At 50.0% G+C, this 276779-nt stretch overlaps 18 protein-coding genes and 3 long non-coding RNA genes across 49 annotated transcripts in view; 9 read left to right on the forward strand and 12 right to left on the reverse strand.

Annotated features, from left to right (window-relative positions):
- Nucleotides 1–5457: 5457 nt before the first annotated feature.
- On the forward strand, nt 5458–15855 carry CD34 (CD34 molecule). Of its 3 annotated transcripts, none has more exons than XM_042884122.1 (8): nt 5458–5796; nt 8919–9053; nt 9595–9917; nt 10328–10405; nt 12230–12377; nt 12616–12656; nt 13282–13446; nt 14570–15855. In XM_042884122.1, exons 1-8 carry the CDS (start codon nt 5718–5720, stop codon nt 14711–14713), a joined length of 1113 nt encoding a protein of 370 aa, XP_042740056.1. In that variant the 5' UTR covers nt 5458–5717; the 3' UTR covers nt 14714–15855. The 3 variants fall into 3 exon arrangements, with proteins under 3 accessions (XP_042740056.1, XP_042740057.1, XP_042740055.1); XM_042884123.1 differs by having other exon boundaries at nt 5460–5796; nt 9592–9917; nt 13282–13516; nt 14570–14658; XM_042884121.1 differs by having other exon boundaries at nt 5461–5796; nt 9592–9917.
- Nucleotides 15856–30220: 14365 nt separating this feature from the next.
- Nucleotides 30221–55428, reverse strand: LOC122187003 (membrane cofactor protein-like). 8 transcript variants are annotated; one of them, XR_006181227.1, is made up of 14 exons: nt 55249–55428; nt 54320–54511; nt 53653–53749; nt 52942–53027; nt 52364–52570; nt 51490–51672; nt 50361–50549; nt 49542–49733; nt 49204–49230; nt 48688–48754; nt 35469–35635; nt 34422–34597; nt 33180–33689; nt 30221–30949 (listed from the first exon to the last, which is right to left on the reverse strand). XR_006181227.1 is itself a non-coding variant. In XM_042884114.1 (12 exons), exons 1-11 carry the CDS (start codon nt 55406–55408, stop codon nt 46847–46849), a joined length of 1485 nt encoding a protein of 494 aa, XP_042740048.1. In that variant the 5' UTR covers nt 55409–55427; the 3' UTR covers nt 35613–35635; nt 46827–46846. The 8 variants fall into 8 exon arrangements, 4 of the variants coding, with proteins under 4 accessions (XP_042740048.1, XP_042740050.1, XP_042740051.1 ...); XR_006181224.1 differs by having other exon boundaries at nt 32324–33689; XR_006181225.1 differs by having other exon boundaries at nt 32320–33689.
- Nucleotides 32179–40215, forward strand: LOC122187008. Its single transcript, XR_006181230.1, has 2 exons — nt 32179–32590; nt 39685–40215. It is a non-coding gene; the product is annotated as an uncharacterized LOC122187008 (long non-coding RNA).
- Nucleotides 55429–55860: 432 nt separating the features above from the next.
- LOC122186968 lies at nt 55861–108902 on the reverse strand. Its single transcript, XM_042884042.1, is given in 84 exon segments — nt 55861–55986; nt 56284–56368; nt 56622–56697; nt 56851–56880; nt 57323–57502; nt 58768–58950; nt 59253–59599; nt 59869–60139; nt 60343–60522; nt 61123–61302; nt 62042–62127; nt 62395–62494; nt 62748–62939; nt 63032–63214; nt 63534–63713; nt 64199–64393; nt 64577–64668; nt 64859–64958; nt 65138–65329; nt 65719–65898; nt 66042–66224; nt 66427–66609; nt 67347–67529; nt 67659–67853; nt 68403–68488; nt 68666–68765; nt 68933–69124; nt 69211–69393; nt 69815–70009; nt 70438–70523; nt 70827–70960; nt 71280–71365; nt 71676–71897; nt 72149–72331; nt 72448–72627; nt 72706–72888; nt 73733–73918; nt 74031–74210; nt 74289–74471; nt 75121–75252; nt 76242–76385; nt 78930–78953; nt 79371–79604; nt 80110–80195; nt 80538–80631; nt 80792–80977; nt 81108–81290; nt 81851–82042; nt 82345–82427; nt 83286–83382; nt 83962–84147; nt 84223–84569; nt 85585–85642; nt 86441–86527; nt 87230–87421; nt 87986–88177; nt 88260–88457; nt 91880–92008; nt 92435–92572; nt 94463–94654; nt 95064–95252; nt 97210–97396; nt 97635–97831; nt 97981–98160; nt 98271–98459; nt 98578–98760; nt 99152–99331; nt 99487–99666; nt 100517–100621; nt 101448–101598; nt 101770–101939; nt 102021–102200; nt 102324–102512; nt 102744–102926; nt 103136–103333; nt 103726–103914; nt 104442–104624; nt 105070–105282; nt 105580–105665; nt 106344–106443; nt 106830–107018; nt 107452–107596; nt 108122–108291; nt 108835–108902. Coding segments are annotated over 82 exon segments (13173 nt in total). The 5' UTR covers nt 107549–107596; nt 108122–108291; nt 108835–108902.
- LOC122187007 lies at nt 78058–79295 on the reverse strand. Its single transcript, XR_006181229.1, has 2 exons — nt 78930–79295; nt 78058–78684 (listed from the first exon to the last, which is right to left on the reverse strand). It is a non-coding gene; the product is annotated as an uncharacterized LOC122187007 (long non-coding RNA).
- Nucleotides 84815–89357, reverse strand: LOC122187006 (complement decay-accelerating factor-like). 5 transcript variants are annotated; one of them, XR_006181228.1, is made up of 11 exons: nt 89187–89341; nt 88260–88696; nt 87986–88177; nt 87230–87421; nt 86966–87080; nt 86793–86878; nt 86441–86527; nt 86290–86316; nt 85585–85642; nt 85152–85296; nt 84815–85020 (listed from the first exon to the last, which is right to left on the reverse strand). XR_006181228.1 is itself a non-coding variant. In XM_042884127.1 (11 exons), exons 2-11 carry the CDS (start codon nt 88429–88431, stop codon nt 85236–85238), a joined length of 897 nt encoding a protein of 298 aa, XP_042740061.1. In that variant the 5' UTR covers nt 88432–88696; nt 89187–89357; the 3' UTR covers nt 84815–85235. The 5 variants fall into 5 exon arrangements, 4 of the variants coding, with proteins under 4 accessions (XP_042740061.1, XP_042740058.1, XP_042740059.1 ...); XM_042884127.1 differs by having other exon boundaries at nt 84815–85296; nt 87986–87998; nt 88092–88177; nt 89187–89357; XM_042884124.1 differs by having other exon boundaries at nt 84815–85296; nt 89187–89340.
- Nucleotides 88967–94321, forward strand: LOC122187009. The gene is made up of 3 exons (XR_006181231.1): nt 88967–89149; nt 91035–91234; nt 93011–94321. It is a non-coding gene; the product is annotated as an uncharacterized LOC122187009 (long non-coding RNA).
- On the reverse strand, nt 90695–96399 carry LOC122187004 (complement decay-accelerating factor-like). Of its 2 annotated transcripts, XM_042884118.1 has the most exons (10): nt 95450–96399; nt 95064–95252; nt 94463–94654; nt 93968–94067; nt 92965–93047; nt 92378–92572; nt 92135–92194; nt 91880–92008; nt 91256–91438; nt 90695–91153 (listed from the first exon to the last, which is right to left on the reverse strand). In XM_042884118.1, the coding sequence occupies exons 1-10, from the start codon at nt 95655–95657 to the stop codon at nt 91062–91064; spliced, it is 1431 nt and encodes a 476-aa protein (XP_042740052.1). In that variant the 5' UTR covers nt 95658–96399; the 3' UTR covers nt 90695–91061. The 2 variants fall into 2 exon arrangements, with proteins under 2 accessions (XP_042740052.1, XP_042740053.1); XM_042884119.1 differs by lacking the exon at nt 90695–91153 and having other exon boundaries at nt 91321–91473.
- A 733-nt stretch (nt 108903–109635) lies between the features above and the next one.
- Nucleotides 109636–123882, reverse strand: PFKFB2 (6-phosphofructo-2-kinase/fructose-2,6-biphosphatase 2). Its single transcript, XM_042884098.1, is given in 17 exon segments — nt 109636–112487; nt 115089–115111; nt 116162–116332; nt 117555–117628; nt 118037–118099; nt 118814–118943; nt 119524–119628; nt 120024–120170; nt 120265–120472; nt 120779–120903; nt 121484–121540; nt 121657–121731; nt 121889–121955; nt 122508–122604; nt 122690–122815; nt 123295–123624; nt 123627–123882. Coding segments are annotated over 17 exon segments (2070 nt in total). The 3' UTR covers nt 109636–112471.
- A 181-nt stretch (nt 123883–124063) lies between these two features.
- Nucleotides 124064–124863, forward strand: YOD1 (YOD1 deubiquitinase). The gene is made up of 2 exons (XM_042884043.1): nt 124064–124067; nt 124163–124863. The coding sequence occupies exons 1-2, from the start codon at nt 124064–124066 to the stop codon at nt 124861–124863; spliced, it is 705 nt and encodes a 234-aa protein (XP_042739977.1).
- A 6505-nt stretch (nt 124864–131368) lies between these two features.
- Nucleotides 131369–138014, forward strand: CUNH1orf116 (chromosome unknown C1orf116 homolog). The gene is made up of 4 exons (XM_042884409.1): nt 131369–131612; nt 134022–134148; nt 135077–135254; nt 135594–138014. The coding sequence occupies exons 2-4, from the start codon at nt 134056–134058 to the stop codon at nt 136832–136834; spliced, it is 1512 nt and encodes a 503-aa protein (XP_042740343.1). The 5' UTR covers nt 131369–131612; nt 134022–134055; the 3' UTR covers nt 136835–138014.
- A 6116-nt stretch (nt 138015–144130) lies between these two features.
- LOC122187054 (polymeric immunoglobulin receptor-like) lies at nt 144131–150599 on the forward strand. 3 transcript variants are annotated; one of them, XM_042884251.1, is made up of 7 exons: nt 144131–144479; nt 144672–145013; nt 146454–146733; nt 147939–148051; nt 148415–148601; nt 148986–149031; nt 149573–150599. In XM_042884251.1, exons 1-7 carry the CDS (start codon nt 144197–144199, stop codon nt 149609–149611), a joined length of 1290 nt encoding a protein of 429 aa, XP_042740185.1. In that variant the 5' UTR covers nt 144131–144196; the 3' UTR covers nt 149612–150599. The 3 variants fall into 3 exon arrangements, with proteins under 3 accessions (XP_042740185.1, XP_042740186.1, XP_042740188.1); XM_042884252.1 differs by having other exon boundaries at nt 148463–148601; XM_042884254.1 differs by lacking the exons at nt 146454–146733; nt 147939–148051; nt 148415–148601; nt 148986–149031; nt 149573–150599 and adding an exon at nt 145150–145592.
- Nucleotides 150600–151286: 687 nt separating this feature from the next.
- On the forward strand, nt 151287–161845 carry PIGR (polymeric immunoglobulin receptor). The gene is made up of 11 exons (XM_042884250.1): nt 151287–151529; nt 156463–156555; nt 156765–157097; nt 157416–157745; nt 158064–158387; nt 158849–159163; nt 159597–159726; nt 160247–160365; nt 160485–160610; nt 160720–160778; nt 161295–161845. Exons 2-11 carry the CDS (start codon nt 156477–156479, stop codon nt 161421–161423), a joined length of 1944 nt encoding a protein of 647 aa, XP_042740184.1. The 5' UTR covers nt 151287–151529; nt 156463–156476; the 3' UTR covers nt 161424–161845.
- Nucleotides 161846–163831: 1986 nt separating this feature from the next.
- On the reverse strand, nt 163832–165821 carry LOC122187055 (interleukin-20-like). The gene is made up of 5 exons (XM_042884255.1): nt 165663–165821; nt 165503–165568; nt 164654–164806; nt 164071–164145; nt 163832–163969 (listed from the first exon to the last, which is right to left on the reverse strand). Exons 1-5 carry the CDS (start codon nt 165819–165821, stop codon nt 163892–163894), a joined length of 531 nt encoding a protein of 176 aa, XP_042740189.1. The 3' UTR covers nt 163832–163891.
- Nucleotides 165822–177223: 11402 nt separating this feature from the next.
- On the forward strand, nt 177224–179816 carry IL10 (interleukin 10). The gene is made up of 5 exons (XM_042884372.1): nt 177224–177416; nt 178308–178370; nt 178601–178753; nt 179105–179170; nt 179380–179816. Exons 1-5 carry the CDS (start codon nt 177264–177266, stop codon nt 179470–179472), a joined length of 528 nt encoding a protein of 175 aa, XP_042740306.1. The 5' UTR covers nt 177224–177263; the 3' UTR covers nt 179473–179816.
- A 7895-nt stretch (nt 179817–187711) lies between these two features.
- On the reverse strand, nt 187712–207047 carry MAPKAPK2 (MAPK activated protein kinase 2). The gene is made up of 10 exons (XM_042884300.1): nt 206784–207047; nt 193362–193501; nt 191785–191849; nt 191284–191363; nt 191075–191201; nt 190578–190653; nt 190358–190482; nt 190138–190223; nt 189967–190047; nt 187712–189111 (listed from the first exon to the last, which is right to left on the reverse strand). Exons 1-10 carry the CDS (start codon nt 207045–207047, stop codon nt 188968–188970), a joined length of 1188 nt encoding a protein of 395 aa, XP_042740234.1. The 3' UTR covers nt 187712–188967.
- A 7299-nt stretch (nt 207048–214346) lies between these two features.
- Nucleotides 214347–225101, reverse strand: DYRK3 (dual specificity tyrosine phosphorylation regulated kinase 3). 3 transcript variants are annotated; one of them, XM_042884323.1, is made up of 3 exons: nt 225006–225101; nt 224099–224210; nt 214347–220607 (listed from the first exon to the last, which is right to left on the reverse strand). In XM_042884323.1, the coding sequence occupies exons 1-3, from the start codon at nt 225068–225070 to the stop codon at nt 219036–219038; spliced, it is 1749 nt and encodes a 582-aa protein (XP_042740257.1). In that variant the 5' UTR covers nt 225071–225101; the 3' UTR covers nt 214347–219035. The 3 variants fall into 3 exon arrangements, with proteins under 3 accessions (XP_042740257.1, XP_042740258.1, XP_042740259.1); XM_042884324.1 differs by having other exon boundaries at nt 224099–224214; XM_042884325.1 differs by lacking the exons at nt 224099–224210; nt 225006–225101 and adding an exon at nt 221792–221968.
- A 575-nt stretch (nt 225102–225676) lies between these two features.
- EIF2D (eukaryotic translation initiation factor 2D) lies at nt 225677–235411 on the forward strand. Its single transcript, XM_042884094.1, has 15 exons — nt 225677–225882; nt 226076–226266; nt 226876–226959; nt 229035–229125; nt 229778–229885; nt 230224–230513; nt 230700–230817; nt 231219–231264; nt 231934–232037; nt 232881–233039; nt 233160–233249; nt 233355–233450; nt 233948–234068; nt 234195–234369; nt 234472–235411. The coding sequence occupies exons 1-15, from the start codon at nt 225827–225829 to the stop codon at nt 234540–234542; spliced, it is 1800 nt and encodes a 599-aa protein (XP_042740028.1). The 5' UTR covers nt 225677–225826; the 3' UTR covers nt 234543–235411.
- RASSF5 (Ras association domain family member 5) lies at nt 232895–253044 on the reverse strand. 5 transcript variants are annotated; one of them, XR_006181222.1, is made up of 7 exons: nt 252695–253044; nt 247188–247300; nt 240100–240210; nt 239110–239407; nt 238607–238722; nt 237300–237957; nt 232895–235055 (listed from the first exon to the last, which is right to left on the reverse strand). XR_006181222.1 is itself a non-coding variant. In XM_042884095.1 (6 exons), the coding sequence occupies exons 1-6, from the start codon at nt 252963–252965 to the stop codon at nt 237805–237807; spliced, it is 1062 nt and encodes a 353-aa protein (XP_042740029.1). In that variant the 5' UTR covers nt 252966–253044; the 3' UTR covers nt 235266–237804. The 5 variants fall into 5 exon arrangements, 3 of the variants coding, with proteins under 3 accessions (XP_042740029.1, XP_042740030.1, XP_042740031.1); XR_006181223.1 differs by lacking the exon at nt 232895–235055 and adding an exon at nt 235263–235332; XM_042884095.1 differs by lacking the exon at nt 232895–235055 and having other exon boundaries at nt 235266–237957.
- Nucleotides 253045–255575: 2531 nt separating this feature from the next.
- IKBKE (inhibitor of nuclear factor kappa B kinase subunit epsilon) lies at nt 255576–265716 on the reverse strand. Its single transcript, XM_042884423.1, has 21 exons — nt 265529–265716; nt 265310–265399; nt 264548–264688; nt 264275–264404; nt 263740–263921; nt 263263–263423; nt 262749–262859; nt 262492–262671; nt 262162–262364; nt 261717–261781; nt 261548–261639; nt 260993–261094; nt 260110–260185; nt 259890–260002; nt 259560–259636; nt 259315–259354; nt 259031–259132; nt 257486–257582; nt 256953–257065; nt 256671–256742; nt 255576–256166 (listed from the first exon to the last, which is right to left on the reverse strand). The coding sequence occupies exons 2-21, from the start codon at nt 265394–265396 to the stop codon at nt 256133–256135; spliced, it is 2178 nt and encodes a 725-aa protein (XP_042740357.1). The 5' UTR covers nt 265397–265399; nt 265529–265716; the 3' UTR covers nt 255576–256132.
- Nucleotides 265717–268119: 2403 nt separating this feature from the next.
- Nucleotides 268120–276779, reverse strand: part of SRGAP2 (SLIT-ROBO Rho GTPase activating protein 2) — an 84439-nt gene continuing 75779 nt past the window's right edge. For 6 of the 7 annotated variants that reach the window (XM_042884051.1, XM_042884052.1, XM_042884050.1 and 3 more), the window contains 2 exons: nt 276103–276430; nt 268120–273479 (listed from right to left, as the gene is read on the reverse strand). In XM_042884051.1, coding sequence (XP_042739985.1) covers nt 273096–273479; nt 276103–276430 — 712 coding nt within the window. In that variant the 3' untranslated portion in view covers nt 268120–273095. Of the gene's footprint in view, nt 273480–276102; nt 276431–276751 lie in introns of those variants that run through there. The other variant, XM_042884057.1, reaches the window with a different exon arrangement.

A 276779-nucleotide genomic window follows, 5' to 3' on the forward strand; every position in this document is an offset into this window, starting at 1 on the left:
AGACCACAGGTTTGAGATTGTACCCACGGCTTGGGTGTTCCTCCTGTGCCTCTTCTTTAATTGGACCTTTTCAATAACGCTCTGTGAGATGCTCTGTGTGGAACAGCATGCATGATTTTGAACTCTGATATTTTGGGGGTGACGGGGGGGGGGGGGTTAGATTTTCATGCAGCTGCTTTGTAACACCCTTCTCCTCCTCCCCAGGCTCATGGATGCCCCTCACTCCCCTTCCCCGGAGGTTTCACTGGAGAGCACTGATCGCATATGCACTTTGATTTTCAGTGCTACTGGAAGCTTTTTGTTCTATTATTCACTGTAGGTCTGTGTTGTCTGTGCTTATTATGTGCCATCAGAAGGTACCTGGGAGTCTGCAGCCTTCCCAGCCACTCCTATTGTACAAACACATCAATAAGTAAGTGGTGTATGAATTTAGCTGTGTGCTCGTGGCTGTGAGCAGAGCCCTGTCATTTTTTCAGGTCACCTCGCACTGAAGTTGAGGCAGTTTTGCTGCTGCAGCCTTCTCTTCAGGAGACAACCACAGAAGTGGCTCTTAGATTTCTGTTTCATTTTATTTATCCCTCCAAGACAGCGGAGACGACTTTAAAAATCAAAACAAAAGGATAACTTGAATGAGGGCTGCAACCACTTCCAGTGCGGTGGGTCAGCAGCAGCAGGACGGGTAATGAGCGGGGATGCTCCTGTCTGTGTGTTTGAACAAACCTTCCTTTGAAAAACAGAGAGGCTCGTACCTCTGGGACCTCATTGCCAGGTAGAAAACAGCAGCACTTTATTATCAGCAATTGCCGGGGTGGAGATGAGAGCCCTTTCCAGTGCTTTTCCCCCAGTGCTCCTAAAGATGCCTTTCATCACCGCTGCTGATGAGTTCTATGTCTCATCCGATGCTTCGCTGCCACCTGGCACTAACTGATATTTACTCAGAGTAAAAGTCAACCCTTTATTTCATAATCACCGTTTGGGTTTCTTCACCCAGAAATACCATCACTTCTCCACACTGGAGAAATCCCCCCCAGACACAGCAGGGATGCAGATTGGCATGGCTTTTCCCTATAAGGCCACTGCCCTGCGCTTTGGGATGAGCTTCAGCCCCACCTCTGTCCCTCTGTCCATCCGCACCGCTGGAGCTCCTCATGATGGATGGAAAAGCCTGGCCATGGATCCAGCACACGCAGTTATATGCCATCCATAAACGTGAGGAATAAATTGCAATCAGCAAGCTGTAGATCTGGGTGGAGAAGCTAATCTTTGCACTAAATTACCAGACTTACGCTTTAATGATTTTTACCGGCGTTTCGTGGCGCCGCTGTTTATTACAGCGGAGCAGCTCGGATGGTACAGCAATGAAAAGCAGTCCGTGAGACCAGCCGGGTTAATGAGACCATGGTGCATCCCCAAGGGAGTGATGGATGGTGATGGGGATATGACTGGTTCATCGCTGTCCTGCCCTGCTCGCTTTCATGCATCGCTGTATCTCCTTGCTGCTCGTTGCGTATCCAAATGATGGTACCTCTTCCTGCAGTGCACAAACGAGACCTTGAGGACATCAAATTACAGGCAGCAGCCACACAGAGGCCCTTGCTCTTGCAACGAGGGAAGCTGCAGCTTTTTGTTGGCTCCTGCCTTTGCAGATTCTCCCTTTTTCTCTCTGACTCGTGGAAAATACGCATCGAGGGAACAGTTCCATGGGAAACGCTTAAATGGTGTGATTTACATTGTAGCCTGCCCCTTAAAACTAGATTAAGGGCTCCGTGATACCCTGCAAAGTGCTGAGCAGACAGAAGGCAGTAAATGAGCACAGCCTTGATTAGATCCGAACCAACAGTCTTGAAGTAAAAGTTTAAGGCATAAGACTGTTAAGCAATATATTCACCATATGGTTTGTTCAAACGCAGCCGTGTGCACGCTTCCCATCCGCTTGTTATTTGAAGGTATTGATTTTAGTGGAGTAATCATACAAAGTGATTTGTTTTAATACATCACTTTCCTTAGCGGTGTGCCGTGCTTCTCACCACTGCAGATTTCATTGAATGTTTCCCAAAGCTTTTTTTATTTAAGAAAACAGAGCAAATACATGATCTTCATATTGAAAAATGGATATGGTGGGTTTGTTTCGGTTGTTTCTCTCTGAGGAATGGCTCTGCTGAGGGTAAATGAATAAGCAATAGCTGCGTAAAGGAGCAATAAATAACGAGGAACTCATTAAGTGCACTCACAGGCAGGAGTTTGCCTGAATTTATATATATACAGTGGCATTGCACACTGCTGGGTGCTCTGCTCTGCTCCCCCATCGTCTTGAGACCGCTCATATTTGCTCAGTGCTGAACGTGCTTCCAAACTTTGGCATGGGAACGGATAGGTGAGCACAAGGTTTTGTTCCTTTGATGGGGTTCTGTGCAGAAACAGTCCTCTAATGCTGCACGTCCTCTGGGTCAGTAGCGTTGGTGTCTTGGGAGCATGGCAGGGAACTGAATTATTTCTTCTGTTCAAAATAGCAGCTTTTAGGAGCTGGGGAAATGACTACACCAAAACTATTGTGTGCCATCTGCCTGCTGAAATACTTATAGGAAACATGTTTCCTGGCGTATAACTTCCTAGCCATATGTCTATTGCATCATTCACAATTAAATTAAATCACCCTTAAATACTTGGCCAAATTCCCAGCCGATGCGAACAAGCCTTCATCACCGTGCTTGTCTGAAATGTGGGCACTTGACCCCTCGAGTGTTTGGGTCAGATTGTCTCAGCCATTGTTAACCTCGGGCAGCTGATGGCGACGGCGTCGAGATGATTTTTAACTGTAAAATCCAGTTATGATGCTGAGAGGAGGAAATAATTTCGCGGCGTTCATTTGCATCGATTCGCTTTGGGCAGAGGATTCAATGGAGAGCCACGTCCATGAGAAGAAGTGTTGCCTTCTGCTCAGAATCATAGAATCATAGAATCACCAAGGTTGGAAAAGACCTAAAAGATCATCCAGTCCAACCGTTCACTGATTACCAATAGCTCCCACTAAATCACGTCCCTCAACACAACATCCAGCCTTTAAATTTAATAAGCTTTAATCCAGTCTCAGTGAACAAACAGAGGGAAATCAGCAGAGAACGTGGCTACAGCTGGGTGTTCTGCATGTTCACTGTGTGCTCGGAGGTCCGTGTGTCCCCATCTATGGGCAGCCAAAGAGATGGGACAGTTCTTTGGGGAGGGACAAGGGTGCCAGGACCTGCCCTGTTCCTGCTCCAGCTGTGGCAGCTGCTGGTGATGCTCATTGGGTGCTCAGTGGATGCCACCGCCGCCATCTGACATCACTCCTATGGGCAAAGCAATGGGTGAAAGCACCTCGAGGTCTTTCATCTGAACCACCATAGGTCCATGCTTTCAATTGGAGAGATCTTCAGAGGTTTTTTCATCTTTTTTTGTATTATTATTCCTCATTTTGAGGATGTGTTCAATTTGCCCATTGTGGCACCACGCTTTAGTGAGTCACCATCCTGCCACGAGCTGCACGGCATGTTCTGATGCACTTGGTGCAAGCAGTGGCAGTGGGAATTAATGCAAACCCACACCCTTGTCACAGGGAGTTTCATTTAAATGCAGCCCAGCCTCCCCTGGAAGCTGAAGGCGTTGGGTCTTATCCTGGTGTCTGGCAGGCCTGGCCACTGCCTATTCTTAGCCCAGCCCTCTATTTTTAGTTTGTTTGTGAAAGGTGAGACATGACTGGCAGCCAGACCCGGATGATGCTGCTGGTCCCTTCCATGCAGCAGCCGGGGCAGAGGGAGAATGGCAGGAAATGGGGCCAGCGGATGGGAGAGGACAGGAAGGGACATTGGGGACTGGGGCTGTGGGACTGAGATCTGTGGGGCTGGGGTCTGTAGGGCTGCAAGGTGGGATAGGAGGGATTGGAGGCATCTGCACCGTGGCCAATGCCGTTGCGGAAGTGCATTAATTTCTGTTCAGCTGTTCCACTCTGCAGAATGGAAAGTTGTTGGTTCGTTTTGTTCTGTCCCTGTGCTTCAACTTCATATCAGTGCTCAGACAAACCATTGCACAGGAGTATTCCCGAGCCCCAGCCCTACTGAGGCTGTTCCCAACACTTTGCTGTGCGGTGGCCCTTTGGTTCTCACCAGTGCTCTTTGGTCTTCCCAGGAGCTGAAACTTGACAATTTCAGTTTTCGTTTCCAATTGTGCTCTGCAAACCAAATCCTCACTTCAGTAAGACAGAAATGAAAACATTTTCCTATTATTTAAATTGGACCCTTGCCTCTATCTACTTATTTCATCTTTCAAATGTATTTTATAAGCTGATATGCATGCAGACCTGTGTTTGCACTGAGTCTTGCATTTACAAAGCATATATGTGTTATGAGGAGGGGGAAAAGAGCAAATGCTGGGTGCAGAGCTGCACTATATCCAAGCTTAGGTTTTACAGACCACAGTTTACCAGGATATTTCATTCTCAATGAAACATAATTCTATCATCCAATACAAAGAAAAAGTCTAAAAGCACGATAGAAATCTTTATATAGAGGCTGGAGCACATTTTTTTAGCTACAGATGTTTCCTTCCAAGAGACTTTTTCCTGCCCTAAGCCAAAAACAAAAGCTGCTGGAATTCTGTCACACCACCAAACGCGTACCGTGGAAATGCTGTCTGGGGATCTCTTTGTACATAATACAACTGATTCTTTTTTTTCCTTCCCTTTGATCCGTTGGCAGACTGGAGCCATGTGGCCATAGAGGTGCAGTGGGACATCCACAAAAGTCAGTCTATCCACTGAACGCTTTATTGCCCGTGGTTTTCATGGCCACCTCATTTTTGTTTCCTGGTGACAATGACTTTTCCAGTGATGGCATCATTCAGTCAGACCAGGAGAGGAAGAATTCTGACTTCACTGGGGTTTGGGTTCTCAAATGGCCATCGCTATGCCACTGCCACATGGTCACCTTCAGCCTGGGACTAAGAGTGGGGTCGGTGTTTCTACATTGCTATCCATGTTTCTGTAGGGTGCCATTAATGGAAATCAGCTCCACAGAGGTACTTCTTCATCTCAAGTCCATTTTCTGCTCCAGGCTTTAAGCAGAAGGCTTTGCCTGTGAATTCTGCTCTCTCGTAGACCTCCCCTAAATCTCATTCAGCTCTCAGTTTGACCAGAGTCAATTTAGTGAAGATAATGGAATTACCTCTCTTCAGGTCAGTGATGATTTCACATCCTTGAATTCCATGCTAAATTTGCTGAGAGAATCTCAGCTTCAGGAGGCATTTTTCAGCATTCTCATTTCCTGGGGGTTCCCCATACCCACTGGGGGTGGGTTTGGGTGGATTTGGAGCAGCTCTGCTGGGCTGGAGCCCCTTTGTGCTCTCAGGAAAGGGTTAAAACAGTGAGGGCTGTGGACTCCTTTGCTGGGGGAGATTTGTTCCGTCTGTTTGTTTGTTTGGAAGTGCTGGCAGGAAAGCAGGGAGGAGAAAATTACCTAAGTGATAGCGAGGTTGCCATGAACTCTATAAAACCGTGGGATCGAATCAGGCAAACTCCACCTCGCCGTCTTGAACCAATGCACAACTCCTGACTTGAAACCCACCCCAGCACCGAGTGAGCTCAGGGACTTGAACTCCAACCAAGCACATGAGCTCAGCAGTGCTGCAGAGCTGAACCCACGAGCGGTCCCAGCAGCACCCAGAGTTACGGGGAGCCCCGAGTCGGAATGCTGTGCAGGGGAAGCGTGCACATGATGAAGTGGAGGCAGCTTTTCTGGATCGCGTTCTGCCTTGTGAAGTTGTCTGGTGAGTCTGCGGGCTGCAGAAGAGATCGGGGATGCAGCTGCTGGGGAATGGAACGGCGTGGGAATAATGCATGGGGCAACTGCTTTGTGTCTTTGGAAAGGGTGAAGCGTGGGGAATGCGTTTTGTTGGGCATGTAGTGGGAGCGGAGCAGATTGCAATTTCACATGAAGAGCACCTGACTGATGTTCTGCAGAGCAGCGCTGCACTGTGCGCCCTGCCCAACACACGAGGTGCTGCAAACAGAATGCTGCAGGGCTGGGAAGGACAGCAGTCGAGATGGGAGAGCTCCCTAACGGTACTGCAGATAACACAGGGGGTGCAGATGCAGCTCAGGACACCCCTCGCTCTGCAGCGGTGTAAATCTGTTCTGTGGCAGGGACTGAACGTTTTGTGAAAATCGGATGAGTCTTAAGTATTAAACTCTCCCATTCCAACTCTTCAAAGTAGTCATCGTCTAAAATATGCATATACATATTAAGAAAGGGTTATTCTATATGGAAATATTATCATTTTTGTCCCAAGCCCAACAACCACAAAGTAATAAAAAAGTGCAGCAGCGCTCCGTGCGGGCGCAGAGTGCTGGGACAGCAGCCAGGGACCCGCGGGTGTCATCAGATGCAATTCTCCCAGCTCCTGCCAAAGTGAGGGACTGCCTCTGTTGAAGGAATTTGCTGTGTTTTGCTCTTCTGTTCCACGGCGCTCCTTTCCCTTTGCTGCTGGGGTGGATTTCTCACCCCGGGAGCTGCGCTGCCCTGCCTGCTGTGTTCATGGCACAGAACGGAGCCTCGCAGGTGGGGTGAGCTCTGGGCTTCTGGCCATGCTCAGCTCCACACCTGTGTGGGACAGAGGAGCTGTGTTTTGGATGCTCCCAATGCAAGCGCTGCTGGCCCATGTCATGTTCAGTCTTTTCTGCCAAGCTCGATTTTGTTTCTTGAATGTCGTGTTGTTGGGAAGCATTCTTTCTTTATTAATTGTTTTCCTGCAAGATCCAGAAAAGCTCTACAAATCAGTGATGCAAAGGAGGTTTCCAATGTCCACGTGCAGCCTCTGGTGCCCTGAGCCCGATGGAGCGCTCCCGCAGCCCCACACCCATATCCTGTGCAAGGAGGGATGGGGGAGGGCAGGGATTTTATCAGATATTTCCAGAGGGAAGAGGGCTCCACCCGCCCCAGTTCCTGCCACATGGCCGGGAGCAGCACGGCTGGGAATGTGTGAGTAATGCAGGACGGAGCTCCTCATTGCAATCCCAGAGCTGTGGGTCCCAAGGCGCACGGGAGGTGTAATTAAAGTCCAGGGAATCCCTCTGGGCTGCACCTTCTGCCTTGCAGGGCTGCAGGACAGGACAGAAAACGACTGTGAGCGCAAAGCAAGGCGTTTTTTTTTTTCAAGGCGTTTCCTGAGCTTTTGGCATTGTGGAGTTCTGCTTTCTGTTGGACCCGGTTTAGCAAAGCTGCCAAAAACGTGTGTGCAATAAATGGCCGCTTCAGGGTGGACCCTCCAGCTCACGTTTGGATGCTTATTTGTCTCGTGAGTTGCAGTGCTGCAGTAAACCTCACCGTGATTTCCGTAGAAGCAGCTGCATGTGCCACAATGGAGGGAGGAAGAGAGCAGCGCTGTGTGATGCATCTTCTTGCAAACTGCACCCAGCAGTAACCCAGGCTTCAATCTGTGACATTCGGCGATGAAAAGGCTTTGATCAGAAATACCTCAGGTGCCATGCAGATGTCTGGAACAGTTCACAGGTGCTGGGGTGGCTGTGGTGCTTTGGGAGGTCACCTCAGTTCCAGTGATGTAAAGTTTCCGGCTGATTGCCATGCAAACACAGAGCTGTACGCAAAGCCTGGCTTTAACTTTGCACTACTTCAGTTCTGGGCACAGGGCTCACGCCTCCTGGTTTTGATTTGTTAAAATTCTTTAGAAAAACTCAGGGATGGGATTGGCTGCAACTGCCAGGGAGGGGAAAGACCTTCCCTGAGAGCAGAGCCTGACTCCAGCCCTGACCACCTGCACCCACCCCATCAGAGCCCCCAGCAGCTGCAGCGTTGCTCCCGAGCAGCCCCACAGGGACTTCTGAGCAGCAGCACGGCCTTCAACCAACAACCCAGGTCCTCTTGGCCTCCTCCAGCTGAGCACTGATAGCTTGAGTTAGGAGAAGTTCTGCCAGGACGATGCTGAAGTGCACAGTGCTGAAACGCACAGCGCTGAAATGCACAGCACCCAAATGCACAGCATCCTAATGCACAGCACCCAAATGCACAGCACCCCAACAAATGGCACCCCAAGGCACAGCACCCCAAGGCACAGCACCCCAAGGCTTGCTAAGGGCGCAGTGCACACCCAGCCCCACTGCTGGCATTGCTCAGCCCATGTCAGCACTGCTCCCTGTGGAAGCGCTGCTGGGAAGGGTGAGGTAACGCTCCTTGGAGCTGTGCTGGGCAGGAACACAAACGAAACAACGTATTTTATATTAGTTTGTCTTTAGTGTCTGGATAAGAGTCTTCAACAGCAACAGCCCTGCAGGAGACACTGAAGCAGCTTGCAAAAGTGGAAACGGGAATGTAAAAGGTTAAGAGATGGGAAGAAATGTGTTTTCACTGACTCATGAAGTTCACAGCAGAAAGGAAAGCTGGAAGTGTCATCTCTGGAACACACCAGGAAGCAATATATAAACTTTAAGTTAGAGCAACAAGCGACTCCCCAAACATTCTGCTTTACCTCCAAAGATGTTTTTGCTCATGAGTCAGAGCCTGAGCCGCAGCCAATGGGAATGTTTCTATTTACTTTGACACGCTGCCTGCGGCTGCAGATCCAACTTTTGTTTCCCGAGGCACACAGAGATCTCTTCCAAGGCCTCAGTCTTCTTTCCAAGGATTATCGATTCAAGCTGCTCCACAATCCAGCTTTGTGCAGCGCTCCGATGGAGCTCAGGGTGTGCAGGATGAGGGCAGAACTGGGCCCATCCTCGGTGCTCGTAGAGCTTTGGTGCTCGCAGAGCCTTTGATGCTCTCCCAGCTGTTTGCTCTCTGGACCCATGTGAGCTCAAGGCTCAACCTCCCTGTGCAGCTATGGGACAGGGCTGGATGGGGGCCTGGCTGCAGCCCCTAATGCTTCTTCTCCCCCAGGTTCCGCTGCTGACAGCCCCACAGACAGCTTAACTGCTGTGTCCTTGGCCGTGGCAACAGCACAGAGCAGCACTGGCAGTATGGCACCCACCGGCGTCATGGGCAGCACTGCACCGACACAGGACAGCAATCCTGGTAATCACTGTGTTGTTCATCAGATTCACTCAGTGCGTGGGTACGATGTGTCCTTAGAAACCCAGCGGTCAGAGAATGGGCTCAGAAAAAAGAACCCACTGGGAAAACCCATTGCTTTATCCCTGTGCAGCCATCAGAGCCAAGCAGCACGGCTCGGGCTGCCTGCAGGCCTGGTGGCTCAGCCCCATTCCCTCCATCGAACAGATAAGATGGGATGGGACGATGGCCTCCTTAATTTTTTACCCCAGCTCTCTGATGGCTCCAGGTCAAGGGAGGGGGGGGGGGTCGGCCATGGCACCCTGGCAGTGTTGCAATGTGTGCCCAGGAACTGAGCCCACTGTGCACAGATTATGGAGCTCATGTAACAATTAGGCAACCTAAGCAAGCCTAATGCATTTCTTACACGGCCAACGCCGCGTTCTGATGCTGCTGGCTATGACAAATCAATATTGTACTTCAGTCAGCACAATGCCACGCACTGATTGCAGAGGACTTAAGCTTTTCTGTGCATCTTTCTCACTGCATTTCTTCCAAACAGCAGCCACTACTCAACCCACATCAGGCAGCCCCAGCTCCCCAGGACTCAGCAGTGAGCACAGCCCTCAGTCCAGCACCCATCCCAGCGCCCATCCCAGCACCCAGAGCAGCACTCAGACCAACCAGACCCCCACACCGCTGCTGGACAACCATCCAGAGGACACAAGCAGTGAGGCACCCACCACGCTGAGCCCAACACCGCACCCCAGAACAACAGCAGCTGCACACCCATCTGCATCAACACTGCTCAGCTCCACAGCCACCCCCAGACTGACGGCGGTCTCAGAGGCCACAACACAGCTGCACACATCTGGTGGTGTCAGCAAGGTGAGAGGAGGGGGGTAGGGCTGCACATGGTCTGCATTGGTGATCCCACGCAATGGGGAGAGTGGGTGGCTTTGCATCAGGGCTGTGAGCAATTACAGAGGGTGTCTCGCTCCCAGCCCTGTCTGGGTCTGCACTGTGGCCTTCATGGGTAGGGAGGGATGAACAAAGCTGGTGATGCAGTGCATGCACCTTGGCCAGGATGAGTGAGCAAAGCACAGGTGCTGCAGAGCCCTGCAAATTGGGGGGCAACCCAGGAACCTTCAGCACTGTTCTGTGAGCTGCTGAGCAGAGGAGACAACACAGGCATTCTGGAGGGGTCTTCTGCTTTCAAAATCATCCAGCTCTGCATTTTGGACAGCACACACTACTCCAGTGGTTTGCTAATCCCAACACTGCTTTCTGACTTCCAGCCCATCACGTGCCACAACATCAAAGAAGTGAGAGACGGCGGAGCCCTCTGCCTGCGGCTCAACGAGTCCCACACCTGTGTGAGTGCTGCCCTACCTTTACAATGGGGAGGCACATGGGAGGTGGGGGGGGGTCACCAGGGGTGGGTTTTGCATCACTTGCTGTCTGGAGGAGATGGGATCGCTGTACCGGGGGTCGGTTTGGGGTGGAGAGCTTTGCACTTTCATCCCTGAGGGAAAGCATTACAGCTGTGCCAAATAAAAGGGGAGGACGGCTGCTGCAGCCCCTGGAGGATCCCAAAGGGATCCCAATGGAATCCAGCTTTCTGGTTACATAAATCCTCCTTTTTCCTCATGAAGCTCTGGGGTCTGTTTGGCTTCTGAAGTCTCTCCCACCACATTTAACAGGAAACTGCCTTTATTGTTCTCCTTCCTCTCCTCTGTTGGGAACACAGTCGCCTTTTCTTGTCTTGCCAGCAGCCCAGGGAAGGAGCCCGGGGGCAGAGCTGTGTCCCTGTCCGTGCTAACTCCCAGGGGAATCTCAGGCACTCTGTAACAGCCTTCGGCTTTTTGCACCAAAACCATTCATAGGAGCAAGGAAGGGGCAGCTGTGGTGCTGCTGTGAGTGGGAGCAGATGTGCTCTCCATGCAGGAGCTGCGGGAGAGCCCAACAGGAGCAGGACCTTATGGGACAGAGGCTTGGCAGCACCCTGGGTACAAATGACAACGATGAATCTTATTTTGCTGGTCAGCCATGCTGCGACCACTTTGGGTGGGTGAATTCCTGCTTGGCTTCCCTTTGTAAATTGCCTGTTACATGGCTTTTAGGGTTGCCAGTGTTTGTGGTGGTGGTGGTTTGCCAGGGTTGGTTATGAAAGCTCCCGAGTTCAGCTGCCATCTAGTGGCACCGGGCCTCCTGGCATTTGCACGGGTTGCACGAGCATGGATGGTATAGCATGCAGGATATCCTATAGGGCCGTAGCAAAGTGCATGCCCTGCTCCAAACTGCAGCTGGGAACTGATAGGAGCTGCCGAGAAGGGGCAGATCACAGGGAATGGCTTTGTGTCCTTCCTGCTGACTTTTCCCAAAGCAAATGAGCAATGAGCTGGCACCCAGCTCTGCTAATTGCAAAGGGAAACTCTGATACGTGGATGAGTTCTTTCCACAGCGTAGAAAGGAAAGTACACACTTGGGCCTCTTGTTCCATCTTGGCCTTCCTTGTCCCCACGCCAAGCTCTATTGAGACAGCTGAAACTGATTTGTTTGTTATTCTGTCGTGGATGGATCTCTGCATTTTTGTTTGCTCAGTGTGCCTGTTGGTGTGGGACTCCAGGGGAGGGCAGGCGGCGTGGAGCTGCGTGTGGGACAGAGGGGCTGTGATTGTGGCCCAGTGGGATGGGATAGGATAGGATGGAGTGGGATGGGATGGGATGGGATGGGATGGGGATGGGATAGGGTCAGTGGTTCTGCTGGCGGACAGCATCTGGAAATAGCTGCAGGGAGAAGGACAGTCCTGTCCTATACAGGGACCTGCCCATGGGAGGGAAAGGCTGCAGTTCTCCTCTTCCTCTTCCACCCAAGCGAAGGCTCAGCTCTAAGAAGTGCGAAATGCGTGTTTTGTTGCCTGGCCTTTGATCAGCAACCTAGAGAAAACACTGAAGACATTTCCTAAACAGGAAGGCAAAATGCTTCTTTGTTATTTCCCCTCCCTCCCAGCTCCTGCCCGGGATCCTGAAACAATGGGGCTCTTCAGGCTGCTCACTCTGTCCAGAGATTGGAGGGACTTGCCATGCCATTCAGAACCTAAATTTAGCTTTGTTTAAATGTCACTTGCAAGAGTTGCTATGAATATCTTAATTTCATTTATCCTTGGTTTCATGGCTCTTTGTTTGAAAACCTTGCAGAAACATTTTTTGGATACGAAAGGCTCGGATTTATGGAGCGCAATCTGTGAAGAGGATGCTCACCGTGTGCCCCCACCCTGCCAGATCAAACTCGCCACGTCTGAGGTGGACCAGGAGTGCCTGCTGCTCGTCCTCGATGGGAACACAGGTCAGGAGCTGAGCCCCAGCCATCACCACGCCTCAGGCCCCAGAGAGGGGCTGGGGAGGTGTCTGTAGGGCACCGGTTCTCACTTGCAGCCTGGGAGGAGCTCTTTCTTGTGGGGTTTTGTTTCAGCCATGGTGTTGCACCTGGAGGGGTGAAGGGGTTTGTGGCTCCTGGGCTCCTCATGCTGATGTTAACTGCAGTGTGATGCTCATTGTAATGCAGTTCTGTTTAACAATTGCAGATCCTGCTATGGATGTGCTCCGGGAGTCTCATTGGGAAAAGGTAAATGCCCAGAGAGGTCGGGGGCTGGGAGTGGGGTTTAGGCAGCTCAGTGTCAGGATGGTCTCAATGCCTGGAGTCCATTGCTGTGCCAGGCAGCAGTGAGCCCAAAATCAGTGCAACGGTGCCCCAGGATCCTCGATGCAAGCACTGAAGGTAGAATTGCTTGGAGCAGTCACTGTAAAATTGGGTAGTGTCCTCTTTAAAAAGGGCTAGATCCCAGTGATAACTCTTAGGATGTAATTGGAACTCTGCGTCTTCAAAGCATTGCGTGATGTTAATTAATTCCTGCTCTCAGCACTGCAGTGAGGCTGCTGCCGGCTCGTAAAGCTGAGCTCCAGGTATCCAAATAAAGGCAGCCAGCAGAGCTGCAGCAGCTCACAGATACTCCATCCACGCAGATGCATGCTCTAAATCTCAGGTTTGGGGTAGCAAACCTCACCATGCAGCAGCAGATACTGTGCTGTGAGCAAAGCACAGAGCTCAGGCAGCACAGCCCAGCCCTGTTTGTGTGCATCTCCCAAGGAGGTGAAGAGCAGCTTTGTTTGGAAGCCGCAGAGCAGACGCACACGTTTCCTGTTTGCGAGGCTCTTGGCTCTGTTTGGCAGTGTTCTTTTTGTTTTCTCAGTTCGGAATCAAATCCCTCGAACGGGGCAGCGTGCGGAGCCATCAGGACTTTTCTCGGAAGACACTGACGGCTTTGGTCACCTCCGGGCTCCTGCTGGCAGCTCTGGGCATGGCTGGGTACTTCCTGATGCGGCGGCGGAGCTGGAGCCCCGCGGGACAGAGGCTGGTCAGTGCCTACAGGTGGCAAAGCGCCCGGTAGCCAGGAGCCGGCGCCCCGCCGCCCATTTACTGATGCTGTAAGAAAGGCTCTTCCTCCCCTCGCTTAATAAAACGTATCAAGAAAGAAAGAAGAAATGCTCCTATGTCCATGTTACACCCTGAGCGCTCAGAACTCCTTTGCCATGAGTTTCAGGGCCTGGCTTTTCTCCTGTCATTGTTCACGGGTGGTGCTGCAGCCGTTGGAGTGCTTCGCTGTCAGAAAGGTCGCACTCCAGATGTGCAAGAGGCAGCTGGAGCCCAGCACTGCTGGGTGCAGCCCTGGATGGTGGCAATGGGGCCAGCACATGGTGGGAGCTGCTGGTGTAGATGCTGAACAGCATCACAGCACTTTTCCATGAGTAGCATAGACCTCATTGCCACAGATACGGGGTGAGGAATGAACAGAGATCAGAGGATGCACACAGGATGCACAGTGCTGGTGCCCATCCTCTGCTCTCCTCTGCTGCTGGCTTCAATCTCTGCCCACAGCCCAGGGTCACCAGGTCCTGCTGAACACCAAAGGATCCATTGCATCCCTATGGGGCCTGCTGCATCCCTATGGGGCCTGCTGCATCCCTATGGGGCCTGCTGCATCCCTATGGAAACTGATGCATTATGGGCATGTGCAGTGAGTGTGCCTGAGTAGGAGATGATGGCAGCTCCTTGCAGCAGTGTCAGTAAAGAGCCACAGAGCACAGCTCTGTATGTGCAGGTCCAAATGCATCTCCATGCTGAAGTGCAGAGCTGAGCTGCTGGAGTGTTGCTGCAAGGGACTGGGGAAGAGAAGTAGGAAACTCCCATAGCTTTCATTCCATGGTGGTTCTTCTTGGCCACCAGAGGAAAGCAGAGCCCCTCAGAGCTGGGGCAGCTCTGCCAACCCAAGGTGGGTTATCCACCAGCACCCACCCTACAACTCCTCTTTTCAGGTCCCAGAGGACAAGCACAGCTCTGGCTGCCAACAGGGCTCCATGTCCACATGGCTCTATGTTAGCAGGTGCCGGTCCTGTGCCCACAGGATGCCACCCACCTTCTGCTTGGTGGCAGAGCCGCCTTCCCCTCCCTAACACCACCTCTCCTCTTGCTGCCTGCAGGATGAAGACCACTACGACCTGGAGACTGGCAGCCAGGGCAGCCCTGCACCGCAGGAGAAGCCGAGTGCCAACGGGGCACAGGAGAACGGTGCATCCCGGAACGGCCGCGGCACCGCGCAGAGCCTGGCCGACACCTCCATGTGACACCACGAGTGCACGAGTGCCTCACATTGAACTTTTTCATCTTTTTTTTTTTTTTTATATTCTTTTTTCTCGTTTCTGTGAAGAACTTCACCGTCTCCCCGAAGCACGTTGCGCTCCAGCGCTGCTTGGGGCCGTTTCTCTGCTCTCCCTCCTTCTTCCAATGACTGCACAGGGAACTTCTTTACTGCCATCCTCTGCTTTTGTTGTTAAAAGCACACGGTGAGAAATGCAGCTGAGCAGAGGAGGCTGAAGCCACGATCCGAGTTGCAGCGTTGATCTGAGCACCAGCAGCCCCAGGATTTGGTGGTACCGTGATTTAAATAGTTAGATTGGGATTCCAGTGACACGAACCTTTCAGGTTTCAGGGATTTATGTTTTTTTATCTCGTCTTTAAGCACAGGACGTCTTCCTCCTTTAAAAGCATGGGGTGTTTAATCCCCTCCTCACCCTTTGTGCCATCTTTGACATTCCTTCGTCTCTTAGAATGTACTGAAGCTCTGTGCAACACTCCCAACGTGGCATTGAAGGCTGAAATACAAACAGACCTTGAGCTCTGCTGACCCCACCGGGGTGCAAGTAGATGTTTTAGAGTGTTTTGGGTCTCGCCCATCTCCCAGCTTGGAGATGGCATTAACACCGCTGTAGTGATCCATCATCACGTGGTCCCATCACCTCACCCTACAAAATGGAGCTTTGGCCTCCATAGGACTTTGGGAACAGAAGATGCCAAAGGGCTCCTGGTCAGACATCTGCTGGACTCTGTGATGGACGTTTCCATTCAGACAAAAACAAAGCATTTTTACTTTACAGTAACAAAAAGCCAATGCTGAAATGCCAATAACAGGAGCAAACCGAGCGCCGTTCCCCTGTGAACTGCTTCTCCCAGCCCTCATTTTAATCATCTCAGTGAAAAAAAAAAAAAAAAAAAAAAAAAAAAAAAAAAAAAAAGAGAAAAAAGAAGCATTAGAAATGAGTGTCCTCAGAGCCGCCGCGTGTTCATCCCGCTGGGACGTGGGGCTCAGGACCACACCTCAGTGAGCCCTTGTTTTGCAGCACAACGTGATGACTCAAAGCTGTCCGACACGTCTGCTGGACGAGTGACGTGCATCAAGTTATTAAACGGCGTTTGTTTGATTTTCTGATGTTTACCATGTGCTGCTAATTCCTGGAGAAATAAACGAGGCTGCAGGCTGATGGCTGGGGGCTGTGCTGACAGCAGGGTGTGTGTGAGTGCAGGAGGAAGAAGGCTTCCTCTGTGCACCCAAATAATGGTGTTGGAGCTTCACTCACCGCCTCTGCCGTGCACACGGTGGGGCTGAGCAATGGGGCAGAGCTGCAGGGCATGGACATGGGTGGGTGCCCACAGGTATCCATACCCATATCTCCACATCCATGGGCATGGATAATATGGGGTCTCTGGGTAGAGGAGATCTCACTCCTCCCTGCACGCTGCTGGAATAGTCCTGTAAAAGCAGTGGTTATTTTGGCTGCTGTGTTTTTCAGTGCATACATTGCTCAGAGATTTGGGCTCCACAGCATCTGAATTGTGCTGCCCTGGGTGTGGGCTTAGCTGTCTCCATCTCTCCCAGACCCAGGGGAGCACTGAGCTGCAGTGCCAGTAGGTCGGGGAGGCTGAGCTGGAGTCCCCCAACAGAAAGCATGGACTCAGGTGGGGTTCACTTAGATCCCAGCTCACTGCAGCTCCTTCCACATACCGACATTGAATGATTGTAGCTGCTGTGCTGTGAGGTCCTTCCTGGTGTGTGTTCTGTTTCCTTTTGGCAGGCCCTTATCTAATCAGCACTATCTGCTGCATCAGAAAAGAGAGATCTAATCAAAGCTCAGGTGCATTTTTCACAGCTCTGGGTACCTCCTACAGCCAAACTGAGACAACAACAAAGCCAGCCATCAGCTGCTGGGGCAGAACAAAAGGCTTCACAGGAACATCCTGGTGGGCACGGAGCCGAGCGGGGCTGTAGGACCAGCGCTGTGGAAGGGGCTGTGGGCGGCCCTGCCGAGGCAAAAGTGCTGCTGTTGTTCCTTCCTTATCAGATCCCTCACATCCCTTCCTCGTGGACCTTGCTGGGACTGTGGCTTTTTCTTCTGCTCACCCAGTGCTGGCACAGCCATTGAGTGTCACATCCGTGCACCAGAACGGAGCCCTGGTGCCATGCAGGCAGCCCCGGACCTTTCCTCAGGCTGAAAGCAGAGACTTTGTTCAGCAATGAGAGATACTTTTATGTCTGAGCTGCCACAGTGTTACTGTGAGCTTCAGGTTTGCTCGGTGCATTGCTGAAGCCAACCAAATTCATCAGAGCAAGCAAGTTTTAATTAAGTCTTATTAACTACTTCTCTCGGCGGATCTTCCGTGGTGCACATAGCAAAACCAGCACGACCTTGCCAGGTGAGCCCTGCACAGCAGAACAGCCCATCCCACATCGGGAGAAAGCAGCTCCCTGTTCTCCTTTCTGCTTCCTCATCCTTCTTCCATTGATGCAGAGCCCCCCAGCAGTAGGACCTGCCCTGCATGAGCAGCCCTGTCCCACCTGCAGCCCCAGCTCCTCTCCTGCTGCTCCTTGTGCTCCCCCAGGGCACCCAGCCTGTGTGGGTGCTAAAATTCCAGCTCAGTCCCTAACTCTGCCCCACTGCACTGTAACAGCCACCAAAAGCAAAGCCACATCCTGCTGAAACACAGGGGGCACCAAGATGCGCTGCAGGGCTGTTTGGAGGACACAGAAGTACCACTTCTATGTTGGATGTCACAGGTGTGTGTAGCAGAGATGTTAAGTCATGGCCTGAAGCAGTGATTGAGCACCTGGTGGGGAAGCAGGGCTGAGCCAGGGAAGCTCAGGTGCAGGCAATGTACCTGAGTGACTGGAAGAGGTGGAGCCAGGATTCACCCCTTCCCACACCTCATTTAAGGGTGGAGAGGAGCTGAGGGCATCTCTTGCTGGAGATTCCTGCACTCTGAAGCCTTCCAAATGTAAGCAGCTCTTTTTCTTTATTTCTGCATCTGTGGCTGCTGTATTTAGGCCTGTTCTCATTTGCTGCAGCCGTACCCTTTGTCACCCTGCTGTTATCATGGTGCTTTCTCTCCCATTATAGCATTACAGCATGTGAGTACCAGCACAGGCTGCAGCCTTGTGGGCCAGCGTTGCTGTGCTCTGAGGTTCCTGCACAGCTTAAAAACTGCAACAGCCGAAGCCTGGGATATATACACACATATGTATAGCAATGCTGCTATCTGCTGGCTGTGCTCTGCTAGAACAGTGGGGCTGGCACCTGGTTGCCTGTGAGCACTGCTGCCCGTCAGTTCCTGCTCTTGCATAAGGCAAACCACATCCCTGGGGTGTTTATTTTTAGCTTGTGTATTTTCTTTTTTATTCTTGTGATTTAAATAATGCATTACCTACCCTGAGTTCTTTATTTCCTATTTCTGCTTCTTTTACTCATGATTTTTTTTTCCCCCCTTAATCTTCATGTTTGCATCTTCCTTCTTTCCTTATCTATTGCCTGCCCCAGAGGCTCTCTGCTGCTTTGGCAACGTGCTAACATGTTTGGGAACGATAAGACATCTAATTAATAGTTTAATTAGCAGTACAAGGTCCTAATAGCTTATTAAAGGAAAATCATTCAGAAGATTCTTTTCCTTTTCTCGCGTTGGTTCCATACCCTTTATGAGCACGTGATAAAACGCTTTTGAATGGTGCTTGGAATGTAGCAGGGGAAGCGGATGTGTGATTTCACGGGGGATTTTACACCACTAATACCATTATATATTATTTTTTTTTCTTGTTTAAAAACAATTTAACAGCTTAGCAGAACTGTGAGGGAACAACACTGCTGTGGCGTGGCCGGTGGTCCTGGAGGAGGAGCGATGCACCGCAGCCCTCCTGGCTGCATGTGAACGCATCCTGCATTTCTCAGAACCGAATGGGTTTGTTGGGTGGGAGCCTTGGCTGACCACATCCAGGCTGCACTCAGAGCCCCCCAGCTCCTTTCCCAGCCCCCAGGCTGCAGCAGGAGCCACAGAGTCGCTCTGCTCGGATTCCAGAGGCTGCGGTGTTTTTCCTCTGACCCATACAAAGATTTCTTTCTAAATTTATCTCGGTGCTCATCGCAGTCCCACTTAGCAGCAGATTACGAGGCCGGGCCAATTCAAATGAGGGCAGGGGAGCCTGGATCGTGGCCTAGCCCTGACATAGGGCAGGATGGCAGCACGCGGGGCTGGGCTCAGTGCTGCACACCCGCACTGTGGCTGCATCCAGAGGCTCTGCTCTGCTCTCCCCTCCTGGCCCTCCGTCCCACGGGGCAGTTCCAGCACGCTGCTCCTCCTGCACAGATTGCAGCACGAAGCTGGGTGTGCTGCACGTGAGTGTGTTGCACCCCAAGCAGCCAAACATCCCTCGGTTCCCCCCCGTGTCACAGCTGCACGTGGCAGCACTGCACCCCTGCCCACCTTGGCTGCTGTCTGTAGGCTGCTCTGTGCAGAGCCCACCACGCTGAGGATGCAGGGGATGCAGCCTGGATTGAACCATCCCAGCAGAATGCACGGGTGCTGCTAATGCTGTCTGCACTCTTTGCATTCAGCAGTGCAGCCCTGCACGGGGGGTACGTTCCGTTTGGAATGAGAGGGATATTATGCAGTTACAAGGACGGCATAACGGAGAGAATGCTCCACTGGTGCCATTTCCTTATGTGCTGTCAGCGAATCACTTCATCTGCGCTGTGCCGAGTTTCCCATCCATTAAATGGGGGGTGATGTCCCCTCTGCTTCCTAAGGGGGAGCGGGAGCAGCACCTCCGATGGCTGCGGGCACAGGAAGGTGCCACGGCGACACAAAGAGCCGTAAAGAGCGAGTAAGGATTGCAGCCCTGTAGCACCGACCTTCGGAACCGGATCCCTGCTCCTCATCTCCCGATGTTTTTATTGGGTTCTGTTTGTTTATGTTTTTAATTGCAGAAGATCCCCAAATAGGTTCATCTCTACCGCTCAGGATTTAAAAAGATCTCCCAGGTCCGGATGTCCTGTGGGAAAGGAGAGGAAAAGGCTGAGCGGGACGCACCGATGGATCCGGAGCTCTTCCTTCGCCCGTCCGCCGCCCCCTTCCCGACCCCCCCATGGGCTGTGGGGGGGAATGGGGGGGGCCACGGCCTCCTGGGGCGTGTAGGCAGAGCGGGGTGACCTTGCGGTGCGGTACGGGGGGGGGAAACGGCCGCCGCTTCCGCCGCTCGGGAGCGCCGGGAAGGGAAGCGCCGGGTATCGCGGGGATCTGAGCGCTCCGGGGACGGGATGGGAGCCTCCCCTGCGCATCCCATGGACCACCCCGGCCTTTAATACCCCACCCCCGGTGCAGGTGGGGGGCACGGACAGAGCCCAAGCAGGCTGTTGCAGCTGCCGGAGGCACCTGGAGCTGGGAACTAAGAGATAATAACAATATTAATAAGTATTATTGTTATGGAAGTAGTGATATTTGGGGGATATTTGTCCGAGTGGAGCATAATAATAACGGAGCATAACAAGAACAAACTGGTCGTAATGATAATGTAATGAATAATTCCTAATATATTTTACTAATATGTGAATGCTTATTATGATCATCACTACTTCCCTGTGGATGAGTGGCCTCGCTGCCCCGCGGGGTGCACGCACACAAGGCTGCCCGGATGAGAAGCAGTTCCTTTACAGCTTTGTGTTTTCTCAGCCTTCCTTCCCAAGGACGGTTGTTCCATAAAGCCTTACAGCTCCCGCGCGATGCATTGCTGTGTTCTTTATTGTTTTCCTCGCCCTCAGAACATCCGACGCCGTTTGTGTTTGTAGAGCCTTTTAATAGCGAGGTGGCAGAGACAAACCTGGCTCGGTAAACTTGCCTTCCCCCCTAGGGCAGCTGTAGCCCAGAGAAACAGAGCGAGAGCCGCAGCTCAGCCTGGGAGCAGCGCTGTTTACAATCCATCATTGTTAGTTAATTGCTGTTTGGTTAAATATTTACTTTGGATTAAGTTCTTTTGTGCTCTTTTCTTACAAAATAAGAAGTAGGGGTGTATCTGCTGGGCTTCTTAGATGGCTTTTTTCAAGATAACTCAGCAGCAGAGAAGCTTCACGAAGTTCTTCTCCATATTTTGTGCGTGCATTTGCCCTGTACTGCTGTGCTATCACCTGCAACGAGCCAAACCGAAGCAGTTGGGATACCAGGCCCATTCCTGCCTGCCCTGTTTTCCGAAGCTATGCCAAGTTACAAGGCACATCCCAAAGGCTTGCAATGTTTTATGGGGTGACTGCAGCCCTCGTGTCAGGGCAGCTGAATCCCACGAGCATCCTCCTGGCTGCAGCTCTGTTCCCCACCTGCTCTGAGCCCTCAGGAGCAGCTGTTGGCTCTACGAGAGCCTTTTTTGGTGCAAGGCTGCAAACTCCCGTGTTCTGCAGCAGTGACCCAACCCTTATATAAACAAGGGTTTAATTTTGGAACTTTAATATTTAAGAGGCTTAAGTTTCCTTTTGCTCAGACTTGTTTTCGTGCACTGCTCCTTTGCAAAGCGTTTCTTACCTACGTTACGGGTTGCTACATCATCCTGCTGAGTATTCATGGTCCATCTGAGCAAGGGTTTTACTCAGGGTCACTCCCTGCCTTAGCATCCCTCTGCCAGGACGGGGCAGGGTTTGCAAAACTGCATCAGGCTGTCCCTGGGGGTTCTCAGCCCGACTGCTTCCCTCTGGAAACCAGCAGAGAAGTCATGCAGAGGGGAGAGCTGATGCTGAGCAGCGAAAGCTGATGTGTGGTTGCACACACTGGGGCACTTGGGAGAAAAAACAGCCTGTGATGGGACCTCAACCAGAAGCAACTTGCATAAACCTGTGTGCCCCAACAAGGAGCAAGGCTGGAGCAGGGCTGATCCTCTGCCTTCAGGAGGTAGGTGGTTCATCTTTGCTTCTTTCTGTGGTCAGCAATCATCCCACATGCATCCAATTTAGTGATGGTGACGTAGAAATCTCCCCGCTGGGACAGAAGCATCGTCCATCACTTGCTGCCAAAGACAAAGACTGTTCCACAGCTGCTGTCCTGCTGACAACCCTCCAGCCCTCACTGCTGTGTTCTGGCACCAGCCAAGAAGCTGGAGGATCTGGCAACAAATTAGAAGCTCTTTGAAGGAAAGAGTTACCATAGCAATGGGAAACCAGGTGTTTTCATGTGCTGTGAGGAGGTAGTAGGTCCTCCTCAAACTCATGTGCTTGTGATAACACAACCTTTGTCACTCTTTCTTTGCAATGCTCTGCAGCTGTAAGGCAGCAGCACATTGGTTTTAGTGACCTCCATCACAGCCATCCCCTCCAGTCATCGAATCACCAAATGCCCAGTGCTGAAGCTCACAGCTATGCTCACCCCAGGCAGCTCCCTTCAAACAGCCCCATGTTTTCCACCTTGTGATCTCCATGAAATGCTTTTACAGGAGGAAGCTTCCATTCTTTGTTCTGTAGGAATTGCATTAGTGTTCTGGAAAAAAGAATGAAAAGCAAGAATTACGCTGTGTTTCTTTTGCAGTCCTATACTTTCTTACCTGCATCCTCATGATGCGGGGGCCTTTCTGTGGCATGCTAGTCATAAAGTAATTATGGAAGGAATAACGTAGACCTTGAACCCAGTGCACCAAAGGGTAACACCTGGGGCTGGCTGCAGCACAGAGCTGCTCTGTGCTGTGTGTATCTGGCACCCTGCAGCTCCGCAGTGCCCTGTGACCACAGCCAGTCACGCTGCCTGCTCGGCACAGTTTGTCACGTAAACAGGGAGATGCAAATAAAGAAAACGGCCTGATTCCACACCCTGAGCACTCAGGAGGCTCCCAGCATCCGGGCCTATGTTTCTGTATGTTTATGTTGCAGTGCTCCCCCGCGTGCAGCGCTCGGTGCAGGCAGCGGATCGTCCTCCCGTGGCGGCTGCGGGCTGCAGGCAGCTCCCATCTTGGACGACCTCATTTTAACCTCCCTGTTTCGAGGCAGCAGTGGCATTATATAACCCAGATTTCGGCGGGTCTGCAAGCGAGGCTGTGCAGAAACAAATGTGCTCTCACACGGGTCAGGCTGCAGTGGGCTCCTTCCGCTGGTGCCCTCGCCCACGTCTCACCCGGAGCGGCCAAGGAAAGCTCCCACTCCAAGGCTGCAGGGCTGCAGCTGTGGAGCTCTGGGCTCACAATGCTGAAAGCATTCATGGCAGCTCTGGGGAGGGCAGTGCTAAGGATAGAAAGGCTCTCAGCAGCTGAAAGTGAACCAGCGGGAGCCTGGCGCTCCTGCAGGTGGACCTATGGAGGGAGTGTGTGTCAGAGGGAAGACTGGGACTCAAGGCTCAGCCATTCCTGGCTCATGGCTGTGTGCCTCCAATAGCCTTATTTGTCACTGTCACGGGCAATCTGTTTCCCCGTGTCCCCCTGGTGCACCTCCCTCTTTTTGCCCAAGGCTTATTGATGGTAGAAACAGGGCACAGCAAATGCCAGAAGACACTTTTCTGTAGAAGCTCCCATTTTTTGCAACTCCTTAATTTCCATGGACCCTCTACCTTGCCATAGATTCACCTGTAGGGGCTGTAGGAAAACAATCATCAAAACAATCAAACAAACATCAAAACAAAGCAAGGAGGTTAATGCAGATGCTGCCCCCAGAGGCATGCAGAATTTCATCCTGTCCTGGCACTGGGAGGCAGAATTACCAATGCATGCTGACATCCCATTCAGCATTCCTCACGTCAGCAGTTTCCCTGTGCTTTGCTGGCCTTGGCCACCAGTCCTTCAGAGTTAATGGCCTGGCATTGAGCACCCACTGCATCCCCTGGGCAGTGCTGCTGGTGTGTAGGTAATTCTCAATTGCTCATTTACACCAGCTTTTACTTTTCTATGCAGTTCTTTGTCTCAGAGATGAAACTAACTGTTCTATTACTGCCGTGCAACAAGAAATGAGCATGGAAACCATGTTAATACGTTTACAAAAGAATATAGGTGTATTTTACACCATGCATCCTTTGGTGCTGTTTGGCTCTACTGGAAAGCCTTGCAAAACCTGTCTTATGGTTTAGGTTGCAGGAAATCTGAAGACTTATTCCTCTTTTGAGGAATAGCAGTTGTTACTATTGAGCAGATCCACAGCACTTCCAGAGCAGAAGCAACCATTAAATGCCTCCATTTCAGTGCAGAAATTCGTGCTGTCCCCTCAGCGCAGCACCAGCCATCTCTCAGCTGCACAAGAAGGGCAGGACAGGCAACTTTTGTTCTGCTGAGCACAGTTTCACCAAACGGCATTGCATGGAAAATATGGGCAACAGGGTTGTTGTGTAATGTGCTCAGTGGGAGGCTGCTTCCAGGTGTTACTTAATTCATTAAGGGCTCCATGGCAAAACCAGACGAGCCGTATTAGCTGCGAGTTCTGGAGCTGTTGCTGGGCCTGGTGAGTGTGTTTGTGTCCCATCTACTCTGACACACCTTGCTCTCGTTGCCAAGTAACTAATCGTACTGCTGAGAGCCAGCATTGTGCATGAACTGCACTGGCATTCGTCCTCTTCCTCTTCCCTCTCCCCACCTCCCACTGCCTGCACTGGGATTGCAGTAGGAATGGCAAAGCCACAGAGATGTCCTCCTGCTCTGTGCAGGCTCAGATGATGCCAGACACGGTGGGGTTGGAGGAGCAGCTGTGACAAATTGGCCTGGTGTGCACCTCTGCTGGATAATTCGGGTTACCATGGTTACGTGTGGAAAACAGGGCTGTGGGTTAACCTGAGCCAGTGTGGCATGGAGAGCAGCATCTTGTGCTGTGGGGACTTATCTCATGGTAAGAGGTCTCATCTCACGTCACGCTTGGGATGGAGGAGGCCACCGTCCACCCCCCCAGGTGCACAAGTTCACCCCCCCTGCTCCTCCAGACACGTTCATGCTCTGAGTCCAGAATTGTAGGTTGTGGCTCTCTGCTTATCACTGCGTGGATCTGCACAGAATGCCCATGTGTTCAGCACCAGGCTCTGTAAGCGAGAGCTGGCATCCACGTTTGCTGGAAATGCCCAAAAGCCCATCCCACGGAGCAGAGCTGGTCAGTGCCAGAACCAATCTTTTTTATCAGCCGTATCTTCAGAGAGGAATGTTTGCTATTTCTGTTGGAAAACAGAATGCTCTCCTACTCCCCCAAAGTCACTGCTGAAGACCTGCCTGGCCCACAGGCATCTTCTAGTCCTCAACAATACAGGAGAGCTGCTATGTGTCACCCTACCAGATAGGAAAACAACAGCAGCAACACTGAGTCCACAATTTGCTTTCAGCAATATTTCTACGGCCACCCATATCAAATTGTGCTCTGGAGGCAAAGCAGATGATTTCAGCTCAAAGGCTGCTGTCCCACCTTCCCCAAGTGACAGAGCTGACACAAGGCACAGGATCCACTGGACCATCCCAAACACGACCATCTTCATGACTCGGTAGAAACCTTCCAGACTGGGAAAAACCTGTCAAACAAAGGGGCAAGTGAAGCCTGGAGTGAGTTAAAGTTCCTCTGCCAAGCAGTGCTTCTACTGACAGAAGGTTTTGGAAACTCCATTAAATCACTTTGGGACTCTGCTATTTATCTTTCACAGCAACCTGCTCAGAGAACGCAGCAGTGGATGGCAGCACAAAGGCCTCAGAAGGAGAGGTTCTGCCAGGCTGTTTTTGGCATATTACAGTGCACCGAGTCAGTGCTGCCTTCCAAAGAGAGAACTGCACTCTCACAGGTATAAATGAGGAGGCAGAGGCCTGCTAGAAATCTCACTCTAGGCTTTTTGATGTGTTAAATGCCTCCTTCTCCTGGGCTGGCTCTAAGAAACACAAAAGGACAATAAGGGGAAAAGAATTTATAAGTGGTGGTTTGGGCAAATAAATTGGGTGAACTCTATTAGTCCCTTAATAACGTGGCTGATCTTTGGTTTGCTGTTCAAAACACTCCTTCAAGGAAGCCTTAAAAATTCACACCTTTGTCACTGCCTTGTTTTTGGGGAGGAATAGCAGTAGCTCAGAAGCTTAAACCCAGACCTTGGCCACTGCAGAGCACTCATCCTCAGCCATGCCTTCCCCTTTAAAGGAGTAAAACGATCTGGTTGTGCACGGGCTGAGAAGGGGTTGGTTTGTTTTGTTGGTTTTTTTTTTTAATAAGAAAAATAGTTGGCAGCAACATGAGCAAAGCTGAAAGTATTTTCATCTGTTTTGTTTTGTAATGTTTAATGTTTTGTTTTCTACTTTGCGGATTATCCAAAGGAATCGCTGAAAACAAAGGTCTCCCATTCTGGAAAGGGAAATCAATCCACAGTTGGGTTAAGACGACTAATCAGAATTGGTCAAATAAGGAAACCAAAACCAGATTGAAAAATGAAAATATCTGTGTTTTCATAGGAATAAAAAAAATACAGAAAAGTTCAACTTCTAATCAAGAGTTGTTTGCAAAATAGTTCCCGGCTGGGGAAAGTAACCAGGGCTCTTCCATAAAAATATTTTGGAACTTAATTTTTATTTTCTTAATGGTAGCTTGGATTTTAGAACTTACTTGTGGTCTTCCAATGATTCTGGTTGTGTAAGTGCAAAGTACGTGTTGTAATTTGGAGGCTGTGGTGCTCTCCTGCTGTATGAATGGCTGCAGAAGAGAGCAGATCGAAAGAACACCGTTTAGAAGCAAATTAAAAAAGAATAAATTGGTAGTTTGAGGAGAAAAGAGACGGGAAAGGAGTGTCTTCTCGCCTCCTCTTTCTAACAAGTATTTTAAGGAGATAATATCTTATAATTACTTAGTTTTAGAAGCAATGAGAAGCCTTAACTGAGAGGCCAGAGCAGCTCAGCACTGGACAAGCAAAGACAGTTTATCTCCGGCCAGAATAATTCACAATCCCATTTTCAAGGACAACAGGAAGGTACGAAACTCAGACAAGACTTGCATGCACTGAAGCCAGCAGGAATGCAACTCGGGTTAGTGACAGTGCAGGGTTATTCCTGCAGAGCACGGGCAGGAAGGGGGAGGTCTCACCTCGGTGAGGTCTGCTGGTCAGCTCGGCTCTCAGATGCCTTCCAGGGCTGGGGGCTGAGCGCAGCGACCCTCCGTCCATTCACGACCTCGGTGTCCCCATGTGAAACAGGAAACCTTGGAAAAGTAGAAGTGTGGCTGTAATTAGGATTAATCTATTTTTAGCAAGCTGTCTGCTGCCCTGTCCCTGCTCCAGCTGAGATGTTTAATTCTATCTAGCTTGACCCTTTCTGTGGCTGTACTCAGGATTGATACAGAAATTCTCTTTCAAAGCTCCACTTTGGGTATGTTTGCTTTTGTTTTGGTCGGGCAGGGTGTTTTTACAAATCAGCCTTCTGTTTTATCTTTATTATTTTTTCCTGTACAATAGCTGAAGAAATCCGCTAAGCACTGAAACGACACACAGATTGCTATACAAAAACAGTTGTACAACTTTTACTCTCATTATTATTCCTTTTACTACGTAGTTTGGAAACGTAGTCATGGAGCAGGAATGTATCGTACTCTGCACTGCACAAACAGCATAAAAGGAAATTTTCCCCTTAGCAGCTGTATGGAGTGAAAACATGTCGTGGTATTGCAACAATTTGTCCTAAACAGCACCGTGGCAAGATGTTAAGATGCACATGAGAACCAGCTCTACCCAGGTCCTCAGCAAAATGCTGTTCTCCGCCCCAAAATCCAGCAATTTGCACAGGGAAATGCTCTATTTCATATGTAAAGGGGGAGGGGGTAATTTCCTCTGCCCCCTACCTGTCCCCTCACCGTGTATTTCGGTGACTCATGAAGCTTCAAAGTGCTGAGTGCGGAGAACGGCTATTTCTGTGCTTCCACTGCAATCCCTGCTACCTCCAACTGTGCTGTCAGTGCACCTCAGCCATGCAGAGCACCCCCGCGGGCTCTATTCTTAGCAGCTAATAGCTGAAATAATTACTTTTGTCTCAGCACTGTTGGCTCCTTGGATTTGGAAGTGAGCAAAACCCACAGCTCGGGAGGGTCGGGACTGCTGCAAGGCAGTGAGCTGAGCTGGGGATGGGGGATGCTGATGCCCCAAACCTGACTTCATCACAGGGCATCCACTGTGCTTGGAAGCAGCCTCTCTGTTCCCGTGGCGCCATCCCTTTGAAAAGGATCTCAGCTCTTCCAGCTGGGATTTTCTTAGGCTTCAAAGGACAAACGCCGGACTGCGGCTTTTCAAAGGGACGGCCAGGTTTGTCACCTGCAGGTTTCCATTTTGGTGCCATCCTTATTGCACAGAAAATGCAAAGCTTCGATGCAAATCCCACTGCCCAACACCGTTACACCCTTGGCAGTTGCTGGGATCTAACCCACACCTCTAGCCTTTGATCTCAATGGCAGCTATTCCATCTCCTTCCCTTGAAACCCCCAAACCCTGAAAGGACGATGAGAACCCACCCAACAGCTGAACAGTGCCTGCAATACAGCGAGAACAGAATGAACTTTATAAAAAGCCAATTCTTTGCCCTGCACACCTGGGTAGGTGCAAAAAACAAGCTCAGAAGTGCTCCAGAAGGGGTTTGTACTGCTATTTATACGCCTACCTGCTCTGTGGTTGGGTTGGGACCGCAGTGTGCACACGCTGGGCTGGCAAAGATGAGTGTCACAGAGATGGTGGTTGAGTTCATCACAGCCAGGAATCACTGCAAACACACCAGAAGCCATTCCTCTCATATTCACTAATGAAAATCATCTGGATAGCAATAAACCTTTCAAGAAAAGCAGAACAAAACAAAACAACGTGCTAAACCTAAATGTTTGACTCGGTAACTTTCCTATTACTGTTGCAGCAGAAGGAAATTCAGCACACTGTACTGTGTAGAACATTCCCCCATGGACCCAGCTGGGGGTCCCGACATCCAGACTGTCTCTCTGATAGGACAGCACTGTGGGACCACAACCCATCTGTCATTGCCTACGTCCACGTGAAAACAGAAGCAAAACTTTAAAGTTTTATTTCTGCTTTGCTTTGAAAAACGAAAGAAAGTACCTCCTCTAAATGATTTCCTATCAATTTCCTTTAAAAGCCACACTGTTCCGGCAGCTTCTGTTTCAGATGGCTGTTAAGTCTCTCTAATTGACTTCAGAAAGGACTACAATTAAGCAAGAGGCACAGCTGGAGTAAAATTTAGGATTTAGGAACTCCCAAATTTCCATCTCAGCTTTGACCCTGAATCCACATGCAATCTGAGCTTCATTTGATTCAGTCTTCCCATACCCAAAACTGCATTAATTTCAAATACAATGCAGGATGCCACGTCAGCACACCTGAGAAACATCACGAAACATCACCGCTTGGTGTTCAGGACATTTGGTTGGCAAACTGAAGACCTTTGTGCTAAGCACTGTTACTCAGTGTGACATTAACTTGCCCACATTCTGACTGCCTGCTCCCAGGGTGACGCGTTGAGACGTCATTCACGTGGACGCTGAGGTCGGGCAATTACACACATTTACAGCTGCACAGACTTGCTGAGCCTTGGGCAGGAATTTGTTTGGCATTGCTGAGGCCTTTGGCTTATTTGATCTCAGCCTTTTAGTTAAACAGGAACATGCCCTGATTTTAACAATCGCAGCTTCCTGCAGTTGGGAGGAAGGTGTGGCTGATGGCATTTAAAGTGGAACTGGAGCCAAGCCTTCACCAGAGGGAAGTTGAAGCGCTGCGCAGCACCGCTGGGGCTCTGCTCATCATTAAAAAGACCAAGGACCTTTCTCCAGGGACAGCCAAAGTTATTTTATCACCCACAACACCACAAGGCATTGGATGACATTTGCAAGTGTTAGATTTTCATAACTTCACCCTCCGTATGTTATTGCTATTAAGGCCATTGTAGCGTGACAGCAGAAAATAACACAGAAGATGCCAAAGAACTGAGGATGCAGCTCTACGTTCCGTTGGCGTACAAACAACAGCAAGCCTGCACTTCTGCTCGCTGATGAATTGCTTTCCAGTCCTTTCCCAATCACCTGTCCCACTTTAGAATGGACACAGCCACTGTAACACACACAGCCAGACCCCTCTGGCTGCCTCCCACCTCTGCCACAGGCTCTTTCCAGCTGCCAAGCTCCCTTTTTAGTGCTGGACATTGCTTGCTCACAGTCTTTACAAAACCAAAATTCTGATGATTAAAAAAAGAATAATAATAAGGTGGTACCATGTACGTCCATAGGCTCCACTTAAAACAGGAGCCCTGATTTCTACCATGGAATGATAGGGTTTGTTTTCAGCTTACTTCAGCTCACAGGCAACGCCATATCCCAACCAAGCTTTCCACCACTGTGCGTTTTTAGCTGCGTACCTGAGTGCTTCGCAGGGCACAGCGGCTTTGATCCTTCATGGGAGCTGAAGTGCCTCCACAGAGTAAATACTTTATGATCAGGTAAAGAGAGAAATGTCTCACGGCTGGTCATTTTCAAACGAAAGCAACCCATTAAATAAACACTGCCTTTCCCTTGAAAGCAACTAAAAGCATGTAATTTGAAATAAACCAAAGCTCCATTTTATTTTCTTAATATACCAGCGTTGCTGGGAGCCAAGCATGCCCATCAGCTGTCCCAACTTCTCAGGCTCTGTCCATCCCACTGCCATGCTCAGTGCCTGGGGGCTGCAGGGTGGTCTGAACAGGGCTGGCACCCGTGGGCACTGCAGATCAGATGGGCTGCAGGCAGACACAGCAATGGGGAGCACAGAAATCCTCTCTGCCTCTGTGCTGGTTGAGCTTCTGAGATAACTCAGGAGTAACGGAAACTGACTGCGCAACCTTGCACAAAGTGCTGGCCTACTTCAGAGCATCACTGCTGAGTGACTCATTTAAGTAGCCAAAGCACTCTTACAATTAACTGAAACAGTTAACGCTTGCAGCTTTGGCCACAGAGCAGATCTGTAAGGCTTGAAATCCCATGCGTTTGGTCGTGTAAGAAACCCCATCTTGCAGCATTTCGTTGATCAAGCTCTTGGTCACAGGGAGGTCTGCATCAGATACAACAAGCCTTGTGCTCCCTGTACTGCTGACAATTCAGTTCACAAGGGCCAGCTCCTCACCCCACGCTGCCCTCCCACATCCCCAGCTCCTATCTTTTTTCCATGGTAGAACTGTATCTGAGAAACCAAGAGCTCACAATTCTTCTCATTTATGTCTGTGTGTAACAGGTGTCATTTTCAGTGTAGTACAGACAAATCCCAAAATAGCTCAGGCTCTTCAGATGCTGTAAAGAGAAAAAAAAAAATAGTGGTTACTTCAGCCCTGGTTGTAGTGAAAAGCCCAAAGCTCACAGCCAGCTCCAGAGCTCAGCACTAAAATGGCAGATGCCTCTGCGTAGTGATCTCTCCTGATTCCGAGGTTTTCAAACGGGCTGCTGGCTCTGCTGTACATGCAGTCTGACGCATGAACTCCCTCATGCAGGGCTGGCTTTCCATTAGCTCCGCTTTGATTCCCAGATGCTCCATCTACCACTGATCCTCCTCCACATTTTCCGGTTTCGAGGCTCCGAGACAGGAGCAGCGCTTCCTCTGCCTGGTGCTGAAGTTGACTGCACTGGAACTAACACAAGGCTGAGGGCTATGGGAGAGGAGAGCCACTCAGCAGCAGCACTTTGCTTGCCTGGCTGTGCCTGCTGTGCTGCAATATGCAGCTGCTGACGAACCTTTTTGACAGAGATGATTGGATTCTGGAGACTCCCAGAATGCAGCTATTAGTTCCCCTGCCTACACTGAGCATTCTGAATCTGTGTGTGCAGCAACACTTATTAATACTGTTCAGATTAAGTAGTTCCTAGCACTTTCAGTACCTTATCCTACACACTGCTTCTGCTCAGTGGCTGAACCACAGTCAGATCAATGTCTTGCAACAAGCATAACATGATCACGTGGATCCAGCAGCATTTCTGTGCTTTTATGTCCAGAAGTCCCGCATCCATTCCTATGAGTGATTCCTTTTAAGTTGCTTTGTGCTACAAGGTAATGTTGACTGAGTATTCACAGGATGTAGGCCCAGATCCCTTTACTTCAGGGCAGCAAGCAGTGGTTCCTGACACCGAAACAGTTAATCGAGAAGCACTAACTCTCTACTGGAACGTGTGTGTGTGTGTGTTTTTGTTTCTTAGAGCCAAGAAGATTTGCTTTGGTTTTTTTAAAGCAGAAACCACCACAAAGTTGGCTGTGGTTTCAGCTGCGCTCATTTGAGATTTCTGTTGCTGACTACCAATCCTAAAAGAGTTAACCCAGCAAGCATGACTCAGAAGCAGAGAGGGAGATGCGAGGCTGCGAGATTCGGAAGGCAGCACAGAAGCACAGGTGAGGAACATAATAATCACCAAAAAAAGGTGCAGCGTCCAGGAGCGAGGCTCCCTCGGTGTGCCTGGCCCTGGCACTGCTGGCACGGGCTCCCTGGAAGGCTGCAGTTCCGCTGTTATAACACAGGGAGCAGGCTGGAGAATTTAGAGCTGCGTCACAGAGCTCAGCGAGAGAGCGAGAGAGCAAGCTCCGTCGATAGGTCTACCAGCAACAGCCCTGCTGCAGCAAGAGGGGAGAGAAGCAGCCAGAGAGGGAGAGAGGGCTCAAGAAAGAGAAGTAATACCAACACCAGGGACGGAGCTCCTGTCACCAGACGGTGTCATTTAGAGAACGTATCTGGGCTCGGTTGGCGTAGGAGGCTTCGCCCATTGACGATGCTGGAGACCCGGCGCACTTAATCCCGCGGGGAGGGAGAGTGGGCAGACGCCGAAAGGGTTAACGGAAAGGAAATTTCTGGAACCTTCTATTCTGCGGCGCTACACAGCAAGCGGAGGGCTGAACGCTGCGCAGCTGGTGCACGGGCAGAGCTCCTCGGTCCGGTTCGTCTTTCCCACGTACGTACCCTTTGATCAGGATGGGGCTGGAGCTGCATCTACGTTTTGTAATGCTTTGCAGGGCGTCCCCTTCCCCCATCGTCCCTAAGTTCAGCTCCCCAAGTGCCTTCATTATTATTTCGGCTGGGTATGATTGCTCTGCTCTGCGTCAGAGCTGTTTTCTCAATGGAACGTCGGCACAGGTTGTACGAATGCCACTCTTGCCAGCATTGCTGTAATGCAGAGGAGGGCAGCAGTCGTGGGAGAGAGATGACAACTTTGCAGACTGCTGTTTTCGTGTTTTGCTCAGGCTTTTTATTCCCTGCCGTCCCCCCGAGGGCTGGCGTGGAGGCAGGGCTGGGTGCAGGGGTTAACAGCCACCCCGTGAGCTGGGATCAGGGCTTTGTCACTGCGTAGTTCAGAAAGTGGCAAACGGTGACGCAGTGATCATTGCAGGGCACATCGGCCAGTTTTTAAAAGCATTGGGGACAGGTACACGGTGCCTTCCAGACGCTTCCACACCAGCTGAAAGGGGTTAAGGATGAGTCGAGACGGGAAGCTAGCATTTAGGGATTAAATGTCATCATTTTGGCGTTGGAAAGTTGTTTACCTTGCTCTCTCCGTGTCTCCATGTTGGCAGCCTTCCAGCTCACATGTGATAGTCTTCCCTGTACTGCTGCATCATTAACTAAGTGGCTCAGCCGGCTCCCGATTGGCCGGGGAGGGCTCTCGGCCCAAACACGCCGTCTGATTGGCGGAGGAGGCGATGGCAGGTGAAAAGCCTTCTCGGATTGGCCGAGAGCCTGGTGTCAAATCCGAATGTTGGCTGCGCTCGTCTCAAAGTGCCGGGGGCTCCCGGCCCGGTCCGGCCCTGCGGTGCGGTCTGTCTGCTGCCCCGGGTTCGGTCCCCGGGTTCGGTCCCCGCCTCCTGCCTGCCCCGCGCCGGCGCCGGGAAGGTTTCGCTTTGCTGTGCCGTTGTCACGATGACGTGTCAGAGCTGCCAAGCTCCACCACGGAAAGAGCTTGGCTTCGGGGCTTTTATTTCTTCCTTTCCTTCCTTCTTTTCCTCTTCCTTAGGCAGTGGTTAAGCACGAGCTGCACTGCGAGCTGCTCGGGGCACCTGGAAACGATGCAGAAGGAAGGGCAGAGTTAGGACGTGGGCAGGAAGGAGGACAGGACAGGGAGGGAAGGACGGACAGAGTGTGGGCAGGCAGCTGTGCCAGAGTGGCCAAGGAGATGCCGAGAGGAGAATGCTTCATTCCCTGCACCAGTTACTGTGCTGTTTTGTCACCTCTCTTCTCAAGTGCCCATCAGTGAAGATGTGCGGGGAAGTTCTGAGGACACAGCTGGCTCTGAACTCAATCCTTCTGGCTGTGGAAGTCACCCGATTAAGCACAGAGCAGTAACTTTGCTTTCTTGTACAGCAGGGCACGTTATCCCATAGCCCTTCATCACACCAAGGCTTAACCAAGTTTAAGGATGTGGTAGCATAAGCATTTAATCTATATTCGTCACTCACTGACATACCAAGCGTCAGGACCGGTTGTTTAGCAACAACCTCTGGGTTTAGATCCAGCTTGAGCACTGCACTGCTACGGTCACAGCAGCGCCTCTCCTCTGGTTGTCAGGCTGAAGGCAGGGGCTGTGCTGGCACACTGCATCTGCCCAGGTTGGGGCTGCCGGCTGATACAGGCCGTGAGCGCTGCGGTTTTATGCCCGACCATTTCTTTGCGCAGTAACCCAGAGGGGAGGACGCCATTTCCAACAGCAGTGTGGTGGCAAGAGCAGGGAGGGAAGAAGCAAACAGACAGTAGGTGCCACTCCCCAGTTTGTTCCTGTTCCCCATCTCTACCTTCCTTGCCTCCTCTCCTTTCCTGCCGGATTCCAGGGGGGGTTCAGCTCGTGCTGCAGTCATCACAGCCCCTCCTGACTCACTGAGCCCATCGCTGTCTGGAGCATCCTTGCCTCCTGCAGCGCCAGTTCCGCAGAGCAGGGGAGCAACTGGAATAGCAGCAGCAATGGTGGTCCCTACAGCAAGATGGACAGGCATAAATACACACATCTGTGGGAACAGTGCAAGGCAGCCGCGGAGGAAATTCTGTCCAGCCAGCAGCTATACTAAGAACTGATTCTTTTTTACGTGGGAGAACAGTGGGTTAAGCCTATCTGAAGGGAGAACCCTCCATGTTTTTCCCTCATCACAGCAGGGGGATGGAGGACCCCATTACTTTGCAAAGGTAGTGTATCTTAATGGCATTTCTCAGTGCTTGGGAAGAAGGTGCAACTTGCCGCCACTATAGTAAGGGTATGCATGCTCTTGAGTAGCTGTGTTCAGTGTAAGGATGCATTTATTTTTGCTCCTATCTTTTTGATAGTTTGCAACTAAGTGCAGGCAGGAAAAGTAGACAGAGAGAGAGGAGTTAGTTCAATGTTAAACTTAGTCTGTAAATAGCATTAGTCAGGAATTGAGGTTACTAGCAGCAGGTGGAATCTGTGAGGCTTGCAAGAAACAAGGCTAAGAAGGGGACAGGGCATATTTCTGTAGGACAGTGGTATTTTGTGCATGTGAATGCTATATGTTAGCTGTACATGGCTAGCTGCTCCACAATGGTTTCCTGTGCATTGCCTCAGAAGGTCTTGCTAAAGCTGTCTATCTTTTCTCCCTCTGACACTTGGGTAAACTGACGTGTTTCTCAATATTTTGGTTTCCCTTCTTTTTAAAGCAGGGTTTATTGCACTCTCAGCCTTAGTGCGGCATTGTGACGCAGCGTTCAGCAGTGCATTGGGTCTGCTGGCAAAATACGTGCCATTTTCTTTTGAGTTCAGACCGTTCAAAGCCTGCAAAATTTGGGACAGTTAAGAATCGCAAAGGCTCATGACATAAACGTAAAAGCATTACCAGCTCATTCTTCTGTGATCCTGAAAGAAGGCTGTCTGAACGATGAGACAGCCATGATATCTTTCTGCACTTGTTTTGCCGATGGTCATGTTACATCTGTGACGCAGTCCGATTTTGCTGTTGGTTGCTGTCTCTGCTCGGTGGGGTTGAGCTGATGAGGGCACAAGCTAGAATCATGTTAGAAGCATTAATTTAACATCGATGCTTAAGTTCGCAACCATACCTGACATGGCAGGGATACTGGCACCCACTGATTTTACCACCCACAAACGGTGAAGGAATTCAGATGAACACAACAGCACCCCTAGCCATTTTGTTGCTCACAGAGTAGGCTCTGAGCCTGCAGTGCTGCTGCTGCTGTTAATTTCCATGTCATACAAATACAGCGTCGGGCTCTGTGTCAGGAGCTTTACTGATGCTGTGAGAAGCTTACAGTCTATGAGGAAATGTTTTTCTTATTTGGGAAAACTCATTAGAACGTCCAGATGCCAAGTATTCCTTCCTCACTTCTCTTACAAATCACTTCCAGACCTATCCAGAAAATTCACTGTCGCCTTGTATTTTTTTTTTTTTTTTTTATAAGGACATTTTCTTACAGTTTAATATGGGCGTAGCGGGGGGGTTAGGTTGAGATTAAAGCTGCATTAGTTAAGCATGTCTAGTACTGGTGCCAACGGAGGGAGCTGCATGCAAGAGAGGCCCGAGTCACCCATATTCTCTGTATACCTACCTATTTGAGAGCTAGGGCTGGGACCATGCTCTTGTTATGGTGCAAGAAGGGAACACCCTGCCCTGTACTGACCCACCCAGTTTGGTGCAAAGTAGGCAGAAGAAATGGCCAACATGGGAATCTCACAAAATGGTTTCAACTGCACTCTGAGATGCAAGTGCCGTTTATACTGGCACAGCTCCGAGAGGTACAATAGCTGCCCGCTGCAAGGTCATTCCTGACTCATTGTCAGGTCCTGGAACTCCCAGTCCACATTTCTTGCAACAGTTGCAGTGCTTGAGCTCCGAACCTGGTGGCGAGGCGTGAAAGTGAAGGTGAAGCTACTGCAGTAGGGGGACAGTTGAGTTTAGAAGCGTAGGTGCAAAATACGCCAGATCTCAGCAGAGTATTAAAACCCTGATCTGCAATTTGCTTCTCGAGTAAGCTACAAAAACTTGCTCAAAAACTTTGTTCTGGCTCTCTCTCCCCTTCTTTCCTTCGGACTGCTGGGAGACAGGAGTGATGTATTTTGAAGGACTAGGCATCAACTTACACTCTGTTCCAAAGGGGAAAAAAAAAAGAGCGCATATATTTGCATTTCTGTTCCTGTAGTCATTAGGAGGCAGACTCCACAGCGGTGTCTGTCACACTGCTGCTACCTCTCGTGCTTTCAGTTTCAAGCACCTCAGCTCTAAGGCTGCTTCACCCCCTGCCAGATTTCCACCTTTTTCTGAGGCATTTCTACCTGTCTATGTCAATGGTATTTTCAGTGGGCTACTCAGGGCAACATCAATAGGCATACTTTATACCCTGCTCTAGTCTTCTCGGCTCCATAGGCAGCACTGAGTACTTAATGCCTCAAGGATCTTCAGCAAAATAACTTATTTTGTCCCCATGTTCACAGTAACAGTTTGGTTGGCTTCTTTTAAACTGCTGAGGAATGTGGGGGTCCAGCAGAGCCAGCCCAGGCCAAGCTCCACCATAAGTAGATCCTTCCTGCTTGCAGTTCCATGAGCCCACCTCCAGCAATCCTGTCCTGGGCCACTTCTTGCTCTGACCGTGCTTCCAGCCTGCCTTAGCCTGCAGCATTACTCTCCAGTTTCCAAAGGAAAAGAACCTGGCTGCTAATCCTGATGCCAGTGACGACTCTTCGCCTACAGGGAGGCATATGCGATAGCTTGTCTGCTAAAAACTGAGCCAACACAGTGTGATTCAGACCTTAAGCTTTCCAAGGAAGAGAGCTATTTCTGAGTTAAGCACATCTCTTCAGCTCCCCACACAAACAATCTTTATCCAGTGCAAATGGTGCACACGACGTGTCCACCAGCATGCTGTTCTGCATTCGGTTCTGCAGCTCTGATGCAGAGCAGCAGTGGCTCTCAAACATAGGGATGTTTCTGTGATAGAAAGGATGATGAGAATGTTGGGAACAGGCAAAAAGCAAACTGCCTGAGGGAGTTGGGTTAGAGATTTTCTCCAGCTTTTTTGCCAGGTCCTTCTATTGTGAGTGGTGTTAGAATGTGGCAGAGTACATATGTGGCTTAAGGGCAGGCTGCACTTGAGTTAAAAAATGGCAGCAGCTGTTCCCTTATGTTCACCACTTCTACAAGACATCATTTTGTCTCTTCAACGACAAAGAAAAATTGGGCTTCCCTTCTTGACATTACCTGAAGTATTTGGATCTGTAGTGCTAGAGAAACACCGTGTTCCTGAATAGACTACACGAATCACAATAATCTCCCTGTGACTTCTTTCGAGACGTGCGATAACACTGTATATTCTGAGGTGATGCTTAGGTACAGGAGTTAGGAACAGAAAATTACTTTCCTGGTTTCAGCTGCTTTAGTGGAGGCTTTTTTTGATGTGGTTAGCTGTGTGATGTGCTGTTCAAACAAGCTGTGCATAGCTACATTTGATGAGTTTGAACTGTTATTCCTTCCTACTGCTTCTCCATGACCGAGGTCATGCAACTGCAAGGCTTTTCTGCCTTGTGTGAATTTGCCTCACCGTTCTTTGAATCATCTGAAATCCTCAATAGGATTCAGCAGCTCAGTGCTTCCTGTGCCCTCCAAGCAGGCTGTGGCTTTGCAAAGGAACTCTCACAAAAGTAAAGGGGGAAGAGAACTGTATGACTGCACACAGGTCAAAACAATTTCAGATTAGCAGATGGGAAGCAGAAGATCAGAAATTGTAATGCTAATGGCTTGCACCCCTACAGTCATCACCATGCTAATGTTCCCTTCAGTTCAGAATAGCTTTAGGACAAGTAAATCAGGAGAATAGCAAATAAGTGCTAAGTGCAACACAAAGTTTTGGGATTAAAAGCAGACAAAAAACCAAGCAGGTCTTGCAAATAAATCACAGTTATATTAGTAGTATTGCACTGTGAAGAACCATCTCCTACACCTAAGGGGTTTCTTAGACATTTTTAAGCCTCTTTTATTAGATCCAAACAGAAAAAAATACAACCATTACATGAGGGTTGCTACAGCCCATCACATCAGCTGATGCATCCGAGCTGATTCTAGTGTTATTTAGCCCTCAAGACAAGGTTAGCTGCATCCAAACCACCAATACAACACCTATGCTGACTGCCAGGCCAGGGCTCAGCCCTGTTCAGGAAAACTTTGGTAGGCACCAAAACCACGGTAGGACAAAGTCCAGAACTCACTCAAAGCACCAACAGAGAACCACACACAAATGTGCTCGAGTGAAACCACCCTGCAAAGAGGAAAGGCAAAGATGCAGCTCTGACCTGAACACAAACCCAATTCCAACCATCAGCAATGCTGCATATCACAGGGCATGCTCTGAATAATCTGGAAAAAGATTGTTTGCTGTTGCACTGTATGTAAAAACTGATCAGTGACCCAAGCAGACCTGGATTTCCCATTGCTCCCATAGGCTGTGAGGGACTAGAAATCCCACAGACTGTAGTACTGTACACCACAGCATGCCATGGTGCAATGTTCAAGCTCCCTCTTTTCTTTTTGCTGGTGCAGCACAGGCAGCATGAGTTTGTAGACTCAGAGCACCTGTTTTTCACTTTATTATTTCCAGCACAATTCTTAAGCTGCAAGAGTGGAACTAAAGGAACAAACCGTTCATTCAGGAATGTGACCTGAAGTTTTTTCTTCTGGTCCTAATGAAGGATAAAGTCTCCATTATGCTCTGAGCTCACGAGGGAGGTGCATGTTTGTGCTGCCCCGAATAGCAGCAGCATCTCTAGGGCTGTCTTCTAGTCACAAGCATCAAACCCACAAAGCAGTGCAGCACCTACCTGCCTGCACCCAGCCTTGGTCAGTGCTGCAGCTGCAGAAGGCACTGCACACTAATGATTAGCCTAGACTGCAAGTTAGGGCACATTTGTCCATACCTGACCCACGCAACTCCGCCGAGTAACAAAGCTGCACAACAAACAGATGCAGTTACACGCTCCCCTGAGCTGAGGAAGCTTATTTTTTTTTTGAAAGCTTAGAAGTTCACTCATTTCAATTTCCCTTACAGGTCACCACTTGCACTGTCACACCCCTCTGTCCTGCACCTGGCCTGGTCTGACTCATCTCTTGACTGAGGGTTGCCTCTCTGCCTCAGCTCTGCATGCAGAACAGGGATATTTCCTGCAGGGGAGACCAGAAATGGATGATCCAAGAATTTAATTCTGGCATTTCAAAATGGAGAGAAAAAAAAAAAAAAATGCTCACTGCAGAATGCCCAGAAACTGCCCTTATATATATAGGCAGTTGTGAGAAATCAGGTCTGCAGCACTGACTTGCCACGTTCCTGCAGACTACATTAAAGGTCCTCAGCTAGGGAGGAGGTTCCCTTTCATGGGGCAGACAGGGATTTCTTGCCTTTTTTTGCCTTGTCTAGAGGATATAAAGCAGCATGGAGTCCTGAAAGGCTTAGAGAGGTTCCTCTGAAGGAAGCTATAGCACACCGCTGCTGCTGCTAAAATACATCAGAAAAGGAAAAAAGAATAATAACACCGTACTTTCTTTGCTATTACTTACAAAAACTCTGGAATACTTTGACAAAGCCAACTCTAACTGATCATATTTGCTTGTCTCTGCACGTGTCCCCATACACACACATCCAACACACCCAGCAAATGCTTGAGACAAACACTGGTTTTGCATACATGCATGCTATGCATATCACATGGTCCTGAGCTGCTCTCTTTTTCTCCTTCCTCCTGCACGCTGCCTGCCCCAGCACGCTACTGGGTTTGGAAAGAAAAGAACACAATGTCACAGATGGATCCTTCCTGTAAGGTGTATCTGCAGCTTGGCAGCAAGGGCTGACACCTCCCAGCTGCATGCAGGGAAAGGGAGCTTGGTGAGGCCCAGGGAGATCTGCAGGAGGGACAGCATCACCTTAATCACGCCCAAAAGGAAATTTGTTTTTAATCAAACTATAAATAATGAGTGAGCCACTGGTCTTTAACTGCTGCATGCTATTTCTGGAAGTTTTGGCTGCTATGGGAGGTGCAGAGGGGAAGGGGTCAGAGGCACTCGCCATCTTCCTCTGCCTCACATCTCCAGCGATGCTCTCACTTACAGCAGCGCAAACATAAGTGACATTTCCAGCAACTTTTAAAAACCTTACTATACCTTTCTTCCTCCTGTTAAGGCATTAAATGGCACAAATGGCACAAGGTGTTCAATATTGAAAAAAAACAAAACCAAAACCAGCCACAAAGGGACCCTCACTTTGAGCCCGTGTCCACAGGATGCTGCAGTGGTCCTTGCAGCGCCACAGCCAACCTCTGGCAGCAGTACCTTGCAGCCCAGCTTCTCAGTAGTAAACCTTTATGCTGATAATATAGGATGCCTCATAAATAACTGTGCCAGCAAGATGGACACTGGGGAGGGAACCTGCTTTCCACTTTTCACTCACCCTGCTGCCCCAGTTAATGGATTTAGAAACTACAGTAAATATCCAGACTGTAATCTAGTACAGCTCCTTCCCCTTCCTCCACCCCCCCTTTCTTGGAAGGACATGCTTCTTTCCTTGAGCTTTCCTCCGCTATCTGTGGGTGTGCATTAGAAAATGTAGATACTGAAGCAGATTCTTGGTGTGGTTACAAAACTGATGCTAAGAGTTGCCAAAACCCGGGGGTATCAGTAAGTAAAACTCACAACTCTGCTTCTGCTGACCTCGATCCCACCTTAAACCAGCTTCTGTGTCAGCACAGGTTAGAGACAGCGGCCGGGGTCTGACAGTTGGCAAATTGCACGTGTGTAGTGGTTGGCAGGCCTGCAGCCAGCCATCTCTTCCCACACGTTTGCTGCAGGGTAACCACCACGGCTGCAGCACAGCACTGTTCGCACCCCTTCCATTCCCAATAGCCGTCAGCCGCTCATTTTCACGCTCTCCCACCTTCCCAGCAACTTTTGTTGAACCATTTACAGTTATATTTTCAAACGCTCCCTTTTTAGGTTTCATTCTGGCCCACAACTCAAAGTCATTTCCACGTAATTCGTTCTCATTAGAAGTTCCTTTTTGCTGACAGGATTTCAGTCTTCTCACGAAGCCCTGCCCTCTCTGCTCTATAAGAGCACCCTATTTACAAACCACGTGAGAGCTGACCCATCGTGACAGTCACATTTCCCTCCCCTGTCACCAAGGGCACCCAACTGCTGTGTGTCCACCTGTCCTGTGTTGGCGCCGAGATCAGTCAGTGATGGAAAGCCACAATGCTGCCCCAGGGCAGGGGATACAGACTGACTGTCTGAATGGGATGGTAGATTGCTTCTGGATGGCACAAACTTCTTTTTCCCCCCCCCCCTCACCTCCAAAATCAGCACCACTGAAAACAGATGTTTTTCACCACCTGCTGCTAAGAGCTTTACTACTCTACCTGGCGAGCAAAGGAAACAACAGTCCCTGCTGAGCATTGGGCTTCTACAGCACATGTCTCATTTCTCCTACAGGAGCCTCAGCTGTCCATGAGATGCTCAAAATCACATCAATAAAGTAACTAACCCGACAGTCACCGTCTCGCTTTCTAATAACATCAAATAAATTAATTTTTCTCCAGGTACGGTGGAGATGAAGGACTTTCCCCTCTCAGCCTGCAGCCACATGCAAGATCTGTCTTCCTCTGGAAGCTGGTTTCACATGGTGGCTTAGATTTTCCCACTTTGTATCTAGCACCATTTGAAATCAGTGTTCTAGGAGCAAGAATTACAGCGTGGGAGAAGATCAAGCAGCTGCTAACTTCACTGACAGCCTATCCTCTTTAAACCAGCACTTTCCCCCATCATTTCTTTTTCTGCCAGCCATCCGTTCTGTAATGCCATCTGATTTCTAGACACTATACAGTCACTGTATGCACCCACTGGAAGTTAGGGGCACAACAGGAAAATCTTCCTTCCAATGTATTGCTACTTAATAAACAATGGCTGCCGAGTTCGAGTTGTTCAGAGTAAAATCATCCAAAAGTTGCATGGAAACCAGCAATGTGCTTCTTACACCCTGACAGGCAAAGAGTACATTTCTCCTCCTACCCAGTCACTAAGAAGCTAGCATTTAATTTACTAACTTGGAGCAAATGTACCTTATCTGTGTGCTCTGGGATCTTCTCATTGTAGCATTACCATCCTGTAGCTTCCAAGGACTTGTTCTGCAAACACAGAAGCTCCCCCTGACAGTTTGATCTCAACAGTCAACAAACCCACACGTGCCTTCAATAATAGTGATGAAATCACTCTGATGCACACAGAATCCACTCCTTTTCCTAAAGTTACTTTCTTTGGAGCTTATTGCTGCTCCCTTCCAGTAATGTTTTGCTAGACATTTATATTTCTGCATCCAAACCACAAAAATGAAGCCAAACTAAACTACTTTTGCCTGATCTCGCTGCTGTCAAACACGTTTACATACACAGAAAGGGCGATTGCTGAGGATGAAGCACTCAATAGAGCACTGAATAGTCTTCTTTAAAGAATGCATAGCTGTCATCTGCAAGAGGATCTTCTCTGAGCCAGAAAAATGTCTCTTACACAGGCTGACCGATTTCTCTTGGTGTTCAGAGTCTCAGTTTCTGTCTAGCACCATTTGAAATCGGTTATGATGTAGGGGGAAAAGCAACAATAATGGAAAACTTCATTCCCCCCAGCCCCAGAGTCCTTATAAATAAACACCAGCAGAAGCACGGCCTTGTTTCACAAACATCCTGCGTGCTCTCCTGTTCTCTGAGCCGAAGTTACACCTCTGACCGACCATCCTGCAGCACAGGAGGACACTCAGCACCATGGGACGCTTAAGGGGAAAGCGGAGCATCTGCTCTGACACCCAGCTGAGGTCCCTCACCTCGAGCAAGTCAGGACTCACGCACAGCAGCACAGCCAGCCTCCCTCCTGCCCGCTGTATCCCATTTGTTTGCCTTAAAACTGTTATTTACTCACAGCTTCTTCTTTCAAATAAAATTGTGTGCTACTTGGGATCAGGCTCTGTCTCAGGTAGACAGATGACGTGGTTCCCTGCCGGACAACATCCAATCTCTTTGAGTCTCATTTCAGTCCCAGCTCCCTTTGCACATCACACACCCTACGCTCAGCAGTCAGCACTAATGCTGATTTTGGTAATGTGGACAACTACCAACCACTGACACACCAGCAGATGGCAACAACACGATGCTTTCATCACAGCCAGCCTCTCTGCTAGCACCACGTTCAAGTGCTCCAGTCTATAGCAGATAATAACAATCATGAATTACAAAATAAAGCACACTAGCTACTTTTCTAGCCCTTCCTCTGACAGGTTGCACCTTGAGGCAGCTGACTACACATTTCTGTGCAGAAACAAGAGTATGTTTGGAGCACAAACCTCACACCTGACTTTTCATGTACCCAACTCACGTTCTCCTCTAGGAAAACAGAACACAGCCGTCCACCACACAACAAATGAAAGACAAACACTTACTGCCAAATAATATCTTTATTTGTAATAATACAAGCCACCACTCATCTTTACATTCATAAAAATATAAAAATAAAGCCAGATTTATACAGTCATTTCACTCAAGCTTTCGGTCTATTTCAGTATATCGCGAGATATTGGAAATGCCACACACAAGCCAGCTAATGAGCAACACTCAATTCTCAGTATATTATATTTTCACAGTATTTACAAGCAATTGGCAAACTAAGCATCAGCTATTGGAGAGGCTGTGAACAGCAAGCACTTCTGCACAGCCAGAACCCCTTCTTCAGGACTGGAGACTGTTAGGAGCGCTCAAAAACAACCGCTGGGAGCATCCCAACGAAACCCCAACTAATTCTGTGCTGTTGAAACAACCCGTTCCCAATAGCAGTGCCAATCCAGCCCAGTCAATGCCTCGGCCACCTGATGCCAGGTGACTTGCTCCTTCTGGGAAAACGGGTGCATAGAAGCTGCCTGCATGTTGGCAGCAAACCCACAAAGCCAAGACCCGTCCTCGCTCAGCTCAGCTAAACTCATATGAAAACATTTCATTCTGAAAAGCAACATAACTGTCTCTGAAATGGACATCAAGATTCAAAGTAAAAATCATAATAACATCAGACATCCCAAGGACGGGCACACAGATTCTCAGCAGGTTTTGGTTGATTTCCTTCTGTCAACAGGCCAATAAATACAAACGCAGGAGATACCCCTGCTAGGGAAACCTTCACTTCCCCAGTGCAACAAGACCACTACAGCTCCTTTGGGATTATACCAAAGGTCTTTTTTTCCCTCCTGAAGGCATTATAAAAGCTAAAACTCTGATTCAAAGGCACATTTTAATTCATCAGATATACAGAATCAACTTTGGCAAACAAGAAAGCAGCAGATACAAGATCTAAATTGCAACTATTTCAAACAGACGCAGCCTCACATTGCACCAATCTCTTTAAGAAGAACAAAGACTTAAAACATTTCAGAACATTAGAGATAACATTTACACCACCTCAACTGCAAAAGCAATTGAGAAATTGAGTGCTAACATTGGACCATCTTCTGTAAGTGCTCCGGCCGACAGACAGCGATGTGTGCTGCAGGAAGAGCCTCTAAGTCCATGTTAGATACACAGAGGAGACAGTGAATGACCCAGAGCAAAACAGCAGACAATTCTGATCTTTTTTTTATCCTCCTAGTCCCTATTACAGTTAACCAATAGCATAAAGCACAGGGTGAGGTATGTTAGGTTTCCGTAGGCGAATAAGCGCGCTCATTTTCGTTTCTGATAGGCACATCCAACTGCAAATTCCCTCCCACCCTCAGAAAGAGTCATTCATGCTTTACAGCTCGTGTATTTGGCAGTATGTGGAGTGCTGTCACTCTTCCTACAAACAGAAAAATAAGTCAAATCAGGGATTTCACATTTAAATAGCTCTTACATTTATTCTGGAAGCACATCCTCAGATGTAGCGTTGAATCACCAGGTGAAATCATGGAACTAACTCACTTGTCTGCTTCCTCCTAAGCAACCAATACACTTAGTGAGATTTTGGCTCCAGTTTCAGGCTCTGGAGTGCAAAGAACGACCCAAGGATTAGGAAAGGATTTGATCCAAGTGGACCACTTCAAGTGATGAAGAAACCATGCCAGAATATTATCAGCAGCTGAGCACAGACAGAGCAGTTACAGGATTCCTACCTCACTTGGAGGCTACACTGTGAGCAACCCATGTGTTTTATATGCACTCTGATGGTTAGTATGTATTTTATAGCCAGAAGCCAAGCATTAGTGAAAATTTGATTCTGTAGCTCACTGTGGAAAGCGTGCAGTACTTAAACACAAGAGGGTAATAAATTTAGGATCACAGCCATGACCACTGAAACCCACATCCATTTTCAAACTCTTGAATAGCACAGCTTTTCCTTCACAGCAACCTAACAAGCAAACCAAAGCCAACAAACATCTGCACCATTACTTGAGGTCCCCGAGGAGTTTTAGATGCGCTATAAAGCCTTGGGAGCTTTATCAGAATGTCATCTCCCTTATTTCCAATCCTCCCTTTTGCTCACGACAGGGAGAATTCCCAACTCCTCTCCCCACAAGTAAGGCCAACCAACCCAGAAAACTGATGCCAGAAAACTAATTCTCAATTAGGAGCACCTTATTTCAGAGACAAAGATGCTATTCATTAACACACACTTACGGAATCAACTTAATTCCATATATGCCTTCTCAAGCTTATCAAAAATACTCAGAAGTCACTCATTATTTAATAACTAAATAAAATACAGGACTGTCCCTTCGAAAAGGATTCAAGTCAGAATAAGAAACCTAACGTTTCAGTCATTACCTTTACAGAATTTGTGCCATGGGGAAAAGCAACACAGATACAAGTTTGCAAAAAACATTTCTTGTGCAAATTCAAACCACTAAGAACAGTAACAACAAAATACTGACGAGGAAGAGTCAAGTCGATCTCTTCTGTCTTACATCTGCCCTGCAGCAACACGGCTCAAAGAGCCAGATTTTGGAAAGAGCTCATTGCAGAAAAGACACGTAATTTGGTTTCCTCTGAAGGGAGGAAACGAATGAATGCTTCTTACTGCTTTTTCTATAGGAAACTGAGGTTCACTGGATTCCATACTTCTAAAATTCAGGGTAAACCATAAAGAAAAGACACTTAAGCTTAATGCAAATGCCCAAATGAAGTGGGAAGGGTATACCTTTTCAAGATTCAATTAATTCATTTGTGCAGTTCTTCCATCTCAGCTGGTGTATTTGTTTTTAAAATACATGTTTTCTTGCAACTCTCATCAACTGTATACGAGCTGAACAGCAAAAGGGGAAAAAGGTCTAATTGAATATCCTATGAAACCGACAGACTGAACACAGAAGCAGCAAAGGGCAAGACACAGCTTTTGCTGTACGCTGAAGACAAACACAGCCAAGGTACAATATGAGATACTGGAAGCAGAGTGGTTCAGAAAGGCTCAGCTGTTTCAGGAATCCAGAAAACGAGTGAGCTCTGGGCCCTAGCAGAAGGAGATTAGATTGGGCTTTCAGACAAGAACGGGATTTAACAGTCAGGCGCTCACAGCAATGAAGCTGAAGGAAAGCACAGGGCGCAGTGAGATGGCATGGGATTTTCAGGAATACAGCATTATTTTGTTCTGCTTTTTGATGCATTTCCATTAGATCCCTTCTTCTTTTTCTACACTGAGCAGTTTCCTCACAGATGAAGGCAGGAAGTGCTGCCATAGTAGTACTAGACTGCATCAGGGTTATCCAGGTCGCAAATCATCCCAGCGCTGGACGAAAAGCAATTAATCAAAAGCACTGCATTACTTTGCAGCACAGCCCCAGCCACTAGGTCACTGAAAAGATGCCATGGTCCCCATGGGGAAGATAATTCCACTAAAACATCACTGGGTGTGAGCTAGCTTCAGGCTCGTCCCAAGTAGCACCACATGTACTTCACTACAAATCTGAACTACAGGAGTATTTCCTCTGGTTATTCTTACTGAAAGCATCCCTTTGTCTCATAAACCCCACATTTATTCAGTTTTTTTATTAAATCTACTGAAATTTAAGTGAGCTTTGGTGAGGTGTATATCATAACACTGTTCCACCTGACCTGCCCTAAGCTTTCAGTATTTTGTCTGTTACAAAGTGCTTCTCCAAGAAAGCAGTATTTTCTTCTGAGAAGGTTAAAAACAACAAGACATCACTACAAGAAGCAATGCACAAAGCATTTAATCCTCCTGCCAATTCCCTACCAAAAAAGCATATATAACCAGTTACTCTGAAAAGTTCAAAATGCAACACATGCTTCATAAAGAAACAAAATCCACTATTTGTGCACCCAATCTTACACAGTCTGTAATGTAAAGATAACAAACACTGCTACTGCAAACGACAGAACTGAAGTCTACCTATACATCATACGTTCTAGTAGCAATGCCTGCTATTTGTTCAAAGACCACACGACCATTTAGGTCAATATAATTACAAGGAGAAGGCTCAATTAAGTCCACAGTGTTTTATCCAAGCTGTTTCTAGACCAAAACACAGCATAGTCTCGTTTCCCTTCACTACTATTGCTACATTTCATGCAGAAGCAAGGAAGCTCACTTGCAAGGCTTCCAGATGACCTAAACCACTCCGGCTTTTAAAGCCTAAGGAGACTTTCCTTAGCGATACCAGGTGCTTATTCAAGCAAAAAAAACCCACAACAACTGAAATAAAGCAGGTGAAGCCAAAATAAACCTGTAGTACCACTGGTTTAAGATACAAAATGGCAGGTTTTGGAGCAGATGTGAACACTGCTAAGTGTACTTTTCTTAAAAACAAGCCTAAGGACAGTGCTTCTCCATCCTTTAAAATGGCAGGAATGATAGTTAGCATCTTATTTAAGTAACAGATAAGGAAACAGTCAAATATGCTGTTAGGTACTTCAGCTGCTAAGCTCACATACAGACATCACACAATTGAAAAAAGAAAAGGCAGATAAAGCTTAAGCAACTACATGTGTTAGCACTGCTTTTGCTGTCACACAGAAATTGCCAGTAAAAAAGGCTTACTTACCCTTCCTGTGAAATGAATTTCTTAAAGATCCAGAAGGCTGCCAGGAACACCACAACTGCCACGATCACTTGAGGAAGAATTAAAAAGAAGCCTTAGAGTGATAGTAAACAGCTCATAAGAAACATTCCCTCAAAAATTAACGCTGTCTACACCCAGAATCCTACACAGCATCCTCCTCTTCCAATGCTCAAAGATTCACATGGTTTAATTCCCAATTACATATTTGATACTCAAGACTCTTCAGCAGAGTTCAGCTCAAGAACAGACATCACCATGATGGCAAAACACCACCAGCTCAGGACTATCACCGCAGCTCACAACACTCATTGCTTTTTTGGAATGAACTTATAAAGAAGTGGTGGTAGAAAGCTTGATTTGAGGAGCAGACAAGCATTTTCAAAGCAAGCAGAACTGCAGACACAGCTCCTATTAGTCCCAGGTAATGACCACAATATCAACTGCACATAAAAAACAAACACCACGTCGTACATCATTCAGGAATGATATGATACTTACCACAGATGATGGCAATGATATAAGCACCTAAAAACAGAGTAGATGAGCATTATGAGGACTGCATGCTTCTTAACCAAAAGCACCATATAAGTACTCATGAGGGTGTCTCAAATGAATCAAACACTTGTCAAGATGACCCTTGCAGCAGGTCAGCTTTGCACAGCAATTTTAAGTATGCCAATTATTAAAAGCATGTTTACCCAAATCTATCTTCCTTACACCAAAATAAAGATAGAAGTTTGCAATAAGGGACTTCTGAATATAAAAGCACATCCCCAAGTAGTAAATATTCTATGTGTATTTTTATTCTATTGGAAATGCTTGCAGTTTATACTTACTTAACTTGCAGATTGGCACTTCTGGACTCCATCTGCCTTCTCCAATATACTCAATACGAGCTGCACCATGCAATGTGTAGCCTGCATAACATTCAATTGTAACTGAATCCCCTATGGAATATACAGATTTTTTCCCTTCAATTATTCTACCATGGCTGATGACTGGAGAGGAATCAGAAGGTTCAGGACCACCTAAAAAGGAAATATTTTGGAAGTGAGGAAAAAAAAAAAAAAAAAAGAAGTCTGAGAACAGAGCTGATACGTGGCACAGATTAAAGAAGTTGCCATCAAGAAGTCCCTACATTCGTGTAAATATCAGAAGCTCAGTTCATCATTAAGACATTACATGCAAAGGCTTCCTGCTGCCCAGAGGCAGCAAAAATGTATGCTGATGGACGTGCTTCAGATGCATGAGCAGAAACACACACCTCAGCTTCACTGGGATACAGAGCTGCATCAGAGTAATGATGAAATCTTTCTGTTCATATTACCAGTGATCACATCATGCAAAGGAGAAAAAAAAAAAATGAAGCCTGTCACCTACAAAGGCAGAATGTTCAGAAAGACCTGTTGTGGGAGTGCTTTCAACACAGCTCTCGAGTTGTGTTCATTTCCACACATAAAACTAAGACTAAAGGAGGACTCCAGCATGGCACAAAACTGCAGTTCCTCAAATCCCAACCCATGGCACTCACAGCCTATTAACGTAACCTGTGACCAGCTGGGCACGCTGACAGGCCTCTGACCTTCAGGGCTCAAGCACTACATCAGACATTTCCAACTTGTCACTTGATTTTCCTAATTATGAATTCTACTCACAGGCACAGTTTGGTTCAGAACTCCACGTGTTTTGTCCTTGGCACGTTACTGTGACCTCTGTACCACCATCAGGAAAAGCACAGTGAGGAATGCACCTTATCTGAACAGACTCTCCTCTTAAGTACACAGATTTTGGTGGAACTACTTCTCCATGGGAGATCTTTGGGGCACCACACGAATCTTCACTAACTAAAACATAAATTTAAAAGCAAATGCAGCAATAAGAAGTTTTAAATGTTTTATAATTCATTAGCTCTCTAAGCACACACTGCTTTTGTATAATACAACGCTATTAGTATACCTGAATTGTTAGAGCTTCTCCTCTACCTTTACCATAATTTTAAGTATAAATGTTTTCTATGGAAGATTTAAAAGCAGCATCACTCCAGGAGTGTAGCATGATGATACAGCACCTGAGATGTCTGTACTCTTTGGTTTATTGTTTTTCATACGAATCATTCTCGGGTGCCTTATAGACTCATCCATTATGAAGCACTCAAGCACATCCTTTGCAGAAGTAGCTCTCATTCTTGAGAATATCATTAGAACATACATACATGAAATTCTGACTGTATTCTTCAGTCACATTCCCTGCACCTCCAGCACAGTGGGAGGAGGAAGACTGCAGAAAATGCTCTTCAATGGCCCCTGGGAATTAGGCCTAATAACAATTTGCTTGGTCAAAAACCTACAAAGCATTCTGATGCCTGGAAAGCTAGAGTTGAAGAGCTAGGCATGAGCACAGATTCAGACACATCATGATTCTGAGTACACAAGAAGGACCCTACTGATCTCTTCATTATGCACAACCCTTGTACATTCTATCAAGACTCCAAAATGCACATCTATCATCCTCATTTCTTCATGATATCACTTGAACAAAGGATGCCATTACAACCACATCTACACCCGTGCCCCAGCTTCTATGTCTAAAATTCAACTCATTCTCATTCAAACACTGCTAGGAGTGAGGTCACACGAACACCTGGAACAGCTGTCATGATGAGGCTCAATATCAACTTCCTTAGCTTCTGACTTTCAACTACAGTGTGATTGCTTTAAATTATAGCTAAGATTTAACAACACTCTCAACATACAAGAAAAGTTGGATTCCTATATAAAAACTTACCTTTTTTACAAGTTGGTATTGATGGATACCAGGTGCTGTTTTCTTGACAAGTAATTACATCGTTCCCAAACAAGACATAGTCTGGATCACATTCAAACATAACTGTGCTCCCATAGGTATAGTGAGATGCAAACCCAGATAATTTTCTTCCATTTTCTACATCTGGGTTTTCACAGATGACCACTGAAATACATAAGAGGAAAAGCAGCTTTGAAACATTTGTTAACAGTATCTTCACAGCAGTCGCAGCACTTTTAATACTTGTAACAAAGTTTCTTAATTCCTCGAACTGTTTGGACTGGGTTGCCCAAGAAGCCTGCTCTCTCCAATGCCCAGATTGTCTATGATTTAAGCCATTGACTTGCAACAGTATACAGTCAACTAAAAGCGCGTCCCACTTCCAACCCACCTAATTCTTCCTACACAGCAGCAGAATTTCAGACAACTCAATTATTTCGGTTAGCATTCAAGTGACAAGAAGAAAGCATCCAGTTTTTCTCCCTACAAACACAAAACACCACCACATGCTTGCTAAACTTTATGCTTATTTCTGCACTAGCATGGTGGTTGTTCACGCATGCTTTTATTAGGTACTCCAGCTCAGTTCCTTCACTTTGTCCTTGCCACTTCTACCAACTGTGTGCTCCTATTTTAAGTATTAATTTAAGTTCTAAGCCAGCCTGTATATCATACTCCAATATCCACAATGCAGCTGATCTGAGGTGCGCTGCAATTTTATCAGTTTACACCAGCAGAAGACAAAGTTCCTCCTCCCCTGTAGGGAAATCCATCCCCTCAGCTCCCCAGTTCCAAAAGAGGCAGATATTGAAATCTGAGTCCTATAAGAGTTATTTATACTTGAGAAACAAACAACCTTTACATTGTGGAGGTGGTCCACTCCAAACACCATTTGAGTTCTCATCAACTGTGCAGAAAATAGAAGGTGAACCAACCAGCGAGAAGGGATCTTCTCCTTTCTGGACATCATTACAGCTATAGGTTACTGCTGTTTGATAAACATAGTTGTCTGCTTCAGTGTAGTGCCCGTTGGCTATACTTGGAGGAGGAGCACAAGGAACCTCTAGAATGAAATCATAAAAGTTAGCTAAGAGAATTTTGCTCCCAGAAGTAAAAAGCTTTGATTTTCAAGTCACTGCACTTAAAAATCCAACACAGAGCTGTAACTTGTCTTAGCTCTACCTGAGAAAGACCTGTGGTCATTTGTAGCAAGAATAGGTAGACTTTAATAGCTATTAACTTACTACAGCAGTAACTGACACTTTTCAGTGCCGATTCCTCAGGCACATCCCCAGTAGCTCAAGAAAAAAATTTAAGTGTTGCCCCATTTTACCATCATTTCTTTCACCAGTGAATGTGCAGCACACAGCTATATGATAAAATAAACTACCACTGTCTGAGTACAAAGCATAAATACAGCAGTACTTTACTTACTGTCACAGACAGGAAGACCTCCATTCCAGTCAACGCCTTTATCTTTAATTACACAGGAAATTTGACTATTTCCATATAACCTGTACCTAGACAGATGAAAACATTCAAAGAGGTGAAACCTAATAACATTCATTTCTCCAGGAAGCAGCTAGAAATGTAGTTTACACAGTTCTGTTCTGTGACTACGTAGACACAACACACCATGCTTCTCTCATGGTGAGAATGTTATCTTCAGAGCTATTTTGTTAATAGACTCAACTCTGAGAATGAGAGAAGCAAATGAGACATCACTAAAGAAAAAGACAGAACCTCTCCCTTTACAGACATGCACCTAATACCATCAAGTCACCAATGTTAAAGAAAACCTGAAGAGAAAGAAAAAAAAAAATCCTGTGAGGGGTTTTAATGCTTTTGAGTTGATGTGCTACACACAAACAGGCTGCTACACAATGTAATAATGAAGTGCAATGAATATACACTTAATTCCTGTGCCACAGGGACAGTAAACAAAGAAATTGTTAGAGGTAACACAGGCAAAATTTTGCTAAACACTTTATTATATACACCTAATTTGATGCGAGTAAAACCAGGGAATCAAACCAAATTTTGCTGTGATTTGTCCTGCTATAACTCAAGAACCTCAGTTCGGGTTTGGTTCAAATCAGGTCTAAATAGGAAAAAAAAAAACCCCACCAAAAAACCAACACTTACCCTTTTTCACAAGAAAAAGTAGCTGCTGAACCAAATGTAAGATCTGTCACATTAACAAAGCCATGTTCTAATTCTCCAGGATGAATACATCTTTTTGCTGGGGAAAGGGAAGAAAAAAAAAAAAAACAAAAAAAACAAGCCTATATCTTTGTAGCTACATACAAAGACACACTGCCCTTAACGTCACTAGAACTTTTCAAGCTTCATTTTAAATTATGCAGAAAATTAATCTCACTCAAAACCAACTGAAATTGTTAAACAACAAAGGAAAAACAAATTAAAATAAAAAAAAAAAAAAGCAAGAGGTCTGTAATGCTATGATGAGATGGTAAGAGCAGAGTGGCAAAACCTCTGGCTACAGCAAATGAGAACGAGTCCAAATCAGCAGCCATGAATACAGAAATGAAGAAGAGCTGCTTACCTTTGGAAAGCCTCAGGCAGGCAGGGATCTCCAGCATGGCATCTCCAGGGATGCCCTCACCCCCACTACCAACCCCTAAATGAGGTTTGGGAGGAGTTGGATCCTGACTCCACCTCTTCCAGTCACTCAGGTGCACTGCATGCACCTGAGCTCCCCTGGGCTGGCCCTGCCTTCCCACCAGGTGCTCAATCACTGCTTCAGGCCATAACTTAACATTTCCACTACAAGGCCACACACACACATTACCTGTACAGAACGTCTCTATTTGTGACCACATCAAGTTTTTGCCACACGTTCGATCAACAGGCATCCCAGGGATCCTCATATAGCCAGGGCGACAGGTGTAACTCACACTGGTTCCAACAGGAAAGCTGCTCATTGTGCTGAAGTCCTCCATGAGCTCTGCATACTGAACGTTGTCTGGAAGTGTGCAGGATTCTGCGGGAGCGTGGGGAAGGAAGGAAACAATATTTATCAGCACGAGGAGATACAAGCGGAGGCAAAGCAAGGGCAGTGCAGTCGGTTTGAAGGATGTTAATGCAAACAAATCATAGGAGAGACCTTAAAGCCCATGGGGTGCCCAACCAGACCGCACTGCCCAGAGCCCCATGCAGTCTGGGCACCTGCACAAAGTAATGAAGTTCTTGAAAGCCAGCACTGTTTTTACAGTCCTTAAGGTTTTGGGTTTCCAGTTCCCACCCTGATCACACCCAGCACCCACTCCACACTGGTGCAGGTTCACTGCTGCTCTGCTCGGTTGCTCTTTAGCGTTCTACCTCAAAAACACACCACTTTCTAGTTCCTATTTTTTTCTGTTTTTGATTAAGTTTATGACACAATCCGCGCAGAGTACCGTTCCTCTTCACCTTACAGCAGCAAAAGCAAACAACGAACACAAAGGAGCTCCTCCCCTCGCGCAAAACAACACCACACACACCAAAAAAAAAAAAAAAAAAAGCCCCCAAACCCGTAATATAACAGCCAACTTCCGTCCTCCCAGCGCCACAACGACTCAACCCCGCGCTGTGGCCGTTCCCTTTGTCTCCTCGATCCCCACAGGCCGCCCGCTCTCCTCCCGCCGCCGCTGCAGCTCCCCGCCCGCTCCCCGCCTCCACCGGGCACGCGAAGCCCCCTCACCTTCCCCCACCCTACAGATCACCGCTCTCGTCGCTCACCCTGCGCCCGAGCCGCGCAGAGCCCCGCCAACAACACCGCGATCCCGAGCGCGCCCGCCGCCATGCCCGCGGCTCCGCGTCCCTCTCTCGGGCGACGGCGCGCCGAGCGCTGCGCATGTGCGCTGCGCATCCCTCCGCTCTGTGAAACGGAGGCCGCCATTTTGTGCCCGGCCCCCTCGTTAGGGCGGAGCGGCCACCGGGCTGAGGGCAGCGCGTGAGAACGGCGGCTCCGAGCTCGTGGAGCGGGCTTTTTGTTAGGCAGGGCCCGCCCAGCCTCTTTCCGGCTGACGGAACGGCTTCAAAGCCCGGTCTGTGGTGCAGCCCAGGCGAACAAAGGCTGATTGAAAAAAAAAGCAAATAAAATATCAGACGGCTGCGTGGGGACTTTTGTGCTTTCCTCAGAAAGACGGGCTGCTCGCGTTGCGCTGTTAAAGTAATAACGCGGATCTATCGAAGTGGGCGCAAAAAGAGACACAGAGCTGCCGTCCTGCCTTCAGGCTTTATTACAGCAGCGCTGCGGTTCTCCCTCAGCTCAGGGTTTGCAGACAGGAGCAGGTGCAGTGCGGGACGTCCTCTGATGGGCTTCTGTACAGCAGGAGCTTCATTCGGCCTTTACAGTGCTTTAATGAATGGAGCAGGAGGAGCATGAAGGTTGATTTGGGTCGAAGTGCTTTCTTGGTTCAGTCCTAACGTGGGGGAACGCCTCGAATGCCAGTTATGGGCAGCACCGGGCTCAGCCTGGGGAGAAAGCAATTAACAGTGTTAAAATTAGCTTTCCTCAAGCTTTCATACCAGTGTTTATCATATCATTGCTTAGGAAGGGAGGAGGGCCTGCTCTCTTGGGTAATGCTTTTTTGTTTTTCAAAGAGGAAATGATTGCAAAGCTGCCTTTGCCGGAGAACGAAAGATAAGTTGACAGCTGAGGTTGTACGGTCTTGTACCAGAAGTTTGGGTGGAAAGAGTTTTCAGCTGGAAGGATTACAGTGGGACAACTCACATTCCTAGCTGTAGCAGATATTTCGTGTTAATGCATACCTGCCATGCAAGACGTGAACATTTCTGTTCTGCCATCTAATCCAGAGAGGTTTTGTGGTTGTAGTTTTCATACGTGCGGTAGAAGCTGCATGAAAAAGCACAGTGAACTGTGTCAGTCCATAATGAACGCTCAGATTTCCCCTTAGGAAGAATCTTGGAAGTGAAGCAAAACACAACCACACAATTGACTCCAAGTTGATGCACTCAGTACAGATGGCAACTTAAAGCTCAAAATACCAAACTGAAAGACCTAGCCTCCTCATTCTGGGGTTTTGACTGTATAGAAGTCATAACTGGGCAAAGAAAAATGTGAATGGATACCCAACAGGATGTCTCACCCTTCCTTCTGCTTAGAGATAATTTTCCAGCCGATGGTCACACCCAGGAGAAGCAGAACGACTGCAGCTGCAATTCCTGAGAGGAAAGAGAGCGTATTATTTGCACTGTGTGTTTTAAAACCCATCGGCACGAGATAATAAGCATATCTTCGAGGAAGAAGAGGAAAATAGTGCCACTGAGGCTATGAAGCCAAAGATCTGGCCACAGAAATTCTTCTGAGCTGCTTACCTAGCCCTACTGAACCAGACCTGGGTGAAGCTGAAAGAAGAGATAAGCAATAATCAGTAAACAGTTCTAAAATAAAATACGGTGTTCCTCAACGGTTTTTAGTCACTTCATTCATAAAGCTTTTACTGCTTAGGCTGACAGTGCAGAATTTTAAAAAGATGTACCATTATTTATATGTATATATATTTAATAGAAAGTCACTTACATGTTTGAAAGGGAAATTAACAGCAATGATAGCGTTACCAGGAAAACAGAAGCCCTGAACTGCAGAAAGACTGTGGAAAATAGTGTCTGAACTAACCTGATAAAAATAGCTATTTTTGTTTGTTATTTTCTACTGCCATGGTAAAATCAGCTTTAAACAGACCTAAGAGGCCTTGGGAGCACATCGTACAGACAGTTTGCAGACAAGAATGAAACTCTGCACTTGCATTTTTCTCTTTGTTCTTTGCTTGATTTATATTTCACTTACTGAGTTTACAGGCTGGCACAGGAGGGTCCCAGCTGAAGTCCTCCTGGCACTGAATCTGACTGAGGCCTTCCAACGTGTACCCATCATCACATTCAAGAGTGATGTTAGTCCCAATTCTGTATGTTTTTCCAGACGCAGTTTTCTTAACACCTTGAACTTCTGGGAATACACAACTGATCTCTGAAATTAGAAGTAACAAAGAAGGAACGTTAAGTGTGAGGGAATGTAAGATATGGAAAGTAGAAGCGTGGGTTATTTAAGGCATTGTTCTTGAGTTCTTTTTGAATAATTCCCAAATGTGATTCGTTTCTCTGTGGCTACAAAAGGAGCTTTGTGTCTTCTGCCACCATGTAGGGGTTTATACGAGTTAGCTTCTTCCCACTGGTTACCACCATGAGAACAGTTGTAGCCTGGAAGGAGCACTGCCAGAGAAAGAGATTTTCCGTTGCTGGGCTAGCAAGACATTTGAGAAGAGTGGTGTATCAGGTCTGTTTGATCACCTTTTACTATTCTAGGATTCTAGAGGAGAAAATTGTCAGTGGAGACCAGAGTAAGTAACACCAGCATGTAAAGTCTGGCCATTATATTATGGCTTATTTATTTTTACAACCACACATAATAGTTTCTAAGGACAACACAAGAACATGAGAATGTTGGATAACAGGGAGAATTCTTTTGTGACTCTGTTTCTTTTAAATAGCTGCTGGCTTATTTATGTAAGTATTTGGTGTGTTATTTCCTCGTATTGTTATCCAGGTGCATTTCTATTGAGTCACCGATGTTGTACAGTTCCACCAAGGAAATGCCCTGTGAATTCATTCTGCTGAACACCCAGTTTTCCATGCGGGAACACCCACACTAGAAATCCTGCTGCATTCGTGAAAGGGCCATGAGTCACATTTGCCTGATGACTGAAATTGACCGTGTGCTACGCAGAAGTGCCAAGTCACAGAAGTAGAGACACTTCCCATGAAAGGAGTAGTAAGACTCACATGTAAACTACAGGTAATCCATCAGAGAAAAGTCATCAGATGTAATCACTTCCTGCTTCCTGCTAGTGATAACAGGGAATGGAAAGGGAAAGAGAGAATGTTTCTACTCCTCAAGGAGAAAAAGCTTTTAAGGGAGAAATGTTAATATGCAGCTAATTCATACCAACAAAGGCAGAGATGCAGAACATGTGGGAATTAAAACTGCCTTCCCGAATTTCCTCCACCGTACTCATATCCTTCTACCTGGTATCATAAAGTAGATCCCATCTTACTTCTTTATCAGGATTTTATACTCTTCCAGTTATATACAAATAAAGGCCAATTAGTAATTGACACCACTAGCTGTGATGTGGAAGTGGTTCCCAAGCCAAATAAATGGGTGGAATTCAATGTTAGCAGCAGCAGAATGTTTTGCTGCTTAGATTTTGGCCCACATATCTCACACACACACACCTTTGCATTGAGGAGGAGGATGGCTCCAGGTTCCTGACGCTGTGCAGGAGATGAAAGCATCCCCACTGAGTGAATAGCCAGAATCACAGCTGTAGGACACAGATGTTCCATAGAAAAAAGTGTCTGAAGTGTTGCCTTGGAGCTTCCCATTGGTGATAGCTGGAGGGTGGAGACACTTCACAACTGGAAGTCAGGGAGAGACAGATGACAGTGTTGAAGTAAGAATCCTCACAGACAGCCAGAGAACAGCTAAGGCCCTGTACTCTTGCAGCCTTGCTCTTTCCCTTTCCATTTCTTCATCTAGTTTCAACAGTTGATTCTGTAGCTCTGTAACTCCACCAGGTTTTGTGAACATGGATAAGCTTTATCTTGTTCTCATCACCCATTTCGTAGTAAAGGACTCAGATGTAGTCCTTATATAAATCTTGCCCTCAGGCACATTATGTATTAAACTTTCTTCTTAGCTCTCTGCAACAAAGACACACCTTGGCAGACAGGAAAAGGATGGCTCCAGGCTCCGGACTCTGTACAGTAAATGGATGCCATCCCAACGAGGGAGAAGCCAGTCTCACAGCTGTAGTTCACAGATGTTCCAGGTTGGAAAACTGCTTTTCCCAGGCCACTGTGACCCCCGTGGAGAATATCTGGGGGCTTGGAACAGTGCAGCACTAAGGAGAGAGAAGTACAGATTAGAAAGCACTCTTGGAGGCAAGAGGAGAACCTCCAAGCATCTGCGCATGGCTGTGTGCCCACCTCCACACCACTGACACTAATGCACAGAGCCCACTGCCCAACCTCATGCACCCACATTACCCTACAGCATCTGACTTGATGTCACACCAATTTCTTCTGACACAAAGGAGCGCTGCCCAGCATCATCTTCCCTGATGCATTGGATAAGAAGAGTGATTAGCTGGTGTATATAATGAGAACTGCACATTTGTAAGACCGTTTTACAGCAGTATCCATACAGGTCCCTTACATCTGACAAAACCAGGCTGAGCTTAGTTTTAAGTTCATTTTGAGAAAGTGAGGCATCAGTTATACTGCAGTGATAAGACTGGGAAAAATTAAGGTAGATGGATCTTTAGGTTTAAAAACTAGGATTCCTCTTGCCCCCTAAACATCCTGCCATGTGCTACAAATAGTGCAAGGTCAGAAGGGACAGGTGTAAGGATGGGTGAGATGCACTCACCTCGGTCACAGGCAGGGAGTGGAGGAAACCATGTGCCCCCAGATTGGCACTGGGACTTGTGGAGGACTTCTGAGATATTATCAGAGTTGCATTCAATTGTGATGATGTCTCCAGGCATGTAGAGAGATTCTGATCCAATAGCTTGTCCATGCCCAACTCCTGGGCTCACGCAGCCAGCTGTGGAATTGAGGGCAGAAAGAACTATTTACCCTGAAAACTTGTGCAGGACAGATAAGGACATTTGGCCACAGAGAATGCATTTTTTCCTTAGGTGGATTTTGCTCAAGAAACAGCTTGTTTCACCAACTCTTTAGCTACGTATCAGCACGTGCTAAACACGTTCAGAAAGATGAGAATCAGTGACAAGAGTGTGAACATACCCTCACACCGAGGTAGGGGACGGCTCCAGACCCCATGCGGTGTGCAGCGGATGGACTTATTGCCAATGAGAAAGAAGCCAGGTTTGCAGTGGTAATGCACGATTGCACCTACACCAAAAGCATCTGAGAGTCTACTGTGTTCCCCATTGATGATGCTTGGGGGAGATGGACACTTTACCACTGAAAGAGGAGAGGAGAGAGGTAAGAAGGTGAAGCTAAATTATGGAAAAACAATTGTGTAAGAAAGGAGTAAAATGGATAACTACTCCTCTTCCCCTCAAGAAAAAGGGCCGGGTGGGAGGAGCAGTTAAGGATTGATAAGTCTTGCCTCCCATGTAACACCTACCTAGACTCGTTGCAGCAGCAGGATGATAATTGCATCTAGATGCAGCATTAAGAGTTGAAAATACACATTTGGTTGCATACACGCAATGCACAAATTTACCTTCCTTTCCTATCATCCTTCCTTTATATTTCCAGCAAATAAGTCCCTCTTCTCTGATAGTCAGCATCCTGCCATACAGCTACCGAGTTTCTGTCTATCAGAAATTGAAGCACTTGTGGACTACAGACTGCAACAAGCAGGGAAGAAAAGCACAAATCCCACTTACTGCACTGCCCTCAACCTGGCTTAGCGCCTGTGTGAGGAAAGAATCATAGGTGAAAGGAACACCTTCTGCTTTCTCCTTACAGCAGTCAGAGCAGGCAGGAAAGGGAAAGCCAGATGTGGCTTCAGAGAGCAGGCAGCAGCAACCAGGAGTATCTTGCAGTGTTACTCACCCTGCTCACAGACGGGCACGGGAGGATCCCATGTTTTGTCAGCTTTGCACTGGGCTGTGGGATGCCCTTTCAGCACGAACCCTTCGTGGCACTGAAAGCTGACAGTATCCTTGTATCTGTAGCGCTGTTTGGGAATGGATACTCTCCCATTCTGGATCTGTGGCACTGGACAAACCACCTCTGGAAAAGAAATTCATCATCTTAAAGAGGCAGCAAGCATGTGCTGTAGTTGATGCCCAGATAAAGCCCATCCTGGCCACTGCTCCAGGGCAGACTCTCAGCAGAGCTGTGCAGGCAGAACTCAGCGACTCACAGAAGAATAATTTCAAGAATGAAGGGCTTTTTAGTGTCTTCATGTACCACGGGATTATCACAGTTTTTAATATGTAAACATAATTTTGTGCCTATAAACAAAATAATGCACATACATTCCAAGTAAACATGTCAAGTGTTGTAGAAATCAAGTTTTGTTAGGCATTCTCACAACTGTTTTACTGCACCGAGCTCATGGTTTCCAAGGCAGTTCCATCTGAAGGAATAACCACATCTTAATTGCCATGACCAACCCTTGCAAGAGAGTCTTGTGGCTTGGATAACAGTGCAGTGGAAGATCTCAGCCCAGCTCTGCTCATGCGAGAGACATTTCTTCCTTTGTCTATTGTGGTTGTGAAACAAAAGGAACAAATCCTGGCAGGCATCTGACAACTCCTCCTTCCACATAATTCTGAAAGATCAAAAGCTGGCAACTGGAAAATTTGTAGAAGAAACCAAACAAGCATGCAAAACAAAACAACCTCAGAGGAATACTCTTTGAAAGTCTTATTCACCAACGCTCTATTTATTTTAAGGAAATGCCACTTTTTGATTTTCAGGACTTAATATGGCAATTCTAGACCAGATTTAGTTGCGACCTACTTACTCTGACAAGTGGGAGGATCACCACTCCATGCAATATCTGCTCCAGAAAGCTCACAGCGCCGCAGGGACTGACCAACCAGCCGGTACCTGCAGTTACACAGAAGCAATAGCAGCTGATAGCAAGGCGTGCAAGGCGCTTTGCACTACCCCAGAGCTTCAAGAACACTCTCTTGCTTCTGGATAATTCTCTTGGTGGGATATGTGGGGATGAAAAGAACCAGGTTCCTCCTTCCTGGGCCAAAAGTACCAATCCTGGCTTACTGGCATGAGCTGAGCAGTGTGCTGTGCCCCCTCGCTTTACATTGCCCAACACAAGCTCAGTAAATGGATCAGCAGAGGCAGCGTGGGACTCACCCTTCTTCACATGTGTAGTTCACGATGGACCTGAACAGGAGATCTGTCAGAACAACAACTCTGCCATTCTGTGGTGCTTCAGGATAATTGCATTCTTTCCCTGGGAAAGAACAAGGCTAAGTTTAAACTCTTCTCTTGCAGTTTTACAATGTGCTACGAGAAAACATCTGAAGGATCTGTCCACATACAAACACCAGCAAAAATTTTTATAAAAGACCAACAGCTGTCCAAACTATGTGACTAGTGAAGCCATGTAAGAAGCATTTTTTGTACCAAAGAATTCCTTTAGAAACCCATGTGTTTAAATTTAGACGCATTTCCAAAACCGGCACCAAACGGATGGAGCTATTCACTTTTGCAGAACGCTCGCACATCAGACCACGTGTGGTTTTTGAGGCACGTCAGAACTGGCTGCACTGTGGGGTGTCTCATGAATCCCGGGCGGCAGGCGTAGCGCACCGTGCTCCCAACAGGAAAGGCTGTCGTGTTCTGGTGCTCCTTGGCCAGCTCAGCATAGCTGAGTATTGGAGGAACACCGCAGCTACCTGCCGGGAGGAGAACACAGAGAGATTTTGTCCATCAGCATCTCCACAGGTTCCCAAGCAGCCTGGCTCCAGCCGTTGCCCCTCCACTTTACCTTCACACTGAGGAGCGGGCAGGCTCCAGTTTCCAGACTCGGTGCAGTAAATGGATGCCTCCCCCAGCAGGCTGTAGCCAGGATCACAGCTGTAGTTCACAGCCATTCCAGGAAGGAAAACTTCCACATCCTGGCTGTCGTGATTGCCTCCGTCAATATTTGGAGGCGAAGGACACTGTAACACTAATAAGAAAAGGAAAGGGTCTGAAAAAGAGCACAAATGGGATAATGTGCAGGAAGGATGCATGCACAGTGCCACCAAAGTGAGTACAGCATCCAGTGTGTGCTGGAAGCAAGCTGATGTGCAGCCCAGGCTCTGTGCAGTGGCAGTTTGCTGGCTCCAGTAGCAGCTATGCAGGGAATGAAGGGCTCTGGAGATTTTAATCCTGACCCATTTGCTCTTCTATTCCTGACAAAGGCTGCTGCAGCCCTCTGCCCTTGGTTCTTGCTGAAACACCACGGTGTCCTCCCTTTTGTAGAGCTGATGGCATAGACAGCTCACCTTCACAGCGGGGCTGAGGGCTGCTCCAGCTTGCATTGCCAGTGCAGTACAGAGCTGCTGTTCCAGTAAGAGAATAGCCAGGGTCACAGCTGTAATTTACAGACATTCCAGGGATAAACTCCACGTCCATGCCATCATGCTGGCCATGGTCAATCACTGGTGGGAAAGGACACAGCTGCCCTGCAGGGAAGGAAGGTGTTTGGTTTGGTTTTTTTTTTCTGTTTACTGTTCCCAATTACTATTAGAGAACTCAGTCGCTGCAAATTCAACATCTCCTGTAATCCCTTTGTGTCCAATGGCATATCCACAATGACAAAGACACCTTCACACCGAGGGGCAGGGTCACTCCACACTCCAGCAGCAGCACAATTCAGCACTGCTCTAAGGAGCACATAGCCAGGATCACAGGCATGGACAACAGACAAACACTGCCATGCCTTGGCCTCTGTGGCTCCCATTGGCAATGCCTGGGGGCTGAGAGCACTGCACATCTGGGGAAAGAGGGCAAAGCCGTCCATCCGTACAAAAAAAAAAAAAAAAGAAGTATGGAAAAATGAAAGAATCCATGCAGGATTCCAACCCTGCTCGTAACAGAGGGGTTGGAACTAGATGATCTTTGAGGTCCTTTCCAACTCAAGCCATTCTATGACTCCATGAAGCTGTACCTCCACAGTGTGGTGCTGGTCCGCTCCAGGCACCGCGCTCCCCATCCACTGTGGTGCAAAAGATGGTGGCTGTCCCAGCCAGCACGTGGCCAGGCTCACACATGTATGTGACCACAGCTGCATAGGGAAAGGCATCCATCAAATGCCCGCTGTGTGTTCCATGCTGGATGTCGGGAGGTGGGTCACAAACGATACCTGTGTGGGATGCACATGTGGGGTTTTAGTATCATTGCTGCTGCAGTGCTGGGGACTGCAGGATCGTTCACTTCCAGGAAGGGATGAATGTGGGTGAACCCATCCCTGTGGTCATGCTGTCCCAAGTAAAGCACTGCTCTGAATCTCCTTGTGCTGTGCTCAGCTCCCACCATGTGCACTTACTCTGGCAGACAGGAACGACCCCAGTCCACGTCACTCGCATCCCGGAGCCTGAAATCACGCAGTGTCGCTGAGAAGCTCCAACTAGCCTGTACCTGGGGTTAAACAACAGCGCTCCTGTTATGGTGGGACTCTCTTTGGAGGTTGCATCTCCCACAGCCACCAATTACCTCCCTGCTTGCCACCACATACTGCCATTTTAACCATTTTGAAGGTACGGATCTGAGCTCACTTGGCCCTGGGTCTCCTCAGTGGGCGCAGCAGCACAGTTTGACCAGGACTCACCCTTCATCGCAAGTGTAATTCACAGTTGATCCAAAGAGGAGATCTGTTGTAACAATAACTCTGCCATTTTCTGGTTCTCCTGGATGATCACACCTTCTCCCTGGACAGAACAAGAGGTGTTTTTCAGCTTAACTCAGCATGAAAGGAAAAGTGGCATTGGAATTCTAAGGATCTGACCAAATCCCCAGGGTAGAGAACCAAAAAAAAAATCCACCAAGCTATAGGGCTTCCTTTGTCACACTGTGATTTAAATGACAAAGAAGCATCTGTAAAACTTACGTCTGCAAAACTTCTTAGCTTCAGACCACGTCTGATTTTCAAGGCATGTAATAGTGGGTGGTATCTGTGAATGTCTGGCGTATCCTGGCTGGCAGGTGTATTTCACTGTGGTCCCAACTGGAAACTCAGTCCAATTCTTATACTCCTTGTTTAGCTCAGCAAACTGTAACAGTGTTGGTGTCCCACATCCAACTGCAGGAAAAAAAAAGCACGTGAGGAATTAGGCTGGTAGTGAAACGCAGCTGAGAAGCAAGAGCACTGGTAGATTCGACTACAAAACCTGGGGGTGGTAGCATCTCTTCTATCCTGTGTTCTGACATTTATCTACATGAATAACTCTTAGTGTGGAAGGATGCATGCATGAAATTTATGTGGTCTTTAAAAACCCTTAATTTAGCCAGTTTTATACTTGCACACTCCTCCACACATCCTTGGGGACTGGCTGTTGGCCTTAGGGTGCAGGAATCTGCAGGCTCAGATACGAGAGAGCGTTGTGCTGGAATTGAAGTTCATCCCCAAAATTTCCACAGCGTAGCTTGGGGGTGCATGCCATGCCATGCTGTACTGTGCCTACCCCTCACCTGCACAGCGTGGGTACGGGAGGCTCCAGCTCCCTTCCAGGCACTGGACAGAGGGGTCCCCAAGCAGGGAGAAGCCGGGCTGGCAGCTGTAGTTCACAGACATTCCACTGGTGAAGTTGGTCCCGAGCTCGGCATCGTGTATGCCATGGGCAATGGTGGGTGGTGGAGGGCAAGGCAGCGCTAGCAGGGTGTGAGGAGAGAATGAAATTGGAGTGATTTTGCATGATGCAAAAGCAACGGATCCCTGTGTGTCCTTGTCCCCATACAGGGCTGCCCAGTTCCTGTCTTCCCGCAGAGCCAGCAGCAGCTGTGCCCATTCTCACCTGGCTCGCAGCTGGGGATAAAGGGGACCCAGCGGCCATCAGAATGGCACTTGGGCTCCTGGCTGCCCCGCAGCACGTAGCCTGGGTGGCACCGGATGGTGATGATGGTCCCGGGCCGGTAGACAGCTTGCTGCCCTTCAGCCACTTCTCCGTGCTTAATGCTAGGGCTCATGCAGGTGACCACTGGGAGCAAAGAGCAGCAAAGCCTGAGCTGGGGAAGTGGCTGCCAGAGCCAGGCTTCCCCCTGTGTTTTTATGAGGTCAAAATTCAGTGAGCATCCACATGAAAAGGAGTGCACGGACTTGAAATCCTTTAAATCCCTGCCCACCCTCTCCCCCATGCTCCTCTGTGCATGCAGCCCGTGGGCCAGAGCCTTTCCGCTCACCTTCGCACCGCGGGTAAGGGATGCTCCACATTCCAGATGTCAAACAAGTCACTGCTGTTTTCCCCGTGAGGACGTACCCAGGGTCACATCTGTACCTCACAGAGGTTCCGGGGACAAACATTTTCACATCCTCACTGCTGTACTGACCGTGTGTGATATTTGGAGGGGAAGGACACTGCAGCACTACAGGAAGGGGAAAAATCAAACGTGGTGAAGGTCTACATCCCAGGTCTACACCCTGTGTGATGAGGCTGCATTGCTATTTCTTTCTTCCCCGTTAGCTGTTCCCAGGTATCTAAAGGTGCCAAAGTTTGGATATGATTCCGCCCAGCCCACACCCGTCTCCTGCCTCCATTTCTGTCCTGCCACCCAATGGGACCCTTAGGGTCCCTCTACCTCCAATGTGACGTAGTTGCACCTGCTGGGGTGGATTCAGAAGTCACCCACCCGCTTACACTTACTCTTTTCACAGGTGGGAACAGGAGGATCCCATGTGCCCCCAAACTGGCACTGAGACTCATGAGAGCCCTTTAAGGCGTAACCAAAATTGCATTCAAAGACAGCGATGGCCTCAGGCATATAGACGGACTCTGGCCCAGTCACTCTTCCATTCTCAATCTCGGGTCTTCTGCAGCCTATTGCTGGAAGTGAAGATTATAGGGCATATTTGGGACACAAAGCCAAGCCAGGGTGGTAACTGCAATCAAGCCTGGCCATCAACACCATGGGTGTGTCAACAATATTGATTCATATTCTTGCCCCCCAAAATCTGAAATCTCATTATCCCATTGTGCTCGAGAGACTCTCCATATTTTGGCCCCCTTTGGCTGTTCCTCTGTGGGGATTTGGTGAGTAATGATTAAACCCAGAGCCAAGTGGAAAGAAGTGACCCAGGGGCCAAGCAGCCGACACAGACATACCTTCACAGCGTGGCCGGGGCTGGCTCCAGGTTCCTGCAGCAGTGCAGGTGATGGATGCATTCCCAGTGAGCAAATAGCCATCCTTACAGCTGTACTGAACGGCCACACCAGGCAGGAACGTGTCTGAGGGCTGGCTGCTGTGCTTCCCATTGGCGATGCTTGGAGGGGGAGGACACTGCATATCTGCAGAAGGGAGGGAGAGAATATTATTTAATATGTAAAAGAAAATAACTCAACCTTCAGAAACCGAAGGAGGAAGACAATGAACCCCATTAATAAATATCTGCCTCCCACCATCCTTGCAGCACTCACCTCCGCAGCGCGGCGGCAGCCCGCTCCATGCACCACGCTCCCCATCCACCGTGGTGCAGAAGATGGAGGCTGTCCCAGCCAAAACACGGCCTGGCTCACACGTGTAGGTGACCACGGCCGCGTAGGGGAAGGCATCCATCGATCCCCCACTGTGAGTCCCATGTGGGATGTCTGGGGGTGGGTCACAGACAATACCTGGGAATACACAAGTGAGGTTTTAGCACTGTTGCTGCAGTACTGGGGTCTGGGACCCTTCATTTCCAGGAAGGAATGGATGAAGGTGAACTCATCCCAGCAATTCAGCTCTTTGAGCAAAATAACCCAAATTATCCTGAGATGATGTGTGGGAAGGCAAACTTGTACCTTGGGTCAGTCATTTCCTCGCTATCCTGCTAAAGGTGGGGGCACAGTTCTTATTGCCCTCTCCATAACCGCTGTGACTCACACAGAGAGAACCTGACCAAACATTTCTACTCACGAGCAGTGAGGAATTCTTGCTAAAGGAACAGGAAGTTTAAAACATGAACAGCGTTCCCAGTTTGGACCAAGATAAAAGGCCTTTGAAAACAATTTCAGAAATATCCAAAACGAAACAAAGCATAAGAAATAAGAAACATGAAATATTTCACAGATAGAGTGACCCAAGAAATCTTTTGTAATGGCACCTTTGCCTTGAAAGATTCTCCCCTTCCTCTGTACACCCCAAGGAAGCAATCTCCAAGGGCCCCCTCCCATCCCACTTACGATGGCAGGTGGGAGCATCCCCGCTCCATGCAACGCGTGTGCCAGACACCTCGCATGTCCTCTGCGAACGCCCGACCAGCTTGTATCTGCATCACACAGAAGCACCAGTAATGACATGAAGAGACTCCAGACTTCTTCACAAGCCTTATTAATAGCAGCCAAGACTTCTGACTTTATGAGGTTCCTCCACGTAAAGTCATTTTGCCACTTAATTTCTGCGTTACTCTCAAATGACAGCTGAGCTCAGCTGGCCACAAACTCACCCCTCGTCACACGTGTAATTCACTTTGGACCCAAGGAGGAGATCAGTCAGGACCATGGCTCTGCCATTCTGTGGGTCATCAGGGTTTGCACATTGCTTCCCTGCGAGAGGACACAGCTGCTGTTAGCACTGCACATCAGCATTGAGCACCAAATCCCCTGGGGACGCTCAAACAGACAGCGTGCTGCCCCAAAGGAACAAACCCACAAAACCAGAAGGCTTTGCACTCCAGAAGTATGAATTTCCCAATGGCACATGCAGGACGTACTTTTGCAGAACTCCAGTGCCACAGACCAGCTCTGATTCCCAAGGCACGTGATGGTCGGTGACATCCCCACGTGCCAGGCATAGCCGGGCTGGCACATGTACTCCACAGTCCCACCCACAGGAAAGGCAGTCTGGTTCCTGTAGGGCTCCTTCAGCTCAGCAAACACCAACCTGGGGGGTGCCCTGCAGCCAGCTGTCGGGGACACAAGCCAACAACTTATCAAAGGGTCAGGGGACACTGGGGGAGGATGGCACCCGCAGTGCTGGCCGGCCACTTGCCCTGCTCGCAGATGGGCACCGGGGGCTGCCAGGTGTTGTTCTGCTGACACTGCACCACTCTGGGGCCACGGATGACGTAGCCTGGCTCGCACTCGAAGGTGACATTGTCCTTGTGTGTGTAGGTGCTCCGAGGAGCTGGCACTATCCTCCCATTCTGGATCTGTGGGGCAGAGCACCCTGCTTCTGGAAGGGAAGAGATGTCCTCAGAGCTTGCACAGCTGTGCACTGCAAAGCACTTGCATCTGCGATCACTTTCAAGTTGCAAGCCTGAAGGTAATCTTCCTATTGATGGTGCACTGCCTGACAGTGCAGGGGAGACCCCAGCTGGAAGGTGAGGCTGGGAGTGCTGCAGATGGTGTGTGCTTCTACAGCATCCTGCCTGCACCTTCCCCAAGGCAGCAATTCTTGCCCAAAGCAGCAAATCCTGCACCAAAGCAACAAACCCCACTCCGAAGCAACAATTCCCACGCCAAAGCAGCAAACACTGCCTCAGCAGGCACCCAGACAACACATGCAACCATCTGGAGGTCTCCTCGCCTTTCCAAACAGAAAATGGTTGGGCTGCTGCACTCAAGCACTCCCACCTGCTCCCTCTGAGCCCTACCTCCACACAGTGGGGGGGGTCCACTCCACACCCCGTTTTTCCCATCTTGGGTGGTGCAGAAGATGGAAGCATTCCCATGCATTGGGTAACCGGGCTCGCAGCTGTAGGTGACCGAGGTGCCGTAGTGGAACTCATCCAGCAGCCGCCCTGTGTGCTTCCCATGGGGAATGTTGGGGGGGGGCTCACAGGGGATACCTGCAATGGGGCACAGCAAACCTTCTGCATTCAACACAGCACTGAAGTACTCAAAACCCCACAGTCTGGGGGGCGTACACACTTGGTCTACAGGTAAAACGACTGAAATTCCTCTTGTGGAGGAAGCTTCTACGTGCTGTATCCTTTCTACTGTTCAAGAAGTAAAATAACCACCCAACAACCTCAAGTCTTCTGTGCAAAATCTATACCAGCACTGCTGAGAAATCACTGCCCGTGACTCCTCACTTTCAATAATCCATTTCTCTCTGAGATTTTATACTTCTTCCCAGAATATTTCTTTATGACATCAAACCCTTCTGATATTTCCATGCCCGTGGAGCAGGGATAGCTCTGACTGAGAGATTTGGGAGCTGCTGCTGGGACACAAATCCCAGCACCATGCAGACCCCGAGCTGGGATCTACTCACGCTGGCAGGTGGGAATGTCACCGGACCATGCAACGCGTCCCCCATGGATCTCACATCGCCGGCTGGACTTCCCGATCAGCCTGTGCCTGGAGGTAGAAGGGCTCACATTCACTCCAATCACTTTGCTTTGAGTTGTCACCCCCTGCAGTGGGTTCAGCAAGTGGAGCCCTGGCACTGCGGGAGAAATTCCCCTCTGAGCTCAGCACCTGTCTACCTTTTTTCACAGCAAAAGATTGGGAAAACCCCATGTGCTCATATAGGTACAGAGCTCTATGCCTGGGCTTCTTTATGCATTGAGAATGAATGGATGAAAAGGAGGAAAAGAGGGAGGCTTACCTAACACATCTGGCCTTGACCTTTTAAGGAGCAGACCTGAACTCTGCACTTACCCTTCTTCACAGCTGTAGACCACTATTGACCCAAAGAAGAGGTCTGCCAGGGCTGTAATCCGGCCATTCTCGGGTTCCCCGGGGTGATTGCATTGTTTCCCTGGAGGAGAGAGAATCTCCCTGTAGGCTTCTCCCTATGACAGCCCAAGAGATGCAACTGCTATTCCAGTAATCCTCCCACATTTCCAATTACCCCCAAAATGGGTTTCAAGTAACATAAGTTTACATGGCTTTACTAGTCACATAGGATTGGAACACCAGGATCACGTTAAGGTTTTTGCAGCATGGACAGAACCCAGCACCTATTTCTTTCTGGAACAACACCACCAAATCAAGGAGCTATTCACTTTTACAGAACTCGAGTGCTTCTGACCACACTCCGCTCTGCAGGCATGTAATAGTGGGTGACATTCCTGGGTGCTTAGCAAATCCGGGCCGACAAGTGTATCCCACAGTCTTCCCAACAGAGAAATCAATCTCATTTCTGTGCTCCTCATTGAGCTCAGCAAAGGTCAGCCTGGTGGGAAGCCCACAGCCACCTACCAAGAGAAAACAGGCAGAGTTAGGCAGGACAGGAGCACTGGGTGAAAGCAGAGAGAGAACACCGTTACCAGGAAGGATGTTTATTTTGCCTTGAACATTTGGTTATTTGGCCTGATGTAGTCACTACTAAGCAAACACAGAACCACAGAATCATCTTTTTTTTCCCAAAGGATTCCAGATTTCAGGCTCCTGTTCCCAACAGATAACTAAATCTTCTGCTTTCTTACAGGATTTAACGCTTTATTTAACAGCTGGGTTAGGGGCTAACAAGCAACCACCCACCCCAGGCAGCTCCGGAATCATTACCTGAGCTCTCAGCCCTTCTGGGCAGCACGGAGCTGTGGAGTGGATCACAGAGGGGCGCTGGGGGGTCCCAGCTGCCGTTCTTCTGGCACAGGGCTTGGGCACTGCCCCGCAAGCTGTAGCCTTCCTGGCACTGAAACGTCACCATTTGCCCCGGTGCATAGATGAGTCCATGATCATCAACTACCCACCCATCCTGTATATCTGGCTTTAAGCAGACGGTTGCTGGAAGAGAAGGTGTGAAGAAATGATGAGCAAAAGGAGTAAAAATAAGCAAATAAAAACCCCAAACCCACGGGCTGCTAATAGTGCAACAGCAAAAATCTACACGGCGTTGTCTCCGAACATCCCTAGCCCTGCTTTGATAACAGAAGGGTTTGAAATTAATTTCCACCATGCAGCACTTCACGTGGGATTAATTCTAAGGACCTGAGGGCTGTGGGGGGGAGGTCTGCCCACAGTGAGCACGGATGCACCTTCACAGCGTGGGCTGGGCTGGCTCCAGGTCCCTGATGCTCTGCAAACCACATGTGCATTCCCAACCAGGTAGAAGCTGGGATCACAGGTGTACGACACAGACATTCCCGTGGTGAAAAAGCCTTCACCGTGCCGGTTGTGATCTCCATTGCTGATCTTTGGAGGCATGGGGCAAGGGCGAACTGCAAAGAGGAGACAGGGAGATGAGAGAAGAGTGTGCAGAGGGACGGGTGGCTGTGATGGACATGGGGATGTGTAGCAATCCTGCCGGGTCCTCCTGCGCCCTGCACACACTCACCCTGCTCACAGCTGAGCACCGGTGGGTCCCAGTTCCCCCCAGGCTGGCACCGAGCCCAATGGCCGCCCTCTGCAGCATACCCAGCATCGCAGTCAAACCGCAGCGTCTCCCCAGCCTCAAAGGTGTCCTTCAATGCCTGCACCTTCCCGTTGTGCACTGTGGGACTCTGGCAGCCGATGGCTGTGGGAACACAGATATGGTTGTCAGTGCAGGGCCACATCCTGCGGCTACAGAGCCCACAGGGCGGCCTCCACCCACCTTGGCAGCGGGGCAGGGGCCGGCTCCAGCGCCCGACTTCTGAGCAGCTGATGGAGACGTTCCCCAGCAGCTCAAAGCCATCCTTGCAGCTGTAGTACACAACGGTGCCGTGTGGGAACCTGGCAGAGGAGAGGCTGCTGTGCCGCCCATTGGCGATGTTCGGGGGCTGAGGACACGTCACTTCTGCAGGGGAATTGGAAAAGCCGTGAGGGACGTGGGACAAGCGGTGCTGTGGGGATGTGCAGCTCAAAGCAGCTCAGCAGTCAGCATGGAAAAGGTGAAGGTGGGGCAGAGATTTGGTACCCCATGTCCTGCACATCTCTGTGTCCCTCCTGCCCACTGCAGCTGCCCAGGCTTTCCTTTCAGAACAAGGAAATTTGAGCTGATTTAATGAAGCCCAATCAGCCTCATCCTGAATCTGCCTCTGCAGACCCAGTGTGTTATCTCAGTCTGGCCTGGTGGCTCTCAGCATCATGGCCAGGCACTGGGTTCAGTAACACAGGTCTTAGTCCAGAAATGAAGACTGCAAATATAGCATGGCTTAGGCTCACGTTGGCACTATGAATGACCATTTTTAGCTTTGAATTTTCATAGAAATATTCTGAGTTTAAGGCCTACTTTCATTCAGAAACAATGGCACTAAAATGCTTCGTCATATCATTAATTACTTAGAGAATTAGTACAGAAAACTCTGCTCTAACTGGAGGAAGCAGCGTTCCCTGCTGGGCTGTGCCTGGAGCACTCCACATGGCTGAGCCCCAACTGCACTGCCCAGCACTGGGCAGGATGGAGCCGTGCTGCTACAGGCAATGCTAGAGGTACAGAACCTGTAGCTTCAGAAACACTTAGCTCAGGGTTCATGGGTATAAGCTCATCCTCTGCATGTAATAAAACTGAATACTTAACTTCAGGAGAATTGAATCCCTTTCTGAAGGGCTCAGTGCCATGGCCAGGAGCTGTGTCGTGCCATGCTGGCCACAGAGCGAGGTGACAGCGTGCAGACAGGGTGACCTTCACACATGTGTACCTTCACAGTGTGGGCTGGGCTGGCTCCATTTCCCTGATGCTTTGCAAAAGACACGTTCAACGTTCCCAGCCAAGTAGTAGCCGACATTACAAGTGTACGTCACGTACATCCCCATGGTGAACTCTGCTCTGCCATGGCCGTCATGATCTCCATTGCTGATCTTTGGAGGCATGGGGCACGGCTGAACTGCAAAGAGGAGATGGAATGAGAGAGGAACACGACGGGGATGAGTGGCTGTGATGGACATGGGGATGTGTAGCAACCCTGCCGGGTCCTCCTGCGCCCTGCACACACTCACCCCGCTCACAGCTGAGCACCGGTGGGTCCCAGTTCCCCCCAGGCTGGCACCGAGCCCAATGGCCGCCCTCTGCAGCATACCCAGCATCGCAGTCAAACCGCAGCGTCTCCCCAGCCTCAAAGGTGTCCTTCAATGCCTGCACCTTCCCGTTGTGCACTGTGGGACTCTGGCAGCCGATGGCTGTGGGAACACAGATATGGTTGTCAGTGCAGGGCCACATCCTGCAGCTACAGAGCCCACAGGGCGGCCTCCACCCACCTTGGCAGCGGGGCAGGGGCCGGCTCCAGCGCCCGACTTCTGAGCAGCTGATGGAGACGTTCCCCAGCAGCTCGAAGCCATCCTTGCAGCTGTAGTACACAATTGCTCCTGGGAGAAATTTGTTCGTGGATTGGCCGCTGTGCCGCCCATTGGCAATGTTCGGGGCCTGAGGACACATCACCTCTGCAGGGGGAGATGAAATTGCACTGGGAGTCACTATTTTGTACACAGGGTTGATGGTCAGGATGACAGCCTGACTGCTGCTCAGTCTGTGTTTTGTTAAATTAGAACAGCACGAGATCACAATCGCATTGCATCTGGGGGAAATCACTCCTAACAGAGGCACTCCTTCCCCTCTGTCAATAGGGAAACAGCACATCACAGCTCGGGCAGAGCACACTCGTGAGCAGAGAAGCAGCACAAGTGGGAAACTCTGATTACTTCCCATTCCGGGAGGAAGATGGAAACATCCCATGTGTGGCCATAAGCAGAAGTCCAGAAATCCCCCCAGGGAGGCAGATGGTGCAACCCCCCCTGGCTGCAGCCTTTGGTTGCACAGCAGCACAGCACCAGCGTTAGCTTCTCCACATCCCCTGAGAGTCCTGGCTGCTGCCAACTCCATTCCCCATTCCCAGCCCGTCTTTCCAGAGCTGCTTCCCTCCCTCCCGCTTCGGGAAGAGCAGCAGGGACATCCTGGCTTTGCTTTCTCAGCAATATGAGAGGACACGGAGGGAGCTCTGCCCTGCAGCAGCCCCACTCACACACACACAACACTTGCCCTTTTTGCATGCTGGCAAAGGTGGGCTCCAGCTGAAGTCAGCTTGGCAGATACTCGTGAAGGAGCCTTGCAAGGTGTAGCCCGTGTTGCAGGTGAATCTTACTGAGTTCCCGGGCCGGTAGATGTAGCGAAAAGGAGTGCTCCTCCCATTCTCAATGTGTGGCACTGCGCATCGGTGCTGTCTGACTGGAAAGAGAGACAACAGCAACGTTCAGCCACACGGCCCTCAGATCTGCAGTGCTGTGCCAGCGCTGCCCAACCAGCCTGCAAACCCAAATCAGCAGGGCGAGCAGCTCTGATGGCAAAGGCAAGCCAAGCTCCTGTGGGTTTGGGCCGTGCTTTCCAGGCACCTCAGGCTGTCAGATCAACAGCAGAGCTCGGCCTGTTTGCTCTGCCCCATCCCAATTCACTTCTATTTATCACAGCAAGTTTCAACTTGACAAATCCCAAACACGAGCTATTATTGCCACAGGCTTCTTGAGTAATACTTCATTCATGCCCTGCTTTACTTTGGCAGCTCAAACATGCAGGTTGAGCCCCTTGTTCTGAGAAGTTATGAAAGACTCTGTGCCCCATCTCCTGGTGCTGCCCCATGAAACGTTCCTCCTCACTGCTGCAGGAGCTCAGCTCCAAGTTCCCATCCAGAATGAACCTGCAGGGCCCAAGCACTCTCAGCCAAGTGCCAAGGGAAGGTGCTGGTGTACAGCTTTTACTCTGGCACCAGCCAGCCCCAGATCTCTCCTGCCCCACAGAGAACAGGAGAAAGGCTTTGGCCAAGACGACAGATGCTTTTTTATAGAATCACAGAAGCATCCAATCATTAAGGCTGGAAAAGACCTCTGAGATCCCTAAGTCCAACCCATCCCACCTTGCTCTCTGACCACATCCCTCGGAGCCACATCCCCACAGTTCTGGGTGCCTCCTACCACCTCCCTGGGCAACCTGTGCCTCTGCATCACCACTCTTTTGGAGAAGAAATTTCTCCCAACATCCAACCTGACCCTTCCTTGGTGCAACAGAGGTCATCACCTCTGTGATGCTCAGGATCTGGCATGCCCACATCCCCCTGTTCCCAGGGATCTGCCTGCCCTGCACTGGGAAAAGCCAGAGGAGCACAGAGGAGCAGCGAGGAGGCAGAGGAGGGGTGTGGAAGGAAGGTGAAGGTCCTGCCTTACCTTGCTGCCCACTCACAGCAGCCAGGAGCAGAGCGGAGCAGCCCAGGATGCTGAGGGTGAAGGTGAGCACCATGCTCTGGTCCCAGTGCTGACTGCAGATCCCAGGGGAAGCGATGCAGATATGGGGGTCCTGGTTCCCCATGCCTGAGGAAGGATCGCAGCTGTGGGGGTTTCCCAGGGCTGGGGGACAGGAACCTGTGGGCTCCTGCACAGGGTGTGGGCAGCCACAAGCCTGGGCTGTGCAGCCCCAGTGACGTTCTGCTGATGGTATTTTGGTCCCTCCATGCAAGGGAGGATGGCCCTTGGGACCTGCTTTGGGACATGAGGTATCTGTGACAGAGAATGCGTGAGGGGCTTTCAGCCAGATGGAGTCATTGCAGAGCATCATCACTGGTTATGGGAAGTGGCCAGGGTTCTTCCTCAGCAGCCATTGCCAGCTAAGCCTGCCTGGCTACGGGAAGGGAAGGGCAGAGTAGAACACTTCCACCTCCTCCACACACTGGGCTGGGGCAGCTGGATACACTCTGTCCCTGGGGGGCAATGGGGCAATGCTCTGCAGCTGGAGACTGACCATCAGGGCTCCAGGACCCCCCCAGCAGTGCTGCATGGCAGAGAATGTTCTGAGCCCAGAGGAGGCAATGGGCAAACAGCACTCAGGTTATCCTTATCCCTTTTACTGGCAGCTTTCATGACGCACGTGGTCACTTCAAGATGAAGTTCAATCATTTGGGAAATGAACTCTGGACTATGCAACAGAAACAATGATGCTGAGGTTAAAATAAAGCAGAACACAGCAGTAAGGCACTGAGCTTTCCATTTGTGTTCTGATCCTTACAACAATACATTTTTCACATATATACAACCAGATTTTCACACGCATCTCTCTATATACTTGTCTGTATGTGAAATGCGTATTTATGAATGAAAAACAACCTGCAACTTCTGGTTTTGTAAGACTTACTTCTGAAAACAGTGCTTTGCTTTGCCAGAGGGTCAGCTGGGCAGGACAGAGCCCTGCTGTAAGGGGAACACTCTGAGTCTATTTACAAGAAAGTTCAGGTGCTCGTGGAAGTGGCTCTCTGTGCTTTTTCCACTTAACAGATGCGCGTTCCGGTTAACAGGAAGGCACAAATAAAAATGCAGAAACAAATAAGTGCATGATAAGCATTCTGAATGCTTCCATTTTCCAGCTGTAGATCGTGAAGCTGAGAAGGATCGTGAAGAACCCAGAGCTGCAATCTTCAGACACAGCCCTGAGCCTCCATGTTTTGCTTAACAGAGGCACAGGGTCTGAAGGCATCAGCCGCACACGCATTTCAAAGCTGTCAGTATTGCATTCCACATAACTGGGATCCCCATGAAGCCTTCAGCTCCTGCCCTCACCTCCAAGATGTCAGCTTGCTCCTTGCCCTGCTCCCCAGGGATGAGTAAATAATAAAGGCTCTGCTCGGTGTCTCTCTGTGCCAACCTCAGGTGCAATATCAGCTGCAAGTCCTTCTGGATGCAACCTCAGATGCAGCAGGCGCTCTGGGCACCCCAGGCAAGCAGAGCAAGAAGCCCAGCCCTGCTTTCCCCCCCACCAGCACAGCAGCCCTGATGTCTCACAGCTGGGCAGCTTGAGCAGAAAGCGAAAATCAGCAAGTGACTTTGTGCATCTGGGTGGCAGCTCACTGCAGGCTGTGCATGGCCCTGGGGCAGGAAGGAAGGGCAGCTCTGGGTGGTTGGAGAGAAGCACTGATACCAAGCAGGGAGGTGGCAAACACTTTCACACGGTTTCTGAACCTAATTTTAGCACAAACAGGAAGAGTCAGAACAGTTATTTGTCACAAGGTGTTTATATTTACATTCTCTCCAGTAAAATTACCCATCTATAAGGTTTGTTTTGTCCACACTGGCCTTGAAGAAAATGCTACAGTGTGCTTCTATGCAAACATTGTCAGTGCTTTCAGTGTCACAGTATTTGGCTCACATTATTAATTCAAGTATGTACCACTCATACAGGAACAGTCACGCATCAGGACACTTCAGAGAGCTGTGAGCCCTAATGGGAACAAGGCTCAGCATTACCTCAGTGGGGCTGAAAATCAGACCACAGAGGTACCCAAAGTGCCCAATTTCCTCGAGTCCACAGCAGTGCAGTTCAGAAACCTTTGGTATCACTGCCACTTCCCATAGAAATAACCACACTCACATCTGAACTGCTGGCACAGCCACACTGCTGTTGTGTCCAGCACAACGCCAGCTAAAAAGTGCAACTGCTTGTCTGGGGGGCATGAGGGCTCAACATCATCTTCATCCATCACAGTTCTGCCAGTCGCTGTGGCAGGGTTGATTTCTCCAGCAGGCAACGCAGGGCACAACCACATCCCACCATCTGAATGCTGCAGCCGTGCCCTGATTTAGAAGTTCATCACCAGCATTGCCAGGAGGAGGGGCAGGACTCCTGCAAGAGGCAAAAGGAACTTCAGGCTGTGCACTCACCCTTGCCCTCCCAGCCACAGACATGCAGCACCTCCGCCTTCCTCCCCACCTCTTTTTCACAGCAACAAAAACATAAGCATGACAACAGACTGCTATGGAAGACTCTTCGGCCTGTTTCAGGTTTAAGTAAAACACAGAAGGAACCAGTAATGTAAAGATACCCAAGGATGGGAGCACAACGATCTGCATGCAGTACATGTCACTTACCAACAATGATGCTGCTCGCTCCATCTGGAAAGGAAGAAAGCCAACATGTGACTCTGCAAAACCATGCAACACTTCAAGGCACCTGATTATAAAGCACTGAGCAGCTCAAAGCCAAAGGGCGCCCTTCAGGGCATCTGATTATACAGCACTGAGCAGCTCAAAGCCAGCACACGTGGGGAAAGGGAGCCCTGCATCACCCTGCACTGCCCTGCACCATGGGGGTGAATCCATCTGCGTTTTAGCAGATAACACTCCCATCAGCCTGCAAGGCTGTGATGCAGCCCAGTCCCGTGCTGTTAGCATGAGATTCTAAGTGGGGTTGTTCCAGGAAGTGCAGATGGCATATTCTGAGCTGAGCTGCCTCTTTGAAGGTTCAAAGAGAAAGTAAAAATAGGGTGTGTTTCTGTTTTTTTGCTTTTGTTTTTTAAACAGAGAGAAAACAGCAAGACAGCCACAGGAGAAAATCACCTCTGCACTCAGGAGGGGGGGTGCTCCAGACTCCACGATCCTGAGCCTTCGCTAGGCACTGAATGGTGCTGCCTCCAACCAGGATGAAGCCATCATTGCAGGAATAAACCACAACGGAGCCCTGGGGGAAGGCTGTGACCTCTGTGCCATTGTGAACCCCATTGCTGATGCTGGGGGGCTGTTCACAGAGAATATCAGAGCGCCGTCCTGTGGGGAACAGCACCAGGAGAGACTGAGTTCTTCTCCTAGCTGAAAATGTACACAGTGTGCATGGGGAGAAGGAAATACAGCCAGGGCCGTGCATGTAGGAGCAAGTGGGAATGCTCTGAGTGCTCCTGCTAAGTACCAGACCTCAGCTACTGCCCTTAGCCCGGCTCTGGAGTCTCAGCCCATAGCAAGACCTGGGAGTGACAGACAGAAGCATTTCAGCCATTCCCAGCTTCCCATCACACTGTGCATTACCCCACTTTGACATTACAGCAAATTAAGAGGATAGGGCTCTTACATCCCTGGTAACCGCAGGGAAAGAAAGCTCTCCCACCCAAAAATCAGGTGGTAATTTTTCTTTTCATGTAACTTTTACTCTCCCTCCTCAGCTTAATCTCTGAGAGTTCCATGATGCCTCACAGTACCAGTACTGAAATCCCAGCCCCATCCCACCCCCATGCAGCTGTTGTCCCCATGGCTTGGTGCAGCTTTCCCTTTTCCTTACTTTCACAGGATGGGAGATCCACGTCCCATTCAACTCCATTTCCCACTGCCACACATTTGGCAGAAGATGATCCCTTTAATTCATACCTAAAAGAAAGAGGGGAGGTTTAGCACACTCCAGAAAACAACCCAGCAATGGTTCTCCCTTCCTCCCATGGCATGGATGGAAGCGATCAGCCAGGAGCTGCCCCTGCTACGGAATGGGATCTGGGCCACTTGGGTGAGTAAGGGCACCGTGGTGCTGTGCAGGCTGCTGCATGGCTGATGTGAAGAGTTCCCAGCATCAGTGCTCAGCGAGCATTGCCTCTCTCAGCTCAGTTACACTCAACAGGCAGCTGTACTGGGATCTTGCATTGGGAACCAGGGCAGGAGGTGCTGCAGGTGGGTGTCACAACCTACTGGAGTCCCTGATTTTCTGCCCCAACTCACTCAGCATTGCAGGAGAAGGTCACAGTTGCCCCAAACAGGAAACTGTCCTCATTCACAATCCCGTTCTGTATTGTGGGAGCAGCGCATTGCTGACCTAGAGAAAAAGAAATTGATTCATACATTCTTGAAGCCAATTCAGCAAGAAAGCTGTAGGCGTGTCTGCAAACCCAGAGCTGGACACCAACCAGAGTAACCAGCATCTGGAGCAGGTTTAGCTCACTTGTATGGCCAAGCAGAAGAGCAGAGGTACCCACGTGTGCACAGCGCAGAGCCTGCAGACCAGGTGGCATCCAGCAGACAGGTGACTTCCAGGGACTTCCCATTCTTTGTGGTGAAACCTGGCTGACACCGGTATGTCAGCTTCGTTCCAGCCAAGGAGCTGCTGTTTGCAGCCCCTGTTAACTCAGCAGAAGGGATGTTGGGAGGAGGGCCACAGTATCCTGACAATTGGAGACAAAAGCAATGCTAGCTACCAAAGCTAACGTGGTCTGTGCTCAGCTGCACCATCTGCAGCACACAAATGCAAGCTTCAGGGCAACTGCTTCAGGAAGAAAGCCTGTCTGTACTCACGTGGGTCACACGTTGGCAGAGGTGGCTTCCAGGCACCGTCTGCATCACAGGTAACTGTCTGAGCGCCGCTCAAAGCGTGCCCAGGAGCACACTCAAAGCTCACTTGTTCTCCATACGTGTACTCAGTGGCAAAGCTGTTTAAATTCTTCCCATTTTCCACTTCTGGCTTTTCACATCTCACCACTGGAAGTGAAGTTGATAAGAACACTTGTTGCAAGAAGAAAAAGCATCACCAGGGCCACTACGTGAGAAGCTCCTATAGACAGTGGCACATAGGCATGACACAAGTACCCAGTGAGCAGTACACCGTGAAGAAACAGCATCCAAAGCCTCCTTGGGCAACCTGTGCCAGTGCCTCACCACCCTCTGGGTGAAAAACTTCCTCCTAATATCCAACCTAAACCTCCCCTGTCTCAATTTAAGACCATTCCCCCTTGTCCCATCACCATCCACCCTCATAAACAGCCGTTCTCCTTCCTGTTTGTACTCTCCTTTCAAATACTGGAAGGCCACAATGAGGTCTTCATCTGCCTACGCTCACGCAGTTCAGGTTATCACAGCAGCTTCCCGTGTGCTGAGGAACCACTGCACCAAGCCTTGTCTCTGACTATGGGAAACCACAGCACTGTGGAATCCATTTAGACTCAAATCATTCTCCTGTTTGTCAGCTGAGTGGAAAGAATTCATATGGGAGAATGATGAGAAACAAAGCAAAAGAAGAAGGAGAGGAAGAAGAAATTTACCTTTGCATTCCGGGGCTGGACCACTCCATCTCCCATTGAGGTTATCATCTGCTGTACAGTGAATTGTGGCATTTCCAATGAGAGAAAACCCATTTTTGCAGCTGTAGGTTACAGCTACCCCAAAGGTGTAATCTGTGTGCACACCACTGAACTGTCCATTCTCAATGGCAGGAGGTGGCTGACAGGGAATAACTGCACAGGAAAGCAATGGTAGGAAAACACAGAAACATTTCCATCAAATGTGAGGCTGAGGTCTACAAACTTCTACAAACGAACAAATGACTGCCAAGAAAAGCCAAAGGAAAAACGAGGAAGCAGCCCTAAGGCAATCATCTCAACCCAATGTCCTGAATGCTGACACTCCTTCAGATTCCACACATATTTTTTAGTGATAAAGCAGCAGAGATGCAGCTCTAGTCTGAGAGGAGAGGCTGAAGGAGAGGTGTGCAGCAGTAGCTTTGAGGACCTACACAAAGCACGTAAGATGCACTCACCTTCACAGTGTGGAACGTGATCCCAAGTGACACCACTGCCACTCAGAATGCATTGCGCGGTCGGATTCCCAACTAAACGGTACCTGAGAGCAAAAAGATTGAGCCTCTTAAAAATAAGTGTGAAAAAACTCGTGAAATGCAAAGCTGTGCAGTTTCTAATGGCGCTCTCTGCAGAAGCTGAGCCTCGGGAAACAACAGCCATCCAACCCATTAAATACAATTTCAGTACCTAAAGGCTCACTGTGGCCTTCCAGTATTTGAAAGGAGAGTACAAAGAGGAGGAAGAACGGCTGTTAATGAGGGTAGATAGTGATTGGACAAAGGTGAATGGCTTTAAACTGAGACAGGGGAGGTTTAGGTTGGATATTAGGAGGAAGTTTTTCACCCAGAGGGTGGTGAGGCACTGGCACGGGTTGCCCAAGGAGGCTGTGGATGCCCCATCCCTGCAGGCATTCAAGGCCAGGCTGGATGTGGCTCTGGGCAGCCTGGGCTGCTGGTTGGTGACCTGCACACAGCAGGGGGTTGGAACTGATGAGCACTGTGCTCCTTTGCAACCCAGGCTGTTCTATAATTCTGAAGAAAGGCAGCATTGGATGTAATGCTGGCAGCAGGGGGGAACACAGGAGCTTCCCCAGCCCCATGCTGTGCAACGGGGGGTCAGAAATGTCACCAACACTCCCATCACTGCTCCCGTTCCCCACATCCCCAGTGCTCCAAAGCCTAAGGGCCCTTAGCTGAGACACTGAGCTGCAAGAAATTTGCAAAGAGCTCACTCTGACCCCCAGAGCATCACCTGTTCTGACAGCAGGAGCAGGAGGAGCCCGGGCCCCACAGCTGCCTGCTCATAGCACCTCCTGCAGGAACAGGGACTCAGCCCCCAGGCATTAAAAGCATCCCATCCCCTCACTGCTGCCTCCATCCTCGACCCACTGCAGCCTTACCCAGCCCTGCAGGTGAAGTTTATCGTAGCTCCAAACTGGAGGTTGGTGCTGAAGTGAAAGCCACCATTCGGTATTTCTGGCAGTTCACACGACTTTCCTGGCAGGGCAAATGCTCACCATTAGTTGTTTTTTATCGCAGTCAATGGCACACAGCATCACGCTGCTGTTCAGAGTCACTGCAGAGCAGGAGCTCCTTTTCCTGCCTTCCTCCCCAGCACTTTCAGAAACAGAGAATCACTTCAACTTTCGAGGAATGGAAGGTTAAACACAGCCAAGGGCAAAGAGCACAAAAAAAGTTTACCTGATTACTGAGGCTTGAAACTGATATAGAAGTGAAATCACGGTCTGTAGGGGAGGAAAGCAGCGCAGAAGGGGCAGAAGGAAACCCCAGTGTTATGCCAGGACAGCGCATGGGGAATCTTGCTGCCTTTGTCCCTTTGTACCCTACTTCTCTGGAATTCTATTTCAGCGTTTGCACCGCATCAGCAGGTGGTAAAGTGAGTAAGGATAGAGTCCATGCCCGAGAGATTAACATGCCTCAGCACAAAGGGCAGCTCTGCTCGGGCACTCACAGTGCCCAGAACAGGGATTAACAGCGATCCTTTTGGGGCATCCCTCCCAGCTGTGTGAAACCCTGGGGCTTCCGGGGACCCCGCACCCACACGGCGGCACTCACCGATGCAGAAGTCGGCTTCTGACGCCCAGGTGGAGTTGGGCAGGCAGGTGACGCGGTTGGACTTGCTCACGTCTCTCGCGTACCCCGGGCGGCAGCGGTACCTCAGCACCTCCCCAACGGGGTACGAAGCGTTGGTAGGACCGGGGGGCTCCGCAAAAACGAACCTCGGCGGTTCCGGGCAATCACCTGCGGGCGTGGGGAGGCGATCAGCAGCGCTCCTCGCGGTGTTTTCCCCCTCCGCTCCCCTCGGCTCCAACTCACCGCACGCTCCGGGCAGCGCCAGCAGCGCAGCGCCGAGCCACAGCAACGCCGTTCCCACGGCCATCCTTGGATGCTCCGACGGTTGTGCGGCGATGCTGCGAGCAGCCCGGCTCCTTACAGCCTGGCTCCTTACAGCCCGGCTCCGCTCAGCACTGCTCAGCTCCTCACGACCTTTTCCGGAGCGATCGGAGGCTGCACCAGCGCCAGCCGCCGGTCGTGCTGTAACACGGCATCCTTCCGCCTCCGTAGGAAAATGAGGAGCCGGGCCCAGCACACACGCACACACATCCGCACCCACGCGGTCGCCTCCTCCCCACGCCGAGCCCCGCGATGCGCGAAGGTTTCGCCTTCAATTAGCGGCTGAGTCACAGCGAGGGCTGTGCGGCTCGGTGCCTCCATCCCCACCCCCCCTGTGCCCACAGCTACGGGTTTTCCTCCACCACCACCATCTCCATCAACGCCCTTCCCAGCGGCTGCGCCTCCAACAGCGCGACGCAGCGGCAGCCACCCGCCTGGAGACCGATTGCCTCGGCCTGAGGACGCGACTGCGGAAGCACCGGAGCGATGCGAGAGATTTTTCCCATCGCAAATGTGACAGAGCAGCCGGACTGTATGATGGCATTGCTTATTTCGTAGCCCTTTCATTGAAAAATATAACAGTTTTGCTGTAAATACTGTAGTTTTCAAACTTTTATCTGCAAGCTACTAAATGAGTCTTAGCAAAACAGTGATTAAAACACACAGTACAGAGATCTCACAAGGATGTGCAAATGCAGTGTTCTACATGGGATCATTCTCCTGGTGGAAAGAAATGATTACTGAACGTTAAAAGTCTCAGTTTAAGAACTGGGAAAATGTTCTACTGGCACTAAAAATAAAGTAAAATATTATAGAAAGGGAGAGGGAGCTGAAAACGAATAAGTTTGAACCTTCTGCCTCTTGACAGAGAGTTTCTCCATTGCAAAAATCCTGGTGCTTTTAGGGATCACCTGCAGCTGCCCCTTGCACACCCATCAGCTCTGCGCTCTGTGCTGTAGGTTCTGCTCTTCATCCGCAGGATTTGGCTTGTAAGACCTGAAGAGACAGAGAAGAAAGGAAAAAAATCCACAGAATAAACAGCAATGGAATGGGGATCACACGAACGTGCAGCAAATGTAACAGCCACTGCTCAGAGCTTAAAGTGCTCTGGCTCTGGGCAGCCTGGGCTGCTGGTTGGCGGCCCTGCACACAGCAGGGAATTGAAGCAAGATGAGCACTGTGGTCCTTTTCAACCCAGGCCACGCTAGGATTCTGTGAAATACCCCCACTGTCATTAGGAAAAAGCCAAAAGTGACCGAGGAATGAAGAGCAGAGCCCACCTACCCAGTCTTTTTCCTCTCACTGCACTTCTTGATGCTCCAAGCAATGAGCACAGCAGCTCCTTGGGGAGAAAACAAATGATAAACAGTAAATGCAGAGCGTAAGGTAAGTCGAGTGTGTGAAACATCCCTCCTGATGGTGAGAGACAGGCAGCAAAACTCAGTGCTCTGCAGCACTGTCCCCACCTAGAGGCTCCTTCTCAGCCACAGGAGTGCAACTCCCTCTTGTATCTCTGGCAGATGAGGACGAGGATCTCTAGGAGTGATGCCACTCTGAAAGGTACCATCCTCATTTATTTGCTGCTCTTACAGGCACCTCGCTGTTCATTTTGTATTTTAAAGATACTCGCTATTCCTGCACTCAGTTTCTTTTGCAGCAAGAATGCTCTGAGATTCACTACCTCTCATCTCCCACGGTCTGCCAAGGCCTTGAAACCCCAACGTTATCAGTGAAGGAGTCACAGGGTGCATCGTTTATGATCGACTTCTTTCACTGGCCTCATCCGCCCTCAACTGATGGAATATTCTACCCTCAGATGACCCACTGGAACGCGTGAGGCGCTGCTGCATGGCCCAACAACAGAGAAACCCAGGCCCCCACCAAACTCATCACTAGGAGCCATGGAGAAACCAACACAGTGACCCCATATGTTCAATAGCAAATCACAAGCATGTCAGGAAAAGATATCTTCCACATTAAGCTACTTACCAGTGACACAAGGGATGAGGACAAGTGCTGGATAAGAAAACAAAGAAACTGACATTAAAATAATTTTAAAAAAGCCACTGAGGCTCTGCAGTGAGGTGCAAGGATTGCAATCAGAGGCCTGAAGGCACACAGAGCCTTCCTGAGTTCTTACGTAGGATGTAGCGGCTCTCTGATGCCTTCTCTTCCAAATGAGGGGTTGAGTTTGTCACTGCTGTAGTGCCAGTTGCAGAGGGAGAAGCTGAAGGAGGAATGGTCAGAAGTGTTTAATGTACTGGAGATGAATTACCTCCACCTGCTCTTCTGCTACCAACCCACTTGAAACACGTTGCATTTGAAGGGAGACCTATGAGACGTGTTGAGCTGCTCACTGGTGGAGCTGGGCACCACCTCACAAGGCACAGATCCACAACAACTGATAAAATCCACAACATTCAATGCTTTTTTTTTTTTTTTTTAATACAGATATTCCGTGCTTCCAGCCAAGTGCTGCTGGCCTCCCTTACCCTGACACGTTGGAAGCGGAGTCCAGGCAACCCCATGTCCCCAAGTGAAACAATAGATGAAAGATTCCCTTGATGACAGTGTGTACCTGCAGGTGGAAAAGGCACATCTGTGCTCCATGCACTGACAGCCCCAGGGCCCCCCCCCCGGGGCAGCAGGCATCCTCAACACTCACCCTTCATCACAAACCACCTTGGCACTTGCAAGGAAGTGGTAATCTGTTACCTCAACAGCGCCGTGTTCTGGCTTTGTCGGAGGACCACAAGACTGCTCTAAAGAAATGGGAGCATCTTTAGGGCGCCGAGCAACAGAAATAGAGGAGCTGATGTGATTTTCGTGGTGGTGTTTCATGCTAAATGTTTAGAAAAGCAGCCATGTGCCCTGTGCTGAGGCTGCGGCAGGAGAAGGAAGCTGGAGGGAAGGATGCAGAGACACTCACTGTGACACAGCTCAGCAACTTCTGACCACGTTGAATTCTCACGGCAGGTGCTGCTGGGGAGTTCAGCAGTGCTGTTCTCATAGCCTGGGCTGCAGTCGTAGCTCACAGTGATCCCAACAGCATAAAAATTCTTCATCTCATCTTCTTCTGATAGTTTGGCAAAAGCCACGTGGGGAGGGCTCTGGCAGCTGCCTGGCAATGAGGACAGACAAGTGTACAGCTCCAAAGCAAGAAACAACAATATTTTGCATTCAGATGGGTACAAATGGTACAAATACATTCAGATGGGTACATGGCTTGTGCAGCCATGCACAAGCCTTTAGGATGCTGCTACACTGATGGTTTTAAGAAAGCAATGGATAATTTCTATGGCTTTAAAATGTCCACAGAGAGCTGCTTCATTGGAAAAGATTTCAAATGCTTGATTGTGCCTTCTTGGAGCTGCCCACAAACTGGGTGCCCACCTGCACTGCCAGCTCCCCAGATAGAACCTTTGGTGTGAGCCAGCACAGCCAATCAGCCACAGACTTTCCCACATCGTTAACTCCAAATTAAGCCCTGTGCTGTGCCGGTGCTCCCCAGCTATTTTTCTTCCCTCACTGCTGCGCTGCCCTGATGTATCTGTATTTATTAACACAGAGGCACCAGCTCCAAGGCGAGGCACAGAAGGGCAAGAAGAGGCTCCTCAGGTGAGGAAGCCCTTACAGCCGTGATTGCTAGAGCCACGAACCCAGTCCCAAGCAGCAAACTACTCACGGTCACAGAACTCCTGCAGGTTGGACCATAGGGAGTTACTAAGGCATTTTATTGTATCCAACCGCGATGGGATTTTCGATAAATTCTGGAGGCATCTGTACGTTACTTGGGAGCCCACAGGGAAGCTGTCCTTGTGCCGGACGTCCTCGGGGGGTTCTGCCCTGCTGAGCTTGGGCAGCGGCCCACAGTCACCTGTAAGAGAAGAAAAACGCATTCAGGAGGAGCTCCGCACCGAAGCGCGCAGCGCAAAGGAGAGCAGCGCAGAGGAGCTCACCGCACACCGCGGGCAACAGCGACAGCAGGGACAGCAGCAGCGAGCGGGACGGAGCGGAGCCCATCGCGGCCAGCGGGCATTTGGGGAAATCCTCCAGTCCCGGCCCCGCCCGGCCCGCAGCGAAAGAAGCGGAGCCGCCCTCGGAATCGGGGCAGCGGCGTTTTGCCTTCATCCTCCCTCTTGAGGCTGGGCGGCTCTCTTCATCACCCAGCAAAGGGTGAAAACTCCACGGAGAACTCAGTTCTCGTTTAATATTGTTATCGTTATATCTTTTTAAAGCTTTATTTCCTTTTTCAGTGTGTCTTGAGCTCTATCCAAAGCGTTTGCGGTGCGGCCGAGAGCTGTTTTCTTAGGGGAGGGGTCAGGCAGCCTGGATGGTGAACTCATTTTAGATATGTACGTGTGATGGCTGAGTACGTGGGGAGATCGCTGGCCACCTGCGGGGTGAATGAGGGCAGCGGCTGGGTTGCGTAAAACAGGAAGAAAATGCTCTAAACGCTGGGAAATCTCTGGTGTTGCCTTATGGCAGCGATCTCGGGGCAAGAAAACAAAGTGCAGAGCAGCATCCGACCCTGAGCTGAGCTCAGCTGAGCCGGTTGACAGCTGTGTCGCTGCAGCCACTGCGTTATCTCACCCTGCCAGCCCTCCCCGTGCGGCGGGGATCAGACCCAGCAGAAAGCAAAGGCAGAAGGGAGGGCAGCGCTGCAGCTGGAGCGCACCCAGGCGCCGGCAGGAAGAACCCGAGGTTTCCAGCCAAACCAGCTTGCAGAGCCGCGAGTGGGAGCTGCCCGTAGAAATGTGCCTCCATCCCCGGATCTTCACGGCCCTACGGTCAGCAGCTCCCACCCACCCAGCCCGGAGGGGCCTGTAATGCAGAGGGGCTCAGGCAGGTGTGTGTGACCCCCCCCCCCCTCCCCCATTGCTCACCTCTCTGATTCAAAGTGCTTTTTTGGGAGCACTTGCATTCCCCAGCGCTGCTGCACGAATTGCTTTTCTTTCTTGCTTCACTTCTCAGAAAGTAAACTTGCATCAGAATCAAACTCAGAGGTAAATATGGAGGGGTGAGGATAAAGAATTGCTCACCTTGTCCAGATGTCTCCAAAAGCCTCGAACAGAACAGAAAATGCACACAACTGGGCAGCTGAACTCACAAGCTAGCACTCAGAAACAGCCATCATTTATTATGAACTGTATATAAAGACCCAGGCACCCACCTATAAGGCAGCTACAGCACAGAATGGGACAGAGATGGCAGCTAATGATGTAACACTGACATTTCTGCTTTTCTCCGTTGCAGTGTGATGACATGAGAACAATGCTTGTGGCTGTTAGCTTTCCTGTAGTCTCAATGGAAAAATATAAGTGGCAAAAAGTAATAATAATAATTACACTTGATACAACAACAACAAAAAGCTTTTGCCAGTGAAAGTGCTTACAGTGCCAAAGATCAAAAGGCCAGTATTGAATTTCTTGTGCAAAGTGCTGTAGTTTCCTAACAGGAGGGCGATGGAGGAAGGCAGCACTCGGGTTGCACTACAGCCATGACATCCCCAGGCTGCTGCAGCCAAGGCAGCATGCGGGCATCTGAGTCTCCTCTGGGGGCTCCCCGTGTGCCTCTGTGTTTGTATCAACTGCTGTGGCAGCAGTTTGTGTTGCTAACGAGTAAGGAAACGAGTGGGGGGAAATTCTGACTGTAAAAGATTGTGACACCAAGGAGATCTGACCGAAATTCTGCAAACAGCATAAAGAGGGTTGGGGAAACCACAGCCTGCTCTGCTCAGAGGGATTGATGAGTGGATTTGTGAGCTTAGATCTAACTGCTCCAGGCTGGATGTGGCTCCGTGCAGCCAGGTCTGGTGGTTGGTGACCCTGCACATAGCGAGGGGGGTTGAAATTAGATGATCATTGTGATCCTTTTCAACCCAGGCCATTCTATGATTCTATGAACTTCTAACATCTCTGATGGAGAGGCAGCTGTGGCAATCAGCCAACGCTGGCGCCCATCATTTTCATCCTGGGAACATTTGAGCACATCACAATGTAGAAAAACATCCTTCATAGATGTGTGTGAGGCGAGGCTGGCATGACTTCCTTGTGCCAAAGGAAAATAAGTGAGTCTGAAGAAGCACAACCACTGCAGGAGGTGCCTCAGGAGCAGAGCGCAGGGACGGATTTAGGTGGTTTATACTTACAGTGCCATTTCCTTTTAAATAGAAATAGAAAACAGGGTGTTTAGGCCATGATACACCACTGAATTGGGACGGTGTGTGCAGGCACACAGGGAGAGCTCAGTGCCTGCAGTCGGGTTTCCCCGTGGCTGGGATGTGTCAGGGATCTGCTTTGGGTCACGGCCGGGTTGGAGCGGCTGCGTTCACCCAAACTCCTGAAGAAGTGCCAGAAATGACAAAACAATTAAAGAGGAAAACCAACAGGAAGAGGTTTTTAGATCTGTTTTCACTTTGAAGGCAGGTAACAGAGCAGCACAGAGGGTTTTTAGAGGGGAAAAAAATAAAAACAGGACAAAGCTTTTCCCTTTCCATCCCTGCTGTGTTTTCCAGGATGCTTCCAGCCAGTCTTTGTTACTACCAAAGGGCCAACATCCCCCAACTTCATCCCTCGTTGTGATCCAATAGGAACAGCAGGGCTGGGCTGGGCTCACACCCAACAAAGGCTTTGCTCCACATCTCCAGCTGTGCAGTGAGACCCTCCAGGGGTCTCTGGGGTTCCTATGCCATCCCCACTGATCATTTTCTGCTTACATTTCCTGCTTTGCAGCTGTTTCCAAACCGACACTCGCCACTCCTACAGGTAAAAGAGCCTTTTGCAGCGGATGGGAAATCGGTGATAGCAGCACTTCTGCCACGTCCAGGTTCTCCTGGCTGCCCACGACCTTTCTGGGGTGGAACAACACAGCGTCAGCTGGGATGGAGCTCAGAGCTCCAGGCTGTGTGCTGCAGCATCACTTCTAACAAGAGGTAAACAAATTAAACACTCACTTCCACAAAATGCTGCAGCTTTAGACCACCACGTGTTTTCAGAGCAGCCAGCCTTGGGGAAAACAGCAGAGATGCTGCGATACTTGGGAGAACACGGAGATTGCTTGCGGGTTCCAGGAGAGAAGAAGCTTTGGGTTTTGTACAGAGGCATCACAAATTTGAGAGCTGAGGTGGCACAGCTCCCTGCCATGGAAGAGAAACGTGGGAAGGAATGAGGGCTGTGGATACGGAGAGGGAACAAGATTTAGCTACATAGATTAGGTCCCTACATCCACTATTTCCTGTTTTTAATTATATTACTCTGATTTTATTTTTTTTTTTAAGATGCTGAGAGCATCTTCAGATCTAACTGAGATGATTTATCAGCCATACATCCTCACTTAGAGTTGTGGCTTTACACCAAAGCTCATTGGGCTTGGAGAAACCAGTCAGCACACTGGTGTACATTGTTAGATGAAATTGAGGGACGTGGTTTAGTGGGAGCTATTGGTAATAAGTGGATGGTTGGACTGGATGATCTTTTAGGTCTTTTCCAACCTTGGTGATTCTATGATTCTATGATTCTAAGGCATGGATGCCATGAATGAGCTCTGCTGGATGCCCTATGGGCTGCGCTGGGCTCACCTGGCTTCCTGGAGAACGAAGAAGAGGAGGAGAAGGAGTTGGTGTTTTGGAGTGACTTCTTATAGAGGCTCATTTTCATTTCCATTGTGAAAGTCTGCTTGGGTGGTTTGAGGTCACGTCTCTGGGAACCTGAAAAAAAAAAAAAGAAAGCCACAAAACTCACAGAATGGCTTTTATCACAGAGCTGATAAAGGGGAAAATTAAGTCTGGAAACGTGGGGTTTAATTCAGTTGGGTTGGAAGCACTGCAACTCACCCTGGGGAGGAGGACTCCTTTCCATGGGTTTTACTCCAAGTCTGACAGGTGGGCTTTTCTCTGTGGTAAAAACAATACACACTGGTCAAAGCTCTCCCTCTCAGACACTTCATCCCTTACTCTGCAGCTCTGCTGGGTTTCGTCTTCAGATCACAGTATGGCTCATGCCTGTGCTAAGCAATCACAGTTGGTTGCATACTGAGCACCAAACCCATGATAAATCCTTGATGCACAGGAAATCACCTTTACATTGGGGCACTGCTCCACTCCAGACCCCTCTTGCATTCTCTGCTCTCGTACAACGGATGCTCACATTCCCAATGAGTTGGAAGCCAGAGTCACAGCTGTAGGTCACTGTTGAGTTGTAAGCAAACTTTTCTACACCTTCACCATCGTGCCTCCCGTTGCTGATCCGAGGAGGTGAAGAGCAAGTGATTACTGCATGACAGAGAGCCAAGATGAGCGTTACTGAGAGCTTCAGGGATAATGAATGTGAAATGCTTCTCCTAAATCCAGCTAAGATATCTGAAGATATCTGAACAGCTAAAGATGGGCTGCCAGCACTCTCTGTGCTCAGCTTGCTGTGTCCTGGATCTTCAGCCCTAGAAATCTCAGCCCATCCCTTCCACTGCTCACATTGTGAGGAAAATACTGTGATTTTGTGGGAGCAGAGCTGCTGAAATGCAGCATCAGCAGCAGAATGGGCACTTCTGAGCTGCAGCGTTGGTGGCACGTAGCATGAAGGAAAACAACACCAATTATACCACTCTTATAGCAGACCTTATCTTGTGGGACCTACTGAGCTCAGAGGAGGATCAGATCAGCCTTACATTCACAGGTTGGAAGTTCACTCCACTCAACGTCATCTCCTTTAAGCCAACAGCGGATGAAGTTCCTCCCGTGGAGTTGGTACCTGGATGAAAGCACCCAATAGAAGAAACCTGTGTGAGTACCCTGGAACTGTGAGCGTTTTCCTCCCGGCGCTGATGTGATCAGGTGGGAATCTGCCTTTCGTGGACGTGCTGCTGGAAGCTGATCTCCTGTCCTGGCAGCACTCACATCTTGCTGCTCTGAAACGTCATCGTTTGCATACCAGGGATAATAGCTAACGTTGCTTCCATGGATAACATAATCCCTCCACCCTCGTGTGTGTATCCCAACCGTGGGATGTGCTGTCATTTCCCTCCTGGCCTCCCTAAGGGAATATTTGTAGGAAAAAGTCTCTGCTGCACTGGAAGCTGCTGCACAGAGGGGATGGAACAAGCAGGCAACGCCAGCTCTTGCTGGGGAGGAAGGAACAGAAGCTGGATATGAATGAGCTCCACTTTGCAAGCCTGCAGGTCTGTTAGCACTGCATATGTGCCCTGATTGGAAGCAGAGAGAGGGCATGAGTCAGACTGATGGGTGGGAAGCGTTTTGCTCCTGTTTTCTAGCTCAGCTTTAACGTTCAAACATAACCCCTTTTATTCATTGTAGCACAAACACCACAAACACCACAAACACCTGAAATACTGCAGGTAATCCGTTTTGAGGTCTGCCATTACAAAGTGAACCCACAACAGTCCTGCTGGGGTATTCACCCTCCAGCAATTAGGTTTCCTCGGGAAGACACCTAAAGGAAAAGGCTGCCATAAACCCAGGGCCCAGCCCGCTCACTCCATCTATGCCTCATCCCTTCCCAGCCCAAAGCTGGAATTCAAAAGGGAAAAGCACTCATCACCAAAGCACTGCAGCAGGGACAGCTGCAAGAGAGCAGCCCAGCCCAGAGCCACAGCTCCATGCACGAGCACCAGCAGAGCTGTGATCCAACACCAGCGCTGCCTCAGGACTCACCCCTCATCGCAGAGCACGTTCACATGTGTGCCAAACAGAAAATCTGTGGGTTGGAGGATCCTCCCTGCAGGTGGGGCCTCTGGGGGACCACAGGATTTCCCTGCAGGGAGAAGAGCAGAGTGAGCATCCATCGCAGTGCTTTGGCTGTGGGGCACTCGGCTGTAAGAAACCTACAGCTGCCACACCATCCTTCTTAATGCTGTATGGATTTCATTAGGGAAATCTCGTGCTTGGTCTTCAATGCTAGAAATCCTCCCTGCAAGTTGGCGCTTGTCCCATGCATATGTTAATGTCCAGCTGCAAACGTTATGTGAAAATCAAAACCCATGTGTTTGTGCCAACAGAAAATAAAGAACGCTACCAAATAAATGAAATAACTCCTGTATGAGGTCTTAAAGAGGAACATCCAGCTGAGCCTGCATGAAACGTGTGGCCATGGGGACGTGTTTCAGCACAGCATGGGGATGCTCAGCAGTAGGCAGAGGCTGTACTCACTCTGGCATAACTCCGGGACCTCTGACCACGTCAGGCTCTCAAGGCAGGTGCTGGTGGGTTGGCCTTCTGAGATGTTCTCATAACCAGGGCGGCAGACGTAGCTCACAGTGAACCCAACAGGATAGAAATTGATCATCTCATCCACCTCGGACAGGGCAGCAAAGTGCATTGAGGTCGGGGTAGCGCAGCTCACTGGCAACCAAGGAGAGCAGGTCTGAGAGCTGGCAACGGGAGCCGTGCAAAGCAGAGCCTGTGCAGAAAAGCTCATTATGGAGCCTTTGAAGAGCTCTGTGTGCTCATTGCAGGTTACTTCTGCTCTCTTCTGCTCTCTCAAGCTGCAGCTGTGCTAAATGCATCCATAAGCAAAGTGCAGCCCAGGATGCTCTGACTGCATGCACAAAACTGCTGGCACCACGCACCGTGCTGCCAGGAGCTGCTAGATGGGGCTCTGCAGGAACAGCAGCATCACAGCTGCAGCTCCACTCACCCATCATCAACAGCTCCGTGCCCATCTGCAGCAGCAAAGGATGCACCGTGCAGAGCAGCTACTGCAGAAGCCTGAAGCGAGAGGCAGCTCTGTCAGGAAAAGGGGGGTATTTACAGCCACAGGGATCGCGCAGCTCCGACCAGTATGAGCCAGGCAGGCACTGCACCGTGTCCAGCGCCCCGGGGATCCTGATAGCACCGTGCAGACACATGTAGGTCACCCTGGAGCCCACAGGGAAGCTGCTGAGCTGCTCGACGCCGGAGGGCTGGGAGTGGGTCATGGGAGGCGGGGGCCCACAGGCACCTGTGGTACAAGAAGACCTCGTAGGGTGAGAACTCCACCCCCAGGAGGACAGCTCAGGATCCTTCCCTGAACAAAGGCAGCAGGCTGAGCTGCAGCCCTCGGGGATGGTGGTATTGTCATCCCCAGCCTCCCAGCAGAATGGGGGGACCTGGGAAGGTCTCATTGCTGCCCAGCATGCATCCCAGTGCTGTACTTACCATGAGCCGTCGGCATGCCAAGGAGCCACAGCAGAGCCAGGAGCAGTGCAGGATGTATGGATCCCTGCACTGCAGCACGAGCCCAGCAGCTCGAGGTGTCTGGGTGCTTCCCTCCTTCTCCAGACCCCATCGCAGCAGTTCCTGCTGCTCTGCAGAGTGCTGCTGGCTGCCAGCAGCCGCTTTGGAAAGCTGGGAGGGGATGCAGCATCACAGATGCAGCCAAATCGGTGGAACAGTGGAAACCCTCCCATAACTCACACAGAGCTCAGCCCTTCTACAGGGACATTGGGAGCAGTCAGGGACCTGGGCAAAGCCTCTATGTCCCTCCCAGCCCACACAGGAATAGGGGAATCCTCAACCCTTTTATTGACACATTGGCTGAGCACAGATCTACCACAACATGATGCTGCCAGGACAGAAAGCTTTAAGCCCCAGGCCCCTGCTCAGCCATCTGCTGGCAGTAACAGCACAGCTTTTCCACGAGCTGAGTTACTGAAACTAAAATAAAAGAATTATCTTTTTTGTCTGTTAATTTTTTCCTGGCTGCTTGACTCATTGGTAATTAAAGAGGGATGTGAGCAGCTCCATCTGCACTTAAATAAACATGACTTCAGTTTAGGGCACACATACATCAATAGGAACACACAGTGCAGAACACCCTGATCTTATTGGTGCTTTCAGCACTGCTTGGGGAGATATGCTGTCTGTGGCTGCAGCCCAGTGTGGCACCAGGTGGCCACAGCATGAGTTTCCATGTGGCACAAGGACAGCTAACCAGCTCTACTCCCCATTACTGCATCCCTTCATCCATTTGGTGAAGCATGGGATGCAATAGCAAAGCATCTCTTGCATCCCATGAGATGTCACCACTCCCCCTGGGCATCGTACCAGGGATGATGGCAGAAGCACAGCACAGCCCAGGGCCATGTGTTCATTGCATTCCTGCCCAGTTTCCCCCCCTCTGGCTGCCAGGACTCTGCTCTTGGCCACATCTGCCTGCCCTCAACAAGCACTGCTTCATCTGCAGCCAATGTGACAGACCAGAGGACATCTGCAGTCACACATCTGTTCTACTGAGCTCCTGAATAGAGCTCCTGATTCTTCCATTGCAAAGATGCATGAAGGGATTATTGTTTATTGAATAATAAGAGAAATCATTGCTATCTGATTCGCTGTACTTAAGCCTGCACCCTCTATTCTTAGCATTTGCTTGCAGACACAGGGATGTGGAAGATGAGACCATCTCTCAAGTACAGAATCCTGTTACCTCTTAAATCCAGGGATAAGCAAGTGGGCTTTAGAGCCTGGTTTTGTTACTGCCCTGTCACTGCCCGTAACTAGATGAACAGAAACCATAAGATCGTGACACAGGTTAGTAGGAAGTGGTGCAGCTCAATGCTCACTCCATTGCTATGTCTAGAAAGGCAAGGTATGCAAACACTGGTAGCCTGGTGCTGGGCAATCACCTCTGCCAGGAGTTTGCTTTCACAGACTTCAACCCCACTTCTGGCTTAGCACGATTTATACAGGGACTCAGAGAAGCTCAATTAAACCTCTTGCTTTGCTTCCTAAAGCAGAAAGTGGCACACAGCGAATCAAGCATGTCCTATCTGAGGGTTAGAACAAAAAACCCCTCTGTGCTCTAGCATGTAGCATGGCAGAAGTGATCTGGCCCTATAGAAGCACAAACCATACAGTTCCTAGGAGGCTTCTTAAAGGAACTCTGACTATATGGACTGTGCCCACAGGGAAGGCTGTTTAATGCAGGATGTGCTCCAGGACCTCCTTGCTCAGTCCTTGCAATTCCACTTTCAGTTTTTGAATCTCCAGGAAGAGTTTTTGTATTTCCAGCAGAGTTTTCACATCTTCTGTAGGCACGTGGCAGTCAGAGACGACACTCTGAATATAAGCAACCTCTCCGCACACGTCAGCATCACCTTCCTTCTTCTGTCAAGCAAAGCAACGCCAAAAGCAGAGAAAGCCATGTGTGATTGAACTGCTGCAGATGGGGACCCACATTGCAGCTTTGAGGCTGCACCCCTTCCCAGTTTGCTGTGCACTGGCTGAACACAGCTGCATCCCCACCACAGCAATGAAAGAAAGGCTTTTTAAGAGGGTCAGAGTTACTTTTCATAGCAGACATCAGGCAGCATTCATCCAGAAACAGCCACACCACAGTACTTACACACTTGGGCAGTGGTGTCCAGTTGCCATCAGCCAAGCACGTGGCTGTCCAAGAGTCTTTTAACATGGCTTCTCCATCACCTGAGAAGTGATGGTATCCCTCGTGGCACACAAATGTGACCGTTGTGTTTATTGGGTACCACGTCTGATCAGTGCTTGTCAGCTTTCCATTGGCAACTCGTGGTTTGGGACACAGAACTGAAAGCAAACACACAGCAGAAAGCAGCTCAGCAAGGGGAACGTGACTGCGTGGGTAGAAAACCGAGCCTGAAATTGTGGGCGATGAGTCGGTGCAGGTGGTTTTCGATCTGTAGAAATGAGAAATTGATTGTTAAAGTCAGACCCACCTGGCTGGCATTTGGGCAGGGCTGGCTGCCAGCTGCCATCAGCCGTGCAGCGACTCTCAGCATCGCCGTGCAGCACAAAGCCCTCATTGCAGGAGAAGCGCACGGACGTCCCGTAGGGGAACGTGTGCCATGACAGATCCATCCTCCCCTGGGCAACCATGGGCCTGGGGCAGCGAACCACTGGGGAGAGAGCAGAGGGCTGCGTTAGGGGAATGCCTCATCCCTTGGGACACACAGAGGGTCGGGGGATGAGGGGCTCCTCCTGGTGCTCTGGCTTTGCTGTGACTCACCCCTGCACTCTGGGGCAGGGCCGCTCCATGTCAGGTTCACCCCATCTTCAGAGGTGCAGTAGATGGACTCATCCCCAATGAGGGACAGCCCTGAAGCACAGCTGTATTTCACCTCAGTACCGTAGGGAAAAAGTTCTGTTCTCAAGCCGGTGTGCTGCCCGTTGGTGATCAGTGGAGGGGGGGTACAGACTGTGAGAGAAAACAGATGAGATGCCAAAGGTGATAAGATTTTCTCTCTGCTGCTCCCACGTGCTGTAGAGAGACGCAACTCCCAGCTCCCACCAAGGAAGTGTTCATTTGGGCTCACCTTTATCGCAGTACGGCACCGGGGGTTTCCACGTCCCATCCGACCAGCATTGAGTCCTCTGGCTGCCCCACAGCACATAGCCTGGGTTGCATTGAAACTCCACCTGCTGCCCAACGCTGTACTTCTCTTGCTTTGCGCTCGTCTCCCTCCCGTTGATGATGGCTGGGCTTGGGCACTGCACCACTGAGGGACAGAGCCATCAGAAAGCTCCATGGATCGGGCCAGTCTGTTTCTAGTGCTTGTTAGCACTGCAAACCAGTCAGGCATCACTGTAATCACTGTGATTATGCGATACCACTATTTCCTTTTGTAGACAGAACCCCGTGGTTGGCTGTAGATGGCACCAGTAGGACAACACACTGCTGTTGTTGGTGCAGCTAAATAATTAGCGTGAGTTTCTGCTGTTTCTTTTCCTCCATGCCACACTTAGAACTGCAAAATTATTACTGAGAACCCAAACACTGCTAAACAAAGCCCTAGCAGCACAGCGCCACTGAAGGACTGAAAACTATGCTATTTCCACCTCATTAAATCAATGGTTTTGTAGGCAAGGAAAAGAGAAGGGAACACTCACTCTGGCAAAGCGCTGGGATCGCAGACCAGGTGAAATTTTTGAGACAAGTTGTTGTTGGAGATACGCCGGGGATCAACGTGTATCCATGTCTGCAGAAGTAGGTGATGGTGGAACCCACCAGGAACTCGTATGGAGGTCTGCGGTCGGCGTAGTCAACAGCAGGAGGGGAAGGACAACGACCTGGGGAGCAGCACACAGAGCCACCAGCTCTACCCCACAACCAAGGATGGGGCTGAGCTTTGCCTCTGGGGTCCCAGCCCACCTTGATGCACTTTTCAGCAAATAAACCCACGTGAATGCATGGGGAAAAGACCAAGAAGAAAGACAGTGCGTACCTCGGATGCATGCTGGTGTCCGTGGCTGCAATCTGCCACTGCTCAGACACCTCACGCTGCTGCTGCCCACAGGGACGTAGCCAGCTTCACATTCAAGCGTGGCTGTACTCCCAGCACTGAGGTTCTTCTCTGCAGGATTCAGCCACCCATGAGGAATCATTGGGACCGGGCACTGCACCTCTGCAGCAGCAAACAAATAGGAGTTTGCAGGAGGGCTCCTATCGGCAGATCTGATAAATGAGTTGGTTTAGCAAGCACAGCAGTTGGGATGGGGAGATTGGGGGTTAACAGCATGCTTGAGGAGCCATCAGCAGCAGGATTCTACAGGTACAACCCATGGCTGGTTCTGACCCTTCATTGCATTGCTTGCTCTGTGCATCAGAGGAGCACCTGCTGTTGAGGCAGCATCAGCTGCAGCAGAAATAAGGAGTTATTCCTCTTCTGGGGGTCACTACAGAGCAAATCACTGCTTGTCATGCAGTCAGCCCACAGGACGCGTGACAGCCATCACCATCCTGTGATTACACACCACCAACACCACTCAAACTGCAAATTATGTCTCTTTTAATTAAACAATTAAGCTATCACCTGTCCAATTGATTTTCCCCATCTAGCCACCATCCTCATCTCGAGCCTCCAAGCTGCAGGACATGCTCCAGCCAGGGGAATGATTCTTTGCTACTGCATTGATCAGCAGGACCCAGGGCAGTGGCGCAGCAAAACCCTGGACATGCTCAGCAAATCTCTGCACAAGGACCTGGCCCTGGGTAGCACAAGGATGAACTTGCAGCCCCTCATGCAGTGTAAGGTTACTGGAAAGCATTTGGGGTGTCGCTTTGCAAGCATCTACAGGTGCAGTCAAAGAGGAAAAATGTGCCATGAGCAGTAGGCACCGAGCTCCAGAAGAGCATCAGCAAGAGGTTAGCAGCACGTCCAGCAGAGGAATGCATCCCTAGCCTGGTTATCCCATGTTGGATTGAAAAGCAAAGCTGAGCCATAGCAGGAAGGGAAGGAGGTGGCATTCACTCACCCAGGCTCCCCGCTGGCTGCAGCACCAGCAGTGCCAGCAACGGCCCCATCCAGTGCAGGAGCAGCTGCATGGCGAGCAGCAGCCGTGCCACAGGACTGCAAAAGTCTCAGGGGAAGGGGAAGCAGGTGGAGGAAGTGGGGGACAGCAGGCGGGCCGTGCTGACGGCAGCACTGCATTCCTTCTGCACTGTGTGAGGATGGTGGGGAGCTAAGCTGTTACATGGTCAGAGCTGCTCTGCCTTCTTTCTGAAGCAGAAAAAGCCACAGTCAGTGCAGGGAACAGGGCTGCGTGTCCCCTTTGCCTTTCCACCTGAGTATATTGCTCTATACCACAGACAGGGCAGAATTACTGCAAACAAGGCACAGCAGTCATTAGAACTGCAGCTTTATTATAATCTAGTGAAGGAACAGCAGTCTGGTCACACGATATGAGTTAGCAGAGCACTTCCCCTTCGCTGGATGTCGCAGAAATAATTCAGCCACTTCTTTCCTCCCAGTTTTATTTCCATGGGCTGCAATTTGTGCAGTGGACACACGGAGGCCAGATCAGAACTGTCCTACTTGGCAGGAAAAGCTGGCGTTTAGTTTTGCCTGGAGGATTTCTCCATTGCACCAAGCAGCTCTGGAGGCTGTGGCTAATTAGGGCTGTTAATGCTTGTTGGCACGCAGTGATGGGCTGAATGGGGCTGCAGATGCAGAGGGTGAGTGGTGGCTCTCCATACACGTGTGTGACTCGGACAATTCTCTCTCAGTTCCATTCCTTCCAGACCGCACACCTCTCAGGACAACAGACCTAAATGTAAAGCTTTAAAAGGTATAAAGTGATGCACAGACCTAAGGCAGCGAGCTCTACCAGAACGAGCCAAAAGACTCTCATTCCTCCTATGACAGGAATCTGTTCGCTTCACTGACTCCCAGTCACAGCCATGAGCGGCCTCCTCTGGCTCCCAGATCCTTCTCCAGCTTCTGGATCTCCAGGTAGAGTTTCTGTACTTCCAGCAAAGTTCTCAGTTCTGCCAGAGGAATTCCGCACTCAAAAGTTTCCCGGATTTGACGAATCTTCTTGCACGCATGAAGTGTTTTCTTTAAAAGAGCCAACACAAAGACAGAGGGCATGAGCCAGTGCCATGGGGACCCACGTGCTGCACAGACCCACAGCTGTGCCAGCCCCATCGTAACAAAACACGTTCATGAAGGCGGACTGGTGCTGTTCCAAGCTATAAACGGGGCAAAACACGAAGCAGTGGAACTCACACAGTTGGGTGGTGGCATCCAAGAGCCACCAGCAGAGCAGGTGGTTAATGACATCTCTGCCGGATTGCTGCTCTGCTTGCAGGAGAAGTACAGGGTTTCATTAAACTCGTACTCTTCCCTGTCAGAGAAAATCTGTAGGTTCTCCTTGCTCTTTGGTGCACGACACTTGACTAGAAGGCAAATACACAGCATTATAACGTAACAGGAGGAGACGATGCCCTGCCAGCCTCAGTGTGCGGGGCTGGACCCACCTGGCTGGCATTTGGGTAGGGCTGGCTGCCAGCTGCCATCAGCCACGCAGCGGCTCTCAGCATTGCCATGCAGTGTAAAGCCTTTCTTGCAGTAGAAGCTCACGGATGTCCCATAGGAGAATGTGTGCTGTGGTGTAACCATCTCTCCATTCTCAACCACAGGCTTGGGGCAGCGAACCACTGGGGAGAGAGCAGAGGGCTGTAGTACAGGGATGCTCATATCCTGGGACAGAAAGTGAGTGGGGGGAATGAATGAGGGGCTCCTCCTGATGCCCCAGTTTTGGGGTGACTCTATAGACTCACCCCTGCACGCTGGGGCAGGGCCGCTCCAATCCAGGTTCACTCCATCTTCAGAGGTGCAGTAGATGGATTCATCCCCAATGAGGGACAGCCCCGCAGCACAACTGTATTTCATTCTGTAGCCATAGGGGAAGAATGATGATGTTGGGTTGATGTCCAGCCCGTGGGTGATTCGTGGGGGAGGGCCGCAGGCTATGAAATAAAGATTAAGAAGGAAAAAAAAAAAGAAATACACAATTATCATACTGGGGTAAGAACTCAGCATGGACTTAGAGCCCGTGCTCAGCCCCTGCCTGGCATCTGCTGGGGAAGACACCTCCAGCCCCACAGCCAGCGCTCACCTCCCTGCATCTCAGAGGTGATGCTGGAGGAAGGCTGCCCTCCCTGCCCCAGAGCTGATCACAGCTCCTGCCTTGCACATACCTTGCTGGCAGTAGGGTAATTTGGGAAACCAGTTCCCATCAGCCTGGCACGTGATCGACTCTTGGATACTGATCACGTAGCCTTCATCACACTCTATCCTTACTTGAGTCCCAACTGTGTAATCATTTTTGCTTTTATAAACCTCTCTTCCGTGGTCAATGATAGGCTCTGGGCAATGAGGTTCTAGGAGCAAGAGAAAGTATAAAAGGATTTTATGAATTTTTAGGAAGAACCCCATGAAGAAGATTTCCACCGAGAAGGCAGCTACGCAAGGCCACAGGTAGATTTCTACTGATGGTAGCAGACAGCTATCCTGTACAGAGTGACCAAAACCTCTGCCAAAGTCACAAATAAGCAGTCAACAGGTCAAGGTGATGCAGCAGCTCTCCTACCTGGAATGCACTCTGGTGCTGCCCGGTTCCACGTGCCATCATTTGTACACTGAAGCACAACATAATCATCACTGTCCTTGAAAACATAGCCAGGGTCACAGATAATTCGGACTCTGTCTCCCAACACATACGTGTCTTTTTTGTCCCAGGAGCTTATGTGCATTCCCCTCTTGGTAGCTGGATTTGGGCAACTAATTCCTGAGAAACACCAAACAGCAGCAAGTGTGAAATCATGGCATAAGTACCTCAATGACAGCAGCTTCATTTGAGGCAGAAGGAGAATGAATGGCCGTTTCTGGACACTCCTAAAGGCAGTTTTATTTTCTGGGCATACATATGAAGTTATTGCATCCCACCAACAATGCTGATGGGCACCATTGGACTCACAGGGCTTTCCTGGATGTACATTCCCCTCTCCAATGGGCACTGGCAGCACCATGGCATCTTAGTGATGGTACACTATTTTTTTCATGGGTTCAAAGGAGCAGAAAGCACATCTGGTAGATAAGGTAGACTGCACACAGATCATTTAATTGGGAAGAGCTTTGCCCAAACACAAGGATACTTAAGCTGAAGGAACAGGCACTTACTTCCACAGGGTGGTGGAGTTTCAGTCCATGTATAGTCTGGCAGACAACTGATGTTTTGCATCACCACTCCAGGGCTGAACTCATAGCCCGTCTGGCACTCATAAGTGATGACAGTCTCAATGGGAAATAAATTGCCTGCAAGTCTTGCTTTAACAGCATTCTGCACATCAGGAGGGTCATCACAGCTGCCTAGGGGTGAAATCAACACTCTGTGACATTGCCAATGAGAAAGCAGTGGGGCACAGGACACAACATGAAAGGATCTGGGGGAAAACGTGGGCTCGTGTGATTCTTCCTGAGGTTCACTTAAGGCAATTGTCTGAGCTCAGTGCTACTGAGAGTGAATGCAATGGAAGTAAAATGAAATGCAGTACCTGTTATTACAACGTATGGTGATTTACACTGACTTGTGGCAATGACGTGCAATTTCTAACAAAGCAAATACTCTCTGCCCTAATCTACCAACGACCTTTAAAAGTATTGAGTATAGGGAGGTCAGTCCCTCTGAGTTCTAGCAAGAAACTCATCAAGTTTGGGTCTTGGAACAAGACTTTAGCTAAGAGGCCCAAAGTCACAAAGTCCCATGCCTGCATCATCACCAGCAAGCTGTTGGGAAACAAAAGTGCAAGCCACCATGGTGCAAGAGGCAAAAACAACAGAATACAGCCCACCACCCCCACAGCCACGGCCTGGGTTGTGTCCCTGTGGGCACTCACTGCGCTGGCATTGCGGTAGTGGTGGATCCCAGCTGCCATCCTCCTGGCACATGGCTGTGTCACTGCCCAGCAGCACGTAACGGAATTCACAGTCGAAGATGACGGTGTCACCATAGGCGTACTCAGCTCTGTACCTGCTCTGCAGCCTGCCGTGCTCCACCTGGGGCTCCCTGCAGCTCACCACTGCGTGGGGGAAGCAACAGAGCTCAGGCGATGAGTGCTGGGTCAGTGGGGGATGATTAAAAGCATTGGAGCTGTTGGAGCAGTCAGGGTGAGCGGGGCACGGGCAGCCTGATCTGCTGTTGGCAACTGCTAACATAGGGGGGGCTGCAATTGGGGGACCTTTAAAGCTCCCTCCTACCTAATGAATCCACGATTCTTGGAGCACACATTCATCAAACAGGATGAAAATGGGCATGGCAAGGTAGCAGCATTTTTCAAGTCTTTGTCCAACATTACATCTTTTTCTTATTAATTGGTTTTTTTTTTCCCCACTTTATTAAGAATGAGAACAAAGGAAAGACAGCAGGTACCACAGCAAGCTTCTGAATCTTGGCAAGTCTCCTGTTTCTTCCATTCTCAGATGAATACCCCTTCTCAGATCCCCTATGGGCAGATTGCCACTCACCTTTGCACTCCGGGGCTGGCTTGTTCCAGACACCATTCACGTTGTCATTGGTTGTACAGAAAATAGAGGCATCCCCCACCATGGAGAACTGCTTCCTCCCCCTGCTGTCAGTGTGGCAGTGGTAGGTGACAGAAGCTCCGTAAGTGAAGAGCGCGACGTCACCTCCGTTGTGATCTCCATTCGCTATTTTTGGAGGGGGCAAACATGGAATTGCTAAAAAAAAAACGTTGAAAAATTCATGTTAATTAAACGTGTGGTTTGAAGATGAGACACAAATGCCCCAGGTGCCAGAAATTAGAGGCAGGTCTCAGGGCAGCTCTGCCTCGCAACTGGGTGGTTTGGGGGCACATCCCTGTGATGTGCAGCTGCCTTACTGCCAGGGAATGCTTCCATGCATGGAAGGAAAACACCAAGAAAAGTGTTTTTAGAGATTTCCAACATGCAGTGAACGACCAAAAGCCTTCTCTATCTTCATCCATCCCCAGTCCCACTCAGCAGGACTCTACTTACGTTCACAGATGGGAGGATTTCCATCCCAAGTAACATGCCCATTTTTAATCACACACCTAATCTGGGAATTTCCAACCAGTCTGTACCTGTGTGGAACAGAGTGGAGGGAATTATTTGTCAAGTGCAATTCAGGTTTTTTTTTAATTTCATTTAGAACACCACCTTTGGCTTCCTTGGAATTAAAGCTGATCAGGAATTTGCCCAACTTAACCAAACTAGTGGAATGGTTGATAGCAACTGCAGTGAAACTATAACTGTGACAACCTGTTAATTATAGCTAACTATAATTAACTATAACTAACTATAACCATAAGCTCCGACTTCAGAAGTGAAGTGTTTCCTTCAAAAATATATTAAAATATTGGGGATGGTTTAGCAGGGCCCTGAAGAGTGAACTGGAGCTTGGCAAGAACTAGGTGATCTTTAAGGCCCCTTCCAACCTATGGCATTCCACAATCCTGAGAACCATTTCAAAGCATGAAAGGAAGAAAACTCCTTCTTCAAGCTTTCAAAGAAGAAGTTAAAAAGTACTTTGATTACAGTCTACCATTACCTACACCAGCATAAGGTTTCTGATAGAACAGGCTTTAACCTAGAACAAAAGGACTTCAGAAAACCCACCAGGGAATATAAAGGCCTTTTAGCTTGTATCTGATTTGCAGAGTCAGTGCATTGGCTCTGTAGTCACTATTTCACAGGAAATTGGGCTGGACATCCCCTCAGGGTCACAAGGACCTGCAGGACCCCAGGTACTCCCAGCTTACCCAGTGTCACAGCTGTAGTTTGCTGTGGACCCAAAGGTGAACTGCTGTACTTCCACAAGCCTGCCATTGGTTGGCTCTCCAGGGTAACTGCAGGGCTTTGCTGGGGGACAACAGGACCAGAGTTAGTTCTGCAGGTTCATGGAGAATCAGGAACACCCAGCAGGAGAGCAGAAGACCTCTCCAGTACTGAGCAAGCAGATGGACAGCAGCTCTCTGGATTTCCCCTTCCACTCTAACTTGTGACGTGACCCATGTTGCTGTCAAGACTACAGGATTCTCCTACTGAAAGCCTGAAATACTGTTATTGAACTAAGTGCTCACAAGTACCTGAGAGAAAAATGCACTTCTGAGCACAGCCAGAGTCAAAGGTAAAGGGCAAGCAACATCCAGACAGATCCCACTGCCACCACCTCCCCACCACCAGAATGCTGCCCAACAAGCCAATGGATTCGCCCAAAATCAGAAGCCAACCCCAAATGTACTCACGTAAGCAGAAGTTGTTCAATCCTTTCCAGCTGTTCTTTTCACAGATGTAAGTGTTCCGGGCTCTGTAATTCCTCACGTAGCCTGGCCGACATCTGTATTCCACCACTTCAGAGGTGGAAAACGTCCTGTTGTGCAGGTAGTCCTCCTTCAGTTCTGCAAATGAGAACCGTGGCGGAGCACCGCAAGCACCTACCAACAGAAACACCATCAGGAAAACGCTGGGCAAACTGCAAATCTGACAGTGGCTTGCTCTGAAAGTCCAGTCCATAAAACTCATTGAAGAGGGAAGCAAAGGGGAGAAAAGGGCAGACTGCAATGGGGATGAGCATCACTCCATGTATCACTCTTCACTCCTCACACCTCGTCCAGCACTTTCTAAGGATGGTAACACATCCTAGACCAACAGCTTCCTTATCCTCAAGTAGCATACAAGTGAGTGCACCTTTGTTTCCTAGCGTAATTTTACAGCCATTCTGCACAGAAAGCAAAAAGGCAAAGGAAGACAGTTGCGATCAGATTCCCAGGTCTCTTCAAACGCAAAGGCAAAGAGGAAAATAGGATCAAGGCTTTGTGAACCTCAGGAAGCAGTTTCCCCTGCTCAGCTCACTTCATCTTTGCTTACCCTGGGTGCCCACCACCAGGGCAGCAGTGAGGAGCAGCACCAGGATGGCAGCACGGCCCCTTGGTCCCACTGACACCACAGCTGGCACCATCATCATCCTGACCACGTTGCAGATGTCACAGCATTCTTTTTCGAGGCCAAATATCTTCAAAAATAGTGGGGGAGGGGAGAAAAGCGCTGAGTTTACTCTTGGAGTCACCATGGCTGATTGCAGATTCTAAGCTGTTCCTGTAGGCTTTCCTTCACTGGTCTTTTCTTGGCACATTTGAGCTTGAGTTTGCATATTTGGCCGCTCTAAGGATCAGAGCACTGACTTGCAGCTCTCCAGGATCACCCCTTGTGAGCCCAAACCCTCCCAGGGTTACACACACTCCGAGTGCCCACCTTCCTCCTGAAAGCAATACAGCCCACCTTGGTACTTTGCCTAGATGTGACTGATGAGAAATTGCTTACTGAAAGAAAGGAAAGCTAAGCACATCCTAATAAAGGTTACTCCTCCCTTTTTCCACTGCCCTAGCTGAGCTCTTCTTGCTGCTGATTCATTGTTCTGGCTTTCCTTCACTCCCTATTACAGCTCTTGGTTTAATTCAATTTATTTTACTTTTCCCTTAGTTCAATCGAGCTGCAAGAACACCCCAAAATCCCACTCCTGGAGCTCAGCTCACCTTACCTGGGCTCTGCAGGCAGCGATGGGTGCATCCAAAGGCACTGACACAGCCCTGCTGTGCTGAAGGAGGGGTTCTGATCCACCCACACGCTCAGAAATGGCTACACATAGCCACCTGCATGCTCTGCAGGGACCAGACCCGTGCCAGTTTGCCTATCAATGATTAACTCCTCCTAGCAAGAAAGAAGATGTTTACCCAACCTACAAAACAAAACGCTAGAAAACTGAATGCGACCCAAGCAGATGTTGAAATTGTTTGCTTTGTGTGCAAAGCTGCCAGTCGAAACAGTCTGGGGGTGCAGGCATCCAGAGCTGGTCCCTGCACAATGCCCATGTGTGTGCTCAAGATGATGGCATCCCTCAGGGCACTGCCGTTCTTACCTGAAAGCTTTATGGCAATGCCCACAGGGTTTCCTCACTCAGCTCAGCAGCACTCTGGGCTCAGCCCCTCCACTGATGCTGCACACAATTCCTACTGTTTTCCACCAACAGCGTTGGCAGAGGCCACAACCATTTGCTCCTTTTGCACTTTGTGCATTTTCACTTCAGCTTCAATTGCTATCACAAATTCAACCGTGCCCTTTTCGCCCCGGGTTGCATTTCTCATGGCTGGTTCTGCCAGAGCAAAGATTTCTTTTGGCAAAAACAAACAAACAAAAAAAAACCCCACAAAAACCCAACCATCTCGCATCCTCAGTCCCAGAGGGAAACATTACCTTCACAAAGCCTGCCTGAGCCCCAGCCAAAATGCAGAAGAGCAGATTTGGTTCTCTAAACCACAGCAAGCTGGGCCTTGTTCAGTCACTCCCAGCAGGCAGTGACCTCTGCTGACTATTTACAAGAAACCCAGTTAATCCCAAACCCAAACATGGGCTCTCCTGGTTTATTCTCTCCAGCTGACACAGGACAAGCCCACCTGTGTGTGCTGAAGGCATCGGGACACAGCTGCACCCACAGGGCCATGCAGTACCTCTCATCTGTCCCCACCTCACAGCTGGGTAAGCAGAAAGAAAAGGGTATTCCTTCATGTCATCCAGGGTGTCACTGCAAGATAGAAGTGGGACTGCAAGAGAATGAATGCTATTAACGTCATCAGAAATAAAAGTGCATGCACAGCTGCCAGAGGTAGAGCTTCCCTCTAAACCATGTGCAAATCCAGATCTCTGCTCTTGGAGAAGAGCGGAAGGAAGAACTGGAGTTATCCAACATCTCAATCAGCACAGGGATCTCCAAAGTGATTTCACCCATTGCTCTTCTAGATGTTTTTTTCTAGAAAAAGAGATTTGCTCTTAACACAACACCTCAAGAAATCTGAAAATGTGAATTCTGCTTCCTCCAACATCATCATTTTCAACATGGATTACTTAGGGAAGAGGATGGCACCCACCTCTCCTGCTCCCAAGCCCCCTGCCCCAAGCTCACCTTCACCCCCAGTGCTTCCCAAGCACTCCCTGAGCTGAGCATCACCCGCTGTGTGCTGGTTTGGTGACGCAGTTATAGCAAACAGTCACAGAAAGGGAGAGAAAACAAGATTTTATTTTTAAAACCTCTGTATTGTAAATAAATGCTCATGGGATAATTGTGCGTAAGTGCAAAGAGTACACAACACAACAACTCTGCATACATTGCTTTTTTTCTTTAAAACCTAGAAAAAAAGACCATTAGAAAGCAGTAACACAGCAGAACTCCATGAAACACAAAACATCACCCTCCCCACGCACAGCACAAGGATGCAGTTTGCAAGCAGCACACAGTAATGCAGAGCAGCACCCTGAGACCAGCACAGAGCACCTCTGACATCAAAAGCGGATGGAAATAGAAATCAGGGAGATACAGGAGTAAGATCTGGTGCTGGTGAAATGCTCACAAAGCAGGCAAGCCCACCGCTGGACATTCAGCCCATGGTGAGCTATTGGAGTGTTTGAACACAGCCCAACACCACAGCTCCGTATGACCAGCAGTGCAAACCCCCGTTAAGCCTAAATTCAGGTAAATTGTGCAACCCTTATTTATCCTGAGCTGTTTGCATGAGCGGTGCCAGGGCAGTCAGGTGGTTTCAAGGAAGTGCCTGGCACCCAGCACAGGCAGAGGCTCACCTGGGACCTGCAGCACCCACGCTGTCACCTACCATTCACCTGCACTGGGAATTTGCCACTGCTCTGCCTTACAGACACAGGTATTAAGTTAAGATGCAGTAGGAGAAGCTGTGCTTTGGCTTAAAGCGCTGAGGGACGGTCTGGCTGCTGCAGATGGCTCTGTCCCAGCACCAGCATGCAGCTGCTGCAGCATCGCTTGGGGAGCACAGCAACCCACAGCCAGCCACCACTGCAGAGCAGACATTAAGCAGCAATTAAAAACTGATGACTACCGACACTCATCAGCTACATTCATGAATTCTGGCAGGAAAAAAATGGCTGTGCCTCTTTACAGCCATTAGCTCCTTAACGATACACATACACCTAACCCCTCACCACCAGTTATTACAACACATTGTGCGTGAACAGCTCACAGTAGGCATCTGCTGGTGGTTCTGATGCTGCAGCTTTGCAGCCAGCCCACCCCAGCATGTTTGTGCATTGGAGGATCACTGCTGTGCTATGCAGCCTATAGAACTCTTCCTTCAACTTTTTGTTTCTCCTTTCCTTTCTCCTCCCAGCCCTGGCTTATTTCTAACAAGGACAACTGCTCAGTGGGAACAGCCTAAGGAGTAAAACCAATAAAACTCTGGTTTTTTTACCCCCTGAATTTCATCCCTCTGGAGCATAACTGCTTAAGATCAACATAAAACTTCTGCAGACTGTACATCCTACAGCGTTTGGGGCTTCTGCTGTGGCCTCTCATCTCAGCTTGAGAGAATAAAAGCTGTGGGAGTGTTTACAACACAAATCCCCACGTAAGCTCAGCCCACTGAGCACAGGCAGAGTGTGTGGGGCTCAGGTATCTGCGGATGGGCACTGATTTACACACTTCACACACACAGCCTGGGTCCCATGATCACAGATGTTGGAGTCGTTGGACGGAGCAGGTCTGTAACAGCATCCTGCTCAACCCCAAATGCCCATTTCTTCACCTAATCGCAGGGCTGCAAACCTGACAGTTTTGCCCTAATTTCAAGGGGGACATTAGGAGTGAGAGAAAATGGAGTTTGGCAAATAACTCGTAAGAGAAAAGTGAAAACTCGGAGTGTCATCACCCCACCTCTTGGCAGGGCAACCCAATAACAGGCAGCCAGCACTGAAGGAGTGCACCACCTGTGCCCTAAATACTTCAACAGCTTCAGCTCCACAAAAGGCAGCATTACATCAGCAACATTCACAGCTTACTCACATGTGAGTACAGAAATGTGCTGTGGGTCTGAAAATTGGTACAAGAGATGAGTAAAAAACCATCACACAGCACACACACACGTGGCCCCACTGCTGCTCCTCACCTCACCCACAGCCCGGGCCCTTCACTACCTTCTGACAACAAAAACATCTCAAAATGGGTATAGCAATAGGAAATGCTCTGCAGAATTAGCACGACTAAGCTTTGGTCAATGAATCCACGATTCTCTGATGCATCTATGAGTGCAAAACATCCAAGCTGATCGTGAGACGTTTTGGCTAAAGTAAAGGGAACAGGACAGTAAGCATGGAATGCAGGAAGAAAACAGTGCTGTGCAATGCAGAGTGAGGAATTTTTGCTGCAAGAGAAAAGCATCCACAAAGCCCAGGAGAAAAGAGAACAGGGTGAGGCATGCAGTGGACAACCAAAGCAGGGTTTGAGCCCAAAAGCAGCTTGGCTGTTCCCAGATGGCAATGGGCAAATCCATGTCCTTGTCCCCTGCAGTGGGTGATCTTGTAGGACTGAACAATTCTGTAAGTGCCTTTTGCCACAGCACATGCAAAACCCTTCCCAAAGTAAAGCAAGAGGCTCAGGTCTGGGGGGATTCAAAGCAACAGCCATGGAAGCCAAGCGATACCTGGAGTGCTTCTGCTTGTTAAATTGCACTGAGTAACTGCGTTTGAGCTCAGAGATGATAAAGATTGAATAAAACCTGGGAACTGGGTCTGATGAGAACATCTGCCAAAGAAACGTTGCTTCAGCAAGCAGGGAGAGGCCCAGAGGCGGCCCTGAGCAGCGCACACAAAGCATGGGGACAAGCTCACTCACATGTCCTGCTGCTCACACACACAAGCACACACACGTTAAAAGCAGCTGAAAAAATCTTCTCAGGAAGTTTTCTGCAGTGCCATGGCAGACACCGAGTGCTCACAAGGACAGGATGGCTGCAGGAAGGCACTGCTCACTGCGCTCCCAGCTGGCACTGTGTCCCATCAGGCTCCTGCTGTCCATTGCAGCCCTCCACCTCTAGGCCAGCCAGCCTCTGTGGAGAGAAAGGCACAGGTTGGAACACGGCTCAACCCACGGGTGCTAAACCAAAGGACACCACAGAAGATGCTTCACAGCACAGAATCCAACCAGCTCCGTGCAGTGGATCTACCTGGCTGCATCCACCCAAGGATCTGCTAATGAACTTGATCCTGAGCAGATAATTTCTTCCTGCTTTGCCATTCAGCCTCCTGCAGAGCTCTCCCAGCTGCCCCAAGCCTGGGCATGCAACCTTTACTGAGCACCATGCAAGAATGAGGCTGATCGCTACTCAGGGTCACTCTGTTTTATTCCTCTCCGCAGGAAATTACACTTCCAGACAAATGTTAGAAAAGTCACAGTAATAAATTCTCCTATCAGCCACAATGAACACTTCTGGTTCTGATAAAACATCTTCCAGTGTCTCACCAAGGGCCACAGAAGGAACACGCATCAGTACAAGTGAATGTTGCATTCACTAAAACCTGACAGACACGATGCCCTGCAGCAGCTGCTGCTCATTCCACATCCCAGAGCACAGACATTGGTCTCAGAGACCTGAGCTGCAATGCACAGCAGTGCTTTGGACACTGCAAAGGGGTGTGCAATCAATGCACACCATTTGTCTTGTTACCTCCTTACCCAGCCATCACTGTTCTGCACTAAAACAGCAGGCACAGCTCTCAAGCCAATTTGCTGACAATTAGCAGCAGGCATCAACATTTCTGTCCAACATTCAGGAAACTCAGACCCTACATTCTTTCCACTTGTGATAAGAAAAATATAATATCTGAATAGCTTTCCCAGCAGTGACACTTAATAAGTAACCATCAGTTAACTCACAATAGCTGCTCACATGCTGTTTTCTCAAGCAAAGCACCACTATTAAGAGAGGGTTTGCAGAGGAATGAAGGAAGTTGGACCAAACTCCCTTCCTGGATGCCCCTGAGGAATTATTATTATTATTATTATTTTAAACAAAAGGGAAAGCAAACACTTGAAGCATAATGTTAGAAGGGTAGTTTTTCATAGCTGGCATATGCATTCGTTTTCTAAACACAGCCCCTTGCAGTTCAGAGAACAAAGGCAAAGCTGGAGGACTGAAGCTGTGGATGTTATGAAATGATGCACTGCAAGCTCCCCCAGCCCAGTTTCTTTCTGCTTTTCCCCTCTTCTTCACCATTAAGGACCCTGAAAGCTGGGATGTAGGCAACTTTGGGTGAAACACTGCAGTGTTTGCATTGCAGAGGCTGGGCAGCTCCCAAGAAGGCCATGGTTGCATTCAACACCACTCAAGGCTGTGTGTGCTTCTGCAGCTTTGGCAGGGTAGAATTGCTTTACCAGTAAAACCTCTCCGCAGCAAGTTAAAAACAGGAGATGTAAATTTAAAGATCAGTCCTGTGTCTTTTTATCCCAGGAAATGTGTATACATTGAGGCTCTACAGGACGACAGGGAGTCTCATGGAAAAAACAAACAAACAACTGGAAGAGCTTCACTTCAAGGACAAAGTGCAAAATCTGACTTTTGGCCAAGTCAAAAGCTGCTCATGCCAGTAGGAGTAATGAGATCAGGAGGAAACTCATCTCCCCCCACAACAGCAGAAGCTGGAGGTGAGGCACAACCTCCCCAACTGAACCTTCATCTTCCTTCCATCCATCAGGAAATGGAACCAGCAACCATTCCCCTCTCTTTCCACTAAACCAAGCTCTCTGCATTTGAAGCCAAAGCACCAGCAGCAAGAGGATGGGCCCGCAGGTCAAAGGCAGTCCCATGTCCCAGGGTCCAGCATTCTGCAGTGCAGATGCAACACCCAAAGCTTTCCAGAATGCTCCCAAAGATGGGTAAAAGCAGACTGGATCTTGTGGTCGTCCCAAATGCATGGGGATGGGCTGTGCAGGGAAGCACACCAAGAGCTATCCCATAGTCAGGTCCCAAACATGAATTGCAACCAGCTTCTACAGGACAAAAACAACAGTGCACGAGCTGGATGAGGTGAAGCATCTGCTAAGCCAAGCAAGGGGTCACCCCAGGGTCTGCCACAGCTGCTGCAGCAACAGCACAGCAGGGAGAGCCCAAGGTCTCCTGGGTGACACTGGCTGCTGGCTCCGTAGAAAGGGGTATATAGACAAGAAAACACTCCTCCTGAGCAGTGGGTGAAAGCTAGCCCTGCCCTGCTCACCCCAAGGATGCCCCCAGGGGGACATGATAGAGGAGGCAGCAGCAATCCTACTAGCACAGCAAGGCTCACTCACAGAGCTGCTTCCCAAACATCCTCCCCAGTGCAGCTCCTAATCCCTCCTCTCCCTGTTGCTCCATCCATGCAGCTCACCCCAGGCCACAGGAGAACACCACTGGTACCACCTCCTGCACTGCCCTGTGATGGACAGCATCACCTTAAGGGTGACAGCACAGAAGGGTTGTGGATGGAACTTCAGCCCTGCTAGCACTCTGCCACCATCAAGGTCCCCTTAGTGACTAATTACTGCACAGCAAGACCTCCTTCTGCTCAGTGCATTTGTCTTTTCCCAAAGTAGCTTCCATGCAACTTCAGCCAAGAGAAGTCCTACTTACTAAAGCACAACAGAACGCACACAAGCTGCTCTCAGCGGTACTCACAGGCAAGCATTTCCCACTTGAGGCTGCAAAGGAAAAAGAAACAGCATAGGAGAGCTCAAAGTACACTTTAAAGGTAGTTTACAAGCAACAGTAACAGCAGTGAAGGAAATGAGGAAAGAAGGGAAGCAACCCAAGGGGTTCAGGGTAGGGAGATCACTGCAGGCTTGCACCTGAGCTGCAGCAGCTCACTGAGTGGCTCCATCCAGGGCAGAGCTCCAGGACAGCACTCGCCATCCCTGCCCAGGAGCTCAGTGGCTCCTGAGCTTCAAAGTTTTCGATGCTACAGCATCACAACTACAAGCAGCACAACTGCAAACAGCTTGAAAAATATCAAGCTGTGAGATGTCTGAGATTAAAGCTGTTTATTGTTATCTGAAAATGAAGCCCCCTATAGAAGAGCCACAGTTTTACTGAGATGTCTCACACTGCACCGAGGGGAACAAAATGCACAACGACCCCAACCAGGAGCCCCCAACCTCCCCCCTCCACCTCACGTGATGGGACACAGCAAAGAGAACCAATTTTCAACCTGCAAAGAAGCAAGTGGGGCTTCACATACCACCCTGATGGGGATCTATGTGATTTCAAACCAAAAGAAATGCGAGGTGGCAAAAAACCAAGCAGCACCCAAACACCAGGAGCCCAACCTTTGCTCAACAAGCTGCTGGTGGGATCCATAGGAACGTACATAGGCACTGAGCACTGGGATTTCCCCAACGGCTCTACAGCTAGAGCAGCACTTGGCTGCACCAACACATTTGAACAGAGATATTTGTAACTCTTTCCAGTCAAGCTTTTGTTGGAAAGCACGGCCCAGAATGAACCACCCAATGGTTCATTGGGTGGATGGAACAATGGAAGCTTGCCTGCACGGGACAGGGTTCTATAAACCTCTGGCATCACAATTCTAGCTTCATGGAGAGATTTTCATGCATTGCCTTGTTTATTTTAAGAGTGCCCAATGCAGAATGATTCCCAGTGGCGTTTGGGTATTTGGGGGTACTTCTGCCAGGACTACAGCCATGGTTGGGTGACATGGGTGGCACGGGAGGGGAAGCAGAGCAAGGCACCACCTGGACAGTGGCTTGCAGCCGGGGTTGAGCAGCTGCACCTCGAACCTGCAGGTCAGTGGGGCCGCTCCCAACGCTGTGGTGCCGCGGGCGCTGCTCCGTGGCCGTGCTGGCCAGCGGCGTCAGGCTGCTCCTCCTCATCCTGCCTGGGCTCTGGATCATGGGAAGGCAGCTCTGGTTGCAGGTGGAGGACATCACAAGGAAGGGAAAAGGGGAAGGAGATGTTACAACTGCAGTGCATCCCCGAGAGCCTCTGGCCACGAGCGGATCCGCGGTGGTGGATGTCCTACATTTGCTTTGCTTGCAGATTTACTTCCTTCTGGGTTCGGAGTTAGTTTGTGTTGGGTTGTTTTGTTTTTTTGTTTGTTTGTTGCTTACTGATTTTTACAATTGATTCAGGAAAAAATAAAAAATAAATAGAAAAACTTCCCTTATTTGTATTTCTGCTCTCAAAGTAGTTTGTTCCCAAGGAAGCAGAGCAGGAGCATCCTCCAACTCCTCCAAGCAGCACCAATGATTTCAGCACAGGAATCACACGAGCAGCAAAGCAACAAGTCTGAGACAATGGCAGATAACCCTTCTTCCTTGGAGCTCTTTCTAGAACCTCCTCCAATGCCATGGGGTGGCTAAAAGCCTCCATGCACCACTGGAGCTGAAGATGTGCTCAGTTCAGATCAGCTCCCCTGCAACCTAATGCAGTGGTAGGTTTTGTGGTGCTTAACTGGGGAGCCTTACTGAACCAGCTGTTCAGTGGCATTCCCCAATACCTGCAGGCACTCTGCAAAACAAAAGCATGCCTGCACAAGTGAGCACAAAAACAGTGGAAACTTCCACAGAATGCTTGCAAAACATTGGTGAGATCCACAAAGACAAGGGCAAGGGCAGAGAGCCACCAACCAGCACACTACAAACATCCTCACCTCAAAGGAAGGGATGAGCCCCATGCTTCCCTCCCACAGCACAGCAGCAGCCTGTCCTGGGGCTGCTGACCCCACAATGCACCCCAAGGTGCAGCCTTACAGTGCCTATGGCTCTGCAATGGGCTGAGAGCTCAGGAAGGCAGCAGGAACTCCCTAACTACTTTGTGTTAATAGCACTAATTCCAAGCAGACACACCAAACAAGCCTTAACAACGAGACATAGCATTTAAAGGTGTACATCCTAACCCAAGTGGATTCAGTTTGCCTACTTCTGCCCCTGTTCCAAATATCTCCCACTGTCTTGGGAAGCACATACAACTCTACATGCAATGAGTTCTGCTTCTGAAGCAGCCTTGCTGGCACTGAAAGCAACCAGGCACTTATAGCAGGGAGAGTTTCAATTGACTTATGTCCACAGAAGGCAAATGTTGAGCAATCACATGAACCACGAGGCAGAACAAGGCAGCTCAACTTACTGAGTTCAGGGAAGGTTTGTCCCGGTGGGTGTTCACTGCTTCCACGTTCAGGCTGATCGTCTCCACTTTACAACCTTGCTCAAACAGAATGGGGAGTTTATTGGAGGAAGTGCATTTCCTAACCCATGTAGAATAAAATCCTATTATAAGTGCACGCCAAGTGAGCAGAAGGTTGTTACTTGTTTCTAAACTAAAACAAAAAAAATCTCAATGAACAGTTCATCTGCATGGAGAATTCACACTTCAGTTACTTTCTGGCTTTGACCCTCACTGTGAGAGCTCAGAGCCTCATCCCCTGACCTCGAGTGTCTCCAGGGATGGGGACATCCACCCCACTTACTGTGAAATGCTTTGTCCTTGTATCCAATCTACACCTCCACCACACACCATCCCACTGCTCCCACCGCCATCACCAAAAGCACTGACAGCAACAACTGCTGTTCCACACACAGCTGCACCCACCACCCAAAGGAGCCACGTACCGTAGGCGACCGGGGTGAGCTTGAGGATGGCATGCAAGGGGCAGCGCAGGTAGGGCAGCTCATCTGCAGGAGAGGCAGCAGCATCAGCTTTACCTTCAGGAGCAAAGGTTCCACCACAGCCCCCCAGCGGCGCTCAGGGGAAACCCAACCCAAAGCACAGGGAGAACTACAGCAGCTCAGCACTGCTCAGCATCACACTGCCCCAGCAGCATGCCCCAGCTTCCAGGGGCCTGGTGTTTTCTCTTTAAGTGACCTCAAACAGTGCCCTTCCCACAACAGATAGCTCTGTGCTGATCAGTGAGCAGTGCTCTGTGCAAAGTGAGGAGGAGCCAATTCCCATCACAGAGCACCTTGCACGTAGTGTCTCACATGTGTCCTGCAGAGCATCGTTGTGCCATGGAGCACTGCCCTCACTGCTCTACCAGAGCACAGTTTCCTTAAATCAAAAAAAAAAACCCCAAATCCCATAGAGATGCCCCTGGTTGAAGCACTTCTGGAAACGAGGGCTGAGCAGAAAGGCAGCAGGGCAGGCACTGAGCAGACAGCACTCTGCCCTCACGGGGCACATCCTGCAAAGCTCTGCTGAAATGCAATGGTTAAACCATTTCAGAAATGGGTGTTTTGTGTTTTTTTTGGGGTTTTTTTTTTTTCTTTTTTAAAGCAGTTCCTCCATTGTCAAGAAAAATCAAAACAGCAATTACCAGACACCCACCCAAAAACCCCGAAAAAGAGCAAAAATAGAAGCCAGCCCCCACCAGCATGCATTTATTTTTGTACCTGCACTCTTATCCAGAAAGTAAGCCAGGAGGCACCTCATCACTGCCTGGTGGGAGATGACAAGGACGTTGCCCTGCCGCTCCAGCTCCATAATTACGGGCTCCAGACGCTGAACCAAGTCCTGGTAGGACTGCAAAACAAAACAGGAATTTTTGTAAGGGGTTTTTTTTATAAACAGACTTGGAGCAGAAGTAGCAATTAACACAGCTTCACCTTCAGGAAAGTATCGGTTAAAGCATCAAACTGCAGAAGTGATGGAGTAAATAGAGGGGAAAATAAGGAAACAGCTCTGGGTGAAATTGGATGGCAGCAACCCTCAGATTACAGGAAGTTCAGGTTAGTGATAACTCTTAGCAAGTGCAGTTTGAAAAGAAAATAAACCACTAAATTACACATTTAAATATGGCTGTAAAGTAAAACCAGAAGTGACTCCATCCCCACCCACAGCCATTTCTCTCTCCCAGGGTGATTTTCCATAGGGACAACTCAGCTTCAGCCAACTGAGAGCAGCACAATGAACCTGCTTCACACACTGCTGGAACAGCAAGCAGTGCTCCTTTCCTCTAAGAGAGCTGGGTTCACTAGGGCTTTTGATTTCTCATGGAAATACTGGGGACAGAGAGCTGAAACCAAGCAACGCCCCTCCATTTCACTCATCACACGTTGCCCAATGCATACTGCAGCACTCTGCTTCTCTTAAGTGCTCTCACCTCTCCTCCAGGATAGCGATAGAGGTATTTCTCCTGATCCCTCAAGGCAAACTCATCAGGGTATTTGGCTTCGATCTCTGCATATGTCATCTCTTCACACACCCCCTGCAGGAAGCACAACTCCGTGCAGCATCACTTCAGGAGGTGTACAGCAATTCAGTACACAAATACGAGCACAACACCAGCATTTCTTTTGCCCTCAAAAACAGAGTGAGAGTGCCAACCTTCACCCAGCAGCAAGGCGCTGCATACACCCCACGAGGGCGTGGGATGCTCAGTGTCACTCCTCCCAACACCAGCTGGAGTGCAAGGTCTGCTGCTGTGCAAAGCTCTAACCGTTCCAGGTGCTTTCAGCCCTAGTGAGAGACCCCTGATAGGGGTGGAGGGCGTTACGCACAGCCATGGCTGGAAAACTTGAGCGATGGTCAGGAAACACTTCTATGCCCAATTTAATTATTTTCCACCTAGAAAAGCAGAAGGCTTCACCGTGCCCCACTCACAGCATCAATCTCATTGAGGATCTTCCACTGTTCATAGGTGACCCCCAGTGACTCAGCTGTCTGGATGGTGCGCTTCAGCTGGCTGGTCCACACCTTCAGCTCCACAATCTCCTGCTCCTCAATGAACTTCTTCAGCGCCTGTGCAAACTGAGAGAGGGCAGAGGAGCTCAGGAGCTGCACAGGGCAGCTGCCCCCCACACCTCCTTTGCAGTGCAGCCATCTGGGTGCTGCAGACCCTCACCTGCTTGCCACGTGGTGACAGCCCAGAGTCCCCTCCAATCTTGCCAAGGAGGTTGTATTCGCTCTCACCGTGCCGGCAGAGGTAGATGGTGCGTGGCTGCACGTGGATGTTCATTAGGTAATAGACGATTTTGCTCTGGATGTAATCTTGGACTCTGTTCACTAGGAACCGCTGTCCCACATTGATCACTTTAATGAAGGAAAGATCTCTGGAGTCAACATAAAATAAGAACACCCACACGCCGGGTTTGACAACTGACACACGTGCAGGCGTCCCCCAGCTCTCTGCCCTGAGTTAAAGGCATCAGCGCCACTGCGGGGACACAGGACACACCGTGCTTGCACAAGGAGCATCACATTCAAATCCACTGCAACCCAAGGGCATCGCCTTCGCACGAGCAAATCTCAGCTTCGGGAGTGCTTCAGCACAAGCATTGCAAGTCTTTGGGCACAGAACACAAAGCAGCAAAGCAAAGCAGCTCAGGGACAGAGCACAGCCCGGGCTCGCTGCTTACTTGTCGTACTCATCGGGATCAAGGGGTTGGTACGTGACCTTGTAGCACTCGATTCTCTTCAGGAAGTCATCCATCACATTCTCCCTGTTTCTTTCGGGGTAATCGGGGCTGGAGACTTTCACCTCCTGTCGAGCAGAAAGAGGCACGTGGGGAAAGCTGAGCAAACATGGCAGGGAGCAAAAGCAGCACTGAACATCATCATCTTTCCCTTCTGAAACGAGTCAGCATTGCTTAGTGCTGCCCGGTGGAAAAACCTGCTCCTGGCAATGCAACAAAAGGCAATGGGGAGCACACTGCAGTGCTTGGCCCCGGTGCAGACACAGCTGCCTGTCATCCCATGTTCAAGGTCAAACACTGTCCGGCTTCAGCTCACATCCAACTTCAACAACTGCACCTTCAGCTTTTACAACCCATAAATCTTCAATAGTATTTACAAGCTGAGATGTAAGAGCACTATGGGGAAGCCTCCTTCAGCCCCCAGCCCTCCTTGCAGGAGCAGCAAGGTGACACACGGAGCTTCAGCCCCCAGCTGGCACCTGCAGCAGAGGGAATGCCTGCAACCATCAGCAGCCATCTGAGCGGGATCCCGACCACCCCGCACTGTGCACATCATCCCTAATGCCAACAATACAGCAGCAGTGCTGTGAGCAGAGCTGGTGACCTTGCACAGCACGCAGCTCCGTGACACAGAGCCTGGCAACGTACCAGGATGTTGGCAGCAATGACCTCCGGATCGTCGCACACAGATTCCACAAAGAACACCTGTGAAGGAGGCAGTGAAACATGTTTTAGAGAACCAAGAGTTCTGGTTTAAATCACAAGTCAAAAACAACTCCAGCACTGTGATCACAATCACAAATTAAATACAGCAGCGCTACCTTGAAAGCATTTTCCTTAGCAAAATTTAAGATCAGGTCCCGTCTTTCCCGAGTTGTGTTGGTTGCATCGAACACCTATCAGAAAATAAGTGGCAATGAGAAAGTTTATCTGCAGCTTCTTAAACAGCCCCAAAGGATTAGGGGTTACATTTGGGTTCCCGAATGCCCTGGGCAGCTTTGAACAACCCAGATACGAAGCCCCCATGGTGTGTTTGGCTGGGAAGAGCCTTACAGCTATCTGCCCACACTCCTCCAGGAGGTACGCCTTCACGTCCTGTAGGGCCACCAAGGCACATCGTCTGCAGGAGAGAAATGCAGTGTCAGAGCAGGTGCAAGGCATTCAGATTGGAGGTCCTCCAAGTCTCTGAGATTGGGAAAAATTCAGCTGGCTGTTCTCTCCTCAGATGGAAAGAAGCGAGGCTGTGTGCCTCAATTCCTGGGGGCTCTACAGAGCTCAACTCTGTTTAAATCCCCATTTTCCCATGTTCCCATCCCTGCCCTTGGGATGCCCCTGTTGCTGCCTCTACCAGTTGAGGCTCCATGCAGATCCCCAGCCCCACTGCCCTCAAAAAGACATGTCTGAGGGCAAAAATCCACACCTGGGAACAGCACCCGAGGTACCCCCTACACTCCCTGCTCCCCTGGGTGCTCCAAGCCCCTCCTTTCCATCTATTTCTCCTGATGCCAATGACATTCCCACGCATCCAGGGATCCTGCCAATGGATCTGCGCTCCGCACCACCTCCTTCCGTGCCATTCAATGTTATTTTGTGCTACAGAAACACACGGGCTGCCAACCCCAAGCCTAAGCAGACCGCAGGCCATCTGCACGGCCCCATGACGCCAACTCACTTGCGGATCTCCATCGCTTCTTTGTTATCGTGCCTGAAGAAGTCATAGGATTTGTAGGATTTGACAGCTTCCCGGCGATACACCCCTAAATTGAACACTTGGGACACAAAATAACGCCGTGCTGACATGGGTGCCCACAGACACCCTCCCACCTGTGGGCAGGGGGCCGTGGGGGCACACACCTCGGGTGGGCACCCCGATCCAGTTGAGGTAACGTGTCAGCTTCTTGGAGACGTAGGTCTTGCCGCGCGCTGGCAGCCCGATCATCACGATGAGGGTGGGTGAGTTGGTCATGTAGGATGCCCACGCTGCAGGAAAACGTTAGCGTGGAGCCCAGCGGACAGACAGAGCCGGCCGTCCTGCAACTGGCTGCGACTCCTAATGAGTGCTGCAAGCGGTGTTAGCTAATGAAAGTGATTAGCAGCGGTGCACCTGCTGCAGCTAATGGGGCTAACGCGGTTCTCGGCGGGACAAATATTTACCCAGGAGACACGGGCTGCCAAGGGCAGAAGAAAAATGGCTTGAGGATGGAAGAAAACATGGGTTTAAGCAGACGGTCACGGAAAACAGGAGGTCAGGAGGTAGCAGGGCTGCAGCGAGGCTGAGCTGAGGCTGTCAGCAGCACGAAGGGCACCGGCACAGCGGGGCTTTGCCGCGCGCACTCAAACCCACGCGTGCCGTGGGAACCGCGCGTTTTGTTAAGCGAATCCGACAACCGCTTTTTTTTTTTTTTTTTTTCTTTCCTCCGCGAAAAGCGCTCCGTGCGCGGTTCCGCCCCGGTACTCACAGCACTTCTTCTCCCCGCCGCGCTGGGCCCCGGTTCTGCCCCGCGGCGCGCTGCCGCCGTGCCGGTACGCCGCCGCCATGGCTCCGCGCCGCCGCGCTGCATGCAAATGAGATGTAAATCGCTCCCCGGCAAGCGGGCGGGAGAACGGCGCTACGCCACAACCCCAAGCGCGCCCTGCATGCAAATGAGATCGACACCGGCCGCGGCGCGCGCCGCCCGCTCTGGCAACACCGCGATTGGCCGCGGCCCAGCGGCCAATGAAACAGCGCGGAAAAAGATCTCGCGAGAACCAGCGGGCGCTGGGCCGGGGCGGAAACGGAGACGGGCGGGGGGAGGAGGAAGAGGAGGAGGGAGGAAGAGGAAGGAGGGGGCGGCGGCCGCGCGAAGGATGTTGCGGCTGCGCTGCAAGGCCCGGAGCGGCACCCAGCCGCTGCCCGGCCTCACGGCACACTCCCGTCTCCGCGACATGCAGGCCGCCCTGGCCGCCCTCACCGGCGTCCCCGCCCCTGCCCAGCGGCTGCTGCTCGGCTTCCCTCCGCGGAGCCTCGACCTCAGCGACGGCGAGCGGCGGCTGGGCGAGCTGGGCATCCACTCAGGTGAGGCCTGCTGGGCGGCAGCGCCTGCGCTTTATGATCCCGCTGCCCCGCGGGCTGCAATTAGCTTAATTAAACGAGGCTGTGACCCAGCGCGCCGGGCCAGGGGGGGTTGGAGCGGAGCGCCGGTTGAGGCTGCGGGGTCCCCGCCCTGGAGGTGCTCGAGAACCGCAGGGATGGGTCGGTGGTTGGGCGTGAGCTGTCGGTTCCTTTCAGACCTTAGGGATTCGGTTCTGTGCCGATCTGTGCGCTCAGCTCTCCCCTCTGTCTGACAGGAGACACGCTCATCGTGGAGGAGGACACGTCTAAGCCCAGCGCCGGCTCTCCGGTCGTGGCCAAGAGGATGATGGCGGTGAGGGAAGCGGTCCCCGTGCTGGCCAGGAGGGTGGTACCAGCTGATAACTCGTGTCTGTTCACCAGCGTGTACTACGTGGTGGAGGGAGGTGTGTACGACCCCGGCTGTGCCCCGGAGATGCGCAGCCTCATCGCACAGATCGTAGCCAGCGACCCCGAGGCGTATTGTGAAGCAGTGCTGGGGAAAACCAACAGGGAATACTGCGACTGGATCCGGAGGGAGGAAACCTGGGGGGGAGCCATCGAGGTTTCCATTTTATCCAAGTTTTATCAGTGTGAAATCTGTGTGGTGGACACGCAGACAGTCAGAATCGATCGTTTTGGGGAGGATGCCGGGTACACCAAGCGGGTCCTGTTGATCTACGATGGGATTCATTACGATCCGCTCGAGCGTAAAATCCCCGACTCGGACGTTCCTCCCCAGACCATTTTCTCTACTTCTGATGATGTTGTTCTCGCACAAGCCTTGGAGCTAGCAGACGAAGCCAGACGGAAGAGGCAGTTCACTGACGTGAATCGCTTCATGCTGAGGTGCATGGTGTGCCAGAAGGGACTGACGGGACAAGTGGAAGCCAGAGAACACGCCAAGGAGACGGGACACACCAACTTTGGGGAGGTGTGACAACCTGCATGAGGATGGTTACATCTACTACCTCACTCATCCGGAATCAAATTCCGGATTTCCAGATAAGCTGTATGTAATCACAAAATTCCGTTCACAGAGCTTGAAAAGCGTATAAACGATGGCCAGGATGCACAGGTTTGTGGGGTTAGTGACTTTTCCAACTGATCTGAAATAGGTTGTCTTCTCGCATGCTAATTTAGAGTCATTTGGCAGGTGAAATACACTGGCAGCTAAAACCTGATTTCTGAAATAATCTTCTCTTTGTGTGTGTGCTCTGAGTGGCCATACAGAACCAGGCTTGTTCAATACTAGTGTAAAAAGCGAGCCTCTAAATTACTGTATTAATCTATTAGTATTATGTTTTCAGGGTAATTAAATTAAGGGTTTAGGAAATGTGTGTATCAGCACTATTTATACTAAAAAAAATAGACTCTGTGCATGGAAGCAGCCCTGCTGCTGCTCATAGGGTGCACAGCTTTTGGTGGAAAGAGCATCCCTAAAGCTGCCCTCCACTATGTTACTATCAGAAGTAGAATGTATTGTTTGTGTGAAGTCACGGCTTTAGAGGAAGAAGTGGCCTTTAAGCTTTAAGATAGCCTTCTTAAAAGTAACGAGTAGGTGGTTAAGTGTTGAATTAAACTTATTAATCCTCCATAGGTAGTTTTTAGTTGCTTGGAAAATAACTATCAGCCCCTTGGTGTTTACACTGCATCGGAACATAGGCATGTTACTGGGAATACTTGGGTTCTTCTTAATATCTCAACTTCTGGCAGGAGGAAAATACAGTAATTAGGGAAGTATCTTAATTTGCATCTGTCTAATACATTGGAATGGTCTTCATTTGGCTGTAGCTGATCTCACGGCCACAGTGTTACTAAGCTGTAGCAGATTCCAAATACTGTAAATGAGCACTTTAAGGTATAGTTCTCAGTTGTTTTTGCTGGTAAGAAGTCTTACCCTTTTTAGAAGGACGGAGTAGTAAATCCGGAAGGGAGGCCTGAGGTTTCTTCATCTGCATTCTGCCTTAATGTGTTTGATTTGTCAGCGATGACTGTCGAGGAGCAAGACTTTAATTCGGATAATGAAGGATGCAGTTGAACTGTCAGAACAAAACAAGCTGGGTGAAACGCCCTACTTCTCACTCTGCTCAGAATCAGGGAAGGTGGATTTGATTTCATCAATCTTACCTCGCAGCAAAGCTGTGAGCTTAACAGTAAGTGCTTTGAGGACTTTTAAAAGGTGCTGTAGAGGTGCGTAGTACTGAAGGGGATTTATTTTTTCCTTTGTAATGCCTGTAATACACATTTGTTTTAAGGAATTTTACAACGTTCTTAGCCTTCTATCACTCTGTTTCCAATTACCTCTCTTGCTCTTCTACAAATGGAGAGCAGGAACGTGCATCTTCAGTTTGAGGCAGAAACAAACCTGCTTTCCAAATGGAATCAATCTTAGTTTTAAAGGCCTCTGCTCATTGAGGCAAGTAGCTGAACTCCTGCTGAGAAAATCCCGTTTTCTGTAAGCAGCAAATTGAGGTTCTCAGCTGAATTGGACTTTGAAATGCTGAGGGGATCTCGCAGGAAACGGAGCGAAATTGTGTGAGTGCTTTGCTAAATGGAGGCAAGAATAATTAAGGATAAAGAATAGAATTGCCAAAAGCACTATGGACCAGTTTTCATTTTATCTCAGTATTAAAATACGTGTTCACACTGTTGGGAGTTTCCAATAGAAAACCACTTTGCTTCCAGTGTTAAACCACAACTTTGCTTTTCATCCATCATGAGAAAAAAACAAATCATTACCAACAGCCCTCGAGAAGCTTACGAACCTAAAGAGGGAACTTGAAGATGACACTGATACGACTTGAGACAAAATGCTGTCTAGGAATGAGACCAAGAGAATATCAACCCTAAATCATGTTCTCAGCTTTCACACTGAAGAGGTGAGGTGCCTGGGACGAGGAGCTGTTCCTCACCGTTTGCCATCTGTGACATGGACAATACCTACCTCAGAGAGGTGTACTTTGGGTGTCTTTGAAACAAAAGTGCTGTCAAAGAGGAAGATACATATTTATTGTCTGCCACGTTTGCAACGGCGTGGACTTTTGGGAGCAACACTTGGGATTTTTTTAGCTTTGTATCTTGGGTGGATTTCCAAAAGCCTGTCCAAATACTTTTGGGGAATTACTTCTCAGTTGCAGTATTTTTAAACTTAAAATTAGTTGTATTGAACCTGGAGTGTTTAGCTTTGCTTTATCGTGTCTGCATAGCAAATCCACTAACAGAGCAGGAGTTCCATGCGAGGGAGATGCCTCAGAGTCACCGCTTGGGTGTTTTATTGAGTTGCCTAGAAAATAAAATCCCTTTGGTTTACAAAATATCAACGGGACAGCTGTAATTTGTGTTTGTAAACGTTGATGTTATCGTGTGCTGACAAACTGTTTCAAAGAGCAAATAAGTGGGGATGTGGACAGAGCTGGAGGAGCTCCTGAGCTGCGTTAGAATGGGGAGTTGTAAAAGAATGGAACATCAGGATGATTTTTTAACATCTTTTTAGCAGTGTTTATCTGCCCTTAATGATGCAGCTGTGGCAGTACCACAAAAATGGGATCCTGGCAGCAGTGGGGTGAATTTCTGAGCGTCGCTGATACGTTTGCACTGAACTGTTGTTACAGATATTTTAGAATAGATGTGTTGTGGGCTCAGGTGGAGGCAGGCAGCCTGTAAGCTATGGGTGTGTGTCCTTAGCAATGCCACTTATTCCCATCCAGGTTGAAATTAAACACCAATTTCCTCACTGAACGCTTCAGCACAGAGGTCAGCAGTTACTCAGGCCCTGGAAAATGAAATTCTTACTTCAGAGGTGGGCTTGGTAGAAGCTGCATTGTTCATCTTGGCTTCCTTGCCTGTATTAGATGTCAGTTAAGTGAAGAACTTCAGTTTCCCAGTGCCTGCTGGCCACTTCACCAGCACTAAAATCCTTCCTTAAATAAGAAGAGCCTGACACCTGCATCACGTGGCCTTTTACAAACACTGCATTGTAGGAAGAGATGCACATCTCATGGATTTAACAGCACTTTAAAAGTTGGTCTGAATTTATGTGCTCAGCAGATACCGAGCGCGGACTTCGCTATGTCAGCAGCAGAGCAAATGGTGTTAGCAAGTGATTCTCAAGTCTTAATTACCACTGTAATACAGCCTTCCACTTCATGTACCATCAGTGCAGACCATTTGGAATGATATATTTCCTTAAACACGTCACTTGAACTGCAAAAATTGTCGATGCACCAATAAACATGACTGATGCATGCACCCTTGTTTAGTGTAGTCTCTGCCTCAGCTCTTGAATGCCAGGTTTTTGCTCTATTCACTGTTGTTCCACCAGTGCATTTTTTACAGCCTTCACATCTGTAGCACAATCTTTGAGTAATTTACATCTGCTTTCCTCTCTGTCTCATTCACTTTTCCCTTTGGTACTAAGGGATGACCATATCAAGAAGGGCTCTGTCCCACAGCCCTTTGAGGACAAATCTTCACTTTCAACTTTTCCAGCCACATAATATATAAAAATACAAAATCACATCTTCAGCAATAGAATTTTATGCTTTCAAAATAGTAAAATACCTCCCTGATGTACTCTGGCATCAAGAGGAGTGACCAAAGAGGTTTACACTCTTGCATTTAGATGTACAAGTCATTAAACAGACATTCGGACTTCTCTGTTTAAGTAACATCCTGTCCATTTCATGGAAGCAATTGCCTACATGGGCAATATTAGGAGGAAATCAGCCTAAGTCTGTATTTCCCCAGCTATAGCTGTGGCTTGCTGGGATAATGGCATGGCAACTTCAGTTTGCGAAGCAGTTACTTTTCCATGCCTTTAATAAGTGCTTAATTCCTCATATGACTTTGAGAGAAAGGGGAAAAGCAAAATTCTCCTGATAGAGCTGATAGAGCATGAGTTGGTGTGTGATTCCTTGGTTCTGGACAAGTCTGCAGGAAGAAATAGTGGGCAGAAGGAAGGAGCACCTCGCTGTGTGGTGCAGGGTCAGAACTCACACTGCACCTCCTGTTCCCTTGTGGCACCTGCAGAGGAATGTCCTATTCCCACCCCAGTTTTTCAACAGCAACCTGCTCAAATACACAACAGTGCAACAGTTGTGCTCAGACACAGCCAACAGAGCCCTCCAGAAGCTGCACTTACAGCAAAGGAACACAGCAGCCATCGCTCCGACCACGTCTGACCTCCCAGCATTGTTTGCTCTGTCACAGAGGAAGCAGGAGTGAGGGGACAGGCAGCAATGAAGGCAACATCTGATCTCAGCAGAACTCTGCTGACTGCCTTGCACGCTATGCCACGTGCCCATGGGCCAGCCAGCCCTGCACCAAGCTCAGCTCAGCCCTGTCCCAGCAGGGAATATCTTTCATAAGAGGAACACCACATTTTCAGCTTGCTTTAAGGAAAATTGCAGCTCTTGGTCATACAAATTAAATGTCTGCCTGGGTTGTAAATGAAGCTGCGCCTTCAGTCTTACAACCACCATCAGGTTTCACTCTGCGCCGGATGGAGCAGAATGAAGTTCCTTTCAGTTTGCTCAAATCGAGATTTCACTCCTCTGAGTGTGAGCAGCAGATGGGTTTTTGTAACAGAGCAATGCAATAGGAGGGTTAGCAAAATCAGGTTGGCCAGGACTGCAGTGCTCTTGTGGATTATTTTTAATCAGTACCTTGGGGAAAGTGCTGGGAACTGCATTGCAGAGCCAGAGCTGCCTCCTCGTTTGTAGGGTTAATGCTAAGCAAGCCATGGAGATCTCTACCTCTTTTCTCTGAATTGGAGAAAATAAATTGGGATCCTTCTCAGTTCACAGCCATACTGAGACCTCCTTATTTCTCTAAGCCAGAGGATTACCCAATCTCTTCCATAATTAGTTTGTCAGCTCTCATACATACAGCTCGGTGTGAGGGGAGGGTCCAGCAGCCCTGCAGCCAAACCCAGGTCATTATGTCAGCAGTGCCTGATCTGTGTGGATGCAGTTCCTCCATGCCAGACCTGAATCACCCACACTCTGCTGTTTGTGCAGAGGGCGAGGCATGAGGTGCCTGTTAGCATGCCAAAGACCTTTCGCAGCATTCTGGAGAGTTTTCTTTGCATCACTTGACTATTTGCATAGACTTCATACCACGTACGTGAAATCACGCTTTATTTTGAGTAGCAGCTGGTTTTGTTTGTCAGAGGAAGAGTGTAGAAAAGGAACAGGTTCATTCCAGGCATCCGTGCTGTACAGAAGTCAGCTCTCAGCAGCTCAAGACTTCTCTTAATGGAACAGGATGTTTTCTGTGATCTACAGAGAGCCTTTCAGGCAGCAAGCTCTATAGATTGTATGGCGTGGGTTTGGGTCCCAGTGCTGTCAGCACGGTGCTCCCAGCACACGGCCTCTCCATCAGGAGTGCTTGTTCAGTTCTCTGTGTTTCCATGTATGTAACAAAACATATCTGGTTTTGCCATGCTTCCATGTTCTAAGCAGACTCAGAACCAAAGGCAACTAGACAAAAAGCATCACAAACCAGGCTGCTCAAACCACTGCACCACCCAGCGCTGTGCCAGTGAGTGCATCCAGAAGCACTAAGCTCCACAATCCCAGGCTGCTGCACTGCTCCAGTAATGCAACAGCTGCACTGAAAGCACCACGTTCGCATCTCTTACCTTTGCTGTGTGATTACAGGAGGACAGCACTGGCACAGGACTCCCCACACTCTCCAGTTTCCCAATCTGCTGTGATTTGCTCCTCAGCCCACATGGCCCTTTTGTAACAGGGCACAGCTGTGGCTTGCCAGCACTGCTGGGCAGCTCTGTGCTCCCCACTCATCCGCTTTCCCTTCATCCTTCTGCAGCTTGAAATAACCCATGTTTCCACTTCCCTGTTCTGTGTAGCAGGGCACATATTGCAACACATTATTTATAAAAAAAAAATCATGAAAGCATGAGAACCTGAATGATGGCTGGAATCTCCCTGCAGGGTTTCTGCTGAGATATCTGCCGTTTTCCTGGCTCTCCCCTTTCCTTCTACGAAAGAATCCCCGTAAAGTGTACAGTGGGAAAACACGATATCAGGGAAAGCTTTGGTGGTACATGAGCCTCATTCTGTTCCGGCAACAATCTGTATGCTCAGAGCTGTGAAGAAACCAGCTCTTGCCCCAAGCTGAGGCACCCAATGCCCCAAACCACAGAAGAGAAGAAACCTGCTGTGCGGCAACGCAGCACCCAGCGCCAACACCCGGCGGAGGGCTTAATCACTGCCAAAAGGGCGTTTTGGTCAGGGCCTCCAGATGTCAGCAAGCAACTATGCTGCAGAACAGGATGTCGGATTAAGGAGTCTCCAGTGAAACCCGTGCTGAGGCCAGGAAGGGAGGGTGCTGGGTGGTGCCGGGAGCCCGCAGCCGCTCGCTGGGCTCTGCCCCCCCCCCGGGCACCCTGTGCAGAGCTGCACACCCGGCAGAGCAGGGGCTGTGCTGCACCCTGACCCCAGCCCAGCTGCAGGAAGGAGCTCCCTGTGCTCGGGTTGGGATGAGCGTGGTTTGGCTGTGCTGCAGGTGACGGGCGGGCTGCTGCCTGTGCCCTGCACAGCCTTATCAGTGCTGGGAGTTAATGTGTAACCTGCCCGTGTTTGGTTAGCACAGAAAAGCAAAGACGTGCTGGGATAGACGTGACCAGGACGAGGATTTGGGCAGCGGGGGACGTCGGACATCCTGGTAAAAATAGAGCAAAAAATCTTTATTCTTTCCTGCTCTCTGCTCTCTCTGCTTTTCCTGCTGAATGTGGTTGTGGTGAAGAGCTGAGTGCCTCTGCCTGGAGCACGGGGCTGCGGTGCCTTCACGTTGGGGACTTTGCTTTGGAAGGAGAAAGAATGGCAGAGCTGATGCACCAAGTGGCACCAGGATGGGGACTGGGGGGGGGGGGGGGGGGGGGGGGGAAGGGGGTGCTGGAGAGCTGTGGGACACCCGTAAAACTCGTTATTGGAACAGCAAACTCAGCTCTTGAAACTGAAATGTGCGCCCTATTTGTTTAAAGAGGAGGAACTGGAGAACTGCGCCATCGCCTTCGGTCACCCTGGGCTGGGATCTGTCTCACTGCACGGAGAGGCCAGGAGCTGCGTGTGCTCTGTTTCCTCATGCTCTCTGTGTTTAGGATGGGGCACTTGTGGGTGTAGGGCATCAGAGTACAGCTGCAAAAAGCACTGACATTGGTGAACACTGCTGGAGAGCTGCGATAGAGCTCTGGTAGTCGCGCTGGGATTAGAAGAAAGTAGCCTCTTCAAATAAAGCAATTAGCATTAATTGCTACCCAGCAGTTCTTTGATGTCTGAGGGCTCGACAAGCTTTGCAGAGGACAGTTACAGCAGATGTTGCAAAAGCTGCCCCAGCGAGTTTTGTGTTTCAAATAAAAAGTGGCCTCTCGGAAAACCCTTTTAGTGGGAGAACACATGATTGAGAAACAGCTTTTCAAGTATCCTTTTAATTTACTTTAAACACTCATTTAGTTTGTGGCCGACCTGTTGTTTTTTTTGCAAGGAGCGAACTGCAAAATCCTTCTGAACCATAAAACTGACATTTTTCAAGGCTGGTTTCCTCTTTCCTTCTCCTGAATCGGATGAATGTTTCAGAACCGTAATCTCCTCTGAGAACAGCACACAGCAGAATGAGCCCCTTGTTCCTGCGCAGCTCCTGACGCTCCCTGCTGAACTTTGCCTCCTCCCGCTCACACTGTTTGAAGGAGAGGGCTGCTCAGATCATTTCTCCCAACGTGCTGACCACCAGGAATCAGCTTGGAGACCCCCATGTGGCTGCCCCTGCTCGGGTCTGCCTGCTTTGCAGTTGTGGCATTGCGCAGAGGATGCTGCTCCTGCATCAAGTTCAAGCAAGACTTTCGCTTCCCTGTTTTGCTCCCTCGGGTCTGTGCAGTGGGTAGGAAGCAGTGCAGAACATTACAGCAATCCTGTGGGTCCCCATCCAGCAGGCAATAGGTTCTTGCTGCCTGGAAGCAGATTTATGTTTCACGTTGCAAATGGTGTTTGCAGCAAAGTTACACAGCTTGGGAAGGCTGAAAATCCCCAGCCCCAGCCTGTGCTTCCCAAGAGCTAACAGCTCTGGCTATAAGCTTCTCCAAACTCAAAGAACTGGGGGTAGTTCTGCTCCAAAAACTCTGCTTCCTCAGCTGTAATTTGGGCAGTAAATACTGCAAAACCCAACCTGAAGCATTAGGTTACTCCTGAGTGGAAGCATTGGATCTTCCAGGTTGTGGGCGGTGAAATCTGATTTCTGTGGCATATTGCAATTACAAAAGAATTCTTTCAGGGTCTGACTGTCTTAATGAGCAGCCAGATCTGCTCGCTTATCACCAGATCTAATTCCCTGATCCTTCTAACAAGAAAAGCAGCAGTGTGCTCCTGTGGCCAGGTTGCAGCACAAAGAGCTCCTCTGTCTGCCCACAAACAACTGCTCCTGCGTGGGCCTGTGTGTGTTGGGGAGGGCGTTTGTTTGCTGTGCTCTGCAGCCCTGCTCTCATCTCCCAAAGAATGGGCGGTGCAAGCAAAGAAAGCACGTAATTGGTGGTGTCAGTACCTTTTTAATTAATGCTTTATAGATACAAGTAATTATGGCTTCTGTAGGCTGCTTCGTCTTTTCTCCCAGGGGTGAAGCTCTGTTTGCTGTGCATGCTGTGAGTGTAACTGACCTGCATGGGATCCTGGGGTCCCTGCCCCAGAATGGTCTTGCATGTAGAAACCTCAAGAGCTACTCGTTGTTCAGTGGGCACTGGGTGGGTGTGGAGGTGCTACCAGCCATAGGCAGGGCTCTCAGCTTAGGGTGGAACAGCTCTGCCAGTTCTCCTCAATTGCAACCAGTCAGTGTGCATGCCTGCTGCAGACTTGCAGCTCCTTCCTTTGCTCAGGAACCACATCTCCAGGGTGATTAAATCGTCACCCTCCTTATGGGATAGGTTCTCCAGGCCTTACTCCATTTCTAATACATTTGGAAAAAAAAACAAATCGTTTCCAAAGGTGCTTTCAAAAATGCCTTCTCCTTGCTAGGAGCAGCCTAAGAGCACGCACATTTGCACGCAGCAGCCCTGCAGCCTAACACATCTCCTCTCTCCTGCTCCAGCCGTGCTGTCCCAGCCCGCACCACAGCCCGTGACATGCCTGGGAAGGACCTGGGGCTGGGCATGGCTGCCTGCAACTCAGACAGCTGTGACAGCATGGTCAGCACAGCCTCCAACCACTCGCAGCAGGTAAGTCGTCCCATTGCGCTCAGCCCAGACATGGCTCACTCCCTTCAGCATGAGATTTCGGTTGGATTCCTGCTCAAAACTGCTGTGGCAGCACAAGGACCTCACGGATCCTGACCCCAAAACGCTCACGATCTCTCACACCTACACAGCAGCGATCAAGTTCACTGCTTGATTTCTTCAGGGAATAACACCAAACTGCGGGAGCCCTTGGCACAGCCCAGGGGCAGGGCAGGTTGTCCCAGCACCAGTAGGATAACTGGGTCACAGTGGCTCCAACGAGGGTGACTGCACCTGGAGAAGGCATCAAGCTGTACTCCTCCCTGGCTGACAAGAGATGGGTTTAGGAGTTAAGGTGGAGATGAGCTGGGACAATGGGTGTAGATGTGCAATTTTTCATTATCTGTTCCTTAAAACTTGTTTGTCTCCAAACACTGATTCCAAGATTGATGGCTTAATTACATCCTGTCTGACTTGGAGCATAATTGATATGTGCTAGGACAGAGCTCAGTCCTGGGCAGGTTTTCCATTTGATGTACTGCAAACCAGAACCAAACCCTCTAAAATTTATTAGGGATGGACAAACTGGTTGCAGTATTGCATGGTGCAAGGCTTGGGAAGGCGCCTCTTTGCAAAACAACTCCACCTGGAACAATTTCTCCCCCATGGTTGTTGATCTGACACATGCTCCATCCTTTCCTGCACTTCAGCTTTTTAATGATGTGTATTACATGTTGCACTTTGACTTGGCACTTCCACAGTGATCGTATCTCGCGATGCTCGAAATGCAACAAAAATTAAACAGGATCTCGCTGTGTCCCTTTCAAAGCTGCGATGTCAGTGGGAGAACAAGGAGAGACACTGCCACCCCCAGATGAATAAAAGCGCACTGCAGTTCCTATCAGTACTTTTTTTTCCCTTCTTTTCTCAGAGTGATAACAGCTATGACTATTTATCTGTGGAAGAGAAGGAGTGCTTGATGTTCTTAGAAGAAACCATTGGCTCATTGGATGCAGAAGCAGATAGTGGGGTTTCAACTGATGAGACTGACTATGCAGAGGCCTCCCAGCTGCCCAGGGCACGGCTGAAGAGAGACTCTGCTCCCCAGGGTAAGCTGGGAATTGGACTCCAGCCCTGTTTGCAAAGGATTTCCACACTGGAGTGAGTTTCCTTGGCAGGCAGGGAGGGAGCGTTGCCCCAGTTTTATTAATTTGGTAAGCAAAAGCCAGATGGCTTTTATCACTCCATGGGTGAGAGGAGGCTGTGTGTGGTGGGATATGTAGGGCACCAGCTGCGTTCTCCCAAGTGCTGGATATGTGGCAAACAGAACTGCTAGGCAGAGCTTCTCTGCTTGTCATCACCAGACATGAAGAAGCGTTGTGTAAATGGTAAGATATCCTGTGTGCATGTGCAGCACAGTGCATGATTTCTCATCTCTCTCTGCCTAGATTTGGAGAAGAGGGATCCTCCTGAAAGGTCAGCTCAGCAGCATGCAGCCGACCAGAAGGGCACCGAGGGCTCCTCTAGCTTCCCAAGCTCAGCTCCAGCAATGGCACCAAGCCCAGGCTACCACAGCCTTCCTAGGAACATCACTGCAGCAAATGCACAAAGAGCAAACAGAGCTGATGGCAAAACAGATGCGCACACCATGCAGGACCCAGTGCCACTGGGTAAATCTCCACAGGAGATGGGCAAGGAGGGCAGGCTTGGCCAAGGTAACGTGAGAAGAGAGGTGAGATCCCTGATCATCCCACCTCCAGCTCCCTTCCAGGACAACCAGGAGAGCCATACAGAGCAGTCACAAAGCAATGGCTCAGATGCCAGAAAAGACAACGCAGAGGAGAGTTGGACACGGCCCCGTCCAGCCCTGGGAATGGCTGCTGACCCCGATCCCACATCACTGCCACACCAAGAGATGGGCCAGGAGAGCGCAGCGCTTCCTCAGAGCCAAGCGGAGCACCCAGCAGCACAGGAGGTCCCGCAGGGCCCCGAAACCAAGCGTGGGCCTCCCACAGCCCCCAAACCACGAAAACTGCCACCAAACATTATCCTGAGAACCAGCAAAGCCAGCCCAGTGCCGCTCGGTGCGGAGCACGGGCAGAAGGTGAAGGTACCACCGCCATCACCCGCCGGTTCTGCTGGAGACACTGCTGCAGAAAAGCAGAATTCAGGGCAGCACGACCCCAAGGAGAGAGAAAAGGCCCGGCGGGAAGCCCTGGAGAAGCTGGGGCTGCCACAGGACCTGCAGGAGCCCTGCACCCAGCCCAGCCCTGTGCCACCTCCCTGCAATCAGGGCCAGGAGGCACCGAGCACAGCCCCGGCGGGTCGGGCCATGAACTTCAAATCCAACACCCTGGAGCGCTCCGGCGTAGGGCTGGGCAGCTGCATGGCCAAGGAGCCAGGCGTCAAGGGCAGCGGCTCGCTGGGCAAGATGTCCTTCATTGAGCGGCTGGCACCCAGCTTCCTGCGCAGCAGCAGACCACGGCCCGCATCCCTCGGGGCAGGGAAGGACTTTGCTGCACTGAAGGAGCCCACCGAGGTGGAGAAGAGCAGCAAGAAAAGATTGAACCCGCTGCCCAGCTTCCCCCGGCCGACCCGCTCCTGCGTCAGCGTGAAGATTTCCCCCAAGGGTTCAACAGAGGAGCACCGGCGTGAGGCACTGAGGAAGCTTGGCCTGCTGAAGGAGTAGCGTTGGCCGAGAGCGAGGAGCACAGCCTGCAAGCCTGCGTGGTTCTGCTGGATGAGCACCTGCTGCTGGGACAGCTCGGGGGGCAAACACGGGGCCTGCTGCTCGTGGAGTCACTCAGGGCATTGTGCCTAATAAAGTAGTGCCACTTGTATAGGATGTTTTGTACACAGCCAGTGTGTGGCTGGGCCATGATCTACAGAATCATTAATGCATTTAGGGGTTGTCACGAAGGGGAAGCTGCAGGTTTGGCTTGTTTTAAAAGGGGCTGCCTGTGGATGAAGAAAGAGACAAGGTTTGGGTCTCTGTGATATTTGTGATGCTGGTGCCCGAGGGGGATGGCAGGGTTCTGCTCACAGGAGGAAACAGCTGCTATCTCCAAGCAGGGAATTTGTTCTGGAAAGGCAAAGGGCTGTGAAAAATGGACATACCAGATATCTTGCCTTCAGAGCTCTGACCCCTTCACTCAGAGCTCAGTCTCTCCTCTGACGTTTTAGGCTGCACTCCCTCTCCCTGACAATCATTTGCACTCATAAGTCGAGGGCCTGGGGAGCTCAGCGCTGGGTGGGGGCTGGATGCTGCCCATCTGCACACCAGGAGCAGCCCCAGCTAGCCCACGTCCCCATGGAGTCCACACTGCCCCTTTCTGCAGACTAGAAGGAACTTCAGCAGGGCAGAGAGTCTCTTTACTGAGGGCAGTGGGATCAGGTGCTGCTGCAGCTGCTGCCTCCTGTTGCTGAGCCCAAAGCCTGTGGCCCAAGCACAGCTGATGCAGGGAGCTGCAGGGATTGCTGCTTTTCTTGCAGAGACATGCTTGCTTCTGTCCTAAAAATACTCACATATTGTGTGCAGAGACCCAGGAATAGAACAAGGAGATAATTGGTAGAGCTGTGGTGGGTGCTTGGCTTTCTCAGGGTGTGCAGGAGAAGAGCAAGAGCGGTGCTGCAGGGGTGATCGTTGGGCTGGATGATCTCGGTGGTCTTTTCCAACCTCTGATTCTGTGATTCTAAGAACAGAAACAAAGCCCGGGTTCAGCCAGACTCCAACTTTTCTCCTGGGTTCTGGATTGGGTACCTCTCAAAGCAGATCTGGTACTTTTAACTCTGGGCATAATTTGGTTGATTTGTGTCTGAAGCAAAATTACAAATGATAATAATAATAATAAAATAGCGGTGAAAAGTGAGCATAATATTTACAATATAGCGTGAAGAGTTGGTAAACTTGCCCTCAGTGCCTTCATGCAGACTATACAGTGTGCTTACACATCACAGCAGTGTTTGTAAAGACCCAAACACTCAGCGTTGCATTTTGCATAGGCTGCGTATCCACTTTTTAACTATCCACCCCACAACACTCAGACATGTCATTTCCATGTCTGTGTGAACCTGTCGCTGCCAGCCCAATTAAAGGCACTCTTACATCCATCTTCCATTACGAAGATCAAATTCAGGAGAGGTTTTTTGATAAGTTCTGGTCCCAGACCCTCCTGACTGTGTTCCCCATGTGCACAGTGCTCAGTGTGGGGAGCTCACAGCCTGCTGATACACAGCAGACAGAAAGACAAGCTGATCCCATTCGAGTGCATGCATTTTTCTCTGGTTGTGGTTTGTTTTGCTTTACTTCCCAGCGATGCAAACTTACCTGATATCTCACAACCAAACTCAAACAACGTCCTTCATTCTTGCTCTTAAAATCTGTGCTCAGCAACCACCAGTTCAGTCCCAGTGAGCCACTGCATCCCCCTTGGCAGCACAGGCAGGGTGAACACACTCCTGTTTCAGAGAGACCTCAGCTGTTCTTTGGTTTCCAATGCCCTTTAGCTTTGAAGTTCAGTAAGAGACAAGAATAGGTTATTATTTCTCCTCACACAGGGATTCGTGCATAGTGATAACACCTGACTTGTTTCAACAGCACTGCCCTAGCTACTCTTTAATCATTAACTCTGATGGGCACTGCAAAACAAGCACAGGCTGTTGTTCTCATTTATTAGCAAACAGCACCTTCACAACTGTACAGAGGAAAAACAAACTGGGGGCCCAATATGGTGCCCATCCACGGTGCATTAAAGGAAGCATGGCTCAAAGGAGCGAATTCTGTAAATTATCTGAGAGCCAGCTCTTGTTTAGTAACAGAAGAAGCCTTCACTGCCTCCATGCAGTCCCTGCCTCTGCCTGCTGGCACCACCGCTCTGCCATAGCCATGCCCCTTGCTTTGTGAATAACGCTGAGAAAATATCCCTTCTTTCTTCCAGCACTGCTCTGTTTCTCTCCTTTTTCATCTCAAGGAGGTGGGGAGTTCAGGTGTCCCTGCTTGACAAGCTGGGGTCAGCCTGGGACACCTGGGGGCCTCATACCCAGGTGAGCAAAGGGAGCAGCTGGTTGCTATCTCTGTTTGTTACTAACCCTTCAAATCACCTGGGTCAAAAGCAATCAGCCTCCACCCAAAGCATCTTGCCACCCCACTGCTCATCAGAGTGACTCAGGATGTGACCTGGCTCGACCGGCTGCTCTCAGGAGAGCTCATCCAACAGCAATGCTGTTTGAAATTCTTTGAGCCTTTGCTCTCACCCTGCTGCAGCCAGAGCTCACTCCTAATGCAGGAACAGCTGTGGCACTTGGAATGCAATGTGGGGACAGTGGGGACAGGTCCCTGCTATGGGGCTGTTGTTCTGCTGCCGCTTTGCATACCAGAAGTCCTTCTCATCACCTTTTGTAAGGAGTCCATGGGATGCCAGGCTCACCTGGTGGCAGTCACCAGGTTTTGTCACCCATGCAATGTCCCCACCAGCAAGGTGACAGCATACAATGCATCAGCATGAGTATCCTGGTGATGGGGAAGGGAGAGTCCAGCACACACAAGCCATGAGTGCTCGTTCTTCTGGTGCCTGTGCTGAACCAGTCCTATGCTGAACAAGGCAGTGAGCAAACAGAGCAGCCTTAACCCCCCCCCCGCGCGGCTGGGCTCCCCTCATTCGCTTCCTTCCCTCGCGGTGCCCTTCCCTTTCCCACCAGCTGGATGCTGAGCAGTGAGCGCAGCCCCTTCCTTCAGGGAAGCAAATGCAGAAGCAGCGCCGTGCCCCACTCTGTACCTGGAAAAATCAGGAATCTGCATCCCAATAACCAGAAAAGAAAGAAAAAAAAAAAGATAGAAAACTACTCTCCAGAAGTGTTCTTTTCCCAGCTGTGACCTGCAAACTGCACGTCTCCCCACCAGGGCTCAGCAGCAGCGTTCTGCTGCCGTGACAGATCCGCGGCAGCGACACGCGGTGGCGGTGCGCGACACGAGGTGACGATGCTCAAACCCGATCCTCTCCGCCTGCATCCATCCCAGAGCCGCACCGAAGGGCAGGAGCACGGCTCCCATAGCAATGCACGGGACGTCAGCTGTTCCCGCACTGAGGTCACGCAGATAGCGAGGGAGCGGTTAGGAAACAGCCAGGGAAAGGCAAGAGAAAGGAAGATGTGGGGGACTTAACCCAGTGCCACAGTTAAAATGAATTATTAACATTGGCGTGGAAGTAGAGAGGCTGTGTCTTATCAGCAGCAATAAAGCAATTAGGACAGAAACCTTTGAGCACACAGAATGCTTCCCGGACTGAGGCACCAATGGAGCTCAGACCCTTCACTGCACCTCCTGAGCTGAGATCTCTGCTCCCCATGGGCATCAACTCTTAGCCCAGTGACAAGCCGTGGGGTCTTGCGGGGTCACTGCTGCTCCATCATCTGTGTGGGGCATGGAGAGATCCCAGCTGCCATCCAGGTGTCATCCAGACCCATCTGAGCCCCAGCTGTCCCGCAGGGCAAGGACAAGGACAAGGAGTTCTGGTTCTCACCTGCAGCATGGAAGTGTTTCTCACCCTCGGTTTTATGTGCCAAATTTTATTGCAATCCAGTTGTTTTGCTATCAACATGGTAAAAAAAAACCAAATAAATGCCCTTAGGGAGACTGATATCACTGAAGCTGTTGGGAGATGGTTATTGCACAGGGTTGGTACAAAGCAACAAAATGATTGCAGTTTAAGTCATCAAACGATGATAAAGAAAGCAAAACTGCTGGATAGAGATACACCTTCGTCCAGGGAGAATCCAAGTTCTTCAGAAAGCATGATCCAAGGCTTCAAAGCATACCTGTGCCCCAGAAGCTTGAGAGTCCAACCTTTGCACCCTGGCACGTTGGGCAGGGCAGAGCAAAGCTTTCCAGCAAGTCACAGCTATTGGCTTTGCCATGCGCACCAAACCACCTGCTGGTCTCACATGGAGTGTAATGTCCTGCAAAGCCTGTGGGTATGGGGAGGGCAGAACCAACCTGGGGCGTTTCCAGCACTGCTGTGCATTGACTGTGCTTCAATCCATCATCTTTATTTGTAGGAAAAACAGAGCAAAGTCTGCCACAACATCACAACTGTTGCTATGCGCACTTCTGCCTTTCTGGAAGCAGTGCAATCCACCAACCAACGAACTTTAAATGCACAGCAGTTAAAATGCAGCACAATTAAAGTAAGAAAGAAAGTAATCACTACGAAATGACAAGTTACTGAGAGATCAGAATGATATTCTCAAGTAAAATCCACGTGCCTTAGTGACATGCTGCTTTGACTTCATTTCTCAACTTTGGTCTCTTTAGCTGATTGGCAATTTGGTTTAATCAGGCTATGGTGCAATGATCCAATATAATTTCCCTCCATTAACATGATTATAACTACCTGAAAAGCCAGTTTTCTCGCTGGCTTGCTGCAGTGAGAAACTTTAACAACTGTTGAGGCAGAAAACAGACTTTTGTTCTGGAATCCTCAAGAATGTGGTGCCAGAGGATGAGCATCAGGGTGGTTCAGACTGCAGAAGTGGGGAGAAACACACACAACGTTCATTCTTGATGTGAAGTTCTGCCTAAAGGCCCTTCCCAGCAAAGAGCATTTCAATGCTAGTAATTAAAAACCATTCCTTTGTGTTACAACTTTGCATGTTGTCTGAAGCACTGGGGAATTCCTCAGAACTGTGCAGTTTCTGCTCCTGGCTTCTTCATTGGTTTCCTTTCCATCATGAAGTGGCTAAAAAGGAGCACTCTGCAGGTTCCATATTCAGTACATCACTGTCATTTCTCCTATTTCTGTCATTATTCTGGCTGTCTCCAACTTGCTCGGCAATGCACTGCTGAACCTCAATACAGCAAAATCATTATTAACTCTAAACATCGTTACATTAAAAAACAAAGAATTAAACATCAAGAGCTGAGCAGAGACCAGCAGAGCCGCAGACCAGAAGCAGAAGCATCCTAACCTAAGGTGGGTGATCCTCACTTTGCCCTGAAGTTATTATTGAAGAGGGTGCAGTGCTATCACACAGCAGCAGCCTGCACTGCTCTGACGGATTTCACTTTTGCAAAGGATGGATGTCAATATGCAATAGGTCTGCAACGTCAAGTTGTCATCTCTAGTGCAGGACGAGTGGTACAACCCATTTCTGCTTGAATCTGCCTTTGCTTCTAGAGCTAGCATAATTCTTTCTTTCCTCTCCTTAAAGCTATCAAATGGATTGTTGCATTTTTGCAAAGAGCACACAGAGAAATGAGGTAGATGAGGCAAGTTCTCATTACATGGAGAGATGCTAAGCAGTTGTTGTGGAGCAGCAGCTAACTAGCAGTATTCTTGGCGGTGGAGGAAGGGCTGTTTAATCAGACGGATGCAATAAAATTGGGCACGCAGGCATTTTCACTGCAGAAAACTGAAGACAGGAAGAAAAAAAAAGAAATGGGATTTGTAATATTGGCTGTCTTGTCGCTTTCTGCTATTTGTGTTATTTGGTGGTGGGCAGTGCCTAGTAAATGAACGCAGCTCAGCAACCCAGCAACGCTGCAGAACAGTTGCACAGATAGGCCAGACCTGCTGGACGTGCTTTGCTTTAGATTCCATCTGATCCATCAGTCGTTTGCAGCACGGATGCACCCAGAGCTCCAGTCCTCATGGCTGCCAATCATGTGCAGCTCAGCGTGCCATAAATAACCCAGAAAATGCATGTTTGGTGCTGCAAGTAGAATGCATGTGGCTGGTGCTCACTTGGAATTGCTCAAGGTAATTGGACCTGGAAGAAGTGAGATCTCTTTGTTAATTAGCATCTTCGTGGCGGTCCTGGAAGGCACAGCCCAGGCATTTCCCAGCCCAGTGCTGACACTGCTTGTTGCTTCAGGGTAGGAAATGGAGGAGTGAACGAGTGGGGCTGTGAAGCTGTTGTATGGGATCCCAAAATATCGCAGCTGGGTGATTGTGCAAGCGTGGCACCCACCCCTAAGGAGGCACAGAGCTACACCAGCCTGCAGGCACTTCGCATCCAGGCTAATGGCCTAATGCCAGGAAGAACTTAGCAAGTTAATGCCAGCACAGAATGTATCATATAGGAAGAAAGCCTTGTTAGAATGCTGATCTGAGTTGTCAGCAGCAGGGCCAGCTAAATGATGGAGCTTTGGCAAAATTTGTGACTTCTTCATTAATTTTTGGGTGCCAGAGCTGCACCCACTGCCTCATACACTGGGGGAGAATAAAAACAAGGGGAACTGCCCAAAGAGGATGCAGGGCCAGCTGCACCACCACGGCACTTCTGTTTGCACTGAAAAGGGAAGAGCACATTTCTGCTGTCCCAGCCACACTTCCCATCAGCAGAGAGGCAACTGGGGCAGAGAGCTGGCTCTGAGCTGGGTCTGTAAGCCCCACAGCTGGAGGCAGTGCAGCTGGGGAGCTACAGGAGAGATGCACATAATCCCAGTGCGAGGTGTGCAAAGTATGCAAGGTGAGCAAGGCATGCAAGGTGAGCAAAGAATGCAAGTTGTGCAAGGTGAGCAAGGCGTGCAAGGCTCAGGGAGTGAGATGCTGCATGGACCAAACCCACATCCAGGGGTCAGCTACCCCACGTGCTGCTGCCAGGGCTCAGCACCACGGCTGGAAATAAGGCTCACAACAGCACTGCATTGTGGCCATTTCCTTATTCCTGTCTCCAAAATGCTTTGAGGTTAGCTCAGTGAGTTAGCAAGGATGAAACAAATCAATTGGTTTGTGCCAACTTCAGATTTGAATCGTGGTGGGGGTCAAGTAAATCTCAAAGAATTTTAGTAGGGGATTCCATAGGATGAAATTCCGGGAATCAAAAGTCAATTTTTAACATGCACAAGGAAGTAATTCCCCTCCTAAACACTCAAACATCACTTCTAAATATGGAAATGGATAACAGCAGTCTGCCCAAAGGTTTCCTGCAAGAAGTTTAGTTACAGCTAAGTAAAATTAAAAGGTTAGAAAGATAATTGCACCTTACCAGGAGGAGCATACAGCATGCTGGTGGAATTTTGCACTGGAAAAAAAAAAGAAGATAAGCAAGTTTGATGGCCCCAGGTTGGGCTGTGGAGGTCTGGGCAAGACCCAGTGAGGTGCCATGGGTCATGGCTGCATCTGGGCTTGGTAATCATCATTGCCATCCTCAAACTCCCTGTGCATGCCTTTTTGGAGCTGTTCAGCTCTGCAGATCCAAACCACAATCCCCTTTCTGGTTGCTCACAGGGACACCAGCAAAAACTGTACCCAAAATGAGATTTGGAAGTTTGCCGAGTGAACATTCGAGAAGGGCAGAGATGGAAGTTCTCCTCCTCTTTGTGGCTTTGCTGCAAGGTGAGTCACCAGGAAACTCCGCAGGCACAAAATGTTCCTGCTGGAGGTTTACTGCTCGCCATCACTACAGAGCAGGATGGCCAGGGCTGGTGGAGCCTTTGCCTCTGGCACCCTGCTTGGGACGGTAAGGCTCCCCATCCACATGGATATTCACGTCTGTACCTAATGCACTTCTTCCCTCCTTCCCCAAAGAGCCAGCCTCAAGCACCTTGTATGGGCCCAGGTTTTTGTCAGGCGCAGTTGGAGGGTCCATCACCCACCAGTGCTTCTACTCCATCACGCCTGCCAACAAGCATGACAGAAAGTTCTGGTGTAAAAGGAAGAGCGATGGGATTTGCTACACCATCATCTCCACCACCAACTTCATCTCAGAAGATCACGTGGGCCGAGTGGCCCTGGAGGATGTCCCTCAGAATGGCACCTTCATGGTGACAATGACACAGCTGAAGACAAGTGACACAGGGACCTACCGCTGTGGCATTGGCCCCACCAACAGCGACCTCCACGTCAGCCTGAACCTGACTGTGTCAGCAGGTACAGTGATGGGACAGGGAGAGGGTCAGGCCCCCTTTGCCACCCTTTTCTTTAGGCAGTCGTGGGCATAAAACCCACAGATGTGACTAAAGCACCCATGCAAAAGGAGGTGACACCCGCACATCTGTCCCTGCAGATGTGGGCACGCAGAGGCCAATTGAGCTGTTCCTTGGGGAGCTCCATGGCTCTGTCACCATCCCCTGCCCACCTGGGGACAGCCGGGGTGGCACCAGGAGGCTCTGGTGCAGAGTGGGGAAAAGCAGCTGCATCCTCATTGCTGACACCGATGGCTACGTGGGAAAGAGCTACGAGGGACGGATCTATATTACTCCCCAGGAGAGCTCTGGAGCATTCAAAGTGCTGATAAATGATTTAAGGCCAGAAGACATGGGGCTGTACAAGTGTGGGATGGGCAGCCCAGCTGACTGGGGCAGCTGGCAGATGGTAGCCCTGCAGGTGACCACAGGTAGGAGGGGACTCCGGGGGCTGCTGTGTCCCATGGGTTCATTGCAGCCATACCAAACATCATCATGAACTTCTCCTACCTGCAGTCCCTGCCCAGCCCCGGAGGGTGAAGTTTCTGCATGGCAGCGTGGGGGGCTCACTGTCCCTCAGGTGCCACCACGACCCTGCAGGCAGCTACACCAGCAAGTACCTGTGCAGGTGGCAGAAGGCCAGCTGCTCCCTGCTGGTGGACACCGATGGGTTTGTGCAGGAGTCCTACAAAGGGCGCATGTGGATCAGCAGCAGCATGCAGGACAGTGGGACCTACACTGTGATGATGAGCCACCTGCAAGAGGAGGATGCAGGGTGGTACTGGTGTGGGGCCAGGAGCGGGCATAGGGAGCACACGACCCCCATGAAACTGCTCATTGAGAAAGGTAGGCGATGGCTGGCTGGAAACACAATCCTTCTCCTTTTGTTAATCATTCTTCCCCTTATCCCTTCATGGACACCCCCTTCACATGTTTTCTTTTGTTCCGTGCATAAACGTAGTGGCATTATAGAAACATTTGAGCTTTCTGCAGAAATCTGGTTTGTTTGAAAATATCATTGATAATTCACGATGCAAAACGCCAGCACGTGACATCCTGAGTGCAACATGTGCAGCATGGAGATGTAACTCTGAAGGTTACCTTGCAGTTTTAGGAACCTCAGCATGCAAAAACACAGATGCAATTCACTCTTCAGCTATCAGAGACAGAAATAGTGAGGTTGAAGTAGGAACGTTGGCCAAGTATTGACGGATTTTCATTAGTATTCCCAAATTGCTTTCTATAATTGAAATGGTCGTATGATGTTGCATGTTTGTTTTTTTTTTTTCCATCAGCAGACTCAAAATGAGATATGCAAATCTTTGGAAATTCTGGAATGTTCTACAAAAAAAAAAAAAAAAAAAAAAGAAAGAATATTTAAGCATCCAAACCATTTTCTTTGCAGAAATCTTCACTTCACCAAACCCAGCAAGGCACAATTCTGTGAACCCCACTTTGCCGTTCAGGTCATCTTCCAACCATGTAGTGACACAGAGTAGCACCACATGGCCAACAGACACCACAGGACCAACAGACACCATGGGTCCAACAGACACCACTGGGCTGAGACTCACCACAATGTTGGCATACATCATGGGCACCAGAACTGAGGGCACCAGCCCCCATCCACCAGTTCTCCCCCCCAGCACCTTTGTGACCTCCCGCAGTGACACCTACAGCCAGAGGTAAGTTCATGGCCACCTTTCCCATAGCCACAACCTCGGGGCTTTGCTCCAACCTGCCCAGTTTCCCTGGGCTCTACACAGGCGACGCGCATGCTGCAGATTATGAACTCTGATAGAAGAAAGTAATTAGAAAAGCAGTAGGCAAGCATATCTCGTGTCCATCTGTGGTGTGGGTCTTTGAAATTGTCTTGAATTTTTGGTGTAGATCAGATGCCAGAGTCAATAGATGTGTTCCTTTCCTTTGGTTAGAATGGAGACAGGACATTAAGCAACAGCAGGCTTGAGCAATAATGCTGGTGAATCAGTAGCTGCCTCATACTTCACTGCACACCTCATCCCAGTCATTACAGGCAGCCTGTAGTGCACTGCAGTGTTTGGGTGCATTGCATAAGGACCTATCTTTGGACGAGGTTAAACACAAGGCCATGAGCTATTTTGGCCAGTAATTACTCCATGGCACTTCTCTGCAAAATTGCCACTCACCTGGTGATTTTAGCTCCTGTGCTTCCTGCTAAGCAGGACAGCTGCGAACTTTTGGACCCTTCCCCCATCTATGGCACCATCCAGCACCAGGTGATTTGCATAGCTGGCAGAGAAGCATCAGATACTGCAGTATCAGTTGTAACTGAAGAAAAACCACAAAGTCCACAAATCCATCCCGACATCTTGAGAAGCAACCCTGCTCACCTTAGAGCTTGCATAAAAAGCACCATGGCTCCAACCCCACTCTCACCACCTGCAGCCTTCTTCAAGTCAAAAAGAGCACATTGCTAACCTTAATTCACATATATATATGTATAAAGGGTTGGATTCTTCACTGTCTGCATGTCAAACTCTATTAGCACTCATGGCATTCTTCAAGGAGACAGCACATAGATGCCCCGCAACAGCATGAGAGCCTACAAGAGGTCACAGAGAGAGTCTGAACCTTGCTTGGGAGTTTGCGTGATGAAAATAGCTCTTTTTCTTTTTGGAGGGGATAAGTCAACGTGAAACATAAACCCAGCATGGTGGAGCAGAGGTAGCTGTAGAAATTACTTCCTCATAAGCCAAACTCCAGATCAAATGAATTCAACTCTGCTTGACTTTGTTGACTGTTCTCCTTTGAGTCAATCAGGCTATTTGCTATAAAATCCGCAGCCTGCATTCAGCTGCCCAGTAATTGACTCAAAATCCTGTTTAGTTTCGATGGTTCCTCTTTCCAGCTCATCGGGCGAATTCTCTCTGCTCTCCGTTGTGATACCAGCTCTGGTTTTGCTGATTTTCATCATTACCACTGTTCTTGTCCTTACCAAAATAAAGCTTCGTAAGGAGATGGGTAAGTTGGCCATAGAACACCTTTTGGGTTACAGTTGTTTCTTCTGGAAGGGCTTTGCTTGCATTCTTGGGGAGCAGCACATTGAACAAACAGCTTTACAGCTCCCCAGTGCTTGGAAACCTTAGCATAAAGGGCAAGGACACAGCTGTGCTCCGCAGGGACAAACCTGATTCAATGGGTGCACAACAGACCAAGGTGCTGGAGAAACTCTTGCCAACAGCAGGCAATCTCATGCTGTGTTGTCTCTAGGTAAAAGTTTAAGGCCATTACTCAGTGAGAAGAGTGGTGAATACTTGATCCAAATGTATTGTTCACAAGAATGAGGCTGGGATATAAGAGGCTAATCCAGTGTCATGCTCACAGATGTAAGTAGGCGTTGGAAGAACTTTTCCCTCCCCCACATTTGTTCAGGAGAAGAAGGAAGCACCCTGGGACAGACAGAAGCCGTGCTGGTGCGGACTGGGCTGAGTCCCACTGAAGGACAGGGGATGGAGGAACTCAGCAGCCCAGACAACACCATTGGATGCAAGGCAGAGTCAGGCAGACATTGGTGGGTGTTTTCTTGCTGCAAATGCCAGCTGCCTTAGTAGGAGAGTCACAAAACTAATTTTAAGGTGGCCTGTTGCTTAGCATTTAAAACATCTCTGCAAGACAAACATTGAGTTTGCGTTCCCGGAACTGCTGCCTTTATCCCTTACCAAGAGCCATTGAGCCATAATCTTCAAAATAATTTGATTAAATCCTATACAAGGCCTATAAATTTATGTTACTGTTGATTACAATTCTTGCTGACGCATTACGAACGCGTTATCGCTCTTCCTGCTTGCTCGTTCCAACAAAATCTGATTGCTTGCAACCTCTTGCAGTATTATACAGAAGCAATCCTTGATCAGTGTTGCAAGCATATCATTTTTTTTCTGCCCTACATGTGCAGGATGATACGTGCTCTCCTCGGAAGGTTCGGGCAGACCAGGTTGTATGTAAGTGTCCATTGTCGGGTAACATGAAATCGATGGGGCTGTCATGGGGGACTGGTAACCTACTGCTGTAGAAAACACCCATGGAGACATTTCCAAGTATACCCAAGCTGTGGAGATTCGTATTGGTGAAATATACCTCCCCATCACAAAAAATATCCAAATCACTGTTGCAGTGGTTCAAGAAGATTGGTGATGGCGTTTCCTGTTCCTGTCACAATGCACTTGGACCCGAGCTCCCTGATGCTATAAACAGCTGTTAATGTTCCAGAGGCAGACTGTTGCAAAGGGAAATTAGTTGTGACAGCTTTTGCCCTCTGGAACACACCAGTGGGTGGATGCTTACATCTTTCCTCCCAACTGAAACATCCACTGACTTTGATCAGAAGCAGAAAGCAAATCTACAGACATCTCCAAAAGCATTGGGATAACGTAGTGTAGCTATCAAAGAGCTGAGCATAAAACCAAACACTGATAAAATCACTTCTAGAACTGTTGTAAAGGTGCTACCATGTAACAGCTTATTTTTTTTCTTTTTTCACAGGAATCCTTCAGTGAAAAATATTCTTTCCAACATGAATGATGAAGACTTGAGGGAACCCAGGCAGAACCCCTCCTCTCAGAGCACGATGTACATAAGCTCAGAAGCTTCTTTACTGAAAGGCAAAATACAGCTATAACCTCAAAGCATGCAGCACTTCTTCCTTGCTCCCCATTCCACAGCCAAATGCCTTGTTGTGTGGCGTGTAGAGAACAAAATGAAGCAACTAGCCATGCTGTTCCTGTATGCGACCCTGACTGTCTCCTGTAGAGCAGAGCACCCCAATGGGGAGCTGGGTATGGAATGGAAGAATCCTCAGGGCTGCAGGTCTGACTCTTGGAAATCCTCATCCTTAGGGATTTGTTTTGCAAAGCACAAACCATGTCAGACTTCAGTTCAACACCAAAGATTTCAGCCCAGACTGGGTGCCATACTTCAGCCTAGAGGAAAAAAAAAGCAAAGCAAGGGTTATTTGTGTTCTGGAGATGCCAAAGTGCTTTGGCACCTGTGACTTGGCAAGACGACGCTTCCTTGTCTGTTAAAGCAAATATATTTGCGTAATTCCATCTTGTTCAGAGTCAAAGGATCGGTTTTACCAGAAACTGCAAGGGCAAAGACGGAGGTTTGGATAACGAAGCTGTAAGTCTGTCAGGAACTGCCTCTTGTCCAAGGTGCCCAAGTGGCTGCAGGCCCTCACCGGCTGCCTTCATCCAGGGTTCCTCTACCTACTGCGGTGCCACCATTTCCAGCTCCTTCCAAGCACATCTCTGTGCACGTGAGCAGCCAGACAGGAGGTGGGAAGGCAACATGCAGGCATCCAAAAAGGAAAGGCTCTCCTGAGAGCAGTAGGTGTACAAAAAGCAAACACACCTGTGTTTATCGTGGCCAAGCGCAAACCCCAGAGCCGCTGTCCTGCTCCAGCTCCTCAGCTTTTCCTATGAGCGGGTGAGAAAGTCTTCCTGTGGCCCCGAATAAAACAAAATCATTGCCTTAATTAGAATAAAGGAAAGCAAGTTAATGACTCATCCCACACAAACAATTCAGTTGTCTCTGATTTTAGGCTTTCATACAGTTCCATTTCCAACAACCCCACTCTTCAGAATGAACTCCTGCTTGGGACCCTCAATGTTCCACAGCAGGGGACCAGAGCAGCAAGGCTGAACACAACAGCAAAGCACCCACACATATTTCCTCTTAAAGAGCGTGCAGAGCTCTTGCCTTACGCAGACAAGGCCAAGCCTTACTCTCCCCAGGAGGCGGTAGAGACAGAGGGTGGGGATGTGGCAGACTTCCATAGCAAGGCCAACTTGTCCTACCTGGAAAGCCAACATGCCTGGGTCTGCTTTAAGATACTGGTTCCCAAAAGATGGAAAACCAGTGACAAGGATGTTTTTGCCCAGATTTGCCCTATCAAACACTTCTTCTGTTGGTTGAGGATGTCACAACTTGGGAAACCAGGTGAGCCCTGCACATTGGAGTTCTCCATTGGGTGCAGAGCCAAAGAAAGAGGGACAGGGAGAGGACCCCAGCACGCTCCACACAAAGCAGACCCATGAGTTGGCATCAAGCTGAATCCCTTCCCAAAGCCAGCAGAGGTGCCAGGGCAGCACCCTGAGCCAGAGCCCACCCTTGGTTGCATAACAGCAGGGTGCAATCGGGAGGCTGCACCCAGAGCCAAGTGCCAACAGAGCCAGGAGGAACATTGGCTGCCCTGCTCCCACGTGGCTCAGGGCTCACTTGGGCTTGGATGCTGTTCCCTTAAGGCACAACAGGTGGAAATGCAGGGCTAGAAGTATGAGTATTTAAAACTGGCTGGCACTGCCCGAGCCTGGTGTCCTGGAAGGAAACAGGACAGACACACACTCACACAAGGAGGTCCTGGGGTCAACCACGAAGCCAGGAGCGGTGAAGCAAAGAGAAAGCAAGAAGTACAAAAAGGTCTGCAGAAGTAACCTGACGTGTAAGTAATGCTTCTTCGTTGTCTTCTCACGCATTCACCTCAAATTAGCAGCTTTGCACAGCCATGCATGGGCGTGCAGGTCTTGCTGGTGAAGAGATGCTGTCTTACTTTAAAAGAACATCAGAAGTGCAGAATCAAGCTCATAATATTATCTTCCTTCTCCGTGGTAGACTTTTAATTTTCCATTTCTGAAAATAAGTTTAATTATCGTTACGGTATCTGCACTGATAGGAAATAATTGTTAGTAAATACTACTGTGGTCATTACAGCCTTTTGAATGGCAGCACGGAGGCAGTCATAAGGATACGGATTTGGGAATGCGCCACAGCAAAGGCTGGGTTTCTGCACGCTTAAATGCTTACCATGCAAAGTCCTTTTGGACTTTTAATGCCTTTGCATAGAGAAATTATGCTTGCCAATAGCAGCCACACCGTGGCCACAGACAGGTGCACAGGTGCTCTCCACTCATCCAGCTCTCACAGCACAGCACCACTGCAGTGCTTTTGGATTATAAGCTCCAGGAATATTCAGTTTTAAACTAGAAGAGCAGTTTGTAGTCTCGGTTTCACTTTCCAGTCTATGAGACTAGAAATGGAAACAAGAAATAAGTGAACCATTCATATCCCATCTGAAAAGCATCAAGTTAGTATGGGGGGACATCTAACAGCTTAAAGGAGCATCCAATCAGGTCATCATCAGCACCACCTCAGGAGAAACTTCAATCATTACCATGCGGATCATCTGGGCATTCTTTTTCATTTGCCATCCAAAATATAGTGCTCATCTCGAAGTTCTACCTGGAGCAAAAGGGATTCTTAGCTAGGGATGCAATAAGTACTGCAGGAATTCCTGAAGGCTGTTGATTTTGTTGATAATCTCCAGCAGGATCTGCCTAGCTGCCTCTGCTCACTGTATCACAAAATCAGCACGCCCCGTTTAACCTCTGCATATTGTAAAGCAGGCATCAGTTTGGAACACGAAGGATTTATTTTTGGTATGCGTTCGGGTCAGGCTGATCTTTTAACAAGTCCGTTGCTCACTCACCTCCACCAAGTGCAATGAAATGCTCTATCCATGGGGATGGGTGGCTTTTCCCCATTAGCAACACTCACAAAGCAGCCATCAACGCAGTCATTGTGATGGGTCCCATGAGGATGTAGAGAGTTTTGGTGCTGGGCAGCAGGACAGCTGTGTCTGTGCTTTGCTTCCAGGCACCAAGAATCGCCCCCAGCATCCATGTCTGCATTCCTCCTCAATGCAACCCCAACTGTTCTGCTCAGCATCACACCCACAACAGCTTGCATCCACGCAGCTCACCCCCAGTATAAGTGGGTCTGATTTTAAAGGATTTGAGGGAGAAAAAAAATATATACATTACTCCATTCTGGATGTTGTTTCTTAATTATGGGAATAACAGCAACTGCTATGCAAAGCAGAACTGTCGTAGGAACCAGCTCTTTGTGTTCCATTGATCCCAATGCATGTCCTTGACACTGGTCATTGTTAAGAGCAATAGTTAATGGCTAATAGATTACGTGCTATTGATCCCTTGCAAGCTGCACCATCTGAGTACAGTGGTTTCTCAGGTGAGAAACTTGCAGTTGAGTCAGCAGAATTTGGGAACTGAATTCTGCTTTTTTCATACCTACTCAGAGCAGCTCCTTGCGCTTGCATAAATTGTTTCAAGCCCTGATCTCTTTTGTATCAGCATGAATCTGAGGAGATTCCTCTCCAAAGTCCAGGTCGACCCATCTTAGGGGAGGAGGGCTCACGCAGCAGCATGCAGAGCCCACCTGGCAGCTCTGCTGCTTGCTGCTGCACAGTTCTGTGCCGCTCAGCTTTGAAATACGTGATGTGGAGGCAGGGAAGAGGAAGGAGCCAACAGTTCTGGTGTTGCAAGATTAAAGTTGATTCTACTTCAGAAAAACAAGATTTGAGCTTATTAAAAAAAAAAAAAAAAAGGAAGAAATGAGAATAAACCCAGCCCACAGCTGGTGCTGATCCAGAGAACCTCTTCTGCAGAATCAGGGATTGGTGACAGGAGGGGGCACAGCCTCTTGACCACAGGAGAAACTTTCCAACAGTGGCTGCTTCTCTGCTGATCCCACGCTGCAAATGGGCAAGAACTAGGAAGGACATCCCTTGTCCTTTTTCCTCCCTTTAGCCATCAAAATGTTTTAAAGTAAGCACCAGAATTTGGCCTGAAACGTCCAAACTGCCAGCTTAGCTGTTCCCATCTGCAACTTCTTTGCCCTGTGCTGCAGAGCAGCTTCAGAGTCACTTCCCACTGGGAATGACTGAGCTCCCTCTCCTTTTCTCCTGGCCATCTCATAGAATCACCTCCCATACAACCTCAAACTGAGGGTTTTAACACATCAGGTTTTTAAGTCAGCACATGCAAAGCATTGGGCTCAGCAGCCCAAGCAACGAGTGCTGCTCCTGCATGAACCAAGGCAACCAACCCAGCCATGTGCAGGCTCCCATCAGCCTGCATGGTGCAGTCATGGGTGGCAGCCCAGTTCCCAGCACCTATCAGTCAGTAGGGACACCATGGTCTCACACTCAGTCTTTCCTGCTCCAAGGGCACCAGGAACCCAGCGCAGACGCACAGAGCAGTGCAGCAGGAGCGGAGTCCAGCTGCCACTTGAGCCCAGTAGAACAGCTCAGGGCTGAGAGCAGCCATGTCACACAGCCCCATGCAAAGGGTGGAGGCATCCATGAAATCCACGGCAACCCCTCCTGCATGAGGTGACCCAATTTGGCTTCTGCTGGAAGCTACAGGGAGCTCACAAGCCTCGTGCTTCATGCCAGACCTCACAAGGATGCGAGGGCTCTCTCAGAACCAACCATGGGAGTAGTATTAATGCAGATTGCACGCACAGCCACTTACTTGCATTCCCATTCAGCTCAGCAGCACTTTCTCTTAGCTGTGATCTGAGATTTAATCCTGTTCTCTGACTGAAGACAGCAAATCTAGTCCTCCGAAAGCACAAAGGAACCCGAGCTGTGTTATCAGCAGGCTCAGAGTGATTCTCCCCCAGCATCTCAAACTGTGATTGCTTCATGCAGAGCACCCAACTGTGCACATCCACGCACTGGGTAGCATCTCTGGGCACTCAGAGCACCAAAGGAGGTTTCCATGCAGCCTGCTCAGTGGGTCAGCCCAGACTTTATGTAACATGTGGCTGCGCCTCATTTGGGGCATGGGATGGGATCTGCATCCATTCATTCAGTGTAGTGATGCAAGGTGTTAGCATCAGAGCAGGAGCAGAGGCAGTGCAGAGCCACAGATGTGTGCAGTGCTTCATGCAAACTGCTATCCTCAGGTAGGCACAACCACATCCATGTGGCCTCAAAGATGCAAAACCTTTCTGCTCTTACATGTGCAGACTCTGGCACATCTTTCTGGGCACAGCTGTAGCCTCATTTCTAAACAGACCTCCATAACCCCTCACTGCCTGGCAGCCAATTGCTTCGGGAAGGAATTAGACCAACACAAACCGTGCCAAGAAGGGAGAAAAGCTGACCCAAGACCTTCCTTGTCTCGCCCTGCAGTGAGTGTGGGAGGGCAGCAGGGAAGCAGCAGCCACAGGAGCCCTGTGGGTCTGTGTTGTGCCGCACTGTTTGCTTTCCACATGGCATGGTTTGTTTGCCCTGCTGGCTGCCTGTGTGATATGTATGAAGAAGCATTTTTCATGCTCAGTGGGTTAATTATTAGCCACAGACAAGTGGACACTGAGCAATTAAAAGTCCCAATACAAGGAAGAAAGCATAACAGAGCGCCTTTCATCTTCACACGGAAGCAAAGGCATTTTTCTTCTACAGGGAATTACCCCTAATAAAACAAACCCTATCACCTGATGCCCAGAAATCAAATTCCTGTGACTGTTTATAAAAGCTTTGCTTGGCATCCATCATCTTCACTATAGCTTGCAATAATTAATGGGTAGATCAACAGTTTGGAAATGCATCTGCTCACCATGGAGAATCCTACAGCAAACTCACAATGCAAATTAAAAGCTTTGGCTTTCCCTGGGCCATCCCTGATATCAGAACAGGGATAAGCCATAAATATTCATCCTGTGGGCACATTTCAGGGAATGAGCAGCTTGGTTTGGTGCTTCCCAAAGCCTTCATTTTGAGTCTTGCCAGGGCTACACAGCTCTGCTTCTCCACAGGGTTTAAATCTCTGCACCTCACCAACTTTGTCAGCAGCCAAGGGGAGAAAAGGCCCAACTCTATCACATTCCTGAAGCGAACAGGGAAGCAAAGATCAGAAATTAAATACGGGCTTCAGACAGGAACTGCTCTACACAAGCAGGTTTTCCCAAGGACCGGTTTTGGCACCTGGGCTCAGAAGGGAACAAACCCTTCTTTCACTGCATGGACAACAAACCATCACAAGTGCCATTATCTCCTAGCAAGGGTCATGAGAGCAGCCCAGCTCTGGGCACCCTGAATTCCAGCCCTGCTGGGGCTCAGCAGCTTTTGGGCCATCTGTGAACTTCAGTCTTCCAAGGGGCTTTTCTGCTGTAACAAGTGATACCAAATGTCACTTCTGACTCTGGATCAACCCCAATTTGGCCGAAATCACTCTTTGTGCTGTGCACGTTGACACTGCTGCCTGCCCAAGAGACAGCCACAGTCAGCCTGCAAGCCTGGCATTAACTGGCTTATGGTAAAAACAACTCCTGCTGTTTGATGTGGTTGAGGTGTTAGATGCACAAGTAGTCACAATGCCATGTAGCAAAACAGGCAATGACAGATATCAGCTCCCCATTTCCTATTACATTGCTTGACAAGTGATTAAATGCTGTATTTCTCTCTAACAGCCACAATGCTCTTATCATCCAGGCAGAGACATTATCAGGTGACTTAACCATTAATCATTTTTGCAAGTGCTATTATTCACTGATTTCCATGCCTTTTCCAGGGAATGCAAGAAGAATGATTTTGCTGGCATTCATCCTCCTGCTCTCCTTCCTCCCAGCTGAATCTGCAAAAAGCAGATATCCTCCCAAAGCAAGTAAGTGTAACCCACCCGGAACACAGCGGTTTTGCAGGCAGCATTAAACCAGATGATGCACTCCTAAGGGAGACAGAAGGGTTTGGGGTCCCCATTCACACCCAGCACTGCCATGGGACTTTTCAGAGCACGCCAGGACATGCAGCCCTTTGCACAGCCATGGTTGCACGGTGCATGGCATGCACACCCAATGGGTTTTCTTCTTGCAGGCTTACACCCGGTGTTCGGACCGCAGCAGGTGTACGGCCTGATCGATGGCTCCGTTACCATCAAGTGCTTCTACCCTCCCTCAACGGTGAACAGACACGATAGGAAGTACTGGTGCAAGGAATCCTCCAGGAGCTGCCTGACTGTGATATCCACCAGTGGATACACAGCACGGAGCTACCAGAACAGAGTCACCATCACCGACTTCCCGGAGCTGGGCATCATGCTGGTCAACGTCTCACAGCTGGCCCTGACAGACCAAGGCACCTACCAGTGTGGCATTGGGCTCAATGGCAAGGGGCTCTCCAACAAGGTCAGACTGGATGTTTCTGAAGGTAATCGCAGCCTTTTCTTTCACATTTTCTTCCCCTTTCTGATAGAGCTCCGTGGGATGTCTGCCCAAGAAGAGCATCCAAGAGCTCAGGGTGTTCCATGCTTCCAGGGTCTTTTTCCCCACTAATGTTCTTACAGAACAGATTTTCCTCTGACCAAAAATCCGGCATAGAAATCAGATATAAAACTCAATGCAGCAAACCTTGCTGGGAAAGCACTGATTTCTCAGCCACTGAAATACAGGGAGAGGTGCTCCCAGCAGGACTGCCTATCACCCAGCTTCCAATAGGGAACACACTGACTGCTCTCTGATTGCACAGGTCCAGACGTACCCGAGGAAGCTGAGCTCTACTACGTGAAGCTGCAGGGCTCTGTGAACATGCCCTGTGACTTCGGGGCAGATTATGCCAGCACAAGGAAGTTTTTGTGCAAGATGGAGAAGAGCGGCTGCCGCAACATCGTTGACACTTATGGGGAAGTAGATTCGGAATTCCAAGGGAGAGTCCTGCTGAGCAATGATAACACGGAAGGAGCATTCAGCATCATGATAACCCAGGTGGCCTGGGAAGATGCTGGCCTGTACCTGTGTGGGGTTGGCTCCTATGGAGAGTATGGAAAAACAAAGGAGCTGAACGTGCACGTCTATGAGGGTGAGTGAGCTGTTCCCAATGCTTTGTTTCCCTTTGTCTCTGCTTTTCTTTAGAAGCACCACTAACAATCTCACTCAATGAGAACTTTAAGACCACCCTTCATCTAGCAGAGGGGTCAAAACTAAAAAAAGGCCAATGCACAAGGACAACAACCATCAGAGGATCTGGGAAAGGCCTGGCAGATCCATCGGGGTCAATTTTGGCAGTGCCAGAATGGTCCTCTCACATCTGCACCTGAGCACCACCTGGCTGTACTTGAGCTTTGCCACATGGCACAAGGTAAGCAGGTCAGGCCGCTCATCTTATTTTCATCTCCAGGGGTAAACACTCCACAAGAAAAGGACATCATATTTGGAGTAAATGGAAGTTCAGTAACTATCGATTGCCGCTACGACCCGGCCAAGAATTACACGCTGAAGTATTTGTGCAAATGGAGAAAAACAGGCTGTCACTGGATCATAACTAACAATGGCCTCCAGTCGATCTCATTTGAAGGACGAGTGGCCATGTTTGACAACCCAGAGAATGGCACATTCAGCATCATCCTGAACCAGCTGAGCAGCAGCGATGAGGGCTTCTATTGGTGCATGACAGATGATCACGGGGAGAGGAAAACATCCAGGGAGCTGAAGATCATAGAAGGTATGAACCCATATGCAGTTCCCTTTCATACAAAACAAGACAACCTACCAAGCTTCACAGAATCATTAAGGTTGGAAAAAACCTCAAAGGTCATCGTGTCCAACTGCCACAATAGAGCAGATCTCACTTTTTGGGAAGAGATGTGAGTAATGGTTCTGAAATTCTGTCACTAGGCAAAGCTTTGTGACAGTTCCCCCATGCTCCTCTAGTTTTAGAATGGAAATGTAAGGTTTTGGCCATAGGGGGAAGTGTTTGCACAAAGGACTCATCCCAAATATTACAAAAACCAGCTTTCACCTGATTTCGATGTGGGATCCCCACCATTATTTTAGTAATGTAAAGGAACACTTTCTCCCAAGGTCACACCTCCTGGTTCACCACCTCCAGCAGCCCCACACCTATTGGGTACCAATCACTGCTAACCCACTAACTGCAGCTTCACATTCTGTTTGCCCTCACAGGAGTGCCTGGATTAACAGGAAAGGAGGAAGTGCAGGCAGAAGTGGGCTCACGGGTGGACTTGACGTGTTCCTACTCATGCAAATACTACTCCTATGAGAAGTATTGGTGCAAGTGGAGCAGAGATGGCTGCACCCCACTGACTGCTTCTGACCAAAGCCAACCAGGGCTGGATGTCAGCTGTGACACTGCCAACAAAACACTCATCCTGAGCCTCGACTCTGTGGCCGTGGAGGACCAGGGGTGGTATTGGTGTGGGGTGAGACGCCATGGCCACTATGGGGAGACCATGGCAGTGTCCCTGCAGGTGGATGGAGGTGAGCCCCAGGGAACGAAGCTCGGGGGGTGGAGCATCGGCTGGGAAGAGTCCTCTCCTTGTCCACTAGGTTGCAGCACCTCAAAACAGAAATACTCCCAAATGTGGGCTCTCCCAGATCGGCTGTCTTGGTTTCCATTCACAAAATCCTTCCAGTCCCACAGTCACTTCTTCCCTCACCATTTTCAACCCCATCTTCACTAATAGTTGCTCTCACAAGTCATAGCATTGCTTGAAATGATGCAGCCTCCAACATCAGTCACACAAAGGGTTGTGTGTAGCTCCCATTCATCATTACAGATGGGAAAGCGCTGGGAGGGAGAAAGGAAGAGCTGTCCCCAGTTCTCTATGAGCAAGCAAGGGGCTCAGCATCAGCTTTAGGCAATATTTTAGGATGCTCAAATCTCACCACCCTTCTTACCTCCACCATGCAGGCAAAGCTGCCGAGATCAGCCCGGAGCTCCTGGATCTGGAAGCCAGCAATACTGCTGCTCCTGGTGAGGCTGTTCTGCAGGGCAGAGCCAACAACGATGCTGGGGTGCAAAGGGCAGCCACCTCAGAAAGGTCAGTCCTTCCCCAGCCTCTCTCATGTATTAGTTTTGCAAAGTTAACTTCTTGTTGACAGGCTGCTTGCACACTCTGCACATAGTTTAGCAATGAAGAAAATGTTTTTCTCCAAAGAAATAAGCTCAGAGCAACAGAAGGAGCAAAAAGTCACAGCTAAAAGCTTGGAATTACTCTCTAGATAAGTGTAAACACAGTCTCAGAAGGAAACAATTGGAAATTCCAGGTACAGAAAAGTCAATTTTAAGCATTTCTGTCAAGATCAGAGAGCCTTCCTTCACACATCTATTACTCAACTGCTACTGCAGCTTCTTGGGCAGTACCTCCATCCAACACCTTCACTTATCCTCCTGTGATGTGCTCAGATCAGATCATTAGTTAGATTACATCACACTCACTGAGATCTACCATCTTACATAGACATTCAGACGGATGGAAATCTATGTAGCTTGTACAGTCCAGAATGATTCTGTAAGAAAATGCTCTGCACAACTCAGTGCTCCACCTTCCTCTCTTCCAGCTCTGAGCAAAGCTCTGGCTCCACCACTCTTGCTTTAATCCTGGGCCCCATTGGTGCAGTTCTCCTGGTCCTTGCTATAGCTTTTGCCGTCTTTAAATATCGCCAGATCAGGCGATCAGGTGAGTCCCTGCCCTGTGTAAGCCCTCAAGTGTCACTAGTATTAAGATGAAGGCAGCCTGCTTGCAGTGTGTCAGCTGTAGTTGCTCCTAGTACCACTGTGAATGCTTCTCCTGCACAGATCTGGTGTCGGTGGGCAGCTACAGGACCAACATCAGCATGTCAGACTTTGAGAACGCAAGGGAGTACGGAGCAAACGACAACATGTGCATGAAGCAGAGCCAGGAGACCCAGCTGGGAGGGGATGGTACGGCACTGCTCAGAACCCCAAGCTTTGGAGAAAGCAGCAAGGGCTTGTAGAAGCCCAGCAGCTGCTGAGACATCACACTCTAACATCTGCCTTTCTGTCTGTGCAGAATTTGTCACCACCACAGCCAACATTGAAAGCACCGCTGAGACAAAGAAGGCAAAACGGGTAAGAGGAGGTGGGAGAGAGCACACTGACCTGCAGCCCCAATGCAGCCCTGCAGCATCACCAAAACAGCTGCCCCAGCCCCTGGGCCCTATTTGTAGCCAGCTGCCTCCATCATGGCTGAGTCTCCCACCTGCAGCAGATCAGCCACCGGGGGGCTGTAACCCCTTCAAGCCCACATACCCCAAGCCCAGCCCTGCCCTGGGTGAGCCTGTGCTGCCAGTGTGGTACCAACACACAGCACGAGCTCAGAGCAACTCTTTTTAACCCTCAACCACGGGTTAGCTGTAGTTGCGAGTGCCAAGAGTTGAACCAGATCTCTGCTGAGGTCCTCCTCAAAGCCAGGAGCCCCAGATTTCTACCTAAATAGCTTCTGCAACTATTTCCTGCCTCGAGAACCCACAAGCTCATGCAATATTTGTGCACCAAGCCAAAAGACAAGCGATGCTTTTCCACATATACCCCCTCCCCACCACTGACCATCACCCCTCACCATGTCCTCCATCCTCCCTCCTGCAGGGCTCCAAGGAGGATGCTGACCTCGCCTACTCGGCCTCACTCCTCACCCCCAGCAGTGTCACCCAGAGCTCCGTGGGGGACAGCACAGCCCCGGCTGAGGCCCCCCCTCTGTGGGGTGGTTCGGTGTGAGGGCGAGGGATGGGGACATGCACTGGGGGCAGGCTCTGCTATGGGGCTCACTGCTAGAGCTCAGCCTGCTGCGCTGCTTGCTGCTGCCCCCATTTGCTATTGCTTGATTTTCCGTCTTTAAATTCAGCTTGGAGCAGAGATTCAGCCAGAATCATAAAGGCTGAGCCCCAGCATCACCAGCGTAGCCAGGGCCCTCTTCGACGCTCCCAAAGACTACAAGAAATGTATTTTTAAATCTTTTTTTTATAATCTCTTTTTTTTTTTTTTTTTTTTTTTTTTTTTTTTTCCCCTGGAAATCTCTTTAGGGCAATGCCTTTTGCTTTTGATTTCCCTCTGCTCTCCTGGTCATAGGGCAGCAGCTGCAGACCAGGAGTGCCTGGGGTTGTTCATGTCCAATAAAGATACAAGCAGCTTTCAGCAGACCAGACGGGCTCTCAGTCTGTGGCAGAGCAAGGGGAAAGCACAGAATGGTGTTAATTAATATGACAACCCATTTAACTGATTAAGCAATAGGCACCAGCGGTCAGCCTCTCTGGCTGGTTTTGTGCTTGTCCAGGCAGAAGCAATGATGACTGTAATTAAAACAGTGTTGTCTCCTGGTCTTATCCTCGAGAGTGGGTTATTCAACAGAGAAAAGCAATTTATTTGTGCATGGCCACGCTGCTGCCTGTAGGTCAGATCCTGGTGAAGAGGGCCAAACACCCCGCAGATAAAGCCTTGCAGGAGCAGCGAGGATGGAGATGTGACAAAGAAGCAGCAATTTGCCCTGAACACACGAAGTTCTGCACATCCCCAGGCAGCAGCCAGGGCGGTGAGAGGCAGAGAGGATGGAGGGGATGGATAGAAATAGCACTGATCTGCTCAGGTTCCCTGGTTCTGTCCTGTTTATGTGCATCTCTGACAGCAAGTGGTAAAGCATAAGGAATAAGGAGCATTGCTGCATCCTCCCCTCCACGGCACGGGGCGGCAGTGGGAGCAGCAAGGACAGGATGGGTCTGTGCCTGCCCGTGGCTGCTGGAAGTGAATGAACAGCTCTGGTGCAATAGGAAACACATCCCCAGGGGCTGAGCAGCAATACAGCTGCAGGAGAATGCTGTGGTTTGGAAATCTCCAGCGGGAGAAAACCCCTTTCTCTGTCCCTTTGTGAAGCAGTTTCCTCCTCCACCTGCCTCAGGGCAGCCTTTCCTCTGCAGGAGTTGAGTACATGGATAAGGAGAATGGAAGTCACACTGCAAAATGCTGTACATGGGAAAGTAAATGAGGTGAAGGAGGGCCCTGGAAGCACTTCCTTTCTGGCATAAGCAAATATGTGAGCAAGGATGGTGAGCGACCTCTGCGTGTGCAGCCACTTGAGGGTAAAAGAGCCCAAAAGAGGGATGGGAGGCTATCTGTCATGCACAATGGAAGTGATCCCATGGACAAACAGGGCTGGTTTCACATCACTCCAGTTTACATTTTGGAGTTTCCAGCATGGGGGGGTGTGCAGTGCAGGGCGCTCCTCCCCCTGCAGCCCCACTGCTGCAGGATGAAACCTTGCGCTTCACCTCCACCAGCACATCCACTCACATCTAAAAGCAAACAAAATCAGACACCTTCTGCTTCCTGACTGCTCTTACGAATAACCCAACATCACTTGTGGGTGGGTTTTTCTTTCCTAGAAAGAGAAGTTGCCAGGCATTAGAGCCACGGCCATAGGTTAAGTGGTGCATCTGATCGCAGGGGCTGTGCCGGCTCTGAGAGGGCACCACGGCAAGCTCTGAGTTTCACCAACTCGAAATGCAATTCCTCTGAATTCTGATAGAATTCAGTGCAAACTCAGCACAGTTTCAGGCTGGCTTTGTTTACAGTAAGCGCATCAGCCTTCCACAAACCTCCTGCTGACTGTCAGTAAATGCACACCGGAGATTTCTTCTATTCAGCAACCACATATCTTCCATAGAACACTTCATTTCACTGATACTGCAGAAAACATCACCTGGAAAGGAAACACAGATTTCCTTGGCTTGCAGTACCTGCAAGGACCTATTCTGCAAGTGTTTATCACCCATTGCCTCCTTTCAGCCAAAGCTGAGCCCAGAGTGGCAAATGCAGCTCTGTAACATCAGCTCTATGCGAGCAGCTCAGTCAGGCACTCAGTGCTCGTGAACACACAGCCCTCATGCAAAGAGTTGATAATTCAAAACAATACTTTTATTAAGTTATCATAGCTTATTGCCTGCTAAAGAGAACTCTTTAAAATTCTCCCTTTGGAAAGTGTTGTTTGATAGAAGTCGGAGATGTGAACACTGTTGATTCAAGCCAACTCCACATTGCCATCCAAATGCAAGACCCTGTGGATGCGTGTGCCTGTTCCTGTGCCCGACAGCACACTCAGTGCTTGATCAAACAGTCAGCAAGAAATGGCTCTGGGACAGTGCATTCCCGAGGTGTGCAGCCCCCCAGCAGCTCTGTTAGCACACAGTTCCTCTCTATGGGGATTTCTCCATCCAGTCCAGCAGGATGTCCAACTCGCCCAGGGATTTCATTGCTGCAGATGTGACATTCAGCTGAAAGGGATGTAAAGGAGCAGGTTGCAAAGACTGTGATACCACCAAGTGTAATGAGGCTGAATAGCTGCATTAATTACTAGGCTTAATCATCAGCTTACCCCTTCATAGTTCACAAGTATCTGCTTAAATCTCTCAGTGGGTTCCTGTCCACACAAGCACTTGTTTTCATCATGCTAGAAAAACAAAATTGAATTCATTAAGCTGAAGGGTTTCATTTTCACGGAATCAATCACAGAATCAATCATAGAATCAATCACAGAATCACCAAAGTTGCAATAGATCTCCAAGATGATCCAGTTCGACCATCCATCCATCACCAATGCTTCCCCACTAAACCACGTCCCTTAGTACAACACCTGCACGTTTCTTGAATACGAGCATTTTAAGGATGAGAGATTGCTTTTAACACAGACAGAGAACCCATCTGAGGTCCTGAAATCAGGCTCCATTGAGAGCAGTTCACCCAGGCAGACCCAGTGCTGGTTTTGGTCACTGCCATGGCAGTGAATGAGCACATACATCAACTTCTCAATGAAGGCACAAACCCTTCTCACCGTGCTTCTTCCTATTCTTGTTAAGAGCTTTCCTCTAAATAAAGATTTTGTAACTTATGAAACGCTTGGGTTTATTTGCATACCAAATGCCAAAGCTGAAACTAAACTTCAGCAACATGAGACTCACACAGTGCTCGAGTTTCCTTTTGATGCTGAGGAAGGAGTTGGCTATGCTGCTGATCTTTCGGTTGATGTAGGAATTCTCAGTCTGGCAGTGCTTGAAGACTTTGTCCACGTAGAAGTTGAAGACCTTGTGGACCATGCAGCATTTATCTGAAGGCTTAAGGGACAAATTCCTCTTTCCCCATGTGCTTCAAACCCTTGGGCACTGCCCTTCTTCCCACCGCTAGAAGAAAACATCTCTGCCACCCATCACTGGAGCTGACAGTGGTGTATAAACGTTCTCCAGCTCTGCTTGAGGTACGCTGATAACAGATATAGAGTGATTTTCCAGTCCCACCCTCAGCGTGCCTCACTGAGTGACCAAACCCATGAGCTGGCTTTGTAGCTGGGTGTTAGAGGCATGAAGCAGTGGCCCAAGTGCAGTGCCTTGGAGCAGGAGAGCTGCAAAAGCCTTACTTATATTTCTCAGCCCACCACCCTGCAGAGAAAGAAGGGCGAGGAACACCAGCAAGGCCCTTCCCTGCCCTTCCCATCCCTCCAGAGCAGTGCAACCTATGCTGTCCTCCACCACCCATTGCTCCTGTCTCTCTCCTGCCCTGTGTCTCCCAGTTTTTGGACACCCATTCGGGTGCTGTGCACATTTCTGGAGAAGCATCAAGCTCTCTCCATGCAGAAACCACTGCAGGACCCCCAGCTCCTTTCACGCCTTTACATCACCCCTCCTCCCTGCCCTGCCCTTTCTTCCCATGCACTTCACAGGAACTCAGACGCCATTGCATCACCCAGCAGCTCCCAGCCCTGAACACGGTTAGCAGGGAGGAATGAAGCATAGCAGGACATTGATGGCACCCACCTGGACCCTGTGAAGGGAGTGTGGATGGGACAGGATGCTCAGCGTCCTGATGGGGTCCCGGGCTTGCTGTGTGGAAGAGAGAGATGCAATGAGGGACTTGTTGGCACTGCAAGGCTATGGGAACACAAGCTGCTCCCCAGGAGCCCACAGCAGGACTTACAATGTTGGTTTTGATGGCGGTGAAGCCAGCCCTGATTTCACTCATGCTCACTGAAATCCTACAGGGGCCAAAGCGGAGGATCGTGTTCCCAGCTGCCGGCAGCAGGGTGAGGCAGCAGGTCATGGAGCAGAGGCAGAGCAGCACACAGGAGCCCAGCATGCCTGCAGCACCTGTTGAGAATCCTCACAATCTTCCCTCTACATAAAAATCAAAAGCACACACACACAAAAAAGTTCTTAGTAAGATTTCCAACGAATCGTTTCAGCATTCATTGCTCACCTCATAGACGTAAGTGACTAAATGAGACTGCAGGGGGAACATACATCTGACAGGGAGGTTTGTAGGGACATGCCAACAGCTAAACTATTTCTGGAACACACATTTTATACAGTACTGGTGGTACACATGCATGTAAGTATGTTTGAAAGCAACACTGATTGATAGCTCTTATCCATTTCTTCTTTGCCAGTTACAAGAGAGAAAAACTAAGAAGGAAGAGTTCCTAAAAGATTCCAAAAGAAAGAAATAGGGGGGAAAAAAAAACCAACAAAAAACAGCAAAAATTGCAGGTGAATAGACAAATCTCAACAAAAAGTAAGCACGGGTAAATTAAGCTGGAACAGCAGGGCTGAAAGCGTGACCAAAAGCAGCAAACCCCAAAGGCTGTTCCCAAGGGAGAACGCTTTCCCTATGGAGCAGCAGGGATACTTCAAACGTAGGTTGTGTTCACAGTGACGTTCATAAATAAAGCCCTTACAAAACCTCGTTACAGGAGATACAGACACATGATGGAAGGATAAAACCAGCACTTTACCTGCTCTGTTGGCAAGGGTCAATCCGTCCTGCCGACGTCTGTCCCGAAGAGCTCCAAAGGACGCGTTTTTATCCAGACGCTGGGAGGAAACAGCTCATGGATTAACTTTTGGGGTTTTTCTTGCTTTTCCCGGCACCTATTTCCCTTTGCAGTTCACTGAATTAATTAGCCAGCAATAGGGACTGACTCCTTCACCCACAGGTGTTTCCCTACCATCTGGGGGCGGGAGATGCTGGCACAGAACGTTGGGAGGATGGGAGTGAGGGGAAGCACCGCGCTGGGGTGGCAGCTCCAGCCATTTGGGTGTCCCTGGGTGGGAGGCATCTGGCCCTGCAGCAGGGGTTGGGAAGATGCTGAGCCCCCTCCAGCACTGTCCTGGCATGTGGGACTTTTATCCTTTGTTTTAGGGGGACCTGGCTCTCAGGCTTGCTTCTGGGATGTGTGGGTGCTCATATCCTCAAGTACGTCCCCAGTGTTTGGGGAACAGAGATGCTTGGGTACAATAAAACTTGAGGGTCACGAGATGGTTTCCAAGAGCACAGGTAATGGAGGTGATCATTACATACAGCCCAGGCTGGTTGGTAGTTCATTCCTGCTGGACACAGCCATGCTCAGCCCCTAAACTAATGAGCAGCTAAATAAACTCCTCAGGCTGCCTGTACCCAATGGGGATGCACTGGTGGACCTGGGGGCACCTCCATCCTATGGTGCAGAGCAGCAGCCTGGAGACATCACTGTTGCAATGCAGGGATGGGGTGTGAACATCTGTGGGCCATTGGGTTTTGCTGGGTGAGTAATTTATTGATAAAGAAACTCAATCCATCATCACATCAGGGCAGGCAAATAGGCTTTATGCCCAGGCCGATCGCTGTATTGTATACAGCTAAAATGGCCACAAATGCACTCACCATTCTTCCCTGGTCCCTATATAGGAAACCAGCCAAAGGCAGCTCCAACCCACCTCAGGCTGCATGTCATCTTGTCGAAGCTTTGGAGCAAGCCTCAGCAGCACATGCCCTCTTATCTGCACCTTCCTTTCCAAATCCCCAGCTGCTGCTCGTAAAATTGCAACAAAAGTTTTGCTCAGAGCAGAGGAAGAGGCACGCAAGAACCCAAACGTGCCTGCAGCTTCCCAGGCATCCACTGCACACCCAGCCCTGCAGGGAAACGAAGGAAGAGCAGTGAGTTCTTACTTCATTATGTAAATTGCAGATGAAAGAAAGGACTTCTCCTTTTTTCCTTTTGGTAACCAAACTTTTTCCTTTTTGGTAACTGGTGCCCAGGAGGCAGGTGAGCCAAGCACCAGTGAGTGAGAAACTCAATGCAAAATCCACCCTTTGGGGAAGCCAATGGGTGATGGGGTGATGCTCTGCTTTCTCCTCTCAGCACACACAGCAGAAGATCTGGACCACGTGCCAACTGCAGCAGCAGAATCTGCCCAATAAACCAGCAAGCTGTGGCTCATGTTCTCTGGGAAGGAAGAGGAAAAAAGAAATAGGGATTTTTGAAGCGCAGTGTGATGATGCAGCTGAGATCAGATGGTAGAGTGGGAACTGGGTGCCTGGGGCACCTCCAGCATCATTCAGGCTTTGATGTGTGGCTGCACCCTGGGGATGTGGCTCTGTTCTGTCCTTCCAGGCAGCACAGAAAGCAGCTGGACCCAAATAACTTGTCACAGCAGTACATGCTAGGCTGTGCCATCTCCACTGCCGCCATGATCAGGGGTTACAAGGTAAGAGGACGAGCCCTGTGCATCACTAATTTGCCTCCAAATCTGAAATCAAAAGAGGAAAGCAGCCTTTGAGCAGCACTTCGAGCAGCCCCTGCTGACCCAACACCACAGTCATTCAGAGATCCAGAAGCTTTTATTTCACCCTAAAAAGCAACCAAACAAAAAAAAAATAAGAAAAAAAAACCACCACCAAGATTCTCTGACCTGAATAGGAGCTGCTCTGTCAATGACTGACCACATACATGTGTTAAGTCTAGATTTCCAGTAAAGGATTTCAGAGTGATAATGTATGTTTCAATAGCACATCTCAATGTAGTTTCATGCTATAAGAGCTGATAATGCTTTGCAGACCATCCTTGGTTTGTCGTTTGGTTGCATTACTCATTTCACAGCAGTTTTAGGTACTCCATCATATCAGATCTGAAGCTGATAATGATTTATACACAGATCACCAGAATGAGATGACATGAATGACAGAAATGCCAGCACTCATTTTGATAAAAGAAAAATCCAGATGTAATAGCAGAGAGCTGCAACCATATCAGAGCTCAGGGAGCAATTTGTGCCATGCATCAGGAGAGCATTCACAAAAACCAACTCAGCCAGGCAGGGCAAATGTTGGAGAAAAGCACAGGTTAGAGTTTGCCATCTCCATTGGTGATCCTGCAGCTAACCTAGACCCCATCATATGTCAAGGGTCATCATCAAGTTACTGCCTGACCCTCAAATCCAGAGCCCATCTCAAGCCCCATTGGAGCTAACGGGGCTCCAAACCCCAGGGTTGCCTTGAGGACAATCCCCACCTCAGCACCGTGCTTCGTAAGCTGCTGCTCGCGTGGAAACGTTCTGCTGTGCTCTATCCAAGCCCTGAAAATCTGACTGCTCTGCTCTCTCTTAATGAGTGCAATCCATTTTCGACAGAAACCAGGGAGCTGCTATCAGAGCAGCACCGCCCGCTCAGCCACAGCTGCTGACAAAAGTAGAAAATTGTTTTTCTCGGTAAACTCGTCAAATGACTCAGAGTTCTGCGTGGAGTAATTGGCTGATAGGTGTGGTATAGAGTGTGCCCTCTTCTCAGTCACGTTTCTAACCAAAACCACTTTAATAATTCTGAAATTATGCTGCTCTCTGCCTCCCAGGCTCAGCTTCACCTGGAGCACCAGGGACAAGTGATGCCCAAAGGGAGACAGACCCACACTGATGCCCAGATTGCCATCAGCAGGGTGGCAGTGCTGGGGTTACATCAGGGTGAATGTGAAAGGTGCCCAAAAACTTAACTCATCCTCTACCCACAGCTGCTGCCCTGAAGTTTGTCATTGGAATGTCCTGTAGGTGTTCCACCTTGCCAGGCATGGTTCTTTCTTCAAGTTTATCTTCACCTGGAAGGCCAGGACACCGACACACAGCCCAGGGATGTCATTGCTTATCATACATGCAGACAGAGCAGCACGTGCCCCACCACCAACACCTCCACAGGGCTTTGGGGGAGCATCCCCACAGTGTGACACCACCCCACTGCAGAGCATCCTCTGGGGGACACCATCACCCTGCAGCTCTTTCAGCCATGCAGGGTAGCGATAGCACATCCCCACACGTTCTCATGTTCTGGGGGTCCTGCTGTCCTTGCTGGCTGCCCCCCAAATCCTGGCTGCACGTCACAGAAAGTGCCGCTGCCTCAGCCACCGCCTTCACCGTGCCGGTGTGATGTCACACAAATGATTCATTCTTGGCAGTGCTGCCACCAAGCCAGGATTTTACATAGAGAGGTTAAAAATAAATGCAAAAAAGAGAAAGAAAAAAAAAAAAGAAAAAAAAATTAGAGATTTTTAGTTTTTTTTCCTCTAAGATTCATCTTTGCGGAGGGGTTTTGTGCATCGGCACGGCTGTTCTGAAGAAAACCATTAATTTAGTCACCAGAGTAGGAGGGTGGGGGGGGTGGTGAGGGTTAAATACTTGCTAACCCAGCTTTGATAAAGCATGAACTCGTGTTCTGGTTGTCATCAGTTCCATCTTCCTCAAAGGGAAACTCACAAGGCACGTCTCAACATCATAATCCTGGCAGGTGCACCAAGCGTGCATGAGGCAGGGAACTCACTCCTGCCAACTCCAGGAGTCAGATGAGGAACCAAATTACTCTCAGAGAACTCCTGCCCCAATCCCACAGCAGCCTGCAGGGTTTCCTTCAGGCTTTGCAGTCCCTGCCTGAGCGCATGGTGAGCTTGTGATCGTCTCATCAAGATTTCACAGTGAGCTTTGATGGTTGGTTTCTTCCCTTTTCCCCATCGTGTTAAGAAAATCAGCATTGCAGCACAAATTGGGGTTAAAGAGCCTGAGAAAAACTGCCTTGCTGCTGAGCATGAATGAAAGCTCCCACTGATGCACGGTGCAAAGTTCAGCACCCATGCTGAGCTACGCACCCATTCTCAAACAAACACATCCCTGATATCAGAGACTCAAATCAGCCAACGAAATTAAACCCAGCCTTAATCAATGAGGCTTCTCAGTTTCCAACAGGTTTCAGGAGCTTTTTGATGTGGGTGTCTGACATATTAGCGACTGGGCTTGTCTAACAAATGGTGACAGTGATGCAAGGCAAGAGGAGGCAGCAACACAAAGCTGCAATGGCAGCAGGGCTCAGCTCCTCGTGAGGAAATGAAACTGTGCTATGGAGTGTTCCTTGGGGGCAGAGCTGTGCATGAAAAGCAATTGAAGCACACTGACCTCTACTTTCAAAACCCACAAGAGGCCCCCTACCCATTTTCCCTGTCGAATTTGGATGTAATAGGCTTGGTTCTAATTTCAAACCTTTTTCCTCTCTTGCAACCAGAGCTGCAATCAGGATTTGCATTTTTTTTTTACCATCTATTGCAGTGTTTCTTGTGTTCCTGCAGTGTGGAGGGGGTCCCATCGAGTTCACGTTGGAGAAGCAAGGCAGCACCCAGGTCTGTGGGTGCCCTGCAATGGATGGGGGTGGTGAACAAGGGGGATGAAATAAAACACAGCCACAACCGGGGAAAAGCTCTTCATTTTGACAATACAAATGACAGCCCTGGAATGTAGCATCACTTCTCACATGGAGGTCATGTCCTCCACAAGTAAGACCAGGCCATATGGAATCATAGACTCCTTAGAGTTGGAAGGAACCTTTAAAGATCATGGAGTCCAACTCCCCTGCAGGGACATCTGCAGCTAGATCAGGTTGCTGAGAGCCCAGACCAGCCTGGAAATACTGTGATATGCACCGGGTGCAGCCACTGTGGGAACTGGTACCCAGAGGGACTGCTTTTACCAAGTCACCCCCACTCCCTGCAGGCTTTGAGCAAACAAATCTCTGAATGGTGCAGCTTTAGAATTGAGCAGAGACGTCCAGGAGAGGAAGGAGCAGCTGCCAGCTGCAGTCTTTCAGATATCTTCACTCAGCCCCACATTTGAGCACTGTGCCTCATAGAACCACGTTTGCCTGTGAGTGCGAAACGTGCTGACAGCGCAGGCACTAAATGATGCCTAATAAAGGAGAAACTGACAGCTATCAGCTTGATTTTTCAATTATCTGGGGAACAAATGAATCATCCCGATGGTCAGGCAGAACTCCCATCCACTTACCTTTCACCAAAACCGAAACACGTTTCAGTGCATGAGCTGTGCATCACCCGATGCTCACATGCAAGTTTCAGTTTGGGGTTAATATTGCCCTGAGTGCAGCTCAGGGTGTAGATTTCACAGCCTCGAGGCTTTGTGCCCACAGGGAGGAGCACAGAAGGAGGGAGAGAGCGAAGGATTTCCCATCTCACATATTATTTCTTAATGGAAATGTGAAAAGAAAAAGAAAATGTGGCAAATCGACATGGGAAACGTTTCCAGGAAGGATTCCACCACTCAAAGGGCTCACTCACATTGCACTCCCCAGCAGGGCACAGGGATTGTCCCACCCCCAGCGTGTGCCTCTCCATACAAACCCTTGGAAAAGGCGACTCCATCCATTGAGGCACATTTCAGCCTCACACAAAGTCACCAACAAAAGCTCTTCCTCGACTTCACAGTTTTGGAAACATGTGGTCAGACAGAAGGAAAAGAAAACAAATGGCCACGCTTCTCTGTCCCAAGCAGGCAGCAGCCAGTGGGGGAAGTTCACTTCTGATTTGTTTTCTTCTTCTTTCCACCCCCCTCCCCCCCTCCCCTTCTTTTTTTAAGCTTTTATTTCAGCACTGGGGGGGTTTCCACCATTCAGATTCATCTCCAACTTCCCACTTACAGATGCCCAAAGGGACATGGAAAGCAGTGCTGCTGCAGCTCTCCTCTTGCTGATCTTTGCATGTTTGCACTCTAAGCACCCAGCAGGAAGTACTTTACATTTAATGAGAATGCTTGCATTCGTGTGGACATTATATTTTTTCAGAAATCTCTGCCTACATTTGACACAGGGGGTCAAATGCTGATTAGGTTGCACAGAAGCAAAGTGCAGCCTACGGTCACCATGTATCTCCCAGTTTGGGGGAACTAAAAAGTGGCTGCTAAATTCAGGCTGTCAGCTTAAAATAAGAAAATGCAAGAGAATGAAAAACTTGAGCAATTCTATTTTCCTGCATTGTTTTCTGAAGGAGCAGAAGTGCCAGCAGCAAATCTGGGGTGACTTTACTGGGAATCTGCATCGTGAAACTCATTCCTTGGCTTTGCCTTGGAAATATCAGCTGTAATTCAGCCTGACTCGGACACCACATTCTGTCCAATGATACCATGTCACCAAAACCCGTGCCCAGTTCACAGCAATGCTAGATGGGCAGTCCCCCCCACTCCGTCCCACTGCCATTGGGGGCAGGTGACAGTGGCACGGGGGGAATCCCAGGGGCTGTGGGGTGACGGGCACAACGCGTGCCCACAGTACATCACAACCAGCACGTGCTGCTCTGAACATTATGGGCTGGCAGAGAAAACCCAGGATTTCTCAATTGCTTTGCTGCATGCAATGAGCAAAAAAAAACCCCACGGCTTCATGCCCAGCATTTGGGAGCGCAGGGCTGGGAAGGTGGCACCGCCAAGGTGCTGTCAGCTGCAGCTCACCATGACATGCTGGTCTTACACCTGCTGGCAGAGATGATTTCCTTCACAGTGTCTGAGATGAGGAGAAAAACTATATTAGTAATACACTGATCTTTTAGACATTGCTGGGCAGTGCTGCACAGTCAGGGGTGTTTCAGTCTTCCAGCTTCTTGTACTCTCTATTCTCCTGCAGGAAATGAGCTGGAGTGCACAAGGAGACAAGGAGTGAGGGGTGTAGGGAGGGATGATGATCTAATTGGCCAAAGGTATGTGCCGTGTCATATGACATCTTGCTGAAAGCTATAAAACAGAGGAGAGCTGGCTAGGTGGCAGCTGCTGCTCAGGTACTGGTTGGGCATCGATCAGCAGGTGGTGAGCAACTGCATTCTGCATCACTTCCTTAGGTATACATTATTGTCATCATTACTGCTGCTGCTTTCTTCTTTTTCTACCTTAGAAAACAGTTAATTTCTACTTTATCTCTACTTCTTTCTTTCTTTTCTCCAATTCTCTCCCCCATCCCACTGGGTGATGGGCTGTTTGGTGCTGAGCTGCTGCTGGTTAAACAACACAGCACTGAACAGTGCTCAGCACCATTCCTAATGACTCTAGAAACTCCAGTTAGAAATTCTATTTAGACTCTACTTAGAAATTCAGTTCTATGACTTTTGAGAGCTCGCTCCTTCACCTCATTGGAAAAGATATCGCAAGTTCAAAATCTCCATTGCCCAATGTCTTTAGGATAGGATTCCAGTTTTGTTTAGTTCAGATGGAAGTTCAGGACCTACCAAGAAATTCTTATGTAAGACTGTGTCATAGTAGAAGTTGCATTAGAGGTCACAACAAAGTGTCTATTCATGATTAGTAATCGATTCTGGGACTCTTAGAGGTTACATGACGATACAATTAATGACGTGGGTTAAATTGCCATCGAGTAATTTGGGATTTACCTGTTGAGGTTGGGATGAGTCAAGCTGCAAATTCCAACAAGTGCTAGAAAGCTGCTTTCCAGAAGTGAAAAGTCCAATTTTGTACCTTGCCAGCAAAAGATCATGAAGGAAAAGCAATGTGTTTCATGTGTCAGGAACTGTTAGTCATCAGAGAGGGTGCTGCCAAGAGAGCCAATGGGTGTTTCGTAGTGGGTGAATGAAGGGCAGCAAAGCCTCCACTTCCCTGGCGTCACTGACAGCAAATAGAAATGGATGAGAAGTGGGGAATTTGGGGTAAGAAACATGCTGCTAAGCAGCCTGGAGATCTAGGCAATTCCTGCAGCTGTATCTATAATAGTGCATAAAATACACCATGTTCCCTTGTCCAAAGGCAATGATTGAGACCCAGGGGGGAAAAAAAATGGGAGAAGTTGCCCCTATGGAAGCTGCCAGCATCAAAGAGTGCAAAAGGCTTTTGAGTAACATTTCCTTCCTGAAATGATCTTCTTGGCAATCATGAAAGCTGTTTCCTAAAGGTTTAGAAATACACCCACGTCCTCGGACACTCTTTAGGAAAGGTGCTTTATTCATTCATGCAAATGCTTCGTAGTACTGCAGAGTCAATGCGTTTCCACAGCAGTAAGCAGTGGTGAGTCAGAGCGAAACTGCACCGTCAAAATCTCTGCCATGGCGAAGGAAACACAGGTAAACACAGCGAGCATCGTGCGTGCGCAGGGCAGTTTCCTTTGTGGAATGGACGCAACTGGCTTACACGCTGTGCAGCTGAAAAACAAAGCAGGTTCCAAAACAGGGAGGAGGGAACTGCATAAGGGAGCTGCTCAGTATGGTCTGGGTGTCGAACCGAGATGACTTCACGGAGAGCAACGATTGCTGAGAAGAAGGGAAGTTTGGAAACACGAGCTCAGCTCTCGGGCAGGAAGGAAAGTGTGGGACGACCCCGGGCCGGGACCCCTCAGTCAGCACCATGGCCAGAGCCCGAGCCTCGCCATGCCGACGCCGAGCCGCGAGCGCAGCGCTGAGCCGCCCTGCAAGCGTGGCACGGTCTGCAAGCAGGGTTCCCCCAACTGCACCGACCCAGGGGGCTTGAAATCACCGCTTTGGCCCCAGCTGCACATACGCAGAGAACGGGGTGAGATCCAGGTGCTGCCACTTCAGGTTTTGGTTTTTTGGTTTCCCCATGGAACTCAGAGGCCACCGGGTCCTGCTCGCACGGCTCTACCAACCTGAGGCAGCTTGGAGTGAATGCAAAATAAGATCTTGCAGCTTGGGGTGAAAGCACAGAGCTGTGAGACACCACAGTGACACGGGTTATGTTTAACACCACACATTTTGGTCTGAGTCAGCTGCTGCCCTTCTCCTTCCTCATGGCCTCCAAACCTCATTGCTGGTGGTCAAGGGAAGAAACCACGCCGAGGCACGCAAACAGGGGAAGAAAAGCGGGGCACAGTCTCCATGACGCGCTCTGATTCAAATAGAAGTTCTGTGCCCATGCGGTGATTCACTGGGAAAACTCTCCCTCCCAGCCCTTGGGAAAGGTGCAACACCAACAGAAGGAAAACAAACCAGGCAAAACCCCTCGCTGCTGTGTTTGGAGAAGTTACCTCACCTGATTACAAATACATAATTCATCTGCCCTTACTCATGCATGTTCTAACACAAAACTTTCCTCTCTTTCATTTTCTAAATGAAATCTAAATATATGGTATAAGGAATGCTTTGCATTTTTTCCAGCGTTAGTTGTAACACGCTCCTTCACAGAGGTCTGCAAATTCACACTGAAGGAGGCTCAGGGCAGTGAAAGAAATGAGAATCGGAGTGATTTGTCCCAGGCAATAAGCTGGAGGCAGCATAAAGAGAATGCCACTTCCAAATAGCAGAAAAGCCTTCAAAGAAGCCCCCAGAAGGGCCAAGTTAATCTCTGCTTTCTCTTTCTTGGATAACAGCCTTATCACCAAAAGGAAACAAGTATAAAGTTGTGCAGAAAGAGAGCATGAAAGAAAGGAAAACGGAAGAGAGACGTCAGTGGAGTTATCTTCAGCACTGCAATGGTCACTTTTATCAGTGGGGAGGAGAGCACACCCGGTTCATGGAGCTGGGGGCTCAGCTGAGACTGTTGTCCATTTCTTGGAAACAAAATTGCATGCAAGAACAAGAAAGAAAAGGTTTCGTGTCCAGCTTGGACACGTGAGCAGAGCACATCAATGTGCAAAGAGCGGGTCCCATGATACAGTGCAATAAAACTCAGCACGTGCTGCTAGGAAACACTTCAAGAAAGTGATAGTTGCTATCATTACTAGCAGGGAAGCATGCAGAACTGACACCAGGAGCCCAAGTCCCCATTGTGTCTCCATGCGCTGTGCACAGGGCTGACCGTGGTAATGCCTGGGTAAAACATCGGCTGAGAGCTGGAGCATCACACTGACTTTGTTTTAACTCCATTAAAAAGAAAGAGGAAGAAAGATTCACAGTGTTGCATGCTTGCATCACAGGTCTAAAGGAGGTGACAGTGTCTGAGCAGGTTGGGGAAGAGCAATGCTGGAGTGAGGAGCACCTGGACAGGTTCACTGAACGCAGTGCTGCTGGGTGATGCTCAGTGCTGGGGATCAGAGGTGTCAACCTGTAGAGAGACTTAAATATAGAAACACTTTTTCCCCCGAGAGCAGAGCATTCTTCTAAAAATAAAAAGTGGCTGTGAAATGCAGATGTGAGCTCACACAGCACCTTTCCTTCTTCGCTTTGTATCTGTCGCCTCATTTAGATTTACAAGAAGCAAGCAATAGAAAAAAAAAAAAATGCAGAGTCTAAGCACAAAAGATTTGATGGGTAGTGAGGAGGGGAGGGGGGTCAAGAGAACAGGAAACCCAAAGTTGACGGGAAACCCAAGTGACATTTGGGTTTATTGAGTGAGTGACTTATACCCTTAATATCACTCGTCAGGAAGCGGGGAAAGGAAACTGAGATGCTTTGAGAGTATAAATGAGGGGCTCCATCAAGGTGAAGCCTGCAGAGCTGTGCTTTGCCCTCCAGTGGCACCCAACCAAGGGCAGCAGCAGAATAAACACCCCAGGATGCAGACGTGCTGCCAGGCCCTGCTGCTGCTGCTGGCTGCTTGCACCCTGCCTGCCCACTGCTTGGAGCCCAGCTGCCCGCACTCCTCCGAGCTGCTGCCCGTCCGGCTGCGGGAGCTGAGAGTGAAGTTTGAGGAAATCAAGGACTATTTTGTAAGTATGACACCTCCTTCTGTTTCGTGGGGTTATTTTGCAGAGTTGAGTGGTTTGGATGAGGGGACAGCAGGTTGCTCTGGGCAGAAGAGATTTGGCCGTGTGCTGCGCTATGGGCTGCCCTCTGGTTTCGCTGCTTGCTGAGAGATAACACAAAAGGCTTTTCTTCCTGGTTTTAGTTATAATGAACTCGAGAGATTTCATAATGCAAGCCTTATTGTGCAGACTTCCCCCTAAAAGTTGCAGAGCAAATCATGCACTGACTTAGCAGCAAGGGATTAAATTCTTCAGGGCAATGAGCTCCGGCCTCACTGAAGCCAGCACTGTCTGAAAAGGGAAACCTTTTGCTACAGACTTTCTCTGACAGAGCCACAGAAGCCTGAGTGATTGCCTTGTGACAAATCTCAGTGCTTTGCATACAGAGCAGCACTGAGCACCCGCTGGTGCTGCGGGGCTGCAGGGATGGGTGCTCACCCCAGGGTTCCTCCTTCAGCTATTGCCAGCATGCTTTAGCAATACAGGAACATAACTCTCTGGATTAAAAGCCAGATGAGTGGCATGGCTTGTTTAATTATTAAATTAACACGATCAGTGGGATTTAAGACTTCAAGCCTGCTGCAAGTCTTTCAATTAATATCAGGAATGAAAGTTTCTTACCTCTCAGAAAAGCTGTTGAGCACTTTGGTGCCATGGGGTGATGCTCTGCGCAGCATCAGCTCAGCCTGGGCTCAGGAGTTGGAGGAACAGATAGCCCCTGCAAAAGGGGACTCAAGGGATGCCAGCAGTGGGGTTAAAGCATAAATGCAAGCAGGCAGAGCAGTCCTCCAGTGAGGCAAAGAGGAAAACACAGCTGCCTGCATAAAGCACTTCTTCTATTGCATTCTCCTACAGCAATCCAGAGACGATGAACTTAACATCCAACTGCTCAGCTCTGAACTGCTGGATGAATTTAAGGTAAGGATTACTATTTCAGTGCAAGTCCACTGCCCTTCTGCATCCTTCCACCAAAGGAAAATGATCCTAATTCGGGATATTTCCCACTGTCACATGCAGCCCATGGACCCTCCTTCCAGCAAGGTGCCTGCAGCAGGGCTGATGCACACTCATCCCCAGCCTCTGAGCAGTGTTGCTGGGGTTCAGATTGCAAAAGCATTGCCATCAGCTTACTCTCTCCTCCCCTCCAGGGGAACTTTGGCTGCCAGTCAGTGTCAGAGATGCTGCGCTTCTACACAGATGAGGTTCTGCCCCGTGCCATGAAGACCAGCACCAGCCACCAGCAGAGCATGGGCGACCTGGGCAGCATGCTGCTGAACCTGAAGACAACGATGAGGCGCTGTGTGAGTGGGCTCTGTACTGCAGGAATGGTCCCTGGGTCTTCCTGGGAAAGAGAGATGGGGCCAGGAGCCAGGGGGGCAGAGCAATTAGAACAAGCAAAACCCCATTGGGGTGGCATTTCTCCTTGCCCTTCTCTATACCTGATAATCAGAGCAACAGGGAGGATGCTCAGAGCACCATTTGATGCAGTCTAACAGAGCATAGGGGGAGAGGGTGGGGAACGCAGCCCTTACCTGCATGCACTGGCATCCTCACTGCTGGAGCTGCCGTGACCACGCAGCATGGGCTGAGTCACCCCAGGAGCAGCAGGAAGGAACAGCCCTGAGTTAACGCACCGCCTCTCACCTCTGCAGCACCGCTTCTTCACCTGCGAGAAGAGGAGCAAAGCCATCAAGCAGATCAAGGAGACGTTCGAGAAGGTGGGTGCCTGCAGGGCGGTTTTGCTGCTGGATCCACGCACTCAGAGGGTGCCAAAGTTGTGCCGACGCAGCGCAGCTCAGCTCAGAGCAGCCGCTGCGTTCCTTCAGTGGGTGGGGAGAGAGCGGAGGTTTCGGTGGAAGCAGAGCACAGCTGGGGATTCTGCACCGCGCGTGCAGCCGATGAATCACGGGCTGCCTTTCACCTGCAGATGGATGAGAACGGGATCTACAAAGCCATGGGGGAGTTCGACATCTTCATCAACTACATCGAGGAGTACCTGCTGATGAGGAGGAGGAAGTGAGCGCACGCGGCTGCTCTCAGCCCAACCCTTGGTGTTACGAAGCACGCCGTGCTGTGCTGGGGTTCAGCCCAAGGCTTACAGCTCAGTGGCAGCTTGACGTTCAGTTTTCTATTTAAGTGGTTGTTGTTTTTTTTTCCCTTCCAAATGAATTTAATATTTATTTCTTTTTTTCTCAGTGTGTTTTGGTTTGTGAACTATTTATTGTTTACAACGTTGTGTTATTGGTTTGTGAACTATTTATTGGTCAGTGCTTTGTACCATTTATGATAGCGCTGTGGTATTTGTCGCTTCAGAGCTCCCATCCCTCTGGGGAATGAGCCGAGTTCACCCTGAATGCAATTGCTCTGAGCACAGTCGTTGGGCAGCAGCAAACCCAGCTCAGGGCTCAGCAAAGCCCAACTGCAAACACCAGCTGAGCCCTCTGCTCCTCTTCTTTGCAGCTATGATTTATTTAAGCAATCAGCTCTTTCTTTCCGTAGCCACGTCCCCATCTCTGGTTTTGCCCTTGCAATTGGGCACTGAGACATTCAGAATTATCACACGGCCTTGCACTGAGCAAAACGACCAGAAATAACAGAAAGCAGGTTGGTTTTCTCCTGCTTTGCATGGAAAGCCGTGTGGAGGAGAGCAAACAATTCGTGACTGCCTCAGCAATAGCTCAATTAACCCTGGCTATTTCCCCCAGCCTGTATGATGTTCCAGGTCAAAGAGAATTAATGGTAGGAATTAAGCAGTTGGTTCTAATAGAACTTGATTTAGAGGCCGCTGTCGACTGGCTTCCAGAGCTGCTGGGTTGGACACTCTGCACTTTGAAGAATTAACTCAGGTAGTTTTCAGTCTTTGGTTGAGTTTTATTTAGTGTTTAATATATATATATATATTTTAACTTTTAGAAGCTAGAGGATATTTAATTCACCACCATTTTAAGGTGGGTTGAGTAATTTGTATTCAAATCCATAGAGCCGCATGCAGCACTGGCAATACTTGGTTTCGTTTCTAATTTGCAAGAGGAGTTGGAGGAACATCCCAAGACCTGGAGGGCATTTGCTTCTAATATTTAGAAGTGTTTGTGCACCAGGACGATGAAACGCAGCCAGTTTGCTGTTTGCTTTCCTGTACTTTGTAAATTACTGCTGAAAAGTGACTATTTATATGTGATTTGTTCTGTTTTGGTGCGCATGGAGATGGAAGGGCATCCCCATGGGAAGCATTCCCAGTGCAGTGCCGTTGGCTCAGGGCACTGCTGGATCCTCACTGGAAGTGGGCACAGCCCCAGCTGCTGTCACTGTGTGGGATGCACCATCAATTTGCATGGAAAGAAAGATATTATTTTTGCTAATAAAGACCTTGTGGCAAACAAAGGCTCTCCTCTGTTCTTCCAAGCTGTTAAGCTGGCTGTACAGCATCACCAATGTATGGAGGCAATGGGGAAAGGGTGCATGCAGGGAGGATCACCAAGGACTCATGGCATGCATTAATGATCAGAGAAGCAAGAAGACACAGGGGACTCACATTTAAATGCAAGTTTCCAATGAAATATTCACTGGGACAAACCCCTTTGCCACTGTGTTATGGCAGAGAAACTCTGCTCCATGCAGTCCATAGGTGGCAATGAGGGATGCAGTCAGTGTGCAGAGTATGGATGGGGTGGGGTTGAACCTGGCCGTCCTACAGCCTTTTCCAACTCAATGATCCTACGGCTTCACTTTGCTCTCCATCAGGACGAGGCCTTGAGCCCAGGTCAGACAGGAGATACCACCTCCACCCCACGCCAACACCAGCCAATATCCACCTCTGCAATTTCACCCCTTCCACACGACTTGTCTCCCCTGGGCACACAGCAGTTCCAGGCAGGAGCCCAAGGAGCTCAGCACCTGCCCCTGCCTAGGGAAAAGGCTGAGTCAGCTTGGCGGTGAGTTTTTCAGTTAAGCTCAGTCACTCTGCTGAAATAACCACAGGAAGGAAGCGGATGGGATGCCTCGTACTGTACAGAGCAGGAAGGTTTCCAGTTACCTGAGCTGCTGGAGCAGCTCGATGCAGGACACAGAGCACAGCTGTGACACCCAAGGGCTGGGGCTGCGTGCAGGCTGTGTGTCTGTGCTGTTTTGTCACCAAAACACAGGGATATCTGAGACGGGATGCTGACCTGGTGGATGAAACACACAAACCTGTGACTGTGCATGTCTCATCCCCAAGGAGTTTTTAGAAGGAGGCTCTGGAAATCCCTGCAGATGTTGTCTGGGCAACCAAAGCCAGAATCCCTCACTGACGATGACAGTGCCAGCAGAGGAGCAATGCTGTGAGTCACTTCTGGCTGTGCCCTCTGGCCATCCCTATCCACAGCAGTCTCTCCCACTGCTGGACAAAAAAAAAAAAGGAGGAAGAATAAACAGCAGCATGCAATGTGACACAGCAGGACCATCCCAAGTCACAGCTGTGACTCACACCCACCTCAAAGCAGAACGTGGCACATGCACCATGCAGGCTGCATCCTGCCCCTACATGTGCTGCATGCATCAGGACAGGTTGCAGCCCACTGGGTGCCCCAAACCCACCAGCACACACCTCAAACATCAGCCCTTATGGAGAAATACAACAGAATGTGTATTCTATATAGCAGGGCTTTGGCATTGCAGCTGCTCGTGCCCCCCAAGATGTGCTGTGCCGTATTCTGGCTGCGGTGCTGCATTCATTATCCCACACCACGTAGTGCTGATGTAGTACCTGCCAATCTCAGTCTGTCTGGGTGTTACAGTAACAGCGTGGGACTGTCACATCTCTCACAGGCGGTGGTTTTCTGCTTGTTTGGTTTGTTGGTTTTATTTCTTATCCCACGGAAGCAAATGGTTTCCTCACTGGGTATCTCTTTTCTTTTTTTCCTGAGAGCAAAACCCCACTGCCTGAGGGCTCCTTGAGCCCCATCCCCACTGCATGACCTCTTCCAGCCAGGCAGCCGTGCTGCTGCAAAGATTGCAGTCTGGTATTGGTTGCACGCTGACAAACCATGTAGGAGTTAAAACAGTAGAAATAACCATTAAACCCTATGGGAAAAGAATTGGAGGATGATGTTCACCAGAGCCTCAGCTCCCACAGGGTGAAGCAATGCAGGACTTGAGGAACCAACCAGAACACAGACTCAGCAGAGCAGTTGACCTGAGCTGCCACCATGCAGCCAATGCTGCACCCAGCTCCCACTGCGACCCACCAACAGGGCTTCCTTCCAACAGCAAAGCCAAGAACATGCTCCTAATCTTTATTTTCCTCCCTAAAAGCCCAGCAAAGCAGCCCATGCTTCGAGCACAAGGGCACACACTGAGGCACGGAAGCAGGGATAGGGACAACCAGCAAAGTCCAGGCTTGCACAACCCCAGTGTCAGATGATTTAATGGTGAAACAGGCGAGCTGTGCGGGTGAATCACTGCTGTGGGCACCAGCAGTTCTATGAGGTGCTGCCATGAGGGTGGCCGCTCCATCCCTTCCCTTCTACATCAGAAAGACACCTGGATTTGAGGAGAGCACAGAGAGAAGAGAGGGAGAGCATCCATGCAGGGTTTGCACAGCTGAAACGGTCGTGGTTGCACCACTGCTTCAGTTCCATCGCTCACATGCGAGCACACAAACTCCAGAGGACTTTGGGATACCCAAGCATTAGCTTTTCCCTACTCCATAAGCAAATAACACTTCAAACGGGGAACACACCAAGGAAATGCATCAGATTGCCCATGACTGGAGCAGAAATTCCTTCTGTTTTTTTTTTCCATCTTATCCTCTTTGGAACCTTTCCTGAAAGCCACTCTTCTGCTAACAGGGAGGAAGCGTGCCTTTGGGCATCAGCACCATTTCAAATGGCCACACAGGATGGGGACCCAAATTTCAGTGCCATGAGGGTACCGAAGCACCAAAAAGACAAAATCAAAACTGCAAAAGCTTTTGGAACTCTCCCGATTTCAGTTGTGGTTACAGTTAACACTTGTTATTTAATGGGGTTTTTTTAAACTTTTTGGGCCATGCTAATGCCTCTCTGTGCCCTAGATTTTAGCCCCATGTGACTGAAATCGGTGCTTTGCAGGTTCCTATCACCAACTCCTTTCTTTCTGAAGAGCGTAGCAAGATGCAAGGCAAATAGAAAAAAAGAAAGGGCTCAACATATATCAAAACATCCCTACAAAAGTGCTGCTAAAGCCCTCTACCTGCCCATTTCCACCCTGTTGCACTGCCTTTAATAGTTACTGACAATGCTGAAGTGTTACAGAGCAGAGCTGAGCACTCTGTCTCTTTTTCCAGCACAGATCCAAGCCCAGGAAAGCAGCCCTACTGCAGCTGTCCCAGAAACCAAGCACAGCAGAAGGAGCATCACGAGCAAAACCAATGGGTATGAGGGGCTAGGGGATGTGCAAAGCCATTCCTCCCATTACATCTGCAGCTGCTACCCCAGGGCTGGGCGATGGGATGTGCAAAGCACCAGGGTTGGACAGTGGGATGTGCAAAGCAAAGCGATTCCTCCCATTGCCCCTGCAGCAGCTCAGGGCCCTGCGGGGGGCAGTGGTTCTCATCAAGCCGCCGGTTTTAGGCGAAGCTCCTTCCCATGCGAGTGTGTCGGGCTGCACTGAGCCCCGTGTGTCTCCTCGACACGCAGATGGTTTCATGATGACTCATGGCGGCTTGCCCTCAGCTCGGGGACCCAACAGGAACAGCCGCCGTTTGCTTTCCTCTTTATTCTCTCAATCACTCCATCCTGATGTATCCCGAGGGCTCGGCTCCCTGTGCTGGAACTGAGCCCTGGGGGTTTGCAGGACTGAGATGTGTGATCCCTGTGATGTTTTTTCATCCTATGCCACCTATTAATTTGTGAAAGGGGCTGAGCACAGCTCTAACAAAGACTCGCCCCACTGTACAGTGATATGGAAGGAGGAAGGGAAATCATTGCATTGGCCACACCAGGATGTTCAATCCAAGTACTGGGCTTTCTGATTAAAGAGATGGAGGTCTCCACTGGACAGGGATGGCAATGCAATGACACACACCAGCCAGCTCTCACCTCACATCTCTGCTTTCTGTGCTCCTGCCTCTTGCAGGGTCTCTCCACCATTTCATCACACCCTGAAGCAACAACATCTTTGCTCCATTCAATCCAGGGGGTCAAGGCAGGGCTGCAAGGTTCAATTCCTGGCAGTAATGCTAAATTTCTTTTTCCCTGAGATGGAACTTCAGTTTCTCACTTTTGCAATGCTGAGCCCAGCTCCTGTGACCAGCAGAGCCCTCACACTCTATCCATAACACACTGACAGCTCTGTGCTGGCTTCAGCAGTCACCAGGGATTGCAGAGAAATGAGGAACTCCTCTGCCTTCCCAGCTAGGGAAGCATCCAGATTGCTTTAATATAACAGGGCAACTGCTGGAGAGCCCCATTCTGCCAGCAAAATAAACGTGGATTGGTGCTCCTGCACAGCCTGTTTTTACAGCTGAGTTCATCAGTCATCATCATCCTAATGAGTGCTGTCCAAAGTCTCTCTGATTTTACATTCAAATTTAGCAAGCACTCAGCAGGACCCACCTAACCATAGGGTCAAGCAAGACTGATGCCTGGTGTTTTAATTAAAACACTCAAGAAAGCCTAATTGGCAACTCAGCCACACCAGTGCACGAGCCTATGAAGTGGCCCCAGACCAGGAGAAATGGCCAAGCTCCATCCTGCCACTGGGGCCGTTTTGGGGCAGCTCCAAACATTGCTGCAAGGAATCCCAGCACAGCTCTGAAACACCACAGAAGCAAAACCTGAGCCTTGTGCAGAGCACACCTGAGGACCAACAGAGCAGAAATGCAACGAAGGCAAAGCCTGCTCAGCCAACAGAAGACTGTGGCTAGCTTCCACTGCACTGAGAACAGCTTACAATAGCGCACACATGGGAAAACTCATAACCCTTGTCATTAGCAAACTGCAGGCACAAACAGATAGCCAAGGGTGCACGGTGCTCAGGGCTGCTCTGATTGCTGCCCATTGCACAACGCACCTTCCTGTCTGCACATCCCCAGCACAGCTCGTCCCTCCGGGGCTGCCCAGTATTGATCAACACCCCAGGAGATGGACACATCGTGCTATGCCCCGAGCAGCCCAGGCCTCATCTGTGCCCTTGCAAGAGCTGCAGGCATTTTGCTCATCATGAACGAGGAAATGAAATCTCCGTGATTCATCTCTCAGGTAGCAGCAAATGCTGACGGTCCCCCTGGAGCTGCGCCAGGTTTTTGATCAGCACCGATCCCCTGCAAGAGAGAGAAAAATGTGTTTGCTGCTTCTTAGCAGGAAGTTTGCTACCAAAAATAACAAGGTGGGTCTCATTTTCCTACGGAGCATTGAAGAATTGTGGTGAATCTTTCACATGTTCCTTTAGAGTCAGCACATAACACGGACGGGCCCTCGAGTTTATGTGAAGCGTTGGGCACCGACGTCACAGCACACACATACGGGGATGACGTGATGGGTGAGGTTGGTCAAAGGTTGAATACGATGCAGATGTTATTTTAACAGCAGCGCTGAGGATGGGCTCAGAGCAATGGGAGAGCGGCGTGGAGGAGGAACGTGAGAGCAGAATCCAACCGCAGGTTCTTAGAATGATGAAGAGCAATGGGAGAGGAGGTTCTGAGGGAAGGCGCACTGGGGCCGTGCAACTCAGAGCTGCACGCTGTCACTGATGCAACTTCCGAGGGTGGGATACAGCACTTACCTCATCCCCAGCCTCCAGTGCCTACCAGCCACCTCTGCCTGCTGTTAGGGTCAAGCAAAGTTTAGGGTGAACTGGGTGACATCAGCACGGGGGCACGGTGCTGGTATTCACCTCTACAAGGAGCGAATGAACATTTTCACACAGATTGGCTTCCTGCTGTCCCTGCTTCACTCAGGGCTTCAAAGGTTTCCCCTGTGAAAAGCAGGAGAGCAGGAGCACCTCCTCCCACGATTGAGTCCATCAGCCCCATCAGCTCTCAGAGAGGATGCTCTCCCCAGGTATAATAGAAAACACTATCATGCATCTCCCCAGCTCGCGGTCGCCCTCTCCTATCCTCCTCACTCTATTCACTTCTAGTACTTTGTGAACAAATCTGACTCAAAATTTTGCTTTCGAACCCAAGGTGACAAAATATGGCCCCGTGTGAGTAAGTCCCCGCTCTCGCCCGCCGCCCACACCAACCCCACTATTCCTTTTAGTATCAGGATCTTTACAGAAAAGACACAGCTCTGGTTTCATCCACCTCACCAGACAGAAAGCGGTGACAGAAAAAAGGAGTCAGGGTGCACAGGGCCCCTCCAGAGCGATCTGCAGGGAAGGGCAGGAAGAGCAATAAAGAAAATGCCAACCTCCCACCCCTCACTGGGGTTTTATCTCCGGGATTACGTTCGTTTATAAAGAACTTCTTTCCAAAACGTTGAACCTACGCAAGCCTGAGCACTAACGGCCGCTGTGGGCTGAGCCCAAAGCTGATCTACTGTGCTTCACACCTCTGGGTGCAGTGCATGTTTGTACAGTCCACATTTCCGCTCCGTGGGGAGAGCTGCGCTGTGCAAACAGCAGCTATGAGCTCACTGTTTTGGAACTTGGCAGTTAGAATGACTCCTCCCCTCTTGGCTCTTGCAAAGATGACGGAAGGAGGTTGCCAGAACTCCTTCTTGCACCTTTGTGGGATCTGACGCTTGTCCTTCCTGCACAGCTGCACGACAGCAGCCCGCAGTGGCACCTCTGGGAGCAGCACAGCAGCATCTCCACCTCCAGAAGCACAAGGAGGGCAACATGGGGGGTGCTGATAATTCCTCCCCACCTGCAGACGCTGCAGCCAAGCACAGGGATGAGCAGCAGCAGCTCCCAGCGCCTGCAGATCCTGATGCATCACCTGCTGTGACAGCAGCCAGCAGAGAGGGGACAGTGGCAGCACCACGCGTGCCCCAGTGCCCACAGCACAACCACAACTCCGGATGCGTACTTCCCCCTGCCGGCACCTGGGTGCAGCACCCACGGCCCCAAAACCCCCCATCCCAACAGCAATGCCACGAAAGAAACTCCACCTGCAGCATCATCCAGGCAGACCTGGCCACCAGATCTCACCATATCCCCACACAAAGGGACTTTGGGAGTGGGGCAGCATGTCCCTAAAGAACACTCTGGGGGGAGCCCAGCTGCTTAGGAGCCATTTCAGGACATTGCCAAGCAGCCACTTGGCCTGGAGCCACGCGAGCAAGGAGAGACTGGGAGACGCAATAAGAGTCTTTAATCCAAAGGACCGAAGAGCAGACCAGAAAGGTTAGTATAAGCCAACAGATGGGAGAAAAAAAAAAAATATATATATATATATATATATATATAAGATAAAAACTGTTTCTTAAAACAAATTAAAATTGCATACAGTGTCTAAAAGATCACCTAAAAACTAAACATGGCCTTAAAAAAACGTTTCTCTTTCTCCCCGAGCACATTAAATGCAGTGAAACGTTGTGACAAATAATAATAATAACTCATGGATTAAAGACTTCAGCGCCACTGTTCTGCTCGGGGATGGGGGCTTTGCTCCCAGCCACCCCACAGGAGCCACACTGGATGGCAGCAAGACCCCAGCCCTGCACCACCGCATCCCCTCCTTCCATCACCCGGGGACCCCCAGCACAGCATCACGCGGGTGGGGGGAGGGGGGAAAGCATCCTTGCCCTGCACAGATTGGGAGACCAGGGGGGAACACCCCCAAACCCAGCCCCCCGCCTGCCCTGAGGTCAGAACTGGATGGCACAGGGTGGGGGTGAGCCCCGTACCGACGCACAGCCACGTACGGACAGACAGCAGCACAGACGCACGCGGCGCTTGCGGAGAGCCCTGTGCCCCCCAGCGAGCAGCAAGGCTTCCAAGGCAGGGCAGGCCTCCAAAAAGACTTTGTTTCCTCGTTTTTTACCTCAAGCATGCTTTAAAAGCAGCAGATTTCCATGCCAGGGAGACAGCACGCCACCCATCAACCCCCCCATGGCTGCTTTCTGCCCAAAGCTTGCCTCAAGCCAGCGCTCCACGCAGGGAGCACACGCTGTCAGGGTTTCAGCTCTACAGTAGTTTTAAAAAATACATATGTTAGATACCCTATAGGAAGGTCACCACAGGAATTTCCATGTCTTTGGAAGGAAGGAAGGAAGAAAAAAAGAAAAAAAGAAAATAAAACCACAATAAAAATAAAAAACAAAAACGTTTCACAAAAGGGAAAAAAAAAAAATAAAATCCAATTATCAGCGTCGTTCACCTATAGGACAAAAAAACCCCCCTGGTTGGAGAGCGTGGATCAGATGGGGGGTATCGCCTGCTCCAGAAAGGTCAGAAACGCAGGTGAGTAGCTAAAAATAACTAGTCTGGTATAAACGTCTGAATTCCATGCGCTTGATATCACAGTCTGCCTCTTTTTGTCTTTTTTTTTGTCTTAAAAAAAATATATATATAGTTATTGCTTTCTCAAGGGCCGGCGGTGCAGGCGCCCTCAGTGTGGGAGTGCAGCAGGCTCCGCGGGGTTGGCTTTCTTTCTCCTCTTCATCAGCAAAGGGTTGGAGGAATCTTCGATTTTCTTGATCTTGATTTGTTCGTAGTCCACTCGCATGGTGGCCAACGCGCTCGTCATCTCCTCCTGCAGGGGTGGGCAAAGCACAGCACCCCATCAGCTCTGCTGTGAGACCCCACAGAGACCCCAAGGGACCCTGCCCGCACACCCCTGCCACCTCCCCCAGTCCCAATCATGAGGAAATGATAGGATGGGACCAATGGACCTGCAGCTCATTTTTCCAGCCCACTCCATCCACTGCGATTTGCATTGCAATTTTATACTGAATTGCAATTCCAATGTGGATCGGCTCAATCTGCACCTCGAGTGCTGTGTTCAGTTTTGGGCCCCTCACTACAAGAAAGACACTGAGGCCCTGGAACGTGTCCAGAGAAGGGCAACGAAACTGGTGAGGGGTCTGGAGCACAAGTCTTATGAGGAGCGGCTGAGGGAGCTGGGATTGTTCAGTGTGGAGAAGAGGAGGCTCAGGGGAGACCTCACTGCACTGTACAACTTCCTGAAGGGAGGCTGTGGTGCAAAAGGGTCTGGTCTCTTCTCCCAGGCAAATAGTAGGACCCGAGGAAATGGCCAGAAGTTGTACCAGAGGAGGTTTAGGTTGGATATTAGGAGAAACTTTTTCTCTCAAAGGGTGGTCAGGCACTGGAATGGCTGCCCAGGGAGGTGGTGGAGTTGCCATCCCTGGTGGTGTTCAAGAGGTGCCTGGATGAGGAGCTACGAGAGATGGTTTAGTAGCTTGTGGCACTGATAGGAATGGGAGGGTGGTTGGACTGGATGATCTTGCAGGTCGTTTCCAACCTTGTGATTCTGTGATTCTGTGATTCTGTAATCTGGGACCTGCCCAGCACGAGGGGAAGGCAGAACCAGGCAGTGCCCGGAGCGCAGAGCTTTTGGAACAAGAAAATCAATTCAAAAGAGTCTTACCTTCACATCCTCCCATAGATCCTTCTCCTCCTTCAGCACACGGCTGGTGTGCAGCGGGGTCTGGGGCACCTGCATGGATTGCTGCAAGGGGGGAGCAGAGTAGCATCAGCAAGGGGTGCCCCATCCCCATCCCATATCCCAGCCCCCATCCCAGCACATCCCACTGCTCACCATGATCCAGGGGTGGTTCATGAACTCCGTTATCGTCATGCGTTGAGTTGGGTCCGTCTTCAGCAGGTTGCGGATCAGCTGCTTCACTGCAAGAAGGGGAGAAGAAGGGGGCACAGGTAGGTTCCAGGGAAGCTCCCCCCCAGCCCCAAAACACCTGCACGCAGCCCCCCCAAATGCCCCAACCCAATTCAAGCCTGCATGGCCCCACAACAGGCTTTACCTTCCTCTGACACTTCTGACCATTCGGGGTTGGGAAACTCATACTGGCCCATGCGGATTCGTTTCTTCATGCCAGGGGAGATGGCAAGGCCATGGTTGGAGTAGAAGGGGGGGTACCCACACAGCCTGCATGGAGGGGGGCAGCATCAGTGTGTGCTCCCAGCAGGAAGCAGCAGGTGATGGGACACCCCACCAGGATGGAGAGGGAATGGCTGACTTACAGAATGTACATGATGACGCCGAGGGACCACATGTCACAGGATTTATCATACTTCTCCGGGCCCAGCACCTCAGGGGCTGAGGGACAAGAGAGTGAGTTTTGGGGTGCAGACAAAGACCCTCAGAGCAGTGCAGCTCCAGTGCAATGCACAGGGCCAGTGCCACCTTGCAGCATGAGGCTGCAGCACAGGCACAGCGGTGTTGTCCATGCAGTGCCTGTGCCAAGCGTTGCACGCAGCAGTACCATGCATGGAGCAGCTCACCCTGCAAGCACGAGCAAAGCTACACCCTAAAAGCAGCAAATCCCAAAAGCAGTTCAAAGCAATCCAGCAAGTGACCGTCCCAAAAAATGCTTCACCATTAGGTGGGTGCAGAGCTGATGGGCTGTGCTGCAGGCAGTAAGCATGGTCCCCCTGAGCTTCCCTCCAGTTCCCACCAAGGAGGGGTCCCCTCACCCTCATCCCTGCTTGACTTGAGAGCTCAGCCCCCAGCAGCTTACCCACGTAGTACGGCGTGTAGCACGGAGTGGCCAAGGAGTTGTGTGTGGTGGTTTCTTTAGCAAAGCCAAAGTCAGTGAGTTTTAACACAGCATTGGGCCTTTTGGAGGTGTACAAGAGGTTTTCCGGCTGCGGGAAGACAAGGGACAAGAGGTGAGGGCAGGGCTGGGGACAGCCCCAGCAGTGCTGCAGGGCTCAGCACCGCTCCTACCTTCACATCTCGGTGCGCGATGTTGATCGAATGCAGGTATTGGATGGCTTCCCCAATGCTTTTCATTATCTCCGAGGCCTCTGAAGCAGCAAGGAAACCAATAAAAGCATTTGTAGGTGACTTACAGCAGGCACTGTCCCCTAGGTTACTGTTCAGAACAGGAGTCAAAGCCAAAAGTGCTTCCTCTACCTGAAACCTCCCTCCCCAAGCAGAGATTCTACAGATCATGCGTCCACTATAAAACCACAACCCCCAGAGTTCATGTTTTATGGATTTGGGGGCAGTGTTTCTGTGCTGGAGTGCAACGGATGCTGTGAAAACATCCCTTAGCTCTGCTCTTGACTGAGCAAGAAAAACCGGGGTTGTAATCAAGGGCTGGGCACCCAAACTTGGAGTTCCCCAAATGCAAAACCCTGATACTGATACAAAGGAATGGGACATTCCTACAAGGAGCAAGAAACTGCCCAAGGATTGGATAGAGGTCACTGTGGGGCACCATACCCCGCTCCGTGAAGGCCTGGTCTCCCCTGTCCTGGATCCGGCTGAAGAGCTCCCCACCATCCAAGCTGGAAGAGAAGCAGCAGGGTTAGGAATAGGGAGGCCATGTGAGCAGCCCCAGCTCAAGCAACCTCAGACCTTTTGGTGCCCAGCCAAGAGCTGTATGAGCTCAGCAAGAGATGCACCTCCTCTCCATCCCCACTCTGAGGTTGATACTTCTAGGCAGCGGTGCTCCAGAAATGAGAGGAGCAGAGGATTCGCATGCGCTGCAGAGATGCCAGGCACGAACGGACGTGGTCTGCCCACCAAGCCACAAAAACACATTTACAGTAAAGACAGCAAAAAGTTCTAATGTGGCGAGAGTACTTCTTGGCCTAGTTTAGCTCACGAGACAACTGCCTCCTTGGTGAGGAAACCCCGTGCCGTGCGAAGCGCTGAGCTCAGGTGGCTGCATAGCAGGGCTCCATGTGCCCACATGAGAATGGGTGACATCTCCCAAATCCCAACAGGCTGGGTGCAGAGCTGAGCTCTAGCCGTGGATCTGCATGGCATGTTTCACGTTGGCTTGGAGATGAGATGGAGAGAGGCAGGGATGGACTCCAGTGCAGCAGAGCAGCTCACAGGTAAGGCTCTGGGAAATGGCTGGGAAACTGGAATGGCTCCTGGGCCTCAAGGGCTCCCCAAGTGCCCTAAGGAAAGGCTCAGCTCCAAGTCAGATCAAGGATAAGATCAGGGATCACTTATCCATGAGAACAGGGATAACAGCACTTCCTGTCTCAGCCTTATCTAATTCGGGCAGAAACAGCTCCTGGCCTTCCTGGTGCAGATAGCATCTCAAGCTGGACGTCTTGCAAAATGGGCAGCACCAAACCACCCGGGAGTATCACAGATCACATGGTTATGGTCACACTGCACTGTGCATGGAGCTGCATCCCAAGCATCCCTTGGACAGGGGGAAGCCACTACAACAGCATCCAGATCCCACTGTCCCCACCTTAAGGACACACTGCCCATCACTCCACCACTCTCCTCCTATGCAGGCAGACATCCCATCCCAGCCTATTCCACCTGCAGCTCCCAGGTCCTGATATGGTTCTCAGAGCCTCTTCCCATCCCAAAGCTTCTCCGTGCACCCTCTGCCCCCCCCCAGGCAACCTGCCAGCTTGCCAGAGGTTTTGGCAAGAAAGCTGTATTAAATCACAGCTGCGGTTGGGATGTGGTTTCAATACTTTCCCCTTCATCCCTCCTCCTCCCCATGTTGTATCAAGCAGCCACCCAAAGCAGGCTGGCTCAGCAGCGCTGCCGGCTGTGGTGCTGCTGTCCACACTGCGCTGCTGGGTGCCAGCACCTGGTGCTGAGCCTGGCTTTGCTCGGCCAAAGCGAGTTTGGTTATGACCCATCTGCTGCCAGAACTCAGGCCTGAAGCCTGAGCAAGCTCTCAGAATGACTCAGAGCCAGCGCAGGGCACACGGCACCTTGGAAGTCCATCCTGAACATCACAGTGCAACACCTCTCACAGCACCAATGTCCCCCAGCGGGACACCTCACCCCTCCCCATCACACAGCCCCAGTGCACTCACCACTCCATGACAATGAGCAGACACTTCCTCCCCTGGTAGAGGTTCTCATAGACATCCATGATGCGGACAATGTGTGCGCACTGCGATGCCCTCCAGTGCAGCTCCACTTCCCTGCGCGCCTTGGGGCAATCCTGCAGCATCTGCAAAGAGGCAGAACATCGTCAGCTCAGCACCCCGAAGAGCAGAGCAGCAGGCACCGTGCCCAGGCAAGGCAGCCAGGCACCGTGTGAGCAGAGCTCAGTGTCGCATGCAATGCCTCCATCTCCATCTAGCGGGAGCAGCGCAAAGCCACCACCCCGAGAAGCACCCGGGGGGGGGGTGACAGAGTGCAGTCCGTCCTGTTAACCCTCAGCTGCGCTTCTGATCCAGCGCCAGTGATCCTGGTGGATAGCAAAAGCCAATGAAGAGCAGCTCCAGGGAAGGCAGATGGCCTGGAAGTGCCCCGTTTGCAGCCCTTGGCCCCGCAGGGAGCATTGCAGTACCGCAGCACTCCAGCAGAAGCCAGGCTTGTGCATTACACACATGTAATGCTTGTGCGTTACTCCTCAGCTCCCCCACGAACCCAGGGCTCCTCTGCACCCTTCTCCCCTACATCCTTACATCAGCACAAGCCACTTGTCCTCATCTCCCCCTGTCACATCTGAGGCTCCTGCAGCCCAGAACACCAACCAGCACCGCTTCTCCCTGTGCAGCTTTGTTAGCATCACATCCCCGTGTGCCACCAAAATCCTCCCCCTCCCCAGGCAGTCACACACTGCCCATCCACAGGCACTGATCCTTGGGGCCAACATCTGCATCCAGCCACCACCTCTGGCCCCACACCTCACCTTCTGCTCATGGTGGGGTCATTCTGCTCAGGACCCCACACACGGGCAGCTCCAGAGGCCACGAGCCCAAAGCACACGCACCCGAGGAGGGGACAAAGCAGTAGCCAGATGTTCCCCAAATAGCAGCAGCCCTCTAATGAGGCCCTTGCCCTTCCCAAAGACAACTCACAGTTCCCAGGTGCAGGAAGGATTTGCTAGGCTGCCACAGACTATTAATTACCGTGTTCGTCAGGATAAACAACCAGCCTTAATTATTATACTGCTAAATATAGAGCAACAACTGTGCCTATCCTGAGTGTATTTCATCTTCCTTCCTGCCTTCAGCAGCTCTGGGGTTGGGTTTGGCAGAGCAAAGCATGCACTGCCCCGACCTCAGGTTGGCACTGGGGGCTCTGGCACCAGGAATAGGGTTGGCCTTAGGAAAAAATCATGCTGTATTTCTACACCTCGCTCCGCAGCATCACAGCCAGTGAGGGAAAGGCTGCTGCATCTCCAGCAGCACACAGCTGGGACCAGGGCCTGGAGAAAAGCTTTGTGATCCACAGCTCTGCTCCAACAGCCTGGGTGGGGAGTCAGGAAGTTTAAAGGGGAAAAAAAATAAAATAGTAATTGCACGCTGGGAAAATTGAACAGCAGGAAGCAGACAGAATAACTCTAAGCAAGACAACCAGATGTACAAAAATATACATCCAATTTTTAAAGAGCTTTTCAGGGAGCTTAATTGTATTCCTAATGAGCTCGAGGCAGCCACCTCCATTACCTGTACAGCACAGCCCTGACATTTGCTTTTGTGACATTTGCTTTTGTACTCAGGCACCCACAGGCAAGCAAACAGCTTCCTGATGGCCTCCCAAACACCCTCTGCCATTCAGCTCAGTCAACAGGCCAGCCTCAGTCCGGCTTCCTGCTGGCTATGGGATGGAAGAGCACAGCCAGCCTCGTTAAGGGCATGATTGGGTCTATTTAGGAAATGATCCTGGTGCCACTAAGGGCCAGGCACAGGGAGGTAGGAGGGGAAGGGGGATGCAGAAGGGACATGGTAGTGCCCAAACCATTATAAAAGCATCCCGTATCCCCACCCCCACCACCCCCTGCCCTCCAGCACCCATTGGTGCTGAGCCCTCCAACAAGCTCTGCAGAGCCAACAACAAACCTTCGTGCTTTCCCATTTCAGGTTAAAACACAGCACCACACATTCATGGAAAGTGACAAAGATTGGCTTATCCCCATTCCCAGTTACAATCCGAGCCCTGGTTTTCCCAGCTGTAGCTCGGGTCTTTAACCACTGCCCCCACATTCCATTAACACCATCTTAGTGCTCCAAAACAAAACTATTTTTCTGTATTTTGCTGCTCATTCCGATCACATGTGCTCTCCGTCCAGCATATTTGGGTGTTTGGTAACACTGCCCATGTCCCCATTTTAGCTCTGGCATCCAGGGCACAGCCATATTTATATTTCTCGGCTTGCAAAGAGAAGGCTGCAATGGGAAAAGCACTTTATGCTCAAGAGTTAACTGCCCCCAGCCCATGGTGCCAGGCCTGGGCTGCCCAGGTCTTCAGAGCAGCGTCAGACATGAAACTCTGCAGTGACTGAGAGCGCTTGGAGACCCTCAGTGTGCTGCAGGGAGGAGGGTGGGAGCCAGGAAGGAAGGAAGGGAGCAGAGCACACACAGAACATGCTCTGGTTCCTCCCCCCCACACACAGACAGAGCTGAATCAGCCCCACCACCCCCCATGATGTCGTGTGTGTGAGTCACAGCGGGTGGAAGCAGGGAGCTCCCTGCAGGCACCCAGCAGGGCAGGACCATGCTTTGCTTGGCATCCCACAGCTCAGGGATTTAACAGCAGCCCCGGCCTGCTGCCATGGCCAGATGTATCTTTATTTTTCTGCTCTCCCATCAGCAGTGCTTCGCACTTTGCTCTGGCAAAAGAAACAAACAAAACAAAACAAAACAGCTGCCAACACACTCCCAGAGCTCCTGCCCCACCAGGACAGCTCTTACTTCTGTTTGCTGCTTTTAGCAGCACACCATTTGGGACCCTTCAAGCAACAGCCCCACACAACTGCATCCCAGGTCCCCACCAGCTATGGTCCCCCTCAGAGCAACAGGAGAGCAGGGAGGAAGCCCAGCTTCCTGGGCTCTTTCCTCCTCCCTGCCTACTTTCCCTTTCAAACATCTCCTGCAGCCCCCACGCCTTTGTGGCCACATGTTTTGCTGGCGATGCCAACGTGAGTTGGCAGTTTCACAAGCGGGCAGAGGATGCAGGATGCCGTGGGAAGAGCTGTGGTGATTGCACGATGCTTTCACAAGGAGCCCTGCAAGAGCAAAGCCAGCAAAATCCCGGAAGGAAGAGCATTGCAAGCATTGAGCAACACCACAGAGCGCAGCTGAGGCTGGTCCCGCTGCAGGGGGACGCTGAGGACCCCCACCCTGCTGCCCCCAACCCAGGGCATCTGCTGAGCCTTTCCTCACCCACAACAGATGTGGCAGCTATTCAGCTTTTCAGGCAGCAACAAAAGGCCATCCGGGCTCACAAAGGCAACGAGCAAAAAGGCTGTGGCTTAACCAGGAGCCACCTGCCAGGGCCTCATGCAGTGGGATGCTGCTGCTCAGCAAGCCTGGCTCCGCTGCAGCAAAATCCAAGTACAACAATTTAATGGTCCCATGCAAGTACTCAGGGCACCAGCACAGCAGGGACAGCAGGATGAGAGCGCAGGGATGGGGCTGTAGAACTCATGGGAGAAGTCAGAGCAGGTAAATGGCAGCACGAGGCAGCCCTGCTGACTCAGAGCCTCGCAGCGACGGCACGCCAACGGCAGGCAGCAGCGCTTAATAGAGACAAATGATGAGTGTCTGCTTCGTGTATGTGAGAAAAACAACACGAGAGGACCATTCGGTTCCTGGGTTTTGTCTGGGGATGATCCTATTCTCACCGCCACCCCGTGCATCAGAAGAAATACTGAATTTTGGTGACTCACTCATTATTCTTCTGTCCTAATGAGACAGTAGGGTTTGCACTGTGCGTTAATACCTTAGCCCAGCCTGCTTCTGCTTCTTCTAGCAGAAGCAGCATGGACTGACGCTTGAGCAGGGCATAAATCACATAGAGCTGAAAGGACCCCAGAATGCCCCAAATGCTGTTCATCCCTTTCTCAGGTCACCTCCTGCTGACAATCACTGTGACACCGGGTGAGAAGGACAGACAGGGGACAGCGCTGGCTGGCTTGGGGCCAGACAGAGACCAGCATCGCCATCAGCACCAGGTCTGCACTGCAAAAAGCAAAAGGAAAATGAGAAGTTGGGGAGGGGTGAACAACACCCTCACATGAGCTGCACTGAGGCCAGCCGGTGTTTCACACTCAGTCTCCTTATCACCACCTCTTTGCAGAGCCTTTAAGGCTGCTTCCAGCCCTCCCTTCAGATTCCAGCCCTGAAGCCATGTGTCTAATCAGATTTCCTATCAGAGCTGCTGCACTCGTGAATGGAAAAGCACATACATGTCCTTTATGATAGGAAGTGGTTGATATTTACGGGTGTGTTTAATACAGAAGCAAGCACTGTGTAAACCATTAACTCGGCTCTGACCTACGTACTTTGTACTTCCCTCCCCAGGCAGCACGCATGGCCTGAAAACCCACAGCTCCAGCCCACACTGCAGCATCTCAGTGCCACAGCAGGGTGCCAGCTTGAGCTCTGTGTCCATAGGGATCCCCCTAGACAGACACACTGGTGGCCCCAGCCCTGAGCAAGAACCAGGAGCTCGGAGCATCCCTCTGGGTCCCTGACCCCCGCAGCTTCAGAGCAATCCTTCACCTGACTGCACAGAGAACCCCATATTTACTTATTCAATCTGTTTTTGAGAAGCCTCCTTCTCCCAGATGGGTTGAGAAAAGCCAACAGGATGCAGCGCAGCGCTCCCAAAGCTCCTATCACCATTCAGGGCATCACCAAGGTTTTATTTACGTGCCCTTGAAGCTCGGTGACGCACAGCACGTTTGCATCACTCCGTCCTCTTCACGGTGATTTGTTTAAGAGCATTTTGTACCCTTGGCAGGCTCTGTCAACACCAGCAGTCAGCAAGCACCTCCTGACACCAAGCCCAGGGACACACACCCCAACAACAGCAGCCCACTCCTCAGAGCCCTGCACCCCAATCACGCATCCCACATCCCCCCAGAGGCAATCAGCTCCCCTCTCCATACCCAAAACCAACGTTAGGGATGCGGGAATGCCCTGGGATGAGTTGTGCCCATCCCCTCTCCTCCTCCCCCCCTCCCGGTCCCCACGTGGTCTGGGTGCTGCCAGGGACACAGGGCTGGCTGCTGCCCTACGTAACCAGCTCCTGCGTTAAGCGGCCGCTGCTGCTATTGAAAGGAGGTTTTGTGTTGTGCAGGGGGAAGGTCGGAACAAGAGCAACACGGAGATTTCATAACAAGCCTTTGTCTGCGCAAGCAGGGGCCCCACGGCTGCCTCCCTGAGCATGCTCCCCCCGGAGCTGTGACCGCCCTCCTCCGCCTTTGTCCTCCGCTCCACACCGTAAAAGCTCTTCGGGCTTTCCCAGAGCTGCTCTGCTCCTCCTCCCGCTGCTCCGGGGATATCCCGCAGCCCTCGCGTTCTGCAGGATCCCTAAGATAGTTTGTACAGTGGCACGCTGCAAATGTTTTGCAACAAACCCACACGGGTTAAGAGCTGAGCAACCCTCCAACCCAAAGCAATCCATGGGCACGTGGAGCCTTGAGCACCGGAGCAAGAAGCATTACAGAGGAAATCCTGACCTCAAAGGAATGCAATGAGAACAAGCAAGCAGCCCCACTGGCAGCCCCTCAAGCAGCCCCGCTAGCAGCAGGCTGTGCCTCCCTGCGGATCTCCACCATCCCTGCACGTGGCCTTGCAGAGCAACTGGAGCTGAAAGAGGCCTTGGGGCCGCAGCAGCAATGAGGCCGGGAGCCTCCTGCCACCCACGAGCTGTCCCCACATGTGGGAAGCCCCACCAAGCCCACCCCAGCTCCCAGCCCTCAGCACTTCCAGCTCCCGACCCCCCCTGCAGAGCTCAGCCCCTCTGCACCAGGCATCCTGAGACAATTCCAGCTGAGGGGAAAACACAGTTACGCTTCTATTTTAAAAAGCCCTTTTCGCATCCTGCTGGCACCTCATTAAAGCACTCAGGACACAGCTGCTATTATTAGCTCTCCCAGCACTAGCAGCAGCCCCACGCTGGGCACGGGGAGCAAGAGGGAGGCAGGGAGGTCTGGCAGAGCCAGGACGGGGCTCAGCAGCCCGGTCAGCCCCGTAACCTCGGAATACCTCATCCCGCAAGCATGCATAATTCAGCACAGCGCCGGGACGCACACGCCTCCAAAAGCACCATCAGAGGAAAAACCTTCTCCCCTCTCACCACGACTGAGAAGGAAATGTTGGTGTCTAAAAGCAGCTCCCACGAAGAGGTCCAGCACTGCAGAGCAAGGAGTCAATAGCTGAGGTTTTTTCTGCTTGCATCTTTTAAGTACACAGTGAGAACACGCACACGCTGGGAAGACTTGCTGATCCTTTCACAGATGCTCAGTGTCCCACTGCTAGGCAGTTTTTAGTACTAAGTTCCTTGTTTTCTTACTAAGTAGGACAGCCAGTGTTTCGCCTGCTACATTACAATGGACAGGGGGATGAAAGGATAAAAGCAAAAAAAGCAGGGGCACTTAAAGGTGAAAACAAACGAACAAACAAAAACTATCACTGCATTTACTGCCACTGCCCCAGCATCTGGAGAGCTGTCTGGGACCGTTCATTCTGACAATCCCCAGCCCCTAAAACCAAACCAACCTGGTACTGTCAGCTCAACACACTGGTTCACCATGGACCCACAGGCACAGGGTGAGGGGAAGCAGCTCTTGGGTCCTGCTTTGCACCGATTCCAGAAAAGCCACCTTGTGCCATGGGCAGGGAGGTGTTCTACCCCCATGATAACACAATGGAAGTTCCATCCCCAAAGCAGAATAAAGAGCACAAACGGGGGATACAAGGAGGGAGATGCTAACACAGAATGAGCCACTGAGTCACCAGAGCCAAGCAGCGAGGTGTGGCCAGCTCCCAGATGGGGCAGCCTGGCTGGTGGGAGAGGGCTGCATGTTTACACGGTCAGACAGGAAAGCAGGGAGAGTTCCTGTGCTCTGAACTTCCATCCAAGGGTCAAAGTGAATTTCCCATCAGTCGCAGGGCGGTTGCTCTCTCTCGTGTCCCTGGTGCTGGGAACAGATTTCTCCTTGCAGGGAAACTCACTGAAGAAAAAAAAAAAAAGCAAGAATCTTGCAAGCCCCCAAGTTAGCCGGATGAAGGCATTCCCCAGGGAATTTTCAGGCAGGCTCCACAGATCCTCCTTCCCATGGGCAAAGCACCACACGCTGTGTGCCACAGCTGGAAACCCACCCCTAGCCCACGGCACAGGGTGCACAAACCCCAAAACACCAGCGCCCGGCTCTGATGACTTCCAGGAGACAGCTTGGTTGTAAACTTCCCAGCAAACCCACTCCTACCCACGGAAAGGCATCCAGCACTGCGGCAGAGCAACTTGTGCAACAGCAGCCCGTGTTTTCTTAGAGATCTGCTCAGACTCATGAGCGGCGACGTTGCGAAATGGCTGGAGAGGAAAAGGGAGATGCAGCAGAGCCTGAGAGAGGAGGCCGATATGGGCTCCGATGGTTCCTGCAGCCTGGCTGTGTCAGAAGGGGAAGGGACACGATACCCACAGTGATAAAGACAGCGAGCCCAATCCTGCCCTACTGCTAATGCACATGGATACAGAAATTATTAAACCTGTTCTTGAATTTCAAGACTGCACACACAACACAGCTATCATTACCACTTAAAATAAAAACAGTCTTGCTACCAGACCAGCCTTCCTCGCCGTTTATTTTTTCTTACAGCAAGCTGGAGATAACACACATTCTTCCCTGTTGGCTTAGATCTGATTGCACATGCTTTCCCCCAGCCTAGCTGAGGATAAGACAAGTGGGATGCTGTGCCCATTTCCGAGCAGTGCTGCTTGACCCTGCTTCCACCCGCACCTATCAGCTCCAGCCGTGATTACTGCGGCTGATGGAACATGCTGCCAAATTTCCAAGCAGTCCCAGCTCCAGCTCTTTCCCTGAAAACACACATTTGGCATGGAGTCCAAGGAGCCTTTCAAGAGGCTACACGAGCTCTACACCATGTTTCAGAGCTAGAGGACACGGGCAAGGAAAGTGGACTGAGAACTGCTCATTTTTGCAGAGTCAGAGCAGAGGATGCTCCACATCTGCCCCACAAGAACCCAGAGATGGGGCTGCCTGAAAAGCACTGGAGGTCTCAGCCCCTCAGCAAAGCCCTGACTGCTGCACTGCTGCGCAGCTTTTGTCTGCTCCAGAATGAAAGGCACACGGCAATGACAGCCCAAACTCATGCACACCGCCATCCTAAGGACAGGAGAGCTGAAAGGGCTAAATTCATCAAGAGGGCCCAGAGAGCTGCCTGCAGGCAGGGGTGCAGAGTGAGAGAGCAAATGCGATTATGATGGAGAAAACAAGCCTGTCCTTCCAACGATCCCAAACTGGGATAGCTTATGGGAGCTGAACTGCAGAGTGCCCGCCTGGCTGGACACCCCAGGAACATTCAGATCTGAGATTGTATTTTGAACTTTATCTCTAGTTTAGACTGCAGCTTGCTGGGTGCCCAGGCACATAATCACATGCATCCCTGATGCCAACAGCTTAAATAATCTCATTACATATGACGGCAAACACCGCAACGGTCGCAGGCCGTTTGAGCCCACTTGCTCACCTGCCCTTTCCGCTGGGAGAATTTCCTTTGTCACAGCAAAGCCACGCACCAACACGATGCACTAATTCATGGAAAGATGACGCCGTCCTCCCCAGCAGCATCAGGCTCGAGGCTGAGCCGTGGCCGGGCTCCACGTGCTCCCAGCACAGCATACAAGGTTGCTGGAGCTCTCTGGGTTCAGCCTTGCTCCCTGCACGCAGGGTGCTCGCTGCAAAGGAGCAATGCCAGCTGCCCAGAGGTGATGATCAGGACGCACAGAAGCCCAGATCGTGCTGAAGCCCCATCCCAGGACACCCACCTGGACCAGCCTGGGCTTCCAGCGGGTTTATTAAGGAAAAGAAATCAAATAAATCAGGTAGCGCTGTGTCCGTGGGGCTGGTGGAAGGACTGCCTTGATCCTCATGGACCCACACCCTCAGACTCTCCTTACCCAACCTGCGGGCTCAAACGGGTCCTGCCCACCCCACAGCTGAGAGAGGAGCCCAGCAGCACCCCAGGCCACAGCAGGGGGAGCACAAGCCTGAGAGGCCCCAGGGGCAGCCCCAGAGCAGCCAGCCCGGCGCAGGGGAGGGGAGGCAGCGCGTTATTCTTGGAAACCAGGAGGTGAGCTCATGCTGCCTGAATGCTGCAACTTGAGGCCAGGCACGCCGGGCTGGGAGAGGGGCCTGACTGCAGCCTGCAAGGCTTATGTGGGTCTGGGGCCTCCAGGGAGCACAGCACGCAGGTTCCTTCCACCCATAACATCAGCACAGAGCAAGCCCCCACATCCCCCCATGCTTCCTCAGCTAGAGATCTCTTGGAGCTCTCCTGTCCTGTCCAGCCAAGGCATGAGGACCCTGGGCTTATCTAGATGTCATATGTGAGCCTGGGGCGAGGGCACGCATTCAGGCAAACCCCTGTAAACCCCCACCTCCCAGCCTGCGAGCATAGGAAGCATTGATCTCCTTTACAAGCCCCTGGGGCTGAAGGCATTCAGTCATTAAGAGAAAGGGCCCTATCATTTCCTGAGCATTTGCCAAAGCAAAAGTCAGCCCCCGGCTCCCAGGCTGTTATCAGTTTATCTGTGTTGTCAATATGACTGTTCGGAACATGTAATGTAATCTGAAGGGATTATGGCTGATCATAAATTGTTTAAACAAACTCAAAACCCAACTCAGTAAACTCTTTTGGTCAATGAGATAATAAACCACTGCATTGGGAAAGCCCCAGCGATGTCATGATACTTTCCAAGGCTTTAAAGCTATGATTTGCACAAAAAGCCACAGTGAAGACATTTCTGGTTACATAAAATACATGGCAGAGCTCACAAAAATCCCACCACTGACACAGGAGCAGAAGTACAGCAGACAGAACGTGTGTTCTGTTCCCCTGGAGCAAAAGTCCACGATATTCACACACTCCATCACTTCGAGGGTATTTTTCCAGCTGGCTTATATGAAGGATAAAGCACATGAGCTCAAATGAAGCTAGAGAAAGCCATATGAAATAGGGTGCTCTGCTTCCTTAAGTGTCTTCATACAACACCTTAGCCATGATGGCTGACCACAAGCCCACCAGCTCCACAAACACCCCCAGCACTGTGCAGACACAGCTACAATACAGCCTGCCCTACTTCCAGGACAGGCAGCTCAGAAGAATAATGAACCACAGAAGTGCTGGGCTCCTTCCTCCATCAGAGGAACCATCGCTCCCCTTATCTGATGAGACTGAGTGAGGCCGAGACTGTTTCGCAAACATGCCCTGAAGCACTGAGGATGCTCCAAAACCCATCTGTGAGAGGGGACAGCCCTGCAGGCAGCCTGAGGCTCTCCCACCTGAAGGAAGAGGCGAAGATTCCCTACTCTGAAATTTGGGTGAGGAGTACCCATGGTTTATTTTAAAGGAAAACTGTCCCATCAATGACACACAGCCAAGAAACAAAGCCATCACCTACTCTACTTGGCCCATTCTCCAGTCTGGGTTGCCTGCCACTTCCCTGCCACACGCTGAATTCAGACAGCGACCTCCCTCCTGCCCCTTGCCTAAAGATGAGCTAAAAGCAGAATTTGCAGCTCGCAGCCCCGTGCCACCATCACAGCCTGCATCACATAACGCCAGCAGCCTGACCACAGCCAAGTCTGGTCAGCAGTGACCTACATACAGAAACTTTCACAGAGGTTACAAGCCTAATTTTGCTTAATAATAAACGGCACCAAGCTAAAAGGAAGAAACAGGTAAGAATCCACTCAAAGCTCACGTTTCAGCTCCATCCATCACTTCACATTCCCACACTGCTCAGCACCCAGGAGTAAAGTACTGTGCACCCAACAGGGTCCCAGCAGCTGCGGGCTGAGATTGGCAGCTCAGGTGCATCTCTGACCCTGCATGTGAAATCCTGAGTGCTTTAGGTCCTTCTTGATGCTGAAAAATAGAACTGAGGGCAGGAAGCTAGTGAAATAAACAACAACGATCAAGAAGACGAGTAAAGGAACAGCTCCACGTTTTACCTAGGCACGGTGCAGCAAATAAAACTACCATCCATTAACTCACACACAGCACTGTTTCATTTAATGATGCATCTCTGCCACGGACCATTGCACTGGAAGAAAATTGGCTGTAACGTTCTCATTGCTGCTGGAACGCTGAGTCTGAGCTCAAACTCTCCCCAAGCACTGAAAAGTGCTCTTAAGCAAACTGACCCTCAGCAAAACGCTGGTTTCAAGGCATCTCTCCATTTAGGTTTAGCAACATAATAGCTGCTCCTGACCCAAGAGGAAGCACGATGTAACCATAAGACACCATTAACACTAAGGAGACACACAATTGTTTCCCTCCAGCTCAGGACTGCATTAATGTAGGAGATCTTGGAACAGAAAATGTGAAAAGAAACTGTTCCGAATGGAAAGGTTTGCTGCACCACCAAAGCAGGCGGCACAAAGAGATTTCAGCTGTGGCTTCTGGCTACTGGCCATCAGAATTCTTTTAAGCATCATCTGAAACATGACGACTCGATGCAATCACTTCTGTGCATCCTGCTTTAGGTCATCATTCCACACTGATGCAGCCCATGAGTAATTCCAATCTAAATACCTCTGCAGGTCCCCAACAGAGACATCGTCCCGACTGCGGAACAAGGGATGGATGAAGTCAGCTCCCATCGCATCCCAGGCTGTCACCCCACGGGTCTGTGCTCATAAGGCAGTTTGTCTGGGATCCCAAACCCCCTCCCCAGAACCGTTTTTAAGGGGCTGGAAGGAATTGCTTACAGCAGCAGCCGTGCTGCTCTTTGAAAAGCCAGAGAGCTCAGCTGAACACTCCTCTCTGCATCGGGGAAGCGCAAAGAGGCCAGGACAGGGGACAGAGGGCAGAAGACCAGCAACTTTCCAAAGCAGAGATCTTGGAGCATCACCCTCCAAGAGCTGCTCAGGCATTCTGACTTATAACACAAAGCCCTGCTCTGCAAGATGCTTTTCGATACAGCACCCAGCGTTAAGTCCTGACAGCTGCTGCACAGTGCTCTAATAGCAGTGGGAGCAAAGTGCAGCCCCAACCATCCCAGAAGGAGCCCTGGTGTCACCCAGCCCCGCACCGCCGCTCCATCCTTCCCCTTTCAGCACTGCAAAAGGGAAGTGCTGGATCCACGCTTTATAGGGTTGAGTCAACTGTAGAAGCAGCGAAGAGCGCATCTGTCAAAACAGAAGAGGATTTTGCTGATTTCCACCCAAACGAACTGCCAACACGTGTCACCCTGCAGCGTGACGGGCTGCGGCGAATGGAAACCGCCTGCTTTTTGGGGAGGAAAAGTCCAACTTTCATCACCCTGTTGAACAAGGCTCCCCTTTGCCACACGCTTTCCGCACCATCCTGTCCCCACGTACCTTAGCAGCGCCACTTGCACCTCCAGAGCCCACCTGTTCATTCATTCACATTGGCAAACCCTGAGAGCAACAGAGAGGCAACTCTACAAACAAGAGGCGGGGGTTACAGATCCAGACCGTTATCTGTTCAGCCTTCACCATCCTCAGGGTAACAGCGAGGTTCTGAACAGCTCCTGCATGAGCGAAAGCTGCAGCTCTGCTGGGAACACAGTGCTCCCAGGCTGCCTGCACCCGCATCACCCAGCTCCAATCTCCACAAACTTCCCCTCGTCTCTCTCCAGCAGGGAGACACGCTGCTGCCTTCCTTCCCTCAACAAGTGATTTCAAAACAAGGAAACCTCTGGATCACCGAGATGCCTGTCTGTAAGATCCACAGCTAAACAGGGGATGCTAAGGAGCAAGTTACACACAATGGATGAGCAGAGTAACACGGAAATGTTCTGTTGCTGCCCGCTGTTACGCGCTGATTCATGGAGCCTGGGAGACCTGTGGGCACCGATGGAGCTCTGCGCAGGGACCCCAGGTCAGTCTGCCATCCGAACACCGGGGCAAACAAACTCACCAGACAAATCCCACAAGGATTTGTGCTCCTAAGGCAGCACAAGCAGATGTTATTCGCTTTGTTTGTATTAAAAAGCCATAAAGCTACATCCCGCCGCTGTTAATAGAAAGCAACTCGGCCGGACGGGCAGCAGGGCAGGGAGGCAGAGCTCCCATTGTCCGGGCCGCTCGCAGCTCGAACGCCCGCTCCGCAGAACCGGTTCCCGAGTTTCGCTGCCCGTGTCCCCGCTCACAGGGCAGCGCGGAGCCGCCGGGAGGAGCGGGGCTCGGGGCGGAGCGAACCTCCCGCACCGCCCGGGGACCCGGAGGAGCCCGACCTGGGAGCCCCGGGGGGAAGAGAGGTGCGGAGAGCCACGGCGCGCACCTTTAGGGCGAACTTCTCCCCGCTCTTCTTGCTGAAGATCTCCAAAACTTTCCCGTTGATGCCGAGCCCCAACACTTGCGTGGTGACCTTGTAGTCGTCCGTGATGGCATTCTTCCGGATCTGCAGGCCGCCCTTCACGGGGAACGGTGGAAACTGAGGCGGCGGCGGCGGTCCGTGGGGAGCTGCGGGAGGCGGGGGCGGCGGCGGCTGCGGCGGCGGAGGGCTGGGAAAGCCGGCGGGCGGCGGCGGCGCCCCGGAAAGCATGGCGGGAGGCGGCGGCGGCGGCGGGAGGGCCGCGGGGTGCGGGAGGGCTCCGAGCCGAGCGGGCGGGCGCAGGGAGCGGGGCACGGGGAGGGGAGAAGCGCCGCCGCCGCCGCCGCCCCCCGCCGGTGCGCCCCGGCCCCGAACGCGGAGACGGGAAGAGGAAGGCTCCGGTGAGGCCGGCTCCTCCTCCTCCTCCTCCCGGCGCGGCGCGGCTCTGATGTCAGCGCCTCGCCGCGGCCGGGCCCGGCCGACGGGGGAGGGACGGGGCGGGGATGGGCTGCGCTCGGCGGGGCGGGGGAACCGAACGCACGGCCCGGCCCCGCAGGGAGAAGCGGAGCGGGGGTGGTGGGAAGGGGTCGATGGCCGTCGAGTGCCCTCCCTGCCGGTAACTCTTATCTGGAAGTAGATCCCTTGGAGCCAGGAGATGGGGACAATGCCATCGACGTGCGAAGCGTGGGAGAACCGTCCGAAAGAATGAAGCGGTGATTTATCGCATCTCTTCCACGCTCAGTCCGGGATCCGGCACAGACGCTGCCCAGCTCGGAGCTGCTGGGATGCCACGAGCTGTCGTACTGCCTGCTGCACGTCTGTCAGCGGGACCGAAATTGGAAATTCAGATGTTTCATCCGCGGATACAAAATATACAGCTTGCTTGCCACCCTTGGTTTACATTCACCCCTCCATCACCCACAAACACTGCCTGGAGATGGCTGTGACCCCAAACCCTCAGCACATGGTGCCTCCAGGAGGACACAAAAACCCAAGAAGGGCAATGAGCTGCAGTCTGGTGCCCCAAATGTGTGGGGGGAGCGTTGGCAGCAGAGCAGGAGGCCCTGGGCCATGCCTGTACCTTCCATGAGCAATAGCATCTGCTCCAATCTGTTAGTCAAGCCAATAATACAGCCCCATCTGTTAGAAAAGGTCAGCTCTACGCTCTTTAAAAGTCAGTTTTTAACAAAACCTGATCAGTAGCTGTTACAGGAGCAGCTTCAGCTAATCAGAGAGCATCATTAGTAAAGAGGAGCATCTGTCATCCCAATTAACAACGTCTGGGGGAGATCCAGCCCTCTTTACACCAACCTCACATGGTTCAGTGACACTGTGGAGCTGTGTAGGGCCTCTAAGCACCACCTCCCATCCCTCCAGCCCAGCCTTAAGCTCAGAGTGGAATGTGAGCAAAAGGAAACCGTGGACCTCTTGTGCTGCTCTGCTTCTGTCAGTTTCATTCACGTTTTATATCGTCACCGAGCCCGAGCAGTGCCCTGCAGGAGCCTACAGCTGTTGCAGCACCGGGTTAATCAGCTCCACCATCACCCACCCGAGGATTTAATGAAAACCGAAAGAAATTAAACGAAAGGCAAAACTTTAAAATAAAAATACAAAATGAAAAAAAAGATGCTGAAATTAAAAAGAAAAATAAATAAATAAATAAATAAATAAAGGAAAAACGTAAAAAATTAAAGAATAGGACGCTAATGACCGCCGGGCTCTGCAGGGCGATCGTGCAGCCACGAGGTGGCCCCCGGAGCACACTGAGCTTTGCAGCTGTCGGATTGCTGGGGAGAAAAGAAACAACAAAACAGCAACAACGCCTACAAGGAAACAGCTTCCGAGAAGGCAATCTGTACGAACAACCCGTTATCAGCACGTAGAAACCTCACCACAGGGCCAACACAGCGGCCCTGCTGTCCTCACCCTGCTCAGCCGCTGCAGTGATCTTTCCCTCCTTCCATTTCCATCTCCATTTGGCTACAGCAGTGCTGGCAGCAGGTTTGAGGGCTGATCTGCCAACGTGCTCTCCCCGGCCAGTAATTAGCTGGATTATTGTTTGATTATCACAGAGTTAACGGGAAAAATAGGCCTTGTAGATTAGGGTAACAATCATTAACGCTGCGTGCATCCCGTCCTTCTCTACGGGTGGATTTGTACAAGCGGCAGGCTGCTGGAAAGCTCTCCCACTTCAAAATGATAATACATCTAAAGAATCCTGCATGCTTCTAGGGTAGGGGTAATTGAATTGAGGAGATATCGTTAATCCCCATTACTGCTATTCGTGTCTTAAAGCGACGGGAGGGTTGGAACAAGCAGAGGAGGAGCGGTTGTGGTTTTTGCCTTCTCAGTGCAGGGGATGGGGTGGGAGCCCTGTGCTGCTCCGGCAGCTGCTGTGTCCCTGGGAAGGGATCCCAGAGCACGGTGTATTTATAGAGCACTGTGGGCTCCTCAGGGATGGAAGGAGCTGTTCTAACCTGGATTCACAAGCCAAAAAAGTAACCGTACGCTTTCTGCGCTTTGCCCTTCATCTGCTGTCATCCTGCATTTAGATGGAGAGCCTTCCCCAAGCCCTGGGGCACTAAGGGACATTCCCAGCTGGCAACACAGGTCCCAGCCAAGGATATTCCCTTTGGCACCCCATCCTGCAGCAGAATGGCAGAAATGCCCTTGGCATGGTTTCTCTGGCAGATTAGCACCCAGCAGTGCTGGCATGCCCATGGAATGGCCTCACAGTCCTTCTGCTGGGCACACAGAGCCCACAGCTATGAGACACACAGGGAACTATTGCTTGGGACCAAGGGTTGTGCCCCCAGCTGCTGCTCCCCCATGCTCAGCATTGGAGGAGCACACAGCAGCCCATGCTCCTCCGTGCATTAAAAATGCAGCCAGACCCCAGAGCTGACCCCATACAGCACTTTTTCTCCACACAGGGCTATTTTTTCTCCCTCCAAATGGAAAATGAATCCTGATTCATTGCCCACAGGGTGATGCCAAATGGACAGCCTGAACTCACAGTCACAAAAAACCACAGCTCAGAAGCATGGGAATAAATACCTTTTAAAAGAATTTGCTTTGAAAGGCATGTAGCCCAACTGACAAGATAAGCCACAGATCCCACACAGGGGGAGAAAACAGAACCTAAAAGCAAATATTAGTGCTCCTCTATGGCACAGCAGCAGCTCAGCCTCACAGCTGTGCCACAAAGAGTGAGAATTGCAGGTCTGACCCTCACCTCAGCTTTTCTAAGCACAGATTTATTTGTTTTTCCCTATAAATCCACAGCAGCACCAACACAGAGAGGGAATGGGCTTTCAGCTCAGCAACCTGATGGAGAAGCTTAGGGTGTTGTGGTGGGAACAGACCCACTGTGAGCTCCCTGCAGATCCACAGCTGCAGTCCCTGAGCAAAATTAGGTGACATTCTTTAGGATGGAGCCGCCTGCTTCTCCTGCCAGTGCCCCACAGCAGGCAGCAAGGCTGGCGCTGCCTCACATTTCTACACCACTTATCACTACAGCCAATGTCACAGTCAGTTCTGGAGCAGAGATAGGGAGCTCAGGGGCCTCTGAGTGAGAAATAACTCAGATGGACGTAAGCAGAGCCAGGCCCTGTCAGCAGGCAGTGGTGTCAGAGCAGAGACAGCGGGAGCACTTCTGTGCTACCCACAGAAAGGGGAAAAACAGGGGATAAGCTGCATGAGGTTGGATGGATGTGAAAACAGCGGAAGGGCAGCACGCAAGGTGAGAAGCTCAGCGCTGGGACAAGGGACCTGCTTTTAAATTTGGCCATTCCAATGAACAATGCATTTACATCTGCTGGCATCCACCTCGTGCTCAGGTCCCTGCAGTCTGCCAGCAGAGAGGAGGGAGGCATTTGTGCAATGAGATTAGGGAGATTAGCTCCATTAGGATAAGCAGCTCCCAGGCTGGCCCTAATCCAGTGGGAGCCTGCAGCCCACACGCTGCTGCTGGCTGCCCTGCAGGACACAGCAGAGCCCATAGGGACCACTTCTGGGATTTCTGTGCCAGTGGGGACCCTGCAAAGCTCCTCAATCCTATGGCTTTTGTTGCTGCCACAGCTGCCTTCAGCCTCAACACAATCGTGAGGTCTTTGAGGCTCTCACTGCTTTTTTACACGGCCTCTCCAGGTGTTTGGGGCAGCAAATAACACACAGTGTTACCTCAGGCTTCTTTCTGTTTGCTGCTTTTTGTGGGGTATTCAGCCCTCAGTCCATAACAAGCTTTTAGCAACATATCAGTGCTATAACCTAAAAGTGCCCCATGTGTGTGGCAGCAGCTGCTGTGCAGAGGTTTCTGTACAAACTTGGACAATTTCACATCCATGATGGAGGAGTTTTTATCCCCCCACTGTCTGCCTTTCCCTACAGTAGCTGTGCTGCCAGGAGCAGAAGGGCTCATCTGTTTGCAGCAGCACTGCTGTGCCTTGCAAGAAGCGATGCCCAGGCATCTGTTGCCCATCAACAGCAAGGACTCACTGAGCTCCATGCATTCAGGTGCAAGAAATGAGCACTGCCTGCAAGGAAAGGGGAGGAAGGAACAGGGAGCACAAGCAGCAGGAAGACTAAAAAAAGGCACATTCTAAACCTAAAAAGTGGCTGAGGGCAATGCAGCCGTGCAAGGCTCAGAGCTGAGGGGCAGCACCCCCTGCTCAGCACAGTGTCAGTGGGTGCTGATGAGGCTTTATCTGCAAGTGGAAAATCACTTGGGGCACTGAGCAACAGGCTGAAAGTGGCCAACTGGAGCAGCTGCTGAGGGCTGTGGGAAGGGCCCTGCTCTGACAGCACCATATTCACCCCGGTGTGCTGAAACCAGGAACGGAGATTACATTGCAGCAGGCTGTGACCTGGCATGTGGCATGGGCCAGAAATAAAACTGTTTATGTAGCAACGGAAATAATAGCAACGGCAGCTAGGTAAGATGTATCTCCCTCTATTTATATAATTTATTTATTAAAGCCAGGCGTATCTATTTATTTGGGTGGAAGGGATCTGTTTACATTATAAATGGTTTTGCTCCTGGTGAGCAGCCCAGGCTGTGCTGCAGGGATCTTTTCAGGCAGCTTTTGAGAGCGATGCCCTCCTGCATGCTGGGCTCTGGGGTGCTGGCATGCATCGAGATGCTGGGTGCAGCACAGTGGGGGGAGCAGGATGCAGCTGCAGGTGGGGATCATCACTTTATGCCATCCCTCTACTGCTCCTCTGCGTTGCAACGAGGGAAGGGTCAGGTGTAGGAGAAAAAAAATGAATCATCGAGGAATATTTGTTCAGCTTTGTGCCAGCCTCGTGCATTTCCCATCACACTGGGATGTGTCAAAGGGTCACGTGTGGTCCTGCAAGTGCTAAAGGGAGGGCTGGAAATAGTTATGGCACTGCATGTGATCGCAGCAGGGGGAAGGAAAAAAGCTGAGCAGGAAGTCTTGTCCCTCTCTCACCCCCTTGCCAACGTATTGATGCTCCTAAAGCAGCACCATTGCCTCACACAGCAAGAAATGAGATGATGAGGGACATAAAGCCCCCAGGATCCCGCAGCACTTCCCAGCAAAGGAGCAGAAACTGCAGCATCCCAGTTTATGTGCATCCAAAGGAGACCAGAGGAACATGCAGGCAGCACACTGCTGTGGGCACAGCTGGGGCAGGAGGTCCCCTGGGTGCTCAGCCCCAGCACAGCTCTGCAGGATGAGCTGGCAGCACAGGGACAGAGCGGTGCCAAAGGCTTGCAATGCACTGAGCTCTGCACAGGGCAACAGCAACGAAGGGAATTGTGAAGGGATATACAGGGGATATTCAGCTTATGGCTCAGAGATTTATGCTCATACCAGAAAAACCATCTCTGCTTGCCTGCCCACATTTATTTTGTGCTTCAATTCAAGAGAGGGAACTTCTGGTGTGAATTCCCTGCGTGACCTCTCCTCTTTGATGCCTTCACAGCTGGCTGCTCAGCCCTCCAGCACCGCTTCATTTCTGCCATCCGTCACCAGTGCCTCCCGGAGCAGCAATGCCAGCACTATCAGCACTGCTGTCACCCAGCACTGAACAGAGATATTAAAGACATCACTTTGCAGGGCCCTGGGCTGTGCAGATATGGGTGAGGACCTTTGAACATCCGTAGTGGCACTGAGGGAAACTTGTGTTCTTCCTTCTCATCTTATAGCTGTGCAGGAGGACCAGTGCAAGCCTGCAGCTCAGCCATGCAGAGCCAGTGGGAATCCTTTCTTCTGAGCTCTTTTCTTTCTCAGCTCTCCCAGCCCCTCCACCTGCAAAGCCAAATTTCACAGCTTCTAGAGGAATGCAAACCCCTACAAGGTGCTGCTCCACAGTCAAGGCTGGGGCTGAGGCTTCGGCGTCTTCAGAAAGCTCTTGTCAGCAGCAGGGCATGGCAGGCTCCACTGAGTGCATTTCAGCCCCACAGACAGAGCAAAACTGAAACACGCCATGGGAATGGCTCACAGAACCCAAATTGTGAGAGGAGAGGGAGAAACGGCTGCACTCAGGTGATGGGGAAGGAAGGAACCTTCAGAGCAATTGTGCTTCTGAGCATCCACACATGTGGTTGTCCTGAGAAGTGTTTGCAGAGCCTTTGGGGCAGATCTGACAAGAGGAAAGAAAACAACCCCAGCACGGCCCACCATCCATTCATCTTCTGTGCAGAGGACGACTCCGTTTATAAAAAGGATAAGACGAATCACATGGAGAGCAGCGCTGGCTCTGATGCTTCAAGAAAACCTAATTATGGGCAAAATTGCAGCCCAAGCAATCCCAAGGCATGGGCCAAACCCTCCTGTGAGCAGTGTGTGTGTGAAGGGCTGAGAGCCACTCCAGAGGACTGCCAGCACTGCAGCCCTATGGGAACACTCAGCCCAGAGCCTACAGCCTGCATTTACATCCATGTATCCACACATAAAGAGACTCAGAGAACACCCAGTGTCTGTATGTACACCCTCTGTTACTATATCAGCTCTTGTTTCATCAAACATTCACCCACACTAAAAGAAGGGAAAAACCTCATTCTGCTGCCTGCAAAGTGGCTCTGCATGTAATGTACATCACTTAACCACGCAGGTCGTAACTACAGACCTTTTTATTGCAGGATGATTTCACCTCCCAACTATTCTGATATCCACTGGTGTGCAGGACGTTTCCCATTTATAGGTTTCTAATAAAAGCAAATCTTCCTTAAGTGGCTGCTGCTGGATTTCTCAGCGCAGCCCGGGGATAAGCAGGATTCTGAGCCTTAAAAAGAACACTGGGCTAAATAAGAAAGTGATGACCAACCAATGTTATGGCAAAACTGCGGGATGTTCTAATTACAGCACGTTTGTCACATCAGAGAGCTCCATCAGCACAGACACACTGAAATCACCACGTAGAGTCCAAAAACCTCCTGCCCATCTCTGCTTCGACACGAAGGGTAGCACCTGGCCACACAAACAACAGCAGCACTTTGCACTCACTGGAAGCAATCCATACTAGATTAAAACCAAGCTCTTCTTTCAGGAATTCACAGTCTGATGCTAAAGAAAATTATGCATTTATTTTCTTTTAAAAACGAACTGAAGTACAACATTAGGAAATATCTGCCCGTCACATTGAGATACAGAGCTTGAGACCGACTTCAAGTGTTCCTTCACAGGGTTATGTTCACATGCACCTTAAGTGTTTCCTACATTTCCACCTCACAGTATTTACAATAAGAAGGCTAACCTGTGAATTCCTCACACGCACCGACATTTAGTGTGGACAGCTGCAAAGTATAAGAAACCCTGAATAGTAAATTCATTGCACCAAGACAAATGTAGGCTGGTCAAATAATAAGGCACAGTACTATGGATAGGGAACACGGGTTGTTCCTGCAGGGCTGAGGTCTGTGCTCCCTCTGAACACAGCGATGCTCATCCATGCAAGACTGCTCTGATGACCCCAAGGTCTAAAACGTGACAGTGGGAGCTGAGAACAAAGTGGTGGTGGAGCTTCTGAACACTCAAGAGCTCTTTTATGCAAAGTGGGAAGTGTAGACATTTCCCCAAACCCTTATCAAGTTAAAAAAAAAATAAAAGAATAATCATCAAGTGGTATCTGTGATATACATCAGATATAAAAACCATCATGTCCAGTTTCAGACATGCTGGGTACCCACAGCTCCTAGTGCTCGATGCATGGAAAAGCTGCAAGCTCTTTTGATTAAGGAAAAGTCTTTCACTGTGGCTTGCTTTCCATCCCAGCTGGGTACCACACAGAAGCACTGCAGATCTTCCCATGTTATTTTGGCTCTTTGCTTCCATACCAGCATTAAACTTTGGCAGGCAGGGGATTTGTGTCAATCATTTCAGCCCAGATCTGAGTGCACAATCAGCCTTTCGCTTATGTGGATAGGATTAGTAAGACATTGCTGAGATCATCATGTGTACATTTCACAGCCAAAACAGCTATCAGTGTTTTAAAAAAACAAAATAGAGCTGCAGTCTGCAGTGAACATCCCTTTAGAAAGGACCCGAGGTTTATTTCAGAGGTAGATTCAAAGATGACCATTGCAAAGAACCTCTACTGCGAAATTCCAACAGCTTCCAACAGCACGGAAGCCCTCACAGCTATTGTAAACAATGATAGACTGCATAATGCACCTCAAACCTTACAGAGGGGTTTGTTCTGAGCTCTGAGCTTACCAGGCAAGCACAACTCCTGTTCAGACAGGACAGACTGGGCAGCAAACCCTAGCAAAGAGCACATTGGAGGCAGAGTGTGCACTGCCTGCCTTTGATGAGCCCAAACCAGCCTGCTTTGGGGGCTGCAGCACCGCATCCCACAGTGACCACATCACTGCCCCACTGAGTTCAAACAGAAACAAGTTTCTCCTTGCAACTGAGACAGCTGCGTGGTATTTGGACCCCAGCGTAAAAGCAATGCATATCTGGCAGATGCTCGTGCCTTGTCATTTGTTTTGTATTACAAATATTGCTAAAACAAACAGCTAAAAATGCAGGCAGCAAACAGCGTGTTACTTCTGACACAAAGAGTAATGATAACGAGCAGTCAAACAGAAGGAACACCGTAAGGAACACTGAAAAACAAGTCTGGATGACTTCACTACAATTCCTAGAAATGTGATGCCTGTTTTGTCAGAATCCCAAGCAATTGACATCTGTGGCATGCTAACTTCCTTAGAGAACATGACTGAGAGTGCAGGGGAACCTCACGAGTGCTGACAAAACAAAGAGGTCCCTCAAAAACAAACACTGTCTTGTTCATCTATTTAGATGAGTTCAGCCCTGTATCACTTCAGCATCCTAACCAGTATCACAAGTAACAAAAGTGATGCACTCCTGACAACCTCAGATTTCACTATAGTGCTTGGCTGCCCAAAAAGCAAATGTGAATTTGAGCTTCCACATCATCTCACTCAAGACTGACACTGCAAACACATCCGTGGTTGATAAACGACACTGTTAACAACACAGCCTGTGTTCCAGCCCTGTGAGCACGGCTGGGTGTGATTCCCATAGGAACCCACCACGAGTTCAACAAGGGAAGTGTTTGTAGGGATGAGAACTCAGCTCTCCCAGACACAGGATTCATTATCTCCCTTGAAGGGCTCTCCCACTTTGGGCACACCATGCCACACTCTTCCTAGAAAGCAAATACTGCGTAAGAAAATGGGGCTTAGTAAATAAACACAGAGCTGTGCTCTCTGGGTTATGTAGAACCTTTTTTCAATACGGTAGAAATCTTCCAAAGTTGCTTCTTTTTCCTTCTCATCTGCTGTGGCCACATCGATCACAGCTTCAAATTAGCAAGATAGTTAACTAAGCATGTGATTTTAAAACACAGGAATAGTGAGGCTGATTCTTAAACATGCACAGCTCACAGAGAGCACCTTGCTTGGTCAGGTCAAGGCAAACACATTTTTGAAGGAAAAAGCCAATGTTTTTGCCAGCTAATGACTCCATTTGTAGTTTCACAGCTGTGACATGAGAAGTTACCTCGTCATAACCAGAAGTCCCAGGAGAATAATCATTCCACATTGGGTATTGCAGAGATGAAAAGTGTTCTACTGCCAAGCCACTGGTCGCTGCTCCTGAAAAAAGGGTATTCCATCTTCTCCTTGCACAGCTCCTAACACAAACTCTCTGTCTTCCTGGCTCCAAACACTACCACCACTATACAGTCTTTCTATAGAAAGTGCTCCTTTTCTACACATCTTTCTTACCAAGCTACTGCTCCTCAAAAGGTTCCCCTTCTTCCTCACCCAGCTGGTTTAAAAGAAATATATATATATATATATAGTTAAAAATGCAAATAGGAAAGTCAGAGGAGGAAATAAGATGTTCCTGGCTTTGAGAAACGTGTCACATCTATTAGAGATGCTGCTAAAATTGGTGGTGTTATTCCACCACATCCCCCCAAAATCTGTTTCCCTGGTTGTACGTTCTAACAAAACAGTGCTCAGCTCTGCCAAACAAAAATACCACTCACGCCTTATTATGAAGTGAACCACAAACAACACATGCACTGGTGTTGCTCGTGGCCACGTGGATAAAAGCTAGACTTCACTGTTTTAATAGCATCACTGAGCTGAGTGCATTTACCCTCATAAAACACAAGTCAGCAAAGCTCCTGTGTGAGAATCTCTGCTTAAAGAACAGTTGTGGGAAGCCTGGGGCTTTGGCTCTGACTCTTTGGCCTTTCCATCCAGCTTTTGAGCAGTGCTGTAATTAGAGCAGGGCGAAGCTGAAAGCACAGCCCCATCTTCTCAGAAGGCAACTCTGCTATTGAACATGTGGTCACCTTATCTTACAAATCACCCTGAGCCTTTTTTTTTGTTTGTTTGTAGAACAAGTCTCCTTGTTTCAATACTAAAAACTTGCTGCAGAGAAACTCATTAAATTTAAAACCCTCTCTTCATAAAGGCTCTAAATTGTGTTTAAAATTGCATTCAGGAACCTGGCAGGAGATCAGATGTTTTTGTAAATGGACCCATGCCATGTGGCTCCAAGAGCTGAGAACCAGAACAAGTTGTGCTGCTGTCGTTACAGGTCACACCATCACCCCATGTTCTTGCAAGATAAAGAAATCAGAAGCTTACACATCTCAGGCATGCAGAAACACCTCGCACAGACCCGAAGGAATGCAATTAGAATTAAAATAATTCATCTCATAACACAGCTTGATTTGGATCTATGAATTTTTGCATCTTATCAGTCCTTCCTGAGACTACATTGAGATTTTGGAGAGCTGTTCTATTTATCAGGCCTGTTCCACACATGTTTTATTATATCCTACACGTCTTGAGAACTTTTACTTGCCTGATCAGGGTGGCATGCTTTAGATTTCCATGGAATTTAATGGAATTCACTCCACACACAACAACAAAACCAAACCAACCAAGAGCTCACATCAGTGAGCAAACACACACACACACACACACACACACACACACACACACACACACACACCTGGGAGAACTTATAAATCTGAGCTCCAAGAAACGTGTAATGCAATCATCAGCCCCAAACAAAGCAGCCCACGCCTGCAATGGATTCCTTCTGCTCCTTGAGCTTCCCTGTCAGCCTTCCACAGACTGTTAAGGGAAATAGCACATGTGCAGGAATTACATCTATCTACACCTCCTGTGTTCCATGGTGTCCCTGGAAAAAAAGAATTAAAATCAGACTACAAAATGTCAACACCACATTTGTTGGTGTTTCTACCCAAAGGTATTTCTTAAAATTCTTAGAAGAGGGAAAAGCAGCACAGAGGAATCCAATCCTTCAGACATAAGTTAGTGAGTTCTCAATGCATTACACCAATAATGCATTTGTGCTTGTGACAACAGATGTAAAAACTCTCCCTAGAATACAATTTAAAAAAAAAGTTAATTTGGGGATTAACTGAAAATACACATCATAAGTCAATTTCCCTGGCTGTCTTAAGCAAAATTATCTCCTAACCTGTCTTGATAAGAAATAGTTTGGTTTGCAAAACAGCATTATTAAATAGCATAGCAGCCAAACTGCCACGTTACCCATCAGATGAGCTGACCTACCCAGGATGCCACACGCACCACGCTGCAAGAGAAACAGTTTGATAAAAGTTAGGCTTTTAAGTGTTTAAATCCATTAAAAGCCTCTGCCTTTAACTTCCTTTGACGTTATTAACAAATAATTAAAATAAAAAGTATGTATTCTGGCAATATGTCATTTGCTACTAGCTGACCAGCTTTGGCAGCACAGTACATAAAGGTATACTGCCATTGGCGTCGGATGTTAAGTTAGCCCTCAGCTTGTTTGCTACCCCAACCACAGGAGGCAACTTGGAACCAATTCCTGTGAAGGAACTCGTGTAGCTAGAAATCCTTTTACTGGAGGCTTTATCAGTGCTGGGTGGTTTGGGGGTTCGTTTACAAATCCAGGGGTGCCTTAAAGCTTGACTTGGAGTCATGCGCACAGCAGGATCCCAGCTGAGACATTCCTTTAGGAACTCTATGAACAAGGGATCGTCGCAGCCTTTCAGTGCTGTCACCCAGTCCTTGTTCCCTGGAGCCCCTCGCACTTTTCCCCTGCGCGATCGGCTCCCGTTGAGGGTCACTCTTCCATCTGCATGTGTCGTCACAGTGCAGTAGCGAGGATGACCCTTGGAGTTGATAAAGTTCTTGGCTCGCTTGGATTGATCCAAAAGCTTCTGAGGGGGCATTCCAAGAAGCTCCATCATACAAGCCAACTGGTCTCCCTCGTCCTCTCCAGGAAAAAGAGGGTATCCAGTCAACAGCTCCACCAGAATACAGCCAAAACTCCACATGTCTATGGGCATCCCGTAGCGACTGCCTAGAATTACCTCCGGTGCTCGATAAAATCGAGACTGAATGTACGTGTAGACTCTTTGGTGCTCAAAACAGCTGGACCCAAAATCTATAACCTTGATTCCACTCCTCCCTTGCTGTTTGAGGAGGATATTTTCCGGCTTCAAGTCACAGTGTATGATTTTGTTTCTATAGAGAGCATCCAAGCACTGCAGTATAGAGTGAGCAAACTTGCGCACCAGCTGGATGCTGAAGCCCTGGAACTTGTTTCTTTTTATCAGCTCGTACAAGTTCATACTCAAGAGTTCAAAGGTCATACAGATGTGGTTCCGAAAGGTGAAGCTTTCCAGCATGTGAATAACGTTCATACTGCCAGTTTTATCCTGCTTCTTCAGGTGCTCCAGGATCCGGATTTCTTCTGCTGCTTGCCGATGGAATCTCTTTTCATTACGAACCATCTTTAAGGCTAAATGCTGGTGGAGTTTGTGATCATAGACTTTAGCAACTTGTCCAAAACTGCCCTTGCCGATGATTTTGAGCACTTCATAGCGGTAAGCGAGATGGTCGTGGGGCACATGAATGTAGCTGCCCTGGTCATCATCATAACCTCCGTTGTTGGGTCCACCAATCACTCCTTGCCTCTTCTTTGCAGCTGGACCCACAAAGTAAATCTCAGAGAAGTTAAATATCTCTTGCTGCTCGTAGGCAGATAATTGATGCTTGTACTGTTTGACAGCTTGCTCTGGAGCCTGGGAAACGGCCTTGTGGGCTTTTGAGGAACTGCTGCCACCTTTAGAAGTGCTTAAGCTCTCTATGCTTTTATCTTTTGTGAGGGAAGGAAGAGATCTTTCTGAACAAGTAATTCCTGCAGACTGAAGGGTACTGCTCCTCCTGTTCCCAGAGTCCTCAAACAATTGTTCCACTTTGACCTGGCTCCCACTCAGAGGGTGATCCTTCATTGCAAGTTTGTTGCTACAAACCTACAGACAGAAACACAATAAAAAGATCAAACAGAGCTTACTTTTAAGAATGAAATCAGTATCACAAATAAAAACAGTAACACCAGCACGTTTTGCATTTCCACTGGGAACAAATATAGAATGCTGCACTTACTACCTAAGCTAACTCAAGTTAAAGTGTAGTTACAGAAGGGAAACAAACGAGAATGCAACTTAGTGAAACAAGCACATGCACAAATGCGTTTTTAAGCCCATGCAGGGTAAAACCCTAGAGAGTCCAACATTCAAACAAGGACACAATACCTATCTCCAGCAGCATGCACACAGTCAGCAAACAGCCAGGGGAACGGCTATGTTTAGCTTTAAACACGGGTGCAGCAAACACAACCAATGACAGATGCAATCTGCACCTGTCTGAAACAAGCAGCACGACATGGATGTGCAGGGAAGTGCTGGCAGCACTGCAAGGACAAGCGTGCCACAAAGACAAAGAGGCAACAGCAAATGATGTCAGGCTGGTGTAGCGAAGCTGAACAGAAAGCAAAAGGATGAGAGCAGGACAAGATGGATCTTCTGTATATAAAGTTTCTCATACGTATAAACATTTGGTTTTGTGTTTATTCTTTTTTAAAGGGGAAAAACACATCATAACCACAGTCCCTCTGGAATCACAATAGCTGAATAACTACGAGAAAACAGACTTGGAAGTCCTTCACAATCAAGAGTATCTTTTATTCTCTGGCAGCAGCCTGTAACCACTGCCACTTACTGCCATATGTTAAAATACTTGCATCAGAAATAGCAAATAAGAACGAGAAGAAGCTTCAAGTTTGATATTTTCAAACAAGTAAGTGCTGAGCTCCCTGGAATTCAGACCACGATTTGCACAGCAGTTATTCCCCCCTTCTCCCCACTGATGCTCCATGCTGACAGACAGCAAAGAGGTGTTGTTTTATCCCACACAACATGGAAGAAGCCGAGACTGGAGTAGCAACATCTGTTTTCCATTCCGTCCTTTAATCTAAAAATAAAGATTTGAGACACATGCCAAACCCAATCCCCAAAAACTGAAATAGCTGCACAGGAATCACACAAAAATATAAATAAACCTGCAGAGCCATAGCAATAAAACCAAATTCCTTTTTAGTTACACAAAATCTAACATCCCAGCACAGCCCATAAATAAAAGAAGTGAACGTTCTCACCAAAAGCAAGCTACATCTCTTCAAAGCCTGCGTGTTTTGCTCAGAAGCCCAAAAGATGGGCATTTCCTGCAGCAGTTGCTTTCAGAGGAAGGCTGGTGAGGCCACTGCATGCATCCTACTGAGTTCCAGTGCCCAGAGCCCTATCAGCCCCAACCCTCGGTGCTCTGTGAGAGGCACGCCTTGCCAGAAGGTCTGGAGTGAGAAAAGCAAAGCCCAGCCCTGGTAGTTTAGAATGAACGCCTTTTTCTTGGAGCCTGGCTGAACCTCTGAGATAAGGAAGGCGTATTTCCAGAGCCAGCAAAAACACCATTCAGTGCAGCACACAAAACCAGCATGCTTACAAACAAACAAGATAAAGCACCAAAGCTCAACAAACCCCGTTCCATCTAAAAGCGCTGTTTGCAGCAAATACTGCTTCTAACTTCCTCAATAAACAAAGAATTCACGACCGTATTTCTGCCACAATCATTTCTTACAGAAGAAATGATTGTTCTGGAGCCCAAACCAGGCTCAGCATCCCCAAGTATCACAGAATCATAGAATGGCTTGAGTTGAAAAGGGCCATGACGATCATTTTGTTTCAACCCCCTGCTATGTGCACCACCAGACCACATCCAGCCTGGCAGCAGCAAGGGCTGAGTTCTCATTCTCAGGTGACTGCCACAACCCTTTGCCACAGGACAGCAGGATACACACACAGCTCCATCTGACTTGAAGTCAGATGACTTCTGGGCAACACCAGCTTTCCTTCAGCAGCTTGCTCTTACGAATCCCAGTATTCCTTTGTCCTTGATAAAATATGCTGCTGTTAGAAGCCAGGAAATTGCAGTGACAACACAACTGGCACTGCATTAAAGACTCTCACATCCTTCTCACTTCAGATGAAGTTTTATAAGTAAACACTCAAGCCAGTTCCTACACAATTCTCTTCTCCAAAGTGCATCGGTTATTTCCACAAACGGAATCAAACCCATCTATTCTCAAAGCAGAAATGTTTATGTTCTCTGATATAGCTGGAGATGAAAAGGACCAACAGCTGCACGTAGCAGGCATCCTCAGCTCTCACGTAACTTTACATCACAATGCAAAAATCTTGGAAAGCAAGAAACCAAGCATCACTGAAATCCATACGCTTCTCCTTTAAAGCTGAGCATCACAGTCCTCAGCCCTGCACACTTCAGCATGCAAGATATCATTGAGATTGTATTTATTTTTTTTTATATTTAGGAGTGAAACTAGGCCATTTTACAGCCCTTAATTTTGCCTTAAAAAGCTCTCAGCTGTGATGGACAACATACAAACGAAGGATGAGTTGCACCATGCAAACAAAACATTCATACAATTACATTTGCACTTCACTGGATGGTTCCAGCCTATTGATTTCTGATTAGTTATGAGCAGTTGTAGTGACACTAAGACTGAAACACTGCATTTAGGTGTTCTCATCTGCCCCCCTCCCTCCAAAATTTACTGCTCACCAAATCTCTGTATTGCCTCTGCTTTCTCAATGCAGCCAAGAAGGGAAACCTGTGCTACTGTATTTGCTCAGTGAATGGCAAAGACCAAATTAATTACTGATATCTGTTTGAATAACTTGACACCAGGTGATGATTTTCAAACACACCTTGTTCAGTGAAAAGTTTATTTTCCATTTTTTAGATAGTGGGTTTTTTTTTTTGTTGTTGTTGCTTAAGCACAAGCTCCTTTAGTTTTGCCACAATTGAACGAGAGACAAAACAAATCTAAGAACCACACAAAGGTCAGATCACTGTGCAGATGAACACAACTACCACTGTTCAGTTGAGACAATGTGAGGAAAGACTGAATAACTCCACATCTGCTTAGGAAACACAGTGCTTATAAAGAAAACACCTTTACACCTTCAGCCCATGCGGAGCTATTTTGCTAGCACACAAAGCAGCAGATAATGCCTGAGTTTTCAGAGAAGAAAGACTTCTGGAAGAAGTTTGAAGGCACAAACCTACACTGAAGCCCTGGGATTGTCTTGAAGAAAACTAAAATGGAAACGTGCAACAGCTAAAGCAAAAGGTGTGTGGACTTATGTACTGATCAGCACATTAGGTGACACAGCAGAACGCCTGAACCATTTGTAGAATAAATTGTTGGATTAAAATACAAGCTGAGGGCAATAACACAGGACTTCTGACACCGTCTGGTGATTTTACATTGTACAAAACAACAAATTGCTCTTGTGCTTAGTAAAAGCAACATCCCACCTTTTGCCTTTACTTTCTATAATGAGACACACAGCCACGCAACACCACCTGAAAACTTCAAAGTACTCACGTTAGATCTCCCGAGGGAAGGCAGTCCTGAGGGGCTGTGTTCTTCATTTGCAGACTCTTGGTACCTAAGCTGATCTATCCTCATATAGGAGTCATATAATCCGTCTCCAAACCTGGCTGGAAATGTTCCATACAGTTATTGACAATTCACATTGCTACGTATGGAGGCAAACGATCGGGTGTAATTCATGAATCATAGAATTGGGTTGAAGAGGACCATAGTGCTCATCCAGTTCCAATCCCCTGCTATATGCAGGGTTGCCAACCAGCAGACCAGGCTGCTCAGAACCACAGCCAGCCTGGCCTTGCATGCCTCCAGGGATGGGGCAACCACAGCCTCCTTGGGAGGTTCTCATATAATTAGTAAACAATCTTTAACTACGCCATTCAGAGTGTTATAACACCAGAGTATAACGCTGCTTAGGAAGCTTAGTTTGATACTTTTGCTTTAATTTAGAGATTCTCCTTTTTTTAATCGATGCTTGCAATGCAAATATACCCTCCAGGAACAGGAGGCAGCGCGTTCCCCTCCCTGCGTTAAGCAGATAATCCCAAAGTGGCCTCATCGCGAGCAGCAATGCAAACGGAGCACACGCCTTGATCGGACTAGCTGGGAAGTAGGTTACTCCGTACAAACGATACGGGGGAATTAAAGCCGGCAGATTTGCCGCGAGGAAAATAAAAAATAAAAAAATTTTAAAAATAAATGTAAAAGAGGTCGCGTTGTTTGCTCAGCAGCCGAGAAATACTCGGAGAGAAAAGGAGCGCTCAGCGCGCACCGCAAGCACGGGACGCCCATACCCGCAGCTCCCCGGCTCCGCCCGCCCGCAGCCCGCATTGTTCCGCCGACCCCCGCGGGTCCCGCCCGGTGCCGAGGGGCCGCTCCCTCCGCTTCTCTCCCGTCTCACCTGCACCGAGCGGAGCCTCCGGCTTCCTGCCCAGCAGCATGGTGGCGGGGGGAGGCGGCCCCCATCCCCCGTCTCGCCGCCGCCGCCACCCCGCACCTCCGGCCTCGCCGCCGCCGTCCAGCGCTGCCGCGGCGGGCAGCCAGGCTGCGGCCGCCCGCAACTGCCGGGCCGCGGCGGGGCCGCCCGTTGCCAGGGGAACGCGCCCCCGCCCGCCGCCTGAACGCGCATGCGCACTGCGAGCGGGGCGGGGCACGGAGCGCCGCGCTTTCCCAAGGACCCGGGTTCGAGGCCGGCCTGGGGAGCATCGAGCGGCCGTTTTCTCTCGGCGCACAGCCGGCTCCTCTGCCATCTTAAAGTGCTCCGCTCCGCTCTCTGAGAGCCGCATCATAGTCCGGGGCCACCCTGACCTCGCTTTCTTTTTCTGCAAACTCAGCGGTTGTTGCATTAAAACAACACGCTTTCGACCCGAGTGGCAAAAAGGGGTTGCATTATTGTGTTACGAGCGGAAAGAAAACCGTGCGGCATCCCGTGCGTCGCTCAGTGCTGTCAGAACCCCCCGCACGCCGGCGATGCTGAAATGAGCCCCGCTCCCACGACGGCGCTGCTGCGGCTCGGCAGGGGTTTATTTCCCGTGTGTGTGAAGCGATCGGCAGCCACAAAAGCACTCAGAACAAAGAAATCTCAATCTTAGGACAAAGCCCGGCGGCTCAAACTTTCCCTTTTTCCTCGGGCCGGTCCGGCCGGGCGGGTTGTTTCCGCCCGGACTCGTTGAGCAGCGCACGGCGCCATGGCGGCCGCCGGGGGCTGAGGGCCGAGCCGCCATGTTCTGCAAGGCGTTCCGAGTCAGGGCCAGCACCGCCATCAAGGGATCCGAGCGGTGAGTGCCGGTGTGCGGGCTGTGCGGGGCAGGAGGGCAGAGACGCGGGGTAGGAGCGAGGAGGACGTCTGGTTTCTTCCCAGCGCCCTCACGGCTTGTGGGGGTTTGCCCTGCGAGCCATCATCGCTAGTGGAAAAGTGAGAGTCTCGTAGCCACCGAAACACTGATGGAGGAATTGCTTTTATCGTTACAGGAAAAAGCTGCGAGCTGATGTTGCGGCTGCTTTTCCCAGTCTGAGCGCTGAGCGGTTGGCGGAGTTGATTCCAAACAAGGATGAGCTGAATGTCATCAAGATATACACTCACAAAGGGGAGGCTGGCACTGTGTACACGAATAGCAGGAACCCGATCCTGTTTGAGATTGAAAAAGCTCTGTATCCCACAGGTATGGGCAGCGCAGTGGAGGAATCCGCCCTGTTCACTCAATACAAACCTGGATTTCCCCCCCTTGCTTAAGTGCTTACACCTCTCCCATTGCACCTCATCTGCACACTTTATTGTGTTTATTCTGCTGGCATCGGTGTGAAATCCAGTGAGATTCTTGCAGAATGGAGGCTCTGAGAGGTTAGGAACCAGGAAACAATTCAGCCACAGCTTTGCATCCTCACCTCTCATCCTTCTGTTGTTCACTTGGTATCAGCAAGTATCGCATCCACATCCAGGCAGCCCTGGAATTAGCTAACAAGCTGCTCTGATAGATAACTCTGTGTTTTTGTTTTATCCCTATCCAGAAATTCTTCCCTGTTGGAGTAGCAGATCAGGTCAAAGTGCCCATGAGTTACAGAAGATAATTCAAGGGATCATCTTTATAGTAATTCACAGAATCGTGAATTAAATAGCTGTTTTTTTTCTCTATTTTCTAATGACTGTAGGGTTGTTCTGACCTTGCAGACCTTGCGGTTAGCATGGTCCTGTTTAGTCTTCAAGATGGTAAGAAGCAGCAGCTAGCTTTTTTTAATGATACCTCTTCAAATTTTCTTCTGTTTTGGCACAGTGTATACTTTGTGGGTCTACCCAGATCTTCTCCCTGCTTTTTCAACATGGCCCCCTGTGCTACAGAAGTTAGCAGGAGGAGCAGGTAAGAGGATCAGAACTTTGTCACATCCCATTGCAGATAGGATTTGCCTTCAGGGATTTTTGGTGATATTATTTCCCAGTGAGACCTGAAACAGCGAGAAAGTATAAAGAATACTAAGGCACAAAGTAATTCACCTTGATCTCCTGAAACGGAAAATAAATCAGCAGCAGATAAGTTTGTGAATGAACCAAAGTAGGTTAAGCTGTTTAAATGCAGTAATCTGTTCCATTTGAGAGTCTCGGATTTGGAAATGCCTCTTCAGGGTGTAAACTTGATCAGTGACTGTGAACTGGGACACTGAAAAGCCTGTGTCACTGCTCTGTGGGGTTTTTTTTAGCTTTCCTTGGGCAGCTGACTCCATCTGCTGCCGCTCTGGGTCCTGTCAGTTCAGAGGTGAGCTTGCTTATCCTATGGAGAGTGAGTTTGTACTGGAACCTACAGTTTTAATCACTGTCAGGTAAACTGTGGATTGCAGATGAGGTTGGATTTGAATTGCTGGAGTACTGGCTCTACCAGCTACTTACGGATCAAGACTAACAAGAAATGAATCTATTTTCTGGCATCTGCTTTGGATGCAGTTCAGATGCGTAAGAGTCAGGCCTTTATAAACCTGAAACAGCAGAACTGTTCAACCAGAAAAAGATTGAATTCCAGCCATTGCAGCTTTAATCTATAAATGGAAGTGTACGTGTAGAAATAGATGTCTTTTTTCCATTACACACTATCTAGAGAAGCAGACAAGTCGCTCTGTTCACTCTGCTCTTGGGAAAATAAAGTGTATAAGTGCGTAGCTATGATAAACATCTGAGCAAGCTTTGTTGTTGGCTTGTAGTGACCTAGTTTCTGGGGGAAAAAAAGTCTTGTTAACAGGAGAAGAACATTGATGAAAGAGGGCTGCAGGTCATTCATCTCCCATGGCAACCAGGCTACTGCTGGGTATGATCCAAAGATAAGAAACTGGCCATGGAGACAATGGCCAGCAAAGGCAGAAAGCAAAGATTGAGCCCTGTCATAGAAATGGGAGGAAAGGTGTGAGACTGTCCAGACTGCAGACACAGAGGGATGGAGCAGACTTGAGGAAGCAATCAGTTACAAAGAGAAGGAAGGCAGTGCTATTCATGGCATCTGTGCCTTGAATTCGAAGGCCTCACTGCCTGCCCTGGTTATTTACACGATGCACACAGCTGGTTACCTTGTCACTTTAAGATTTTTGCATGATTTCTGTCCCTGGAGATGTGGAGCCTTGCCTGCAATTGCAGAGTTCAGTCTGGGTTTGCTGAAAGTGAATGGGAGGAAGAATATTGCTGGCCTCTCAGCATGCAGATGACATCTAAGATGCTGAGAGAAAAGTGAGATCAATGTATGGAGCACAGGTCAGTCCATGGAACTGCAAGGTCTAGAGAACTGCAGCTGCTATGAGGGAGAGTAGATGATTTTAATATAATTTAATGAAGACATGATGCCACACATGAGGCATGGAACATGGTTTTACTCACGTGCTAGTCTGTTCATCCCAGGCATGGAAAGCAGAACAAATCACACAGCAAGGTCCACTTGTTTCTGTCCAGATTAGCAAGGAGTGGTGAAGGCAACTTCCTCCTGCTGAGGAGAGCTCACAACTGAGTGCAGCTGCTGTCAGGTCAGGGTGGTTGGGTCATCAGTGGCAAATTTTAGCAAAGAGAGAGCTCTGCCTTGGGGCAGGGCAGAATAAATGGGTGTTTTTTTTGCATGTATGTTCTCATTCCTTTCTTTTTCCTTGTCATCAATGCTATCTAAGCTGAGAGCTTATTCCTTTTTGTTAGAAGATTACCTTCTTTGTGCCTGACAAGGCAGGGGACTGAGCACGTATAGCTCTTCTGCTGTGCTTTAGGATGTGCACACCAAATTGAATCCCCTATTCCACAGGGTGGTAACAAGAAGTGCTAACTTACTAGGGGAAACAGACAACGATATTTTCTCTGGCATGTACTCAGCGATTAGCAGGCTGTGTTTTTTGCTGAGTAACAGAAGGGGTGGGGGTGGAGGAGGTCGTGGCTGAATCTTTCATTGAGAAATGGATGCTTTGTTGTCCTCAGATCTGATGCTGCCAGGGGTTGTAGTGCCATCTTCTGGCTTTCCACAAGTAGAGCGAGGCACGCTCTGTGCTGTCACCCTCCTGGGAAACAGGTACAGAGCACTCCTTATTCCCATCTCTTCTTAGAAACTAACACTGAAAGGAAAACTGTTTTTAACGTGGAAACTCTGGGGCTTCTGGGGGAATAGAAGCAGAATTATTCTCACGCATTTGATGGACTGTGGACCTGAACAGTGAAAAGTTCAGCACAAAAAAAAATGCAGTTACATTTCTGGGTTGGGATGTGTTTGAGCTCAGGTGGAAAGCCACGCAAATTTGTTCTCTTGGAGCTGAGACCTGGTGGATTTCTTTCAAAACAGCAGTTTCTACATAAGATTGTAATCTACACAGCTGTCTTCTTGTCTGCATGAAGGCTCAGAAAGAGGGAACAGCATTAAAGCTGTATTTCTCTCCCTCCACCCAGGTCTCTTTTTAGCAGTGCCTGTGCTCCTTGTGCTTTCTTAAAAGGAAGAATGCATCACTGCCCACCTGTCACTGCAGTAGCACAACTGCACACATCCTTGGGATTCTTTGAAAGATCTTACATACCAGAGAGAAGGGACAAAACCCAAAAATGCCTGCGTGGCTTTAAAGAACAAGGACATTGTAAAACAATCCCAGTATATCACAGGGGCAGTGTTCTTTTGTTCAAGTAGCACAGTTGTGTTTGTGGTGTCCTGCTGTAATGTTGCTGTGTTTCCCCAGAGCTCCTGTAGCAGTTGCAGCTGCTGCTATGTCCACCACAGAGATGCTGGCTGCTGGAATGAAAGGCAAGGGCTTTGCTGTGTTGCATACTTACATGGATCATCTCTGGTGAGTGTATCTGCAGGCATTTTGTAGAACATGTGACAAGTCTTACTAAAATCAAAGCTGTGTCCCAGTCAGTTGGATCATTCATTGTTTGGATACAGCTGAGATGTGACCTCTGTTAAGGCTTCAACTGTGCTACGTGTGTTTGATGACCACACTTTTCTGACAGAAGCAGTTCCCTGTCCTGAGGTCTGTCCAACAGATGTGGAAATAAATCTTACAGTTTAAGATCCATACGACTCCCCATGCCTTTTATCTGGGAGCATTTATGAGTATTACTGTCCTACGGGTTTCCAAGCATTAAACAGAAAGCTGCATAATGCTTTTCCTTCCTTTTTTAGGGAATATGGTGACAAATCTTGTCCTCCTACCTTAGCTCCCTTGGTAGCAGATCCTGCTGAAAAGGAGAATGCTGAAAACGAGGAAGAGGTGGAGGGGAAAAAGCCTGGCAGCAGGTTCTCCACTGACACACCACAGCATGTGAACATTGGTGATTTGAGCCTGAAGGAGCAAAATAGTTGTGCAGTAGTGATGGGAAAGGAGGAACTCAATGAGAACAGAGCTGCAGAACCAGCTGAGGATGGTAGCACAGGGGCTCAGCAGGATGCAGAGGACAGCAGGACACCACAAGGTACTTTTGCATGCAAATGGATCCAAACCCAGCAGCTTTTGTTTGCTGAAGCTGGTATCCATGATCTAGGTTACTGTGCATCCTAGACAGCACAGAGTACAGGATAGAGTTCTGTGGGCTGAAGCTGAGCATTGTGTTATAAAGGAGAGGCTGCTCACTGCATACTTGTCCTTTTCTTCCCTACAGAGCAAATGGATGCATTATTTAATCAGTGCTTTTTTCATGCTTTAAAATGCAAAGTGAAGAAGTCAGACCTCCCTCTGCTCACCAGCACATTTCTACGCAGCCATATGTTCTCATGCTGGTATGTGGTAAGAAGAGTCTTTGGGGTTGCAAGAAAGAGTGGAATATTTAGAATAGAATATTTGGGCTGAGGTTTTTGTTTCAAAAGTAAAATCCAGTCCTTATTTCTAAGGTTACCTAAGAATATGCTTCTTACATCAAGGTGTTTGTATGATTGAAACCAGGATATGCATTTAATAGCTAACGATTGTTTAAGGATTTCTTGATCACTTAAGTGGCTCTTTGCTTCCCTATGGGAGCATCAGTGCTAGTTGAACTCATCATGTTCTGTCTGGTAGTTTGTTTGAAGTAATTCTGTGTGGAGCTCATATTTTTGCTGTTAAGACAATTTCAAGTAGGAAGCTTTACAAAGAAATGAGGAGTACCTAAAACTGAAGAACTGTTTTTAAAAATCCATTATAGCCCTGCTGGACAGCAGTTGGATATAAAGAAGTCAAGCTATAAGAAGGTGAGATTTTCCTGGTTATTCTTCTTTTTTTTCCTTTATTGAAAAGGAAAAAGGTTACTTGAAATAAGTAGGAAGAGATAAAAATGTTGAAGTGTTAATAAAACAGAAAAATCCTGTAAGCTGTTCCTGAAAGCCAGGTTCTTTTACTCAGCTCTCTGCTCCTGAGAGCTCAAGGGAAGAAAATTATTGTCCAGAAAGCATGAGCACTTCTTTGAACCTATCTAATGCTGTCTGGCATTTGTACTGTGATAGCTGTTAAAGGCTCTGATCTTGTTGGACACTGCAGTTTCTTGCAAGGAGGGATCATTCCTTTTCTGAAGCTATTAATGAACAAAGATGAAAAGAGTGGAGATGACAGGCAAGGCCAAAGCCTGTTGCCAAAGATGTCACGGCAATCCATGTGACACAGTGTGATTTGGCCAAGGTCACAGAGCAAACAGGTGGCAGACCTACAAAAGGAACACTTGCTAATTCTGTTTTAGGGCATGATGGAGGCACGCACTATTCTTTAGTAATTGCTGTGGTTGGAGAAGCAAAGTGCTGGGTTTCCTCCCCCCGAGCCCCACCAAAATAAGTTCTTCTGATTTAGCAAGTAATTTTTGGGCAGTCAGAAATACAAAGAGGGATTTAAAATGCTCAACTCCACTTTTCTGATGGTTGTTTTCTCAGTTTTCTAAATTCCTGCAAAGTATGCAGCACCAGAAGATCTTACAAGTGAAGGAGCTGACCAAGGGCGTGGAAAGCATTGTGGAGGTGGACTGGAAGCATCCAGAGTATGTAGAATATTATGGTCTTTGAAAGAGGTGACAGCCCTTGAAAAGAAGGAGCAGAATCATCTGTCTCCATTTGTTACCTATTATAACCTTTGTTAGCAGTCAGTAAAAAGCACATTCCTTTGACAGTGAGTCTTGATAACTTGTATGGGGCTTTTTTTAGTGGGAGGGGAAGAAAGCTTTATATCCATCAGGCATTTTCCTAGCTATTTAACACTGAGTCTCATGGTATGACTGCCTTATGCCTTTCCTATTTAAGCAGGTCTCCCAGTCCCATCTATCTGCTGGGACAATTCTTTGTTCAGCTTTGAAGTGAACTTATCTGTCTGAAAAATAACCCCAGTGAGAAGATGACACTGCTGCAGCACAAATGCCCATGAAACTACAGCCTTAAAATGTTACACAGGATCAAATCAGCCACTTTGTCAGATCAGCAGCCAGTTATAACCTTAAGAACTGTTTCACCTTACACACTGATTCACACAAATACCTCTTTAATTGCTTATTACCTGATTATCAGCTCTCTTTAAGGATTAATAGTTATATCCAGAACCAGATTCCTTCCTCTTGCATATCAGCACAGTAAGCTCTCTCTTGGAATTTCCCATTGGGTCTGAGTTCTGCTGTTATGTAACATCTCCTTGGCAACTGATGGGCTGGGGAATATTTTGGTAGATGCAAACATATCTTCTGCATTTGGAAAGAAGCAGAATTTGACTTTTTGCATTAACTTTCCTTTCATCATCCTCAACCTTGTCATTAGGAGGCACAGTTACACTCAAGCTCAGCTTATTTCAACCTCTTATTCCCACCAAATAACATTGGGGTTTTTTTTTCCCCCAGCATTAAAGCATTTGCAGTACCTGAAGGATTTTCTTCAGCCTCTGCTGCCCAAGACAGCAAGAGTGAAGACAGGGAACAAGTATACCGTGCTCCTGAAATCATTCCTCTGTATGGGGTCTCAGCAAAGATGGTGCCACTCTTTCAGGACTCTGGACACAGGTGAGCACTGGAAAAATGCACTAAAATCAATTGTTGGGCTAAGAGATAGGCTAACAAACTTGTGTTGCTGCCATTTTGTTTGCTTTGAAGGGGAAGCAATCAAGTTTTCTTTCTGTTTAGAAAAGGAAGCATCCTCTCAAGCAGCGAGGTGAGAAACATCATCATTAACTACGTGAAGACTAACGAGTTGGTTGATGAAACAAACAAGAAGTGAGTATACAAAAAAAAGCTGTCCTACCTTGCTTCCACAGGAGATGCTGAATATGAAACAAGAAGTGAATTTGTTTTCTCCTAATGCATGTTTTTCTTTTACAGCTTTGTGAAAGTCAATGCCATTCTGTGTGACTGCCTGCTGGATAAATCAGAGCAAGATGAAATCTCACACCTGAAGTGGGATGACCTTGTGAGCAGGTGACTGTTTTTCCATTGTGATAATTCTGTGTGATACTGAAACACATTATGTCAAGTTTATCACAAGGTCAAAGCCCTGTGTTATTGGAGTTACTGGAGTTGTAACTTCCTCCTGGTGATACAGAAAACATCCAGAGACCTTCACTTCAATCCTACCTCATTCTTCACCATTTAACCACCATCTGTCAGTAACTGATGTTGCTTTCTGGTTTTGTTGACATGCTAACTATCAGGAAAAGATGTCTAAACAGGCACTGCCTGATTCTCTGTACGATCTGTAAATACATATCTGTGAAGCTATTGTTTGCAGCAGATAGGTGAACATGCCCTCTTTAGGCAGTAGTAGTCCTCCTGCTCTTATGTTCAAGCTCTTTCTTGGCCATGCAGTTCTAAACTAATAGTCTCAAAAACCTGTGTTAGGCTGCAGCAGAAGAAACACAGTTCACATCAGTCCTGCTGTGCTGTGTAGACCAAGTGGATCTATAAACTTTGTTCAGGTGCCTCGAGCGTCTGCAGCCCTTACACCAGGTGACATTTTGTGGACAAGAACCTATTGTGAGGAAAGGAAACATTGAGCCCATTGACATAACCACTGCACAGAGGTCGTCAAACAAGAAGGTAAGAAGAGAGACAAAAAGGTGGGATATGAACGAGTCCTGATTCTGAGGGCAGCTTGCTTTTCTGGGATGAATGGGGTGCAATGTATTAATGCTGACAGTCTGCAATCGTTGCTGGAACCTTCAGGTGACAATCATCAGGAACCTCGAGCTGTATGGTTTAGACCCCCAGTGTGTGGCCAATATTCTACAACAGAAAGTTCAGGCCAGCACCACCGTCACCCCAGTGCCTGGAGCAAAAGACAGAGTTCAGGTCCAGATCCAAGGCAACCAAGTCCATCATCTGGCCAAGATGCTGCTAGGTAAGTCTGTTCTGGACCAGGGCTTGGACTAGTTATAGCAAGATACAGATTCTAGTTAGTAATTTCATTGTTACCTAAAATGAACTCTTCTTTATGTTGCAGAAGAATACCAACTACCTCGGAAATACATCCAAGGCCTTGAGAAGGCTCCAAAGCTCGGCCGGAAAAAGTAGGAGAAAAATCTATTGTAAGAATTAATCAGCTCTCATTATTTATAGAAACGTCCTGCCAACAGATCAAGGTTGTGTACAGGCCTTATTCATTCAAAGCCCTGCATTTCTACATGGGCTGGGATTATCCCAAATAATAATGTTGCTCTAAGTGATCGTTTTTCATAAGAATAAAAAGCTGAAAAAAAAAATAATAATAGCTTTATCCTTTTCCATATATTTTCCAATATATGGGCATCCCATTTTTTTTTTTGCTATAGAACCTCACAGCCAGCCTGAAATTCTTACTTACCACCTTTGGAACCAAAGCACTGTGATAGCACCTCATCCAGAATGTTCCAGGACATTGTGCCATAGAGCATTTGTGTCACATAAAAAAGCATTTGGCTTAGATGTCATCCCTGTAAACACTTCCAGGTATTGATATGAAGACATTCCAGGGTGCAGAGCAAACTCTTACTTGCATGTATAACGTTAACTGCAGCTTATGAGAGGTAGTAGCTCTGTCAAAGCCATCTAAATACAAGAGACAAATTAATACTAATAAATACTAAAGACAATTAATGGAACACTTGGATTCTCAGAATTAGATGCTCTGTGCTGCTTTCATTGAAGTTTAGACTTCACATTCAATTCTGGAAGGACTCCCATATTTTGCCTTTAGATTCAAGGCAAGAAAATGCCATAAGAGGGCGCCAGAAAAATAAGTCAGAGATTTAATTATTTTAATTAGTGACAGTTTTATTGTCGTTGTCTTTTACACTGTCTGCATATGAATAAGTAGTTTCAGAACCTTCAAAAAAAAAAAAAAAAGCTGGGAGTGAGACATTTTTTAAAAATGCCATAGAATTCCTAAGGAGTAATAAAAATAAATTACAGCATCGCAAAAAATGCATTTCACTTTGCCATAGAAGCTTTGCTCGTTCTGTTCTATACACATTATTTTACATGTTTTACAAGAGCCAGGAGAAATAAAGTCACACAAACAAGGCAGAGACAACACAACCAAAGGCACTGCCAACAGTACTCAGCGTAAGGAAGGGGCCCAATATGCCTGTCCTGGACACAACTGACTGCTGGGAAGCTGAGTTTCAATATCTACCACTTCCAATGCCCCACATCTTTGAAAAGAAAGAAAGAAAGAAAGAAAAAAACCCTCCTCTTTGCAGGAGGTTTTCAGCAGCATTCACAGTAATTGCATAAGAAGCCATGCCTTCTACAGAATGTCAAAGACATGCTGGGTTCCAAGAAGGGAAGGGGAGATGGTCACCAGAACTCGAGTAGAAGACAACAGCAACCAGGAAAAATAATAGCAATCTTTTTGAAACTTATAGCCAGAAAGATAAGGGATTTGAAAGCGAGCATCTGGGTCTTGTTTCTCAGAACCAGAGGCAGTTTCTACAGTGTTCTTACACTCGACTGAACAGAAGTATTTGTACAGTGCTTTCGAGACTCAAAGCAGTGGATAAATGTTACTTAAATTACTTCACAAGTGCATAGCAAAGTAATAAGTATCTTTATAAACAGGCAAGCAGCCCCAGAGCATGAAAATTACTGCTCTATTTGGGCTGCTGCCACGCTGTTAAAGGTCATCTGGGTAGAGAATACAGTACAGCTGGGAGGCCCTTCCTGCAGCGTGTGGCAGTGGCTGGAGCCTCGCCTGGAAACCCTTTTACACCACTGAGTAAGGCAAGGGCTGGAACTGAGCTTGCACCAAGTGGCATTTGTACCAAGTGAGGGCTGTAAGTGATGCAGTTACTCTCATACCTTTATAAACAAGCATACTCAAGTATAAATCTGGGGGGGGGGGGGGGGAAGAAAAGCCAAGCAGTCATCTTGCAGAAAGGAACAACAGCTCCTCTTCTCTCTCTGGATAAAAGCAGCCTGCAGGGACCTGGGGGAGCACTGCCAAGGCCTTGGCAAAAGCCCCTTCCAACCTCCTCTTTAACCCAAATGTAAAGTTTTCACACTTCAGGAAAAATAAAAGGCACTGAGGTAAATTTTAGACTCTTCCAAGTTGTCTCCATCATCTGTTCCCTAATAACCTGCTCCTTTCTACTTCGCATAAGTGGGAGACACTCGGGTCACCAGGAGCATTTCACATGCTCCATCTGTATCCAGCTAGTTTTCATGTTCACTTTTCACTCTGTGCTGCACTGTCCTCTGAACAGAGGGAAGATGGAACGTGCAGTGTGCTCAGTACAAAGTGCTGAAAGTAAAGGTGGGGAAATCGCCTCTGGGATTGGCGTCCCCATAGCATTCCTTGCACTAGGAAGGGAGAAAAGAGGTGGAGAGCAGCACGGGGGTGGGGGATCAGCAAGAGGAGGCATGGTGCAAGGGGGTGGTGGCAGGAAAGCATCTCAGGTTTGTGGTCTCCTTGCTCTTTCTGGTGCTAAGGATCTCCTGCACAGACACTGCTGTGGACACGTCCACAAGCCAGCCTGGGTTGGAGCTCCTCTCCCTCCTGCCAGACCCCTTCACAGCCCAAAATGGGTCTGATTGGTGAAAGAGGGCTTTGAGCTTCCCTGCAATCGTCTGCTGGCTGTGTATTGCTCAGGGTTCTATGCAGAACCACCATCCCACACCCCCATCTTCATGCTTTTCTCTTAAAACATAGGTCCCAATTCCTACAGAGTAGAAAACTCCTAACACACAGGCTAGCTCAGCTAAGCATCATGGATATTTGCTCAAATTCAAGTCTCTTTTTGAAATTAATTAGCAACAAAATAAATGACTTTCCCTGGATTGAATATCACTTACCGAAGGACTATCAGGGTGCTGCAGCTGCCACGACTGCATTTCCCACCTCAGCCTTGAACAAGTCTGTCTGGCATCGGTTACAGCTGCAACACCCGCATGGGTCGGCGCACCAACCTCTGTGTTGTCTGCTCCTTCCTGTGCCCTGCTTAAGAAATGAGAACTGGGCCACGTGGGCACACGCAATGCAACTGCAGAGCCGTAGCAAGAGAGCTGCTGGGAGGAGCGTGAGCAGCTCAGCCTGCTCTTCCTGCTGGGTTCAGCGTTGCCCACAGAGCTGCTCAGCGCACCCCAGCAGTTCTGGTGCCGGCGTCCTGTTGTTGGGCTGGCTCTGGTCCTGGGGTACGAGGTTTCAAAAGAAGGAAACACAACACGTCCATGGAATGGGTGCTACGTCCTTAATGGAGGGATGAAGAGGAAGGGTGACCACCAAAAGGTGTCCTGAGAAGAGTCTGTTCTTTTTAAGAACCACGCGTAGCTTAGTCTGACTGCCGGTGTGCACTGAGGGTTAGCCAGGTTTGTCTCCAGCCTCTTTCAAGCTCTGCTGCAGTCTCTGTTTGAACTTCTCATACTTCCTTTTCACTTGCTGGATTTTATCTTTCTCTTCTTTGTCCAGGATCATTAAGAAGTTTTGTAGCTCTGGGATGGAGAACGCATCCCACTGCAGGAACGGCAAAGCAGAGGCAAAGTGAGCGCACGTAATTCACCCTGTGGCTTTTGCAGCTTTTTCCTGAATCTGTAGAGGATCAATGCATGCTGATCCGCAGGGAGCATAACCTCCAAGCATCCTTGTGAGAGCACCAGGACAAGGAGCCGTGTAGGACCAACCCAGCTCAGCCCACAACAGCCATGGATTCAGTAGGAATCCGTGCTTGGATGAATGAAAGCTCCCAGGCAGGCGCTGACATCTGAATGAGTCCCAGCAGGGAGCACTGCCATGGCATAATGCTTCATCACCTGGGCATCCCAAGCTTCTATTTAAACTCATGGATTACTTATGGCAGCATTTAGCTGAATCTGATTACCGAGGTTTAACTCTGGGATATCACTGTAAATAGATGGCAGGATTTATTTTTAAATCAGTGCAATCCAGAAAGCAAACAAACCCAGAGATGTATTTTCTCAAAGCAAGACACAAGCAGTCTGCTAAGTTTGGGGAACAGCTGGAATCAAACAACACTTTAGGAGTAAAACCAACAGTATTAGAGGGGGGAGAAGCCTGGCTCACTCCTGCTGGGACCTGCAGGTCCATCCCATCGCCAAAAAATACACGTTCATGCACAAACCAAGGGAAGGAGCCCCAGACCTACCTCCACCTCCCCGGTCTCGTTCTCCTTCAGCACAAAACTGAGCACATCAGTGTCAGGGCCAGCCAGCAGCCGCAGGTACAGCGGGAATTCAGTGAGGGGCAGCTTCTGCAGGAGGACTGCAGGGGACAGCAGACAGCATTGTGAGCCCTGCAGAGCCCGGAGGGAGGCTTGGAACAGTGGCGTGGGCTTTGGGAGCAGGCTGTGCTGCTCAGGGTTGTTGTCAAGGCACCGAGCATCTATCAGTGATCTGTGTTGGGTCTTGGGGGCATGGGAGTGGTTGAGGGCACTGGGATGGAGGGTCAGGTTGGATACGAGGGAAAATTCCTTCTCTGAAAGAGTGGTGATGCTGTGGCACAGCTGCCCAGGGAGTGAAGGAGTCACCATCCCTGGAGGTGTTCAGGGAACGCGGAGATGTGACGCCAAAACGTGGTGGGATGGGTTGGGTTTGGGGGATCTCTGAGGCTTTTTCCAACCTGAGCCATTTTGGGGCCCTACAAACTCACCTTGCCCATCCTTCCGCATCTCCTTGAACAGCGCGAACTTCTGCGGGTTATCCACCACCATGAACTTCTTCAGCAGCCCCTGGATCACCTCGCTCACCGTGGTCGTGCTGCTGATGTGCAGCTGCTTGATGGCATCCAGAGGCAGGTAGAAGGACGTCCTCCTGTCCGTGGTTTCTGCCAGGTTCACCTCCTTGAGGGCATCATAGATGGACTGCGGTCGGATCCCCGCCGGCACCGTCACCGGGCGGCGCAGCTTCAGGTGCACCTTGATGAAACCTGTGTAGGTCCCATCATCACTCTGCAAATGGACACACAGTGGTGGGTGGGTGACGCTGCTCTGCACAGCTTTGGGGCTTCTGGCCACGATGCAAGAAGCAACTGGTGATTTACGGTTAGTCACTGCTGATTTCTTTCTGTTCCTTCCACTCCACGGTGACTCACCTCCTCCTAGAGCTGTGCTGTCTTCTCTTACTTTACATCAACACTGCTACAAGTTGGCTATGGAAACTATCATAAATTACAGTTAAATGAGGGTTTTAAAGCTCTGGGAACCCCTCATGCGCAGTGGAATGTCATGTTTTTAACCCCCCCATTAGAGGATTTTCACTTCTCTATGTAATAATCCATAGCTCAAGATCAGCTGGTTAGAAACTGTTCTAATCTTGACTATTTTAAATAAACTTTAGGTTGATTTTCAGACACCAGCAGGAGGTTACAGAGCTGCTGTTTGTGGAAGCTCTGCGATTTAGTCTGGTGTTTCACAAAGCCTTTCCCACTGCTCTGTGAGAGCATCTCAAATTTGCACTTCTGTGGCACTTTGCTTTGTAAATCAGATCCTGCTTTTCACTGTGCATCCTCACAGCTTTACTTATGGGAACAAGCCTGCAATGGAAACCCACCCCTATCTGTTGGTGGCAAGTGGCTCTCAGCTATCACTGAGAGATATGGGTGAACATTCCCAGCTGAGATGAACATGGGAGCAATACCTACCAGCTTCATCAGCAGGCAGTTTGTAACTTTTGCATTGTATTTTTCGATCTTCTCTTTGATCTCCTCAACAGTTGGAGGCTCTGGTTTTTCTTCTACAGCTTGCGTTACATTCTGGAAGAAGAGGAGATGGTGTCAGTGGGTTGGTTTGGGGGTAATGCTGTGTCCAAACAGCTCTGTCTTGCTGGGAGATGCACAAACAGAACATTGCATGAGCTCAGGGAGGAGCTGCTCCAGGACATGCAGTGCTGAGTGCAGCACAAGTAGAGGAAAGCCTCTCCAGATTGTGCTCCTCTGGCACTGCAGAGACATCTTTCTTCTTTAATAGAAAAACCAATATAGAAAATTTCAGCTAAAATAAGCTTTCAGCACTCTGTACAGGAGAGCAGAATTTCTCTGAAGGTGGCAAAGCGTGTGAAAGATGAATTAGAGAAAGGGACATGTGGTGAAGGCACAGAGATCCACGCAGGGCTGCTGCAGTGCACAGTGCTGTGTGCAGTGACAGGGCTGAGCCCGTGGCTGCTGCTGTATGCCGTGATTTGGGGAGCCTCATCTCAGGATGCAAAGTGGGGCTCACAGAGCCCCGGGGATGTGCTGCTGCTGCAGATGGCTTCCTGCAGTGATGGGATTTGCAGGCTCACAGAGAGCCTGAGCAGTGCTCCCACCTTCCATATGCCAAGCACAAGGCACCAGCTGCAAAGGCCCACGGATCCCCCCGGGAAGGAAATGTCAGGATGCGAACCCACACATGGAACAGTCCAACACATGGAGCCCAGGCATCCACAGGCACTGCAGGAACACGGAATCCAAAATGCTCTGTTCCAAAACCCCGCTGCGAGGACAGAAAAGATGCTCCAGCACAGCTAATCAGGCCGGTTGCATTCCCACCCCAAGGTGCAGATCCCACAGGGCTCCAGTCCTCAGGTGCCAGCACTCCATGTCCTGGGGACACAGAGGGGACAGAATCCCATGGCTTGAAGTTGAAGCTGCACATCTTCTGCCTGCTGTGCGGGCTGCCTCCGAAGTTGGCATGAAGAGATGAGCTCTGGAGGCTGATAGGGATTGGAGCAAGAAGGGCAACTTTCACAGGGAAAACAAGAAAGTGTGGAAAAAGCAACGTAAGGAGCAAAGCCCTGCACTTCTCAGCCTTAATTCCAAGATCTGGACAACATTTCCTCCCAGGTGCAGATGCAGAAGGAGGCTCCCATCCATCAGATAAGCACACCATAGGCAGCATCGCCCCAGGCTAACTGTGGCATTTCTTTCAGGAGGAGAATCAAGCGCCGGACAAACGAGAGCTCTGGTCGCAATCTGGCAAAACAACTCCAGCTCTGGGACTTGGAGAGCCTCAGATTCATTCAGGCCATTCCCCAAAGCAGATGTCTCAACTTCTGCTCAAGGCTGACAAACAGTGCAAGACCTCTGGAAGCAGCAGTAACCCAACAGAAGAGCACTGATATTGCCTTGCATTCTCCTTCTTGTTCACTGCCTTAAAAAACTAAAAGCAAAGCTTGGTGCGGTATTCAAGAATTGCACACCAACACTCCTTTATCACACTGGCGATCTCAGCTCCACAATCTGCTATAAGACACATCAACACTGCAGTCTACTGACTGCAGTAGGTCTTAAATGCATGCACAGAGGTGCATCCCTCCATCTGCAGGGTGCTGCCTTGACCCTACTGCAGCCACACTGCACACAGACCATGTGTGTGCTGCACTGTTTTCATAGCACAACCCCCACCCAGTGCAGACCAGCACCCTCCAAACATGCACAACAAAAGCAAATAGATCAGCTCAGCTTGCCTCAGTTCTCATTTACACTGCAGCAGCTTGGAATAGCCAGAGCAACTCCTGAAAGTGCTGTGATGCTGGAAGGGAGGCTGCAACGTGCTGTGCTGCACCAACGCTGCAGCAAAACACTGCTGGAAAAAGGCTCTCTCTTCCCCTCACTGACACTGTGGGAGTGATGCTTTGCCCACATGCCCTCCTGTGCTCACAGGGACATATTCAGCGCACAGCAGGACCCAGCCTGGAAGGAGCCATGCTGCTCCCTACACTGAGCAGCATTGAGAGGTCAGCTGTGCGTTGCTCTTCATGAACCTGTCCACATCTCTGGTTTTGTGGTTTCTGCTGCAGAACGCACAGTTACTGCTGAAGGAAGAAAAACAGAAAAGCTCTTAACCATCAACCGTTGCCACATTTCCTGTCGTATGGGGACAGGATGAAACAAGCTGCAAACAACAGAAGCTCACGGTACCAACCCCAGGGGCACTGCTGAGCCTGTGGGACCAGGACAGAGCAACGTGGGGGGGAAAGGACCCCAAACCCTTTGCACCCTCATGGCACAGCAAAGTGTGGGATGCAGGGCGACGCAGCACGGAGATGAGCTCGCATCCTCCTGCCATGCAGCTCTTCCTCTAACCAGCACTGCTCCTCAGATGTAAGAAATGGGTGAGCTCGTGACAGGCTGCTATGGGGGAAGGCAAAGCCCTGGGGCCATTGTGACTGTGGTGACATGCTCTCAAAAGAGAGATCCGGAGCCAAGAGCCAACAAAGAACCGCTCTGCCTCGGTGACCGACTTCTGCATTTATCCATTCGCAAAGATGCTGGGGGGAGAAGTGCTCCACTTCCAGCTGGAGAGCATCCTTCCCACAGCCTTCTGCAGGAACCAAACCCAAACAAAAGCCTTTCCTAAGGTCAGCAGCCCTGCACCCTGCTGTACCTGGTGCCAGTGCTGTTCTATGGGGACAGCACCCCAACCCCATTGCTCTCCTCCCTCACAGCTCCCCAAGGTGCTGCAGATAAGATCTGCACATTTCACCACCCTCAAGAAGTTCAGACAAGGCAATGCTGTTTACTGTGGGGCTCAGAGGAAAAGGCAGAAAGCAGCTCTAGAGAAAGGGAAAAGCCTCGCAGTGCATTCAGAGAGGTTAGCAGCAAGCTGCAGGCTCAGGCGTTGATTGCCATGGAGATTTCACTTGGAAACAGCTGTTCTGCCACCTCTGCTTTTAACTTTAGTTAAAAATAAACAGGATGTTCCTGACAGCAGCAGCTCCTGATGCCATCTGGAGAGAAGAGAGAGGGGCAGAGTGATGCAGGACCCACAGGAGATGTGCCCTGTGCATGCAACCTGCTGGGACCACTTCCCTACCAAGCCAAGCCGCAATCTCACCTCCTGCACCTGCAAGCCCCACTCCTTTCCTCCACCAAAGTCCTGCAGACAGCTTCCACCCCCCAGCCAGAAAAAAAGCTGGGGTCCACGTCCACCCACTGGGGCAACCAGTGTTGTGTTTTTTCATGAGCAGGAGCTATTTCACATAACCCCAGCAGGCTCCATCTTCTCCAGCAACCACCATGTCAACCTCCAGCAGAGGAGCCTGGCCAGAAGGCACCGCAGCACCTGAGCATCGTTGTGCAGGGAGAGCCCACAGGTAGGGCCAAGCTGGAGGAGCTGCAGTGCCTGAGCACAGTGAGAACCAGCACTGCACCATGGTCGACATCGTAATCTCGTACACCTCCTACACAAATGAATCATCAGATGACATTTAGAAAGCAGCAGTACGTGTTGGTAATCATAGCGAGAGGGAGCTGGCGGCGGACGGGAAGATCCCACGTGAAACCCAAGGGAGAATTTCTTCAAAAAAAATTGTTATTTGCAACGTTATTCTGATGGAAGGCCCTGCAGGGATCACAGCCCAGGTCACCAGCAGAGCAGCCCAAGCCCTGTGCTGCAGAAACGGAACCCTACAGCACCTGCTGGGGGCTGGAAGCCATCAGCCCCAGGCATGCCAACACAGCATGGCCATGAGCAGTGCAGTACTGCTGATTTTGGTGACCCCAGCCTCTCCTGGAGCCCTCTCAGTGCCTTCCCCACCGCTGTCCCCCGCCTAACATCTCATCTCTCAGCACTTCAGGGCTTTTCCTGAGTAAAACCCCACTTCCGCAGCAGCTTTTGCTCTCCTTCTGCTTTTCTGCTCACTTCTGGTTGGGGCAAAGTTTACAGCAGGGATGTGTTGTCGTATTTTTAAACGAAACACTTCAACAGTGAGGCAGCTCTGTGCATTTTCTGTGTTACTGATGTCACAAATCTCACCCTGCAGTGACGCTGCCCAGGCAATGCTCTCCCCAAGAGCAGCGCCGCACACCCAGGTAAGGATGGGATCCATCCCTGCAATCACCACTTTGCAGATGAATTTGGTCCTGGAATTCTCCCATCTCACTGCCTACCCAACAGGTGCAGTTTGCACAGTGATCAACACTTTTTTGGGGCCAAACCACAGGACTCTGGCTGGGGATCTAACCCAAAAAACACAGCTGCAACCCCCAACATTCGGAGTCGGTTCCTTCTCTGCAAACCCTCCAGGAAGGAGGCTAAGAAGTATCGAAAGGCTGAGAAACCCTGCAGCAGAGCAAAGCCCTGCAGCGAGCCTGCAGGAGGCAGGCAGGGCCCCTTCAACATCACAGCGAGCAAATTCCAGCAGCACCTGCAGCCAAACGTGCCCAGAACCCACCACCACCTCCCGCTTCGCACAGCCCCCCTCGCTGCAGTTGCTGAGCCGTTACCTTGGCGGGGCCCTTGCTCTGAGCGCTGCGGAAGAAAGAGGTTTTAGCCGTGAAAAAGCAATCCTCGAGGTCTTCATCCAAGCTGCAGTACCCGCTGCTCATGCTGCTGCCGATGGTCATCGAAGGCAGCCCCGCAGCGCTCACATCCCGCACTGCCCGCCGCTCATCTGCAGCTCCCGCCGCTCATCCTCCGCAGCGATCTCTCCCGAATTCGGGTAACCCTTCCTTCTCCTCCTTCTCCTCCTCCACCGCCTCCGCGCAGCATGGAGCGGCCGCCGTGCCGTTTCGCCCCCAGCTCGCTGCTCAGCATCGCCTCCCCCTTCCTGCTGCGCAGCGCGCCCGCTTCCTCATTGCAAAATTTCTCACCCTGAGAGCAGGGATGAGGTGCCGGGCAGCCCCGGAGCTTCCCGTGGGGCTGATGCCTGGAAACGTGTCCTTGATGCGGAGCTCAGAGAGCGCGTTGCTCCTTCCCTGCGTCCTTAGAGCTGCGCTGGGAAACAAACCCAGGCTGGAGCGAGGGATGCTCGCAGAGATGCGCTGCCCCAAAAACAGGTGGGGAAGGGGTAGAGAGCCCAGGGCAGCGCTGTGCAGGGGGCAGTGGATGCCTCTCTGCTCTGCCGATGCTTTGGGAGCAGCGGTTCCAGCAGAGCCGGCCCCAGGTATGGGTGCAAGCCAGGGAAATGCCACCCAGCTCCTTCACCCCGTTTGCAGCAATCCTCACTGCAGGGGGATGAAAACTCACGCTCAGCAACTCAGCCTGGCACAGACCCCTGCTCGGGGCTGCTCCCATCCCCTGGTGCAGATAAAGAAGCTCCAGGTTGCTTTCTAGTTATGCTCAAACTGTGCATATTTGGAAACTTTACAGATAGGGAATGCGTTTTTCTTCTCCTCTGCAGCACTGTGGCTGCAATTCCTGCGGCTTGCAGGGCATCCTATCAACAGTGCAGGAGGTCCAAACAGAGCTGACCCCCAGCCTCACACTCTCCACTACCAGCACCCCTCCGTGCACCATTCTTTGTGCCCAGCTCACCACCAGCACATTCCAGACCCAATTCCAGCTGTGCACCACAAACACAACAACAGCACTGCACAGTGGGAGGTGCGACGTCTGCATCGCAAACGCGGAAGGAGAGAATCCAGATGGCACCTTTACAAAGCAACTCGTAACATTGCAAAAAAGCAAAGCTCTCCTCATAGCAACACGCACACTTCTGCAGTGGCACGGTGGCATCAGCCTCCACAGCCTGCCTGGGCTATATTTAGAAGGGAAATAGGCTTAAATCAAGCGTGCAGGGCATGAGCTGAACCGAGTGCTGCGTCAGGTGCGGAGTTGGGTCAGCACCGAAGCCTCAGCTCAGGGCATTCTGGGGTTACAGCAGGAGGGAGCTGCCTATGCAAAGCTTTCCAAGCAGCCTGGACTTTGCCATCACAGCCCTGTGCCTGGAGATCTGGTAACACCAAGACTGAAAATCTGATTCGAAGCCTTTCTTCTTGCAGGAAATCCCAGGTGCTGCAGCCCCGGGGCTGAGCAGAGGCTGTGCTGGCTGCACTGCGCCCAGGGAGAGTGATCCAGGACCCAAATGCAGCACACTTAAGTACTTTGCTGGATCAAAGCCCAAATTATTAATGCTTGGTATTCCGTGCCAACAGGACTTTATTAACTTTCTCCGACGCTCCTGCTTTGCTTACATTTGATAATGCTATTTACTGGCTGCCAACGACACCAGCCATGGCATTTCCCACATTCCCAGTGTGCTGTTCCCCATCACCCCAGTGTATTTTGGCACCAATTCCCATTTTGTGTTCTCCTCACTGGGGCTGTGATGGGAGGACATCAGGAACACATCTACAATGAACTGACGAGGGCTCCATGGTTATTACCAGAGCCATCAATAACCCCCCGCTGCTTTCATCACCCTAAAGAGGAAATGAGCCTTTAATTTTACTAAAAATCACACTTTTCTAACACTGATGGGGGGAAACCCACTGACGCATGAGGAAGATGCAAACAAACACATCCACGGCCTCATTCCCTTACTTAGAGAACTCAAAGGAGAAGCCACCCAGCCCAGCAGCATCTCACAGCAGCACCAAGCACACAGTGCTGCATTTAGATGCATTCCATGCCAAAACCTCCTGGAGCAGCCTGGTGTACAGTGTCCCTAACCCAGACTGGGGAGCCTCAGTTCCCCCAGAATTAATGGAAGACACGAAGCCAAATCTCACTGCCAGACCCACACTTGCATTTCTTCTGCATCTTGGCAGAGAGCACCTTCACTTTTCCTCCTTTGCCATGCAGTGCTTTGCATCCATCAGACACCTGCATCTACATTTAAAGCCAGGGGCAAGGGCCAACGTACACCACCTCCTCCCACCAGGTGATGTGCACAAGATACACAGGGATATAGGGAATTTATTAGCAAGCATCAGCTGGGGCTGCAGGCTGACCTCTGCAACACAATCTCATCCTGCTAAGAGCAAGGAATGGGGTTCAGAGAGAGGCTGAAACCACCATGAGGGCATACCTGGCTGCAGGGGAGCACAATGGTGCCCTCAGGAGAGAGCTGCCCGGGGTCGGGCCGGCGACAGTCCAGCTGGACGAGGCTGTGACACTGCTGGTGGCACGTGTACCTGCAGTCTGAGAGAGAACAGAGCCATGCTGTGATGGGAGGGCAGCCAGGAGCCCGGGTCCTCCCCATTGTGCACCACCAGCACCAATGGGAGCTGCCTGCAGCCGCATCCCCCGAGCGCAGCTATCGCTCCCCCCAGCAGCCCTTCCACCCTTTTAATTTTTAACAGCCCTACAAACAGCATTCAATCAATTATTTTTTTACACAACCTACAATTCCAGCACAGTCACTGACCTGCCGGATACCCAACACCCATCTCCTCCCAAAAAAATAACATTCTCACCAGAACAGAGGTCCCCTCTGCAGGAAAACCTGCCTTTCCCTCTATTATTTTGTGGCATTTGGGTCATTGCTTTCGAACCTCTCAGACTTGCAGAAAGAAAAGTGACATCCCACGTTCTCTCTCACTGGAGATGCCTGCTCCTATCAGGGAATTCCTGGGCAGGAGCAGAGCATTGGTGCTGTGGGAGCAGTGCCTGGGGCAGAGCATCTCCCTCAGGGGAACCACTGATTGTTCAGCGTTCATCCAACACCAGCTGCCATCCTCCCATTTCCAGTTTTCTCAAGGCTGAGAAAAAAGCAAGGGGTCTTCTTATTTATTTTTAACCCCCCCCCCCTCTTTTTTTTCTTTTTAATTTTAACTAGGGATAAGCCGAGCAGTTGCATGGTAACGCAATGCATGACCTTTCGAACAGCTGGAGCAGCTGCTCAGTGGGACATCTGCCATCTCTGTGCTGGAGGTTCCAAGCACGGCAGGCTGCGACTGCAGCCCCACCTGAGCACCAACACAGCAGCCCCAAAAGCATCACATTCAGACAGCCATCCCCACGCACAGCCTGTGGGGTGGAAATGGTGGAGCATCCACACGGGGAGCGCAACACAGACCACAAATCACAGCTCCTGAATCCACCTCTGGCACAGCCAGGCATTTCCCCACACGATTACAGCATGACACCTCCTTAGTCACCGCCGCCTATTAACAGCCCTAATCACCACTATCTGGTGGGCAGCACTAATTTTAGAAGCCCGGCACGGCCCTGGGAAGCAGCCACGTGATGGGGCAGGATGCCTCCCCTGCGACCGTGAGATCATTTCTATTCGAGTCAAACAAAGCCACGGTTGGAAACAGTTTCTTTAAAAAAGAAAACCTCCGAGTCGGATCGCAACGTAGAGAGAAACTTTGGTGGCACAAAGGAACTTCCCCCTGTATGCAGATAAAGTTTCTCAGGGTGATAACACTGGATTTGCAACCGAACCCCATCCGGATGTTCATCCATCCGCCTCAGCACAGCCTGCAGTCACCCTGCCCAGCCCCGTGTGCTGTTGGCATCCTTAGGCATAATGCTCTTCAAAGCTGTCCAGCATCAGGGGGCAACCTCAGCCACTGCACCACAGTGGGACCGGAGCACAAAGCAGCCACTGGGCTAGGGATGCTCCAAAGCCATTGCTTCCTAATGGAACAGCTTCAACCCCCGGGAGCAGAGGTGTGCTGGCACACCAGGACCAGTCCTGAGCAGCACAGCTGAGGCATGAAGCACTTTCAGCTGTGCTCTATGGAATCCCATTACCCCTCATTAGCAGTAGCAACCAGCAGACACCCAAACGCAGCCCTTACCTCTCAGCTGTGAGCCCTCCCTGCTCAGCCTTCGCGATCCCTCCGAGCAGGATTTGGGCTTGGGAAAGTGTCCGAATACTTTGCGGATTCTCTTTGTGATGACCCCAAAGCAGGCAGTTGTCCCTGCTCTGCCCTCCGACATCCTCAGCAGGGGGACCAACGCTCCCAGGGCAGCTCAGCACTGCACACAGCAGCGCCTGCCTCCACGGAGCCTTATCCCATAGAGATAAAGCATTGACATGAGCCATCAGGGATCTATTTGACAGATACCTTTTTTTTTTTTGGAACAATGAAGCAATGCACAGCTTGGGGCTTATGCACCTCAGGGCTTGTCCTGTTCACTATGGAAAAGTTTCTATTTCTGGGGCTTTTTACTTGATAAGATAAAATGACCCAACGGAAGAGATTAGAGTGGAGAGCAGGCGCAGGACCCAGCCGTGCTGGGAGGTCCCTTTCCAACATCCCCACTTTGCTGCTTTTCCCCTGCAGTTGTCTCAAAGCCTCCAGTGCTTAACCTAACATTTGATTCAAGGAATCCACTGAGGTTGGCTATGTGAGCAATGCTGACTTGAGCCCTGCCAGATGTTTGGATCAGTGCTGCAGTTTTCCTGTAGCATCCATCATTTCTAGCCACACAAGATGTTGGATGATGCCTGTGTCCACCCCACCACCCTACAAAGGGCTTTAAACCCATCACCTCCCCACCTCTGCATCACAGCCATCCCCACACCAATGGGGCAGGTTCCCAGCATCCTGCACAACACATTCTTCCCATTTCATCCATTAGAGTTGCAAAGATAAAAGCTCACTGAATCTCCCCAGACGTCACACCAAGCATCACAGGATAACACAGAGGAATTCCTTCTTCCCTCCCCAGCCCCACAGCTACACACACATCCCTGCTTCCCAGCCCAGACCATCAAGCTCAGCTGTACCAGCAAGACCAGGAAAGCAAGAACAGACAACCCAAACCTCACCTGGGGAACCAAAGCCTCCGCTGGTGTCTCCCTCCATAAACACGAGATGGGAAGGCAGCAGCAAAGGGTGACCCGAGGACCTGAGCCCCCCCAGGACAGCAGCATCCCCTGCCTGTGCTGAGTCCCCCAATGAGCAATGCCTGCTGTGGGCAGGATGTGCCCTGCACCCTCCCCACCGCCCTCATCCTCAGCCAGTGCTGCTGGGAGAAGAAGAATCTGCCCAGGCCAGACCGAGGGAAGCCCCAATATTGTGGGTCCTGGGAGCTGGTGGCAATTATTGTTTACTATGATGAGAGCAGAGATGGGAGGGAGTGCAGGAAGGAGACATGGGAAACCCTCACAGCCAAAGCACTGCTGGTGTGGGCAGAGCCCCCCCATCCCAGAGCCCAGCTTGGAGCACCCACACCTGCTACAGAACTCCTCATCTTAATGAAACAGCCATTCAGGAACCTGTAATGGCAGAGCTGCAGTTCACGAGGTAGAAAGAGAACTGTTGTGTGTTGTGCCAGCTTCCTTCTCAAGGAAATGGGTCCTGATCCAGCAGTGCTTGAACACAGACCAAGCTGTGTGATTTTCCTACAAGGAAACCCCTTGGCTGAGTCCTGGTGGGGCTGAGATGATGTCCTGGGGTGGGATTGGGTCCATGGGGATGAACCATGAGAGCAACAAACCAGGCAGGCCGTGGTCAGTCCAAGCGTAGGAGCACACCCAGCTCACCCCACAGGGTCTGATAAGCACAGCCCAGGAAATACATGGGCTGTAAGTCATGCCCTGTGCTGCCAGAATGAGTGTGGACCCAAGGCTGGAAAACACCTGTGGCAAAAGCCCAGCCCACAGTGCATGGAATAAGGGGAAGGAGCGAGCAGTGGGATGGCACTGCGGGCTGCCAGCAGCAGGAATTTCTTACTCAGCACCTGCACCGCCGGTGCTGCAAGGATAAGAAGTGAGGCACCCTGGGGGAACAGGCACTGAGCCACAATGAAACGCTGTCAGTTCCTTTCAGTACCTAAAGAGAGCCTGCAAACAGGAGGGGAAACAAGTCTTTGAAAGGGGAGATAACAGCAGGACAAGGGGAAATGGTTTGAAGTTGAGGGAGGGAAGATTGAGGTTGGATGTCAGGAGGAAGTTCTGTGCTGTGAGAGTGTTGAGATGCTGGAACAGCTGCCCAGAGAGGCTGTGATGCTCCGTCCATCCCTGGAGGTGTTCAAGGCCAGGTTGGATGGGGCCCTGGGCAGCCTGGGCTGCTATGAAATGGGGAGGTTGGTGGCCCTGCTGGTGGCAGGGGGTTGGAGCTTCGTGATCCTTGAGATCTTTTTCAACCCTGGCCATTCTGTGATTCTGAGGCTGCAGAATCACAGAGCAGAGCTTCCAGAACCGACCCCCCCCCCCCCACACACACACACCGTGGATATCCCCGATCAGAACCCAAATAAACCTCAGCACAGGACTTGAAAGCCGCGTTGTCACCTTCACATTCCAACATCCGCGCTCCGCCCCACCTGAACAAACACAAAAAAAAAAAAACCACCAAACCAACAGAGACGGATCTGCTGCAAGGGGAGGGCGATGGGTGCAGACGTTACAAGAATCCCCCTGAAGTTTCCCTCCCTCCCAGCGATGGCTCTTCGTTGTTCGGGGAATTTTAGAGGCAGAACCATTCCCACAGTCTGACAGTTCTCAGAAGAAACAAAAAGGGAAGCAGCCACTTCAAGCTTCTTTCAATATCACTCGGAAAAGAAGCCCTGGGAGAGAAATCCCTCAAAACACTCCTTTACAACGCTCAGCATCACAAAGTGCTGCCAATTAACGTTTCAGGTCGGGATTTTCAGAGCCCCACACCCAGCCCGTGTGCATCCTCACCCCACGTGGAGCGGGGCCACGTTTGGCAGCCCCAGCCTTGCACTGCCGGAACAAATTTCCTCATTAATTCGCGCTGTCAACCAGAGACCGGGGAAGAACAAATGGATTCATTACTAAGATTAATTGCACTAGAAATACATCAGCATTCCTCATCTCCCCAGCAGTAGCAGTGCTCGTTGCACAGCACTGACATTTGCACGACAGAGACGTGAAAGCTCAACCCAACCAGCAAGAAAGCTCTCATTCTCCCTTAGTTACCTGAAAACATCCTGCTGGGCACACTGCTTGGGCAGGAGGAGCTCCACCCCCAGGCACTCCTCACAGTTTGTGGGCTGCGAGCCCTTTCCCCATTCAGAAGGCATGGAATAACAAGGCAGCAGGTGCCACTTTTTAGCATTTACAGCTGATCTGTGGCACCCGCGTTGCTCAATTCCGCTGCCTGTAATGCAGGGCTGCCCACCCAGCATAGCCCAGTTCTTATGCCACCCCTCATACAGAGATGCACACGGGCTGCATCTGCACCAGAATACCCTGTTAACACCCTCTTCGCTCCACAGACGATGGGAATGTAAATCCCTCCTGCGTTAACGCAGCCGATGGGAGCACTGCACGTCTTCCTAGAGAGCTCCTACCGCTCGCCCCGGGGTTTGGAGCAGAGCGAGGTGCCCAACAAACGCAAAGGAAATGTACGTGCTATTTCTGGAAGGATTTAGGTGTAAGGCGTTACGAGCACGAGTCCATCCTGCCCGATGAGCCGATAATCCCATTTCCCCCAGAAAAACCTCAACTCCCTCATCCTCCGCACGGCCCCGCACCCCCACGGGAACAGCTGGACGAGGGGACCCGGGGCCGGGAATGGGATTGGGGAGGGGTTGGGGGTCACAGAGCGGTATCGGAAGGCAGGGTGCGGGATGCGGTGCGGGGCAGAATTGCGGGACGGCAGCACTCACAGTCGCAGCGCAGGGCGCGCTCCCGCACGGCCGCTCCGCACAGATCGCACCAACCGCGGTGCGGGGCGCGGGGGACGAAACGGTGACCGCGGCCGCGTTCCGCCGCTTCTCGCGGAGACGCGAAGATGTTGCGCACGTCGGGTAACAGCCGAGGGGTCCCTCCGCGCCGCCGCAGCCGTCGAGCTGCCCTGGCACCGCCGGGGCTTCCCAGAGCTCGGCCGTTCCGAGGCTCCGGGTCAGGGGAAGCGGAGCCTGGTGGTCCCCGCCGCATGGAGCCGGGCGCGGAGGGGCTGGGGGTTATGGGGGGGTTCGGCCCCACGGGTGGGCACGGAACGGAACGCCGCGCTGCGGGCTCCTGGAAGGCGGTGTGGCCGGGAGGGCGGGCGCGTTGGGCCGCCCCGGGGAGGAGACACGGAGAGGGGGTGGTGCGGAGAACGGCCCGGCGTGGGATCTTCTCGTGGTGATCCTCCCGGAGAAGCGATTCCTGCCATGGGATCCATCGCGGTTGTACTCCCCTCCCCCACCCCTCCCCTTCCCCGCAAGATTTCCCTTTAGGATTTCCTCGTGGAATCCCAATCCATGCTGTTGTGAAAGCTCTCCCCGCGGGACATTCCTCTGCTCGGGAGCGGGGACGTCGCGTGCATACATCACCCTAATTCTGGTCCTGCAAACGGGGTGGGCAGCGTGCAGCACAGAGCTGTCCTGAGCGCACACTGCAGGAGCACAGCAGCATCGCGTCCCATCCACTCCCATCCCATCCCCGGTTTTGCCCCTATAGGAGCAGTGAGATCACCTCTCAGGTGCTGCTTTATATACTGAGCTGAAGGCGCAGACCCTCCTTCATAGAGCAGCGCATGGACCAGGCTCTAGGACAGCTGGAACAAATTACCTTTCCTCTCTGAAACGACAGCAGGGCACCGGAGTGACGCTGAGGGCTGCAAGCCTAAGCAATTAGCTCTCCCACGATGAGGCTTTTGTGGTTGAGGGAGAAGTGAAAGGGAAAATATGATGGGAAGATTTTGGAGTCGCTCTGCAAAGGCTTCAGCACTGCAGCTTTGAGGACGCCCATTTGCACTGCTTTTGGGGTGGGGGTGCTTTGGGGTGCAGAGATGGGGGTGCTTGGATCAGCTGCTGCACCGAAGGTCTGATGACAGAGACAAAGCGAGTTTCCGAGGATAAGCCAAGGATGCTTAGGAATTTAATTTGAAGGACGGATCTGGCTCTGAGTTACAAAAGATGTGTGCAATAGGCAATCCCTAATAAGAGCTTAAAACTAAAGGAGCAATAACACAGCTTGGAAAATCCCGGTTTTGTTCTGTTAAGTAGCATGACTCATATTGGAAGGTCTTTTCCTTCCCCATTCGGGATCCCGATTCACTTTCATGCATCCTCTACTTCTGCATGAGAAGAGCAGCAGATTTGTTCCTGGGTAAATGGTTTCCCCAAAGTCTGATGCTTTACTCTGTGCTCCCCCCAGACTGGGAGATAGAGCAGATTCACTGCCGTTCTCTGCTTCCTCAGCAGGCATTCAGTTCTGACAGTGCAGGAAACTTTTAGGACCAGGGTTAATAATTTGGGGGGGGAAGAAATCCTGATGAGCACTGGCAAGAAAATCTCTGTTTTATTTAGATTCTGGGAGCCCTCTTTGCAGCTGCTGCGTTATGGCAGCTGAAGCACGACAAGGGCTATTAGCAGCTCTTCCTTTCGGTGCATGCCAAGAAATAAATCCTTTCTTTTGGAGCCAAACACGTTCCAGGTCAAACACTCGCATGGTCCACATCAGCACGGCTCTGCTGGACCTGGATTCAATGCAATGCTGGTTGTAAAGCCGGGAGAATCCTTGAAAATAATTTGCAGGGGAGAAGCTTTTAAGAGGTGGCTCAGCTCCACTGCTTCCACAGCGAGCGGTTGGGTTTGGCAGTGGGGATGTTGGTTTTTACAATTAAAATGAATGGGAATGTACAGATGTGGTGCCAAATACCACTCAGAAGTGGTTTGCTGTACAGGGGCAGCTCCTGATGCTCCTGTTCCTACAAGAAAATGAAGCCAAGACAGCCTGGAGCCACTGCTCCCTGTTCCTTTGAGGTGTGCTGTGTGCCTTGCTCCCCTTGTGCTGAGAGCCAGGCAGAGCTGCAGCAAGAAGGAAGCTGTTCTGCATCAGATCCCTATAGGTGTCCCAACAGAATGTGGGAATATTCCTCAATGCAAGGAGCAGCTCTGGGCTCTGCCTCTCTGCGGTGCTGCTCTCCCTCTGTGCACCATCCCAGCCCTGGGCTGGGGACAAACTGGAGCTCCTGCAGCTCAGCAGCTCTGTGAGCCTCATCTGAAGGCTTTGGGCTGAGCTGGCACATTTCACCTCCAGAGAACATACTGGGAAGAGGACTGGAGGGTGAAGGGCAGAGCCAGATGCCAAGGGATGGGTTCAGGCAGGCAGGCTGAGCCTCCCTGTGCTGAGTCAGACCGGCTTGCCCAGACCATGGCCTGGCCTCTCCTTGCAGAGGCATCGCTGAACCCTGAGCCAGGGCTGCAGGAGTCGTCCCAGGGCTTTGCTGGGACCTTCAGCACTGACTCAGCAATAACCAGAAGAATCCAGGACCTCTTGTAAAAGCCAAAACCAGGCTGAAATTTGGAGCATAACAGATACCTGCGATAACAGAGCGCTGGGCTCCGGTGGGATGGGAGCAGTGTGCTTCCCAGCTGTGCCATTCCATGGAGAAGTAGAGGGGTGTTCTGCCCAGGGCAGCTTCAGACACCCCAGTGAATTCCTGCCTGGGTTCCCTTATCCCCATCCCCATTCCTGGCCCCGTCCCTGCTGCTGCCCAGCCTTGCCATCTGCACTATTTCACCCTGCAAATTAAAGGCAGAAGTGGACGTTAAGCAATTCTTTTTGACAGATCTCAGTTATATTTACAAAAATGCATCAAAACAGAGAAACCTCCCCCAGCTTCCTGTGCCCACAGCCATCAGCAGTGCCGGGACGGGGCTGAGCTGGGGTTGGGGACAAGGGTAGGTGACAGGGTGCAGTGACAGCGCTGGAACCAGTTTTGTCATCTCCTCCTTTGGATGCAGCCCCTCCTGCCCTGGGCTCAGTGTGCAGAGCCAGAATAGAATTTCCCTAAATAGGCAAAAAGGCAAAGGAAAATTTCTCTGTCTATACTCTTCATCATCTGACATTGGGATACAGAGAAGTCAGAAAGTCATCGAGTCCTTTGAGCGCTTTTTAAAAGGGAAAAACCTGGCGCTGCATCAGTTTCTCATCAAATATTCAAGGCTTGCAGACACCCAACGCTGGAAAACTGTTCAAAGGTGCTGGAGCACAGAGGTAGGATCCAGAGAGCTGCTTTAACACCAAGGCAGTGTCGGAGCAGTGCATGGTGCAGGAGCTGTGGTGCTGACAGTGATCCCCTGTTATCTTTTGCAGCTGCAAACACACCTTGCTCAGACCCCAGGAGCAGGAGCAGCCCCGCTGAGCCTGTGGGAACAGAGCAAAGTTTGGGGTTACAGAGGCAGTGCTGACCCTGGGCTGCTTCTGTAATTTCTTCCCTTCTTCCTTCATTGCATTCACCATGGATGTGCTGCTGCAGCACCGCACTCAGTCCTACACAAACAAGGTTGGGGTGAAACACTGATGGCTTTCTCTTAAAATCCAGATTGAAACTCTTTGAGATTTCAGTACGCATAACCAGACTGCTGGTGTGCATTAAGGCCCTGGGAGAAAGCATGCAGAGGAAGAAGCCCGAGGAGCTGTGCCAGCAGCAGGATGCTGAGCTCTGCAGCACGGAGCAGCACAGGGAAAGGGCTGCAGAGAGGGTGGCAGGCATTGCACAGCATTTGCAGGGGGTTATGCTTACATTTCCAAAAAAGACAAACTCTCTGCTGTCAGAGGGTGATGCAGGTGTGCTGCTGGAACAGCTGTGGCTGTGCTCAGAGCCCAGCCCCAGTGCAGAACACAGGGCTCTCCAAGTGCTCCACTCACCGCTCGATGATGCCGTTGTTGAACTGGAGGTCGCACGTTACTGACTTCATCTGCTCCAGCAGCTCCTGCATCCTGCACAGACACAGCCCAGCCCTTAGCAGGGACAGCTCAGCTGCCTCCATCCCCCAGAGGAGCACAGGAGATGCCCCCATTCCCTCTCCCTGAACTGGGACGGCACCTGGCAGCACCAGAGCATTGCCCAGGGCTGCACGCAGCTTCCCAGCCCCACACCAGCTCTGCAGTGCCAAACTGCCTCACGGACAAACTGTCCCCAATACTCACTGCACAGCCATCTCCTGGCGCGTTTGGCTTAGGGGAACAGGCAAAGGCACTGCAGGGACCAGGGCCAGGCTGTGCTTCTCTGGCACAACTGTCTGCAGAAACTTGTCCAAAGCCTGCAGAGATGGAGAGGATACAGCTCAAACACGAGCTGCTCGCGTGCATGCCCTCCGTGTTTACCCCAGGGTGACAAAACACTCAGGGCAATGACGCACACGTAGTCACACCCAGCTCACCCACTCCTCAGGATAAACAGAACAACCCAACCCAACCCACCAGCCCTGCTGCAGCATGTCAGGTAATCCATCACCACAACCAGAGGCGATGCTTCAGCCTTTCTGTGATGGCAGCTTCCTTATTGAGCACAAACCCACTCCCCAGCTCCAGTTTTGGAGCAAGAGTGGCACTGCCAGGGGTTCATCCAACCACTGCTTTGTTCAGTGGGGCAAAGCAAACTTCCAAACCTTTGAGCAAAAGGCCAGAAACTCCAAATATAACACCAACACCCTGCAAGCCCTGCACCCTGCAGCACCCACCAGCTGCAGGCAGTCCTGGCACTCGCTGGCCTCCACGCTGCAAGTGCTGATGTGGTTGCTGAGCCTCTTCAGGTGCTTCTTTATCTCACAGACCTTCCTGGGAAGGGCAACAAGAGCAAACGTCCTGGTCAATGTTGGTCAAACTGATATTTCTGTGGTTTAAATTCCGCTTTCTGCAAACTGTGCCGGATCCGAGTTAAAATCCCAAAGGAAAGCAAATGAGTCACAACGGTGTTGTAATTAGGGCTGCAGCTCTGCTATCCAAACAGCACTAATAGCAAACTAATTAATTAGGGAAAGTGCTGCTTTAAGTGGGATTCTGCTCAGGAGCATTGCTGCTGCCCACAGTGCAGTGCTGTCCCTGGGGCTGCTGCTGCTGCCAATGCTGGGTGCCTCGGGGTGAGGTGCACCAGGAATGACACAGTTGTATAAAAAAAACCCTTTGGTTTGCCCTTAAAATAAAAAGGGAAGAATATTTCAGGTGAATGGTCCACCTCTGCTCCCCAGGAAAACACCCACACCGCCACAAATGCTCAGGGATAAACTCAAAACAAGGCAATTACTGCTGGAGTGAAACTAATTTTAAAGAACCAGCCGTGACTCACAGTGCATTTTGCCTAAAGATGGAAAAACAGGCAAAAATACCCCAGGAAACAGCAGCTGCCCTCCCCTCCCCTGCTCTCTGCTCCTGTGCTCGAGCAATGCAGGGCAGCCTGCTCTGGGCTTTATTCCCCAAACACCACTTAACAGAAAGGCACTGCTAAGAAGTGGATCTCTTTGTCTCAATAGCAATATTTTCCTGATGGAACAACCATTCCCCGCTGCAAGGAGTGAGGCTGCAAGAAGGAAGCTGCATGTTTACATGGAATGGGGCTGTCCCCAAACTCTAAAGAGCGTGGCAGAGGGTGAGAGCAGACACTGGGAAGGTTTGCTCATGGTCAAGCCGAGCTGCTGCTCTAAGGACTCACTGCTACTTTATGAGTCCCTCAGCAGCAGTTCTACAGGCTCCATCCATTCACATCCTAATGTCAGATCCATGGCCCCATCCCCATTCCAACACCAGGTCAGCGGCCCCATCCACAGCCCAGTGTCAAAGCAATGTTTCCATCCCAACACCAGGTCGATGGTCCCATTCACACCCCAGCGTCAAATCAATGCCCCATCCCCATCCCAACACCACATCTCAATACCAGATCAATGGCTGCATCCCCATCCCAACACCAGGTCAACGACCCCATCCACAGCCCAGTGTCAAATCAATGGTCCCATCCCCATCCCAGCACCAGACTGATCAGGAATCACAGAATCCTTAGGATTGGAAGGGACCTTTAAAGGTCATCTAGTCCAACTCCCCAATCAATGGCCTCAACCACAGCCCTAAACCAGATCAATGGCCCCATCCCCATTCCAACACCAGGTCAATGGCCCCATCCACAGCCCAACATCCACAGCCCATCAATGGCCCAATCCACCTCCTAATATCAGACGGATGGCCCCATCCCAACACCGAATCAATGGCCCCAAAATCATGAGCTGGATCCATACCTCACCCTGCTGCCATGGAGGGCCAGAGCCTCCTGGTACTGCTGTGCACACTGCTCCTGGAAGATGAGCAGCACCTTCCTGGCTAAGTGCCCCAAATTCACCCTGAAAGAGGAAAAATGAACAGGAAAATGGGCATGGAAATGAACACTACTGGTTCCTCATGGAGCCACATGTCCATGTCCTTGTCCTTCCTCAGCCTGGATGAGCCACGGACATGCTGCATCCCACTGGGATGCCATAGCAATGCCAGTGTGGGGCTGGAAGGGTGGGGTGGTGCCACTCACTTGTCCAGTTTGTGTATCTGCTCCTCATTGTAGCCCAGTGCTGTGGGAGGAAAGATACAGGGCACCATCAGAGCAAGCTCTGCACCTCTAGGATTTGTAACCCAGTCACTGGGTGATCCTATAATGCAGGATACAAACAGGGGCTCTTCAGAGCAGCAGACCCCAGGGTTAATCTCACAGCACAGAAATATAAACCAGCAAAGGGAAATCATTTGTTCTCTTGCAGCTCAGTGCCCCAAACTCACCTGGACACGTCCTGGCCTTGTGGAACTGCTTGTAGATGAGCTGCATCTTCTCCAGACAGCACTCGATCTGCTGGATGCTGTGAGTTGTGTCCAGCAAGGAGGTGTGAGGCCAATGGGAGGGGGTGTGAGACTGAGGTTTCCTCCCCAACGTACACACCTCAACCCAAAATCAAACTGAAAACAGGCATGGGGATTTGGGTAGAGCATTTGGGTAGACCACTGCCTTTATATCCACAAACCTTTTGTCTTAGTATTTGCAAACCTACTGTCTTTGTGTCTACAAACTGCTGTCTTCATGTCGACAAACCCACTGTCTTTGTCCCTACGAACCTTTTGTCTTCGTGAGCTTGTTGCCCATGCTGCACCAGTTCGGACACCATCCCATCCAGGGCCCCTTGGAAGTCAAAGATGCTGTGGGAGCACTGCGAAAGCTCCTCTGCCACCTGCAGAGATCAATGGGAGGTGGGGGACAACAGGAGGTGAGGACGACTCTTTCCAGTGCTGCCCGCACCCATGGGTGCTCCTTCCTCCCTCCCCCCTGGTTGCTCACCCTCTGCAGCCGCATCTTCACTGCAGCCACGTCCTTCAGGGCTGGCAGTGCACTGCCCCCAGGAACGGCCTCGTATCTGCAGGAAGCCGAAACAGAACCATCTTGAATACCCAGGAGTGAAAACAAGCCATCACCCGAGCAAGGAGAACATATAGCAGTTCCATGGGGAAGCTCAGGGCACCCAATCGGAGCCACACGATGCAAAGCACTGGCTGCTATGAGTTCTCTTGGTTGCGTGCAATCTGTTCCCAAATTGTTCTCTTGTGAGCTGGCTCTGTGCCATTCAAGATGCTGCCACTTCCCGCAGCTGGTACGGGTGTGAGCTGCTGAAGCCAGCAGAAATGAGCCCAATCCAGACCCTGTTGGAAAGGATGGGTGAGCACCGCATCCAGAGGCAGCATCAGTGCCTTGGAACTACATGAATTCAACTGAAGTCAATGGGAAACATGTGTCTGCATCTTTTCAGATGAAATGGAAATTAAGAAGCTTCTTGAATTGAAAAGAGGAAAGGAAGGCAAGCCAGCAGCAAGGCACTTTGCACTGCAACAACAAAATAAAAAGCAGAGTAAGCGTGGGTTATTTTAGACATTGTGGGGTTGGTTCTGCCTGGGGCAGAGCATTGAGGTGGGTGCCAAACAGGGCAAGGATTGCCTCAGGCTCCTCGAGACAATGCTCCATTACTGGAGTCCCTCTGATGGACACAAAGGACACAAAGAGTATCGAGGACATAAAATGACATAAAAGGTACAAAAGACGTAAAATTATAAAGGACACAAAGGGCATCCCATTGCAGATGGTTTAGGAGGGCTGGGAGCACCCCAAGGCAGCTTTCCCACTCTGGGATTGTGGGCTGTAAGAGCCCCATGGAACCCCCTGCACTTACAGCCCACGGGTCTTCCCCTCCATCAGCTGCAGCCCAGAGAGCACCGCGTGCACCCCTCTCCTCTGCTCCAAAACCCTCGAGCACTCAGACCTCAGGTTGCCACTGTCAGGAGAAAAAGTGATTAGTGCATCATGTGCCCTCTATGCCATCAGCTTTAGGGCTCATGCGACTCAGGGAAAAGCAAGGAGTTGGGTGCAATAGGAAAGGAGGAGTGCTGGGTGTGAGGATGCTGCTCTGCAGGGAGCAAGGACGCAGCGCAAGGAGCTCCTGCCCAAAGGGAATGAGTGCAGTGGGGAAAATGCACAGTGATAATTAATCCTAATGAGGAAGATGATGATGACGTGTTCCCAGCACCTCCCAGACTGGAAAAAAATTGACTTGAAAGCAGCAAATTTGGGTAGGAATATCCTCAAACACCGAGTCCCCATTTGGGAACAGTCCCCTTCCAGCCTGACACGTCCATTCCACACACAGGGCTCCAACACCGCCTGCCACAGAACCCCCAAAAACTCAACACAACACTCCCACTGAAGCAGAGGGGCGCCCAGCACTCACATCACCCAGTGCAGCCCCCGCACTGTCAGCTCCTGGCACCGCCGCAGCTCCTGCGCGATCCGCAGCGCCTGGTGCACGGCGCCCACCGCGCTCTGCAAAGCAAAGGGATGGGGACGGCGGCTGTGTCCACTCTGCTGGGGCTTCCCCACGTCCTCCCTCCTCTGCCCACCTTGGCAGCGCTGCAGTCGGCCACCACGTCCACCTTGGAGACAAACTTGGGGAAGTCGAGAGCCGCTGGAAAGGTGGAGAGCGGTCAGAGCGCTTCAGGAGGGACATCCCAACAAATCCCAGAGCTGCTCAAGCACTGGAGCACTGCATTGCCCGAGGCTGAGGGCAGCTCTCCAAGGCTGGAACTGGATGACCTCTGAGGCCCCTTCCAACCCAAGCCGTTCCATGCATCTATGTTTTTGGAGAGGTGGGTGAAGGCATGAGCCGCCTGCAGAGCAGAGCATCGCACCCATGCTACAATCTTTGGGAGAAAATAAGCCTGCAGCCTCCTAACCCTGCTGCCCCTGAGCCCAGCAGGGTGGTGGTCATCAAAGCGAACCTTCCATGGTGCCCACCCCACGCCCTGGATGGGGAGCACTGCAATGCACCTCAGATGGAGTACTCACGGTCTCTGTATCTCAGGCCCACCACGTCCTCTGGCTGCTCAGCACAGCTCAGCAGGGTCAGAGGGTTGTGCTGGGCTGTTCTGCAGAAATTATGGGCTTGGAGGTTGGGGTCCAACTCGTATGGGTGGCCTTCAAAAAAATATTCTTGATGGTGAGGGACTATGTCCGTTTGTTTGAAGACAGCATCTAAAAACTTGCTGGTACTGAAATGGAAAAAACCACTCAGATTTCCACCTCTTGAACTGCAAATGTCCTCTTGTAGCAAAACAGCACCGAGGCCACGGAGGAGCTGAGCCCCCCAACCCACCCAGCCTCGCTGGGCACCCTCACGTGTTGTAGGAGTGGATGTAGATGCGGTGCGAGGACGCCTGCTGCAGGGAGAAGACGTCGACCACGATCCTGTGCAAAATGTCATTGGTTTCTGCAAAGAACTGATCGAAGCCCCAGCATTTCTCCTGGTCTGCTTCCAGGATGTTGGCCAGAATGGGGACGAGCTGATCCTTCAGCCCCCTGCAGCAGCAAGAGGAGGTGAGATGAACATCTGTATTGCTGCGATCGTACGCAGGGGACCCCATGGGGACACTCACACTGACAGCTGGCAAGTGAGGGGCAGCTCGTAGCTCCATTCAATGCTGCCATTCTCTTGTCGCTGCACGCCTGCAATGGCCCCGGGGGGCTTCTCAGTGGTGATCTTGTACCTGGGGTGCAGCAGGGAGGGATGGGGAAAGGCACAGCTTACAGCAAGAACGCAGAGCGGAGGGAGGGAACAGACCAAGAAAGAGTGAAAAAATTCCATGCCTCTCTGAATGCTGCCTTCTCTTTGAGGAGCTTCACCTCAGAGCCACGAGGATGAGCGTAAAGGGCAAACACAGTAAATGGAACACATGTCCTTCACTGTCATGTGCAGGCGTGGTCCTCACTCTGCAGGCAGCCTGGAGCTGCACTGCAAGCCTTGCAGGCTTGGATGGGATTATTACCTTATTTCAGGGCTATATGGCTATATTAACCTACCCCTAGGCTATATGGGATCATTAACTTACACCTAGGCTCTAAGGGATGCAGCTATAAGGGACACAGTACTGTCCTGCACCAGGTACCCACATAGTCTCCTTGTTCCTGCGGGGTCCCCCGAAAGGCACGAAGGGCAGCCGGCCAGTGGCAGCATGGTAGAAGGTGACACCGATGCTCCATAGGTCGACGGTGACCCCATATGCCTTCTGCTGTGGCTTCCGCAGGACAGCACGCTCATACATGTCGGGATGCTGCAGGACAGAGCAGAGCATCACTGCCCACTGAGCTCAACAGGGTGGCTTCAAAACTGCCCCTGATGGTGGAGGTGGCTTGATGTTGGACTGGATGATCTTAGCAGTCTTTCCAGCCTTAATGATTCTATGATTCTAAGCGCCACGTCCTCGACACCAAACAGTGCTTGTGATGCTATGAGCTGAGAGCTCACTGCAAAAAAACAGAGCCCCTCTGAAAGCGGCCCTGAGCATCACTGCTTCTCTCCATGCAGCGCCTCACTGTTGGATGGAGAGACGGATGCTGTCCACTTGCACACCTTGGGGCCACACTCACCAAGTACTCCTCTGTCCCATAGACAGACACAAACTTTTCATCGTCCTCCAGCTCCCGGGCGGCACCAAAGTCAGTCAGTTTGTAGATGCTCTGCCCGTCCTCCCCCACCAGGCGCATGATGTTGCCAGGTTTGATGTCCCGGTGCACAACACCGTTCTCACGGAGGTGGTTCATCCCTGCCACTGGAAACGAGTGGGGAACAGCCATTGTGTTTGTATGAATGAGAGAAGGACAGAGGTGGGGACAAACCCCGGGGGGGGGGGGGGGGGGGCTGCACATTAATGGGGATCACATTAGTAATTGGGACTTTGGGTAACGGGGAGGAGCAGGGAGCACGTGGGGTTGCATAGCTCTGAATTGTCAGCGGTGGGGGCAGAGCCCATTCCCAAAGCTGTTGGAAAGGGAAACCCTGTGGGCTTTCCCCAAAGCCAAACTCCCCAACCACCCAGCGGTGCCATTTCCAAGCACGCAGGTTAGCCCCAGTGCCCGATGTCCACCTCAATCCCAACGGCTCTGAGACAGAGATGCTGCTCACCCACACACTGCAGCACCACGAGGAACTCGGGCTCAGCCAAGCCAAAAGCGTTGGCAGGGTCCTCAAGGACGCTCAGCAGGCTGCCACTGGAGCAGTACTCCATCACCAGCACCTTCTGCTTGCTGCTGCCCTGTGGGGAGCAGGGCAAAGGCAGGGTGGCTGTACAGCCACCTTCCCATCCCCCCCAGAAAGACCAGTTGCCCATCATCAATGGGGCCTTGGGATTCTGCTTGGACACAGCAGTGTAGGAGGGAGGATCCCGGTCCCGCTTACTGTCTCCTCCACTGCAAATAACTTGACAATGTTTTTATGGTTCAGCTTCCGCAGCATCTCAAACTCCCGCATCTGCACTTCCTGTGGGCGCAGGTAGCTGGCTTTGTTGAAGACCTTGACAGCAACCAGCTCCCCTGATTTCTGGGCAAGGAGGGAAAAGAGGAAAAGGGAACGATGGCTCACCCCATCCCTAACAGCACCAATAGCCTCACTGCTGCTCTGGGTGCCAACAATACTCGAGCACAGCTTGCTTTCAGACAGGCAGCCTCGGCTTCCTGCATTGCAAAAGCAAACACTGCCACTCGCTCCGTTTGCTTCCTGCCCCTGCACCCACGTGCTCAGGGGACGCACGTTTCTGCAGTGCTGTCAGAGGTTTGCAGTGGGGTGGGGGCATCCAACTGCTGTGCTCTGCTGCTCCCAACTCACCTCTGCCCCGCGCTCACTGAACAAAGATCACAGAACAGCAGGGCTGTGAGTCTCCATCCCAGCGCTGGCGAGCGTTTGCATGAAGCATGCAAATGGCCGTAGTTGGGGGTTTACAGAACTTCAGGCATTCCCCCCCCCCTACCCTGATGCTGGGTGAGCAGCACTGCATAGTGCACAGCGCAGAGCTCGCCCCAAAACTAGTTTGTATCCCATAGAGCCACAGAGGGGAAAACAGAAATAAAGCCAAAGCAGCTCAGGTACTGACAGAGCAGGAGGGCACGGGGGTTTGGTTGCCCTGGGGTGGCCGTATGTCCGTCCCCCCCCCCCTCTCCTCACCTTGCTGCGGGCTTTGTAGACGCAGGCCGTGGCTCCTTGGCCCAGCAGGTCGTCTGTGCTCCAGAGGTAATTGGGGGTGCTCTGCATCGCCTGCACCGGGAGCACCGCCGTCACCGCTGCTCTCCCCTCTGCTGCCGGCAACGCATGGGAGAGCCGCAGGCACAGCACAGCCGCAGGGACGGCACAGCTGCAGGCACAGCACAACTGCCCTCCTCCTACCTGCACATGGGAGGCAACGACGCTGCTCTGTGCTCCGCCAAACCCCGCTGCTCGCTGGGACCTGTCGGGGCCGGCAGCACAACAACGGCGGATGCAACAAAGTACGGGAGGAGAGAGCTGCAAGGTGGAGAGAGGCACCTCCCCGCTGCAGAACAGAAACCCACGGGATTGCAAAACTCGCTCTGCAAGCATCGGCTGCGGCTGGAGGAGGAAATGCTTCAGCTTCCTGCTTGAGAAAAAAAATTCCCAGAGTTGCAGCCATCCACAGGCAGCTGGGACAGGGCTGGAAAGGGCCAACGGTGCTGGGCATGGCCAGCGTGCAACGCTGCATGGGGCAGGGAGCCAGGGGTAAGGGCTGAGGGTTTGAGCAGTGCTCTGCGTGGTCCCCTCTGTGCCATTCTGTGGAGTCACCGCTGTTCTTTGTGTCCTCAACACGGGGCACAGCATCGAGAGTTGGGATGTCAGCAGGCTGCAGCGCCGTGCTGCTTCGTGGGTGCTGCAGAGCTGTGATGGGGAAGCCTGCAGCCCTTGGGAGGAGATGGGTCACCCTGAGACCACAGGATATCAATTAACGTTCCCTGGGGGTGTCCCTGCAGACCCCAGCGCCGGCAACACTGCAGCTCCTATCACTGCAGGAGCCAAAGGCACAGAGCTGTAAGTCCTTCACACCCAGGTAAAACCGCCCCAAATAAAGCCCAAAACTGGCAAAGAGGAAGCAGGTGCAAACTGAGCAAAACCACTGTCTCCTTCCCCAGCCACAAACCCATCCCCCAGCATGAGCAGCACAGACCCAGCTCAGCACAGAGCAGAGGGCAGTGGGGACAATTTGGGGCATTCCCCAGCCGCTCCCAGCATTGCTCTCACCCTGGGTCAGAGCTCTGGGACTCCTCATGGCAGCAAAAAGTCACAGCACTGCTGTCCCCACGTGCACATAGATGTGGTCACACGGGAACAGAGGCCGGAGTTACAGTGTGGGACATCCCCAGAGCAAGGCAGGACACAGACCAGGCACAGCAGAGGGCTGGAGCTGGTGGGGGGGGGAGGGGGATGTGGGAGCAGGGTGGGACATGGGACAGGGTGAGATGCAGGGTGAGATGCACTGTACTCGGGGTCCTCTGCTGCTGCAGGGCCTGGCTCATGTTCCTGCTTGCTTCCTGCTGCTTTGCCTTGCTCAACCCCAGCAGCCCACACCCCCTTTATCAGGTATTCTTTTAGGATGTGTGTCTGGAGGAGCTCCCCTGGTGAAATGCAGCACACACTGCTATTCAGGTCTGCAGCACATGATGCATCCCAAAGTGGATGCAGTGCTCCACTGGTCTGCACGCAGAATGTGCACCTGAATCGTTTGCTAATTATTACTGAGCTCTATTTCTGCACCACGTCAAAGGCTGCCCTACAAACCCACCGGGGAGCTGCTGATGGGCAGCACACCTGCAAAGTGACACAGGGCCAAAGGCAGCAGAGCTCAGATCACATCACTGCCCCGCAGCAGGGAAAAGAAAGTGAAACAACGGCTCTGGGAGCAATAAAACCCCAAAGCAAGCATGAAGCAAAGCTTTCCTCCAACGTCCAACCCACACACGTCACTTTTAAGTGACAGATGAGTCGAGTTGGGCCGACGGTAGGAAATAACTGATGCTTTTATGACAGCCCAAAATTGCTTCCCCGTGGCAGCTCAGCACTGTGCACTGCTCACACCGGCTGATGGCAGCAGAGCCCCAGCAATGCATCCCAGCTGTGCTTTGCTTTGCTGCATGCAAACAGTGGGAGGGCTGCATGCCCCAACAGCGAGCACGGATGGGATCAGAGGGCTTTAAGGGATTACAGCATCCACCTCCAGGCCAGTGGGTTAATGCCCCAAACCTTCTGTTTGTGTCACCCCATTACCAGGCCATCACCCCGTTACTGTTTCCTACTGCATGTAATTTTAAAAAGCACCAACCAACGTGCAGCTGCATCCCCTGGAAATCAACGGGGAGTCTGTAGGGAGCTGCCTTTGCTGTTACATGGGGCTGGGCTGGCAGCCTTGCCGTGTCCCCAAGCACCAACCATAGGACTGGGGATGGAATGGTGCAGGAGGAGCTGCCCAGGGATGTGGGGACACAGCGTGGTCACCCCAGCACAGCTCGGTTATACATCAGCCCTCACTGTAAATAATTCATTCCTTGGATCCCAAACAAAGGGAATCCAATGTGACAAAGCCCTGACACACTTCCCTCACCCCGCTCTGAAAAACATACACTGAGATGGGGGGCAAACCCAGCAATAACAATAACGACCCAATCCATAATCCCAACCTCAAATCCTCTTTCCCAGACAGTTTGAGGCCCATCCTCTCCAGGAAAACGATGAAGATTAAGCAATTTTAAACCAGGTCACTGCAAGGGAAACATGCGTGTGCCCTGCTGAAGCCTGCCGTCGCTGGATAGGTGTGTGCAGGAGCAGATGGACACACAGCCCAGCACTCAGGACAAGGCTGTGCTGTCTGCAGACACACGAGGATGATTCTTCTCTCCTTCCAACCCCTGCACCCATAGGCACACCCACAGCACCCACTCCGTACATCATTCATTGGCACCCATAGGTCAGCGTTTCCACCATACCCAAAACATTTATTTCTCCAAAACTATTGCTAATGACAATGAATACAGTTCGTAGCCCCAGTACGGATTTAACATTTCCAACACATATTACTCCTAAATACTGTACAATACTGTACCAAAAGGAAGAAAGAAAAAAAAAAAAAGGATGTACCTCCATATTGTACAGTTCTATATACAAAGTACAACTTTACACGGTTTAATATATACACCATATATATATTGGTGTAGAAGACATGAAACAATGGAAACTGTTGAAGCAAGAACATCCCATCCCACCAAACCACCGCTGTTAACAAAACCCAAAACCCCAACGCAGAGCCCATTGCAGGACTGAAGCTTTGGACCAACAGAATGCAGTTTCCAGACTTTGCAGTCAGATTTTCTACTCCAGTACAGTCGAACCATAACGTGGCTGCTGTTCAATGTGCATCGGAGGTGGTTTCAGTGTTGGCCCTGTTTTGGCTACATAGAGCTGGTCTGGTACAGAACCTGCTGCTCCAAGTATTGCTCCAGCAGTTTGGCACACGCACACGAGTCCAAGTCCATTGGACTTCATTTATTCAACCACAGGGCTGCGCCTGAAGAGAAAGGAAGGGTGAAGTCCACTTCAAGCATAAAGTTACTACAGTGCCTTTAAGTGAAGGATCCTCCTCTTGTTTCCATTGCAAACCGCTCAGTGTTTACCCTGTACCAAGCGTGGTACCTCAAGTATCAGCACAGCAGGGAGCTGCCCTCGCCTCTTTTTGGCCCATCTTCAAAGAACGACGCTTTCGTCTCTGACCACGTTATAGGAAGCACAAAAAGGAAAATATATATATATATATATAATCATCGTTTTTCAGGCCTTGAGTTGCGTTGGCTTCTCCAGGTCCACCCAAAGGCCCCAAGAACTGAGCCCTGCCCAGCACCGCTGTGGTCAAGTATTGGTTTCAAGTACCAGGAAATGGAGAGACAAGCAGGAATGGATCCAGGAGGGTTCTCAGCAGGTGATGTGTGAGCTCAGAGCCGAAGCTCAGCACGGCCCATCAGAGCTCAGCACCTCCAGCCGTGGCCCCGCGGCTGCCAGCAGAGCCCACAAAAAGGCTACGACTAAAAACCTCACAATAAATAAAGCCTTCGTTTGTTCATTCTGCCCCGGTAGTGATGGGATTGCCTAAAGGTTCCTATGGTTTTTTGTTTTGTTTCGTTTTTCCCCTTGCTGGTGGTTCATAGAGCAGTGAGGAAAGGCATCTGCTCATTGCAGAGCATCTCCACGAGGTCAGGGCCGGATCCTGCCAGGCACAGGGACCACAAGCTGCCCACCAGTCAAGGAGCCCCTCCAGCTGTCCCTATGGGCCTTTCTCCATCACCACAGCTGCCTGATGAGCAAACCACGCACTGTGAGAACCACCACCTGCCTCCAGGCTTCCCTCTGCATGCAGAGCATTCCAGTCCATCAGGTAAATGGATGCAAAGGGTCTGAAGTGCTACCTAGAGACACCGGGAAGAAAATCCCTCAAACGCTCAGCAAAACCCAAAGCACGCGCAGCTGAATTCAACTGAATCTGAGGTTCTGACACACAGGAGGAAAGAAATGAGGCAGCAAACTCCATCTGCACAGACCTCCATGGTCTCAATATTACTCCAGATAGGAACCGGAACAGATGGAATTTCTTGCCGAACTCTGAAGGGTTTGGATTCTGTAAATAAATTTATGAGAACTTGGTTACCTTAACCTACTTTTGAGCAAGAACAATCTTGCCTTAAAAAGAAAAGAACAAAAAAACAAATACAATTCAACAAAAACCCAAAAAATTCAACATATGAGGTATTCATCACAGGAAACCCAAAGACTCCTTTTCAACAGGTATCAAAATACATACATATATAACACGGATTTTTTTTTTTTTTCTGCTGTCACAGTGCACTCTAATTATTTAATCACTTTCATTGCAAGAAAATAGCCAGTACAGATCAAGTGAGAGAGCTGGTTCACGTCCCACTGAAGAACATGGGCCATGTTCTTCTCTGACATGAAGAACACGTACAAGAGATAACTGAGAGCCTTTGGATTGCCTCAGAGAGGCAGAAATTTAGCAACCATGAAAGCACACTGCTCAGTTCCCAACAAGGGAAATAAAACATGAGAGGTTACAGCTTCCCAAACTATTAAGACTGCTCACCTAAAACCCTATTTTAAAAGTTTTGCTTTGGATTACTCGAATCCAACATCTGATGAACAAGAAGCCTTTGTTCATACAAAGCACTATCAAACAGACATACGTTATTCCAGTTATCAAACACTGCTTGTCTTTATATCCGACACCATACATTACATAAAAGTCATGAAAGAATTTCCATGGAAGAGCAAATATTTCTTCTGAACACGAAGATAGGAAGTCAGGGCGACTCCTCCCCAGGCAAACCACCGTGCCTTCCTCACCCACACCATCCCCTCCTGCACCAGACGCCCGCTGCCTCTGCAGGACGGTGTGGACACCTCCAGTTTTCCTTCCCCACCTCCCCAGTGCCCCATGGCAGTAAACCACGATGGCAACGATGCTCAGCCTGGGATGCTCACGGAGCGAAGCAGCTAAGCGACGGATTTCCTGCTCGAGTTCCCCCCATATCTGTGCGTTTCCTGCTGGCTGGACGAGCCCAGGCCACGCAGAAGAGGAGAAGTTCTTCAGTCTGCCATATTGCTTGCTGTAGGTTTAAGTGTCGATCACAGTGCACACCAAAATTCCAGTTGAGTTGCTCGGTATACAGTTTATCCTGCTAATCATGTTCCTCTTGGAGTAGGATTGTCCCAGAGCTGTGGATGCTAGAGATAAGCACAGTAATTCATATACAGACAGAGTCACCTGAAGTCTTTATCTCTCAATTTCCACTCATTCAGACCTCAGAGACAGAAAAGAGCATCTCCTCCAGATGTGCTGTGCGTGGCTGGACACTTGTTCCTAGAAACATGAATGCTAGGCATAAAAATATAAAGAAAATAAGGCATTACAAATGAGTCAAAGTAAATTTCACAGAGATCCTGCTCTTGACACAGAGTAATCGGTCGTACGCGACCAAACAAAACAAAAGCAAAAATTCCCTACGTAAAGTAAATGCCAGAAAGTTCTGCCTGAGCAAAAAAATTGCGAGTTCAGTTCTTATTCCCCAAAAGACCAAGTGATTCCTTGGTGGTAGAAGTCCATCAGAACCTGAGAGCAATGTTGGCTGGTCGCTGGGGGATCCCTCCCGCAGGGCGTAATACAGCTGTATGACTTCTGTACAGGTGGGGATGGACACAGTGAAACGCCTTCACTTCTCCGAGTAACATCCTTCAATCCGAGACAAAGTACATTTAAGAAACCATTCTTTATGAAGTTCTGCTTGTTTCTTTCTTTCTTTAATTGCTAAGTGCCAATCGTCAGGACAATGCAGTCACAAGGAAGCTAAGTGGGAGAAGCCTATAGATTTAAAACCAGAAGATAAAATGGAAGAGGGAAACAACTTCTCTTATCCTGCCCTTGCCTGCATTTACTTGATGAAAACATCAGATGTGCAGCTACTTTTTAAATCCCAGAAAAGCCTGGGAACAACGCAGAGTGAGGGTCAGTCCATCTCCTCTCTCGCAGGACCACGAGCTCCTCCTCACTGCTGTGAGTGGCACACGTGCCTTCCTTAGTAAAAATTAAATAAGTGTTAATTAGCATCATGGACAATTCTCAGCAGAGCACAAACAGCTCATGCAGCCCGCCGACGGCTGAAGCATTTGCTGCCTGCCCTATAAATACATGTACTAAAAGTTCATTCCAATGTCCAGAGTCCTCCAGAGGCAGCCATCCAACACGAGCACTCCAGGATCTGCATGCTGCCATGGCACCGTCCCACGCAGTGCTGCTCTATGAGAGCAGACCCCAGGGCAGCTCACCCTGAAGTGAGGAATGGAGGAATGGGGGGGAGGGGGGAGGGAAGATACAGAGCTTGAGAACTTGTGGTCGAAGTTTTACAGTGCTTGTCACTGGGATTTCTGTTAAGGATCCATCCTGATACACGACCAAAACAAGAACGTGTGCATTACAAAGTGGGACCCCATGAGAGGATGCTGCATTTCTGAAGTTTGCTTGTTTTTTACATTCAGTCTCCCCATCCCACACGCCACATCGCAGCCCATGGGCTAAAAGTACACTGCAAAACAATGAAGCTGTTTTTAGACATGGGAGAGCCAAGGAGAAAAACAGCCAGATTGTCCATAAGCAACAACTGGGCCCTTTGTTACGCTCCTAGACCCCAGGAACATATCTGTTCATATCTGCACATACACACATCACGTATCATTCCACAAAACCTACGAGTATCCCAGAGGAAACTATTTTTCATGATGTGTCATCGAAAGGATGAGGCTGGATGACCAAAAGCCCTGCGGGGAGGAACGGGGCAGCAAACAAACAAAACCCAGGGATGGCATGGAAGTCCAGACAGACCCTTAACCACAGTGGCACCAGCGGGCGACGTCGTAACAATGCACAAGAAGGAGCCCATCCAAGCTCCACAAAACGAGTGGCACCAAAACATGCAATAGACTAAAACCTACCCTACTGTTCCCCTGCCATAGACGAAACACGGAATTATATATAAAGTCACTACATCAGTACTCAAAACATGACACTGCCAAATATTCCCTCCAGCAGCCAAACGCTTGGAGCAAGGCGTCAGTGAGAAACCAAGATCCAACTCAGTGCTGTTTTGTTTTCCTCCTCAGCTTCACAGTGACCTGATATTGGATTTCCCATGCGTGGCACGAAGGGCTTCACCTTACGGACACCACCAGGATGAGGCTGTTAGCACTGAGTCTGCTCCCAGCAGGAGGGAGCAGTTCACCACAAACCTTCAGCACAAGTTCAGGATTCAATTAAATAGGAATTCTAACGTCTTTAGCACAGTCTCTTCATCTCAAACAACACGGCTGGACCCACAGAGCAGCATCGAGTTTATCAGACAGTACAGGACTTGTCAGCAGGCTGCTGAGATGCAGAGGAGGCAACGCCAGGGCTTGTGGTGTTGGTTTTGGGGAAAACTGCAGGCTTTGGCCGCGTTGCGGGGGGTTTGACCTGCGTGGCCATTTTGACTGACTTCACTGGCCTGAAGGTGCAGGGGATGTCGCCGGCCGTGCTGGCGCTGCGCTGGAAGGCTGGCTCAGTGTCCTTGAGGATCTGGGTGTGCAGGGGGCTGGAAGGCTCGGATGTGGGAGCCACCACTGGGGATGTTTTCAAAGGCTCCAGAGTATCGAGGACGACATCTGGTGTGTGCTTGACGCTGCTCTGCCTTTCCAGCTCCCGCAGCTCGTTCAGAGCGGAGTTCATCGTAGCTTCAATGTCCTGCAAACACAAAAGAGAAATGAAATGGAGTAAGTCAGACACGTAAATAAGTAGGGAGAATTCAGTGCTGGAGAACTACATGCTCCCCTTCATTCTGTAAACATCAGCGCTCAGATCATCTTGGCAGGTCAACTGGAAGGTCATCTTCAAGTGTCAAAGTGAGCCCCAAGACAAACATATCCCACATAAAGTTATGCACTGAGTAATATTTCTCACCATTGGGGAGTAAACTGTAATTGCTAACACGACTTCAGTCCTTTGCAGATCCCAACGTCTCCAGCTGCTGCTTAGCCATCAGAGATGACTACAATCCCAAAATGCAGCAGCGAACACAAAAGCACGTGGTGCAACGGGGCCATTCTTGTGGGAGATTTAGGAGAGGAAATATGCAAAAGAAAGGAAGAGGCTGAAGATTCCGACACTGAATGCTGAACTCTGAACGAGGTGCTATGAGATATGGTTTAGTAGCTTAGTGGGTAGCAATGGTGATAGGAGGACGGTTGGACTAGATGATCCTGTAGGTCCTTTCCAACCTTGTGATTCTATGATGTGCTGTTGCTGCCTTGCTGGCTTTCCTGCTGCCCATGTGGTCTTACCTTCCCATAACACTATTAGGACTCAAAACTTCAACGTTTCCAAAAAACAGAGAAGGTATCAGAAATGCAGAAGTTCCAGCTGTCACCCCATCATTCTATCGAGCGTTACAGTTATTGACACGAACATCAGAAGAATTCTGATATGAACAACAGTGGCTGCTTTGTTCCCAGCTGTGTCAGGACCTCCACATCACACAGAGCTCAGAGCAGAGGGGCTCAGCCACCCTGTGCTGCACAGGCTGGAGTGGGGAAGGTACATCAGTCCGAGAACAGTGGAAGAAACCAGAGACAGCAATCTGATCCCTCCAAGTCTGTCTCGAGGCCAGGCAGATTTTGCTTAGGAAGTCAGGGGAAAACATGGAAAATGTGGGATGGTTATTAAATGGCGTTTGAACAGATATTGTAGGGCTCAGAGAAATGCCTTTCACACAGCTCCCCCTCTCCTCTCTTTTCCTTTTTTCTTCTCCCACCCCAGACTTCTGCAGTGAAAACAATGGACTTAATATTCAGAAGGAAGGGACAGAATGACTTCAGTTGGAGCTTAATTGAAAAAAACAAAGAAACTGATTTATATCAACCAAAGCCCTGGAAGGACGATGAATTACGAAGACTCGACCTGTGTATTATTACTCCACTGGAACAAACGGGCTAAAGGGCAAAACACAGATTTTTATTCAGACCTTATTTATGACTTGACGCTGCCGACTTGTGAATAAGAACACAGTTTAAATTTTCCACCACTCTTCCCCTCCTCTTCAGAAACCCACAGACTTCTGCACCGAAAGAGGCCAAGAAGTCAGGTCTCCAGAGCTGCCTGTAACCTGAGACCCAGGCATTCCTCAGCTTTAGACAGATGCATCACATACTGAAAGCAGTTGGTACAGGCAGGCATGCGTGTGCGGGCACATCCAACAGTTGGGAAAGGGAAGATCCTACCAGGAACACAGGAATCTGCAACATTTACATCGTTCCCCCCATCAGGAGCTGTGACTTCTTCAAAACCTGACTTTTAATTATTTTCTGTTCTGCTTCTGCTCGCAGAATCACAGATGCAAAAACACAGCTTGCATTCGTGCTCGCAGTCACTGCTGTGGCAGCCCATGGTTCCAAAAGCAGGAATGGACCAGGTTCTGTGCAGAGGGAATACTTGCAAATACTTGCAATCCTGCCTCAAAACTAGCAAAGAGTAAAGAAAAAAGTATGACGAACACCATTCCTTTTCAGCTGCACAGGAAGACTTTCCTTGCTGTACGTGGAGCCAGTCCCAAAAGCAGAGCTCTGTAAAACTGAAGCACAGCTGTATGTGCATTGGTAGCCTGCCCTCACTTCAAGGCACTTGTCTAAACAAACAGGTAATGAAAACTAGAGGAGCATTATGTCCAAAGCTGGTTTTTAATCACGCTGGTCCCTGTAAGCACATAAAGATGGCACTGTGAACGCTGCACAACTCGGCAGCCTGCTTTTATTTTGACTGTACTTCTCCATATGCCTCCAAACCACAGGCAAGTCCGCACAACCAACAGGAGGACTTTCAATTGACACTAAATACTGCACTTTTCTCAAGTCCTGAAGTTAGGATTGTTTAATCTTTTTGCTGACAGCTTTGGAATCCGTGCAACTTTCTGAAGTGGGCATTTTTATTGTCGAAACAGAATTCTGAATAAAGAAGAGGGCCAAGCTTTTATGGAGTAAGGAGCTGGCTGTTTATCTTCCCCTCCTGAAAGAAGTCTCAGTGCCTCGTACGGAGTGAGGCTGAAAGACTAAACCTCACGTGGAGCACGTTAATACTGCACTGCCAGAAGGGAAGGCACAGGAGATCAATGCAGACTTTGTATTAAGCCACGTAGCTGTACCCAACGTCCTGCAAATCTACTACTTCCAAATCTATCTGCAAATCTACTACTGATGCTTGGCGACCCTGCACACAGCAGGGGGGTTGAAACCAGGTGATCGCTGTGGCCCTTTTCAACCCAAGCCACTCTGTGATTCTACTCAAGAATGGCCTCGAAGGCAAAGCAACTCCTTACCTGTGCAATCACCTCGGGGTCCATGGGCCGGTGGTTGTTGAAGCTCTTGGACCTCCCTGCTGTCACAGTTTTCCGGATCTGAGGGCTGTCTATCCTGTTCTTCAGAGATGAGTGTCGGCTGATAGAATTGAGGCTGCCGTGGCCACTGATGGAGCATTTGTCTGGAACCTCCTTGGGAAGACTTTGGCTCATAATGGGCTGAGATGAGGGTCTGGAACCGGCTATGGCTCCTGGGGAGGCTGGTTCTGCCATTGAGCTACCTAGTCCATGGCTGTCACTTTGACGGAAGGCTCTTCTGATGCTGCCTGACTCTGGTTTCTTTCTTTGCCTTCAGTCACAAAAGCAAAACAAGTCAATACAAGCAGGAACAGGTAACGGGCTGTCATTTGAAGATATCCCCCCAAAACAACACAGAAGACAATGGGAAGAGACATAAAGATATCCACATCACAAAGTTCACCCAGGGTTTTAGGAGTCGCTGTGAAACAGTGAAGTTATAAACCGTTCCATGTAACGCTTCTAACAACAGGAGTCTGGCAGCTGTGCACATTCATAGCAAAAACAGAAAGCTTGGATGGAACGTAATTAAATTGGTCATGAAGTAAATCTTTTAATTCTGAACAAAAAAAAAACCCTCTGTGCCATCAACAGGTTTTGATGATGTGTTTTTATTACAT

This window comes from Lagopus leucura, unplaced genomic scaffold (assembly GCF_019238085.1).
Source record: "Lagopus leucura isolate 7727_CA_CO unplaced genomic scaffold, USGS_WTPT01 Super-Scaffold_100043, whole genome shotgun sequence".
In the NCBI taxonomy this organism is placed as follows: domain Eukaryota; kingdom Metazoa; phylum Chordata; class Aves; order Galliformes; family Phasianidae; genus Lagopus; species Lagopus leucura.

Bases quoted from the DNA above. Each gene is read 5' to 3' on its own strand.
- LOC122187054 (XM_042884251.1), top strand. From the start codon at position 144,197: ATGGCCCCAGGTTGGGCTGTGGAGGTCTGGGCAAGACCCAGTGAGGTG. The intron at 146,734-147,938 runs GTAAGTTCATGG...TCCTCTTTCCAG, and splicing joins AGTGACACCTACAGCCAGAG to CTCATCGGGCGAATTCTCTC. The intron at 148,052-148,414 runs GTAAGTTGGCCA...TCATGCTCACAG, and splicing joins AAAGCTTCGTAAGGAGATGG to ATGTAAGTAGGCGTTGGAAG.
- LOC122187003 (XM_042884114.1), bottom strand. From the start codon at position 55,408: ATGGCGGCCTCCGTTTCACAGAGCGGAGGGATGCGCAGCGCACATGCG. The intron at 54,512-55,248 runs GTGAGCGACGAG...ACGCTCCCGCAG, and splicing joins CTGCGCGGCTCGGGCGCAGG to AATCCTGCACACTTCCAGAC. The intron at 53,750-54,319 runs GTAATGTGTGTG...CCCTTTCCCCAG, and splicing joins AATAGAGACGTTCTGTACAG to CAAAAAGATGTATTCATCCT.
- MAPKAPK2 (XM_042884300.1), bottom strand. From the start codon at position 207,047: ATGCTTTCCGGGGCGCCGCCGCCGCCCGCCGGCTTTCCCAGCCCTCCG. The intron at 190,224-190,357 runs GTAAAGCCTGTT...CCCTTCTTGCAG, and splicing joins GTCAGAAGTGTCAGAGGAAG to TGAAGCAGCTGATCCGCAAC. The intron at 190,048-190,137 runs GTGAGCAGTGGG...CCCCCCTTGCAG, and splicing joins TGAACCACCCCTGGATCATG to CAATCCATGCAGGTGCCCCA.
- LOC122187055 (XM_042884255.1), bottom strand. From the start codon at position 165,821: ATGCTGGGCTCCTGTGTGCTGCTCTGCCTCTGCTCCATGACCTGCTGC. The intron at 165,569-165,662 runs GTAAGTCCTGCT...TCTTCCACACAG, and splicing joins CCGCCATCAAAACCAACATT to CAAGCCCGGGACCCCATCAG. The intron at 164,146-164,653 runs GTGAGTCTCATG...TTGTTTTTCTAG, and splicing joins AAAGGAAACTCGAGCACTGT to CATGATGAAAACAAGTGCTT.
- RASSF5 (XM_042884095.1), bottom strand. From the start codon at position 252,965: ATGCGGCGGGGACCACCAGGCTCCGCTTCCCCTGACCCGGAGCCTCGG. The intron at 239,408-240,099 runs GTAGGTATTGCT...GTCCATTTGCAG, and splicing joins ACTGCCTGCTGATGAAGCTG to AGTGATGATGGGACCTACAC. The intron at 238,723-239,109 runs GTGAGTTTGTAG...TGTCCCCTGCAG, and splicing joins GATGCGGAAGGATGGGCAAG to TCCTCCTGCAGAAGCTGCCC.
- CD34 (XM_042884121.1), top strand. From the start codon at position 5,718: ATGCTGTGCAGGGGAAGCGTGCACATGATGAAGTGGAGGCAGCTTTTC. The intron at 10,406-12,229 runs GTGAGTGCTGCC...AAAACCTTGCAG, and splicing joins TCAACGAGTCCCACACCTGT to AAACATTTTTTGGATACGAA. The intron at 12,657-13,281 runs GTAAATGCCCAG...TTGTTTTCTCAG, and splicing joins GGGAGTCTCATTGGGAAAAG to TTCGGAATCAAATCCCTCGA.
- IL10 (XM_042884372.1), top strand. From the start codon at position 177,264: ATGCAGACGTGCTGCCAGGCCCTGCTGCTGCTGCTGGCTGCTTGCACC. The intron at 177,417-178,307 runs GTAAGTATGACA...ATTCTCCTACAG, and splicing joins AGGAAATCAAGGACTATTTT to CAATCCAGAGACGATGAACT. The intron at 178,371-178,600 runs GTAAGGATTACT...CCTCCCCTCCAG, and splicing joins AACTGCTGGATGAATTTAAG to GGGAACTTTGGCTGCCAGTC.
- CUNH1orf116 (XM_042884409.1), top strand. From the start codon at position 134,056: ATGCCTGGGAAGGACCTGGGGCTGGGCATGGCTGCCTGCAACTCAGAC. The intron at 134,149-135,076 runs GTAAGTCGTCCC...TTCTTTTCTCAG, and splicing joins CCTCCAACCACTCGCAGCAG to AGTGATAACAGCTATGACTA. The intron at 135,255-135,593 runs GTAAGCTGGGAA...CTCTCTGCCTAG, and splicing joins GAGAGACTCTGCTCCCCAGG to ATTTGGAGAAGAGGGATCCT.
- IKBKE (XM_042884423.1), bottom strand. From the start codon at position 265,396: ATGCAGAGCACCCCCAATTACCTCTGGAGCACAGACGACCTGCTGGGC. The intron at 257,066-257,485 runs GTGGGTGCTGCA...CCATCTCTGCAG, and splicing joins GCCAGGACTGCCTGCAGCTG to GCTTTGGACAAGTTTCTGCA. The intron at 256,167-256,670 runs GTGAGTGGAGCA...CTGTTCCCACAG, and splicing joins AACAACGGCATCATCGAGCG to GCTCAGCGGGGCTGCTCCTG.
- PIGR (XM_042884250.1), top strand. From the start codon at position 156,477: ATGATTTTGCTGGCATTCATCCTCCTGCTCTCCTTCCTCCCAGCTGAA. The intron at 158,388-158,848 runs GTATGAACCCAT...TTGCCCTCACAG, and splicing joins GGAGCTGAAGATCATAGAAG to GAGTGCCTGGATTAACAGGA. The intron at 160,366-160,484 runs GTGAGTCCCTGC...TCTCCTGCACAG, and splicing joins TCGCCAGATCAGGCGATCAG to ATCTGGTGTCGGTGGGCAGC.
- DYRK3 (XM_042884323.1), bottom strand. From the start codon at position 225,070: ATGGGGGCCGCCTCCCCCCGCCACCATGCTGCTGGGCAGGAAGCCGGA. The intron at 224,211-225,005 runs GTGAGACGGGAG...ATTTCCAGCCAG, and splicing joins GGAGGCTCCGCTCGGTGCAG to GTTTGGAGACGGATTATATG. The intron at 220,608-224,098 runs GTGAGTACTTTG...TTCTGTCTGTAG, and splicing joins CTTCCCTCGGGAGATCTAAC to GTTTGTAGCAACAAACTTGC.
- LOC122187006 (XM_042884124.1), bottom strand. From the start codon at position 88,431: ATGAAGGCAAAACGCCGCTGCCCCGATTCCGAGGGCGGCTCCGCTTCT. The intron at 88,178-88,259 runs GTGAGCTCCTCT...CTTCTCTTACAG, and splicing joins GCTGTTGCCCGCGGTGTGCG to GTGACTGTGGGCCGCTGCCC. The intron at 86,528-86,792 runs GTAAGGGAGGCC...TTCCTCCTTCAG, and splicing joins TCCGCTTCCAACGTGTCAGG to CTTCTCCCTCTGCAACTGGC.
- EIF2D (XM_042884094.1), top strand. From the start codon at position 225,827: ATGTTCTGCAAGGCGTTCCGAGTCAGGGCCAGCACCGCCATCAAGGGA. The intron at 230,818-231,218 runs GTATGTGGTAAG...AATCCATTATAG, and splicing joins AGCCATATGTTCTCATGCTG to CCCTGCTGGACAGCAGTTGG. The intron at 233,250-233,354 runs GTGAGTATACAA...TTTCTTTTACAG, and splicing joins GTTGATGAAACAAACAAGAA to CTTTGTGAAAGTCAATGCCA.
- LOC122187004 (XM_042884118.1), bottom strand. From the start codon at position 95,657: ATGCTGCATCCCCTCCCAGCTTTCCAAAGCGGCTGCTGGCAGCCAGCA. The intron at 94,068-94,462 runs GTGAGTACAGCC...TTCTCCCTGCAG, and splicing joins GGTCCCGGAGTTATGCCAGA to GGAAATCCTGTGGTCCCCCA. The intron at 91,154-91,255 runs GTGAGTGTTTAA...GTTCCACCCCAG, and splicing joins AGCTGCAGCATTTTGTGGAA to AAAGGTCGTGGGCAGCCAGG.